This window comes from Ictidomys tridecemlineatus, chromosome 16 (genome assembly GCF_052094955.1).
Source record: "Ictidomys tridecemlineatus isolate mIctTri1 chromosome 16, mIctTri1.hap1, whole genome shotgun sequence".
NCBI lineage: Eukaryota > Metazoa > Chordata > Mammalia > Rodentia > Sciuridae > Ictidomys > Ictidomys tridecemlineatus.
In genome coordinates this window covers 50,914,326-51,202,683 of record NC_135492.1, presented here as the reverse complement: position 1 = coordinate 51,202,683, position 288,358 = coordinate 50,914,326, and the positions used below count along the sequence as shown (strand labels likewise).

At 49.8% G+C, this 288,358-nt stretch overlaps 1 protein-coding gene and 2 long non-coding RNA genes across 6 annotated transcripts; 2 read left to right on the top strand and 1 right to left on the bottom strand.

Annotated features, from left to right (window-relative positions):
* Positions 1-65,800: 65,800 nt before the first annotated feature.
* Positions 65,801-267,483, bottom strand: Pdzrn3 (PDZ domain containing ring finger 3). Of its 4 annotated transcripts, none has more exons than XM_005333884.5 (10): positions 266,562-267,475; positions 251,138-251,224; positions 244,807-244,914; positions 79,898-80,145; positions 78,180-78,267; positions 72,202-72,300; positions 71,117-71,179; positions 69,755-69,856; positions 68,685-68,801; positions 65,801-68,131 (listed from the first exon to the last, which is right to left on the bottom strand). In XM_005333884.5, the coding sequence occupies exons 1-10, from the start codon at positions 267,282-267,284 to the stop codon at positions 66,650-66,652; spliced, it is 3,117 nt and encodes a 1,038-aa protein (XP_005333941.2). In that variant the 5' UTR covers positions 267,285-267,475; the 3' UTR covers positions 65,801-66,649. The 4 variants fall into 4 exon arrangements, with proteins under 4 accessions (XP_005333941.2, XP_077889706.1, XP_077889704.1 ...); XM_078033580.1 differs by lacking the exon at positions 266,562-267,475 and adding an exon at positions 265,325-265,409; XM_078033578.1 differs by lacking the exon at positions 251,138-251,224 and having other exon boundaries at positions 266,562-267,483.
* LOC144371184 (uncharacterized) lies at positions 148,748-152,181 on the top strand. The gene is made up of 2 exons (XR_013431344.1): positions 148,748-149,650; positions 151,231-152,181. It is a non-coding gene; the product is annotated as an uncharacterized LOC144371184 (long non-coding RNA).
* LOC144371185 (uncharacterized) lies at positions 217,314-232,958 on the top strand. The gene is made up of 2 exons (XR_013431345.1): positions 217,314-229,995; positions 231,641-232,958. It is a non-coding gene; the product is annotated as an uncharacterized LOC144371185 (long non-coding RNA).
* Positions 267,484-288,358: the final 20,875 nt, after the last annotated feature.

The window sequence follows — 288,358 nt, the reverse complement described above, 5'->3', positions numbered from 1 at the left end:
TAGATGGACAGAACGCTTTTGTTTATTTTCATGTGGTGCTGAGGGTCAAACCCAGGGCTTCATGCACCCTTGACAGGCGCTCTGCTGCTGAGCCACAGCCCCAACCTCCCCCTTTGTTTTATGGATGGAAAAGTGAGAACAGAGTAGTGCTCAAAATCTCATAAATACTTGAAGAAAGGAGCAAGATTTCCGCCTTGCTGACCACCTGTCTAGGAGAACTGCAAGTCTGCGGGAGGACACAGGAACCTCCGAGCTCGGCTGGCTTAGCCACGTCACCCCGGCTGGCTTTCAGCTCAAGGGGAGACAGAGGTGCCATCAGATGTGGCTGGCTTCCTCCAGATACCTGCCAGCTGCCTCGCACCCAACAGCTTCGAAATCCAGTCTAGCCTCATTGGACCCCAACAGGGTGACAAAGTAGGGTGGGCTTGGCACACTGCCATCCCGTCCTCATTGTATCAGTTAGAGAGCACTTTGCACCTGCTGGACACACCAAACTGCCTACCCGCGCCCGGCCCGAGGAAATGCCCCCGCAGAGCACTTGGCAGGGCAGCATTGGCAGATACTTCAAATGGGCTCCTCCGTGGTCAGCTCCTAGTAACTTGCTGGGGGTGGAACTTGGGGCCTCACGCAGGCGAGGCAGGCCCTCTACCACTGGGCCAAGTCCCTGCCCCGCTACTGGTGGTTCTGAACACGTCGGTGATGCTGACAGTTGCGCTGGGGCCATTTCTCTTGATCATTGTATTATAATTGGAAAGGAACTTGAGTGGGACGGTTCCCAAATACATAGGCACTTTCTCATTTGAGATCTGCCCTGTCCAATATGGTAGCCCCTCGACAGGTGGGGGCATCTAAATGGACATTAAAATAAAATAGAATCTTGACTTTCGGCTGAATTTAAAAGGTAAAGCTGAGAGCCTTTAAGAATTTGAAACTTAAAACTAGTCCCACTGCATATGCTCAATGGTGGCATGTGGCTAGTGGATACTGCATTGGGTAGCACAGGTAGGGACTGTTCCGAGTTCACTGGACAGTGCTGGACAAAGGCTCCCTGAAACTTTGGGTCCCATCAGCTTGTTTTTCAGGGAGCATTTGGGTGGGTGGATGTGTCACTAGATGGGGGTCCAAGAAGGACCCCAGAAAGGAGAAGAGGATCTTCACTTGTCCCTGGTAGGTTCTGGACTTACACCCCAGAAAGGAACTTTAAGACTTGTCAAAAGGGGCACAGAGAAGGCTTCACTTAGGAAAACAAAGACATTTCTTTGGGAAAGCCAGGATATGTATTCAAAAGGAGGGGTGTGGGTGCTTCTGTGTGAAGGTTTGTTTTGGGGGGCATTGAACTTTTTTTTTTTTTTTTTGGTATTTGGGATATAACCCAGAGGTGCTTGACCATTGAACTAAAACCCCAGACTTTTTCTTTATTTTTTAAACTTTGAGACAAAGTCTTGCTAAGTTGGTGAGACTGGCCTTGAACTTGGGATCCTCTTGCTTCAGCCTCCTGAGTTGCTGGGATTACAGGTGTGTGCACTGCCCCTGGTCTCTTGGGCTCTTATTCATGTATTTTATTCTAGATATTGAACCAAGCTGTGCTTGACCACTAAGCCACATCCCCAGTCCTTTTTTTATTTTTATTTTTAAAATTTTGAGACGGGGGTCTCTTAAAATTGCTTAGGGCCTTGCTAAGTTGTTGGGGCTGGTCTGGAACTGAGAGCCTCCTGTCTCAGCCTCCCCAGTCTCTGGGATTATAGGCTTGTGCCACCGCGGCCGGCTCCTTGGGCTGTAGTGGAAGGAACCTTCGTAGACAGTGAACGTGATAAGTCCTTGAGGGTGGCGACAGCCTGGTGAGCTGGATTCTCCTGATCACGTAGCACAAGCCGGTCACGGTGGTCTGATTCTTTCGCTATCGCTAGGTTAAAATCATCAAATCGATGGGTAATGTTTGGAATACACCCACATCAGAAGTCTCTAATAATCCTTTGCCCTTGGCTTTATTGAGTCTAAAAAAAAAAAAAATACGTGTGTGAGCTAGCAATTCACACAGGCATTAATCACTTGGACTCCCGCTAAGATCAAAGGGCTTTTTAAGAATTTATGCTTGGAGGAAAATGAGCCTGGGGAGGACAGGGGAGAAGCCCGAGGAGCTTTGCGGGTGTGAGGTTTTGGGGTCTTTATTTTCCGTCAGTCTCCTTTGCCCATCCTCCTGGCTTCATCCCACCTCTGGGGCGGGGGTGGGCAGACAATCAGATGGGCTTCCCGGCTTTGCACGTGCGTGCGGCCGGCTAAGCCTGCTTGCATCCAGGGATATGCCTCTTGTGAACAGCCCTACTCCCTCTGGGGTTGATTGGCTTCTCCACAGGAGTTGGATGTCTACCCTGGGTTTACTAATTGAAGGGAATTCTTGCCGTTTCTAGAGAGGCTTAACGTACAATGATCAAAAAGGGAAAATCACCAATGCATTCTTATTTTTTTTTTTTTTTGGTACTGGGGATTGAACTCGGGGGCACTCAACCACTGAGCCACATCCCCAGCCCTTTTTTTGTTGTATTTATTTAGAGACAGGGTCTCACTGAGTAGCTTGGGGTCTGGCTCCAAAGCTAGCTGAGGCTGTCTTTGAACTCATGATCCTCCTGCCTCAGCCTCCCAAGCCTCTGGGATTAAGGTGTGTGCCACCATGTACAGCAGATACGTCCCTTCTTGAGGTGGTCCGACACTGGTGGTCCTCCCCTGGGGCAGGGAAATGGTCCCTAAGCCACTCTTATTCTCTATGGCAGACAGTATATTTGAAAGCATATTAAGAGGGGATTTAGAGGTGGAAGTGTGTATAGGAATTTTTCCGGAGTCTGGAGGGACTGTGGCAGCTGCTGGTGTTGCAAACTCTGGCTTCTCTGTTTCCACGAGCCTCCACCCTCCGCAGCAGATTCACGGCTGCCCTCTGAGTGATGCAAAGGCAACATCGATTGAGTGCTAAGAAAACAAGTATCTCCACTCAATTTGAGAAAATACAATGCGGCCCGCTTAGTGGAAATCGATAATGCAGGGGAAATTTATTGGCTGCTACTCAAACCTTAGTCCCCCTAATTGTAGGGTCTGGCAAAGTCGCTGGCTTCGGCGGTTGGACAGTAAGCACCATTCACTGGACCTGAAGAGAGTCTTAATTGAGCTGTTCTCTGTGGTAATGAAATGGGAAAGAAGCAGAGAAAGCAGGCCGGGGAGGAGCCCTGTGCCGGTTCCCTTCTGCCCCATACGTCGTCGCCCAACCTGGCACTGTCTGCGTGCGATTTTAGCTCATGACCCTGCTTTGGGGAAACGGACTTTGCTTAAAACTAGAACAACTTGAAGCCAGGGGTCAGGGAGAGCCTGTGAGGACCCTGGGAACGGAGGAGTCTTGTGCCGTGGTCAGAATCAGAGGGGGTGCTTGCTCTCCCTGGGCCATCCCTGCATGGACATTAGGAAAAAGAAAAGGGATTTAAAGATGGAAAGAGAAATGGCAAGTGCAGGGCAGGACAGCCAGCTGAAGGGCATGCCCATGGGAGGAGCAGGCTCCCAGGACTGGACTCTGGGCAGGGATATGAGGAATGACAGTCCTCCCCCTTGAGTGACGGACAGCTGCAAGTCCTCAAGTCTCTGGGTTTTCCTGAGCCGTCACTCACGTGTTACATTAGCTGAAACGGTAACTGCTTAGACAGAAAGCAGCCGGCGTGCTCCGTGGCCACCTCCCTGGTATTGATTTCCTGTGGGCGGCCAGTGATGAATGGGACATGCCTCCCCGCTTTCCCAGCTTGACTCTCGAGGTTCCTGTGAGTTGCGCCAGATGAGTGACACCCCAGCATGAACTCTCACCCTGTGTGCAGATGATGGCCCAGGATTTGGGGGACAGGGAGAAGGAGTGACACACGTGTTTGGTGAAATAATCCTGGCCAGACATGAGGTGACGTCCATCAGTCTCTCAGGACTTAAAGGAAACTGTCCTGACCTTTGCTCTCGCCTTCGAACTTGGTGGCATCCCTGGGGAGGGCGAGAGGGCCACGTGAGATTTGCAGCGTTGCTATTCCTAGAAACTGTTCTCCAAGTCGCCCCACCCCGGCCTTTTATTTATTTTTCTGAGTACCTTGCCCTGGACCCCCGCAGAGGACAGGGAGAAGCAGATGTCTATAAAAAGCACCGAGTGGGGCTGGGGGCCGGCAGGGCTAACTTGGCTCATCCCTGGGGACTTGGGGTTGCTGCTGGTGACCTTCTGCCTGTGTCCTGCTGGAATCTGGGTTCAGAGCCTGACTTCTGATGACCTTGGGCTTTGGTCAGATGCTTCCTCCTCCCAGACGTGGCTGGTGACTGACGGTGATGTTCCTGAGAACCTTGACCTTCCCCCAAGGGATGCTTTGACCTTGATCTTTGACCTAGAAATTTGGGGCCTTATTCTTGATAGATTTCCACTGTAATTCTCTTCTTTTAGTCTGTTCTCACCTCCGTGATTTTAGGCTACGTGTTTAGCGGGTATCTCGTAGAGAACACACGGTATAATAACTACTAATGTGTTACACATTAATGATATTCATATATTCTTTCCATGGGGTGATCATTTTAGGGCTATTGATATAGTAATATTTTTATTTAAGCCACTGATACAGGTTAAGCAGACCTTATCCAAAATGTTGGGACCAGCCGTGTTTCCGACTTTGGGCATTCTCGGACTTGGGGGTGTTTGCGTGGACTTGACCTGTTCCACATCACTACTCTGAAAATCTGGAATTCGGAAACTGGAGCACAGCACCATGTTCACGATGTTTCCGCCGCCAGCCAACGCAGAGTTAGAGTTCTGTATTGGGGGGTGCTCCACCTCCCGCAGCGTTTATCGAGCCTTACTATGTACGAGCTGGACGCCAAGTGGAGCACTGGGCACGTATCCTCTCCTTTAATTCCGAGGCTGGGCGTCCTCATTTCCCCCGCTGAGATAAGCTGGTGGAGGCTCACAGAGTTTGGGGGACCTGCCCGGGGACACAGCACCATCGTTTGTCCCTGTCACCTCCTCTCCCAGCCATCAATGCTTCTCCGTGGTCTGTGGAGGCATGACGGGTGTGTCCGGGGCCCAGGTGGCTGTTCCTCCTTTGTGCCTTTGGCTCTCAGGATGATGGAGAAGCCAATTTCAGCCTCGTGGAAGATGTCATTTCCTGGGGAACTGATGTCAGCCCTGAGCCCCATTAGCCGGCTGGTTCTGTGGGTTCCAGGGCAGCTCACTGCTGGGCCACCCCTTCCCGCTGACCCCTGGCTATGCAGTTAGCCGGGGATGGGCTGGCTGGGCAGTGGTGTGTGCTCTGCAGGGCAGCGTGGTGCATCGGCAGAGCCAGCCGCGCCCCTCAGCAGTGTCCCCTCCTGGGCACGGTGCGCAGTGCCTGTGATGGTGATGCAGGGAGACACGGCCCCAAGTTGTCTTTGTCCCAGTTCTAAGAGGGACTCTCCTGCCCCCATCCCATGGAATTGAAGGGTCTGAGTTCCAATGACTTCCCTGCTCCATGCTCCCCAAATCGGCTCACAGCGCTTGCCTGGGCGGTCAGGTGCGGGTATGTCCAGGGAGCACCCAGGAGCCAGTGTCTGGAATCGCCCGTGTGGCGGACACCCAGAGACTCAGAGCAGTATTGTCCCTGTAGCTCACCCCGCTCCCCGTTGGCAGTAGAGGCCCCGCAGGCATGCACGTTACAGAGACGAGAAGTCAGTCTAGGACAGATGCAGTGTGTACCCATCATCCTGCGTAATGGTGAAGCGCTCACCCTGGAATGTCCACTTGTAGAGAAAGTATGTGCTCATTTTATCACCCAGAGAATGCAGGCGTTGGGGTCCACAGCCAAAGTGTGCCCCTTGGGTTTCCCATGTCCAGCGGGGTGACCTTGGACCACTGCTTTCTGAGGTGCCTCGTGTCTAAAATAGGAAGAATCATGGCCACTGTCTCCCAGGGTCATCCTGAGAATCCAGTGTGATGAAACAGGTGGAGGGCCTCACAGGCACCGAGGGTCCTGCTGGTCACTCACTGGCTTTTGTAGACACTTTCTTCTCTGAACCAGCAATGTCCTGGGGAGATTTCTGCAACGGTGGATGTGTTGTCCCTTACGGTTGCCTCTGGTGACACGAGGCCATTGAGCTCTTGTGGCTGGTGCACACGGCCAGTGGCCACCGTATGGGACGGTTGGGCTGTGACCTCCAGTGTTACCCAGCAGGACGGCAGGTGTGACAGTGTCACCCTGAAGCTCCCTTCTGTTCTGTGAGCAGGGTGACCAGGTGGGACAATGGCCAAGGTGACCTTGGGAAACAACCTCTTTTCTCTCCTTGTGTCACTCGGTGTTCACAGAGGCCACCAGTTCTTTCTCTGTGGTCTGACTGTGTTTCCCTATTGTTGTTGGACTGACCTCCTTCCTGGAGGACGAGAAGAACCACGAAAGCAGTCCGTCTGGGTACACTGCCCCTGACTCGGGTATCGGCTGGGCAGGAGACAAGCTTGGCTCTCTGTTTCCTTCTGCCCCGTGGGTGACATCCTGCTCAGGGTACGGTGTCTGTTTCTCCTCCTCGGGTGCCTAGCTTATCTTGAGTTCCCCTAGTGTTCTTCCTGAGCGAGGAACGTGGCTATCTGCAGGTGTGAGCTCACAACCTCCGAGATGGGGAGCCAGCCGGGCCCCTCTGCAAAGCGTGACTCCATCTGCTCATCCCTGACCAGAGGGGCCCTAATTAAAGCAGACCACAGCATCCAAGGGCACAATTGCCAAATGGCTGATGACATCCTGGAGGCGGCTCTGTGGCCCGCTCCTGACTGCAGGAGAGGAGAGAGGAGTGCCTCACTGCATCATCTCGTTACTTGATTCTTGGTGAGTCCAAGCTACAGGTCATCTCATTTGTAAATAGATTGCATCATTGCAACCCCCTAAAAGACATGGGCAGCAAGAAATGGTGAAGGGGTTGAAGTTGGCTTTTAAATAGAAGCGGGCCTTGCTCCTCGCCCCCCTCCCCCATGAGAGTTAAACCTGCCCCTGGTGGCTTCATTCCAATTGCCTTTTCTACTTCAATCTGAACTTGTTCCACCGACTGAAGAAGAGACCTGGGATTTGCACGTGGACACTATCACGTGGGACTTTCCTCTGATGCAAATGCTCCCACATAGCTGGGTGGTAAGAGGCGGCCTTCTTAGATTTCTGTGTGTGGCTCGCTTCCTTGAATCCTTCCACTGTCTTCTTGCAGGCAGTGGCCTCTGTGGTCATTCACAGATGAGGCTTTGGGGCCAATGACAGTGGTGGCTTCCCTGATGCCACCCGGATGATGAGCGATAAAGCTCTGATTGTCACCCCAAAAAGTTGACTCACGTGCAAATGGAGGGGTAAAGACTTGAAGGAGGTTGACCAAGATCAAACAGGCAGAGTGGCCCCAGGTTGGCCCTTCCTAGAGCTCGGCTCCTTGGCTACCTGCTCATGTCCTCTCGTTGCCAGCTTCAGGTCAGTCCCAGAAGCCACCCAGAGCACCATTTCTAGGGGATTCCCACCCGAAAAATCACACAGGCCGATGGTGAGGCGACAGGAGGGGTTTGGTGTCGGTTAACGCTTCTCGTGGTGGCCAGAGCGAAGATCTTGGTTTTATTTTCAACCCTTCTGGGTCATTGGTCCCACTGGGAATGGTGGCAGCTGCCCTGGCCACACACAACTCACAGGGGAGCTCCCGGTCCCCCAGATAGCCCTGACCCGGTGCCGCGAGACAGCCACGGACCCCGTGTGGGTGTACCGACAGCGCTGACGTGCTCTCGAAGCTTCTCAACTCTTACTCTCCTTCTGTGCGCACTCTACCCAAGCTAACAGCACACGCCCCAGAGCCGGCCATGGACCGCACTTGGAGACACCGTCACTGAAAATCAGAGATGTCGAGTTCAGAACTCGGGAAACGCTCTCCTGCCTCCTGTGTGCAGCTCTCCACGTGGCTCTAGGAAAGTCTCCCAAGCTCTTTCAGGTTCAGCCTCTTCATCTGGCAACAGGAGCCTGGAGCAGTCGAGCATGACCTCCCAGCTCCAGGGCCCTGAGATTCCAGGTTGATCTTGGGGCCTTCTGGCCGCAGGTGCCAGTACCAGCAGCCTCAGGTCAACGTGCATTTAGGACCTGTCACCCTGGTCTGCTTGGAGACAGAGCCCGGCACATCCCAGTCCAGAGCTCTGCCCCATGAAGGGCTCTCGTGATTTACAGCCCGTATCCCTCAGTCTGGGGGGAGGGGATGAGTTCCAAGGGCACAGAACAGGCTGAATGTGCTGAGAACCAGTGAGCCCCTCGAGCTGCTGCGGTGGATCTTTGAGTTTAATTACAGACATGGTTAGAATCATAGGAAATATAATGAGGTTTTTAAAGTACAACTCCCTTGTTGGTTATTAGTGGCTTCCTTCAACATCTGCCGGGAAGCCAGGACTGGGTCTTGGTTCCTATAGGAATCGTGTTTCAGGGGGACATTGGAGGCCAGCACTCTTGCTGGACCTTCAGATTCTTTTATTCGATGCTTTCTCAATTCTTGCCATCTGAGCTTCGGCTCCCAGACCAGCAACAGCTGCCGCCTCTCCTGGGAATTGGTTAGAAATGCATCTTAAAAGGCTGAAAGTTAGCCAATCCCCCCAAAACAAATGGCTGAATGTTTTCTCTGACCTAAGGAGGCTGACTCATAGTGGGGTAGGGAGGGGGAACATGGTAGAAATAGAAGAACTCTAGATGGGGTAGAGGGGTGGGAGGGGAAGGGAGGGGGCAGGGGGTTAGCAATGATGGTGGAATGGGATGGACATCATTATCCAAATACAGGTATGGAGACACAGATTGGTGTCAACATACTTTATATACAAACAGAGGTATGAAAAACTGTGCTCTATATGTGTAGTAAGAATTGTGATGCGTTCCTCTGTCATTTTTTTAAAATCAATTTTAAAAAGTGCATCTTGGGCCCACCCCAGGCTGAAGGAGTCGCACTGTGTCTGGTAACAAGATCCCTAAGTGAAGTCTCTAATGAAGCCAGAGAAGCTCTAAGCTGCTGGAATTTAGGCCAGTGGAGGGGCTTGGTCATCCAGGAAGTCACGCTGTCCCTACGGCTGCGGGCCCCAAGAGGGAGGGCTGGCTCCTCCTCACAGGAATGAGGACACAGGCTTTTTGCTCACACTGGACTTGGTGCCGTGATGGAGCCTATGATTGGCACCGTTGGCATACAGAGGCGTGCCAGCCCCTTGGGGGAAATGGCAGTTCTCCTGGGAACGTCACTTTGTTGTTCCCCTTGAAAGGGGTTAAGTCAGCGGCGTCAAGATTGGGCCCAGCTTCCCTTGGTCCACGGGCTGGCAAACTAGAGGCCACAGACAGACTCTGGCCTCCCGAGTGCCTTTATAAATAAAACTTTACTGGAACACGGCTGTGCCCCTATGATCACCCGGGGTCTGGCTGCTTTTGCAATGCAAAGCTGAATAGCTGTGACAGAGACCTTTGAGAAGAGGAAAGCGCTCTGGGCCCTTGGCAGGTCAGGCTTGGAGCCTTCCTTCCCAGACGGGCGGGTTGCGCTCAGCAGCAGCAGCTGGGGTCTCGAGTGATACTGGCACTCTCTGGCCAACCCCTGCGTGGGTCGTAGAAGCTACTCTCTGGGGAGAAGCCAGGGATCTGCACCCTGACACATGTGGTGTTTGGGGACCACGTCCTCCCCCCATTTCTCTGGGTCTTCATGCAGCGGCAGCCATCTGTGCTGGCTTGTCTAGGGTCATCCTGTGTCTGTCCTCCAGGAAGACCTCCTTGATCACCCGGCGAGGGCCCCTCCCTGGCCGGCCAGTCTTACCAAAACCTTACTCTTCCTTTTCATGGCACATACCTGTTCCCCCACCTGCTGCCTTTTGGTATCGGTGATGGGTGATAATTGTCTGTGTCTACAGGCTCTGATGTGACGTTCTGATACACATGTACGTCGAGGAATGATCAAAGTAACACATTGAAACCACCTGCCTGCGCTTTCTGGTGTTCAAAGTCTTGTAGCAATTTTGAAACATGCTATTATTGGCTCTATTCACCCTGCTGTGCAATTATCACTCAATTCCTTTTTTTAAGCCAAGATTTTTTTTCACTTTTGATTGACACAGAAGGGTCGCACATATTCATGGGCTCCAGGGTGATGTTTGTCCGCTCATTGTGTGATGATCAAATCAGGGTGCCGAACCTGTTCATTGCCTTAAACATTTATCATTTCCTTGAGGTGAGAACATTCAAAATCCTTTTTTTTCCCCCCAAGTATAGACTGCATTCTTTTTGAACTTTCATATCCACCTTCTCTATACCTTTCATTGACCTTTTCATCTTTCTAAAGTTCTAATTGGCTACACCTGATAGGAGAAGGCACTCTGATGCATCATTCATACAGAGTACAACTCCTTCCCCGTCTCTAGCTGAAACCTTGCAGGTACCCTCTGACCCACCTCTCCCTACCCACCTGTCCCAGCCTTGGGAAGCCGCCAGCCAGCTCTGCTCCTGTTGTCTTGACATCTTTAGTTCCCCTCTCAGGACTGCCATGCAGAACTTCCTCTGCCTGGATCACTGCACTTAGAAAGTCTTTCCACATTCCTCCATGTTGTGGCAAATGAGAAAACATCCGATCTTTAAAGGCTGTGTATTGTTCCACGGGAACATCCGAAAAGTCCCTTATTCTCTTTGCGTCAGTATCCTGGTCTGTAGGTGGCGGTGGTCCTGCAGACGTCACCAGGCGGTGGGGGGCACACAGAGTTGGGGAAGGCTGGCTGCCGGACTCCGGCACTCCTACACGTTGGCCTCAGACGGTGCCAGGCTCCAGACGTTTCCCAGGCCACCTTATAGGGAGTGTCACTGGGACCCGGGCTTGGCTCGGAACCCAGCTTTCTGAACTCAGTGTTACTGGCCTCTTGCTGTAGTGACTGGGTTGACACAGGAGGGTGCTGCCGGGTCCCGAGAGCCCTGGTGGATAGCCCTTGCTTTACAGGTGCGTGAGTGGAGGCCCCGACGGTCACTCCCGACGGTCGCTCCTGACGGCTCTGTGGCTGGCAAAGCCACCTGGGTGCTTTGTTCACCTTACTGAGCTTTGGTTCCCTGGCCTCCGCCACTCAGCCATAGGCTTAGCAGGAGGACCTTTGACTCAGAGTGTCACTCGGCTGACTAAGGTGACACTCGGGGCACAGGCGCAGGTCACGCCCACAGGTCTGCATTATCAGCAGACCCTGAGGGTAGCCCGTGGTGCAATGGCGGGTATGGCGTCCTCCTGTAGGGCTCCTTCTGAGGTCATGGTCATCTGGAGGAGTAGGATCAGCTCCTAGTGATGACGGGAAGCCCACGGCATCCTCCCTCTCCTGGAGAGGCCTTGGAGCCTGCCCTCCGGGGACGCACAGTTCAGGGAGGGCTTGGTACAGGACACACAGGAGGACAGCCCTTTGCTGCTTGTGTCACATTTGACATTACTGACCTTGGACTTGGCCCTGCTGGTGTGGACCTCAGCAGCCCACTACCTTGAGGTCAGATTGGAAGCGGTGGGAGAGAAAGACACTGTTTGGGAATTACATTGTCAGGGTTAATTACAAAGGTAAGGGCCATCCGGTGTTTGCTTATTTGTAGGAAAGTTCCCGTGAGTGGGCTCTGGAAAAATTCAAACATGGAATAAAGAATGGCTAGCAAAAAGAAATGCATCATTTCTTACGGTCCCTGCTTGGAGAGGCCTCATCCAAATAAGGCAGGTCTGAGAGCGATGGTTACCCAGGGCCAGGCCCTCCTGCTTAGAAGCCTTAAATGGCCAGTGCTGCTTTCCCAGGTACTGCGGCTCTGGACTGTATAATTACTTTCATCTTGATAACATCCTGGGCTGGGTGGTATTTTTATTACTTGCAAAGAAGTGCCCTGAAGTTATCTGAGAAAAGTCAGTCGAAGACACATTTATAAAGGCATTGACCTTAAGATACTAATAAAGCATCTGGCTGGGCGGGTGTGGGGGTGGGTCGGGTCGTCCTTGGGGAGCAGGAGGATGGAGAGAGAGGAAGACGGAAGCTAGCAGCTGGAAATGCATCCGATGCTTTCCTTTGGCTCCGACTTCAAGGGGCCAGAGGAGGTTGTAGATCCGCAGAGAGCCACTGAGCACCGAGTTCACGTGGCGTCCCTTCAGGCTGCCTCGATGTGTAGGGTGCAGGAGGAAAAGAGATGGATCCAAACTAAAAGTACTGGCCTTTCTGTGCTGACAGTGGGAGGTGCCTGCAGAGCAGCTTAGTCCTTGGATGCTTCTCAATGGAGCAGTGGTTCTTGGGCGTGGACCACAGATGGACTCTGGGGAAGTGCCCTGGGAGGCCACTTGCTCCCTTTTCTGACATAAACATTCGGAAAATCCGGCCAGATCTTGTCCTCTACCATGGACATGAGCCTATGGGGTCGCCTTCAAGGGGGGTGGTGGTGGAGGAGGGGGATTATCACGCTGAACGCTGCGCTCGAGGTCCCGGCCCCGGATCCTGGCCCAGGTGGAAGGATTTCTTTCTTTGGATGGTCCTGATTTATTGGCCCTAGATGGCTGAAATTCCGTGTCAAGAAGGACTCAGAGGTTGCTTCTGTCCTCAAAAAGTGCCGCGATTAACCGGTCGCGTCTGCTGGGGAGTGAGAGGAGGGTGAGTGTAGTGTAGATACGTGGAGTCCCCAAAGCTCACGGGTGAGACAGTGCAGGAGTGGTCAGGAGTGACATGATCAGGTTATGAGAAGCTATGAGTGCGTTAATCCACTCAGATGGACCCATGGGCAGGCAGGGTGCGGCTGGAGGAGCCAAGTCACTGGGGGGCAGGGGTGGCATGCTTTGGGGCTTTATATTTTGTCCCTGGTGAGCGGAGCTCTCTGCTTCCTGAGCCATGTCCTGAGCTGCTCTCCTCCTCCAAGCCCTTCTGACATGACGTGTTCTGCCTCATCTTGGGCCCAGAGCCATGGAATCGGCCATCTACAGACTGAGGCCTCTCAAACGTGAGCCCCCAATAAACCTTCCCTCCCCAACATTGTTCTTATCAGGTCTTTTGGTCTCGGTGACGACGCACCTGACTAAGGTGTATATCGGGCAATGGATGTCACTGTCACCGTGCTCCTCTTGTGCTCAGATGCTGTCCCTGGAGGGTGCTATGCACTGCAAATCTGTGACCCAGGCTGGGCCACAGCCTTGCTCTTCAGGATCGCTTTGCATCACAGTAGAAAATAGGTTATCTCTCAGGTTCCGCAAATGGCTCTGTCCGCTTGTCCCAGGGCGGAAGTGATACTGTAGACGAGAGTTGGCAAGGTAGGGAACTATAAAGGGCCAGGTATCCAGTATTTTGGGCTTTGCAGCTTTGGTGTGTCTCCACGGCTCACCTCTGCCACTGTAGTGCAGAAGCAGCGTAGACTATGTAAACGAGTGGGCATGGCTGGTTGCCAATAAAACTTTATTTATAAAAGCGGGCAGTGGAGCAGATTGGCCCACCAGTGGGTTTGACCCCTGCTGTGTTGTATGTAGAACACCATCTGTTGGTAGAGGGTAAAGTGGAGGGGCTGGGACTAGTACGAGATGGTTTTTTTTGGGGGGGGAAGGGATTGAGTGAACCCAGGGGTGCTTTACCACTGAGCCACATCCTCTGTGTTGTTCACTTTATTTTGAGATAGGTTCTCACTAAGTTGCTTAGGGCCTCACTGAGTTGCTGAGGCTGGCCTTGACCTTGCAATCCTCCTGCCTCAGCCTCCTGAGCCACTGGGATTACAAGTGTGCGTCACCATGCCAACCCTCATCATGAGGTTGCTCTGAGCACTCTCCTTCATAGGCGGAGAACTGCCAAGTGGCAGAGTGGCCACAGCAGCAGCCATCTCTCCAATCTGTGAGCCAGTGGCCCTGGTAATAAAGCGGAGGGTATGTGGCTTTGGTTTGGGGGCAACAGATTATGCCCGAGTGTCGACCCCTGCTCCTGTGTGGTTATGGGGTTGCTTCTGGAATTTGTTCCGTCTTTAGGACTGTCCACCAGATTAAGAGGCTTCCTAGAGGCTCATTCCTTGTTCTCAATAATAAAACCATCCAAAACGCAGGAGCATTCCATTTAAAGAAGCAGATGAAATGGGGTTCGTGTGTCACAGCTGCCTCGGCCTTCTACTCCACTGTCGAGCTCTGCCCGCACCCACCTTCAGTCCATGTCCCTTGAAGTTGTGCCCTGACCTGGGGTCCTGCAGCCCCGGAGCTTCCGCTATGGCTTTGAGGCTACTTTTGGCACCTCCTGAAATGAGCTGATGATCTCTGTGTCCCAAGGAGAAGTTCAAGAGCAGCTTGTCCTTCTTAGTGGTTCCGTGTCCCTGACCCCCAGTGTGGCTTGTGGTGTGTGTAGGTGTGTTCAGTGAAGTCAACACAATGTGTCGAGAAGCAAGGGGTCCGTTTAGTGACCATAAGCAGTCACGACACTTGCTAATATTTGCTGGGTGCTTTCTTGGGTTTTACAGGGAGTTGGGCACTGGGTACGTTAGTTATCTCATGACATCATGGCATGTGTTTTATGAACTCCCATCAGTGACCTCAGAGTTAGACAGGAAATCCATCTAGCGACTCCACACCCATTCCCATGGACAGCAAAATGATATATGTAGAACCTGCAGTTACGGTGGAAATAATTATATTTCTGTTTTTTCCTGCTTTTGCTTTTTACCTGGGGTCATTGAGGTCACAGGAAAAGTTTGCAAGTATCTGACCTCTGGCCTTGCGTCCCTGTTGCACCGAGTTGAGAAGGAAACTGTGAATGTTGACGTGGTGGGGAGCTGATGTGGGTGGAGTGTCCCTGACCCAGATACGTGGGACCAGACGTGTATCGGACTTCTGTTTTTAGAATCTGGGATATTTGCACAGACTTTACTGGTCGAGTGCTCTGAATCCAAAATGCTCCCACATCTGGAGCTTCTCGCGATTGCTGACCTGATGCTCAAAAAGTTTGACTTTGGAGCATTGTGAGTTTTTGAGTTTTGAGTTGGGGACGCTCAACCTAACCGTTTAGGTTTCTAGATCTTGAGAAATCGGAGTCCCCGCAGGTCTGTGTCCACCCACGGCAATGTGGGCTGCCACGTGTGGCTGTGGGCAAGTGGTTTTTGCAAAGTGTCAACAGTAAATATTTTAGGTTTTTGTGGGTCAAGGAGCAAAATCGAGGATATTAGTCATTTATATAACAGCTTCAAAGCCATTCTTGGCTCCTGAGCTGTGGGCAGCCTGCCAGAGGTGGCCTGTGGCTGCTGTATGCTGACCTCTGATGTGTGGACCTAGAGACTTCCACCCAGGAGGGCCGCCCTCTGTGTCCCGGACCGTTCTCTTCTGGGTACTGGCTGCTTCGTCCATTAACATTGCCTGTCTGGCCTTGGCCTGTTGTTAAGTTTGCAATTTCTAGACTGTAGGAATAGGCTCTAAAGCCTAGAATCATTTCTCCCCTATTACAAATGTCCTGTCTTTAAAGTGCTGGTGTGAGGGAAGGATGGAGACGCTGAGCGTGGGTTAGCACAGGGGGTCCTTGTACTGGGCTATCTGTATTTGATTGGTTCCTTACACAATCCTATCCTTCCCACTCCCTTCCCTCTCTTTTACTGTAGCTTTCACACATGAGAGAGAACCTTCCTCCTCTGACTCCCTGAGTCTGGCTTCTTTCCCTTAGAATGTTGGTCTCCATTTCCATCCATCCATTTACCAGCAATTGCCACAATGTCATTCTTTCATGTCCAAGTAGGACTCCATTGTGCCTGTATGCCACGTTTCTCAGTCCACTCACCTGCGGTGAGCATCTGGGTTGATCCCGTAATTCAGCTATTGTGAATGGTGCCGCTATAAACATTGACGTGGCTGTTAACACCAGAGTAGGCTGGTGTCAGGTCTTTTGGGACGACACCAGGAAGTGGGACAACTGGGCCATATGGTGGTCATCTCTAGTTTCTGGAGCATCTCCACATTGCTTTCCAAAGTGGTCGCACTAGTCTGCAGTCTCGCAGATAATGGACAAGCATATGTTCCGGCCCTGCCACATGCTTGTAAGCATTTATTGTTCATATTCTTGATAATTGCCATTCTGAAAGGAATAAGAGGAAATCTTAGTGTAGTTTTGATCTGCATTTCCCTGATTTCCAGAGAAGTTGAACATTTTTTTTCATGTATTTGTTGGAGATTTGTGCTTCTTTATTTTGTGTCTTTTAGAAGTTTCTGTTTAGTTCTTCTGCCCATTTATTGACTTGAGGCATTTGATTTTTTTTCTTTTTTGGTGTTAAGCTTTTTGAGTTCTTTATGGATTCTGGATATTAATCCTCTATCAGGGGCAGCTGGGCAAGATCCCCCCATTTTATATGCTCTCTTTGTGTTCTTATGGCTTCTTGAGCTGCACAGGAGCTTTTTGACTTGATGGCACGCCACTTATTGATCCTTGGTCTTATTTCTTGTGCTTTGGGGCTCTTGTTCAATGCCAGCACCTCTAAGATGGAGTGTTGACCCTTTGTTTTCTTCTAGCAGTTGTAAAATTTTTGGTCTAATTCCGAAGTCTTTGATTCATTTCTGAGTTTTTTTGACACTGGAAAATTCACTCTATTGCCTGAATTTTTTTTCCCCAAATTACTTTTAACAAAAGAAGAAATATAGCCAGAAAAATGCAGAGAATCACAAAAAGAAAATAGAGAGCCTCTGAAATCCCACTATGGGGTTGAAACAGTTCGGCTCATATTTCGTGCATTAGTGTGGTTTCTGCGTCTGCACCCACACCGTTCATGGAATGGCATTCTACAGGACAAAGCGGTAATGTGACATTTTTCCTCATCACAGCCCGGGGACATTTTTCCGTTGCATGCTACACTCTTCTATGGCTCCTTCTGAATGACACCATGTTTGGACAAACCATTCTCTCAGTGCTGGATGTCACACCGTCACTCCTAGACTTGGATGCATTGTGTAAAGCCATCCCAGGCACAACAGAGATAGATAGAGTAGCCCAGGGTGGTGACATCCACACAAGACGTTTGCGGTTCAGAGAGGGCCGGCAGGTCTGGTTTCGATGTCCAAGATGTCTCTGTGTGTGGACCTGAGGGTGACCATGTCCTCCTCTCTCTGGCGAGCGCTTCCCAGCTGTGCCCCTGACCTGAAGAGGGTCAGGGTGTGGAGCAGGTGTGGGCCTCTGCTTCCCGTCTAGAATGACCCTCCTCCTTTCCATGCTAAACACCACCTTCGCTTCCTTCAGAGAATCTTCCACTGGCTATAAATTCCTTACTCCTGATTTCTATTTCTCCCCACTGGAATGGAAACTCTGAATACAGAACCCATTGCATCTCACACACTTAGCCCGTGACAGGTTCCTTGGGAGTGCCCCAGTGAATATCTGCTAAATGGAAACTATCAGAGCAACTATTTTAAAAAAAATATTTAATTTTTTTTCAAAGAGAGTGAGAGAGGAGAGAGAGAGAGAGAGAGAGAGAGAGAGAGAATTTTTTAATATTTATTTTTTAGTTCTCGGCGGACACATCTTTGTTGGTATGTGGTGCTGAGGATCGAACCCGGGTCGCACGCATACCAGGCGAGCGCGCTACCGCTTGAGCCACATCCCCAGCCCTTAATTTTTAGTTGGATATGATACCTTCAATTTTATGTGGTGCTGAGGCTCAAACCCAGGGCCTTGCACGGGCTAGGTGAGCGCTCTACTGCTGAGCCACAACCCCAGCCCCTCAGAGCAACTATTATATGAAACAAAATTGGAGTTGCTAGAATCTGATTCCCTGGCCTGGGGGCGAGGGAAGATCCATGATTTGCAATCTACCTAGGGATGGCAGTAAGTAGGGATCTGTTTTGGTGGCATTTTTGCCGCGGTGAGCCTGAGTCGTGCTCTGCTAGAGGACGCAGATGCGTGTTTCCGGGGTGAGCTGGTGTATAGGTTGGGGCGTGTCCTCTCGAGTGGCCTCTTGCTGTCCTGCAGCTTGGCCTCACCATCTCCTAAGTCCTCCCCAGCCCCACGAGAGGTGAGCACTGAAGAGTGGGAGGCGGTATTCCCAGTGCCCGAGAACCTCTTCCACATCTGTGGGGGGCTTTGCTCTGCCCCTCTGCAGGGCTTGTGTGTGAGGGTGGGAGGAGGAGGACCAGGAGGAGGGCAAAAGCATGGGCATCGTCCCCAGAGACCTGCTGAGCCTTTCACCTTTGACTTCCATGCACCCTTGGGATCCCAGTAAGAAGGAGCCCTCTTTCCTACCGGGGCCCAAGGTGCAGGCTTTGGAACACCTGGGTGGGTCGCATAAGGGTGGACGTGGTGTCTGCCAAAAGTGCGGTTGTACTTGCTAGTGGCACCATTAACCATCTATTTGGACTGCTGAGTTGAGGGCTACCTTTCTCGTGGACTAGGGACTTACACAGAACAAAGATTAAGCAAACTTCTTCGGAAAGGGGCCCAGAGTGGACATTTTTCAATTCAGCAGAACAAGGAGGTCCTGTCCCTGGTACCCAAATGTGCTGTGCTAGCTTAGAAGCAGCCCCGGGCCATATAGACACAATGGTGTGACTGTGTGCCAATAACACTTTATTTATAGAAATGAGAGACAAGCCAGGCTTGGCCCCTGGGCTGTGGTCGGCACCCCCTCCAGCCCTGCAATCACAAATGTCGATTCTGGAACCAAAGGCTTGGTCTCAGATGCCAGCTCCCACACTTCCAGGCCAGGTGGCCTTAGGGCCTGTGCTGAGCTGTATCTCCCCTCGAGTTAGGAGGGGTCAGATGCCCTGCGGGGCCTTCACCCTATCTCACAGAAGTTCCATCAGGAACCTTGTACCTTGTACCCAGAAAATGAAATCTCTTCAGCAGGAAAGAACAAAAACAATCCCATGTTTAAGGGACCAAATTAAATCTTCCTTTTAACTTTGCAAAAAAGCAATGCTGGGGCTACCCGAGGCATGGAGCACATCGTATCTAAGAAAGCAAAACCGTCTACCCCTAAATCTTTGCTTTTTAAAATCACAGAATAAATCATCAGGTCACCAGCAGCAGCATTTAAATATGCCAGCTTCTTTCTCCCGGTGTCAACGAAGACAGGTTTCTAAATATCAAATTTCTGTTCGTCTCCCGTGTGAGAGGTATTCAGGGACCGAACTGTCCCACCAGGCCACAAAATCCCTCCACGCAGCGTCGCCCGAGCGGACGGCTGAGCCCCACAGTTGCTGCTCAGCAGAATCCAGGGGGGTTGTTTAATGAGGGGTGAAGATTACAATATGGACCCAGAGATGCGGCCAGCCGCCCTGCCGCTGTTGGTAGGCAGAGCCGCAGGTGCGTCCTCTTAATGAGGGTTAATTTGTCTCATATTTTAATCTGACAGTATCTGGCCACGTCGTTGCGTATTCCTCGGAGGGGACGTGATTGCTCTTGGTTGGCACAGAGAGAGAAATGGGGCGCAATTTGGGGGTGATTCCAATGACAAGGCAGCGAGCTGGATTTTGTAAGAAATCTGACTTTCCGACGCCCAAGGTGACGTTTCCACAGAGGAAGAGCAGTTTAGCAGAAAAGGCAAAGATGAAGGAGGGCTAAATTATGTTTCTGGAAGATTCTGGCTTCCAGCGGCTCGCTGTTCAATGAATGGAATCAAGCACGCCTCCTGGAAGCGTCGTTTTGTGCTACACAGGCAATTTTTCTGGTTTCCAGTATCGCCGCCCACGGGGCTGTGTCGCGCGCCCCCTGCCTTGGGGTGAACCCAGGCCCTGTTTAGGAAAAATTGTTTTCTCTGAAAAATCATTAAAGTAATTGGTGCTTGTTGTGAAAAGTGAAAAGAAGTGAATGCAATTGATAGTTGCTTTTCCTGACCCAAATCTTGGTCACAGATTTTCAGATGTAAATACTGCTGAACCCCTCGAGTCTGTAGGGAAGGCCTACCATGGTCTCCGTGGGTATGTTGAAGACTTTTAAAAAAATCTTTTTGTTCTAATCAGTTATGCATGATAGTAGAAATCTCTTCCTTTCATTGTACACACATGGAGCAGAATTGTTCACTTCTGGTTGTCCATGAAGTAGAGTCACACCATTTGTGTGATCATATCTGACCTGGGGTAATGGTGCCTGTCTCATTCCACCATCTTTCCTACTCCCTCCCCACTCCCCTTTGCCCAATCACAGTTCTTCCATTTTCCCCATGCCTCCCCGTCCCTGTTATGGATCAGCTTCCACTTATCAGAATGTTTGGCCTTTGGTTTTTGGGGATTGGCTAACTTCATTTAGCACGATATTCTCCAGCTCCATCCATTTACCTGCAAATGCCATGATTTTATTCTCTTTTATTGCTGAGTAATATTCCATTGTGTAGATATGCCACATTTTTTTTTTTAAATTCCATTCATCCACTGAAAGGCATCTAGGTTGGCTCCACAGTTTAGCTACTGTGAATTGTGCTGCTATAAACATTGATGTGGCTGTGTCCCTGTAGTATGCTGTTTTTAAGTCCTCTGGGTATAGACCGAGAGGAGTGGGATAGCTGGGTCAAATGTGGTTCCATTCCTAGTTTTCCCAGGAATCTCTATACTGCTTTCCATGTTGGCTGCACCAATTTGCAGCCCCACCAGCAGTGTGTGAGTGTGCTTTTTTCCCTATGTCCTCACCACACTTATTGCTGCTTGTATTCTTAATAGCTGCCCTTCTGACTGGAGTGAGATGAAATCCTAGAGTAGTTTTGATTGGCTCAGGAGACTTCTTCAACATGCACAAAACAGAAATCCAGCTCCAACCAGCCCCTCCTAGACTTGGCACCCTCTGCCGTAAAGAGGGTGCTCACAGTGACCACCAGGAAGTGTCACCGTGGGCATGAGATGAAGTGGTGCTGGTTCAGGGCACAGTGTCTGGACACTGGTGAGTTTGGAGGACAGGAGGCCATTCAGTGGCCATTAGGGAGCCCTCCAAGGCCAACCGAGAGAAGGGAGCCCTGGTGACTCTGGAGCACCGAGGAAGATGGGTGGTCCAGGCCGGGCTGATGAGCCTGGGAGGTGGGACCACGGCCCTGTTGAGCTGCTCCTGAGGTGGTGCCACGGGCGTCTGGGACCACGTGTGGGTCTGCCCTGGAGCTGGCTTCTCTGCTCCCCTGTCCCTCTGCGTACGTCTGTGGGACGCTGACTCGTCTGTAGATGCCGTGTGTTTCTCTGACCACGACGGTTTTTCTAAGTGAACACATTGGCCAGGCATGCCTCCCCCTCCCGAGGCTCTGGTTTACAGCCATGAGGACTGTCTGGGGGTGCCCTACCCTGGAGCGCCTCACCCCACGCGGGGGGATTTTGAATCAGCACTAAGGGAGCCACTGTCTGCACCTGCTCCCTGTGGAAACGTGCACCCGGGGGTGTGACTCGTACAGTCCTCATGGTAGGTTGCTGGAAGTCTCCTCCTGGCCAGAGTGGCAGACCCTTCTCTACCCTCAGCCGGTGTCCCTGATTAGCATGGTCACCCAGAGCGTGAGTCTTCGTGAATTCTGTTGATGTGGCTTCGGGCAGACTGCGTCCTCGGCCCTCCGCCTGGAGCTGGGGCTTGATGCTCTTTTGGTGTCTACTATGTGTGTGTGTGGGGGGCGTGTTGAAGAGGCGGTGGGGGCACAGACGCTCCTCGGCCTGCAGTGGGTTACCTTCTGATGTTGAGCACACCACAGTGTGAAATGCAGTGAACAGATGAGCCTGCCACACCCCAGCACAGTGCAGGGTCCCTATGGCTCTGTCCTGTGACCGCCTGGGAGCGGTGGCCCTGGCCCTGCCCCTGCCCAGCGTCCAGGCACCTGCACAGATGGCCTGCCTGGGGAAGCCATCCAACCCGAGCTCCCTGGAGACTGCCTCGCATCATCGTGAGGCTGAATGACCCTAACCAGGATGTGGAAGATCCTCTGTATTTGCCAGAAACAGGGTTGGGGGTGGCATGAGAGATCGTGTATCCAGGTGACACACAAAGCTGCCTACTTGGCAAGGGGACACCTTCCCCAAATCTCAGGTGTGAGCATTAGTCACCTCTATGCTGCTTCATCTAAATCGCATGACCTGTGCCTCTGCGGTCATCCTCGGTCTCCACGGGACCGGGAACCGGGAAGGTGGGCCCTTTGGCTGGGTTCAGGGGGCCTCAGCTTTGCTGTCTCAGGATCCACTTTCCGCCTCCTCGGCCTCCACTCTTGCTTGAGCCTCCCCCCTTGTTCCATTTGGAATTTGTTTACTGTGGGGCAGACGCAGGTGTGAAATTCCCAGTCCGTGTTTACGTCTGACTTGAGCCTTGTTTACCAGACTCGGCACTCCTTGATTATCAAATACAGAGCCGGACCTTTGAAACGGAAGCCAAATCTTGTTAGACTTAATCACGGGCCTTCAAGTCAAACCAGCGCCTGTGATCTCCCCCTGGGTCTCCTTCCCAGCCCCCCTCCTTCTGCCCCCCTGTGCAAGGCAGGGTTGATAGCTGGATTTTTGTAAGGTCCTTCGGCTGGGGGGAGTCTGGATCTTCTGTGAACCTGTCGGTCTTAAAAGGAAGTGTGTGTGCAGGTGTGCAAAAGGGATCGATGTCACACCTTCTGCCAGTTTTGAATGCCTGTCTTCAGTCCTGGTTTGAAGACAGGTTGCGTTTTCTAGGAAAACCCCGCAAGAGTGAGCTTTGCAAGCCAGGTGCGCTCTGAAGGGCGATCAGCCTGGTTTTGCCTTTGCCTGAAGTCACCTAATAAGGGCTGAGAGTGTGACCAGAGGGTTATCCAGAGCTTTAAGTGTCCGTGAGACCCGAGAACAATTTCCTGAAACAGGCTGCTGAGGCCGGCCTCAGGGCAGGAGTGTGAGGGGCTGGGGAGGGGACGAGCCTATTGGAGAGAGCTGTCCATCTCGAGTCCATCTGACCAAGGCTGCAGTAAAACAGGGAGACGCGAATCCGGAGGTCTCATTGGTTTTTTTGTGATTTCTGTTTCTGCAGCCATCGGTCGTATTTTCCTTTGCCCATTTGCTGGGTGATATGCAAGTTACCCCCTGTTATCCTTGTCTGTATTTTATGGCTCTTGAAAAATCAAACCGTCTTATATTCCGACTGGTTTTCATCAAACACAAATGCTTACAAATACACTGAGGCATAAGGTCAGAAATCAATTCCATTTTCCTAAAATTACTCGCGCATGGTGGTGGCTGCTCCAGGGAGCGAGTTCAATATCTCATATTTTCCTCCCAGAGATTCCTTGTTTATCTTCCTAATATCTGGAGCCTGCCGCGGGATATATTCTCTTATTCTCTCTTAAAGCGAAGAATTAAAAAGCCCTTGGCAAAGGGAGATTATCTTGGGAGCCAAGGTGGGAGGCCTGCACTTCAGCTGTATTCAAATAGAGCTGGGCAGTGCCAGGTGAGCAGGTGGACCCTGGGAGAGGGCGGGTCACTCCTGGGGATCCTGGCACAGCTGTGGTCATATCAAAGGGTCTCATCCTCAGTCCCCAAACTGCACGAGTGGAACATTTTGTAAAGAAGGGATTTACTTGTTTATTTATGTTGTGGTTCTTGGGATGGAACCCAGGGTCTTGTGCGTGCCCAGAAAGGCACTCGACCACTGAGCTCCATCTTTAACACCCTCTTCTACTTTTAATAAGATGGGAGGAAAAAATAATAAACAATAAATAACTTAAGTTAAATAGCCAACAATTTGAGCCATGAAGTTTTAACTGCCAAGAGTTGGCGAAGGGATGGAGACGGAGCAATCACTGTGGATGAGATGGTCAGAGAAGGTTTTCCTGGGGGAGTCGATCCCATTGCTGTGTGAGTTTGGATAGTTGGTTAACCTCTCTGTGCTTTGTTTTCCCCGTCTATAAAGTGGGGGCAGTGATAATCGTATCTCATTGTGTCTTCGTGATAACTAAGTGAACTAATGGTTGAGGAAAAACTTGGAACAGTGTGTGGATCAGGACAGGTACCATGTAAGTATTCAGTATCATCCTTTTCAAAATATTGGTGCAAAGAGAATTATGAGATGAGCTTTGTGCCTATTGATGATGCTGAATACATACACACACACACACACACACACACACACACACACACACACACGTTACGATTTCAAGGTGTCCCAAAGGAAGGAAAGGAGGTTGAAATGCTGCCCCAGCTCAATACTTGCATCTTAGAGAAGAAACCGATACCCGCTTGCAGGCTTCATTTAAATTATTTATGAAGCACAGGATCCGGGGCCAGTTCTTGCAAGGGGGCACGTGTAACAGCGTGGCCAGAGCTGACTTCTGCGCCGATCTGCCTTCCACCCTGGTCCCTCCTCAGGGGTCACCGTCTGGCCCTTGCCGACAGGTCCCTGCTCATCTGTGTGCTTACGTCACACCTGTGAACACACAACTTTCCTTCTCTGTGATATCAAGACCCTTTGTTCTTTCATCTTATGGTAAAGTACGTGTGACGTGCAGTTCGCCATCTGACATCCTTAGGTGCATGCGCAGCTCCATGGTGTGAAGAAGCACGTAGTCACGCTAGAACGTCTTGTTCTTAAACTCGCTTGTTTTTTTTTTCCACCTTTAATTTCAAATAAGGATTTTTTAAAATGACGGGCCTTCGAGATTTCATCTTCCACATTCAGTGGTTTTCCCTCGTCCCTCTTGACCTCAGCCGGGCGGGGTTGGCATGGTGAATTGCTCCTTGGATCTTTTCCTTATTAGCCGAGTTAATTGTTTCCCAGCTTTTGCTGTTTCAGGGGAAACCGTGTCTTTTCAGATATTTTCTCTTTATTGCTAAATAATAAAACGTGATCCAGAGCCCTACCGAGCCCCAGAGCACAACTTTTCTGCGTTTTCTCTGTGGCTTTTAAAAGGGGGACGCTTCCTCCTGCTTCTGCGGGAGCCTGTCTTGGGGTGGGGAAAGCACGTGATCCACCATGTCTCTGCGACACCCTCCCGGTCTGCTCCAAATGGAGCTTGGGCTAATGAATCGGGGACGCAGGCCTCCTCCTAAATACGGCTCGGCCCATGAGAGCCCCGGCCTGCTGGTCTTGTTTGCCTTCCTTCATCATTTAAGGGGTGCTCAGATGTGGCTGGGTAAATAATGGCCGTGTGATTTTTAATCAGACACCTGTGCACCCCGGCACAACTGTCGGGGTCCACCAGGGCCCCGCCACATATGGGGCAGCGCTGGCAGCCGCAGGCAAGGCTGAGCCACCCTTTAGTGGCTGAGGGCTTCTGAGAGCTCTGAGCCGTGCTGCCTGGGCCATCCCGGGCGCTGGACGTCCTGGGCCCCCTGCATGGGGGACAGTTCTGGGGCGTGTCTGTCGGGGCTGTGGCTGGCACGGTGTTTGCCGTGGTTGGTGGCAGGCTGCCTTTCACAGCAGGGCGTCTCCAGGAAGCTTCTCTATCGTTTGTCCTGTAGCATCCAGTGATGTCACCTGTCCACGTGACGCCTTCTACCTTTGCTCTTGTTGACGCGCCGACTTCCACCCCCGCCTCTGGGGGTGGCTTTGGGGAGGCAGAAATTATCAGATGGGCCTCAAGTCTTTCCTGACACAGCCCCTCTGTCACCTCGGCCTTCCTGGGGGGCAGGTGACCGCCCTCTGCCACCTTTGTCAACCGGGAGGATTCACGGTCTGGGTTTTCACAAACAGACCCTCCTTCCCTTTCCCGACAGACCTCCTGCCCTCTCCCGGGTGAATCTGAAATGTCCCCTGTGATGTCGAGGGGCTTGCCGAGAGAAGAGGCAGGGAGTCGCGTCGGACAGAAAGCTTGGCTAGGTTACCTGGGCAGCCGGGGACGCAGGGGAGATGGACCCGGTGGGCGACGGGGTCCTGGTCACCTGCTCCCACAGGGTGCGCTTTGGTGTCTTTTTCAAGGGGAAAAGGGGGAGAGAGAAACAAAAGCCAAAACAATAATAGTAAACACAAAGGACCTGCTGGCCACAGGCTCCTACCCAAAGGGACAACCCAAAGGGACAACCCAAAGGGACAACCCAAAGGGGGGACTGCGGGAGGAGGGGAGGCCCTCGGTGGCCTGTCGGTGAGGAGGAGGAGCAGGGGAGTTGTGCTCAAGTGATTTGTCCCCTGCAGACAGTTTCCTCCCCAGTGACGAGTGTCCTGTCTGCCACCTGCTTGGTAGCGGGCTGACCAGGCTGTCCACAGGTGGTGTTAAAGTTCACGGACACCCAGGTTCCCTTCTGTTCAAGGATGTCAAACCTTCAGTGGCCACAGTGACCTCGTGAGTGTCACCAGTGTCGGCGAGGCCTGCGACCTGGCCCAGGTCTTGTGAGGACACGGGTGTCTCAGGTTGCCACCGAGAGAGTCCCTCCCAGCTCAGGTGATGCCTGGCTTGCGGTCTTGCTCACAGGCTGACATCGATCAGCCCTTCCCACACGCCCGCCCTCAGACACGCTGTGCTCCAGCCTGGGGCCACGGCTTTTCACTGTGACCTTAGGTGGTGACATCACACCCTTCCACAGCCAGGGAGAGTGAGGCCCAGAGTGGCCTCCAGGTCCCAGGACAGACACCCCTCCAGGACCCTGCCCCTAATCGGGAGTCATCACAGCCAGAGCCCCAATCCAGTCCCCACCGTATGGACACGAAGGAGTTTTCACATCAACATGTTTCTCGTTATTTTTTATTCTCATTAGTTATGTGGTGGTAGAATGCACGTCGACACATCGCACACAGACGGAGCACATGATGCGGAACCACATGGGTCACCTAGGCATCTATGCCCAGAGGGTCATAATGTCCGATTCATTCTTCTTCCTTCTTCTAAACCCCCGTCTCACTCCCCTCTGTCTAGTCCCTGGTGCCTCCATTCCTCCCCAGCCCCCCGCCCCTTTTTGGGAATTGGCACCCACCCATCAGAACCTCCAGCCTTTGGATGATATCTTGTGGTGGCGGTTATGCGAAAATTCAAATTTGGGGGTTCACGAACGACCTTTTATTGTGACCCAGTGTCTATGACTTCGTCACATGCTGTCTGGGAAGTCTGCCCCCCACCACGGTGCCAGGGAACGTTGGGGACGGACACTGTAGAGGTGAGAGTCCAGCACTCCAAGGTGAGATCAGGGAGATGGTCACTTTCTGGCCTTTTATGGAAAAGATGTACCCCTCCCCAGCCTTGATTGTCCATTAGCGGTTGCTAGTGCCCCTGGTGAACACCTCTGCCCCTTTGACTGTCCCAGTGCCTTACCTAGTGGACTCTGGTGGCCCCTTTACAAGGGGGCAGTCCAAGGCTGAGGGGGAATCTTCTCCTGTTACTGGTATTTGACAGGACAGTGCGGACAGAGGGATCGGGTGGCCGCTCAGGGCCGGGTGCAGACCTCGTTCACCCGTGTTCCTAAGCACCACGCTGTACCTGAAGGGGTTTGCAGGAGCAGCATCACCATGTGCCTGACAGGTGACATGGTCACCCTTGGTGACTCTGGCCTGTTTTAGATCATCCTTGGAAAGCTGGCTCCTCTTCTAGCTTCTCAGATGCCCCCACACCCGGCACCAGTGCCCCCGTGTGTCTACCCTGGGAGGAGCCTTGGTCACGCCCTCGTCACCACCTGGAAGGGCGGGGAAGACCACTTCCCAGGGGAGGGGGGCTCGGTGGGTGCCTGCCCGTCCCCCGCCTGGCGCACTGGCCTGGAAGCGGGTCTTGCTAACACCTACTCTCCCTGGAACCAGAGGATTGAACTCCCAGCAGGCCCGACGCCTTTGAAGTTGGATAAACGGAGGCTCACGCAGCATCAGCAGGAAGCGCATCCATGGTCTCTCGAGGTGGACGCCCGTCCTTTTCCTTTGAAGGCGTTGCTTTTTGGAGCTGTGACCGAGTCCCTGCTGGAATCGATTCATTGGTATTTCTCGAGAGCTCAGAGCTTTCCGCTGCGCATGCAGAAGCAGGGTGTGTGATCTGGAGGCTGGAGAGCAAGAAACTCCCCTCTGCCTGCTCCTGGGGTCTTCCCATCTGTTGCTCAAATATTCCTCCGACCCACCCCAGCACCTTCCGGTCCAAGGAAATGTGCATGGAGGACTCCTTGCAAAAATCAACCTGATCAGTCAGTTTTTTTCCATGATTCATTTTTATTTCTAGCATTTTGAGCTTTCTAAAAATATCGAGCAAACCAGAGGACTGCACAGACGTGGGGGATCTTCTCCGAGAACCCTGCGTCGGGCTGGGGCTGCAGGGATGAGAGATGCCTGCATTTTAAATAGAAGACAAAATATTTTAAAGTAAATTCTCCAGGAAGGCCAAGCGGAAAGAGCGAGTTTGTTGATTGGCATCGACTCGGGCGTGTGAGAGGAAAGACTAATTTAGAGTCGGTGGCTGGGGGCAGCTCGGGGAGGCTGGAGATGCCGGTGGGATTTGGAATTGGCTTTGAAATAAGAATAGACTTAAAAAAAAAAAAAAAGAGCATCGGGGATGGATTAGCCACAGGAAATGAGGACCGTTGTTCCAGAAGTTAAAAGAAAATTTTGAAAACGGGCTTGAATTCTTTAACGCAGCCAAATGAAGTGGAGATCCAGGCCTGGCCAGCCTCAGCCCCTGGGCCACTGCTGGCCCGTGGCCAGTTCCCTCAGATAAAGGTTTATTGGAGCGTGAATAGCCTCGTTTGTCTGCGTGTTTTGACGGTCGCCTTGGCCAGACTGTAGCAGGGTCCTGGGGCCCAACAGACCAGGGGGAGCTGCAGAGCCTCGCTCCCCTGTGGCGGGGACAAAGGTGGGAGAGGAATCGGAGGAGAAGGAGAGGTGAGGAGCTGGTTCCCAGCTCGTTCGCACAGAACTCAAGAGCTCTTCTTGCTGCAGGAAAAGGGAGCCGGTTTAATCCCAGCCAGCTGAAGGAGGGCTGTGATAACCGCCTGCCCTGAAGACTTCAAGGGAATGTAAAATTCAAAAGTAAAAATTCAAAACTCCGCAGAGCCATCGAATGCATGAATAAGTGCCCGTGTGGCCCGGAGGCCAGCGCATTAGCATCCTGCGTTGGAAATCCCCACGATAAATAGGACAGGCTGAGCTGCTCATCAGGGCCAACGTAGCCTCTCCCTAAAATCTGGGGGCGCCCTGGTATTACATATCGAGTGTAAAATTAAATGTGTGTACTAGCTGCGGGACTTCTCAGAGCCTTTGATATGGCTGCCGGAGCTCGGGGGCAGGAGATAAGGTGCTGTGCTCCTCAGATGTGTTTAACCTGAGCTCCCTCCCTCCCACCACCTTTTTTTTTTTTAACAAATCCTGTGGCTGGTGAAGCCCATTTTGAGAGGCAGGTGTGGTCCAGGCTTTATTTTGTGATCAATATACGCATTTAGAGCCACACAGAATTTTAAAGGCCACGAGGCCCCCTGTCCTCATAATAGCATTATGAATCGTCTCGGGAGCTTTAAAAAACCACATGGAGGCCCGAGGGTCTGTGCGATGGATAATGTTGTTCTTAGAAATCGGTCAGTCTGGAGATTTTGTGACTGCCATTCCTAATCCCATGCCAGCCTCAAAATCTCTCCTCCTCTTGACCCCCAGAATTTTCCCTTCCTCAAGGGCGTGATGGCAAAAATCAGGTAAAAAAGTGATGCAGCTTTGTAACTGAACGCTTCAAGGTCAGCCACTGGAAACGGCCAATGAGCAGGTTTCCTAGATGGTCGTGGGTGATGAGTTTTGGTTTAAAAAAAAAAAAAAAAAATCCGAAGGAGAAAAAAAAAAAAAGAACCACCAAACCGTGTTTGAAACGCAGCTCGTCGGCTCTAATTGCCTCGACTCCAGGCTTCCAAATGAGTGTTTGGAAATTGGCAATCAGCACAAGTCCACATCTGCTGTGATCAACTCCTGACACCACAGTGTCCTCGATCACGTGAAGAGGGCTTCCTGGCCTCCAGTAACGCTGTCGATTTGATGCAGCTTGTGTGACGAACTTTTCAAACGGGGGAGGGCCCCCCTGGGGATCTGGGGCGCTGTGCCAAGGTTCACCCAGAGCTCCAGGATGAACCCAGCGTATTTTCCCCGAGAGATGTTTTTAAACAACTTTTGATTGACGCGTAGTGCAATTCACATTCACATGGAAAAGCACACACATCGCCCTGGTGGAACTTACTCCCGGCCTCCGAGGGGACCGTGTTGGCTGCACTCTGGAGCATCCGTCTTCATTGCGTGTCTTATGTCAAGGCAAGCACAGAGCCGCTACCAGCGACCCAGCGATGTTTGGGATGAAAGTCGCACCCTCTCACTCCTGCCGGCTCTGGATGGATCACGGCAGGCTCTGTCCCCCAGAGAGGAGGCCCCCTTTCCCCTGGAGAACAGGTGGCCTTCCTGGCCCCTCGGTGCCTGTTGGGGAAAGCGTGGCGGAGAATGAGCCGGGCAGGGACAGAAACCTGCAGTCCACTGAGCACACTGTGTCATTGTACGTGTGCCCCGTGACCCGAGGGTCCACACCCGGCACATCTGCGACTCCCAAGATGGAAGGGTCCTCACCTGGCCTCCCACCTGCAGGTTGGCGATCCTCAGACCAGAACAGTCCTTCTCTTAATCACTCCAGTCACCTCCCTCTGATGCTTATCCCCTTCCTTATTTTTTTTTTTGGGGGGGGATGGGGGGAGACAACAGATCTTGGGAATGTTTCTCTGTTTTTAAATGAAATGAATATCGGGACCTCCTCACGTTCTGGAACCGTAGAATCCATTTCTGGGCTGCAGACACACACGGATGATCTTGTGGCGCAGCCCCCCCCCCCCCCCCCCCCCCCCCCCCGCCGTCCGAGATGGAGGAAAAGCAATCGGAGCTCAATGTGCAATGAATTGCCTTCCGACGGCCGCGCTCTGCCAAGTACCCCTGCAATCGGGGATATTGCAAACGGCTTAATGTGCCGGGGGACGACACGATGACCATTATGTGGCTCTCCCTCATTGAATGCGTCGGGCGCAGCCCCAACCGTAAATCTGCCAGCAGACAAAACATAAAATTTACATGCGGAATCAAATCTCCCCTGTCCTGATTTTTACACAAGGGTCAGCAGTGGGTAGTAAATTAAGATTCAAGATAAAAGTTACCTGCAGGTGCTAAATCACCAGCCCGTGTCGGGATCATGGAATCTCCTGCTGTTAGAACACTGTCTTGGTTATCGGCTTCTGGGCTTACACAGACCGAGGGTCCGGGTTTGGAGGAGGAAAGGTGTCCTTTGTCGCTCGGAGACGTTTGGATTTCTTTTGTCAAAAGGCTGTCACATTGTTTACCCGCCTGGCAGGTGACCTGGTACCAAGGTTTGGGTTTGAAAGCTAAACGTAAGAGAGCAGACACGCTTGGGTGATCTGTAGTTCCCATAAATCTCTGGTTGCCAAGAAATTACACATATATTTTAATTTCATTAGCCTTGAAGGAATGTTTATTGAGCACCTGCCTCTGGATACGGGGCTGGGCTGGGCTGTGTGAACATGAGCAGGATGATTCCGCTGAGAAATGAAATCGTGTCAGGAAATGATCCGTCAGGGTTTGGTGCAAGAAACAGAAACCTCCCTGGGCATTTAAGCAGGTTCAGATTTAACGTTGGGAACCAGGTCACTGCGGAATCCCAGGGGATAACAAAGAGCTGCTGGGCCTGGTCTACACAAGTGACGCACGGAAAGTAGCTGCTAAGGATCTGTTGTCCCCAGGGTCACCACCTCCACGGCCCCTTGACCCTCAAAAAGTGGGAAATGCATTCTTCTTGATTTCTAGTTGTCTGGAGTCTGTGAATCCGTCTGTAGGCGTGAAAGATGTCACCCTGCCCGGGGAGACACAGAAATTGCCCAAGTTGCATAAGAATGTTGCACCCAGAGTCGGACGTGATGGAGCCCCAGTTTTACAGCTGGCTTGTAATGTGCATCACAGATTTGTGCTACTGGGTCATTCGACCAAGCAGTGTTTATTGAGGAAGTACTTCAGACCCAGGTAAATGCTGTGAGGAATTCAGAAGACATGTCGGGTGTAATTCCGTCCTGCAGGGTTTTGCAAGGATGTACCCTTTAAAGGCACAGTACTCTGAAATCACAAAGTGCTCTTGCATACAGTTTCTTCAGGTGGGCCTAGCAGCCATGCACCTGTTAGTGTGGGGACCTGGGATCCATGGGAGTCGGGCGGTGGTAAGGTGGGCCGTGTGTCCATTCCCTTCATCCACAAACCACCTCTTTGACAGCAGCATTCACGCCTCATGGTGCGAGGATCTAGGGGTGGCAGGTAGGTGAGAGGCAGCCCTGCCTGCCCTCCCCATTGCGACTGGCCAGGGCTCCGCCTGGCGAATCTGCCTATGCCTGAGATTGCTGGGGCAGGTGGGTGGCGGTGGTCACAGTGAGGAGGTGACTCAGCTTTGCATCTCCTGGTGCTCGTCCACATCTCCCTACATCTACCCTGCGTAGATGCGGGGGCTAGGGTGGAGGGGGGACAGGGGGAGGACCGGTCTTCATGAGTGGTCTTGAGGCAGGGAGCGGGTTCAAGAATAATCAAGAGCACTCGGCCAGGTCCCTCGGTGCCAGGCTGGTGTCCAGCAAGGGTTCCTTGACCACCCCTGGTTACTGCGAGCCTGTCCATTTGGGCACCCAGGAGGTGTGTGCACCGCCGCCTCACTTTATTTTATGTATTCCAAATGTACAGATAAGAGTCACAACTCAGAATCGGCATCCCCGGGAGCCCCTTTCCTGTGGGAGACTGTTGACTCCCCATGGAAACCACCGCAGCCTTAGGCATGTGAGGGCAAGGGCCTTGGCTTCCTCTTCAGGACGGCTCTTGTTATTTAAAACACACAGGGAAGCATTCCCTAGCCTTCCCCATGCCCAGTGTCTTCCCTGGACAGTGTCTCGGATGGGGGACGTGGAAGAGCTCATTTACTCCTATTGATTTTGGGGGGACGACAGCATTATATTCCTGTGTGTGGATTAACAAAATTCATACCATTGAATTCCTTCCCATGTGGTCACCAGTACAGATGATACTGCATTTCCCCTCCAAGTACAGCTTGCCCCTTGGATCCCTAAGAAACTGGCTGAAGGACCCCGGGAATACCCAAATCAGTGGGTGCTCGCGTGCCTTGTTAAAAATGGCACAGTGTGTGCATTCACGCTGTGCACATGTTTCAATCTATTCTAAATCATCCTTAGATGGCTGCTGATACCTGGTAAGAAGTGGACCCCACGTCAATCATTGTTGCACCGCCCTGCACCCTGCACCCTGCACCCTAGCTCTCTGCACCCTGTGCCCCGCAGCCTAGCTGCATGCCCTCGTGTTGCTGTGGCTCAGCTCTCATTGTCCCCGTTGTGACTATTGCAGCTGCAGTGCCCTGATGTCCTCCTCTGCAGCTTTTGGGCTTAAATGACTTACGGGGAGACTGATGGACCAGCCTGTGGCCATGCACTGTTGGATTCGGGCCAGGGCACCTCCAAGGCCATGACCAGCTCAGAGAGCTGCTGCCTGGAGCTCAGGCAGCTCTGATGGAGGTGGAGGGTCACCTGAGTGGTGCTGGCCACCTGCAGGAGATGGACATCCTCATGGAGGCAGGGCTGTCCGGGACGGAGGGCAATGCTCACCTTTCATGGCTTGAACGGAGCCTGTTAGACTCTCTCCAAACAGGACTCTCTAGGCTGAGACAGAGACCCGACTTGAACTCGCGTAAGCCACAGGGGAATGTTCTGTTCATCAATCCCAGAAAGGGCACAGTCTAGCCTGGGGTGCCAGGGTTCGGGACCTGTGCACCTCGGGCCTCTGTCTGTCCTCTCTCCCCTCCTTCCAACCTCTCTTTCTGCCACTTGGTCAATCCTGAGGAGGCAACAAGAGTTCGCAGCCCTCCAGTTCACGGGATCCATGGGGGAGAGTCTAAAGGCCAGTCATGGGCTCTAGGTCTTTCCCAGGAGGACTGCTGTGGCCGGGAAAGAGCATGGGACTTGAGAGTGGCCCTGTGACCACCACGGGGAGAGGGTGGTGGGAACTGTCCTTGGAAGTTCCACCAGGTCATGTGATTGGGATGGGACAGGAGAAAGCAGAAAGGGACCGGCGTGTAGCAGAGCAGGGAAGAGCTACCAGGTGGAACTTGGAGCAGAGGGCCCGCCACGTCCCTCCCTTCATGCACGGCAGAGGACCTCCTCTGGGTGCTTCTCCGCATGTTGGCACCAAGGTGGCCACCTGTCCTCTCCCCTCATTCTGCCTAGAAGTTCTTGTCATTTTGGGGGTGGTGGTGGTGGTTTCTGGAACCATCCCAGGCAGGGGAAGAAGCAGGGGAGACTTGGTGGGGGGCACTCTGAGGGTCTCTCCTGCAGGCCGGATGCACACCTGCTTGGCCATGGCCTTTGGGGGGACGTGGGGCCAGATGGGGTTCAGCAAAGAAGCGCCTGGTCCTCCAACCCTTGCCCACTTGGTCTTCCCTCCCCTTCCCTGGGTCCTCTCTGAGTCGGACGCAGGGCTGGGTCAGGGTCTCACATCCTGGACACTCGGGACATTTGGGGATGACATTGGGGCTGCGCTGTGAGGGCACCCTCAGCATTGCACAGTGTGGAGCAGTGTCCTGGGCCTCTATCCACTAACGCCCCCTGCCCAGCTGTGACACCTGGGAAGTGTCTCAGGACTTTGCTGACTGTCCCCTGGTGTGAAAACCGCCCTGGTTGAGAGCCGCTGTGCCGAGTGACTTCCACGAGTCACAGCATCTGGGCCGCGTCAGCTGGCCGCCTACGGGTCCCCTTTCTGCAGAGTCAGAGCCTCGGGCACAGGGAAGTTGGAAGTCACCCTGGTGCCTCCTGCTTGGAGAGCGCCAGGGCTGCGGTGCGTCCCCAGAGCCCAAGCTTTCCACTTCAGCGCCTCCTGTCACCCCAGTAAGGAACTCGAGGTCTCACTAGAAACCACGTGACATTCACCTGAGCCAGGGAGTCTCCGTGGAAGACAGGGGGGCTTCTGGTGGCTACCTTGACTTGTTTCTTTATGCGGCAACTGTTTTCGGAGGATTTGTGTCTGTCCTAGATGCTGGAGGTGGCACTGACGTGACTTCAACCCCACTTTGGCATTTTCGGATGGGTGACATCCATGACCCGAGAGCTGGGAAGGGGCCGCGTGGTCACAGGCTGGGGCAGGCGTTGGGGTCCGGTGGGGTCCTCTCTCCTGCCTGTTATGAATATAATGTTGTCACTGTGGCTCAACCAACGAGACCTCAGCTAAGGGGCTCTGCTCCAGCCAGACCTTGAATTCCGGGCACTGCCATTCAGCTATTTAAAAAAACGACTCATTGCTATTTTGGTTGAGATTGAACCGAGGCTCAGGATCAGAAAGCGTCTGTATTTTTAACACAATGTAGCAAAACAGGTGCTCAGCACTTTTTCAAATCTAATCAGTCGGACATTTCCTTGCTCCCTCCCCTTTGCTGGGTAAAAGATGAGGTTCTGATGTTCTTGCGAGTCATTTAATAATAAAGCCTTGTATCTAGCCCACTTAAACTCCCTCCTGATGGGCGAGACTTGATGTTGTGATTTCTTTTTCCCCCAAAAGGAGGCTTTTGCTTCGTTTTAGGCTCAATGTGATTTCTCGTCGTAAGCGCACACGCAAGTTTCCAACACTTGGGGAAGTCTTGTGATAAATGGCACCATAAAGGAAGGCAATTTTCTACATCTTGTTTGTTGGCTTTTGAAATTTACAAGGTTTCCCTTTAATACGATTGTCTATGCTGCTAACAGGCAGTTTTACAGTCCATTCGTATTTATCATGAGGATAAAAAAAAAAAAAAAGCAGCTCTCACCTTAGATCCTTTATTTTCCCAGGAACATAAATAACCTCAGATAACCAGCAATATCTTAGCCGCTATTTGATTTGGTAGCTCTGGGGGAAAGAGTTCCCTGTTCTGCTAATGTGGAAACCACCTTCTATCATGCCTAATGTCTGAATTTTGAAGGTTTGGGCAAATTCTAAAATGTGTGCTGTTATGAGTCTGAATGTAGAAAAAAGGTCAACCTGCATTTTGAAAGCAATCATTGTAGGATTGAGATCGCTTGGCACCCTTTTATTCCTATATTCCCCCCCCCCGACACCCCAGTACCAGGGATTGAACTCAGGGGTGCTCAACCACTGAGCCCCATCCCCAGCTGATTTTTGGCTTTTAGAGACAGGGTCTCACTGAGTTGCTGAGGCTGGCTTTGAACTCGTGATCCTCCCGTCTCACCCTCTCGAGCTGTTGGGACTACAGGCGTTCACCACTGCACCAGGCTGACACCTGTATCTTAAGACCCAGAAAGTAATTGGGCAGCAGGTCAGAGAAATGTCCTCAGATTGGTAAGAGAGTTTGCAGGTCCCACCTGAGAGTGTCACAGCTTAGTTTTACAGAGTTGCCAAATGTCACGTCTCTATTACACATGTACAACGAGCAGAGCAGTTCCATCCTACTAAGACCATAAGATCAAACCAGTCTACCCCAAGAGTGCCCAAGTTTTTTTTAAATCTGAAAAATAGATTTGGATTGGGCCCTTTGGATTTGGACCCTTATGCTCCAATAACTGTCAATGTATTTTAAAATATAAAAAGTTAAAATATATATATATTTAATCAGGAGAGATGTACTGCATTGTAGTATGTGTAAAAATGGGATCTTTGCTATTATTGATCTCATATTGATCACAAATCATTTTATCAGGAGTGTTTCACCTGTATTCTACAGCAACAGGAAAAGAGTCTTAAAGTTAACTTCTCTTTCCTGTTTAACAAAAATGTGGTGATGGAAGGTTCAGGGTTGGTAGGGTTCCTGAGGACTACGGGGTACTGACTGCTTCTAGTCAATTCCTTGCCTCCTTTAGAACTCCAAAATGATTGCTGTAGCACCACACATCAGAGCCAGGTTCCGGGCGGTAGAATAGAGGCAGAGAGAAAGGTCTGTGCTCATGCTCTTTAAAAGAAAACTTGAGAGAAGTCTCATCTGACATTTCTGTTGGCATCCTCTTTGGAAAGGCTTAGCTAAGCTCACCTCCTTGGCTCTCTGGCAGTCCCTGCTGCTTCTGTCTTCCTTCCTGTGGGGTGAGCCTCCGTGTCCTGGGATAACTGCCTTGTCCCCTTACCCTGAGCCTCCTGGCTTAACCTTGCTGGGGAAAGGGCTTCAGGGGAAACGTGAAGAACAATAACCCTACAGAAAAGTCACTGGCAACGGACCCTTTCACACACGCGAAACCCGCTGCCTAACTCGGAAACGACACTGCCGTACCCTTCCCATGTTTTATTGGCGATGTCGGGAAGGTCGGCTTTATTACTGCCTTGATCCATTTATGGGAGCTCCCGGGCCGGTGGTGTCTTGGTTTTACTGTTATGTGGCAAGATCACAATGTGCACGATTTTAAGTAAAACTGAACTATTTGCATTTTTTAAAAAATTCTTTTACTGTCATTAGTGTTTCTAGTCCTGGGCACGTACGTGCTGAGGGAATGAAGGACGCTGTGTCTGAGATCAAGAATGTGGAGGGAGCACACGCCACAGTCTCCGTCAGGGTCCTTCTGAACTCCGGGTTTTCTTTCCCGGTTGGCGTCTGATTGTGTTGATTCAAACTCGGGTGCCCCAGCTCGTCCATCACCCCAGAGGCCATATGAGGTTTACGCTCTCACTGGCAGTAATGGTTGGAGGGAGGGTGGACGGTGCCCCTGCCCGGCCCACCCCACTGCAGACCAGCTTCTCCCTGCTGAAACGTGGTGGCCACGTTAGGACCATGCTGTATTCTACTTGGGGACCCCGGAGAGGAGGATCGTCACCGGGTGTGGGGGCAGAGGTGGGCGATGAGTTTCTAAAGCCATAAACATCTTCTCGATCTTCCCTCCTTTCATGCTGGTGCTGCTAACTGTGAACTTCTGTGATCCTGGGAGAAGAGAAGGGGCAGTAAAATTGTCCCTGTGAATTGTGGGGCTCTGGGTCTGTGGCATTTATGTGTTTAGATATTTATTTATTTCACATGTGATTTTTTTTTCCTTCCTTAAAGATCTAATAATGGCTTGAGAGGCTCGGGGCAGCCACATTTTTTTAATAAGGTGGCCAAATATTAATCTAGAGATTAATAAAGTTGAGCTGGTGCCCTGGGGCTGTACAAGGCTGCCTGGCCTGGGCCGTGCTTCCTCCGTCTTTCTCCTGGTGGCTCTGCGAGGGCTTTACGGGGTACTGGCTGGAAGTGCAGGGCTGCGTTTCCTCCGCCAGGTGCTGACCATCTCCTGGGCGCTAGCCACTTTATTTGTGGCAAACCTTTGCAAATCAAGCCCACCTGCCTTGCTGGGCTCTTGCACAGCTCCTTGGATCCTTGGAGGAATTTAAAGCTGTCCTTTCTTAACCAGGTTTAAAGCGTAACCTGAAGGTGCAGAAGCCCGTGTCCCAGCAGCCGGTGGCTCATGGGGGTGTCTGCTCCACACACGGAGACAGCAAAGCCGCTCTCTGTCTTTGCCGAAAATCCCTGCAAGTTCAGCCGGATGTCCAGGGTGCGTCCGTTTTCTCTTATGCCCAAAAGTTGTGCAAAAATATCTATTAAACAACCAAAGAACACAGAATAGGGAAAAGGCAGGCAGCGCAATCCTCTGTATAAATTACCTTCAGCCAGAACCGTGGTTTCTTGGTACATGCCAGGCTGGATGGATTCTCAACTTCACCAACTCTGTGTTCAGGACCACGTGGTTTAGGAAATGGGACACACCGGAGGAGGTACAGTCCCTATGCAGATGAGTGACTCCCAGCTCTGAGCCCACTCCGCTGGCCATTCAAGAGGGAAATACCACCAAGGACCTGAAGATGAGAAAATGGGAATGATGGGAGTTCTGTCCTTCCTACCTGTCCAGGCCCTCTTGGTGCTGTAGATTGGCCTACCGTCCAGAGTCATGGCTGCCTCTTTCACAGAACTGTAAATCCTGTCCCATGCTGTCCTGCAAGACGCCAGGTATGGTGAGGACTTGCATTGGTTATTGCATTGGCCAAAAATGCACGTAGTTCCCTAGCAAAATCCCTGGGGTATATGCTTCTCTGTTTTCATTCTTTCTGTGAGGTGTTGCCTATTCCATCTGCCTGGGTCTCAGTGAAAATATCAGGTGGCTGGAGGGGCTCCCAGTTTGTATGGGGCGTGTCACACGAGGGGGGAAATAAGATTTTGTGGTTGGAAGACACTGATGTTTGGAGTTGCTTGTTACTGCAGCACAACATTGCATAAGCAGACTGATATACTTGCTCAAATTAAATTCAGGAAACCCTCAAGGGCCTCCGTGTGTATTTAAAATTTTATAAGTCTATGATATTTAAGTATCTGGGACTCATTAGTGTACAGGACAAAAAAAAATGGCAGTTAACCGTTCTGATTATTTCTTTAGGCTTGTGCTTCCTGATCCACTAGCCACTAGAAAAGTGGCTAGTCACAATAAAAATGTGGTTTCAGTGTGAAATGTGCCTGGACTTTTAAAGCCTTTTTTTCAAGGAATGGGAAACTGTCTGGCCTGCTCTGTTTGGCTACATGTTGAAATGGTGATGTTTTGGATCTATCGGGCAGAATCAAATAGTCATGCCGTTAAGTTTCTTGTAGTGGCCCCATTTGAAAAGTAAAAATTTCACATTCTGACCATAGATCACGTTTGGCTCTGATGGGACAGCCAATGTGTCCCTGTGACCTAGGGTCTGAGGAGTGCGTCTGTCCTCACACCCTCTCCTGGTCCACCGACTTGGCAATGCTGTGTCCTGGGAACACCGGGAAGGCCAGCTGAGATGGCCAACTTGAATGGGACTTTCCATCAATGTCCTCCTTCTTCAAGGCCACACAAGGATGTGTTTTTCAGAGGCTTCCTTTCAGTTATGGTTTGTCCATAATTTCTGCCAGGAAGGGACAGATGATGTCTGCGCGGAGCCTTGCAGTCCAGAGGTGAACAGGGGCCAGAGCTCTGCCCCGTCTGGGCTCCTGGACTGGGCGTGGCCTGGGCGTGTCTAGAGGGGAGGGGTGGGCGTGGCTTCGCATCTACCCTCATTTCATTTGTCAGCAGTGTGGAGCATGCAAATGAGGAGGCAGGGCAGCGGATTGCATTGGGAGGTTCATCTCTATCGATCCTTTTTGACACAACACATTTGGGGTGCGCAAGGAGCGACGTCCCCCTGGACTGCAAATTAATTTCCTTTATGAATCTGCCCAGAGACGCAGCAGAGTGAGTTTATTTTTCCTGATGACTGATCCACAGCAGATGGAGCCATTTGAAAGATGCCTGTCTCCTTGGTTTGGGGCCTTGCTGTACAAGGACTTCCCCGGCCCTCGGCCAGGCTGCACACCTGTTTAGCACCTCTGCTTTGCACCTGCTGGAATCCTCCGGAGCCCTTTCCATATGCGGACGGCGGTGGCAGAGTGTGACTGTATCGTTGGCACCGTCATCCCACTCAAGGGAGGCTGTATCTTGCACAGTAATGTCTGATACTGTGAGCAGCTGCTCTGCAGCCCAGGTGTCAGGTGTCACCCTACTGTGTGGAGTTCATACCACCTTCACTAAAATGGTTGCTCCTTATTTCCATGAGCAAGAGCTGTGTGTAAACGGTGCATCTTGGATTCAACCTTAGATCTGGGGCGGGTGCTGGGAGCCTGGAGGAACTCGGTTGGGTGCTACAGTGACATGTTCCTGTGCCTCTGATCTCCCACAGATCCTCTTGGCTCAGTCCACGGCATGGGACGCGTGCTTCTCTGGCCCGCATGACAGTGAGGTTGAAGGACCTACAATCACAGCTCACCTGGGGCAAAGCTGCTGTTTCACTAATGATACATTAAGGACACTCTGGGGGCCACCTGGGGTTTAGAATGGACGTGAACGCCTGAGGCAGGAGTGGTGTGGTGTGACCGGGTCTCGGGGCTCTGATGTATGTGCACTATGGAGGATCTGGGTCAGACGCAGCTGTGGGGGAGTAGATCTAGGCAGAGGCCTGAGACTGTGCATCATAGTGATCGCTCAGGCTGTGCCGCTGCACCTGACCCAAGGTGACACTGGGTGGCTTTGGTTCCCGAGACTGGAGATGTGATCTAAAACCACCCAGGGGATCCTCTGGCCCCTCTCCTGCGAGGCGGCTGTGGAGACGGGGTTTCCTTGAGCACTAAGTGCTGAAAAGCTGTGATGGGCCTGGCCCTCGGGGGGAGGCTCACTGTGGCAGCAGTTAGCCAGCTAATCTGGCTTCACCATCTCAGGAAGATGCCCACAGAGAAGGCACACGGCCCTCCTCCACCACCGTGGACCTCAGGAGGCCAGACCTCTGGACTCGGGGCTCTCCCTGATCCTCCAGGAAGGATTTATATGTGGAATAAATATTCTTTAATCTTTATAAGGTGCCTAAAATATTTATGGTTGTTTTAGTTTGGTTTGCATGCCATATTGCGTCCCTACATTAAGCAGTTTTTACACCATCGAGCTTCGCCATGAATCACTCCGGGCCATTCGAAGCCATCCTAACAGAGGGGAGATCTATTACCCCGGCGGCCGGAGCCAAATGATCTCATTTCTCCTTCGGCGGTTTCATGGAATGGCTCATAAACCGGTGGCTGTTATTGTATTAGGAAGACACATTGTGGTGTTCCAGTGTCCTGTTGACACGTTCACGTTCCTTTTTCTTAAGAGAAATCATGATGAAAATGGAATATTCTTTCACGGAGGGCATTTTATAACAATTTTGGCCTGATGAAATTAAAAAGGGGGACATCCAGCCTCCAGCAAATGCTAAATGGGTTGAATCCGTGTCACCAGAAGATTAAAACCATCCCACGCCTCTCTGTTCTGTGCGAGCAATCATTTCATGGAATTGTTTAAAAAAATTTTTTTCCTTTGGTGAGGACCATTCTTTTTTTTTTCTTAACCAGAAATTGAACCCAGGGGCACTGAACAACTGAGCCACATTCCCAGCCCTTTCTTTTTATATTCTATTTAGAGACGGGGTCTCAACGAGTTGCTTAGGGTCTTGCTAAGTTGCTGAGGCCGGCTTTGAATTTGCTATCCTCCTGTCTCAGCCTCCTGAGCCGCTAGGATTACAGGTGTGTGCCATCACGCCCGGCTTAGGGGGCATCATTCTTATGAAAAGAGGAAAAACTTGCCTGGGTTTTAGATGGAGATTTGGGGTTGCATTCAGTGACATTCCTTCCCTGTTGGCTGAGTGTGAACATATTCTTAAAATAGAATTTCCAGTTGAACTCGTGCCGCTTTGATCTTACAGTAGGAATCACCTTCAGGGGCCAGGCACCCTGTTGAATGAATGTTAAAGGATCCAGAAAGAACAAAATCACCCCAAGAAATATTGTTTTTTATTTATTTCTTTGAGGTTTTTTCATATGGTTTCTTTTTAGCAGGAAGAGGGAGGGACATGATCACCCGACCCATATTTACCGTTCCTGGTAACACACTGAAGAGTGAATACCCCATGAGCAAACTGTCCATCTAACCTCTTGGTTTTATTTTATTTTTTTATAATTTTTAGTTGTAGATGGACACAATATCTTTATTTATTTTTATGTGGTGCTGAGGATAGAACCCAGGGCCTCATGCACGCAAGGCAAGCGCTCCACCGCGGAGCCACAACCCCAGCCCTTATTTTTTATTTTTATTTTTCCTGGTACTGCCGATGGAACCCAGGGCCTTGTGCCCACAAGGTGAGCACCCCCACCCCTGAGCTGCACCCGCAGGCCCCACTCGACCTTTTTAACCGTGGGGTAGTATGAAAAAAGCAAAACTTGGGTCTATTTAAAAATCAAGGCACTTTTGAAAACATACCTTTGATTCCAAAAGAACGTTCCAGGATGATGTTTCTGGAAGGAAATGTGGAGTCCTTCACTGCGCTCGCCAAACCTCCTGCAAGAGGGCCGACGTGAGTCCGGGAGTCCTTTTGGCCAAAATTTGCTCTCCTTCAGTGAGCAGAGCCTAGGTTATGCAATAAGCCCGTGGCCTGCTCCCGTCCCCACGGTGGCTCTCACAGGAGTCTCTGCTCTGGGCTGTCATTTTGCATTATTATGGACTAACAGGAACCACGGGCCGCTTCAGTGAATGCCAGGTGTGAGATGCCACGTTCCGTTTCTGGTTTTTCTTGCCACTTGTCTGATTCTTGCTGGAGAAGGAAACCCGTGGAGCGGGACCGACCCTTTCTGTGGACCAGACTCCTAACCCCAGCTTGGGTTTGGTTTGTGGGTTGACAGCCCCCAAACGGCCCATTAAATATGTATGACTGCAGATGGTGGAGTGCCAGACGGTCCCACCTGCCCAGCCCGGGGCTGTCCCCGGGCACATGCTCTCGGTCGAGGGATCTGCAGCTTTAAGCAAAGGGCACCTTGTTGGGGGTGGTGGTGTTATTTTGGGATAATGGCCCCTTAATTCTGCCCTTCCCGGCCTCCCTCCCCACCACGGCATCACCAGGCGGGACACGGCTGTCATTCCCTGGTGATGGCCCTCCCTGGGGGGGTCTTGTTGGTATTATAAAGTGTTTATTGTGGAGAAAGCCTGTGTTTTTGGTGGGGATGGCAAAGGCTGTGGAGAGGCGAGCCCAGCTGGGGTTCCGAGTCACATTAATGAGGCTCCCGTTTCTGACACCTCGGCAGCCTAGTAAGGCGTCCCTCAGAGGGGACGGACCCGGAGCCTGTTCCACCCAAGGCCTTCCCGGCCACCAGGGGCAGGGCAGCAAAACGGCCCCCAAGCTGGCCTCCATGGCAGGAGAAGGGACCCATTGCTGACGCTCCCCTGGGCAGCCCAGCCTGGGCATCCGGGCGACCTTAGGGTGCTCTAAGACTAGGGTGTCTGTGGGCCGCGGTGGTCCCCGGAGAAGACTGGGAGCTGAATATCAGGGCAGCCCCAGGTCAAGTGGAGCCTGCCGGGAGAGTGAGGGCTTCTGCGCAGGGCAGCTGTGGGGACAGCGGACTCCCCTGCTGTCCAGAGGGCACTGGCCAGGGCCACTTGTCAACGTCACCCACAGCTCCCGGGTGGAGGTGCTGGCCTAGGTCATGGAAAGGGGTTGAGTTATCCATCTCTAGCCCAAGTTGGGTCTTGTTGGCGAGAGAGCGGACACCACCTGACCGGGCACTGAGGGCAGAGAGCCACAAGACTGGGCGAGTGAGGGGAGAGGAGTGGTGGGTTTTTCCCCTCAAGTACAGAAATGGCTGAGAAACCCCAGGGAGACCGTCTGCTCTCACACACGGCCCCTGATACTTGTTTCCTTGGCACCAACCTCATGTGTGTTATCTGGGGAGGTCTCACGGGCATTTGGCCAGGGTCTGTTTCCTGAGCATCTGTTACGTGCTGGGTGCGAGGGGTTGTGAGGAGAGGGACACCTGGACGTTGCTCTGGAGTGGAGGAACTTGCCCTTTGGGTGACGGGGGGCCAGGACTGTTTCTTGGATCCCATTAGCCATCGGATGAGAATTCCGGGTCCTCCTTAGAACACGGCTCAAAGCTCATTGATAATGAGGTGACCATGAGGTGCAGCAGGGCTCCAGATGTGTCTAGTCTTCTCACTGAGTGCTGTACCTGGCGGTCAGCAGCACCTCACTGCCCCCACCCCGGCTCGGTGTCGCCCCCCTTACTGTTCCTGCAAGTCCAACTTGTTAAAGATGGCCCGAATAAGTGAGATCGACAGTTGATGATAGAGGGCAAACTGTGATACTTTCTCACCCAGAAGGAAATGCTGTGGGGTGACGGGTGTGGTAATGGCTTGCTCATTCTGCTCACTCTGCCACGTCGTACGCCTCGGGTTCCCTCACGCACACTGAAGAGTTCCCTCCCCGTGTGAGGGTCCTACGGTGTCCTGGCACAGAGCTGGGTGGGCCGGCCTCCCACACCCAGGCTGGGTGGGCCGGCTTGTTCCTCGCAGGCTGCCAACCTGTAAACCGGCGGTGGTTTAGCATACAGCAGGCAACTGGAGCACAGCCTCCCGTGTTGGTGAACCTAGATGCACCTCGGTGAAAGTCGGACATGAAGGATGAAAATGGTCCCCCTGTTCAAGGCCCTCACTGGGAGCAGGGCCGGCCTGCAGGGTGGCCTTGGCTCAGGGGGATCTGAGAGGTGAGGGGTCTTGAGGGCCCAGGACGTCCGCCCTGCAGGCTTCAAAATGCTGCGCACCACAGCTGAGCGACGTTCATTAAAGACTCCTTAGGTGACAGATCAGCCCTGGCTCGCTGCAGACTTTTTCTTGTCTCAGCTTTTTGTCACGTGGCTTTTTGACCCTTTGATCGTAGCACTTAGCCACGTATGCAGGTATTTTCCTTCTATCTTCCTAAGCTGCCTTCACCCCAGCCATCTCCCCTCACACAGCCAACTATAGGTAGGGGTGTGTTCTGAAGTGCAGCAGGGACAGAGCACTCAGTACTGGGTACCTCCAGGCAAGTGCTCCACCACTGAGCCACATCCCCAGCCCTCCGAAGTACTAGGTACTGTGCACAGGAAGCATACTGAGCCTTATTCCACCACATAGCTCCCCTCGAGGCTCTGCCTGGATTCCACAGCTGTTTTTCAGAAAGCTGTCCCCACCCAAATCAACCAAGCGGTCACTCAGAAAATGCCCGCTGCCCTCCTCAGACTCGCATGCCCCCGAGGACCGTCTGTCTCTGAGGCTCAGCCTGCTGAGGACGCCTTGGCTTTTTTATGGGATTGTCCTTAAATGGGTGTCGAGTTTGGGGTGATTTATAAATGCTTCTAGCTTGGAAAGTCCCCCCTTCACGAAGAGACAGATTTGTGCCCTTAAGCCTTGGGCTTCTCACGGGGGCCGTGGTGCATCTGCCGACGTCCCAGTCCCGGGGTGGCCTCGCCGGTCTCCAGACTGCACCAGCTGAGCCTCCTACCAAGTTCTCCCAATGCTGCACACGCCTTTGCCCATTTGTTCTTCAGAAAAGAAGAAAAAAAGGCACAGGTACAAATAGCTTCTATTTCTCATTTCCCTCTTCAAGGACAAGAGAACTGTGCTTCCCGTGGATCAGTTATTTGTCTTTTCTGAGCCTTGGTTCACCCATTTAAAAACGGGCAAAATGACATAGAATCTTGTTCTCCCTCCTGCCTGCAGGGAGGGGCTCCTGTGAGGAAGCGGCTTGCCCATCCTCGTGCACACTGAGCCGTCTATCAGTGTCCGCCGCTCCACTGACGTTCTGGGGAGGGGCACCCGTGAGGAGCAAGGGTGCTGAGCGCCATGCCCCTGAACCTGTGTGTCGCACTGATGACTGTTCACGCTCAGCCTCTTCACAGGGAAGCGAATCTCCAGCTTCCTACCCGTCCAGGATGACTCAGATTCACGTTAGGCAACTCCTTTATGTTTCATTGGGTTCTATTTTTACTTTATTACTGGAGTCAGATTAAAAATTAATGTATGCAAAAGTCACTTTCCTCTTCCCGGGTCTTCCTCTTCAAAGGAGAACCGCTTTCATGGATTTTTTTTTTTTCAATTTCTCGTGGGATGTTGAATTCTGTATTTTAAAGAAGTGCATAGTTAGCCCTTTGTATTTGGGGGTTCTGCATCCAGTTTCAACTGACTGCCGATGAAAAACATTCAGGGGGAAGAAAGTGACATCTGAACTGAACACATACAAACCTTTTCATGTCATTGTTCTGCAAATGATACAAGAAGCACTATGAAATAGTTGTTATTTATATCAGATATTGTAAGTAATGTAGAGTTGATTGAAAGTTCGTGGATAGATTATCTGGAAATTCTACAACATTTTCTATGGGGGCTCGAGCATTCATGAATCTTGGTGTCTGCAAAGGCCCTGAAACCCATCTCCTGTGGCTACCCAGAGACACTGGACTTACATTGCTATTTATTTACTTATTTTAGACTCTTACTGGTTACTGAAAACAAAAGATGATAGATTGCTTTCATATATACCCTTTTAATTGGACACAAACCTTAATATAAAGCTTCTACATTCCACAGTCTTCCATTATATTTTTTTGGTCAAAATACTATTCTACATTTATGTTGCTTTTATCATGTAAATATTGATTACCACTGATAGCCAGGGAACATACTATGTCCAATATAGCTTTTTGTTTTTCCTGGAGATAGTAATTGCTTCAATTATTTATTTTTATTTGCTTAATTTCCTGCTTCCTAGTCATTAATCTTTCTTAAACACTCCTAAAACTATTGGACTGCTTTTGACATTGGCCAACAAAGCAGGTAAGATGTCTTTTAAATGGTGTTTTAGCCTTGGAGCAGTGTTCCCTCTATATCAGACTGAACTGGTGAACTATATGCCTGCACAATTATTTTTCAGCAAGTTTCCTTAATCATTATAAGGGAAATTTTCTTTTCCTCTGTCGTGGTGGTTCTTTCTTCCAGATCTCTTGGTAATTACTCTTGGCTTATTTGTTTTAGCAGCAGACCTCATCCAGGAACTTGCTGAAAAATGATTTCATGGAATGCAAAAATGTTAAGACTTTATGTATCTGAGAATGTAGAGACATTTTATTATTGTTTTTGATCAATAATTTATTGAGGTGTGTAATTCTGGGCTGGAATGACTTCCCAGAATATTGAAGGCTCTTCCTGCCTCCTGATTTTTGGTTTCTCTGGAGAAGTCATGATCCTCCGTGGGTGAGGTGTCATGCATGGGCTGCTGCTCAGGAAGCTCTTGGCTGACACTCTGTCTGTTGCTGGGGTTCTTCAGCCACACACCTGGGAGCCGACTCGGTGTCAGTCCCTCTCGCTGCTCATCCAGAGGCCACTGCACTCTGGGGATTCCTATTCTGCTCATGGCTTCCTGTCCTTTATTGTCTCTGCTTGCTCCTGAGCCTCCCCTTTTGGACTCTCAGGATAGAGCCTCTAATTCTCTTTATTCCGTTATAGTTCCTACATATTTTGTCTTCCTGTGATACTGGGAGAGATAGGTTTCTCAACCATTGTTAACATGCCTTATACTGACTTTTTCCTGCGCCTTTAAGCTCCCCAACGCTCTCTGTTCTCACAGTTTTCCCTTTTATCAGTCCTATTCTTGTCTCAGGGGTGCGATGCCTTTTTATCTTTCATTATGGAAAGGGCCTTTGGAGATTTTATTCTGTGTCCTGCATGTTCTTCCTTCTGAGCCCACTCCCCACCCCTCAGAACTAACTGACCGCTGTCTGTCTGGCGTTGGACTTTCATTCTGGATGCACTCCTGCACGGGACTGACGGCCCCTTTATATTTTAAGGAACAGGGGAAGCGTCCTGGCAGCTGAGCCAGTGTACTTGGGGTAGTGTGGGGTGCGCATTTGTGGGAGGCGTGTGGGTGCTTGGTTTGGGATGTGGTTTGGGGGGACATGTATGGCCCATGCGTGTGGTCTTTGGGGTGTATGTGCACGTTTGGCCTCTGTGGACTTGGGTGCAGGAGAGATGGTGGCTTCGTGTAAGGCGAGTGGGAACCTTTCAGCCTCGTTGTTGAAATCCTTCCCCAATCTCAGCATCTGGGGAGGTTCTCTCTGGGATCAGCCGTTTTCTCAGTCTAGGAGTCTTTTCCTCTGCTGTCTCAGGAAGTAGACGCAGGTCCCCAGATGATTCCGAGGAGGCGTGGAGGGCACGAGGGACGGGCGGTCTTGTCACAGGGCGGGCGGACTTTCACTGGGCTCCCATTTCCTGGTGGATGCCTTGCCCAGATCTTGGATGGGCTTTGAGTCTCCATGTTTGGAGAAGGGAAAAAGCCTGGTTTGAAATCTCGAGACATAAAAGCCCCATTGGTGTGTGAGGTCAGAATGAGCCCTGCTGCAGCCGGCGGCGTGATCCCTGTGACCAAGGCCGTGACGAGAACAACCTGGAGGAGGGCGTTTATTCTGACTCACGGTTTCCAAGGTCTGAGTTCATAGACGGCTGACTCACGGCTGTGGCCCAAGGGGAGGCAGAACATCATGGCAGAAGGGCGTGGAGGGGGACAGCCGCTCAGGACAGGGCACCAGGAAGCAGAGGGGGGCAGAATCTAAACCCCAAAGGCACCCCTCTGTGACCCAGCCCCTCCAGCCACATCCCACCAGCCCACCGCCACCGTATGAGTGGGTTCATCCACCAGTTAGGTTAATGCCCTCGTAACCCTGTGATTTCTCCTGGGAACCTTCTTGCACTGTCTCTCACATGAGCTTTTGGGGGACACCTCACATCTGAACCATAACAAGCCCCAACCAGCTGTGCGTGTGGGATGCCACTGGTGGTCCACAGTTCCCTTCACGCACTGTGAGCCGATTCTCCTCTGTGAGCCTTGGGCCCTGCTTGGGTCCAGCTCCTGAACTCTTTGGGGGTTCAGCCGCACAAGCTGGTGTCCTTGTTGGGTCCCCTACCACCCAGGTGCATTGAGGTCTCTGTGTTCTGTGTCCAGAAAAAGTTCCCTGCGGTCTCTGAGCCGTTGGCCTCTTATCTCCCGTGTTCTTTGCCTGGTGACTTTTTATCTTGCGTTGACATTTTAATGGAATCGCGGCAGGAAGCAGAAATAACCGCTCGTGTTCAATCTGTGCTTTCCAGAAGTCTCAATCACTCTTTTAAACACATCCTCTGGTCCCATGTCTGTCACAGGAGGGTGATAGAAAATGGGGGTGATGTTTTGTGCTTTGGCGAGGCTCCATGCACCGGGTAGGGCTGCCTGCACGCCCTCCTGTCTGTGGAGCTCCTACCCTGGGTAGGCGGTGTTTCCAGGGCTGGGGGCGGGGGACCACAGGCAGCCTCTCTGCTCTGGGGGGAATTCTAGGGGGTGGGAGCAGAGAAGCTGTGACCCACACACAGAGCCAAGGGTGGTGGGCGGTTTTCAGGGCTGTATGGAGACCTACGAGGGTGACACGTGTAGGTGGATGGGAAGTCGTGGAGGAGGCCGGCTGTGGCGAGTCCTGGGGACAGGACACATTAGGGCAGCGGGTGCGAAAGCTCCGGGTGTGCAGGGGTCTCTTGCCCACTGTATCCTCAGGGCCTTTCTCCTCCCCTGGTGTCTCTTCCTCCTCTTGCAAAGGCACCAGTCCTACTGGGTCACGACTGTACCCCTCTGACCTCCGGGGGCTTTCATCACCTCTTAAAACCCCGACTGGGCTGACGGCGTCACCCTGTGAACTTTGGGGAGACGATTCAGTGCGTAAGGGACCGGGATGGAATCCACGTGGCCTGCCGGAAACCATTTCAGGAACTGGGAGGTGCTGATGGCAGGAGGGGACAGGGTGGGATTTGACGGGCAGCTGAGGAGGCACTTGTCTTAGAGGTGAGAGAAGGATCTAGGGTGCTGCTGGGGCTTGGGGTTTCTTTGGGGAATCAGACTTCACCAAAAGACAACCGGCAGCACGACTCCGCCATGCGAGTTTTAGAAACTAAACCTTTTTATTAAGTATAAACTAGGGACAGAAAGGCACCAGCCCCGGTGGAGGTGAAGCTTAACCAGGTCAGCGCATGGCCACAGGCACGGCAGGGGGGACGGGGCCTGCCCAGCAGGGGCGTGGCTTGGGCAGGTCTCTTAGACGCCCAGGTGGGGATGGTAGGTCCCTGTCGGAGGTCAGGGTGCAGGCAGACGTTTGGGGACCATTTGGAAAATCAAGTCATGAGATTCAAAGCCCCGGGATAAATGGAGTTCACGGGGAAGAGATGGAGCCGGAGCCTGGAAGGCTCTGCCCGCTGCACCTCGGGCGGGTGGCGTGGACCCCGGGGTCTGCCCGAGGGGCAGTTACATCAGAAGATGGAGTGGACCCCTGGCAGGAGGGATGAGGAAGGCACCCTTGTGCTTGGAGGAGGGAGGTGCTCTGGGGCCCTTCAAGCTGCTGAGAGATTAAAAATGAGGCCAGTGATGTGTCCTCCTGTCCGGGCAGCAAAAGGGACCCTGGTGACACCGAGTAGGGGTTTCACTGTGGGAGGGGGAGATGTGCAGCTGGCATCGAGGACAAGCAAGTGGGAGGTGAGGGAGGGGTAGGGGCAAGATGACCCCAGATGGACCCAGAAGGGAGCATGGAGGTGCTGGGTTTCCAGAGGGGTCTGGGGTCCTGCATTAGGATGGGGTGTGATTTAAAGGAGTGAGAGTCCCATACAAGGTGGTGTGCTCCTGGGAATGACCCAGAAAGGTCATGGGGGTGGGGGGAGTGAGCCGAGGGAAGGGGAGGGGCCCAGAGGACCCTTTTAAGGAAGGAGAACTTGCCTTTGATCCTCTGAGGGTGGGCCTCCTGCAGGGTGCCCGCGGGCACGGTGGCTGGGGTTCACATCTGCATTTTCTTCCTGAAACACCGGGATGGGCTTTGGCTGGCAGCACAGAGGAGGGGGAACTGGAGGACCTGGGGAATGGTCAGGCCAAGGAGATGCCTTGGCCTTGGATGTTCCTGGAGACCCCTCGGGATGTGCACGTGAATTTCAAATGGGACCCGTTGGCACAGTTGTGGTCACTTGGTTTCTTCCCGCCACCATCAAGTGCTTGGGTGCCAGCACGGGCCGGGGTGAAGGATTACGCGTACAGGGCATCTCTCGGTCCAGCAGCAACCCTGCCAGGAGGGAGGGCGCTCCCCAGAGCTTGCCACTGGTGGAGTGGGCCCACGCCATCTCCAGGCAGCGCCCTCTGCCCTGCAGAGCTGCTGCCCTGTGGAGCTGGGCAGGCAGAGGGCATGCGCAGGGAAGGGCGGGTGTCCTCCTGGGGTTTGGTGTTCCCAGTTTTTAATCTGAGAAGTGCTGCTCTTGATTCCCAGCACAGAAAACGGGTGTGGGGAGCAGAAGCCATGCCCTAGGTCCAGCTGTCCCCGGTGGTCAGCTTTGCTGTCCTTGCTGTCGATGGCTGGGTTTGCCAGACTCGTCCGGCTCCCGGATGCGTTACTTTAGTGACCCTAACTCGCTGTCATCTTCTTGACTGGTGGGCACAGAAGGGGCTTCACTCTGCAGGGTGGCAGGTGACTCTGGTACCCAGGTCCCCTCTCCTGACCCCTCCCAAGGCTGCACACAGGTCTGATGCACCTGGAGCCTGCTGCGTCCCCCGTGCCTCCACCTGCCTCTGAATTCTGCCCTAGGGGCATTGCACTCGCTGGCACAAGCAGGGCCCTGTGTGTGTGTGTGTGTGTGTGTGTGTGTATACCCCCACGTCCAATCTTCAACCCCAGGTGTCCAGCAGCTGGAATGCCCCAGCCCTCCCACCTCCCTGCCCAGCTTTGGAGAGTCCCTGGTGCTCTGGGAGGTGGCTCTTTCTCTCCTTCTTCTTCCTCCTCTCTCCTGTTTTCTGGGTTTGCCTCCCTAACCAACCACCTGTCCCCCAAGCGCTTGTTCTGCTCTTTTAGGGACAGAAGATGGCCAGTCACCTGGACAAGGATTTATTTAGGGTAGCTCTCACAGAACTGGAAAAATAGTTGGAGACAGGGGAGCTGAATCTGCCAAGAGTCTGACGAAGCAGAAATAAAACCCCAATCTGGGTGGAGCTCGGCCTTCAGAGTCAAGCAGGTCTTCCAGAGGCCACAAGATGTGACCTTGCACGAGTCACCCTGCCTCTCTGATGCCGATTTCCACTTTTCAATATCCAGGCAGCCAAGTCGGTGTCATCCAGCCGAGATGCGCACAAGGACCCTGTGCCTGTGAAGGCCGCGGGGTCCCAGGTGGGGCTGGCTCTCCTGGTAATTCTGGTGCAGGGTGCCTGCGGCTGCGCTTGAGCAGTGCCTCTTGGGAGACAGTGAAGTTGGGTGGTGCATGCAGAGCCCTGGGGGGTGGACTGAGGGAGAACCTGCTCAGCTGCATCCCACGCCCTCGGTGAGCGAGTGCCAAGGGTGACATTGCTGTTACAGGACTTGTCCCCGAGGCTCCCCTAGCAAGTTCCGGGCCAAGCTAATCACCTCTGACCTTCCTCGTCCAGTGCTGTGGCCACCGCTCCAGGAGATGGTGGACACCTGGGGTGCCTTGAGCAGCAGGTCCAATCTGGCCATGAGGATAGCAGGAGGTGGACACCACGGAGGAGCCCCTACCGCAGGCCACATCTCCAGAATGGCAGGGAAAGGGGAGCTGAGCCTCCCATGAATGGCCATGGTGGGGGCCAGGCTCCTTCTCGAGGCGCACTGGGCGCTGCTGTTCCCTCAGTATTTATCTCGCCACATAAACCAATCTGGCTGTTTAGAAAAGCAAGTTTTATTGCCTTCTCAGGAGGTGCACTTAGCGGGCTGGTCTCCTCTAAAGCCATCTGTGTCTGACGGTAGAAATAACTTATCAGCATAAAAGCTGGGTAAATTGGATTAAGAAATCACCGTGTGCCGAGAAAGTGGACGGAATGAGTTTAAAACGGGAAGAGGGGAGAAAAAGCGTCGGGGAACACAGAGCCGACTGAGCCCACCTGCACCGCCTGCCTGGGGGCCGGTCCCCAGCCCTTTTCCATTCTGCATGAAAATAACGCTTCTCCTTATTCTTCAGCCACCCCTGTGTTTTGTCACCCTCCCTCGCGCCGAATTTGACAGCCCAGGTTAATGCCCGTCTGACCGCTGCGCCGTTCTCAGTCCGATCCTTGCTTTCTCTAACAACGTCAGAGAAGTTCAGAGCCATGCACTGACCTCGGGGCCCCTCGGGGCCAGGAAGTGGCAGAACATGAACTGGGGTGTTTGTGGGCCACCTGAGGTTTCAGGAGCAGCTCCAAGGTCACCTCCAGGCTAAGCTCCCGCCCCAGAAGAAAAATCTAGCTCCTTCCAGCCTCTGAGTGCATTTTTAAGACGGAGCTAAACGCAGGGGAAAGGCAGGCGGGGAGGGCCGGGCGGTCTTTGTTGTCGTAACGTCCCCTCTGCTCGTCGAGAGCGGGATTTGTCAGCTCGGCTATCAGCTTTAGTGCCCTCTGCGGTTATGGCTTTGGATTTAATGGCAGAGACATAAACATACACTTTTCATCCATTTTCGCTGTTGCTGGCTGGGCTCAGGCGGCGGCAGGGTGATCACGACCCTTGGAGGAGCCATTACCGCAAGGTCCCCCTGCCCTAGGAGGCCCTGCGCCTGTCATCCTCCCGGGTACCCGTGGATGGCACCACCCTCTCTGCTCGAGGCTCAGAGCTGAGCTGCTTTCCTGTCCCCCTGACAGCTGTCTCATGCTGCAGCAGACGAGGACCCTCAGACCTCTCTCTAAGGCCGGTGTGACAGGGCTCACCTTGAACTTGTCACTGCTCTGGCCTTCATCTGGGCCATGCAAGTCACTGGCTCCTTGTGCTTTTTCTTGGATTTACCGACAGTGGTCACTGTGATCTGAACCAGGCCACTCAGCAGGCCTGGGCCGTGAGCCCAGGGAGGGAGAACAGGGGTGCCGTGTCCCGGACATCAGTTGGGGGCCTCCTGCCTGGAGGGCCGGGAGCCGGGGAGGGGTGGGCGCTGTCCCAGCCCACACCAGTAGCCCTGACTTGGGCTCGAAGATGTTGTCACTCTGCAGAGGATTCTGGTGATGGCGTCCTTCACAGTGCAGACTGGTGTAAGGTTACAGACGACTCGGAGAAACGGGGAAGACGTCACCCACACTGGCCCCCACACTCCCTGCAGCCACCGCGGTGTCCTCCCAAGGAGATTCTAACCAAGCATTGTTTGATCCTTTCCGTCTACACGCTGTTTGGTGTGAGGGGTTAATGTGAGTCTGTGACCTGCTGGGGGGTGTTTTTTAAACTATTAAACTTATTAAAGTTACACTCTTTTTTTTTCCCTTCAACTTTTAATTCCAATTTATAAATCTCATTATCCTATTTGCAGATCTCACGTTTTAACCAAACCTCATTAAAAGAGGCTTTGTTTACTCCGTGAGCTTATTTACTAAACTTAGTTAATTAAGCCATTTTAAATATTTGATACTGCATTTATTAGTTGCCCATATTCAATTTTCTTTTCAGGAACTTCGGTTTTCTTATGACTTTCCAAAACTTGCCACGTACTTTGGTAATTCTTATAACTCTAATAAATTAAACTGTCAATCTGGTGAGAATTAAGGTCTCTTAAAGGCTGTGATATTGTTTTTAAATAGATTGCAGCTTAAGCATTGCAGACCTAAATCAGTTACTCAAGTGAACATTTAGAACGGGAATTGATGAAGGTGATGGATTAACTCCATCAGCTACATTCTCTCTGAACAAATGACTCTAAGAAATGTGCAAAAATATCACCTGGTTTTGTTGTACATAAGCATCACTTTATTTAATTTTAAATTCTTATTTTTTATTTCATTGAAACTGAGAATTGAACTCAAGGGTGCTTTACCTCTGAGCTTCATCCCACCTCTTTTGAATTTTTTTTATTTTTTTAGACAGGTTCCTGCTAAGTTGCTGAGGCTGGCCTTGAACCCACGATCCTCCTGCCTCAGCCTCCCGAGTTGCTGGGATGACAGGTGGGCTCCACTGCTCAAGGCTAAATCCTCATTGAAAAGACGCTTATCTAGACCTGGAGGCTACCTTTTCCAGGGTTTGAGCTGCTTTTCTCAGGCTCTCAGCATCTCCCGTTGACCAGAGGTGTGCCCTGGAGTGCAGATTAGGTTCCCCCCGAGACCCGGGCAGAACAGCTCTCGTGATGGTCTGTGGGCACCAAGGTGGCCAAGACTCAGCCCCGGGTCCTGCAGGGCCACCCCGTCTGTCCTGGACTGCTTCTCTGACCCTGAAGGTATTTGAACTTGCAGACAGAAGTCTGCACGTAAAATCACACGGGCTCTTCTGTGTGGTAGGTTCGCATCCTTGACGACGCCAAAGCTGTACCTGACTGTCGCCGTGCATCGCAGGGCTGTCTTGGTCTGGGGCCCTGCTCACACCTTGGATCTGCACTTCTGGCCCGTAGAAGGGCTCCGGTTTGCTGGTGGGCTGCCCCGGGGCCCCGACCCGACTGATGGAGGTGGCCTCTACGATGGTGTCTCAGCCTGTTGGGAGGTTTTCGTGGGCTCTGGGGCACACGGACCCTCTTTTATTACCTTCTGGTGCATAGTCACCGCATGCTACCGTGTCTGGGTGCCATCTCGCAGACGCGCAGAGCGGGATGTGATCCACCCGATTCCCAGGACCTTCTCTTCCCTCCCCGCCTGTCGCAGGGCTCTGCGATCTCCCTCCTGTCACCCTCACTATTTAGTTGTGCCTTATGTCGACATGAGATTCACTGTGGCCTATTCACCTGTGGCCATGGGGCCCTGCACCCCCTCCTCCCGTCCCCTCCTCTGTCCTGTCCACCTGGGGCTCCTGCCCCACGTGCTTGCCGTCTGCTCGGCGGGCCCCGTCTGGAGTGCCAGGTCGGGTGGCTCTTAAGGAACATCCCTGCTCTGAGGACTTCCTGGCACGGCCTGTCCATCTAGCCGCCCTTCTGCGCCGGCCCCTCTCCCTCCCTCCCTCTCCTCCTCCTCGCCCTCCATGGGTGCTGTGCTGGGTGTTAGCTCTGCGGAGGCAGCGGGCGAGCCCCGTGCCAGGTCCTCATGGAGTTCCCAGTCTATCACCAGGACGGACACGAAGCAGATCGGTTCCACTCGATAAATACCAGGGAGGAATCCTGAGGTGCTGTGCAGACAGGGGGACTGGCATTGAGGCTGTGCCCACTTTCCCGCGTCTCTAAGGGGGCTCCCTTCCCCTGGGACGGCAGGAGAGTCACCGGGGAGCAGGACGGATGGGGAGTCCAGAAGAGGGGGCAGAGTCTGCAAAGACCCCGAGGGGCAGAGAAGGGTCTGGAGGGAGGGGAATAGGTTTCCCCATGGTGTCCTACCAGGGTCAGGGAGGTCATCTCCCGACACCTCGTGTGCAGCTGGGCACGGTGCTGGTTGGCGCAGCTTTCCTGGGGTGGGGGTCTCTCGGGGTGTGAGATGCACCCTCCCCTGCTGAGCTGAGGCGGGGGTGGTGGGGGTTATAGGCAGACGCTGGCGTGACTCGATGGCTTCTGCGTGGCACGGTGACGCACAGTGCCTCCGTGTGCAGGGCACCCTGCATTTGTGGAAAATGACGTGGCCACTTGTGCGTTCATGTGGGAACTGCCTGTGGCACATTCTTTAGGGGAAAAAGCCAGTCACAGAGGGATGACCCCGTTTCTGTGAATCGACAACAGGGTGTGCCCCGGCTTCCAGGGAAACCAGGAAATGCTTTGGGGAGGATTTTCTTGGGTAAGAGACGTCTGTTGGTGGCTCTTGCTGAAGTGGAAGGGACCAGGTGAAAAAGAGCATGTTTTGCTGGCCGCCTGCAGGGACACAGGACAGAGGCCTAGTGACCCCAGGAGGTCACTCCCTCGTACCATTAGTCCCAGGACTGTTCGCTGGTTCATGGAAAGCAGTGGCCTCCATTAGCGAGTCCTCAGCTGGCCACAGGGAGGGTGGCTCAGGGCGCGACTGGTCCTGATAAGCGCCCAGCCCTGCGGCTTGCTGAGCGAGGGACTTTGAACCTGTCATTCAGCCTCACAGACGTGTGACATCCTCACTCCTGCAAACGCTCGCAGCCTCGGGGGCTTCCTAGGCACCTGCTGGATTCACTAGCTTTGCTCAGGGACAGGTACACAGTAGGTGCTCATTCAAGGGGGAGAGATGGGTGCTGCTGCCTCTCAACGCTGCCCCATCCCAGGGCCCTGTGAGGTCCCCTGGCTGTGCTGGGCTGTGACAGGTGTCGGGGGCCACCCTGGAAGGGGGATGGGGTAGGGAAGACGCTCTGCCCCGGGTTTCTCCTCATGGGGACTGGGGCACCCCCAGCCTCCAGAGCTGAGACTCTTGGGCTTAAAAGGGAGAAGATTTGGCCGAGGATGGCTCCCTGCCCGCGAGTCGATGGCTGTATGGTGCAAGGACCAGATAACGCCCCGTGGGCAAGCTCCTCATCTGGGTGCCCTGGGTGGAAGGGATCTTTGGGGACTCGTATCGAGCAATTCTTCTCTTGACTTCCTGATCCCGTTGCGCCAGCTGGCCGTCTGCAGAAGGCCGTTATCAACAATTTATGGTCACCTAATGCCGTGCTCTTATCAGCAAAGCTGATCACATTTTAAGCTCTCCGAGTCTTCCTGCGGGCAGTCATGGCTGGCTTTTACTGCCCAACACATCTCTAAGTGCTGGTGGGGTTCTCTGGTGTGGGTGACCTGGAATAGTCCAGACAGCTCGGCCTCGGGGAGGGACCTCCCAGATGAAGGGTAGTCAGCCGTTGCCAGCCAGGCCGGTGGCCCAGCAGCCACTGGGAACCCTGCAGACGCCGACCTCGGGAACGTGGCCCCTGCTGCCCTCGGGGACTTGCCCTGGCCTGCTGCATCAGGTCCGGCCTCCTGACCCGCACGCTGGCCCCCAGGTGCTGCCCAGACCTGGTTCTGTGAAGTAGCCTCTGATTTTATTTTAAAAACTAGGAGCCCCCCTGAATCGGGCAGCAATTCTATACAGGAGAAGCCGGGGACAGTGGCAGGCAGGGCCCAGGTGACGCCTTGTTCTATGCTGGACCTAAGTAGCAACAAGCGTGGCTTCCACAGGCATCTACTGTCCCACAGCTGTGCAGGCTGGACGCCTGGGACCGGGCGGGCATGGCTGAGGGCTCCTGGGCTCCTGCCTCTCTCCTTGCCCTGGAGGGGCGGGGCGACCTCGCGTTCCTGGCCTAGTGAAGTGGCCCCTCTGTGCGGCCCTCACTTCCCAGGCCGCCCTCTGCCGGGTGCCTGTGTCCCCGATGTCCCCCTTCTGTGAGATGCCGGTCATCCTGGGCTGGAGCTGTCCAGTGACCCCATATCATCCTGATCACACGGTTTCCACGTAAGGCCCCGTTCTGAGCCTCAGGGGGTGAGGATGCCAACGTGTGACGTTGGGGGGGGCACGATTCAACCGTGATGTACAGTTTTGGGGGCTCCAGGGTGGCCACAGTACCACAGCAGGCCAGGAAAGCCAGGGGGAGGGGGCTGGGCTGTCACCTGGACATGGGGCACGGTGGTGTCTGCACAGCAGCAGAAGCAAGGCATGGGTGACCCTGGCATGGGTGACCCTGCAGCTGTTGTGGGGGACTCTCCCACCCTGCAGCAAGGCCATTAAGCCCAACCAAAGGCCCATCTGTAAGGACACATCGGCCCCTCCCTGCATGACGGTTTTCATGCCCCAGGATCTTTGCACAGCAGCTGTCTTTGGGTTCAAATGAAACAGCTCCTTGGGGACCTTGAATGTGTCAGTTTGGGGACTGGAACTATGCTGCCAGCTCTGAGTCCTCGGCTGGCAGACCGAACCTGCAGATGAGGGCCCTCTCCCCTCCACAGTCCTGGGAGCCGTTCCTCATGGTAGATGCATCTCCCTCCATCCGTCCACCTGCAGCTGGATCTTTATATGTGTTTGTGTGTACACAGGCCCACCCACATGCACACCCACTGGCCCACCCACTGGCCCACCCACTGGCCCACCCACAGGCCCACCCACAGGCCCACCCACTGGCCCACCCACTGGCCCACCCACTGGCCCACCCACTGGCCCACCCACAGGCCCACCCACAGGCCCACCCACTGGCCCACCCACTGGCCCACCCACAGGCCCACCCACTGGCCCACCCACTGGCCCACCCACTGGCCCACCCACAGGCCCACCCACTGGCCCACCCACAGGCCCACCCACAGGCCCACCCACAGGCCCACCCACTGGCCCACCCACAGGCCCACCCACTGGCCCACCCACAGGCCCACCCACTGGCCCACCCACAGGCCCACCCACAGGCCCACCCACAGGCCCACCCACTGGCCCACCCACTGGCCCACCCACTGGCCCACCCACAGGCCCACCTACAGACCCACCCACTGGCCCACCCACAGGCCCACCCACTGGCCCACCCACATGCACACCCACTGGCCCACCCACATGCACACCCACAGGCCCACACACACACACACGCTGTAATACATGTTCTGACCCAGGAGTCGGGGGACTGTGTACCCCAGCCAAGCCAGCCAGCCCTGTTTCCTTTGGCCCAGGTGCTGAAGGGGTCTTACCAGGGTATACTTGCAACCAACTTAATGACGGGGTGTGGGGGGCACTGACTGAACACTCAGTAAAATGGCCCCCTCCCTGACAGATTCTCTTCTTAGTCCTGAGTCTGCAGGACTCAAAACCCTGCTCAGGTGCTTTGTGATCCACCGAGTAAAACATGGAGATGTGTTTTCTCTTTGACCCCAAGAACCCAGCGCTGGCCCTCGCGTTTGTCTCTGGCCCTCGCATCGGCGATGTCACCGCACGGTCCTTTACAGAGCAGGGTCACTGACCCCTGGCTAAATTCTAGTCTTCTGCTGTGAGTGGAAGTATTATGGCTGTTAGGAGGACGTCAGCAGCCCTGAGTGTGTGTGTAATGGGTACTTTGCCCTTTATGACTTACAAACCCTGTGGCCCCTGTGAATCGCGCTGCTGTAAACACTGGTGTGCGCGGCTCACTGTGGTGCAGGTTTTAGTTCTGTAGGATGAAGGAGGAGGAGAGGGGTGGCCGGGTCCCATGGGGGGTCCGTTCCTCATGTCGGCAATTTGTGACAATTCCCAGGACTCTGGTGGGGGACGGCCTGCTGAGCGTGCCCTTGTGGCCTGGTTTTTCCGTTTGGAGCTGACACAGAGCCCTGGGGCGTCCCCTGGAGGGCGGCAGGAGGCCAATCTGCGGCTGACTTCATTTCTGGAGGGAGCCCGTCCCCTGCCAGGCCCCGCGGAGCCCAGGTGTCATGTAGGCGTGTTGGGGTTCCTAACACGTGCTTGGTGCTATTGGACACCACTTGTGACTGTCCTTGGGGATCCCAAGGTGGCCACATCCACGCCCTGTGCCGACTCCCAGGTTGGAGGCTCGGCAGAGTGGGGGTGCCGTTCGTTCCCCAGACCCCCGTTAAGAAGAGCGCTCGGCGATGTGAGCGGCTCCGGCCTCATGTGGCTCGGGTCCCTTTGACCTCAGATCAGATCTGACCCGGCATCTGGGGGGCTTTGGTGAACACAGGGGACCCCCTGGGGTGGCACATGATCGGCCCCTGAGCTCACTAGGGGGCCGAGAGTGAGTGGTGTCCAATACCCCATGACCCACGTGTCCCCAGGAAAGGAATCTGGCTTGAGTCTAAGACACGGATCTTTAGGATCGTAATTATGTGCATGTGACATAGGTCTCTGTACAATATTATGTCGCATGGAGAAGCAAATATGCTACATACTATAAATCATATACACAGTAACATGGCCCTTTTAACCACTTTTAGTGCCATGTGTGTGACATTGGTTACATTCACCACTATGTTTCCAAAACAATTTTGTTTCCCCAGAAACTCTCTACCTGCTGAGCAATAACTCTTTCCCTCAGAACTGAAAATCGCTTTTAATTTATTGCTTTATGAATTTTTCTTTCATAAATCTAGAATTATATAGTATTTATGCCTTTATCTCTGGCTTAATTCACTTAGCAAAATACTTCAAGGTTCATCTGGGTTGTGACATCTATCAGAATCCATTCCCTTTCATGGCCCAATAATATTCCATTGTGCCCCACTCTGTTTATCCATTACGGGTGCATGTAGGTTTCCACCTGGTGGCTGGCATGAGTCACCTGCAGTGACCACTCAGACACAGATGTCTGTTTAGCCTCTGCCTTCAGGTCATTTGCTTCTGTACTCAGAAGTCACAGTGCGGAGGCCTATGGCAATTCTAGGACATTTCTGAGAAACCACTTCCGCGTTTCCAGAGGCGCCTCCTGGGGGTGCGGCCACCTGGTGGCCACCTGAGAGTGGGTGATGACTAGGGCATGTTGAAGGGCTTGCTGGCCTTTGGATTTCCATCTTTGGAGACAGGTCTGCTGACCTCTGTCGCCGTCTTTGAGTGGGTCTATTTGGTTGGGGAAAGTGGCCCCTCTTCCCTGGGGCTGGGGCTCTGGGCGCCTCCTCGATCCCGGAGCCTTCCCGAAGGGTGGCTTGCTTGTTCCCCCAGATGCAGATGACCTGGTCACTTCATAGCCTTCCACCAACAATTAAGTCCAGTCGATCCATTCCGTCTCTTCTCGCTCATGCCTCTTGGTGACCTCTCAGAGCATCTACTGCCAAGGTCAAGGAGGTCGTCTTCAAGGTCACAAAGATGGCTGAGGCTGCTGGCCTGGGAGGGCCAGGTGACCTCTGCCACGCCTACAGCATGGGGCCTATGAATCCCCGCGTTTCCTACGAGGCTGTGCCCTCTCTGGAGTTCAAAGGGGTCTCTCTGTGACAAAATGACACCCGAGAAGCATTGGGGTATAGGGAGAAGCCCGGGCGGGTGGCTGAGGGGCTCTGCCTGCCCACCTCGGGGGCCTTCCCAGGGCGCCTGGCCTGGCTCCTGACGCAGGGGGCGTGAGCCACTGGGGAGAGTTTGGCGGCCAAGTCCTCGTGCCCCCGAGGTCCATGTCTCATTGGAGAACAAATCCAGGTGCGATGGGGGTCAGGCTCCTGCCACTGATAAAGGAAAACCCATCGCGTGCCCCTGCTGCCCCCGACCCTCCAGGATTGGGTGCAACTGGAAGCGAAAGAAAAAAATGATTAAAAAAACCCAAAACAAAAACATCTAACGAAACCTGAAGAGCTATGCTGGCTTCCGTAACCGCTGAAGGGGATTCGCATTTCATCCAAATCGAAGACCACAGCATTTGCCAAGAGAATTCTTGCAGCTTCTCTGGTTTTGGTGATTTCTTTTTAACTAGCGGGTGCACACGGAAATCCAAGAGATGCTAAGACAATGGGGACACAGAAATGAAGGTGGGAGTGGTTGCCACTTGCTACGACGAATTCTCTCCCCCTCAGTTTGGGGCAGAGTTGTGACTAGTCACCTGCAACCTACTGCCCAGGGCTGCGTGGGGCTGTGGAGTCTCCCAATTCATCCTCCACGAGGATTCCCAAGGCGATGGGCAATCCCACACTGGGTGCTTGTGAGTCTTGATTTTCGGGATCTCCTGTTGCCACACGAGAAATGACGAGCTTAATTTGTGCCTCACGCTTCTACATTTTTTAATGCGTTGTCCTGTATTCTTGGCAAGAGAGGAGAGTCTGTAATTTAGAACTTAAAAGGAACCGAGGGAAATGTCTGTCACTTAGATGCAATTTATTTTATTATAATTGTAAATGTGCCACAGATATTAACACAACCCGAGCCTACTTTGGATTGCTTCTCGAGAGGCAGATGGGGTGACAGTGGTGATGGGGAAAGGGTCTTGCGTCCGGTGTTGCGCATTCAAATAACATCTCTCTACTCACTGGGCGGAGGACTTCCCTGGAGTCTAATTGTTGATAAAGTCACCTGCCTCAAAGAACAGGCCTGAGAATTCAGCGGAGACCAGGCTTCACGGTCAGGACATGCTCAGCTGATACTTGGTGGACATTTAATACAAGCCACATATGTCATTTAGAATGCTCTAGAATCCAAGTGACAAAGGAATGAGTGACAGTTGTGTATCTTATGAACCCATCACATGAAAAATATTATTTCAAGATCTATAAAAACTTTTGCAATAGTTTACCTCTTTTTAAAAAGTTAAGTCTTCAAAATGCGTTTTCCTAGAACATGTGAATGTGGACTAGCCACGTTTTATTTATTTAAAGTTATTTCAGTGCTAGGGATCGGACCCAGGAGTGTTGGCATTGGGTCCACCACATTTTAAAGTGTGGCTTGTGGCTTCTGAATTGTAGCTCTACAGGGTTGATAAGTCCTCATTTCCTTCTCTTTGTCTTCTAGAAAAAGTGTAAGAGAGTCTTGAGGCAGATGGGGGTAGCTGCTATGGAGAATCGGGAATATGCTCTCACAGTTCCTAAATGTACTTAGCTGTGAGAAAAACCTTAGCACAACTGTCGATGTCCTAGTGGTCAATCATGTTTTCATAGCCTTAAGCAATATGGTTCTGATAAGGAAAAAAAAATGTATTCCTTGATATTAAAAGCAGGCATTCACATCAACTAATTCTGCAAAATACAAGCAAATGAAGCTTGAAAAATAAATCCATAGTGCTATTAAATTTAGCTGGCCCAAACTTGGAGTCCTCTTACCCGTGAGAGTGCACGAGTAGGTTCCAGGGTTATGTCAAGTGTCTGATATTAAATGCCATCAATGATGTATTATTTGCTTTAAGTACACTTTTTCCCCCCAGCAGAGGGAATCCATAGCTTCTATCCGATTCTTAATGAGCCCAGGAACCATGGTACAGGCAGCAGGGCTGGTAGAAAGACCTGTTGGTCACAGTGGTCGCTGTTTACACGGGATGGAGGGTTGCACGTCAGTGACCACGGAAGGGTAAATTGTCTCCTTGCTATTACCCAGGAAAATCCCTTGACTCGCCACCAGCTCAGTGAGGCTTGCACAGGGAGGCATTGGGGAGCTCAGGTTGATTGAAGAAGGGGAAGATTCATGTTTGCGGGCTCGTGCTCACCCTGGGCAGCCATTGGTGATTGAGGGTATGGGATGGAATGTATTGAAATTGCGCAGAGGATGCTCCTGGGTGTGGGGCTATCAGAGACATGGGGCCGGGGGTCGGGGGCTGAATTCCAGTCCCAGTTTGGTTATTAATGAGCCTCACCGAGTTTCCTTGCCTCCTCCAGTTCTCATTGGCAGAGTGATGATTTCTAAGGGGTGTCTCAACTTTTTAAGGACTGGATCTGAATTAAATTGAGACCTCAGTTTGCATTTCAAGTAGTGAGCAGCAGCAGGTGTATCTAGCTGATGGAGTGATTTGAGACAGAAGTTGGAACCCAAGTATCTAGACTGGGACTTAAATGCCTCTGGCTTTATTATTTCCCTGTACTTTTCCCTAAGCGCATGGGCTGGTCCCTAATTCCAGAGGTACATGGGAAGCCCTGATCAGAAACCCTTCTGCTTGATTCTCATACCCCATGACTCTTGGATATTTTGTTCTGGGTGGGCTTTAGTGACAACACCCAAGAGAGGGAAGCTATTCGCCCCTCCCCCCAAACAGATGCTCATAGGTGCTGCATAATTCACTGGGCTAGTATATGTTCTCTGTGTGACACTCACTGGGAACACAGGGCTTGGGGACTTGGAAACTTGGATCCAATTCTGTTGGAGGTTGGATTCGAAAGTACAGGGATACCGTGGCCTAACAGTCCACTCTGCAAAAATGTCACCTTGGAGGGCTCGTTAGAATTGTGTAGCGGGATTAGTATGTAAATCATGTAATTACCATCGGGTGTGGTAGTGTCCACCTGACATCCAAGCAGCTTGGGAGGCTGAGGCAGGAGGATCATAGTTCAAAGCCAGCCTCAGAAACTTAGCAAGGCCCTGTGTTAAAATATAAAGGGCTGGGGATGTGGCTCCGTGATTAAGCACCTCTAGGTTAAAAGAAATTATGTCATTACCTTAGTAATTTTAGTGGTGATAAATATTTCAGTATCTCATTTTCATGAAGTTATTTTATTACAAGTGTAACTACCAATGGGTTTTAAGATTCCGGCCCCAAAGGAAGGATTGAGGTTTTAATGGGTCTTTGGAAAGAAATTGATGTCTGAGATATCTAAAATGCCTTGCTGTTTCAATCCAAATTTCAATGTGAGTAAAGCAGATATCTGGTATCATGCATACTCTTGCTAATCTTTATTTTTCAGTAGGTATTATAGTGGCAATTAGTGTAAAGGGAACAATTGGTAGCAGATTTATTACATAGGCTCTTGACAGTGATTGTGGTCTGAAAGAGATCACTTTTGAAGCCCACCTACTTTGGTGACCCCTTTTAATGTATGAAAATACTGCCCAATTTGCAGATTTACCATAGAAATGGAAAGTTGGACAAACTCGCCCAGAGTTGATAGTTATTTCTTTGGTTTACACCAATCATTACTGCCTGTGAGTAATAATCAGTTAACATGGCCCCAACTGCTAAACTTGTTCACAACCATTCATATTGATAGGGCATTGGGCCAGAGTGAAGCTCGCTGTCAGTCAAGCTGTCACAATGCAGGACTCTATGGACGGTATATTTGTGGCCTTATTCAGTGCTGTTAGATCTTGATTTACTTATGTCATTGGCTTCTAGGCTGAAAGAGGTGAATCCTTCCAAGGTAGCAGGTCATACAACCAAGGGAAAAAAAATAAACACTGCAAAAGGTTTTTATTTTGTAGGCACCACTGCAAAATGAGGAATCACATCAAAACATATCAAATAGAAAATAATAATTTATTTTAACTTCATTTTACTTAGTGTTTGTAACTAAAGGTGATTTCATGAACTTGCTTATATAAGTCTGTACCTTCCGATCTACAAAGCAAAGGCTGACTACAATGAACACTTAAAGTTTCACAAACCATCTCCATCCACAACTTTTCCTGTACATGCAAATCTTCCAACAGGCTGCAATATTTGCAAACATGCTTAAACTTCCATAAAGCTGCAGGATATTTTGCTTTCTAAGACCTTTACAATCTCTTAGGAACCTTCACCAGAAAACTGTGTCAACGTATCATTCCAAGTCTAAGTAGTGCTGGTTTGATTATTGTTATTAAATCCTGAACCACAGAAGTTGGTGGTTTTGAGTTGAAACCTTGACCTACATATATATTAATGGTCATCCGTATGAAACACATTCAGCAAAGTAAGGTTATAAAATAGGATTCCATTAAAAATACATACCGGCAGTTGTATTTTAGGCAGGAAAAAAAAAGCGTGTTTAACTTTTTTTTTATATGAATATAGTTTCAACAAATTATTCTGTGAAAGTATACGTAATAAAAGATCTTTTTGAAATTTAAACACTTTATGTAAAAGGTAACAAGTAAAAAAGTACAATTGCTATTTGAAAAAAGCTGTTAGTATTGCCTTCAAAGACGGTAAAGGGTGTAATTTTACCTGCACTGAAAACAGCGGTGACAGCCCAGTCGCAGGTGTGACAGACTGAGACTATAAACAGGATGACTGTCTTATATACAAAAACGTGCCGCATTGAACGAGGCAGGAATCTCCACCCCCCGGTGGTGGTCACTCCTATGAACCGCGCGCCGAGGTGGGCATTATACAGTAGTCACGGAGAGGAAGGAATTGTACACTCTCGTGCCATCGGGGGACTTGGTGCCGTGCGTCAGGAGTTCCTGGATGGTCATCCAGTTGTCGAAGATCTTCTTGTTCCTCTTCTTCATCATCTTCTTGTGGCTCAGTTCCAGGATGCTCACCTCCTTCCTCTCCTCGGCCCCCTGCTGCTCCCTCAGACAGTCTAACCTGCTCTGCATCATGAACTCGCGCCTGCGCCGCTGCTCCTTGGCCTTCACCAGGTGCTGCTTGCGCTCCTCCTTGCTCCAGTAGCGGCCCATCTTCATCTCGCTCAGGTTGTCGTCGTCGGTGGTCATGCCGCTGCGCTCCTCGCGGATCTTGAGCGCACGCTCCCGCAGCAGGCGGTCGCGCACGGGCCGCTTGGTGATGTAGCGCGTGCCGTCGCTGCGGATCTTCACCTTCCACTCCATGCGCGGCTCGGAGGAGGTGGCGGAGTTGAGGTCCTTGCACATGCTCACCAGGCTCATCTGGCTCTGCGCATACTCCACGGCCGACTTCTGCTGGATGAGCTGCATGTAGCTCTGGTAGTGCTGCGCGTGCGCGGGGATGTGCGCGTGCTTGTAGGGCGAGTGCGGGGCTGCGGACCGGCAGGCAGCGCGCAGCGGCGGGCTCCTGCTGCCCTCGGCCCTGTGCTCCGAGCCCTCCAGGGCGGGCCCGAGCTCAGGTTCTTTGGCCGAAGGGCTGTAGAGTGGGGTACCCACCTCGGGGTCTTCTGTGATGGCCAGGAGGTTGGCCTCGGCGCCGCCCTCGGCCGCCCTCCGCAGGGAGTTGTCCGGGGACAGCTCCAGGGCAAGCGGGGTGCTGCGGCAGCTCTCGCCCGTGTTGTAGGCGCTTGAGCTGTCCTTGTCGGACTTCTCGGGCAGCTCGGTGATGTCGGCCAGCTCACGCCGGCGCCCGTCCACGCTGGCCGCGTAGCTGCGGAAGGCGCCAGGCGCCAGCAGCCAGGGCTCCCGCGCCTGCTCCCGCAGTTGCTGCAGCCGGTGTGCGCGCACGATGCTCAGGCACTCGAGCTCGATGCTGCGCAGCTCCTCGTTGAGCAGCTCCAGCTCCTTGTCCACGCTCTCGGGCTCGCTCTTGGCCGCGTCGCACAGGCCGTATGGGCCGCCGCTCTGCACCTGGCACTTGAGCTCCAGCAGCTCGCGGAAGCGCTCGCACTCATCTACTGGGATGCCCAGGTAGTCCACGTCCGTGCAGTCGGCCGACATGAAGGACTCGTTGCTGAAGGGCAGGTCACCGCTGCCCAGCGTGTCCTGGCTGCACGTGAGCTTCCTCTGGCCCGCCAGCGGGTTGGAGGACGCCATGGCGTCGTCACCGTTGTTCTCCTGCTCCGAGCTCTCGTCGTTGCGCGTGCTCTCGTCTGTCCGCCCCACGCCGCTGTCCTTCTCGTGCTGGTTGGACAGGATGGTGGCCGTGTCCGTGGTCCCACCGTCTTCCTCGTGCTTCTTCTGCACGGAGAAAACAAGAACACCCTTGTAGGACAAGTGTTTCCGGAGGAGGCTGACAGTAGGGTGGGGCACTGGCCAGCACTGTCTGTCTGGGCACCTTATCATTGTTTCCAGTGGGAATAATAATGGTTATTTCAGTGAGTGAGTTTCACAAGTAGAGCAGTGCAGGGGTCCCAGGATGCACGGAGTGCTCATAGGGACTCAGAAAGTGGGAGTGTGACCCTGACCATGGGAGGGCACAGGAGGCAGCTACTAGGCTCCCCCAAGCTCAGGTTAAACAGGGAATTGCTCAGTTTCAAATACACGGCTTCCCCGAGTCTACGGGAATGCTGGCACCAACAGATATCAGAAGGCAGCTAAGCCCAGGGTGACTGCTCAGCCGTGACAGCTCGGCCAGGGAGCGTTGGGCTTGCATTTCTCTCGCTCAGACATGGGAAATGGCCTAAGTGCTTTCTATCTTCCAGGCGGGTGCATTTTGGATGCTCCTGAGCAGCAGGAAGGGACGGAGGGGAGGGCATGTGCCTGTGGGGTGTGGGGCTGGCCCCCAGGTTACCTGCTGGAGGACACTGGCTGTGAACTGCATGGCCTGGTGGTGCTGCTCCTCCAGCATGTCCATGTGCAGGTCATCCAGGAAGTCGTTCCTGTCGTCGTCCATCCAGCCCTCGTCCAGCTGGGGAAGTGGTAGTGATTACAAGTTTCCTTGTGCTTTCCCTTTTTTACTAACAGTGGACATTACCTTGGGGACAATACTTCTAGGGCTCCCTCCAGGAGTCGTCATAACGCAGTGTTCCCTCCTCATGGTGAAGGGTGTGACCCTATGTCCATGAGGGGAGTCTCTACTGGGGAACAGGCCACAGGCAGATCTAGCTCCATGTCCTTACTGACCCTGTTAATGCAGAAAGTTCTTTCTGCTAAAAGTAGGTCCATGACGTGACCATCACCAGGCCTTTGCCTTTTAAAGGCTGCTTGGAGGCGGCCTCTTGTACTGCATGGGCTTGCCTTTGGAGTTTATCAGAACACAGCCACGGTCATTTAGAACAGCTGGGCTGACCTTGGTAAAGTGGCTACCCAGCCTTCCTCCAGCATCCTGACTCGGCTACTCTTTCTTTTGCTGCCCCTGGAGTATTTTCCATTGAGGTTTCTGACCAAAATAGATCTGGTGCCCTGACTCAGAGCTAGAGGCATCTGCACAAGTTCATGGTCCCTGCCCCCGGGGGATTAGTGCAGCACAGCAGTTTCTGATCTAATTGCTTAGGGCAGAGTCCCTCTGCGCTCCACCACCCTGTGTCCTGGGCTCTGGGAACGTCAGTCTCCCAGGAAGGCCGATGGGTATGTAAGGTGCTCTGCACAGCAGTCCCTTGTTTCTAGGCAGGACAGCTGTCCCCTCAGGAAGTCAAGCATCTGCTTGCTCCTGTCCTCATTTTCCATTTTGCTATGTTTGCCTTGTTAACATCCCTTCCCACCTGCAGTGTAGGGGCTGGTGGCATCATCCTATATCGAGTGGTTCCTCGATATAGTGGACTCCAAGTCGCAGCAAGTTTAGTTATGCTTCCACATACTTGTCATTGTGGGGCTGGGAATGTAGTATCGCAAAGCCAGTTTCTTGTGGGGAAGCCGACTTACCTGGAGTTCCGGTCTTGCAATGAGCAAAGAAAAGTTCTTATTTTCTTCACTGGTCAGAAGAGCCACAGCCTCTTCGCGGTTCTGTACCTCTATCCCATTGATCTGAAAAAGCAAAAATAGTGCATAGTCGCATGATCTGGTGCAAATCTACTTTATCCTGCTCAGGCCTGCACTGTCGCCCCCTCAAGTGGAACATGGAACTTTCCTGTATCTTGGGTTGCTGCTTATAGGAAAGGAAGGCCTGGTCCATGAAGGATCCCTGTGGGTGGACATTGGGACTCCTGTGGAGGGCTGGGAAAGTCCTCCTGTTGCAGAGGGCACCAGGTCCAGGCAGAAATGGAAGATGATATTTTTGGATAATAGAGAGAAAAGGTGGCAATGAGTTTGAGACATTAGGGAGGTGGAAAGTAGAGAGGGGGATGGAGTGACATGGGGTGTTTGTGCCCCAGCTTAACACTAACTTCTTTGGAGTGACTGTCACCTTCACACCTGATAACCTTCTTGCACAGTGCTGGTTCACCTGTCCCAGAGACTCTGCAGGTCTTAGTTGCAGGAGTGTGGCTCCTCTAGGGCACGTCCCACCTTACAACAGGAGACCAACAGGCAGCAAAAGGAGAGACCACTGGTTGCTGTGACCAGTCCTAATGGCCAGGGGCAGAAGGGCTGCTGAGACATGGTGCAGGCAGAGAAGACCAGGTCTGGAATTCCAGGAGGCCCTTGGGGCATTCTGGGGGCCTCTTTGCTTAATCATAAAGCTCAATGGAAAACTGCAGTGACCAGAAAGGGTGCTCTGCCTAGCGTTCTAGCCTTAGGCAGCGAAGGTCAGTTTTCCAGGGGAGGAGGCTCAGCCAGGGAAGAAGGAAACCAGAATTATATAATGAGAGAAATAGACACCGTGGAGTAGAGGGGAAGAGGTAGCAAGCTAAGCCTGTGGGACAAAATGAAGCCAAGAATCTCAATCTGAGATTAAAAAGGGTACGGCCAGAAGAGACCCAAATGGCCTCAATGGCCTGGAGGAACAGCAGCACTCAAGGCCACGGTTCCACAGGATGGCTAAACGTGGAGCCCGGAAATCTAAGACTTGTCATTAAAATGGGGCCTCACTGGCAAGACAGAATTTTAGGTGCTTCACCCGAAACTGGAGCGATTTCCCCTGGCACACATGTGTCCCTCATGTCAGCGGTGCCAGGTCCTTGGCCATGACAGATGCATGCAATGAGGTGTGCTGGCTTGTCCCCCTGGGCCCTCGCCAGGCCAGGTTTCTGGACCCAGTTCTTCTCCTCTCATGCATTTCAGCATTGAAGTGAGTTTGTTCTTTGGTGACAGGCACACACTGAGGCCACCCGTTAAAAGCACACCTACCTGAATGATGCGGTCCCCTTCGCGGATGCGACCGTCTTTGGCCGCGATGCTGTTGGGATCGATCTGAAAGAGAGAAGACTTCTCAGCACCAACCCAGACGAGCAAGGAAATAGCCCTTCTCAGGGGTCACCTCTAACCCCGGGATGGTTACTCCTGTCTTGCACAGATAGGAGCAAGACACTGTGCAACACTAACACACAGGAGCATGGGCCCATCTGCCTGAGCCCTTTCCAGAGTTTGTCTTAGATCCCTGCCTGGCCACCTTGGAACCGAGCATCGTCCACAAGCTCTTGAGACCTGAGGGGCACAAGGCAGCACAGCTCGCTGGGGGAGCACACAGAGTAATGAAAATCAAATCACGGAGAACAGGTTCACGGGTACCCGTGTTACTATGTTGATCAGCAACCATACCTCGATTATTTTCACTGAATGCTTATATTAAACTTGGGGGAAGTAACTAAAAATGGAAGGTAACTGACAGAAACAGGACTCGGGGTGGGAGGGATGCCCTAAAACACTAAGGCAGACTGCAGCATTGGGGAGGGGTGGATATTCAACTGGATAATCAAAAAACCCAGAAAATAGTTCTCTTGGATCATCCCAGAGAGGCAGGGCTTCTGGGCTGGCTAGGGTGGGGGCGCACGGTGGGATCCGTGTTGAGATGGGCTCACTTGCACGGCTGCCATCTATGAACTTAGATAGCTTCATCTACATTACATCCCAACAGATGAACTCGGCGATAGAGACGCCATGAAGAGGGAGAGGGGAGGCCGGTTTTTAAAAAGCGTGAACTTGAGTAGGCAATGGCAATCTGCCATTCCCTCGGGGCTGAACACACGAAACCATGTAAACGACTCCATTTTACGGCTGGTTGGTGGCTGGGGAAGGGCGATTCTGCCTTGGATGCTAACGGGAGAGCCTACCCCCCTCCTCTGCAAAGACGCAGGCCCTCGACTCCGAGGGAGACTGAGTAGGTGGTCTGCGTGTTTGCAGAGGCCCCAGGAGGAACCAGACCAGGGCTGGCGAACATGAGAGGGTCTCGTTCAAGGGCCTGGAAACCAGAGTTTGGACAGAGGAGCACGTACCTCACTTATGTAGATGCCGATGTCGTCCTCGTCGTCCGTGCGGTAGCACACGGTGAGGCCCAGCTTGTCCTGGCTGTTGATTCTGTACAGGTCCACCTCCTGGACAAAGAGAGGCACCCCGTCAGGCGCCCGCAGGCAGCCCGAGCGTGTCAGACGCTTGGAAAATATTTTGTTTACATGATGAACGGGATTTCTTTGCATTCAACTGTGTAGAGCTGGTTTAACTTACTAAACAAAAAGTGATTATGGACACGGGATCAATGCCCTGGGCATTTCTGACCCTTCAGTCAATATAAAGTCATTTTGAAAATAGTTATTTTATTGATCCTCCCAAAGAAAAATTACCCATATTTCACTCAGTGTCAAGACCTCAGGGGTGGGGCTTTTAAAAAACATTCCCTCAATGTCAGCCACAAACAAGAGGGTTTCCAGACCCCGGGCCACCCAGCCAGTGTGGTACCAAGGCTTCCAGTGGATTTGGTCAGGTGCGTTCCCTTCACATGTCCCAGAAAAGAGGGGGACGGGATCCCACGCCTCCAGTGCTCTAGTGTTTCTATTTGCAAAATAGTTTCATCCGCAAATTAAGTGAAATGAAAGCAGAGGGAGCAATGAGGGGCACAGGACAGGAATGTCACTGGGTGTGCCCTTCAGGGTGAACTCAGAACTCTGAAGATGGAGACGGCTCTGGGAGGCTGCTCTGGGGTTTCTGAGAATGTAAACAGGCCAGGTCACCCGCTGCCCACTCTGCCAAGGACATGGGAAGTGTTTATAGCCACAGAACCATGAGAAGGGCCACTTGAGTTCCAGTGAGTGGATCCTTTGATCTGAATTTTAGCGTCACCTGCTTGCCAGCTAGGAGACGGGAAGGGTTCTCAGCATTTTTATGGCTGTGTCTCTAAGGATTGTTTCCAGGTGGCTTCTCTCCTGGCCCTTCTTAGAGGGTGAGGAGGGTGGAGAAACTCAAAAGGGCCACTAGGCAGCCACCCCTGCAGCCCTCCCTTGTGAAAGACAGGGACACCTTCCTGGCACAAGATGGCATGGGTCACAACAGAGGAGGCTCTGCAGGCTAGAATGAGGAATGCAGATCTATTCCAGCATCCTGGGGACCTGGCCCAAGGTGATGAGTGAGGACTGCTGTGATCCAATTGGCTGTTAGTGGTCTCTGGATGATTTAGAGTTCAACATGGTGAGGGATCAGGATGGTGAGGATGGGCAGACTGGTCTGCAAAGCTCAATCACCTCTTTCTAGAAGCTTCCTCACCAGCTTGTCATCCTCCATGAACCTCTGCTTCCTTGCTACAGAGTGAAGAGTCAGAGGTGAGGCCCTCGGAGCCCTCAGCAGGTGGCTATTTAATAGCAGGTGTGCTCACTCGCCTGGGGTTAGCATCCTGGGCGCAGCGAGGGCGGAGTTCAGTGACCCCTCCACAGGACACCTTGAGTTTATCTCCTGATCAATGATATGTTGACCCAACGACTTCCTAATTAAGCTCTCGCAACAGGGCGAACTCTCATTAAATGAAACCCTATGAACTTCTCATAATTTAGTTGCATTAGATAGTACGGTTAATTTAAGTGTGGGTTGAAGGGCCACAGCTGACCACGAGGGCCAGCTCCTTCCCAATCGTCTGGAGTAACCCATCCTCCTATCACTAGTGGCCTAGTCACTGTCACTCTCGTGTATTTCAAACCTCCCTGAGTAGCAGAGGCTGCGCTTCGTCTAGATGGGGGCCACAGGGGGGCTTTCTGGGTTGGAGTGTTTCCTCGAGCTTGTTCTGGAGCAGTGGGAGTTCACTGGACAAGCCGCCCAAGGACCTCCGCCATCCCACGGTTTCAAAGTGAGAAACTGCATTTGGCGACTCGGTGTTAGTTAAACTTCCCCAACTGCTTGGGTGGCTTGTAAATTCTCCACCTTTGTTTCTGCCTCGGAGCGGCTCAGTGAAAGCTATCTGTCCGTGATAAGATTTCAGAGATGCCCATTAATCAGAGTGGTATGCATTATGTATCAAGTGTGATCTGGATCTCCACCCCCCCATGTCCTGTTCCTCCATGGGCTAGATGGACTGTTGGATAAAGAACTAAGGCTGACGTTTCAGATAAAACCGACACCATATTCCAATTAGGGGATGAAGGTGGCGTCGCCCCAGGGTGATTCAACTGCTCTGTTTCAGCTCTGGCCACTGTAATCCTAGGGGACACCAAATGCTGATATTAACATTGCACGCAGCCCTTGACCTTATGGGTCCAGGAATGGTGTGTGCGTTCCCAGCGTCTCTCTCTGTGGACGGCGCCCTGTGGGATGTAGGAAGGGGTCTAGCGACATGGCTGTTTCCCTGGGAGATGGGTGACAGCATTGACGTCTCCTTCAGATATTTAACTGTCCATGCCAGACACTGGGCAGGAGGAATGGAAAGGCCCAGCTCTGGGGGCACAGGTACTCCAGTGAGGGCATCCGATTCTGGGTGGGGGAGCCGTGCATGAAGGGCCTGCTCTGCAGGGGGCAGAGCCAGAGGTGGTGGATGGATGTGCTCAGGGTTGACCAGGTGGTTTCCCTCAGGGGAAATTTCCAGATTGGCTGAATTGCTTCCAGGACCACCCGATTCCCCTCTGATCTACTCCTGTCACGCTAGGATACTGGAATTGGAGACCTCCTTAGCCCCCTGTGGAAACTGTAGCTTCCCTTTCTAGACAGTCTCACAATGACATAATCAGAAATGAAGGCACTACCACAGGTGACAGCAGCCCGTACAAGACGCTGCTGCAGGGTCACGGGGGAAATTAATCAGTAGATTCAGGAAAGCCTTCCTCAGACATCTATTTTCCTTCTTAATTGCCGACAAGAAGACCTGGACCAGGTGTTCAGTACCTGGAAATTTATGGGTAATTATTTGGCGGCTGAGCCCTGGGGTATACTTGGGAAAAATCCTGTCAACTCTGAGCAGTGTCACCATGACGGGGATCTGACACGTACCTAAACAGGATCACTTTGTGGGCTTTAGAGGCAAGAACATCTGTTTTTCTCCACACACTGGCTTTGGTAACACCCCACCCCACGCACGTTTTCTCCTCATCTGGCCCCTGTGGACCACTGGCTTTTTCAAAGGACTGAGATATTTTGCTGAGCTGCCCCCTCCCCCCGAAAACAGGCCTGATTCTTCTGAAATCCAGCAGCTGGAACAAAATGGGACGGAAGGCAGCTAAGAAATCCTGTGAGAAGTAGGGATGGCAGGTTGGTAATAGTGACCCTGAAAACGGGGTCCACTGGAGGAACCTGGGGTCTTGGCAGAGGAGTGAGGTATCACTTTTCTTAAACAGGCCAGATGACATCTGTGGAGGGCCATGGAGATGCCCTGGGGGTGGGTGGCGGCAGGGAGACTCTGTGTTACTGTAACAAAATACTGGAAGCTAGATATTTTCTACAGAAAGGAGGTGCATTTAGCTCATGCTTTTGGAGATGCAAGTGGCTGGCGTCTGCTTGGCCCTGGTGGACTATGTTCTAGCTATCCCATGACCTGGTAGGTGACCTCACAGCTGGGCGAATGGCAAGACGGGAGGAAAGAGGCCAAGACTCGGAGGTGTCACTTATAATCCACTGTCGGTTGCCATGGATGACAGACAGAGGAGGGGTACGTGCTGCTAGTGGTAAGCATCGTTCCCAGGAGCCAGCGATGTCCAGATGCTAGGAGGTTAAAAGCTAATGTGAGTGGTCCTCATGGCTGATGAGCCCCTGAAGGGCAGTCGGGTGGTGACTTCCTGCTGCTTCCTTTCTAAAGGCCAAACAGTGGACTTGGTGTCAAGAACAGATATAAGGTCTCGGGGTATCAAAGGTCTAAAACTTAAAATGCCTCATGAGTTTTCTGAGCCCTTGGATTCTGCTTCTGTTCATGAGAAGAGCCTTCTCAGGTCCACGAGGGGCTCGGTCCCTTCTAGGCCATGGTGAACGGGCTCTGCCGAGGGGCAGTTCGGATGACATTGGTCCTGCAGGGGGAAAATGCATCCCTAAGGGCCCCTCTGTAACTCGAGGAGGGCATGGAGGGTCAGCCAGGGGTCCTCTAACCTCAGTGTGGCCAGGTCCTAGGGGACAGATTCCCACCCAACTCCAGAGGCTCTCGGGTTCACAGTGGAGACCCTACTTCCTTAGGCTGACTCTGAACTCTTCTTTCACCTCAGCTAGCCCCCGCAGAGAAAGGGAAGAGCGGCATGTGGTGGCCTGGGTCGCAGGCCCCTGGTAGGCACCGCGCTTACTACCAGGCTTGAACACTGCGTAAACTTTGTTTATGGTGGTTGATGCCGATTTCTGCTGGAGACAGTGGTATAGGAATTACCTTAGTTTAGTACCAGTTCTGGGTGACACCAAGTTAAAAACCTGTAAGGTGGATACTGTGGGGACTCGAGGAACAGTGACACCATGTGCAAGCGCTTCTGGATGGGACTTGTCCTGGGACAGCTGGCTTCCATGACAGCCTCACAGGTATGAGAAAGTGAAAATGAAGGCAAGCTTAGGCACTGGATGTTGAAAGTCTGTAAATCTAGCTCCTGAGGTATTTAAGAGCTTTGAGAAGCTCGGTTTTGTCAGTTACGATGCTCATCAAAAAGCAGAGTCAGCTGTAATCCCCGCAGCTGAGGAGGCTCAGGATCATGAGTTCAAAGCCAGTCTCTGGATGGAGAGGTGGCCCAGTGGTTAAGGACATCTGGGTTCAAATCCCTGACACTCATACATATGCACGTAAATAAAGGCCAGATCATCAGCCCTTCCAAGAGTGTTCCAGAGACAGAATGAGGAAATGTAAACAGGTTCATTAACTGGATGAGAGAGGTTTGGGAAATCTGCCTGCTGTGTCCACCTCTCTTCCCCAGGGAGGTGCCCATATAATTTTAAGAGTCAGGAGTTCTGGACTCTGCTTAAAAGTCTGTCTTGGGGCTGGGGGTGTGGCTCAAGCAGTAGTGTGCTTTGTGGCCCTAGGTTCGATCCTTGGCACCACATAAAAAAAAATCTTGTTTTGTCCAACCTGGCATTTCCCAAATTGACTTGATGGTGGGAACTCCCTTTGGGAAGAAGGTTTGTCAACAACTTAAAGGACACGTGTTTAGAAGGAGTCCTTAGCTGCTTCTGGTTCGATAGGACTCTGCAAGTCAGGGGCAGAATCCTTATTACCTTTTGAAAAACAGCACAGCTACCTTTCCTGGGTAGACCAGACGCACGGTTTGAAATTCTCAGAGTGTCAGCTGGATTGTTGACACCAGCTGGCTCCAGTTGCGATTGCCCATCGTTATTGACCTTATCCTCTAATTTGAAAGGAGAAGTCTGGGTGCCGGTCAAAGGGATGCTTGAGGAATACAGGCTTTTTAAAAACTCTTCAGTGACGCTGCCGGTCACTGGCTGGGAACCTGCTGCGGCTAAACACCACCTCGAGCTCAGTGGGCGGCCCAGGTCCCACAGCGGTTGGGCATGAGACTGGATCTGTGTCAGTGGGATTTCCCTGGTCGACCTTCTCGTGGGGCCAAGGGCTCCCCTGTCAACCTCAGGGATCTCTTTAAAAGGTACCTATGACCTTCCCAGAAACACTGTGGACTAGGAAAACACACAGCCGACCACGCCCTGGAATGGGGTGTCCTTTTTTTCCTATCACCCTTACTAAAGGGACAACAACAAGTAGAACTTAGCAGACACCAGAAAAACCCCACCCTAACCATAAGTCCTCTCTGGCCTTTGCTAGCGAGAATCTTGAAGAAATTAAGCAAACTTGGAGCACAAGAAGCAGTGGGACAGCATCTTTTCCCCTGCTGTTGAGCCCTCACTTGGAGAGACAGGTGGCTATGACATAGTGGGGAGGAGTGTGCAGATGACAGGGAGCCCAGGTTGAGGACTTGCTGAGCCCTGATATGAAGGGGCAGGGAAGTGCCCTTCATGAGGGAAGGGACTTCTGACAGATTCCCTCAGCACTGAGCAGCATTCTGTGCTTGACACAAGGGCTCCATACCTCCAACTCCAGCTCCTCCCTGTCCATGTCCTGGTGCATGTCCCCCATGTAGTCATTGGGATCGTAGTACTCGTGGGCCGAGGGGTGCCTGCAAGGAGACGAGAAATGGGTAAGGTGAGGATCCATGGACAGTTCCCAGGGCGAGGCCCTTCCACCACTCTCCTCACTGTCCACTTTCTGGAAGAAATCGAGATACAAAGCTCAAGTAAGGTGGGCTTGGTTTCTGGATTCCATGCCCGAGCCCACATCATGGGGTTCAAGGTAACTGAGCTCTATCCTGGCATCTGGGCCATATGTGCACCTGCAGACCTGCATGTGCCATTCAGAGAAGTGGATTGGCACTCGTATTTCTCTAGGACAACACCTGTGACACAGAGCCCACCCCCTTCTGGAAACATCTTTAATGGAACCTCTAGGGCGAAGGCAGTGGGAATTGTAACGTGCTCGTCAGTGGCTCTGGAAAGCCTTGGCTGGTGACCCCAGCCCTCACCTCCTCAGAGGTCAGAGCCTTCAGTGGGCTGTGGCACTTAACTTGGAAATAACAGCTCAGGCTTGAGTGGTCATTGCAATAAGGGCTGCCTTTCAGAGTCCTGGGCCCATCAGACAAATACAGGGCCTGCACTTAAGAGGCTTTTAGGTCCCAGGGACGCTGCTGGAGGGGCTGGGCTTTCTGACCAACTTAACGCTCGCTGCGTGTTCCCCATGCATGCTCCTGCCGCCCAGCCAGAACCGAGGAGGCTTGACCTCTGCACTCCTCCGACATTTCTCAAGTCGCCCCGGGGGATACGTCCTGTCTTGTTAACTAGGCTTCAGAGGAAATTAGGGGTTTGGCTTCTAAAAGGCTCGCCCGTTCCTGTGGCAGTTCACTATCCCAGAGTCGGGAGTGGCACCGTTGTGCTCTGTAATGTCCACAATGGGCTGGGGCTCACTGGCGGGAAAGGAAGGAGGTGACCGTTCTCAGCACGAGAGGCAGGGCCTCACCTGCCACTTCACGTGCAGTCAGCTGCAGGGGAAGGTGCTTTGGTGGTGCTGCAAGATGCCTGCGTTCCCGAGTTACTAACAGAAGCCCACGAGGAGGCACCCAGGTTTCCCCACAGAGAAGAACAGACCTCTCAAAATAACGCACCAAGCTGGTGTTGAGGCAGGGAGGACTGAGCTGGGGCTGCTCCCTTCACAGCCATGGGTGGGACTGGGGAATTTCCTGCTCCTCACCTTTTCCTGAGTGCTTACCCCTACGCCAGGGCCTCCCCCGGTTAGTTAGGGGGAGGAAAACAGTGTCAATCCCTGTCAGTACAGGCAAGATGAGGTCCAGGGTCAGGCACTAGTCTGAGCATCAGGTTTATCTGATGCGAAGGTTCTGAACTCTCCCCTCAGTGAGCAGAGTCCCGGCTGCCTGAGGGGGGCCATGGGTGCAGACGGCATCACCCCAGGACTCTTGTCTACTGAACGTTCCCCGCAGTAGCAACTATACAATCTTCAAATTACCACGTGCGGTGACTTAAGTTTTACTCCCAAAACAACTTTTACAACCTTTGTAAGTGATGTCACTCTTGGAATGTAAATTTGAACAACTCCACTCTGGGCTCATAATAAAGTCATCAATATGTCTCGGTTCACGGCCTCTATAGACGATGTATCGTCACATGTGAGCAACCGGGAGGAATGTTCTCACCTTCCCTTTCTTTATGGGACAAGCTGGTCACAGTAGGGTTACTTACTCCTCTGGCAGAAGGTAGGGGTCCAGGACGGGTGGGCTGGGCGAGGACATCTTTGTCAAGGCCATGATGTGCTCGAAGGTGATGTCGGTCTGCGTGCCAGCGTCCACCAGCTGGGCCTCCGCTGGAGGAGTGAACATCTTGGTCCGGGGCGTCCTTCTCAATACCTGGACCACGATGGGCTCTTTGGCTGTCTTAAAGGCCTCCACCGCCTGGTCATGAGTTGCTCTGGATAAATCTTTGCCGTTCACCTGTTGAGAAACGTTTAGGGTGGAGCAGAAACCGGAAAGACGAGTCTCTGGCCAGAGTGCTTTTGGGTGTGAGTAGCCCAAGAGGAGGGCCACGTGGTAGGGGTCAGAGCACTCCCACAGAATGTCTGGTGGGAAGGGGGTGACAGCAGAGGGCTACAGCTCTGGCACTAAATAATAAATCTCACAGCAGGGGAGTCCCGGCTTCCCCCTGGAATGGCTTTTAATGCAATTTCATCGCTTGCTAATCTTGCCTGGCAAAGAAAAGACCAGCCCGAGGCTCCCAGACTTTATCAGGCAATAATAGCTAACTAGAAATTAATTACGACGCAAGGCTTCGGCGCCGGGCATGTGTCTAGTCGTGTGGGGGGATGAGCTTCCTCTGAAGGATGTGACTGCGCGCTGCCCTGTACCTTTCAGTCCTTCACTTTCCTTCAAAAGCCCACTGAAAATATTGAATGAAGGACAGCACCGGCCATCAGTGGGCACAGCAACTGACCATGGAGGGGAGCCACACAGGCACCACGGCAGGAGGTGGAGCTTTGTCTCCCACCTTCACCAATGCTGTGGCCCAGTGCTTGTACTTACTGAGCGCCTACTGTCTACTGATGACCCTCAACACTTCTCACTGTCCCATGAGACTGGTAGTACCTAGCATTTACCTCCTTCTCCCCAGTAAGTGACTAGGGCAAGGTGGGCCAGATGCGCTCAGGATGCTCCCCAAGCCACAATCAATACGGAGTCGACGTAGTGGTTCCCGTAGAGCAGCTCATGCAAGATGAAAGCAGAATTTTATTTCTAGAAATGTCATTCCAAGCACCACACAGTCCCCCTCTTTAATTTCTCCTCTCTCTTCCCCATAAAACCAAGGACTCGTGTTCAGGTTGTAACATTTTGTGCAGGTAATCTGGTGCCCCCTTATGATTGGATTATGGGAAACATGAGGCCCAAAATATTTTTCTTCAGTCGGATGATTGGCTTTGTGTAAAATTAAGGATGAAGTGTGTACAAATGGCAGCTCACAGGTACCTGAGACCCTCTGGAGAAGGATGCTGACTCCTTCTACTTCTTTTCATGGGCTTTCCCGAGTTGGACTCTTAGGTTAACAGCTAATTCTTCACGAATGGCCAAAGGACGATGGCCCCCTGGGCTTGTCGCTGTCAGCTCTGGGGCGGGCACGGGTTGGGGGCTGCTGCGTCTTCTACACCCTTTTGCTCTGACACTATGGAACAAGTCCCGGGGCGGAGCGCTTTGTAAAAACTACTGAGTGGAGGAAGAGATGTCTGATTTGTTGCCTGGAATGAATTCCAAATGAATCACGCCCGTGGAGGTTGGGAAAGGCTGGGACCTAGTCTATTTATGCAGAAGGACAACTCTAGGAGTCAACAGTCCCGGTTAAATAAAGCAGGAGCTGCACCATCCCACTTAAAAACCAGGCAGGACGGGAGCGGCCAGCTTGATCCTGCCACCGATGTGAGAGTACAACCCGAGTGTCCTTTATCAAGATGCCAGGACCAGAAATGCACAAGGGTTTGGAGTATTTTTCTGGATTTTGCAGTAGTTGCTTAACCCTTCCCTGGCGGAGCGTCCCCCATGAAAGTGACCCAACCTCCCAAATGCTCTCAGATCCCAGGCTTTTCGAGCACTATGACTCGAATGTTTTGGGTTTCAGAATTAGAATACGATATTCTAAAAGCAGTTGCAAGATAATGGCACAAGTAGGAGACGTGGCCAATGCACCACCCTCTTACCCAAGGTGGTTTACTTGTGGTCACGTTGGACATTAGGATTTCTGAGTGTAGAACCTGTCCATTCCCTATTTACACAGGACCACCCGGCCTTTTTCCCAGATCTGAGATTTTCTTCCTAAGCCCAGCATCTTCCTCAACTTCCCGTTCTCAAGAAAGCCAGAGCTAAGATACAGGAGGGCAGCTGGACCCGCGAGTCGCCCTTTGACCAGCCTGATTCTGACAGATGCCGGTCAGCTGCGTGGTCCGCACACAATCTTCCGTCCGTGCTTTTTGCCAAGACAGTTGTCACCCTCTGCCTAATGATGGACTTAGATATGAGCTTGTAAAGTAATGGGCTGAGAGGAGAAGGGCAGCTGCCAGCGAGCTTGAGGTTTCGTCCAGTGGTTACATTGGAATGGGGTGGCCTCTCTCTGGACTATAGGTCTGCATGTGTTCCTTAGACTTGTGCAGCACCTTGGGAACAACGTCGGAGGCCATGCTGATACTATGAGATTCGGGGCTCTGGCAATACTGCTGTGTGCACTTGAAGCTTCTGTCTTATACACTCATCACACTGGACCCGGCCGTGCACACACTTCAAGCCATGTGACTGGGATTTGAACAACCCATAATGCAAAACACCCTAACAGATGAAATATCACAGAGGGACAGTGTAAGATGAGGCATGGGTATGTCTTTAGGGCCAATTGAAAAATACTCTACCCTAGGGAGACGGCTTTTCTCATTAGAGACACTGGTTCAATTGGCTCATAACTTTGGCAGCTAGAGTTTATTAAGTGAACTTCATAACCCTGTGCTACCACACTGAGGGGCTATTTAAATGGCGCCGGGAGGAGACTGGGTGTTGGTTTACCCAGTGACTGAAGGCTCCTCCTGTCTGCACCTGGATGTGGAAGAATACCCGTTGCAGTCCCAGAGGGTGACCTGGAACTTTGGGGTGACCTAAAAATGTGCTTTTGTGGACCTTTTGGTTGGCATCATTAGTGGGGCAGAATGTCACCATTGCTTATGGCTGGGTTCCACTGGAAAGGCAAGACTGTCAGAACCCCTAGGGAATAATTCTAGAAGTCCAGTGTTAGTTTTCCATCATTCAAAGGTGCTCCTTTCTTAAGAGCTCAGCGCAATTTTACTGTTTACTCAGATTGCATTTTTATTATTGCCACATTAGGCATTCTCGGTGCTAAGGGAGCGCCTGTACCTTCCAAAAAGAAAGCCGCACACTTGAGCCTGCTTAGGGGTGAAGAGTCACGCGTGTGCTGTGAGGCTTCAACCTCCTGGCCCTCCCATAGACATGAATATTTCTGACCTAGACTTGGGATTCTCGGGGATGAGGAGTGGGGCTCGAAACAGATAAATTTTACAGGACTTGACCCCTGCCAGGCAGGATTCTTGACAAGGTATTTTAGGGATCATTACATTCTCTTAAGACGACGTGACGAGGCGGGCATTTACTACCCTTGACGATCCATTTTTGCAGCCAAATTTGTTTTGAATTACCTTGTGCACATAACACTTATTACACTGTCATCCTGGAAATCCCATCACCGCGAGACTCGGCAAGGTGATGGCTCCAGTGCGTGCTGCAGTCAACCGAGAATGACAGCCTTTATTCTCCGGATTAGCATCGCATCTACATTACACGGAACGGCGGCGCTGATGATGGCTGCGGTTAGAGACGAGGGGTGCGAACGGTGACGTTTGGCCCCGGTCAAATTAAATATCATTAACTCGCCCAATTGAGCAGATTGCCTTTAAAACCGTTTATGCCGCTCTAAAACCAAGTAAATGGAATGTTTGGGAACAAGAAATGCTGATTGCAAACTTTATTATAAATTAAATGCCTAAGTTATTCACCTATGGCTCATCCCCCCAGGACGGAGGTGCAATTATGGTGTGAATCTAATCAGCGAGTCTCAAAGCTACACTGTTGCAAATGGAACCTGACACTAAGGAGCCTTCAGGAGGGGCCCGGGGGGGAGCACTCCTGTGACAAGACAGTAGCGGAGGGTCTGGTTCCTTCCTGGAGCCACTTAAGAAATGGTCAGAAGAATGCAGGAGGAGGAATTTAGGTGGCCAGGCTGCCCTGAGATGGCACCTGCAGGGAGACTTGCTGGTCCAATGGCCCAGAAAGAGGTTCACTGTCCCCCTGAAATACCACTGGTTGCTACTCTCAGGCAGACACCTTTCAACACCCCGGGGCCCCATATTCTGTATGACTTCATCGTACGCAGTTCGGGGTATTTAAAACCAACCTGTCTTCAGCTTAGAAAACACGCAGCTATTTATAGATGTTAGCTATTCTGGGGATCAGCACATCGCCATCCCCTCTAGTGCTACAACATGTTCAAATGACCCAGTGTAAAATGCTAATGCAGTTCTCAGTTCGGCCCACTGTAAATCGTGCCCTGGGCTAGAAGCCCTACTTTTATAGGGATCATTTAATTAAATACAGGGGCAGTGGTTTCATTCTGTAAAACATCACACCTATATTTTCAAACTCATTAAAACTTACACAATGGTCCACTGTTTCCGGTAGAATCTATTATCATAAACTACAGTTTCAAGCTGTGATTTAGGTGGATAAAAAGTGCTTTTTTGATCCCGGAAACTTCTGTTTAATTTATTTCAATTTTATGGGCTGCTTTATAGAGCCCGATGGAGGAAGGCAGCTTATGGATAATCTAGGCATCATGGCCGTTAGAGAATGTGTCTTGACAAACGTGATTCCAATACTGTGTGCCTGTGGACAGTACTTCCCTTTGTGAATAGCCCACCCTGTCACGGATCGCAAGTCCTCTGTAGTGAAAACTTGGATCTGTATGGGTAGCTTTGGGCCCTAGTAGGGATCTCTGTGGAGTCCATGGGAACTTCTAAATGCATCCTGGTGCGTTTCCATGACTACACAATCCCTCCTGAATCCGTTCCCAGAATCCTGTACAGGTGAAGTTGTAGCCTTACTAATTTTCATCTTAGTTGGGTCTAGCTTAAGTGTCTCACATTTTAAAAACCTTTACCTTCTTCTAAATACAGGCTGTACATCCTATGAACCTCTTAAAGAAATAAATGATAAGCCTTAAAGAAACAGACTAAAACACCCCCCACATATAGATGTTAATTTTTCAAGACACATATGAGTCTCCCACACTCAGTCAGCACCTCTCTCATATCCACACCCCAAGTCTCATCTTAAGTGACGGCACTCACGTGTCCACTAGTCTGTTTGCACAGGGACACTTAAAATAAAGACACAAGGCTTTACACTGTCCGGATCCTTTAAAGCAGCAACTTGACCCATTCTAGGAAGCACTGCGACCGTGGCAACAAGGTACCATCCGATCCCCCTCCCCGTTCTTCTCTGGGACTTGACTATCTGCGCTGATAAGAAATTATGAGAGGCAGTGTTGATCTGAGCTTTAACAGATCCGTTTCTCACTAAGGTCAAAAGGATCCTCTGCTTTGCAGAAAGAAGGAAAAATGAGATCCAGAAAGGTTTTGGAGCATGTGCAAAGAGCAAGGTGGCTCTGCCCGGTCCCTGGGTTCTGTCCCACAGGTGACAAGGTGGTCTGCTTCAGGTGAAGAAACCTCCCCTGAGGCCCCCACCTGCTCAGGGAGGTGCAGAATGGGCATAAAGCACAGTGCCCAGGGCCCCACTGTTGGCGTCACCTGTGAAAGGGGAGCCCAGAATGGTTGGTGTCTGGCCATGTGGAGGGCTCAGCTACCTCAGTGCCACACCAGAAGGGCTGGAGAGCCCAGGCCCTGTGGCCACTGCTCACCTGGTCTAGCCAAGGGCTGCAGTACTGGGCTGGCTCCCCCCGAGCCTGACTCTCTTCCACGTACTGTGCCCACGTTGACTCAGTCCCCACGGGGCAGGTGGAAGGTCTGTCCCATTGTAGAGACAGAAAGAGAAACAAGGGCAGTGTCACCTGCAGCCACATGCGGAGGGAAAGGTGATGAGGTGTGTGTGTCACAGTTGACGCAGGAACTGTTTACCTGTCATTTCCTATGGGTCACAGATCTGGGATAAACTCTAAAATGAACTCCACCCCCTCGGCCTCTGATCATGAGAGGGGAACACGTGGAGGAAGACGCTCCAGCCACAGCAGCGTGGTCATGCAGAGTTTGAAGAACGGCAAGGGTGTTTCATGACTTACATTTTGTGTCACCACACTGATTTCAGTTTCAAAATCAGGGGAGGGTCCTCAGGGATGAGAATGCCCAGCAGCACGTGCTGCCCACCAACAAGGCTCACTCTCAAGGTGGACAGCTGTGGCTCTGGGGTCTGCTGGCCTGGGCTTATGAGGCTGCTTAATCACTCAGGAACTGTGCTGTCCCGAGTAGAGGGCTCACCCCTGGGGACCTCGGCTTACTGATCTGTCGAGTGGGTAATGGCACAAACCAACTCCCCAGGTTGATAGGGAATTAACTGGGCTCTGCTCATGTCCCGGAGCAGTGCCAGTAACAGAAGCTACTGACCTAGGGCTTAGGCAGGGGGTTGAGTTTTCGCTGTGCCATTTGCATAATTTGCTCTGTGTGCCTCAATGACCGCTACCAAACATGGTCACTCAAGTCTGTACCTCTAGGTAACAACTCAGTGATATAATCAAAGTGCCCACCGCCAGCTGTGGGACTTAACACTTGGATGAGGACTCAGCCTCTGATGTACCTCATCTGAAGACAGGGTGAGCAATAGTCCCTGTAAAGAGACCAGGACAGCCGGGCATGGTGGTGCACACCTGTAATCCCAGCAGCTTGGGAGGATGGCGAGTTCAAAGCCAGCCTCAGTAAGTTAAATGAGGCTGTGGCTCAGTGACCCTGAGTTCAATCCCTGGTACCAAAGACAAGAAGACATTCCCTGTACAGTGTCACTTATGGGAATTATTACCCTCTATTGAGCTCCTAAAATCACATTCCAGGTAAACCACATCAGAGCCCCCATGGAAACAGATGATCACATCTGTGCAAGGGAGGAGGCCTCTCCTGGGGCCCACCTTGGGAGGTGACGTTCTCAACTCCACTTGCTGGGTGTCGGTGCCCGGCTCCCCCCTGTGTGCTAGGTGGTTTTGCCTCTGCTTCTTAGACAAGGAAACAAGATGCCAAACTGTTGCCCAAATGTCATACAGTCTGAAAGTTGAGATGGTTTGGGCCCAGGGCTATTCCACTGCAGAGTACAGGTTCTAACCACTGAGCAACCTGCCCTGATCCCCAAACAGCGGGAGGTGTCCCCAGGGGAAGCACAGATGCTCTGGGGACAGGAATCTCTAGCAGGCACTGCTTGCACATGCCGGGGTGTGGACTCGGGGGCTTTGCCAGACACCTGGTTGGCCCAGCCTGGAACCCTTTCTAGTCCTCGCTGGGACAGCGGCATCCCCTTCAAAAGGAAGAGCAGAGAACCTGCCCTTCCTGCCCCAGCACCAGGAAGGGGAATAGACGGCTAGCTGAGGTCTTGGTCAGTTTCTTGCTAAGTATCTGCTCCTCCAACTGGTGTGTGTTTGTCTTGCAAACATCCTGCTGATGCTGGGGGGCACCCCTGACAAGAGCACCATTGGGACAAAAGCAACTTGTGAAAAATGCTTACTGGATGCGCTGTCTTAGGAACTGTCATTATCTTGTTAAGACAAAGAGTAACTTACACCCCAGGTCCAAGCTATTTCACAGCAAGTGAAACTTGCTGACTTTTAGGGATCTGCACCTCAAAATTTTTGTGTATTCTCCATGCCTCCATCTTTATTTTTTACCCAAAGAAACAAAACGATGCTATGGATCACCCAGGTCAGAACTCGTGTCAGACAGGCCAAGCAGTACCACTCACATTAGAGCCACGGGCATCTGTGAACTAAAGAGAGGAAGTCTTACACCAGGGTCTCAGCATTCACTGGCAAACCAGCTCAGTCTAAAAGAAGAAGCTTTTTTTTTTTTTCCCTTTAACAGTCATCGTTGCTTGGTTCTTTTTTGGGGGCTTACTTAGAGGTGGGGCCTCCTGAGCTGCTGGGATGACGAGCGTTTGCTACCATGGGCCAGGCCCATCTCCGGTTTCTTAAACAGCATTTGAAAAAATTCCATGACAGCCATAAACTAAAAAAGCAGGGCTAGAATTTGAAACTTTCCTAGCCACCAGAAGGGACTGGATTATCAAGAATCCTACATTTTGCTGTTTTGAATGAATCATGTTGGCAAACACTTCCAAGCATTTTCTAAGCATTAAGCACCCCACTTACACACAGTTACTCGTTCATTTAATTACTGAATAATTGTTGAGGACGACTGTGTGCTGAGCAGCGCGATTAGTACAGTCAAGAAAATTAGCATAATCAGCATCTCAGAGGGTTACCTTCCCTTTTTCCCCCCCAAACTTTATCTGCAGTGAATAGAATTATATTTCAGGTTAGAAATTGGCCAAGAGAGTAGCTTTTAGGTTTTCAGCACACACACACCCCTCACAATGACTTTGGGATGATTTACAAGGCTAGGGGATGACTGGCAGGACCCAGCACACACCTGCAGGTCTGTACCGTTTTAGCCACATGATTCTGGCCACCGTGTGAGGAATAGACCGGAGGACAGGGGGATCCCCTGTTGTGGACCCACAGGGGTGCAAGAGGTGGGGAAATTGGAGCCTCAGATTGAGATACTCGGTTTTCAATGGGGAGGCTGAGACTTGGAGGGCAAGGTCCTTGCTTCAGGGTTATTAACAATTTAACAGTCGTCTACAGAGCTTGAACTTGGTCTCTCCAGTCCAAACTCAGCTTGTTAGGCTGAAATACCAGGGGAGGTATTGAATTCCGAATGCTAGGTTTCAAAGACTGGGACGAGGAGGACCGACATAGGTCCCAGGCTGCCCGGGAGTGTCCCCTGCTCCCACCATGCTCTGCGATTGCAGGCTCTCAGCGGTGGTCACAGCTTCCCAGGCATGTCCCCCATTCACTATTCTTGCACCAATCCAAGACTTAGGAAGCCCAGGGTTCTAGAATAAGTCTCTAAATCACACACCTCTGCCCCTGAGGAGGATAAAAACACTGGTAGATTCTGCTGTCTGGTTAGAAAAATCACAGAATCTTGTATCTCAACACCTTTTGCAAAAACCGGACACGTACTCCCCATACCTATTGGAGAAACGCCACCCACTCATCCTAAAGCTCTCAGTTCTTCACATGAACGGTCCCACATTATGGTTGTGTTAGAGTCAGAGTCATATTGTGGAAAAAAGTCCAAACCACACCTGCTGCAAACTCCCTCTGTTCCTAGGTTTGACCTTTAATGGATGTGGACAGTGCGCGGTGAGGTAGTAATGGTCAACATTTGCAACATGTTCTCCCAAGCCCTGTTACTTGTCCCCAAGAAGAACAAGGTTATAGGACGACTCCTCATGACTTCTTGTGGCGACTGATGCACATATTATGCTACCGAGTTGGAGTCACACCATCATTTTGGAGAGATACCATTTCTTTCCTTATCTTGTTGACACACAAAATTAAAGCACACACACTCACTTTTGTGGTTGTCCTGAACCTTGACAAAATGCAGTATTGCAAAGGGTTGCTCAACTTGGGAAGTTAAGGCTACAGGAGAAAATATTCACCTCTCTGCTGCATTGAGATCTATTTCTAACTAGGAATAACACTTCAGGCCTAGCTTCACCTGCAATACCCGAGTGTCCCTTGAGGATGGCTTACATTTAGTAGCAGTCCCAGATGTCTCTAGATAATACAGAATTGCTGGAACATTCTGTTTGCCAAGACCTTTCCTTGCAAACCAGAGGCAACTTTTACCACTGCAATATGTAAATTCCAAGCTGTCTACACTGAACTGGACAGTCACCTAATGGCCACTCTGAGAAATGGCTGCAAAATCTGGAAACCACTGGCTTTCTTAAGGATCCAGGAAAGGAATAGGAACAGCTGACACTGGAGAAAGAGCGCTACGGTGGGAGATTTAGAACCTTATGAATCAAAAGTAAAGTTTGTACTTCTTCCTCCAAGATTTATAAATGTAGTTTACAAATGGCACAGAAAGAATAATGGTGACATTCTAGGATATTTATCACCTATAAAATAGGAAACGAAATGACTCGCCCTCTTGATTTCCCAGGCACTGAAGGGTTCTTAAAGTATGACTGCATTAGAATAATTGATCCCTACCTTTTTATGATTAAATTCTGGAAAATAAGCATGGTGGAGTGCTTTCATATTTTAGCTGCAGAGAACAGTTGGCACGTATGTACAAGTCCCACAATACAGATGTTACTAAGCAGAAGTAAATGAAAGACGTGTTTGGATGGCCTGGGTCAAAAACAGACTCCTGTCCATGTGCATCAGGTGAGACGTGCTGGATGCCTCCAGCCAGTAACGGGGGGCACACACCCTGCCCAGGAACCCGTGGCCCACTTCTGAGCTTTTGTCTCCTCACCTGTCAATCAGGGCTTTCCTCTAGATGACCACAGAGACCACCCTCCTGGATTCCTTAGGTTACCTCTCACCTGAGTGCCGTCCTGCCTTTTAAAATTCATTTCCACTGTCACGTTTTGGACATGGGACCCTAAATCCTCAGGGAGACTCCATCTTCTGATTCCCACTTTTATTACAAGGTAGAAGGGCCATGGGTCCTTCAGGCCACCTCTCTGGATCTCAGGGGACAAAGAAGAGACGGACACCGTCCCAGAGGTTCTATGGAGGAAGTCTGTTTAGGTGACAACGTCATCTTGGGTGTATTCAGTGAAATGCTCCTTGGAGTAGCTCTGGGGGGGGGGTGTGGCCCAGGGGAAGCCCCATCCTGAACACTCTCCTCCGTGGTCTAAGAGTTTTAATAACGAACCTACAAGGGTGGTTTTTGGGAAAGAAGAATGCAACTGGGCCCAGGAATTAGCGGGTGGGCTCAATCCCTGTGACGGCAAGACCTGCAGCATTTTCTAAGATGATTTATGAGACACGGGCAGAATTTGCTAGAAACCTACCAGGAGGAAATCATCTGGGAAGGAATTAATGAACCAAACAGAACACTTGATAATGCAATTAGAGGGTGGGAGACTGGGGAGGGGGAGTTACGCGCCCATGATTTTGAAGATGCCAAACCTGATGCTCACAAAAGAATACAGTTGTTTTTTTTTTTTTAAAGTTATCATAGGACAGAGCCATATGACGGGTGGCAATTATAGTTCTGACGCTTCAGTGTGGTTAGCATGGGTGGAGATGCACGTGGCTCTCCACCAAGTGTCATGGGGGTTGGAGAAGCAGCATCGGGATTGCTAGTGGCCAAAGCAAGGATCCTGTGGCACAGGCCTCTGCGGTTGCTTTAGGCAATAGTCACATTTCTCCTGCTGGAGTGTGGCTCTGGGGCTTTTCCTAGTTAAATTTGAAAGCATCTTCTGCAGCTAGCGCTCTCTTGGCTTTTCTTTGGTACCACTGGTCTCACTTTGCAGTGAGCTCAGTGGGCAAAAGGGCCATTTCTGACCCTGTAATCGTCCTATGAGTACAAATGGGTCAGGGTGTGACATGGCTCTTTTGTTTACAGAAATATGTACATCTAAATACACATGCATTTTAAATTCATCATTGGAAAACACATGTTTCCTCCATTGGGGTTTTTCTGTCGGGACTATATGGGCTTCGTATTTTGATTGCGTTCCTATGCACTTCTTTCTTTAAGTATACTTATAGAGTGACACTCCGCCACCTACACAGCACTGTGAGAGGTGCTGTCGGGTCCTCTAGCTGCACCTGACAAACTTGGGCTCACCCAGGAACTAAGCGCTCTCCACTTACAAGATGTCATAGGAGAGGGTGTGACATGTCTCTCCTTGCGTTGCCACGTGGCTCTGATGGGTTGGGAAGCCCAGCATAACTGCCACAACTGGGTTCCAGCTCCTGCTTGGCAGCCTAAGCACCTTAGGAACCATCCCCTTGTTCAGTGACCACGGCAGTAAGGTCAAGGGGTCCCTGCTGGGCACCTTGGAGGTATTCAGTCACCTGGTAAGCAGATGCCTGAATAGGGGTGTCTTCTCTATATTGTAAACCTGCCTTGACCTTATTACTCTGGAAGCCCTGTTCTCCAGTGCTACCCAAGGATGTCCATACATGGTGGCCGACCCCTATCTACTCTAGAACTGCTGGCTTTCCCCTCCCGTTCTCCGCAGCCTTACTCGGCAGGTTCAACACCACCGGTCAGTGTTCAGAGCTGCTCCCAAGCACAGAGCTCACTCAGACCCTCCTCAGGTATGAGGAATGCTCTGGCACCTCGTGTACCTGTGCTTCAGAGGCACTGTCAAAGATGCTCAGAGACCTCACTATGAGAACCACCCACTTCTACCCCTTTCAGAAAGAGGGGGCGGTGGGAAAGGGGGTCTCCTTTGCTGTGCCTGGGACAACTGGGCTGACCTGCAAACAGAATTCGTCTCCTACTCAGCACTGACACCTCACTAGGCTTCTCCTCCAGAAGGGAGGGGGTGTTAAGCAGTCTCTCTCTCATTCAGGTCTTTCTGTTATGCGCTGGCTGTTCACCACCTATCGCTGGAGCCTCTACTCTAGGATCGTATCTAATGTGTGACCCCTTCTCTCCAGAATGCAGGTGGACCGGAGCTCACCTTGCTGGGAACCCTGGAGGGAGACGCTGGCTGCTGAAGAATCCCTGGGAGGCCAGACCCTGACTCACGCAGCTGTGTGACCCCAGACAAGTTACTCAACTCCTCTAGCCCTTGGTTGCCATGGAAACAACAACAGGACCTATACTTCTGAGGTTCTGTGCACGAGGCCCCGCGTGTTCACTGCACTCTGCAGCCATTCCTGGTGTGAGGGTGGTGTAGTTCCAACACCAAGAACGGACCACTGGAACTTTCCCTTCTCCTCTGGGTGTCCCTCAACCCTGGGGGAATGGGGACGGTGGCTGGTTGATCCCCAGACACCTCCCCCAGGACTACCAATCTTAGATTTAGAAAGTTGCCAAGGAAAGAAAAAACTGCAAGCCGAAAGAAGGAATGATCCCAGGAACACTGCAGAGGCCTTCAGACGCAGCCAGGAGCCCAAGGGGAAGCCTGCGGTGGTGGCTTGTAAGTTGTTGGTGACAGGCCACTCACAACCAGGTCAAAGGGAGCCTCATGCAGATGTAAGGTACTGCTGTGACTCTGGCACCAAGAAAAGAGCAGAAGCAGGTGTGCCCAAGTGTTGCCATGGAGGACAGTGATTCTCTCTACTAGAAAACAGCTGCTTGACAAAGTAAAAGTGCTTCCTATTCTTTAGAGCTTTCTTTGATTAAAATGCACGTCCCTCTGAACGTCATGTGCCACAGCACTATGGACACTTGGGGTGGAAGACAGGAATGCCACGTCTCGCCCAATGGACCCTGTCTCTGTTGTGGTAAACCGCCCGCGCACAGGGAGCAAATTGTCATCCCCGGGACGGCTGACAAATTAACTCTGTGTGCAGTGGCTGAATGCTGTGGACCGCGCGGCTTTGTTACTTGGGTTGCCTCCGACTTCCTTAGCTTGGAACATGCAACTGCTGATGTAAAAATACTACCTTCAACTGGAACCGCACAGATGTCTCTTCTTGTACAATACAGAACGCTTTGTACTAAGAAAAATAAAGCCACATTTTGCACTTTTTAAAGGCCCCTATGACCCACCAACCCCTTCTCCCTGATTGCCATTGGTGATTTCCTTAAGAATTCCAGGAAGAAGGACACTTTCAATAATTTGAAATCAATATTGACAAGTTGAAGGAAAAGATGCATAACAGAGAATGCTACAGCTAGCCCACCACACCTTTGAGAAGAGGGGCACAGCCTTATGGCAATGCCACCCAGTGTAACTTTGCATCACAACAGAACACCAGATGAACAGGGTGCCAAGGACAGCCAGGCACCGAAGCAACCATGACCCCATCCACAAGGTCAAACTGGCACGTTCCCTTACGGGGAAGAGGTGATGGGCTTTTCTACAAGTGCCACTAGAAAAGCCCTTGATGTAAATCAGAAGGTTGGACTCCAACAGCACCCTCCACAGAGAGCCACTGGAGAAAACGTCATCTAGGAAGAAAGTACAGGAGAGGACGTAGAAAACACACCTTCCGACAACTACAAGAGAGTCAGAAAACCATGTGACTACGTTAAGTGAAGGGATGAGGTTCACTCAAAGACCTGCTGCTACCTGAGGGAAAGCGTCGGCAATCAGACCCCAGCTTTAAATCCTACAAACCAACAGCGAAGGATGAAAAAGTCCAATAGAGAAATGGGCGAGAGTGGGAACAGGCACGGCGCAAGTAAAGAGGGCCCATATACAGAGAAAAATAAATAAGCTCCTTATTAATGATCAGAATAAAGCCAATTTCAACCACCATAACAGACCTCTTCGTGTTCCCTACGCTGACAGAATTAAGAAATTAACAGATTCCAAATGCAGGCAGGGATGTGAAGCACCGACAGCTTCTCTACCCTGAAAGTTAAGAAGTGAACAGTAGCCCCATTTTATGCAGGAAGAGTGTTCCAAGAACCCCCAGTAAATGCCTGAGACCACTGAATTCAATGTGTACTCTACATTTATAAATTAGGCACGATTAATAAAACAATTATAACAGTACCTAAAACTAAAATTCAGGCAAATGGGCTCTCAGAATATATGAGATGCTGGGTTTAGGAACAAGGGTGCTTGTAATCCCAGGGGCTCAGGAGGCCGAGTCTGGGGATTGCAAGCCTCAGCAAGTTGGTGAGATTCTGGTAAAGTAAAAAGGGCCGTGGAGGTTGCTCAATGGGTTTAATCTCAAGTACCATAGCCTAGGCTCCCCCTGGGGTTGGGCCCCCCTGTACCTGGCGCACATGGTCTCTTCATACCCAATGATGTTCTCACGTACATAGGCACATTCACTGTCACATTTTTGAATGTCTACATGTTCTTACACATATTTTCAGAATCTCATACTTATGTAAATGAATATAAACAGGATGCACATGAGTTTTGCACAGAATGAGACCAACGTGGATGAGGGGGTCCTACAGAGTAACCCCAATGTCCTGTCTCTAATTATCCATGCATCAACTTGAGCATGGGTCCTTCAAGGCAGGTCCCCAGCCCAGCAGTGCCCACACTGTGGGAGTGTAAAGCAGCCCTCAGGGTGAGGGTGAGAATTCTTCCAGGAGACCTATGTAGGAAAGAACGAGCCTCCTATGAATGTCAAATAGGGGAAAAGTGAGAGAGAGCTGGGGTGGATACTAAGGGGGCAAAGACAGTGGGGGTCACTCAGCTATACCTTCTAAACATGCCTGATAGGAATTCTGCAGGAGGTGTCCCCCAAAGCTCATGTGTGAGACAGGGCGAGATGATTGGGTGGGAGAGTCTCCACCTAACCAGTGCATCAGTCCCAGGCAGGAATCAACTGGCTGGTGACTCTGGGCAGGTGGGGTGTGGCTGCAAGAGGTGGGTCCCTGGGGTTTGTATTTTGTGAGCTGATGGTAGTCAGTATCTCCCTGCTTCCTGGTGCCCTATCTTGAGCACTTTCCTCCGCCACACTATCCCACCATGATGTTCTGCCTCCCCTCAGGCCCCAGAGATGCAGTTGGCCAACTATGGACTGAGACCTCTGAAACCGTGAGCCCCAAAGGAAGCTTCTTGTTTACTTTGTTCTTGTCAGCTCCGCTAGTCACAGCAGCAAAAAAGGTTTCACGACAGATTTCCAAACACGTACACCAAGAATCACTGAAGATGGACCACTGATGATGCTTCATGAACAGACCCAGGCAGGTCCCGAGAGCCCCCCAGATGTAGGCTCCATAAATCACAATGTCCCACTCTGGTGGCCACTATCCATCTCCTGATCAGAAAGACATTCACACAGGGATCTGTCTCCCCCAGAATTCTGCAAATTAGGATTTGCTCATATCACAAGGACCCTCCTACGTGTCCACTCCCCGCTGGAGGGAGACTTGTGCCCAGCCTCGGGCACACCACTGGAATTCTCCTCCCTGAGATGGTTTCCTGTGTACTCCCTGGAGAGGAGTTTTGTCAGCTCTCCCAGCTGCCGCCTCCTGAGAGTCAGGAGACACCGGGTGTTTTGGAAACAGTGAGCAACATGTCCATATATGTCCGCAGTGAACATTTACAGACAGCCGTGACTTTCCGTTTCCCTTTGGTCAACTAGCTATTACAGAACAACGGACTTGAACAACGTCCTCACTCACAGTAACGTTTTTGGTGTTAATCCGCCGTTAGTCGCACTTCTGATCTACATCTAGGAGTTGGGGTGCGACTTCTCTGCTACTGACTGGCCCAACAAAGAAGTTCTGCCAGGAAACTTCAGGAGCCCTTTCAAGTCCAGGGACTTTTGGTTCAACTGAGAACAGAAGTTCCCTGGAGGATGCACGGAACTTAGATGGGTCGGCCCACCTCCGACGTGATGATCCAGTAGTGACAGAAAACTTAGGAGAGGACCCGTGGGCCGAGGACGTGGAGAGCTAGTGAGTCAGCTTCAGCTAACAGCTGGAGACTCTTCCGACACCCAGCCAGGCCTTCCTTGGAGGTCCCGACAAAACGCCAAATAAAAGACCAGTGTGCAAGCCCAGTTCTGCACTGATTCTAGTTATTTTTCTCTCAATTCCACACTGTCTCAGCTTATTCCTGATCATACACTGAGGAGCAGAAATGTATTTGAATAAAATTGATCCTGCTAGGCAGGCGACCGGTCGGGGGGAAAGGGACCTTTCTCCCAAAGTTCCCTAGTGGAGGCACCACTCAATGTGCCCTTGTGAACGAAGCTGGGCAGGTCCCTCTGAGTGGGAAGGGCTCGCACCTGACATTTCTCAGGGCAGACTTGGGGTTCAGCGGCACAGCCTGACTGCATTTACCCAATATTATGACAACGGGCATCTGGGCGCAGGGGATGTGCTGGAGAGGGGCTCCCGCCCCTACGGCTCAGTCCCACAGCTGCCAGGGAGCTCGGCTCTGTCGTGCCATTACACGGAGCTGCTGACGGTATTCTTCTGCGCACCCCTCTCTGCCATTTAACCGTGACCTCTCCTGCATTATTAATGAGCAAAGAGAAGTCATTTATTAAAGCTGCATTTTTCCATATGTTTCTTTGTGCTTGCCGTGGCAGGCGGGTGACAGGGACACGGAGAGGGGCTGTCCTCTCCCCTGTGACCCTGTACCACCTGCCTCATGGCATGTGGAGCTGTGTGTGGGGAAGACATTGGCGACCTGGCTATGGACTCATTCGTCATTGCTAAGACCCCTCTGGACCAGACTGGTACCCCAGTCCTGGCACCTGACCAGGGATTCCTGAGGACCTGGTGACAGGTTACACCCTAACTTCTGGACTCGGACTGTACCAGGTGGTCCCAAAGAGAACAGGGCAAAGTCCCCTCCCTCCTGGGCTGGTATTTCCTGGGGGACAGGGGTTGGATACAGGTGATAAGGAGGCTAAGGAGGAAGGGTGTGGGGCACACAGGGAGGGGCGGGGGATTTCCAAGTCCTCAAGGAGGGATCGGTGAAGCCTACTGTGGGTGGACAGGAAGAGCCAGGTCCAGGTGCTGAGAGCCAGAGGGAGCTGGGTGTGCGCAAGGGCAGGAGCCTGCAGGAACAGGCCAGGAGTGGCCTGAGAGGGCAATAAGGAGCTGGGGAGAGTCCTGTGGGCCAGGTAAGGGGCCAGTGAGCAGTAGGGAGAGTTGGGGTCCCCAGACAGGGCTGTGCGTGCTGCACAAGGAGTAAAGAGAAACGTCTGGGATCCCCTCGGCACCCACTCTGGTCCAAACCACACTCCTCAGGCCAGCAGCGGCGACTCCTAGGTCCTGACCATGTCCTGCAGGTTTCTTGTTCCTTCCCCACAGCTTACAGAAGCCAGTACGGAGGCTCCACACAGAGGGACCCAGAGAGACGCACCTAAGTTGGGGTGGTGGCAAGTAGGCCTCAGCCCTCAGCAAAAGCAGGGAGCTCCTTTCTGACCCGTCCGAGGTTTCCACCTGGAGACAGGTGCACAGACAGGAGCCCTGGCAAGGCCATTGCTTTGCATTTCTTGGTCTCCATAAAGCGCTTTATGATCCACTGTTTACTGGCAAGAAAACACCAGCAGGTGACCAATAAATGCCATGTTTAAGAAGTGACCTGACTCAGCCACCGACGGGTCCTGTCCTCAGTCAAGGGCCCCTGCTTTGCTTACGTGGATTCGGAATGTAGAACAGCTTCAGAAATAAGGCTTTTGGAATTGGCAGGTTGCTGAGGCGCACACACAGACCTTCCTGCAGGAGCACTTTGCCAGGTTCAGCCGGCTGTGTGGGGTCAAGTTTATGTTCATCCAATTAGCTGCCATTGACTCTGGCCGTGCTCAATCATACCACGACCCGGCCGATTCTCAGCAGACTCGCGGGGCTTCGCTCTCCGGCAGCAAACCCATCTAATTGAGCAGTACATGTTGCTAATTACATATGAACGCAGGATTGGGTACAGTCGAGTTTCCAGGCTGCTCCACAAACTTGCTGATCCTGATTACTATTTACTATCGACATCTGGGTTTTTCTGGCCAACCAGTTCATAGGTTGACTTAGAACAGAAGCATCAATGTGTATGTCTTCCGTTTCCCACTATGACACAGTTTCATAAAGCAAAAACTTTGAGACCTAACAACTTTCAAGTAGAACAGAAGACACAAATCCATCTATTATATATTTCCTGTTATTGCAAAGGACCCGAGCTTTCTGAATCATCTGTCCTAAAAGCCACGAGGAAGTTAATGGGAACTTGGTGCTACCCTTTGCCCACCATGCTCTCCTCATGATGTGGTGGACCAGAAGCTGCATAGAAACTCTCTTCAAGAGGTGACAGGTTCCGTGGGGAGAATACTGGCTCTATAGCCCCCAAAAGGAAAGAGCACTTTCAACAAGACCTACCAAGCGTTCCCTATGAGGTTGCTCCTCTATTCATGAACAATACTGCAAAAGGTTTGTCCAAGAAAAGATTCACTGACCCAGGAGCAGAGCAGATGCCATCCCAGCCCACCCACAATTCCTGGGCTTGTTAAGTTTCTTCATCTCTGAACTAGAGATAATAGTGTCACCTATCTCTTCACGTGGTTGTGTGGCTGTGACAGGAAAACTTCTACGGTACTGGTGTATCCTAAGTGCATGGCACACCATGTGGAAGATGTCACAATTAATACTGCATCAGGGGAGTATTAGCTACAATGTCCAGTTTGACGCCCAAGTTCCAACCTGAATTATTTCCCTATTGCCTATGCAAAGGCCACCATGGTATCAGGAGTCCCTGATGGGTGTTACGAGAGGTGGGTGGGTGGGTGCAGGGTATCATTTGGTGTGGAGTCACTGACATCAAGCCAACAGCCAGATCTTCCAATCCTGTAGTCCCCCTAAGCTGATCACCACCCTTAGTATTTCCACACCCAGCTGCAGAGCTGTGAGGCTCGCCATCCCATTTCCTCCAGAGCATGAGCTCTCCTGTGCCACTTATCCATGCAAGTAGCAGACTGTACCCCCTGCAACCTTCATGCCCCCTCCTTTCCTTCTTCCCGTTCACCAAGCACTCACAGTCACCCGACAATGGCTAAGGTTTTCTGAAGCAAGAAGCAACTGCTAAATTAAAATTCAAGTTTCCAGCAGGCAGGGCTGCCTCGATACCTCCACCCAGGACAAGGCCGTTACTATAAAAGCATAAAGACTGGCTCTCAACCCTCCTGTAGGCAGAAGGCTTGTCCAGTCTTCTCCTCAGAAGTACTCAGTGGCTCCAAAGATCCTGGCGCACCTGTTAATGCAGTGCACCGACCACGAAGGTGTCCGCCCTCTTTGCAACGCCCTTTAATGACCAGGCAAGTTCGTGGGCTGTTGTTGTTTTCTAATGTGATTAAAGCTACAGCGAGGTCTGTGTGCAACAAGAGGCAACACCATTGTTCTGCATCATTAGGCTCACAGCAGACCCCAAAAGAAACTGCAGGCAGCTTGCCAACGGCACTAATGAAGAGCAACTCTTTGAATTATCTCTGGACAAGGAAAGGATGAAGCCTGAGCCCTAGAATATTTGATCCTCTTTGTGCTGCTGTTACAAGGGCTTACTGAAGCCAGACGTATCGGACCTTCTGGAACCATAATTTATGGAAACCTTAATTCCTCTGCTCTAATAAGGCTTTGCATAATAAGCGAGAGAATGCAATTATTAATTCCTGCAAGTGTTTTGCAAATTCCTTTATGCCATGGTTCAGGACTCCTAAAGAATAGGAGGAAGGCAGATTTTACTTAGTTGGCACAAGGGTAATGGGTTCGAAAAGGAGCCCGAGTTCCCTGAAAATAAATCTGCATGGCTTCCTAAATTGCTGACAAAGTGTATTCCACATGGAAGTCATTTATCAGCTATTTACTATAAAATGCTTCAGCCAGAAAGATTTCCACGTAAATTCACCTAGTAAAAAAACAAACAGAATCCAGGCTCCCTCCTTGGGGGGCCATCGTCGGGAAGTGCGGAGCACCCAGAGTACAGGTGAAGAAAGGACGCTGTGTGCACACAGACCTCTGGAGTCAAGGCAGTTATCCTCTTTAGGGTGCCCCTGGTGCACATCTGTAGCTCTTGCGGCTAAGCTGGGCTTTTTTATGCATTGATGGATAAAGAGCAAAGAAGGGAGGTCTCAAAACTCCCATTTAACTCTCCGTGTTTAGCTATTTCATTCACAGCAGCTAAGGGCTAGTGCAACGCATGGCTCTACGGAGGTATCTGTTACTCTGCAGGGTTTGTGTCAAGCGCTGGACTCCTAGAGAAGCCCGGGAGATTGTACAGGATCCCCGGGAATGGGGAGGATTACACTCCCACACAGGATCATGCCAGGGATAGGAGCCAGATCGCCAGTGGTGGCTTCACTTTGGCCCAAGCCCGCCCACACACCCCTGGACTGTTCCCAAAAGGAAGTGTGTCCAGCAAAGTCCTGAACGTGAAGTTTCCAGCATATTCCTAAGACTTGTCTTAGATGCTTGATTTTTTTGCACACCTGGGGATCAAACCTCAAAAGGGTTGCTTTGATCTTTCCTATGCCTCACTACAGAAGGCAGACAGACACACGGACAAACACCTTGTATGTAGCCAGGGTCACTGCATCATTCTGTCTAGAGGCAGCCATCTGTCTCTTTGATGGTCAGCGCCCTCTGGTGGCCAAAGCAAAAATGACACCCGACTGACAGCTCATCAAATCCTTTTTTTAAAGTCTGGCTGGTTTAAAGAAATGTATTCGTATGACCTTTATTGCTATAAATCCAGGAACCTGCACCCTTTGTTTCTTGCTTGCCATAGCAACCTTCTTATAATGTTCTGGTTTTAAAAACACTTGTGTAGGATTCTGGTTTTCTGAATACTGGTTTTCCTCAGTTGCTGGCAGCTGAGGAAAAACTTCGAGGGTGATTTAAAGAGGAAAGTCCTCAGCAGTCAAGCTAGAGTACCCAAAATATCTCTGAGTGCACAACAGACTTGAATATTTAGGAAGGGAATACTCCACACAGATGTGAGCTATCTGGACTGTTCTGTCAATATCCAACTTCATCTCTAAGACACTAGGAGTCCTTTGCCATAGCTGCAGGGACCTAGGATCAAGTCACCGGATCCTGAAGTTAAAATTTTCTGAGAGAGAGGTACAGAAATGGCAAAGGTGAGGCACAGATCTGCCCCCCCCCCATGTCCTGTGCAGAGAAGTTGCTGACAGAAGGAGCGCCTTGGGACCACTTATAAACAGAGACAAAACCCTGCAGGCGTGCCTCATCGTCCTCCCCCAACTTGTTCAAAGGGTGCGTGACCACTCTTTGACCCTTCCAGCTGGACGCTCTGCAAAGAGATCAGCCGCTAAACGCGTTCTGTGACAGGACGGCTGGAAACATGTTTCACGACCATCAACATCTATTCAGATTCTCAAATCTGGGCACTTAAGTGCCTCTGGCAGGGAAATTTCCTCGGAGATTTAATAGAAAAAGATGCAGAGCAGGTCAGAAAGGCTGGCTCCTTTGGAACACAAAACACACACCCAGATCCCCAATTCCTTCCCTGGCAGTGACTGACGCCTGGCCAGATGCGTGCCTGCGCCCGTCTCTGGAACAAAACGCCACGCGTTACCTGACAAACTTCATAGAGTAATTTGTACTGCTCCTCTTGCTTCTGCAGGCTGCACAAACTGCATCCCATGTTTAGAGAAACGGCAGAGCAAGGTTAGTCCCGCCAGCACCGGGAAAGGCAGCTCCCTCAGCGTGCAGGCATTGATGCTGTCTGCGAGAGCCTCAGGTGAGCCGGCGGCTGCAGCCTTCACGCTGGTGTGGCTCTCCCTCGCGGGAAAACCACTCGGCCCCCTGCACGCCCGCCTGTCTTTCCTGGCTGCAAGCACGCACACACACAGGCAGACACACACATACACACACACTCCCGATCCCTCCTCCGAGTGACTCTGGCAGCTGGATTCTGGCCCAATGTGCACGCTATATATACTGCTGCTCATGCATATTAATCAGCTCTCATTGACTATTCATAACAGACAATGATACAGAAGCTATAATTGCCAACTATGACAGTTGAAATTTCTCTAATTAACAAGCAAGTGCTCCGGTGGTAGGGAATAATAAAAGACACTAACAATTTTGCAAGCCATTTTCTGGCAGTTACAAACAAACATGTCTGCATTTCGAGCAAGGTCTCTTAGGATAATCCCTAATGCGTTTCTGCTACGTATGAATTCATTTTTAAATATATCATAAAATGTCTGATGATATAAAATGTATTTAATGCGGCAGATAATGATAGCATATAAACAGGTTTTATGGAAAGGACATGTTTGGAATAATGTTCCTATAATATTTAGCACCGTGCAAAGTTGTGGGGAAAATACTCTGTGTAGGAATGAAATATAAAAATTTAAATCACCAGATAGATCCGTGAATATGTGAAGCAGCTGGGTTGGGGGGGGGTGTAAGGACAGAGGCTGCCTTACAGGTGAGCAAGCAGATCATCATTACCAAAAGGCATCCTCAATTCCAAGGGGCACAAAGTTATTTGTGGAAGGCACAGAAGGAGCTAGTTGTGTGCATCACATGGGCATACAGATGCTGAAGACAATTCAGCGCTCACACTGCTGAGCTGAGGGGCACTGGTCACTGCAGACATGGGTCTAATTTCCACACCTGCCTAAACTTCCACACCTCCACCCTGAGACTTGTGTCAAGGAAATGGAGACAGAGAAGGTGAACAAAGATGTCAGTGAAGTCTGAACCTGGCTAAACTGCATCATGGTGTCGAGTAAGACTGACAGCTTTCTTTTTTTTTGGTGGGGGATGGGGGGTAACAGGGACTGATTAGGGGCACTTGACCACGGAGCCACATCCCCAGCCCTATTTTGTATTTTATTTAGAGACAGGGTCTCCCTGAGTTGCCTAGCACCTTACTTTTTGCTGAGGCTGGTTTTGAACTCGCGATCCTCCTTCCTCAGCCTCCTGAGCTACTGGGATTACAGATTGGTGCCACCATGCCCTTCAAGACTGACAAATTCATTTGTGTATGTATGTATGTATGTATGTATTTATTGGTGCTGGGCATTGAACCCAGGGCCTTGGGCATGCGAGGCAAGCACTCTACCAACTGAGCTATATCCCTAACCCTGAGGCTGACAGCCCTTAATAGAGCTTTGGTTTTATTAATGATTGCTCTACTGTTGGAATGACACACACACAGGTACCTTTTCTCAACCAAACTGGCTGGTGGTTGAAATTCTCACAAGCTGCTTCTCGTGCCTTCACCACCCCTTTCATCTGATAAAGGCTGAACTGTCTGAGGAGGACTCCCACGTCCCATCGAGGGGCATCACAGGGCCTGAAGAATAATGCTCCTTTTTCTGGGAGCTGAGACACACCTGAGACGTGAGCAAACCCGGCCCAATAAAATCCTGCTTGGGCTGATGGCCAGCAGATGCATCTGGTCCCATTTCTCAGACACAGATGATGAGGCGCCCTGACTTGCTGGGAATAGCTCACAGCCCTGACATGCTAGAGAGGGAGTGTGCAGTGCAGACCATCACCTGGTGTCACCACCAGGAAAGGGAGCCACTGGCGGATCGGCAGCGGCTCTGACTGCTGGCTTGCTCCGATATGTGAGCAGGTTGTTGGCACCAGGGTCCTAGTGGCCCAACCACAGGGATGCAACCAACTCTCCTGCAGAGGTCTGCAGCCAGGACTCAAGGAAACAAAAGCTGCCCAGAACCAAACCGGAGCTCATGCCTGTCCCCTCCCTTGTCCCCATACCCAGACCCTCAGCACATCTGGCTCGTTCCATCCCAAGCTAGATCTCAAGACCCTCTGCTTCTGCCTGTGGCCCCACATGGCATCACCACCTGCTGTCATGTGGACGATAAGAGACCCCTCCTGGCTGGGCGTGGTGGCCATATCTGTAATTCCAGTGGCTTGGGAGTCTGAGGCAGGAGGTTCATGAGTTCAAAGCCAGCCTCAGCTACTCAGTGAGGCACTTAGCAACTCAGCAAGACCTTATCTCTAAATAAGACATAAAAATAGGCTGGGGAGGTGGCTCAGTGGTTAAGTGCTCCTGGGTTCAATTCTCAGTACCAAAAAAAAAAAAAAAACCCCAAAAAACAGAGAGACTCCTTTCCTACCTCACCTCCACCGTCCCCTTGGTCCACTCATTCTCCACAGCCACAAGGCTGCCCTTTATAGAGCAGAAACAGGATCATTTTGCCACTTGCTTAAAAACCCTCCAGAGGCTCCCCTTACACCTGGATTAAAGCCCCAGACCCAGGCCCTGCGATCTCGAGCCTTATCTACCAGCGTCTCCAGCAGGTTTGGGTGCAAAATGTCCTTCCTCAGGGCCCCCCTGAAGGGATGGCCCTCCATCCTCTTCCTCACCAACCCCAAATCCCCAGGCTCAGCTGAAAGCAAGCTTCCTGAGCAAAGCCCTTGCTGGGTTTCGTGCCCGCCTCCCTCCGGTCTCCGTGGCCAGCCCTCTCATGCCGCACATTCCCTGGGCGGCCCTTTCCGAGTCAGCAACGACCCTGTCCACTTGTGTCTCTGTGGTCCCTGGCTCTCCTGTGCCAGCATCGCGGCCTCCTGCGGGCAGGGACTGTGTCTGAATTCCCACCACCGGGCTCCGCAGACATGTTCAGGGACACGCTGACTGGCCGAGTCACTGAGGGTGGACTGGCTATCTCATGGACCCATAAGTGACAGCCAAACTGGCCAACGGAACCCAGAAGAAGAGGAAAACCAAGTTGCAGGTGTCCCTGTCGGGGGGAGACTTCCAATCAGTGCTGGCTCCCTTGTCTTTACGTGGCGGGCCTTTGAATACCTTTGCACAAGGGGCGTGGCTTCGACAGTTTTTTAATTTCTGCACATCCGCCAAGAAGTGTCAAACTGAGCCCCAGCTAAGTGGTGGGAGAACCTAAAGACCTCCTTCTACTCAGACTTTTTGAACTCAGGAACCTTTCTAGACATACAGTTGAGAATCTCAAAAAACTGCTATTTTTTATGGATTATATCTATCAATATTTCTCACAGTAGAGACAATCAAGCTTAAAAGCATTTGTTCACATGTAAAATAGCAATACAAACCCATCCCATAGTAATATATATAGTATCGCTGCATTTTCCAAAATGGAATTTAATTTGAGGGAAAGGGAGGTGCTTTCTATCTCCCACAAGCTCTTTGAGGCCTAATGGGTCTCAAGACATCTGGATTTTCTCACTTGCTTCTGCATTCGGATGCCTGTGACCTTGCCACACAGTCTCAGGAAGACTCTCCTGCACTGTGAGGGGGGAAGGATGTCTTGGTACCTTGGTCGAAATGGCTTTGACCTTTTAGATCCCGGAAACAAGGGTCCAGAACCTCCAAGGACTCCTGGGCCACACTTTGAAAATATCTTGGAAGGATGCTAAAGGCCTCCTGCTGGAATGGGGGGGGGGAAGGGGATGGAGAGGATGGAGACAGAGGCAACCTGTCAGTTCATATGATATTTGGAACCAACGATGCAAACCACGTGCACACCCACTGTGCCTGAACAAGATGGTTGAAGTGGTTGTCTGCACGCAGAGTACCCTTTACTGGGCCTCACCATCTAGCACATCCTGAACGCTGCTGCATTTTCAAATTGTCGCTTGGACAGAGTAAGAAAAAAATGCAAGAAGGAAGGCTGACCCGCGGGTATTTAGTAACACTGGTTCGAGGGGCAGCGCGGGGCCGGAGGGTCTGCTGGCCACAGGAAGTTGTTTGTAATGGAACTGGGCCGGAGGGAACAGCTGTCCCAGGAAAAATGAGAAACTGCCGGCTGCACAAAGGCACGCATTGTTGGATGAAGATGCGGAACGGCTTTTCCTGTTATAATCGCCCTGAAAAGCTCTCCAGGGCACAGGGTACAGTCCCGGGGCTCTGTGGGAGCAGACGTCTGCCTCGTCCTGCCTTCGTCTAAGTTAAGAATAAAGTGCAAAACACGGTCACCAAAAAGCAAAACAAAACAAAAAACCCCATGAAACCCACAGTGCGACATGTGGAGAGAAGAGGCCGAGGGTGCTGGGAACGGCCTTCAGCTCCATTCTTCCCTGATGAAGTCACCAGGACGCTGCTGAGCCAGGGGTGGCCACGGGAGCTCACCTGGGCGTCCTGGCTGAGTCAGCTACCCAGTTCAAGCGCAGGGTCTGCAGCACGTGACGGGGCTACCTACTGACATCTGAAAGGTGACTCCTGGTTCCCCAGTGGAGGAGGAGCATGGTCTTGTCAAACTGCAAACCTCAGCCGAGCTTCGTGGGATTCTGGGAGAAGCGATGTGAAAAGCCAAGGAGGCAAACAAGTCCCCCTGGAGCACTGGCAAGTGCAATGCCACCCTTGGGGCCACCAGCTCGTCATGGGATGGATTCCTGGGAAGAGTGCGCTGGCTCGCCCGCCTCTCCTCGGGCTCTTCCTGGCTTCCTTCTGGGTCACTCTGATTTGCTAACTAGTCCTTCTACTTCAAACTCCTTCTTGCTTCAGTTTGGACTGTGCACTATGGCTAGAGGAATCCTGTGTGCACGCGCACGCACACATACATACATGTGTGTACACACGCAGAGCTGACCTGTCCACCTCCTCAGGACACAACTGCAGCTCCCACATGTGTGGCCCCTCCTACTCTGCAGGGCCTCGTCTGTGTCCCCCCCTGGACCTGCACACTAGTGTCCCAGCGCTTAACCTCACACCTCCACTTATGCACACGTGTGGCCTGGTGTGCCCCTGCACAGCCTGTGTACCTCCCACAGGTGACTGACATGCAGGGGTCATCTTGGGTTTGCCTTACTCTCTTCCTCCCGGGACACGGCTCTTTCAGTACAAGGCCAGGGTCCCAGCTCCTTCCTGGGAGGGTGCTTGGTAAATAGCTTCTGACTAAATTCAGCGTCAGATGCTCATCAACGTCCTGTGCGGAACTGGGGGCTGTTCTGGGCTCTGAGGATACAACACAGTGTCCAACACGGACAGAGAAGTCTGCTCCCATGAGAAGGTCCAGGCCATACACCCGCACAAAGCATTTTTCCCATTGCTGGTAGGACAATAGTCCTCCGTGTTTTAAAACTCGTCATGGGCAGAGATTCAGAATCAGTCAAGGGATGGTTCAGTGACTTCTAGTTAACCCTCCCGAGTCAAGGCGACTCTTCAACAGCTTGTCTGAACTCCAGTTAGCAAGTGGCCATGGTTGTGGAACAAGGAGCAAGAGACTGTTAGAAATCCAAGCGTGAACGAGAACCTGCCATCAAAGCAAGGAGAAAACCAGCTTCGGGGATGTCAGAAGGCACAGAAAAGCCAAATGACTTAAAAAACAAAACAAACACCTGGCAGCTACGGTGGATTTGGCTGTGGCTCTGGCCAGCCTGAGCTCAGGAGGTGGCTGGAACCTCACCGTTCACTTTCCCAAAGGCTGTTTCCCTGGGTTGAAGGTACCTGATGGATACCCCGAGACCCGGGCCTCGCTGTTTCTCCCGAAGTGCCTTGGGGAGGTGGCACATGCGTTGAGGAAGAAGCAGGTGAGGGCAGGGTGCCCACCCCAGCTGCCCATGAACGTCATGCAGGTGGGCAAGCGTGTCTCCAAGATCTGACCAGCTGCTGGTCAGGAATGCAGCCGAGCCACAGGGACCTGTAATGGGACTCCAGGGCCCAAGTGCCTGTCCTTGGCAGTGGCAGGAAGCAGCTCCAACCACCCAGTCTCTGAAGAAAGCCCTAGTTTTCTGATGGCCTGAGGCCTCAGGGATGCCCCTCTGAGGCCCCATGGCACATGGATGGTGCCCGTGCTTCTCCCGGGCATGGGGGACACGGAGGTATGTCCATTTCCCCAACTAGATGCGGACTCCCAGGGAACGGGCTTCTGATACACCATCCGCAGAACAAGCCCCAGCCCAGGAGGCCTCAAGGCTGCCATCAGCAAGGGTGAGCGCCTGGGAGGCCAGGGTCAGCGGCTGTAGTGCAGGTCCCTCGGGGTGGAAAGGGCAGAGAGTGGGGGCAACTCGAGGCCTCCAGGGAAGTGGCTCCACCTCACAGTGGGGAGACACTGCCCAGGCCTGTCGGGCAAGAGCTTGTTGGAATAGCTAGAGCCCATGAGATGCTCAGAACAGTCTCCAGGGTCCACAAAGAGAAACCTACGGCAAGTTCCAGTGCCAGGGTCAGCAGCCTCGCCCACAAGGGGCCAGAGAGCAAGCACTGCATGTTTTATAAAGAAGCCAAGAAGGAAAATCAAGTCTATGAAGTAGGTACGTGTATGACAATCATTTAAAAATATAGCCAAGCACAGTAGTGCACGCCTGTAATCCCAGTGTCTCCAGAGGCTCAGGCTGGAGGATAAAGTTCAAAGCCAGTCTCAGCAACTTAGCAAGGCCCTAAGCAATTTAAATCTTGTCTCAAAAAATTCTAATATATATATATATATACATATATATACACATGTATATATATATTACACACACACACACACACAAATGGAGTAAGGATGTGGCTCAGGGATTAAGCAAGCACCCCTAGGGTCTATGCATGGTACCAAAAAAGAAATTCATATATATATAAATACACACATATAATAGGTATATTGCATAGATTCACCTTCTGGACCATCATTTGCCCACAAGACTATCATAGATTGAGCAAAAATTCTCTGACACAGCATGATGGGGTAGTGACCCCTTTTCTCCTCATTTTACCCAGGAGGGAACTGAAGCTCAGGGAGGCCAAGTAATTTGCCCAAGAGCACACAGTACACAACTGCCAGAGATGAGCTCAGGATTTGGCTGGCGTAACCCCAAAGCGGGTATGACCTCATGTCCTCATTAGTGATGTGGATGCCTAGGAGCACACTTTGAAATGGCAGGAGCCAGCCAAGAAAGCAATTTAGCAAACAGCAAACTACGATGATCCTTGCCAACACGCACAATCTGTAAACACCACACGGGACCTGCCCGACAGGACGGGGCAAGGCTGGCTGGAATCACGGAGTCCCTCTCTCATTCGGGACAGGAGCCTCCCTTCTGACCTTCCCGGCCACCAAGCAGCCCGACCACTATGCAGCGTGTCACATCTTCCTGAAGTTTCTGTGCCCATGTGAATTTGACAGATGCTTCAAAGGTTTCTGGACAGTGTGCGCAGCAGACAGTGGCTCCGTGACCCTGGACCGGCTCCCAGCTGTGTGGATGGCTATTACAGGTCTGTGGGAACCTTGGGGTCCTCTCCAACCCTTGGATGTGGGGGTCCAGTGGGCAGAGAGAAAGGAGATTTGAGTGTGGACACTGGCAGGAGTGCCGGCAGAGAAGGAGAGGAGGGAAGAGTGGAGAAAGAGGAAAAGAGAGGCAGGGCAGGGCCAGACACCCTCATGACCGGGGACAAACCAGGCCGAGTACAGGGACAGAGGACCCAGCAGGAGGGAAGGGGCGAATCTGGATCAGAAGCTCTGAGACACCCTCTGTTAGCGTAAGATTCAGAGAACACCAAGCCTGAAAAAGTGTCATGGGACACCCAAAGTCACAACCATTGACAGGGAGCAGAGGAGATGTGACCTCAAGTCATTCAGTTAAAAAGAAAAAGAAGAAGCTGGTTACAGGTTTGAAACTGGAGGCTGGACCAGTTATGGGATTGTCAAGATTTTAAATTTGATGGTAATTCAAAAAATCAGGAATGTGCACCTGCCCCCTAAAGTCTGTTTTTGAAAAAAAATTTTTGACATCGTCGGATAGATTTCCAAGATCTGCCACCCAGGACTTTGCATTCCCACATGACAAAAGTGAGCCAGAGAGGGTAAACCAGTCCCCTGGAGAAGGGCTGCGTGGTCCCCACTGCTCAGCATCTCTCAGGCTGCCCAGCTGTGCGGCCTACGGTGCTGGTGACAGATCAGAATCTAAAAGGGAGGGCCTCAGGAAAGGACACAGGTGCAGACGGCTGCTCGTGGCCACCTCCTCCTCCCCCTGAAGGGAGACTGTCTCAGTGAGCTCACTCCATGAGGGGGTGTGGGAACCTGGCTGTTCCCAGCCTCTCCCGCCATGGGGCGGGGGGGGGGGGTTGGGAGGTCAGTGGTGGCGGCTGTCTGTGGCATGGGCAGGAACCACCACTTTGCCTTGGACCTTCGGCCAGTTGCTTCCATCTCCACCCTGGTCACCTACTGTGAGCCACACACAGGTCTAGAGAGCAGGGGACGGTGATCCTACCCTCATGGAGTAGTCACCTCGCTTGAGGCCACTGGGGACACCAGCTCAGCTCCAGGTTCCCCTGTGGCCTCCAGCTGCCAAACTCCCATAGTCTCTTAGCCCTGACCGGGGCAGGTTCTGCAGCAACTGTCCACGTGGGGTCTTCCAAACTTCTAGCCCTTGGCCACGGCCACCCGTCTCACCATTGGCTCTGCTGCTATGTTCAGAATATTTTCCTTTAAAACTCCTCACTTGTTCTTACTTAAATGCATCCTTGAAATCAGATTGTATCCCTGCTACAAATGGAAAGTTGCTATCACTATTGTATATGAAAAATTACGGAGATCATGAGTTTCAAAGTAAAAAAAAGACTCCACCCCATGCCACTAAGTCAGAGATGCCACTCGTTGACCAGGCTGGAAGGAGCGTCCACCTGCACTGAGTTTCAGCCTCACCGTGGCCTTCCCCACACCTGTACTGACAGCCTTCCCTGTCTGGATCCCTTGCCTGGCTCTGCTTTCTGATGGATGTCCCCAGTCCTTTTACTCCATTATGCTCTACGGACCCCGTGAGCCCTGACTGGAATCCCTCCACGTCACCCATTGCCTGCCGAGATGTCGCCTGCACCCTTCCAATCCCAAGCACCTGAAAGCCACCCCACCCCCCCCACCCCCCGCTCCCATCAAATCCATCTCCAGCTCCCAGGTGCTCTGCTGCCTGCCCCGCACTAGGCTCTCGGGAACATGTCCACCTGTCCTCCTGATCATTTCATTCAAGCAGGCCAATGTTATACTAAGGATCTGAGATAGAATGGTGACCTGGACCAACTGTCAAAGTTTATGACCAATAAATACTTCTGTTACAGTGATTCACCAACCAGCCAGTACTTACTGAGCATCTGTGCTGAAATACCACCGAGAAACGCAGACGATATGCTACGGCTCGTTTCTGCGCTCAAGGAGCTTACGACCTGGGGGCTGGGGATGTGGCTCAAGCGGTAGCGTGCTCGCGTGGCATGCGTGCAGCCCGGGTTCGATCCTCAGCACCACATACAAAGATGTTGTGTCCCCCGAGAACTAAAAAAATAAATATTAAAAAATTCTCTCTAAAAAAAAAAAAAAAAAAAAAAAAAGGAGCTTATGACCTTCCCCAGGCAAGAAGGGGTAGACTGAGGGGGACAGAGGAGTGAGGGACACCTCTCCTGGCTGCCCCACCCAGAAAACCATAGCGGAGCTCCCGGGCCGTTTGGTCTGCTGTGGTTACCACTGCGTCTTGGAGCAGGTGCAGAGTGAGCTGGCGGTACAAGATGGAGAGAATTTGACAGAGAGAAATAGTCCAGGCCGGAGCCACCTGGGAGGCTGCGAGCCTGGGCCATGTGACCAGGAAAGGCAGGTCCACAGAGTGGGGGCCTCGGAGGTGTTAGGGATGGTGGAGAAGCCGTGATTGGCACGCGCATCGGGGCTGTGAAGTGGTGAGGGGTCCACCCAGGAGAAGAGGCAGGAGGGAGGGTCCAGCTCTGAATTCAGAGCTCAGGGTCCCAAGTGGCCAACTGCTTGGTATTTACTGTGGAGGATCAAGTTCAAACCAGGACCCCAAGTGCATCTTCTGTCTGCTTTTCCTTTTCATCCTGGGCCAGACCCCAGGGTTCAGGACACAGCCCCGTGTCGATCTTCCTCCTGAACAGCTTGTGATCAAGCCATGGGTGACCTAGCCATGCACGTCCAAGGGAATTAGGGGGATAGGAGAGGCTCGCGCTGGGTGGACCACTTGGGCAGCAAAGAGAAGCTAGTCCAATATTTTAAAATCACTCAGAAGATCACAAGTCGCAAGGAAAAGACTTCCTTGAAGGAAAAAAAAAAAAAAAAAACAGCCCTCGAAAACGGAGGCTTCAAGATTCACCTGTAGCTATAGGTTCATGGGCCTCGGAGTCTGCAATTACTTACCAAGCTTCACCCTGGATTTACTTGGTACATAAAACAGCACTTCAGAGACCAGGTAAGTAAACACATGATGACCAATGGTTGGCTTTAAGAGAAAAATGCCCCCACAAACGTCAGTACTAATTTTTTAACATTCTCTGGGAAAACTTAACAAGTTAGTGAACTTGAGAGCCGGGTAAGAACTATTGGCAGTGTACTTAATCTTGAAAACGGATACATGTGTGTCCATAAAGTCCCCTCTATTATAAATGGTGGGGTGGAGGGCACTATATCACAGGAGCAGCCAGCTTGGGATTCTGGTCTTACGCCAGAGTCCAGGGGAAACGGGAGTCATTTAAAATAGTCCCTGACAGGCTGTATCTGATGGTTAGTGGGGCTTGCCAGAGGGGAAGAGAATATCACACACACACGCCAAGATACAAAGCCACTCATGTGCATCCCTATGTGTGGAGGCCTGGCCCCTCCATTTTCAGGTAGGCCCACAGGGCAGATGCCTGGGAGCTCAGGAACCACCATATTTAAACCACAAGGTGAGCAACGTTAACAGCTGATTTCATGCACTTCAAGGCAGGGTGCCCCGACAGCCACCTTCTTTCTGTGTCCACCTGCCATGACCCACCATGGGGGAGAAGCGTTTTATTAAAGGAACATACACATACTCAAGGGGACAGTTGCTGCTCCTTCAAAGCATTGCCCCAACATATCAGCACAGTGGCCCTTGCCCACCACATCAGGCCACTGTTACCAGGACCTTGTGCTCTACGGACTGAGGGCGCTCCATTGTTTGGATTCCATGGGTTGGTGAAATGACAAACTTCTGAAGCCATCAGAATGGACAAATGCACATCTTAGCTGATAAGACCTAAAAAATTCACCAGTTACTACCTTCATTGGGGGGGAAAAACTGAGAAAAATTACTCAGCATAATCTAAGGACTGTTGAAACAGAACAAATTGTATTTGCTAAATGCACCCGCTGTCCACCTAAGTGTGCATGTGTTCACCCTTACAGATGAATTCCCCCGCCGGGAGGTCATGGCAGGGGGACACAGAAAGGAGGCTGTCAGGGTACCCTGTACTAGCCTGGCCCTCTGACAGGCATGTGGCCCCGGGAGGCTGGAGGGGAAGGACAAAACCATCTGGTTGTCCTACCTGAGGAGGGAGGGGCAGCCAGGCTCAGGGAAGGAGGGAGGACAAGTGCCTCGGCTGTCTCTGTCCTTGGCCTCCTGAGCCTCCCATCGGGCAGCCAGGAGCTGACCCCAGCTCCTGCCTTCTCCAGGCCACTCCACCCACTTCTCTGGTGACAGGACGCAGCATAGACAGATTCCTGGCTGATTCACAGACCTGGGCTGAATCTCTCTGCCTCATGCCCACCTCTAAAAAACAAGATTTTTGAGGGTACTAGACGCATCCACGTCCTTTCTGTGTGCCAATTTCCTGGGGTCAGAGACCAAGTCCATGGCCCTTCTTACTCACGCAGGCGAGGCTGTCTCGTCTCCCCTATTCTCCCTGGTCACACAGGAAAGGGGCCTCTCTGGCCGCTGAACTGGGGTCCTTTGGCTGCCGCAGTCCGGCTGCAGCATAATAACCGGGGGGTGACGAATAACTTGTGTACATTGATGCAGCAGGAATGGAAGCCGTTTGTTGTAGGACAACAGAGCTATTTATACATTTTGCACAGCTTATCTTAATTAGCATAAACTAGATACATCAGTCAACCAATAAGGAATCTCCACACTTAATGGCTCGCTTTTGTTACTTCTCAAACCACTCCCTCTGGCATTTTGCCAGGCACCATCCAGACTTGTTTATGAACTCTAACATTTCTCTGGCAAAATACCAGGTGTTATTTTGACTTGTCTACAGACCTTAACATTTGGCCTTGCAGGTGAGTGCTCCTAGGCGGTCCTCCATCCTGTCTCCCCCTCGGCAGGCCTGAGGAGGTTTCCAAAACTGACCCGAACACTCTGGAATCCTCCCTGGCCCATCCTCCTCTGTCCCTTCCGTCCACTGCCACCTTTCTCCAGGCTCTGCACCACCTCCCCTGTCTGTCCCCTCCACCCAAGTGGTTGGTTTGCCCTCAGACCCTTCCTCCTACTGCACCCGTCTAGGGGCGTGACGAGCTCTCAGGCGTGACCAGGAGCAAGTTTCAACGAGGAGGACAGAGAGGGCCACAGGCAATGCCAGCGCCACCCATTTAGACCTAATTAACTCCTAGGCCAAGAAGATGAGGGACTTGTGTCCTTGGTGGCTTGGTGGCGTGGCTGAGGTATGGCCAGCTTCTTGGCTACCATGTTAATGGCCTTTCTCTTTGGCATCACACCTGCCTCGACTCCCCATGACATCCAACCTTGTCCCCCAGCTCCTCTGTCGTCCCGACACAGTCCGCTCCCCTTCTCCACGGAACCCGTACCAGCTCCTCTCCTCTCTGTTGAACAGATGTGGATGCACCAAATGCCGCTGCTTTTTAGGCAGTCAGCATGGTCACTAGCACAGCCAGCAGCTGTCCCCTTGCCACCTCTCTACACACTGATGACGGGGCGGGTGTGATGGAAATGCCCCGACACCTGACGACACCCCACTGTGCCACCACCCCCATGTAAGTATTGCCACTGAGGCTCAGCCAGGGGGGACCTCACTGTGATGCCAGCTCAGCCTCTTCAGCACAGGACATGGTGACGTTGCCGAGTCTCTCCCTCAGGCTCCGTTTCCTCATCTAACCCCACAGGAGTGTCATGAAGACAGCTGAGACACTCCGGACCGAGCTCCCCGGGACAGGGGCTGGCTCACAGCACTGAGGCCTGCTCTGTGGAGTTCAGTTTCTTCCCTTTTTAAAAATTTTCATTATCTGAGTGCATGAGGGAGGGAGCTAAGCCCTTCCCTGGAGGCGCGGGGTCTTGGAGGCTCACGGACATGTGAACTATATGGCGACATGGGCTTCAAACGTGCTACGGCAGATGTACGCAGTGGACAGGGAGAGAGGAGGGAGACTTCAGTCCAACGAGGGCTTCAGGAAGAGCTTCGTTAAAGAGCCAAACGTGAGGATGTGGGGGAAAGGTTCACTCTTACACTGCTGCCGGGACTGCAAATTGGTGCAGCCACTCTGGAGAGCACAACGGATATTCCTCAGAAAACTGGGAATGGAACCACCATGGGACCCAGCTATCCCACTCCTAGGTCTGTACCGAAAGGACTTAAAAACAGCACACTACAGGGACACAGCCACATCGATGTTTATAGCAGCTCAATCCACAATAGCTAAACTGTGGAACCAACCTAGGTGCCCTTCAACAGATGAATGATAAAGAAGTGGGCTGGGGGTATAGCTCAGTTGGCAGAGTGCCTGCCTTGCATGCACAAAGCCCTGGGTTCAATCCCTGGCACACACCACAGACACACACACATATACACACACAGTATCTGTTGAGATGAATGGATAAAGAAAATGTGGTACACATACAGAATGGAATGTTACTCAGCCATAAAGAGAAATGAAATCATGGCATTTGCTAGTAAAAGGATGGATCTGGAGACTATCATGCTAACTGAAATTTCAAAAAAATCAAAGGCCGACCGTTTTCTCTGATAAGCTGATGCTAATTCACAATAAGTGGGTGGGGTGGTAGGGAAGAACAGAGGTACTTAGGATTAGACAGGGGAGTGAAAGGAGGGGAGGGGGCCTGCCGGTAGGAAGGATCATTATCACCCTATGTGCGGATATGACTACAAGACTGGTGTAACTCTACATCATGTACAACCACAAGGGTGAGAAGTCATACTCCATTTATGTATGATGTGTCAGAAAGCATTTTACTGTCATGTGTAACTAATCAGAACAAATTAAAAAAATATGGCAAAAAATGGAGAGCCAAACACCAATGGGAACCTTACTTCCCCTGGGATTGCAACTCCTCTTTGGACCACAGGTCTACTTCATGTCAAAAACAAATTCTAAAAGCAATATCATAAAAAGAAAAAAAAAAACATTTAGAGCAGAATGGTCCAGACTTTGGGGTGTATTTGGCTGCCAGCGGTGGGCAGGAAACACAGGGCAACATAATTGGTGGCCACCCATAAAGATGTCACTCACAGTATCTGTCACTTCAAGCCCGAGAAGCCTTGGGAACCCTGACATGACACCCACACCTGAGGACAAGCCAAACCAGGCACTGTCCTGTTGACCAGCAGCTGCCAGGACTAGCACAGCCCAATTCCCGAGGCTACAAAGAGCCCTGGCTCTGGCCGCCGCGTCACATGCGGGACTCCTAGGGCTGGTGTGCGAGGGCCTTTGAGCCGCCGCTTCCTGTGTGTTTCTTTCAGTTTCATTTTAAGGCTGGTCTTTGCAGAGATGCAGGAAGAAACCGCAGATAATTAAAGCTCAACATACTCTCATTTCATGGCGGGACTAACAAGTGAAACTCCAAGTAATGATGTAATCCAGCTTGTCAAAGAGGAAAATGAAAAGAGGAGACAGAAGGCAGGACGGAGCCTGGGGACCCGGCGTGCCATGTCATCTTCTAATTAACTAACTGATCCTTTAAACTGTCAAACCCGGCGAGGGACTCCTGGCCTGGCATCTGATTAATATTCATCTTTGGGCACTGGATGCTGATTTAGGTCCCAGTGGCTGTAGTTAAATATCATTCTTTAAAAAAAGAGAAAGAGAGAGAAACCTGTCTGGCAAACCCAGTGTCCAGGTTTCGCATTCATAGGCAAATGAGAGGAGGCCACCAGGAAGTCCCTGACCCTCCCCAGACGCACATTGATTTGTGAATCATGATGAGGACTTGTATATTGAAAAAATAATTATTTTGCCTCTTTCTTCCGGCAGTCTCATTGTGAATCACACTCTGTGTCTCGTTGTTAAATAAGGGAATGGCGTGTAAAATCACACAGCATTCGGTAATATAATCAAGCTTTTGATCTCACACACAAATAACTGAATAGGTAAATTTAATCAAAACAGTGTTGGATTGACCATTTAGTTAATGTGCAGTGAGAGGCAACCTGGACTGTTATTCCTATGACACAGGCCACCGAACAAAATGGCCCCTCTTAATACTGACTACACAATGCTTTAGCCCAGGGTGCAGGAAGGACCAGGAGCAGCGAGCTCTCTGTAGGAAAGGCAATTGGCTGATAAAGGACCAACAAAACCCAAACTGGCTCCCTAGACAGAGTCAGAATCGCCTTCCTACGCCACCTGCCTGCCCTGGGCAGCTGTGACTCTCAAGGCTTAAGTTAGTGTCCCAGGACTCTGCCCTATGATGACATGCCACAGACCTTCTCAGTAGAACTAGACCACATCACCGTCTCCAGCTTTGTTAAACTCACTCTCACACGCCTTCCACTTACATTTAAAACAGGGCGACACAGTCAAGAACACACAGGCTGGGATCACGTTCACACAAGCCCCACATACAAGTGGTGGGGATCTGAGACGATCGAGGCAACCGACAGACACATCACTGAGCCACAGTTCATTTTCCGTGAGGAAGTGTGCACACAGGCAGTCCTTTGTTTTTTTTTAAAGTAAAGAAATAGTTTGATTCTAATACACACCCACACCATTCTCCACAGTGGGTAGGGACTTCTAGATTGAGCAGAATCTCATGGTCAGGCTGGTTCAGACGCAAGTTCAAATCCCCAAAAGACTTCCATACGTTTCTGTAACCAGAGGAGGAGGAGGAAGAGCAGCCTGAGGCACCCGGATTCTTCTGTGGTCACGCCCCCCTGATCAGAATGAATATCAGTAGAGGACAGATGGGCAGGTGCTACCCCCCCAGAGCCCTCGCCCCTTCCATCTTTCCTCCCCCAGGATGAGAACACCAAAATCGATAGTCAAAGAGGTTCCTCTGCCTGGTAGTGACTTCTAGGATGATTTGCAGCATTTCTTATGCTTTCGTGGGGGAAAAAAAAAAAAAGATTCAAGAACATTTACAAGTTGACCCATTCTTAATGTCACAGACACGTGTCTCTGTGTAGAGGGGAGGCCTGGGGGTACCTACCGTGGCTGCCAATCAAGACTCGAGGCCTCTGAGCCAGAAGGAATCCAACACGGAGGCAGAGGACCCTGACATCTCACTTCAGAGGACCAGGTCAGCACCCTGCTTGCCAGATGATATCCTGGGCTTTGGTTCCTCGGAGCTGCAAATACTTCTTGGGGTGGGGATCAGGCTCCCGGGACACCGAAACTGGCTCAAATCCACAGGCAATAAAGTAATTAATGGTGTCTTTCAGGGCAAGCGCAGTAAAAAAATAATTGCTCTCAAATTTTTACTGCTAATGAACGATTGGGACAGTCAATATTTGTGTTGTTGGGAGTGGATGTGTGGACGGACGGGCGAGAGGGATGCAGATTCCCAAACCAGTCCATCAGCCCAGTTAACAACTCTGAGCCGCAGACCACAACACCAAATGTGTCGACGCTCAAGGTCCAGGGGGAACACGCTATGGATCAAAGAGCACACTGATTAATCCAACAGAGACTCCAGCCTGTCACTTTGGTCATGGTGCAGAGATGCTCCAAACAGGGTTACTGAAGGCAGGAAATACGGGAAAGAAAAGCAGCAAAGAGAAATTGGTTTCAGAGAGCGGCTGAGCCTCCCCATCTGTCTAAGTGCTGCGTGCTCAGGGAGAAGTCTCCCCTTCCCTAGCACCTCTGTCCGCTGGTTCCAAAACACGGACCCCTCCCTCACCCCATAATCACGGTACGTATTTGCTCCTCAGCCTCCTCCAAGCTGAATCCCAGAGATGCTCAGGCTTCTCATTACACACAGCCCTGAAAATGTAGATTTAAAGATAAAAGTGCACCTGTTGTTTCCTGGGAAGCCCATTCTCTTTAAGTAGCAGGAATCCAGCACTGGTATGAACAGTACACACAGAAAACTGTGAAAGCCAGAGGGATGCAGACCCTCGCCAGCTATTCACCAAATGACCCACCACGCTTCTCACCAGGCCACCTGGCCTCAGAAATGAGCCAACCACAGGGACGTGTCTCACTCCCATTTGAAGAGGATCGAAGATTTCATGGCTCTAGAATAAATCCTTTACCTCCAGTCATTATCCCACAAATATGGTCTTCCTTTGATACCTGAGGGGTCTTGGTTCTAAGGCTCCTGACGTATGCCAGAACATATGGATGCTCAAGGCTATTTAGTAAACTGGTATAATTTCCATAATTTCGTAGCTGCATCTGATCTATACACATTGTCCAGTGAACTTTATCTTGAGATGACTTATGATACCTCCCATGGTGTAAATGCTGTGTAGAGAATTGTTATATGGTATTATTTAGAGAATAATGATGAAAAAAATCTGTAGATGTTCAGTACGGGTGCACAGAGTATGAGTGTGTGTGTGTGTGTGTGTGTGTGTGTGTGTAGCTGGGGTAGAATCCAGGGCACTGCACATGCTAGGCAAATGCTCCACCACTGAGCCCTACCCCCAGCCCTAGATGCATTAAAACAAACATTTTATTCACTGGTGGGTTGAATCCACAGATGCAGATGGTCATTGTGTGTGAACTTCGACTGGAGCCCCAAACACATTTCTTTTCTCTACCACCAGCATGACGATAGTCATTTGCTATTTGCTCCAAGAAACTACAGAACAGCCACTTCATAGAGCTGTGTAAAATGAATGGATGTGGGAATATGTACTTTAACTTTGCAAAGACAGTTCTATTTAAATCTGCCTCTCCGTAATTTCAACAGAAACAGAGGCATGGGCTGGGAACTCTGTGGTCACAAAGAAAAACACGTATGGCCACGTCAGACCCAGCTGGGCCTGGCTCCTGGGATCACACCCCCACCCCCCATCAACAGGTACTGTTATTCATGCACTGACTCAATACTTGGGGTTCCAAAGCACTCCACTTCCTTTCTGCTCTGTTTGAGGGGCACCAAGTTTTACTTGGTTCCAAGTTTTGAGTTACTCTGATGCTATCCCCCGAAACCACACTCATACTTTATACTAAATGGAGATGGTTAAAGAGCTGTGTTTTACAAAGATTTTCACGGGTTAACGACTGTGTTAAGCTTTGAGGAAGTTCTTGAACCAACCACAGAACTGTGTTTCCCAGGGTCCACTGCAGTTGTCCTGAACTTGTCCTTCTGCATGATTTACTGGTCAGCTGTCAGACACGTGCGTCCTCCCGTCTCATATCTGACATGCGGCTGCTGATACATGACACAGAAGTGGGCTATGAACAAACCGGCACTGTGCTGTCGAATAAATGAAAGACAAAGAGCCCGAGGGGGGAGGGGGCCTCGACAGCACAGGCCACTGCCCTCTCCCAGCGGGCAGGCCCAGGAGTGAACTCACTGGTCATTCTGGAAAAGTCCTTAGACATGGACGCACCTCACAGAAACAGGCTCCTCACTACGGCTGTGGCGCTTTCCTTTGTAAAACAACAACAACACAATTGCTCCTTCCTGCTTCAAGTATGTATAAATCCACATACAGTTTTATATGATCCACAATGACCTTAGAGCAACAGCAATGTGGATGTATTGTAATGCAGAACAGAGATGGAAAACTCGCTTCGGTTTCCCTGAAGAGAAGGCCCGAGTCCTGTAAGTGGGCCAAAGAACGCAACTGTGAAAACCTCCTGTGCACACGGCCGATCTCCGTGGAAAGCCAGGAAGCGCGGTCACTAAGCTAACATGCTCATTCTTTTTGATCTCCTTCCATTTCCTGCATTGTGTTCGGGCCCTCTTATCCTCGTCCAACATCAACAGGTCATTCGCAGAGGGGTCAGCGTTGGCCAATATAAATAACCATTATAAAACCTCTAGCATGTTTTAAAATCAACAACCCAAGTGGCCTACACTGTTTCAAGTATAAATTCCAAATATTTTGATGGCAGAGGGCAGGCAAGGCCTGTGTAAGGTACAGGTAAAAATTATAGTAAAAAGATCAGCTTACAGAAAGTGATTCCAGCAGGAGGCTCCCATTTAAAACCAGCCAGAAAACAGATGGATGAAGCGGCCTGTGGGCAGGAGGGGAAGCCTGGTCCTGGCACCAGGTGTGCCTGATTCACAAGAGTTTCTTACACATGACTGAAATGACCACCACATATGTAAACCCAAGGAGTCTCACAAGGCGGCAAGAGCCAGGGAACTAGGGAGAAACTCTGAGCAGGGGGAGAAGTGACAGCCCTCTCCCCAAAGCCCATCCATCAGCAGGGGGACCATGTAACACCGTGTCTCCAGAGAGCTTCCTTTGCAGGAGGGCATGGGAAGGCAGCTGAGGGGGCTGTGCCAGAGTTACTGATACCTGGCTTTCGGAAGAATGGTGTGTGGACTCTGCCGATTCCAGCTCACCTCTTCTCTTGGCTTTGCTAAGCTGTTACTGAAATTAAAGTGCAGAGTCTAGGAACAGAGTGGTCCAGCGGGTGGCGTAGAATCTGCTCATGCTCAGAGAAATGTTCCACGCAGGCCAAGCACAATTTCACCCTGATCCTGACGATCCACATTGACTACTGTGGAAAGATGGTCAGAGCGGCTGCTGACTGTCAGAAAGAAGGTTCCAGAACCAGCTTGAGAAGCCCGGCATTAGTTTACAAACAACTAAAGACAACTTTCAAAAGGCATGAATCAGACCATGCATGATAACTCATCTCTAGCTTCTCGGGATGTTGACCCACTTGAAGTCTCTCCACTACAGTGGTTAAGATGTGAGTTTTTGCTTTTATATTTGCCTTTTCATCTCTTGGAGATGGGTCTTGGGTTTCTGTGTTCTCTTCGCCGACTTCTCCTGGAATTCTCCTGGTCTGCATCTCTCCTGGCAGGTCGTCGCATGCTTTCCTGGGGGTTCTGAACCCTCTGCTTTGGGATCTGCTCTCCTGCTTTTCACAGGGAGTTGAGGTCTGTATTATTTCAAAAAGGAGTGGTTTTCACATTGGAAAAAGAATGACTGGAAACTACTTTCAGACCACGAGCCTGGAGCTGCTCTAAGTGAAATACTTAGTCCTTACAGTGACACCACAAGCTAAGGAGGCTGTGGGATGGACCTTCCCAACTCCCAACAATGACAGATTGTTCATCTCTTGCATCCAGAAAATAAAAATCTAAAACTGTATTAACTTTTTAAAACACAGATTCGGGGGGCTGGGGATGTGGCTCAAGCGGTAGCGCACTCGCCTGGCATGCGTGCGGCCCGGGTTCGATCCTTAGCACCACACACAAAGATGTTGTATCCGCTGAAAACTAAAAAATAAATATTAAAAAAATTTCTGTCTCTCTCTCTCTCTTAAAAAAAAAAAAAGAAAAAAAGAAAACACCAAAAAACACAGATTCAGACAAGTCAGAAGGTGTATTTTCTCTACTTTCTCTGGGGCTAAGTGTCCTTCTCTGAGCCCCTGCTAGTTGTCCTGATGATATTTGAACAGAACAGGCTGATTTGGGTAATTCCATGACTATGCACCCCAAAATAGTCTATGGCATCAGTGTAGTTAGGGGAATTAGACCTATTAGTTAATCACAAAGCCAGCAGAGGGAGCACAAACCCTGAATAAATAATCACCACCTCTGCTGAGAGTCTTGAACACAGTGGGAATGATGGTAAGGCCATGACGGGCCCCAGGAAAAGCTCCTCGCTTTCTCAGGATGGTGTCATGGTAGAAATCCCATGTTCACCCCTGTCGCCCCAGGCTAAATGTTGACTTTTTGGACATTCTTGAGGAAGAAAGCTGCGGGGTGTGCATGCATGTGATTCCTTGTCACCGTGATCCTCTCCCTGTTGGTGAAGTGATTAAGGTCAGATGGTGAGACTGTCCTCAAGTTGGCAAACCCCCATGACCCTGAAATCAGAGTCGCTGTCACCTGGGCCTTGCTCGTGCTAAGCAAAGTGATCTTATTCTCCCGAGATGCTGTCCAGATTTACATCATGGTCAAAGAGTATCTGACAGAAGTATCATGGTCTAGATATGAGGTCCAGCAGAAGCTCCCATGTAAGACAGGAAGTGAGCTGACTACACCACGAGAGCTGTGATCTGATCCGTGGGTTAATCCACCCCACAGGTTCACACTCTGGATGGATTACTGGGTGGTACCTGTTGGCAGGTGGGTTTGGTTGGAGGAAGGAGGTCACTGAGGCTGTGCTAGGCACCTCTCTCACTCTCTCTGCTTCCCAGTCACCACGAGCTGAGCAGCTCTCCTCCACCCTCCCGCCATGATGGTCTGCCTCACTGTGGGCCCAGAGCAGTGAAGTCCGCTGACCATGGACTAAAATCTCTGAAACCTTGAGGCACGATAAACTTTCCCTTCTTTAAGGTTCTTGTAAGGTCTCTTAGCTACAATGATGAAAAGCTGACTGAAAAATAAAGTAAAATAATATCTGTTGGCACAAAAAAGAAAACAAGCTATCTGCTAACATTTTAAATAAATGGTTGCCATTTTTGAATCTGAAGCCAGATGATATTCACGTTTCTATGACAGAATGCTACATAGATCCATGTCTCCCACCAAAATAAACTGCCGAGTACAAATGGAAGTTAAGGTGAGGGCCATCATGTCTCCGAAGGCAGCTATAATCAGAGAAATGGTGTCAGTAGTGCCCCACGTGATAGAAGTTTAGCCAGAGCAATAAATAATATCATGAAGGACTTGATTTCTAGACTATGCATTTCTCCTGGGGACCTCAGAGGCCGTCTCCTCACGTGTGCATGTTACAACAAAATGTTTGCTTTGAAAAATCAACAAGCGTGGGCCCAAGACCAGTGGGGAAACTGCTTTAGCTCACCGTAAAAGAACCATCAAGGCTCAGGAGTGGAGAAACGGTAGGTGTTGAGTGAAGAACATATCTGGCTGATACTAGAGGGAACCAACTCAAGGGAGGCAGAACTTGCTGGGGACGCCATCTTGCTGGAGGGAGTGATATTCCCATGTGCTCTGTGGGATCCGGCTGACCTCTTCCACACTGAAGCTCTGTCCTGGGGAGATGGTCTCTATCCTCATTCTTCTACCAGAGCCTGCCAACTGAGGGATGTCACTATCGTCTCAATGTCTATGTCCCCACAACATTCATACTTTGCGACCTAGTCACCCATGTGATGGTGTTAGGAGGTAGGCCCTATGGGATGGAATGATTAAAAAAAAAAGGCCCCAGAAAGCTTCTTCACACCTTCCATTCTGTAAGGATGCAGGAACCAGGAGATGGGCCCATGCCAGATGCCAAAATCTGCGAGGACCTTCATCTTGAACTTCCTGGCCTGCCTGAGAGTGAGAAATCAATTTTTGCTTGTCACCAGCTACCAGGCTCAGGTATTTTGTTGTAGCAGCCCGAGTGGATGAAGGCAGCTGTTCAATTGCAGAACTACCCCTGGAAACTGGAAAAGCGCCTTTGGTCCAGGACCCAGGCTCTGGTTACCAGTGGTGGAAAATGCGATCTGTTCTTGGTTTCTCTCCTTCTTTTTCCCAGGAAGGATTCTGAATGCAGTGGACCCTCTAACTATGGCCCTCTTCCGTCACTGATAGTTTGCCTTGGGCGGCTTTGCAAACAGGAGACACCTGCAGCATCCTCTTGGGGTGGACTCTGCTCTGGCGCCTGGCAGGTGCCCATGACAGTTGTGACCTGATGGTTCCCAAATCTGATGCCAGCACTTCTCTTCCCAATGGGCCATCTCTAAGATCTGGTTTCTTTGACTGCTTTGAGAAATGCCAAATCAGTTTATCATGTAGCTCCCTGGAATGGGTCCTATGCCTAAGGGCAAATATTTTTTTTTTCATTTAAAGAAAAATTTCTCCAACTTCTGTGGTTTATTTGAACTTTCTTTTTTTTTTAAAGAGAGAGGAGAGAGAGAGAGAGAGAGAGAGAGAGAGAGAGAGAGAGAGAGAGAGAGAGAGAGAATTTTTAATATTTATTTTTTAGTTCTCGGCGGACACAACATCTTTGTTGGTATGTGGTGCTGAGGATCGAACCCGGGCCGCACTGCATGCCAGGCGAGCGCGCTACCGCTTGAGCCACATCCCCAGGCCTATTTGAACTTTCAAAGGAAAAATCAGTGCATACTGAAGACCTCTTGTATCCTGGACACAATGCTAGAAGCCTTGCCTACATGACCTCGCAGATCTCAAAGCCACCTTGTGAGTCCAGTGCTCTTTTTAAGTTTCCATTTAATAGAAGCTAAATCCAAGACTCAGAGCAGCAAGGCCGAGGTCACCTTGAGAGCCTGTCTATGGAGGCCCACTTAGGTCTTTCTGCCAGAGCTCACTGCACATCCCCTTTCAAGTGAAAAGTCGGATGGCATTTCTGGAAGGTGCTAGAACACACTGGTGTTAGAACTCTGCTGTATCCGTGGTGCGGGCATTTTTCTTGTTTTATGTAACTACAAGTTTATTGCCTGTGAGAACTAACACCCAAGGAGAAATTCTGAGCGAAAGAATTCTGACTCTGAAAAGAAATCATCCACAGGGAGAGAACAGCGGCGGAGAGGTAACAATTCACCCTGCCCTTTTGCATAAGGCCCCTGAGCACTGGCACAGGGGTGGCATCGCACACTGATCCACCATGATGGCCAGAGGTCACGATGGGGCCAAGCAGTAAGCCAACCAGCCCCCCGACTACCAGAGTTCATTAAGACCTAAATAAATGGGACCAACCACCAGAGCGAGGCCCTGAACCCTGACTCATTTCAATCATCCTCTGGAAACTACAGGGTTCTTATGGCTTAAGAATTTAAAAAAAAATTCTCCGCAGGGAGCACATTGGATATCTGGCAAATGTAGCCCAACCATTTTATTTAATAAGAAATTGATCAAGAATGAGGAAACAAATTAACAGCCCTCATTTTCATCTGGTAAATGAATTTAACACGGCCTTGTTTAGGGAACACAAAGATTCGTTTTATTTTTGCTGTTCCTCATTACGGCATGTGTCAGTGGTCTCGGAATGAAAGAATCAACAGAGACGGGCACCAGGCCTCCTCAGCCTACCGCACTTGGAACTGGCTGAAAACCTAAAACCTGTCCTTTATTTCAGTGAAAACAGCCAGGCTTGAAAGGGCACCTGTAGTTGGGCTCGTGTACATGTTTTGATCTTTAGCATGTCACGGATATTCTTAGTCAATTTTGCAGAGAATTCAGGGAGCTATTTAAACCCAGGAGAGGTATCACCGATTTGGAGGCCTCAGAAATCTTCAAAGGAATCATCTGGAGACTTCTCCCACTTAGATAAATACCAGAAAGATGGCGCTGGTGGAACCACCTCGCAAATACACCAGGTATCCGTCTCCACAAATGCCCTCCTGGTGGAAACGGTGGCTCTGCTTCATTCCTTTGGTTACTTAGAGATGCCTCCTCCCCACCTGCCCCTCCCACAGAGCAGCATCTAGACATGAAGTGTAAAAGTTGTCCATGTAGATTATTGATTTCATCTTTTAAAACAAGAGCTAGAGACAACGAAAACCATTTGGGTGGTTCTGGGGACGGCAGATGTAGCATATTACCGACGTGACACGTCCATGAAAAAGCATGTCACAGCCAATGCCAACTCATCCACGGCCCGAGGTTCCCCAAGGACAGGGGTTCAGCCATGGGGCGGCCTGAGAAAGGGCCATGATTCACTCTGGCAGGGCCAGGGCCTGGCTGCCTTTAATGGTCCGGTTGTCATCTCTCACACACTCCTGGGTGACATTGTGGATAGACTAATGAAGAAAATAAATACATGGGGTCTCATACATCCCTCCATCTCGAAATGCTACATTTGCTCAATATTCATTAACAGAGGAAAACTATCCTGATCAGCGTTCATGTTCCTCGTCGATACCGTCTATCATGTTTGCCTGAGTATAACATTGGCATCTTGAGCTCTTTCAATTACATAAAGAGCAAGATGTCAAATAGCCTGTGTCTGCAACCAAGCTCCTTTCTAGGCTCAGACTTGTCATCGTGGAGGATCACCACAGGAGGCAGGGAATTTTATTCTGGAGGGCGGGATCCTCATTTGGAAACTAAGGGGGTTACACTGCCAGTGAACCTTTGGAGAAGCTCTTGATTGCATTGAAGGTCAGCAAGTATTCTTCATGCAGTCTGAAATACGTAAGTCAAGAGAAAGCCCAGCCTTCTGTTTGGCTCAGCATGGTTATGAGTGGGCTGGGAGGTGGTGTTCCCCATCTCTCAGTCATGGCTGCCAAGGCCGTCTGCAGACATATGGGCACCTGCTATCCCGTTTGACGTTTTGCACAACCATTGGCCGCATCTTTACAAAGGAGTAAAGAGACTTAGTGGGACCATCATGCCTAAGGTCAGGATGCATAGCAGGCCAGCTTCACCTCCAAGCTTATGTTTGTGACAAAAAAGGGTACTTACTCTGAAATGCATTTCTCTGCTTGTTCTGTGCCTACTTGCCACTGGGATCACTGCTATGAGAACTCAGAGACTCTGAGACATGTGCACACAAGGCTGGCCTGCGTGTGAGAGCCCTCAAAGGCACGGGGTCTTCTCTGGGGGAGGAACAGTGGAACTAGGCCTGTGTGCGGGCGTGCTGCATCTCGAATTCAAGCGGGTCACCCTACACGGCACATGTGGGGAGGGAAGAGCTAGGACAGCGTGGAATGGAACACGGGAGCGCACTCGCAGAGGGTGGAGGCTGTTATACCCACTCTGCATTTAGGAGCTGTCTGGTTCCTGGGTATCAAGAGGTCTTTGTCCCCACGGACTAACAGCACCTAAAGTCATACCATATACATGCCACCATTTATCACAGATGATCCTCATTATTCCCCCTGTTCCATGGGGAACCCGGATTCTGCTGTGCTAAATTTCTGGATATCCTGGATCATCCTAATCTCCAGTTCCTCTGGGAGGACCCACACAACCAGTCGGAGTCACCCTGAATACAGCATGGGTCCGGTTTCCCCACACATGGGGTTGGTGTAACATCTACCCCCTGACCCCCCCAGATCCAGCCAGGAGCCAGGCGCATGATAGGTCCCCACCCAAGTCAGTGAGTGAGGGATGGAGGGCACCTCCTTTTGTAGTTTCTGCTTTTTGCATTCTGAACCTCTCTTCTTTTTCCGTATCTTTCCCTCACATCAACCTTCTTCTCTGTAAAACTAAGTATGTTCCTTAGACAGGGCAGTGGGAGAGGTTGTGGTGTGAGTACCCACCCCATCACCTGTCCACCCGTCCGCAGGCTGCGGGGTTCAAGGAGGGGATCTGGAAAATTAATCCCCAGGTGGAAAAAACAAAACACAACAACAATACAACGTGCCCACCCCCCCAACACACACGCCGTTTCTCCTTTGCTAAGGGAAACTGAGAAGGGACAGGAGTTAAGGAACAAGACTCCCGCCATTGTATAATCACAACACGAACCCTGAGTGTCCGGAAACGGCTACTGGGGATCAGGATTATTGTCCGACATTATTTGTGTTCAGTGCTGAGGAAACAATTTTCTTTTTGCAATATCTCTGCCCCCATAAAATTAAGAACTTGGTGCAGGATCCAAACTCTCCCCAGAGGACCCAGCTTAAAAGAATGTATTAGCTCTACTGTCACGACGATTTATGGTTTTCTTTTTAATAGTTACTGTCTGATAGACCGCAAGTTTCTTCGGCCACTCGGTAGATTCATTTTTCTTTCTTTTGAAACACACAATGATAGTTTTAAGCAAAATTTGATCAAATGTCTTCAATGGATCGAATTCTCCACGGTGAGGTTGCAATGCCGGCTGGGTTGGAATATGTCTCCCCAACAGGAAGACCTTATTTTCCTGATTGTCAGTCAAGCTAATTATGCTTCACTAGAAAGCTTTGCCCATCTGACACGGGAGCAAAAGGCAGTTGAGGCTCACGCGCCCGGGGCCTGGGAGGATCCCACCAGCCCTCCACAGCGGGGGGCCTCCTGTAATTGGCAGCTCCATTTCCCCTAGTACAGGACAACTCTCCAGGGCGGAAAACACAGTGTTAACAAGATTTTACAAATGTGACATATGGTATCCTACATCTTGTCTGCAGTGTCCAACAAAAGTTCTTCTTCTCCCCCAAGAAAACACAGTTGTCACTGAGCAAGGCTAAAGAGAGCCCGGAGAGGAGCCAGAGGTCCCGGGAGTTCTTTTAGGCAATCTTAAGTCTGTGGTTCTAACGAAAAGCCAATTAATAGCAACAAAAGTGAGGCCCGGGGACGGATGTGTCTCTGAGAGTTGGTGGCAACGGGACAACACAGACCTGCAGACCTCACCTAGAACTCTGTGAATGTCAGTGGATCATGCCTAGGGCTTCCGCAAAGTGGGGCTCAGACCCAGTACAGAATTCTCATCGAGTCCATTAATTTAGGGTGGGGCTGGTGCACAGATGGAGCTCAAGATGGAATCATGAGGGACTGCAGGATGGAGCAACAGGCCTGGGTTTGTCTTTACCACCTTCCGATACACACAGAAACTCTAGAAGGATCTTTTAAGGGGTATCAAATTGCCTTGCTTCGAGTCTAAGAGGGGCTACTTCACCATAATTCTTGCTTACAACAACCCCCACACCCCAACGAGGTCCTTGGATTCTGTTTTAACTAGCAAAGAAATGGAGGAGAGGATTTTTTGGCACATAAAATACCAAGCAGGAAGGATTGTAAATTTTCCAGGACAAAAAGAACAATAACTGTTGTCCCTTCTCCTCTTGAGGGCAGTAAGTGACGCGTGATTTCATTCTTCCTTGGAAGGCCATTTAGGTAGATTCTAAAGGAGGACAAAAATGGGTCCCCAGGAGTTTTTTCCTGGATCCGCTGCTAAGATACCCACCGTTTATGGCCTGAAGTCATCACCCAGGGATTTCTGCTGGGCCCCATCTGATGGTCCGCCTGACCCCAGCTGCCGAGATGGGGCCGGAAATGGAGATGCACGTTAAGGCTGGTGATCTCAAGAGCATTGTATGGAGAGATTAATGAGCAGCTTCTAAGCACCAGGTATTGGCAATAAAGGCACAGAGTCAGGTTAAGTCCTGATTTTCATGGGGAATTAAACTGCCTTTAGGTACCACCTGGTGACAGATAATTGACAATCAACTGGAATCTGCCCAGGTACAGGAAGGATGGCAGAGCCGCTTTTGCTTTTGTTTGTTTGTTCCAAGGCTCCATGAAAAACATGGACACACAGAGGACAATACTGAGGCACTGTTCCCCACTTCCATCAGTCCCTGGTCTTTCTGTGCCTGCCTTCTGACCTACCTACATGCTCGGCAGGGCAAGTTCCACCCAATCCTGGGCTCCTTGGGAGTACCCCGGGGACAGACAGGTCCAAATGAACCTGGAAGTGTGCTGCTAGAGAGTTCTGCTTTCTCCAGTGTCCTGCTGTCCCCAGATCATGGAGGAGACTCAGGCAGAGAGACCTACTCCGTGCCTTGCTAAATCCTGCCAATCCCACAGGAAGACAGGATGCCAGGACAGCAGCATCTAATGGTGACCACTAGTATCTAGTGCTGGGCCGTTGTCATCGCCCGCATTTTTATAGTGATTCCCTCTCTGGAGAACACGCATTCCTGACTTCCCACTTCCAGAAGTGAGAGAATGTTATTGTTGAAAATACAGTCACCTAAGTTCAGGGACGGAAGCCAGTCACACAAACACAAGTTCCCTACAACGCCACTTTGGCGAGATCCCTGGAGTCGTCAAGTTCACGGAGACAGAAAGCAGAGTGCAGGCTGCCGTGCGCTGGGGGAGGAGAGGGATTGGGAATTGGTGGTTATTGGGTGTGACATTTTATTTTCTTTCTCATGATGAGAGAGTCCTGGAGTTTGGCTGCCCAACCACGTAAGTGCATTCATCATGATTAAACTGCACACTTCAAAGGGGATAAGATGGGATTTTTTTTTCTCCCCCAGGACCAGGACTGAACTCAGGGCCTTGAGCGTGCTAGGTAAACGCTCTGCCACGGGGCTCAATTCTCAACCCCAGGGTGGGAATTTTTAATCACATTTTACCAAAGTGAAGGGAGGAGGGCAGAAATGAGAAATGGCAGCCACACAGCAGCAGCAGCAGGGGCAGAGGGAGCCAAACTGCTGGCTCCAGAGACTCGGGTGGGGATGAGCCATGGAACAAGGACAGAATCTAACACCTGGAAAAGACGAGGAGAGAGTCTTTCCCCTACAAGCTCCAACAAAGAACACAGCTCCTGACATTGCCATTAGCCAGGGAACACAACCTGACTGGGCTTCTGGAACGAATAGAAAACAATTTGTGTAAAGTACCTTTGACCCCCGTCTCCTCTCCATCAAATATTGTCACTCCATCTTTCCTTCAGTCAACGAAAGCATCTTTGGGAGAGCTGGCCTAGAGGCAGAACCACAGAGGTATGGATGTTCGGCAGACACCCGGGCAGTCTGCCAGGCCCCGAGAGGCAAAGCGAGGGCCCCATGACTGCTCACAAGAGGCACCATGACGCGCAGACGGGCTGAGAGCAGGCGGTCAACACACGTCACCCAAACTCACCATTCCTCAGCTTTTAGAAACGTCCCACCGGCCCTCTTGGTGCACAGGCCTAGTGCAGGTGCACAGGAGAAGTTCACTTAGGACCTGGAGGCAGCCACCTGGGCTTAACCCTGGCTCTGCCACTTAGCCCATGAATGCACCAGGCCTGTCACCTAATCTCTGAGCCTCAGCTTCTGCATCTGTAAAACGGAGAGGTCAACTGCTTCCTCAAGAGCCACTCTGAGAATTAAATAAGACGTGTCTCAGCTTGTGCCGCAGGCCTGGCACCTGTGCGGTGTTCTAGTGTTGCTAGATACCACAAATCTGTTTCCCCAACAATGGGTCCATCTTGTTCATATAAATGAGATCTGAGGGACTCTGGTCACCAGTGTTTTGAAGGCAGCATCTTGTGAGCCTTGGTGACCTGAGCCTTCCACAGAGCTGGGGCAAGTGCCCTCTGGGGATGGTTCTGCCCCTCAGTGGGCACCAGGGGCCCTCACAATGCTCTGGCTCCCTCTGCGTGATGTGCACGTAGGACCAACCCAAGAGCTTTAGCCATTCCATGTTTAAAGCCCATCAGGAGAGCCAGGTCTGTCCTCAGCTGTCACTGACCAGCAGAACAATACCCCTGGGGTGTGTATTCTTCAAATGCTTATTGACTTAAGCTGAGGGTGTTTTTTTCTTTTACAACATTAGATAACATCACTTCTGATTTAAATAGTTTTCTCAGGAGAAAGGAAATATGAAGCAAAGGCCTTCTATAAGGCATTCTTTTACTGATCGTTGCAGGGAGGGAGGGAGGGTGGGCACTTGGTCCTGAAGTCAGGCTTTCTCCATTTCAGCTCTGCTGACATCCTGGGCCGGGTTGTTCTTAGTTGGAAGTGGTATCTGTGCCCTGCTTGGTGGGACAATTAGCAGCCTCCCTGGCCTGGCTCAGGAGCACCCCCACTCCAGCTGTGACCACCCAAAATATCTTCAGCTCTTGCCAAATATCCCCTGCAGTAAAATCCCCTCCAGATGATCACCATAGCACAGGGTTCTGATGTCAGCTCTGAGATTACTCACTATGACTGTTGGCTAAAGAAAATAATTAAAAGATTGAACACAGGAAGATTCATAGTTATGGTCACCAGTTGTGAATAATTTAAAAGGAGCATTTTTATATTTTTAATAGTGTCCCTCAATCAATAAATATAAATTAAATGTACTAATAAGTGAAACTGCTTTGTAAACTATAAAGTCTGGTGGTAATGAGTGTTGAAACGATCCTGGCGTGCTCTGGGACTGGGTAAAGGGCGGGTTGCTGGAGGAATCAACTTTTTATTAAGCCTGTGCTATGTGCTAAGTACTTGGCTCCCACCACCTCCTTGGGGCTTCCTTTTCCACTTTATGGAGGACAAGCAGAGGCTCAGGGAAGGCAAGCACTGTGATCCCGCTACTCAGCAGCAACACGACCAAGTCACTCAGCCGCTGAGGGGATGGCAGGATCTGAAGGCAGGGCTATGACACTCCAAAGCCTGCACTCTCCCATCCCATCTACGACCACCGTATGTCACGGAAATAATGTGCATAGATGGAGAAAGGCCAGCCAGGGTGCTGTGACTGCTACAGCCTGAGCTGAAGCTACCTGAAATGGTTAACTCAAGCCAACATGCAGGACCCAAAGGTCCACCGAACCAATCAGCCAAACCGACAGGTCACAAACTATTATAGTTTAGATGTGACATGTCCCCCAAAAGCTCACCTCTCTGACATACACAAAGGTGCAGAGAAGAAATGATTGGGTTAGGAGAGCCTTAACCCCATCAGCAAATCAATCACCTGATGGGTGGATGGGGAGTGGCTGGAGGAGGTGGGACATTGGGGGCGTGGTTCTGTGTGTATATTTTGTGGTCTCTCTCTGCTTCCTGATCATCATGTGAGTGCTTTCTTCCACCATGATGCACTGCCTCACTTTGAGCCCTAAGAAATGAAGCCAGCCTTTTATGGACCAATACCTCTAGCCCCTAAATGAACCTCTCCTCCTATACAGGTGTTCTAGTTGGGTCTTTCAGTCGCAGCGGTTAAAATTAAAAAAAAAAAAATCTGACTAAGACATAAACCGATGGCCTGGGATCCAGCATTAGTATTTGCTATTCTTTTTTCCTCCTATAAAATATCTAGAAAACTAAGTTCTCAGGGAAACATCTTGGAGAACCATATTCCAAACTGACCTAGATAGCAAGAAAAAAAAATTCAGATTCTGTTTTGCTATTTTTAAACTTTAGTACCTGCAATGTGTTTCTCTTGCACCAAAAAGTTTGTGAATGTCTAAACTGCTACAGTGAGAGCTTAATTGGAAAGAGGGTCTTCACGAAGGGATCAAGTAAAAATGAGGTCAAGCAGGGTGGTCCTAATCCAGTCTGGTGTCCTTATAAAAGGGGACTTTTGGACACACAGACACACAGGGAAGATGATGGACAGAGACCTGTGGAGAACGTCCTGTGGAGAATGTATGTGGAGAAGGCTGGCGTGATGCACCTTTGAGCTCTGGAAGGCCAAAGGTGGCCAGCAGACTACCAGTGACCAGGAAGAGGCAAGGAGGTTCCCTGCGGGTTTCAGAGGGAGCACGGTCCCCACAGCACCTCGATTTTGGATTTCTAGCCTTCAGAACCTTGAGATAATAAGTGCCACCTTTTTTAGCCACTCAGACTGTGCCATTAGGCTACTGCAGCCTTGACAATCTCATATATTTGTCCTGGGTGTTTCTAGAGTAGGGTTCCCCTGTGAACCCCCGATTTTGCTTCCCAGTTTGTTACCTATGCTCAAACGTCATCCAAAAAATGCTGAATATTTTAAGTTGTGCCCCATTCTGAGGAGCAGGATGGACTCCTCGCATCTACCCCACTCTGTCCCCTCAGGGTGTTAACTGTCCCTCCTACACAGCCGTCCTCACTACATTTTTGTAGCCTTCTAGGTTATCAGACCTACTGCTACAGAGCCACGGTGCTGGGGATTAAGGACCCCACTTTACTTAACAGTGGCCCCAAAGTACAAGAGGATTGGTGCTGGCGATTCAGAGAGCCCCAAGAGAACCTGTCAAATGCTCCCTTTGGGTGAAAGGGTGGAAGCTCCCGACTTATGGGGGGAAATTTCAATGTAGAGGTTGCTAAGATCTGTGAAACTGTGAAGGAGGAAGAAGACATTCCTGTGACTGTTGCTGTCACACCTCAAACTACAAAAGCGGTGGCTTGGAAAGTGGCTTGGAAGTGCTTAGCTCAGATGGAAAAGGCTTGGGATCTGCGTGTGCACATACAGGAAAAAACCATGGCGGGCATCCTGGGGTCGCACGATCCGTGGCTTCACACCCACTGGAGGTCTTAAGGGTAAGGGGAGGCTACTGTGTGTGTGTTTGAGTGTGAAACACACTGAGCTTTCTGAGACGCTTCTCAAGAAGCTGTGCCCGCCATATGCATGCTTTGGCACACTGCCGTGCAGCCCCTGGAACTTGCCCACGCCAACTGGCAGCTGGGCACCATTGGCCTTCCTCCAGGAGGGCTGGGACTCCCTTGCTGTCTGTCACTGTCCTCTCCCTGCTGCTTGGCCGCTTCTGTCCACATCCTCCAAGAGAATCCTTTCTAGGTCAGGGGCCCAAGGGCCTCCTGGCTTTAGTTCCTTAGGTTTAGAATGTTTACTCATCTTATTCTGATGGATTTGTTGCAATCACATATTAAAACTTTATCACTCATAAATAGAATTTGGAAACAAAGGAAGATGAATCACAAAGCATTGTCATCCTGTGGCATCACTGTCTGCCCTGACCTGCAGCCTGCGACATGGTGGGGGAAAGGTAGGGGCTGCAAAAATAATAATAATAATAATAATAATAATAAAAAACATTTATCTCGACATTTTCCCAATTGGAGAGCCATGCTTTAAGGTCCTGCTCTGGAGGACAATCTAAGTGAGAAGTGGAAAATATCACACGTGGCATCATTAGGGCAAGGAGCGAGACCCTGCTCTGATTTAATTATTTCAATCCTGGCTTGGTTTGAGCTGCCAGGCTGGGTTTGTTTATAGGTGTCCTTTCCTTCCAATCTGCCTACAGGGGCTCCCGCCTGTCATTTGTCAGGGGCTAAATAGCCTGAGGCCAACAGTAGACATTTACTTACAGAATCTTCAGACTCCTTTAAATAGGCCTTTGGGATTTCGCCACAGGCCATTCTGCAGTGAGAGGATCCCTGTACTTTGCTGGGTGTTTCTTTTAATTGACTAACCTCAATGTCACAGTTTAAAACCCGTGTAACCCACACATGCCCTCGGTCTGAAGCTTCTAATGACCTTTCTCTGGCCCTCAACACATATGGCCAAGACAATGCAAACATCATTTGGAAGATGAGTAAATTCAATAACTCAATTACAGCTCCACCAAAGCACCATTCATCAAACTCGGACGCAGTACTTTGTCTCTCTTAGCCCTCTGTTTCTCCATGGCCAGGCATTTGGGAAAAGTCGCTAATCAATTTAGGAATGATTAAATTGAAATTTGTAACACTTTCCATTATTAAACCTTCAATCTTCATTACAGCAACCTAATGATTACATCATGGCTGAGAAAAACAAATTATGGGTACCTGGTAGTGTTCAGAAAGCTGGAATAGTGAGGACATTGTCATAAGCACCAGAAGTTTAAGACGTGCGGGTGTGTAACTGATTGTCTGAGATGTGCAAAGGAAAATCAAATGGTTTATTCACTCCCGAATAAAAATGTGCACTGAAACTTGACCTACTATGTTGGCCTTTACTGAATCCTTGCTCCGTTCCCATTGATGGTGTTGAATAACTTGGAGGGGATGCATGGGACATGAGGAGCTCTCCTAAGCCTGGGCACATCTGGATGTGTGCACTTGAGCCCATTCTGCAAGACGGGAGCCAGAAGACCCCACAGACCTCAAGCAATAGCTGGGGCTCTCTACTAGATAAGCCTGGCATCCTGTTCCCCTGCCCCTTTTGCCCATGAGCCTTGTCTCTTTCTCAAACTCCAATATTAGTTCTTTGACCAAAAACTCACTTGGTAGGGATAAACATTCTTTCTCATTACTTTAATGACCTAGCCCATATTCTGTGCAGCTTGTCTGCAAGTTCTATAGTTCACCATATCCTTGATAGAGACCTGAGAGCTTCCTCCCCACCTGCCTTTGGGTACGGGCAGCCTGATGGTGCTACTTATAAGCTGTCACAAGAGTGTGGAACTCAAGGGAATGGGAGAATGGCTGGTGGCAAAGAGAAGGAAAAAGAAAAAACACACAGAAATTGGAGATGTGTGAGCCCCTTGAAGCCCTGGAGGAGTCACGAGGGGGATGATGAGGTTGGTGATAAAGACGGTGAGTGACAGCCCTTATTGTGGGTGAGAGGATGTGCTAAGCACGCCCATTGAAACTCAGTCTTCCCTGGAACCCTTTGAAGACTTATTATTTCCATACTTTGTAGGTGGAGAAATGGAGGCCCATGGAAGGCGGGTGTTACAGTGGGGGTACAAGGTGCCCCCAGAAGCTCCCGAGTAAACACAGGAACATCCAGAGGGGAGAGCTGTAACCTGATCAGTCCCTCACAGTTTGGTCACCCAGGCAGCTGGGGTGAGGCTGCAGGAAGGGGGTTGCTGGTGCATCTGTTTTGCGGCCCCTTCCCCCTCCCTCTCTGCTTCCTAGAAGCCCCGAGTGGAAAAGTGCTCCCCAGCCCCTGAGCCAGGATGTCCTGCCTCGTCTGAACCAGGAGCCCCAAGTAAACTTCCTTTCCTCCACTCGGTTGTACCTGTCAGGTATCTCAGTCCCAGTGACAAAAGCTGACAGACGCACTAGGCAACTGCTCTGTCGTGTCAAGATTCCCCCCATGTGGTGAGGGCCTGAGACCTCCTCCTGCCAGCAGCCCTGGATCCTTGGGCCCCTGCCAAGACACAGATGACCACTGTCCCAGCCAGCACCAGCCGGGAAGGCAGCCTCGTCAGAGATGCTAACAGAAGCAAGCAGATCCCCACCCGAGGCCCAATGTCCAGCAACTATGTGACAGAAGAAATACTTGTCCTTTGAAGCCACAGAGCAGTAACAGATCACTAAGGTCCTGGTTTCGTATCCCCTGACCAGTAGAACCTGGACTCAAGTCCACCTGACTGGCTTTAGAAGCCACGATGGTAACCCCCATACTGCTCGGCCTCCTGGGTGTTTCCGAATCCTCCCATATATACCGAGCACCCCCTTTTTAAGGGCAAGCAAAGTTTAATCCTGCTCCCACTCCCACCTGAGAGGCCCTTCCAGAAGTAGCTCTGTTCCTCGCCAGCCTGTCAATCACCAGAGAAAAATGTCAGCGGTAGCACGGCTCGTGGGCCAGACAGATGGGAGAAGTCCCAGTGCTTGGCAGGTGTGCCCTTCCGGGCTATCAGCGGAGGAGATTTGTTTCCTACACACCGTGTTTCCAAAGCAAACTGCTCTCCACAGTGTACAATGAGCAAATATAAAATATAATCACATCTCGTAATGACCTTATGTATTAAAAAAGGTGGAGCAGATTCAATTCACCAAATACCATCTTCCACCGTGGGGTTCATATATTAGAGTAAATTTGCTCAATAATAAGATCGTCTCCTGGGTTCACCTACATTAAAGAGCAACTTGGTAAGGAAGAGGTCTGTCTAAAGATAACGCAGGCCCGTCACTGCCTTGAAATCCAAACTCCATTTATGGCAAGGGCTCCCGTCATGGCGACGGTGTACACTTTCCGTCCTGGAGAACAGGGAGGCATGACCCAAAGGAGGAACGACAAGAAGCCCATCCGTCCCAGGTCCCTTTTACCAATTGGAGGCGGCAAATGAGCGGTAAGGTATTAAGAAAGGCGCACGCTGTGAATGAACCAGGGGGTAGAGGGTGGGTTCGTGACCCTGCAGCCTCTTAATGCTGTTCTTCAGCCCGAGGCCGCTAATGACGGGCCATGCCTGAAAATTAATGGACTGGTGTAGTGTGTCAGGGTGGAAGAAGGGCACAGGGGCTCCGCCACAGACCTTTCTGCTCCAAGAGTCAGGCAGTATGGTTATTAAAGCTCCCGACACGTTGATAAGTTAATATCCCACCATTATATGATCAGCACGAGCAAGCCAAGGCATCCTGTGCAAGTGACTTCCTTTGGCAATAATAAAAGGGATCACCAGGCGTCAAAGGAGGAAGGGAAGGAAGATGTGCCCATCGCATTCCAGCTCCGAAGTTCGGATGAGGCGCGGTCTTCATTTTCTTTTAGTTTGAAAGGCCTCAGTCACCCATTGCACCCTGTGAAATCCTCCAGCAAGAGATCAGACCCCATCACCTCCTTCCAGAAGCCTCACAAATAGATATTGACGGCAAATACGGAACACCGAGCCCGCTGACTGGAGAGAGGCGATGTGCGCCATCCGTGCATTGAGACCTGAAACCTTTCTACTTTCATGCTGCCTGTCATTTTTTTTCTCCCACAAATGAAATGAATAAATTCCTCCTCACAGCAGTCAATTTCAAATTCACAGGGCTCCCCCTGACCCCCCAAACGCTGAACCTATTATATTTTGTTGCATAAAAAACCCATCTCATAAAACAAACCTCTCCAAGTTGTAAATTAAAAAATAAACATTCTCGAGAAAATGTCAAATGCAGGCCCAAGAGAAAGGCCAAAGAAGCCATTTAAGGGAATATTGCAGTGAGTCCATCACCAGAAAATTGGGGGGAGCAGGTAGGAGAACACTCAGACTGATGATTGAATATAAATCCACTGCCTTCAGCCAATTCGTAATGAAATGAACCTTCGGCCAGGGGTTACTATAGACTTTTAAAACCAACTATAAGACGACTTGTGTCCATAGTGGAGGAAACAAAAAAAAAATCAAAAATATGTACCAGAATATTCAAATAAAAGTTGGGCCAACAGCAGAGGCCTGGCAGTTTCTCTGAATATGCAAGCAAAGCCACAGAGGACACCCTTCTGGCCAGCTCGGTGGTTGTACTTGACCTGCAAAACATACCAATGCCAACTGCTGAGGCCCAGCGGCTTCTGGTAGCGATTCCTTCATTTCGGGGAACTAAGGTCTTTGGTCAGCTTCTCACTTTCACGTTTTCACACGTGATTTTCAGAATATAATACACAAAGACCTCGGAGGCAGTCAGTCACCAAGGTGGCCTCTGATGACCAAGCCTCTGGGCTTTAGTGGCTTGTGGAGTGTCATCTTCCATCTGGTCGCAAGGTTACTCTGTGCAACCAAGAGAATGGGGCAGATATGCCATTTCCAAGTTAGGTGTGAGAAGACTGTGGCCTCTGTCTTCCCGTGAGCCTTCTCTGTGATGTGAGGGAGGCCAGGGGGCTGAGCCCCAGTAGCACTTTGGACTGATGCATGTGGTGAGGAGCTGAGGCCTCCTGCCGAGACCCGCAGAGACCCGAGGCTCTGACTACGCTCCTGTACAGGAGCCGGCATGGGCTGCACTTTCTGACGACCCGTCCTGATGACAACTTGAATGCAGCCTCATGAGAGACCCCATCCACCTGTAAGCTGCCCCCAGATTTCTGACCCTCAGGAGGTGTGTGAGATTATCAGCATTTGCTTTTTAGAGCACAAATTTTGGGGTAAAAGTCACATAGCTGGAAGATTCTCCCAACCAACAGTTGACACCACATATGTGGCTCTAGGTAATGCACCAGGTAGCACGTGAACTGTCATCACCCTGTCACATGCCCACGTGACTGTTATTGTAATACACCTCAGGGGGACATAACCAGGATTAAGTGACATGCACAGCATTTAGAGCAGTGCCTGGCATCGAGTGAGCCCTCGCCACTGTTAGCTATCAAGACCACCGTTGCCCCCAAGGCTCAGCAACAGAATCTCCCACCTCTAGGCTACGCAGTCAGAGAGCCACAAATATAGATTCCAGGCCTCTCGATTTTGGGGTCTGTGTTCCTAAACCAGGATGCATTCTCTGACAGTGAACTCTTCAATAAGCAAACAAAAATGCACACTCAAAGCACAGGCAACTATTTCTGCACTGTAACATCAACCGTAGTCTTAGATGAAATATTAAAATCTTCTTGGTGTGGGCTATACACTGAGCTAGTGGTACTTCCTAATGTCAAAAAGCAATCTCCAACATTCAAAAATAATGCAGGCAATGGCTCACTAGCAAAACAAAACAACAAAAACCCACCCAACCAACCTCCAGAACAGGTCAAGAGTTGTATCTGGTGTAAAAATGCATTGAATATCAATGACAGAGCATGCAACTGGCTACATCCGCCATGAGGTCCTAAATCAGGACTGTCTTTGAGAGGGAACAATGGCTCTGAAGGGTGAACGTGCAGAATTCTGGCCAAATCCTGAACTTGCACAGAAACAGACTCGAGAGTTTATATTAGAGAATTCAGAAGCAGTTGTGGGATTTTAATCAATCATAAAAAAAAAAAGGTCCAGTTCTTTGACCTTTTCCTTTAGTCCAACCTAGGTGGGTTACAAACCCCTAAAGTCTGCAGAAGCTGCACATTGATGTTTAAAAAGACAATAACAACAAAACACATTTTAGCCAAGTCGTGGAGAACTGATTAATCCACCCCCAGCTGCGATCCTCAAAGCAGAAGCCGAGTTCCAGGTAACTTACCCCTGTTAGAGCTTCTGCTCACTGTGGAGACTCATGTGAACATCGTGGGCTGAGACAGAATGTGGCCTCAATCCCACTCTACTCTTAAGAGTTCTGTGCTCCTTTGAGTTTAGGCAGCTTTAAGAAGACCCTGGCTTTTTAAAAGACCATTTTTTTTTTATTATACTTTTGCAGAATCAGAATGTAACCCAACAACTCCAAACAAAATGGACACTCCCAGGATACACATTCTGGCTACCAAGAGGAAAAGGGAAATTCTGTCTGTTATCAGCTGTTTCGGGCTGTGGAGGCAGCATTTGCCAAGAGCTGAGCGCCTGGCTCTCCCCCTCCAGCCAGCCCAGCATCTCCCCACTTGGCCACGTGTGGGCCGTTCCCATTGCTGTTCTGCCACTCACCACTTTCAGGCAACTCTCCAAAAGCACCTGGGAGGAGGCATCCTGCTGCCCGCCATGGCCCAGACCACTTCCCCTGGAAATGACAAAACCCAAGATCTCCCGTCGGCTCCCCCTGACAAGTGGATGGCACTCTGTGGTCCATTAGCAAGGGCTTCCATGTTCTCAGTTATGAGCACTTTGACCAACTAGTCCTAGCCTTCTCCGTCTCCCTTAGCATCAGCTTCCTCCAGGGTCACAACCAGATGGATGGAGCAACAGTAAGAGAGGTCGCCAGGCACGGTGGCGTGTGCCTGTCATCCCAGGAGGCTGAGACAGGAGGATCACGAGCTCAAAGCCAACCTCAGCAAATTAGTGAGGTGCTAAGCAACTCAGTGAGACCCTGTCTCTAATAAAATACAAAACAGGGCTGGGGAGGTGGCTCAGGAGTCGAGTGCCCCCAAGTTCAATCCCCAGTACTCCCCACCCCTGGCCCATGATCCCAATGGGAATGTGGGGGAGGCTCAGGTCAGTCTCCACAAAGGCATGTTGGGGGTGTCTCACGTACAATAGAAAAGGAAAATGACTGTTCATGGCTGTCGGTGTTATCATCTGGCAAAACTGGAGGCACAGCTAAGCAGGAGGAGAGCCAATGGGAGGAGGGAAGGAAACCGAGTTAGGTGCGAGGGACGGGTGCACTAGAATAGGATTCCCATATGGAGGCGGGCACCAGGTGTTCCAATAAACCCTCTCGTTTGTAATGCGATCTTACTGGGGCAACCCAATTACCATCCTCAGGGTAGGACCGGAGGCCAGGGTCTCACTGCTAATAACTGTACTAATAATCCTCACTCACCAGACTCTGTGCCTGCCGTTGTCCACGTCTGCCTGTCAGAGGGCGCCCCCATCCTTGAGCCAGTGGGGTGTGAGGGCTGCCCTGGCTGAAGCCACTGTCACCAAAACTGTCCTACAGGCTCTCAGGGCCAGGAAGGGTCAACCCTGCAGAGGTCAGAATCCACCCTGGTGGTCTGGGTGTGACCACCCACCTGACCCTGCTCCACATGTTGCCTCTGTTGAAAGGGCATCTGTCCACATCCAGGCACGAAGCCTCGGGCCTTCGGTCCTCAGCATGTGGCCGTCTCTGCGTGGAAAGCCTCCCCAGGGACAGTCTAGCTCTCTTCCAAACCATACTACACGCAAATGCCCTGCTCTCCCCTGGGCATTTCATGTGGAAAGTTCCCTCCTCCCTCCCTGTTGTCCCGAAGTCCTCGCTGCGTCTGTGGCCACGGGTGACTCACCAAAGCTGGCCTAGTGGACCTTCCTCCTCTCTCCCCCTCCATGGAGAGGAGGAGTTTCCCCTAGCCGACCCTGTCCCCTGTGGATAGAACCTCGGTAACCAGAGGATGCCTGGAACTGCCTCCAGACCCTCGCCCTTTGTCCTGCCCTTCCTTGGGTCACAATGACCCATCCACATGTGCTCTCTCTGCCCAGGAATGAGATGCTCACGGGTTTCCTAATTTCCTTTGGGGAAACCAGGGCCGGCGTGGAGCGACTTGCCCAAGGTCGTGGCAGTCTCCTAAGCGGCAGAGCTGGAATCTGCCCCTCACCACCCTGCACCCGGATGCCTGGCTCCGACCCCCAGCCCCTGAGGATGCAGGGACTGGAGCCGAGGGTACAGCCTCAAAGCCCACGCGGGATGCCCTTCCACAGGGCCATCCTCCCTTCTCACTTCAGAATGACACAGGAGGACACAGTTAGAATCTTAACAAAAAGCTTTGGGGACACAGGACAAAGAGCCAGACATAGGGACATCCAGGCTGGTCACAGGAGCCCACTCCTGTCTTACCCTGAACACCCGGAACCCAACTCTCAACTGTGTGAACCAGGTGTCCATAAAACTCAGAGTATACTCTCAGAAGTACAGGGGACACCAGCGATGACGCCATCATGTTACAGAGGAGAATGGAAAGGACCAGAAGAGTGACAAAGACCAAACACCCACAAAGCCTCACCCCGAAACACACCCAGAGGCGACAGCGGGTGGGCGGGTCGGGACTAAGTAAAAGTGCCCAGATTGGCAGCCAGGGTTCTCTCCTCGATGCCATGATGCCCAGGGGTTTTCAGTATTGAGGACACCTCTGAGTGTCTCCCAGTGGCTGCCCGGAGTGACCCATGGAGAAGACTGTGCAGCCATGAGTGGGCTCCGAGGATGAGCTGGGTGATGGAGCAGGTAGGGGAACGGGGGCAGAGAGCACGTGTCTCCACTGCGGGGCTGAGTCTGTCTACCTGAATCCATCATTTTTCTCAGTGGCCCGTATATTAGCACCACTTCAAGTCTGGCTCATTAGGTTGTTACAGCCCCGTTTCTAAGAAAACACACTTTGATGTGTAACACAGGATTCCAGAACCCTCTCTTCATCCTAGAGGATAAACAGAGGGAAAAAAAAGAGATACACAGCTGGAGCCCAACGAAAGCAAACCCACTAGAGAGTCTTAACTCTTCCTTTAGAAAAAATTAGAACTCCCGTTCCTCCACAGTGACTGTCCTTCACTGGGGCCACCAGATGTAAAAGGAACAGATCACCCACTGTCTGGCTTATGATATTTGAATTTTCTATTTATTTATTTATTTATTTATTTATTTATTTATTTATTTATTTATTAATGAACCTTGGACAGTCTTCAATTCCATGTTTTGAAGCATCATGTACCCCAGGTGGAAATTCAGCACCCAGGGGGTGTACTCAGAGAAAACTCTCCTATCTTAAGATCCCCCTGGGCAAGCTCAATTAAATACCGGAACACACCCCACAGAGAGGGGTGCAGGGTTGCTGTGGGGGGCTCTTCAAAAGCAAGAGTTAGGGCCTCCCTGGGTTGCTATGGATGCCGGTCCTAGGAACAGCTCTATGGAAACCTGAACTTCTCTGCTTCAGAGCAGAGGCCACACCTTGACCTTCCCCAGGCCGGGTCCAGAAAGCTACCTACGTGCTGAAGGTCAATTCAAAGTAAGTGCTGCTTTGCAGTTTTTGTCCTTAGACACGTGTGATTTTCCTTTGGACACCACAGGAGCTCACTTTACAGTCAATTGCACTTGGTACACTAGTGAGCGAGCCGGCCGGGCCTCGGCTTCCAAACCAGAGAAGAGGAAACTTTCTCTGTACTTCTGAGGAGGTCAATTAGAGAAGGGAAGATAACTGGGACTGTCGCACAGACACCAGGATCCCAGTGCTGATCAAAGCTCTCAGGGGAGAGTCACCAAGAGGAATCGACCAGGACCCAGCAAGAGCTGCGTGTTGGAGCGTCCATAAGGACCCACACAGACGTCCCTCTCCTCCAACTTGCTTTTCTCGCGTTTGTAAAGCCTGAGGAATGTGGATGTGAGTGGGACCTGTTAACGTAGCACACCTCAGACTGGCCACGTGCCAGCAGAAGCCTCTGCCAGCCGCATCTTCATGGCGCTGCTGGCTGTCCCAGAAAAGATGAGCCTGGGCTCACAAAGGCTCTAGTGTCTACACAGGAGGAGGAAGAAAGTTGTGCCTTCTACAGGGGCATCATGCCTGCCATCACAATGCCATCTCAAGTGTCCTGCCAGCCCTCTTGTTGGAGGGAAGTGGCTGTCATGTCGTTAGGCAAATGCAAAGGAGAGGTTATGTCAAACAGTTGCGTGTGCTGTAAGTCAGATAAACAACCTGGCTGGTCACCTGACTCGCTGCACAGGGACCCGCAGAGGAACGACGTGCAAGGATTCAGGATCCTGTCCCACATGCCTGTGCCCACCATTCATGTGGAACCTTGGAAAGGGTGGCCGCTAACGGTATCTGTGACTCATGCACAACCCACTTTGCAGAGTTGGCAGCTGATTTCTTTGGGGGGACAGACAGAAAGTCAATTCTCTTAGTCCCTTTTCTAGAAAGGAGACTTGCAAACTATTCAGTGCGCAATCATGGGTTGGGCTTGATTGACAGGACAGGAAGGGCAGCCGCATGAGGACAGAGTAGAAGCCAAGGCGCAGAGGCAGCCCATTCTGTGCACCTGAGGGACTGAGGGGCTGGTTTCTAAGGCCTGATTCCAGTGTAGACTACAGCCGCAAGTGAGGGGTGGGGGACGTGGATGGAGGTCGCAGGAAGTCACTGGAATCGTGTTCTCTAACAGGGAGCCGTCAGAACTTCTCCTCCCAAGGAAAAGACCCAAAATCAGATCTGGAAAACTTTTAAGGCTTTGCAGGGTTGCAAAGCAAGAGTTGGAGGGAGGAGAGAGAAGGAGGGGAGGTAGAAAAAGGAAGGAGGGGCATCGGTCCTGGAGAGGAGAGGGGGCCAGCTGGATTGGCAGAGCAGAGGATGACAAGAGAGCGTGAAATCGGAATGGGCAGGAGTTGTCAGGTGGGTGAGGAGAAGAATCTAGAACATCTACAACGCATCTTACTTTAGAGGAGACCAGGAATGTAGCGATGAGGAGGGGGAGAGCAGCAGGAGGCTGGGCTTGTATACCTGAGCTTCAAGGTAGGTTCACACTAGAGCAGAGACATCCCAGATGCAGGCGGAAATACACGCGTGGGTTCTGGAGCAGGGGCATGGCTGAACTGGGAGTTGACACTGGAAGATTACCCAGAGCACTCAGGAGTGTGAGGCCAGAAGACTTATTGTCCCCTGAAGGGGGACAGTTGGTCAAATGCCCCCAAAGCTGAGGGTACATGCTGGACATGGCAGCAGAAAGGTCCTACCTGTCACATATGGTCCCCCAGCTTCATAGGAAGCTGGGAGAGGAAGCACAGAAAAGCAAGGCAGGAGGGGCAGACTGCTCTCCACAGCTGGCCAGTGGTGAGGGACAGAGAGAGATGCCACAGTACCTCTAAGGGGAGGAAGGGGCCCTGGGAAGGAGAGAACTCAAAGCTCCGCTAAGGACCCCAGACTGGCACCTCTTAAGAGAGGTGGCACTTATTATTTATTTAATGCAGACAAAGAATTGTAGGCGGCATGTAAAACCTTACAATCATGAAGTCAAGGTAGGGAACAACTCCAGAGGGAACACTCAGAGAGAAATGTGGACAAACTGCTAGACAAGGCAAGGATAATGAAAACCGCTAATTACTACCAAAGGCAGGCAGTCCATGTTCAACTCTATCAAGTAACTGACAACCATCACTGTGACTCGCTGTTCCAGTTTCTCTAAGTGAATTTTAGAGCTGTTACGGCTGCCGTGGCCGGTGCACAGCGTGGAGCGCAGCGGAACAGCTCCTACGCACAAATACCGCATCCTCACCAGGGTTCCCTACATGGACACAGCACACAGGAAGCTGGGAGCCGGCCCACGACACGGAGGGACCCTGTGGCAAGGGAAACCAAGAAATAATAAGCCCACCAGCAGTCAGGCCAGGAGGTGCCTGGGTCTAGGAACTGCTTGCTTTTCGATCACTGCTGGACTCCGACTGCTGTGTAAGAGCCCACCGTGGAAGGGTGGGGTTCCGATCCTGGCACACGCGTACAGCTGGGAAATTACTAGGCACTGGAGCTGGAGGGCACTCAGGACTGCAGAGAATCGAGAGGAGCGTGCCATGCCACCTACAATATGACTTTTAGAAAAAAGCCAGCCCCACTGAGCCACCAAGGGCAACCCGAGTACTTGCCCAGTGCTTATGGAGCTGCCTCTGGGGTTACAGAGAAACGGAGGAAGGAGACAATGGAGACGGTGACACACCGCTGTGACTGTAAGGTATGCGGAGGAAGGATAGGCTTCGCTTCGCAAGGGTGGAGGGTGGCAAGTGGGAGCTACATTTTATCACTGTTGGGGGAAGAGAAAAAGCCATGCATTTAACTTGTCATATCCATGAGTGTCTCAGCGTAGCCCTGGTTTAGTTGGAAGGCAGAGCTGGGGGTGCTTTGATGGCTTCTGAAGCCACCACCAGACAACATCCACACGTCACCTTCAGGCATGCCACAGGTCAGGTGTCTTATCCAAGGGCAGGAAGACTCATCATGTTGAAGGGATTGGAAAGACATGAAGAAATCAATCTAAGAAATAGCCTTAAAGAAAGGGCTGAAGAGGGGCCAAATCTCCTTCATCCAGCTAAAATGTCTTCTGCCCCAAAGTCGGAGCCTAACGTACATAGAAAGTCTTTCTAAGAAATTGGCAAGAGCTAACAAATGTTCAAATTTCCCCCATCAACAGGGAACTCATTTGCGTTTTCATAATGAATATGATTAAAAGTAATATCCCACAATATTTACTCAATTCTGATAGGGGGACCTAAACATCAGCTTGCTCTATTTTTAAAAAAATAGTATTTCTAGAATTAGAGAGATATATCCTAAAGAACAGCGGCAATTTCCAAAATTCAAGGGGATTTCACTAATTTTTTTTCTAGCCGAATTTAAATAGCATCTAAGTCTGTCTTATTTGAGGGTCATGCCCTTCTGAAACAGGAAGACAAAGGACTTCTCTCAGCTGGAAGAAGAGCCGTCTGTCTGTACAAGCAGCACTTAAACAGTAAACTGGTGCAGAGAGATCTCCAAGGCCAATTGGTACATTCCCTCTTTACATGTCCCAGGAGAAGGTGGCCTTTCTTTCCGTTTTCTGAGAAGTGCGCTAGTCAGCTCATTACGGCTGTAAGATGAAGATGTCACAATTACTTGATCTGGGCTAATTACTGCAGAGACGGCCAGGGCCTTTTCTGAACTCTGTGGTTCTGTGATACCGAGTGGTTTTTTTTCCTGGCTGAATATTCCCGCCCACCTAGTCCCTCTCCCTTCAAATCCAGGACAAATAAACTCCATTTAAGAACCAAAACCAGCCCAAAGTTTATTTTCTCCAACCACCTAAAAAGCAGCTCTTGCACACAGGCTGAGTCACTTTGGGGCCACCAAGGTCATCAAGGGCAGACAAACTCTGGCTCACAATGTCTCCAGTGATCTCTCTGAAAGCCAGAGGTGGGACCTTTCTTTACTGGAATCAGCCACATGCAGCCGAATCTCTTGACACGTGGGCCTTCCTGCTGAGTCAGCATGACATGCCACATGTGGAAATGGGCTAGAAATCCTGATAAACTGATTTTAATTGGCACTCTCCGCGTCCTGAACCTTGAAGACATTTTTTTTCCAAATGTAATTTCAGCCTTAGACCCTGGTGCACCGGCAGCCTTGGTGGGTGGCCCTCGCAGCAGATCCTGCTCTCCTGAGGCTTTAAGGGACAGCCACATACTGGACACTCTGCAGGGCTGGAGCCGTGCTGACCATCCTATCACGGGACCGACTGCCACTGTGAATGCGGGGCCGCCACAGGGAAGAGCCACTGGATTCCTGATGCAATCTTGCCATTTCCACACAACCGGGCCCCTGACGGCTTGGGAGCCAAGCTCTGCTGGCAGACACGGGCTCCTGGCCCTCTCTACACCGGGCAGCTCGGGCTTCCTTCTGCACAGACACCTGGTCAGTGTCCACTGTGGGCAAACTCCTCCCTGCTATGTTGGTACAAAGACCTCATGGAGGCTCTCTCCTCACCAGTTCTCCAGCCATCAACGTAAACCTGACCCAGTCAACAAAAACGGAGCCTGTAGGCCTCCCGAGCCTTCCTCCTGAGTCAGGAAGAAAGGTGGCCCGTTCAGGTCCAGTCACACAAAATGACCCGAGGCCTGGATCTTGGTATTCAAAGGACCCGACGCCCATGCCTACCTCTACAGTAAGGAATGTGGGTAGGGGCTACTGCGCCCCAGACCCCTGAACTTCAGAGGAATTGAGCAACTCAGCCCGCTTGGCTGCCAGGCAAATGGCCTCCCAGGCCTCCTTGGGCAGAGGTAAGTGTGGGCACAGTGTCCTTCAGGCCTGGGGCCTCTCCTTCCTGCGCCTCTGGCTGAAGCCACAGCAGCAGGAACCAGCCAAAATCTACCAGCAAACTCTCCAAGTTCAGGGTCAGTTCAGCTCGCTCCAGGAAAGCTGGGGAGGCAGCTGGGATTGCCAGCAGCCTCATTGGCCCTGCTCAGGAGCGTGACCCCCCGGCCTCCCAGCAGGCTGCTGGAGCGCCCGCACCACACACGGGCTCCTGCTCAGGTTACAGAAACTCATATTTTAAATGGTGGCAATTCTCTCTGGGGTGCTTAGGAGGAATTCTCGCAGCCCACGCTATGCCTTCCTTCGGGGACTGCACCGAGATTAGCCTATAAATGACTCAATGGTTCACCAGGGGCCCCCTTTACAGCCTCCCGGGTGGAGCACGCGCCTAGGAGGGGAATCTAGGTGTCTGGATGCTTTCTGCGGCTCTTTTGGACCCTGGCCACACACTGGCTTCTTGGAGCCCTTTGAGAGAGCGCAGATGCAGGCTGCTGGCTGGTATGCACCTCTTGTTGGGTTGCAGACTTTAAGCTGTGAGCATGAGGTCACGGAGGAGAGAACTTGTTAATTCAGGTCAAGAGGCTTTCCAGTTGCCAAAAGGAGCCAGCTGGAAGGGGCCTGGTTGGGCCACAGACCCAGTGTGCATGCACTGTCACTCAAGATGCTCTGCAGTCTTGCAGAAAATAAATCTGGGGACATGTGCGCTCAAAAGCAAACTGTTCAAAAAAGTAATCGAAAAAGGCCCGATAGCTGGGAGCGAGTAACTTTCTCTCTGGGTTTCTTATGTATTCTCTGCTCTGGAATCAAGCCCCTACTCAGGCTGAATCAGGCCCCACGTGGATTTCAAGAGACCTCTGAAACTTCTAAACTGGGTTCTGACATAAGTGTCCAGAGTATTTCACAGCAAAGCCCAGATTTCTGTCTTCCCTTGCAGTCCTGTGGAAGGGCAGCTACTATGGGCTCGGAGGGCCTCAAGGCAGGACCTAACAGTGAGTGGGGGCCACTGTCACAATCCAGGCTGTCCCTCAAGCCTGCCCAGCCCCCACCACCCTGCCTTTTGCAACCACTTCACAGCTATGACCCTTGCTCCAGCTATGATCTGGAAAACCTCAGATCTGCCTGCTACTCAAAGCACATGCAAGGCTAGTCCTTGAAGCCCTGGGGGATTTTGCTGTGCTCAGGGACCTGGGCTACAGAGGTGTCTGAGCTGAACACCCCTCTGCACAGGGGCTCAGAGCAAGGTTCAGGTAAGGTGTGCACTAGGAGAGGAACTCGGGTGCAGCATGATGCCCGTAAGTCAGTGCTGAACAGCCACTGGCCTTCCATTTAAAAATGGGCACTCACTTGCAGGGCCCTTCTTTCTTTCTTTCCTTGAACCTTACAGAGTCATTTCTCATGGAAAATTTTAGACTGAAATCTGATGGAGTGGACAGGGATGTGTCTTCTAGGCCTCAGAGGGCCCCAGCGGGAGTTCCAGGCTCTCTAGAGTTCCCAGAGGAGGCTCCACAGCCTGGGGTGCCTGAGGCCTATTTTCCATGTCTTTCAGAAAGCCCGATGGAGGGGCAGGCTGGTGTGACACAGTAAGAAAAACAGAGTTCCCGAGTATCTAACTGGGGAAAGAACTGGGAGGAGAGACACTGATGGTCCCACCTCAGCTACTGCAGCACGTGACCCTGATACTAATGTGGAAGGTTATAAGCATCATTCCAGAAGGGGCTTCGCACCTGGGTGATCTTGCACCCCAGAAGGTGGGGAGAAAGAGGAGGAAGTGGGTGAGTATTCAAAGGTGTACAGACCCCCACCACGAAGACGAGCACCCAGGAAACCCAGGTGGACCACAGCAGACCCAAACACCTGGCCAAGGTCATGCACTCTGTTGGTCCCATAGCCAATCTTGGTAACGGCCCCTAATTTCCCCTGGACAACCATCCTTCCTCCTTCTCATAGGTGAGATGAACTTGAGCCCACAGGACCAGATTGTGGAACAAACTTGTGCCTCAGGCCTGGCCACTCAGATTGCTGCCCACCTCTGGGGGCAGTGATTGGTGAAGGAGATGGGCGTGAGCTCCACTGGGCCAATGGATGACTTCCATGAAAATTTTGCTGGAATTAGCAAGAGTAAAACTTGCTTTTACCACTGGGTTGCTGGGTGGATGGGACCCATCTTGGAGGTGTTGGGGCCCACCCTTAGCACCTTGTGGAAGGAACACACCCCCAGAACCAAGCCCTCAGAATTAAGCAGAGTTGAGAAAGGGAAGGAGACGGTAGTCAGAGGATGAGATTGGAAGGCCTGGATCTGGCTGAAGTTTCTATCGCTTGAACTGATAAATGACCATTTGTGCTGCATTTCTATCTTCAGCCGAGGCCAATTTGGGCTGGGGTTTTGACACATGTGTTCCAAGCCAATATTCATCAACGGTCCCCAATGTTCATGCTACAGCTTTTCTCTACAAAACCAGGAAGATTGAACCTCAGCCCATTAAAAAGTAAAAGGCTATTTTCATTACTGCTGTCTTAGCCATTACACATCTTCAGTCCTACTTGGTAGCAAATGAACTGTGACCTGAAGTCCCCATCTAACCATTCCCTAAAACAACCCTCTCCCTGGCTAATCATGAAGCTCAAACCAGGGCAGTCCTGACAGGTTTCTTACAGTGACTCCTGAGAAGGTGTGCAGATGAGATCACTCTATTTGAGGTCATGAGCTGTCACTCAAAGCAGCAAGGAACCCAAACACCTCCCACAACATTCACCAAACCGTCTCTGCTTACGGAATAGTATTTATAACAACAGCTTCATGGCAACTCTGAATTGCTTTTGTTGAATTACAGCTAATATTTATTACATATTTATAATAATAAATATGGTATTTATATGTTTTCATTTTTTTATACTTAAGAGTTGTTGGTTTGGGATAGGATTCCTTAGCTTCTTGAAGAAGCTTAATTTGTTAAGCTTAAACTAGCTTAAACTAGTTTCTGCTGTCTATAGTCTATTTCTCTTCCGCATCATTTGACAGACACTTTCGCAGACTCGTTTATTTAGCTCCACGAACTCTTCAGGGTCCAGAGATGACATCTAAAGAGCACACCCCATTTTTTAAGAGTGCAAAATAAGATTTCTGGCTCCCTAACTTCTCACAACACAGACCATCTAGTTTACTTTTCAAAATGAAATAGATATAGGTCTAGTATTTTATTTTAAAAAAAGTAAATTAAAAAACAATGACCTTAAGAAATGACTGACTGAATAACTCCTTCCCACACAAGAACCACTTAGCACATGGCTGGTCTTTTAAGATACATTTTAATTATAGAAGTGATACAGAAACTTATTTTACATACTAAAAAAAAAAAAAGGTAAAAACATGCTCACATTCCTCCCATCATCTGCCCTCCCTAAAGGCAACCTGTCCCTGTCTGGGGCGTGTCCACACAGACCTTCTAACTCCTTCACCTGAACCATTGGGTATGTATGGGTGTTTCCATAAATGCTACCAAACATGATGTATTATTGTCACTTCCTTCTTTTTTTTCTCTAAACAAGTGGGTCACAGCTCTTTCCTTGTTAGCACACATATATTTGTCTTGGTATTTTTAGGTTCATCCATTATTCAGTCTATGGACACTTAGAACACTCGGATTCTCTTTTTCCTTGTTATGCTCTACTTTGGAGGGGGAGGTAGTGAGGACTGAACCTAGAGGAGCTTGCCCACTGAGCCACACTCCCTAGCCCTTTTTGGGTTTTTTTTTTTTTTTTTCTTTTTTCTTTTTTTGGAGACAGGTTCTCACTATGCTGCTTAGGGCCTTGCTAAGTTGCCAAGGCTGACCTCAAACTTGCAATCCTCCTGCCTCAGCTCCCTGAGCTGCTGGGATTACAGGTGTGTGCCCCACTACACCCTGCAGTGTTGGCTTTTTGAGGCACACAGCCGCAAAACAAGGCAGAGCCCCAAAGAAAGTGAGATGAGGTGGAATTGCTTCCTTCTCCACTTTTAAGGCCTGGTCACTTTTCCCTCTTGGCAAAAATGGCTGCATCTTCAAGGAAGCTGCTTAATTAATGTCACAACCCTAGCTGGTACTCAGAGCTCTTTCACTTGACCTAATTCCCCACCTTTGCCCATCCCTCCAAACCCCTGCCAAGAATTTCAGCACCTGTAAATTTGCATTTAACTGATGTATTAACTGAAGGAGCATTTATATCAAAGTACACTCTTGCAGACTTTTACCACATTCAAAGTCAAAATATGTATTTGAAAAAACAAGAGTACTCCAATATGAATCAGCTTCATTTTAAAAAAGAATCACAGACTACATACAAAATAATGCACGCACACAGCGGCATATGTGTATGGAGGAGAGTCAACAGCCTGTCCCTGCCGTTTGCTGGTGCCTGGGGGGCCAGTTGCCCAACCTCCTCCTTCATAGGGATAAATACTATTCTGATATTTATGATCATTTTTCCTTTGATTTTTCAAAGTTAACATCTTATTATGGAAATTTTCATCCACAAAAGGAAAGAGAATACCTTAACGACTGTCAAGTACCTGCCCTGACACAGCTCCAACTATGGAGTATCACTTGTCAATCTTTTCCATCCACCCTGCATTCATTCATTTATTCCCTAAGTATTTTAAGGCCAGTCTCACAGATGGCATCACCGTCTCTAAGTACAGAGGACACAACTACCGTGCCAGTATACCATACGGCTCCTAGTAACCCCTTAATTTTACCTAACATCCACCCACATTCAAATTTCCTGCATGCACACAAAAGTCCTTTTACAGTTATTTAAAAAGCAAAAGACTTATACTAGAATAGGAGGAAAAAAATCTTTCACACTATATTTTAAAATATTTTACTTTTAAGTAAAGTACCTAGCAGCCAAGCTTTCTGCAGTCTCCCCGGGCACCCACGGCTCCCTGGATATTCCTGGCTGCACAGGAGGAAGCCAGGGGAGGACCCCCGGCCCCATTCATCACAGTGACCACAGACTCATTAGCAGCCAGGCACAGCCCCTGGCAGGGTTTTAAGAGTCACCAACATATTGATGCAGGGAACAAATGAACTAAATTATATGACTGCCATGTCACAGCGTGACTAATATACACTTTGGACATTATTTTCCAAGCTTAAAAATGATTGGGTAAACACAACAGAGTACCTGGAGCTGGTTGCTTTGCTCCCTTTGAGGAAGCATATGATTATTTTAAATACAGCCATTTAGAAGCGTTTACCTTCCTGCTCTGTTTGCACCGGATACTCAGGGATAAAAAATAAAAAGCATGTTTATAAGAGCAGCGGTCCCCATGTGTACTTGACAGGGAGACGGCCAGGTAAATATTAGGCTTCTGTAGGTTCGGTCCTGCTTTGTTAGGGTATTGATTAATTGCGAGGAAATACAAAAATTCATTTTTATGCCGAATGATCAGGTTTTTCTGAACTTAGCTGCCTTTTTTTTAAGGCACATCCCTCATTATCAGTGCTGAGATCATAAGTGCATCCGGATTTTAGGAAATCCCCAAGAGTTTTCTCAAGAGTTAAAGGGTATGTGTTAATTATGGGATATCTAAAACAGACATGGAAGTAAAGGAGATAGTATAAGTAGACCCTCCTGCCACCACCTGGTCAGTCAACAGGCCCCAGCTTGTTGCTAATCTGGCTTCAACACCTTTCCAGGACACCTTGGGAAGGCCCCTCCTGGCTGCCCAGGCTGAGTGCAGGCCTGGCTCACAGTCTGTCCACTGCACCATGAACCACGGTCACAACAGCCCCCTCCCTTCCCCAGCTCCCAGCTGTGGGGGAATGAGACTCCAAGGGAAGGGGTCTGCAGAGAGGCGGAGTGACACTAGCAGAGCCTGCAAGGTCCCCTTTCCCCTTATCCAGGCTGGGGTCTCCCCTTCCTCTTATCCAGGCTGGGGTCTCCCCTTCCCCTTATCCAGGCTGGGGTCTCCCCCTTCCCCTTATCCAGGCTGGGGTCTCCCCTTCCCCTTATCCACGCTGGGGTCTCCCCCTTCCCCTTATCCAGGCTGGGGTCTCCCCTTCCCCTTATCCAGGCTGGGGTCTCCCCTTCCCCTTATCCACGCTGGGGTCTCCCCCTTCCCCTTATCCAGGCTGGGGTCTCCCCTTCTCCTTATCCAGGCTGGGGTCTCCCCCTTCCCCTTATCCAGGCCAGGGTCGGCTGTTCCTGAAGTTAGAAGGCAAGGCCACAGGGAAGGGAGGTCACTTCTGTCACCTGCAGCCTCCCTGTTCCAGGTGTGGTGAATCACCAAGCCCAGTCGCTTCACTGCAGGGTACCCCTAGCCTTGTCGCCCCCTCCCCAGCCTCCAGACACCACTCTCTGTTTAGGTTCCATCCATGGACACTTTGCACCCCGAACAAGTGGACAAGGCCCTCGTCTCCAGAGCTGGGAGAGCAGGAACTCTCAGCAGGAGCCCATCCTTGTGGGGGCAGCTGGTGGCACCCAAAGTCCTGCTGCAATCCACGTGTTAAGAGAACACAGGACCGCAGCCGCCCTGAGTTAGAACACCGGCTCATGACCTTCCCCTCATGGCTCCTCCCAAACAATGAAGGGGTCACTATTAACCACATCTAACTCCTGGCCGCCGAGCTCCCAGGCTCTGAGCCCTGACCCAGCTGCCCACCTCCCTGGGAATCCCAACACCAGCTTGTCACCTGACATACTACAGGGACACCAGTGACTGTCAGGGCAGGCTCCAGGGCAGACTCTAGACATAAGTAAGCACAAGTTCTGAATTTTCTGCAAATATCCTCATTCGGAAACTACCCGGTCACTCCCTAGAGGATAAGAAACTGCAGACGAGTCGCCATGACGGCGCTCAGATGGTGTCCTCAGGAACGCCCAGCACAGTTATAGGAGCCCTCCACAGGGCAAGCTGCTTGCCCTGTGAGACAGTGGCAGGGACAGTGGCCACCTCTGTGAGGAGCTGTGACGACCAGTGAGTTCATTCACACTGTGCCCAGACCAGAGCAGGTGCACAGGAAGCCCAAAGGACACTGGCCAGTGCTGCTGCAGTGGTGGTTAATTTAAGGGTAATGTTTTTTCACCGTCTAGAAAGCACAGTCATCAGAGGAACAGAGGAACGGGGGTCATAAAGACGCTGGGGAAAGCGCCTTTCTCCCCAGGTGCCTACTGTGAAGACAGAAGGTGAGCTTTTAACCGTCTTTCTCACATCCCACCCATCCCATTTCCATGGGGGCTGTGCTACCTTTGACGCTGGGCTCTGGGCCTCCACACAGAGCTACTGAGACTTCAGAAGTTAATCGCTGTGGCTCCCGTTGTGTATCCCTGTCATTACCCAGTAATCCCCCAACACACAGCCTTCACCTGCTCCTCCCCACCCAACCTCGGCTCTGCTGTGACCGGGTGAAGGGCAAGCTCTCCTCCCCTCAAAGCTGGCACCCTTCCCATCTGGCCCAGCACCTGCCCCTGTCACCTCCACCCTGTCACCCCTTGACACCACCTCTGGACATGTCCCAGGCCACTTCTTTACCTCCCGCGGCCACGCCCCCTAAAGATACCCCTTTCTCTCCATTCTCAACACTGATGCCTTCTGGAAGCCTGACCTACCCACTGTAGCCCTGTGAATATACCCACCAGCTTGGTTGCTTTGGAGCCAAACCATTTTCTTTTTCTTTTTCAGTTTGAGTTTTGCCTTTTATAAGTGCAAGTCTGTTCTCCCAAGGCAGACCCTGAATTTCTCAAGAGCAAGGTCAGGGTCACATGTTCTTTTTATAATCCCCTTTTCCACTTTCCTTACTGAAGTCCAGGTGGGCGGTTCAGAAAGACTCGTAATCTTTGGAACTCTCTGGGCGGCTTAGCGTCACATACTGCTGTTGAAATGTGGCAATGGCTTCATAAAGTCGCAAAATCTCGGTAGAAAAACCCAGCTGTCTGGGTTCACCGTGGGGCTCTTGACAACGTCCCAGCTTCCCGCTGGCCTCTGGACTCGTGTCTCATTAGGATGGTTCCAATGCCCTTCCCTGGCTGAAGGTGTCTAACACCTTTCCACTGCCAAGTGGGGCAGAGGCTTCAGGGCCCATGCCCTGTCGTCAGGGTCCCAACAGGGCACACCTGTCCTGCCTCCGACTTCCCACTATTCCTCTACACAGAGCACAACTTTCCAGAGATCCCAGAAAACTCCTGACTCCAGATGTGCCTTGGTGTCCTTGGGGACTGCTTCCAGACCCCCAAATCCAGGGATGCTCACGTCCTTCATAGCATCAGCCAAGAGCCACCCCTCCACACCCCTCCTACGAACATGACGGAACAGTACGGCAAGGGCTCCACACTGTGTGTGGACCACCGAGCCCCAGCCCCCACCCCCCACGGCACACAAAGCCTGATAATCAGCCGCAAGTATCCTTCTCTGATTTCTGAAAATAAACATTCTAGAGTTGTTTTTTTTTTTTTTAAGAAAAGCTGTAGGTGAATGATTAGAGTATTTGAAAAAAAATTTGGAATATATATATATGTTTGGAAATATATACATACATACATTTATAAATATAAATATGTCAATATATTGTAAATAAGTAGTATACATATGAACCAATGTGTGTATAAATATGTATATAGGTAGGAGTTATAAGCTGTAGATTATTATTTCCCCTGTCAAGTTTGTTGAAATGTTCACAGAATTAAAAACTTGGGACTTAATGGTTAAGGAATAATGGCAGGAAAAGAGGTCTGTACCTGCTCAGCCACAGACAACTCCTCTGGTGACTATTTCTCCACCACAGTTGGTTGAATTAGAGAACAGAGACCAGGGACAGCCAGGGCCCCGCAGCCCCTCTGTCTCAGGCTCTCCCGCTGTTAATCTAGCAAGGGTTCATGGGACGCATGCCCACCATGTGCCACTGGTGTAAAGAGCAGAAACAATGTTGGAAGAAGTGAACGGAAGGCTGGGTGCTCGGAGCGTCCGAGGGTAGCCCCATTGGGGTTGGCCCTCAGGCTCCTGGGAATCAAGAACAAGGTGGGTGGCAATGTTACCCATCATAAAACCAAGCCCCTGAACTGTCTCCAGCTTGCAGATGGCATACAACCTCTCCCTTGAAGCAGTAAGACACACGGTGGGCAGCACAAGAACATGAGGTGCTACTCACACCATCTTGGTTGTGTTTTTTGGTCTGGTGGAGAATTGGGTGCAGAGTCCTGAAGCAGAGCCATGGCAAAGAGTCAAGTGCAAAGCCCTTTGTCTGAGATAGTTATGATGCTTCCAGTCAAAATAATAACTTGGTTGTGGCCAAAATGATGGGCTAAAACAAACAAAAAAAGATAAAGATTGCTTGGTGTCTTAAGTAGATGGCTTCCCATAAGAAGGGACTTAGCAAGTAGATCTAAGAAAAGACCTTTGTTCTGCAAAAGTTAAAGGCCACTGACAACTAAAATTATTTTCTTCCATCTTCATTAATTGTATTTAATAGCATCCTTCTGAGTTTTCTTTGACCGTAGCACTCCCTATAAGGAAGGCTGCATTAAGGGCGCTTCTGTTGGGTGGGAGATTGGGTTCTAGAACTGGTGTCCCAGAGTCAGGCAACTGCAAGAAGTGACAAATTTCCACTGAGCTGCTGTACAGCTGGGAAATGGTCAGAGGGAAGTAAAGCCCTCTGGAGACTGGGCGCTTCTGAAGATCAGCTCTGTGACATCCTACCTTGTGACAGGGTGAGGTTGCTGGCCCCAAGAACCTCAGTTGCAAGGAATGGGAACACATGCGGTATTGGAGCGCCACCTTCTGGCCCAGCTGTGCCAACGTTAGGCATACAACACGTTCTTCAGCATGGTAATTATGATGCGGTTAAAGAACTAAGAAAAATCAGCAATCTTTTTATGTGCAAAGAGGCAGCTGCACCAGCCCAGGGGTGCTTTGTATAATGGGGGCTGGGTACAGGATCACAGCTGGCTGGGGAATTCTATACTAACACAGCCGGTAGTGTTGCTGTTTGAAATACGCCATTTCACCTCAGTGGTTTCTTGATTTCAACTTGAAAACTTTAACATATTATTCTAGACATAAAATAACATCATGGAGAACTCTGGTTGGGCATGGCAGTGCACGCCTGTGATCCCAGCTCCTCGGGAGACTGAGGCAGGAGGATTGTTAAGTTCAAGGCCAGCCTGGGCAATTCAGTGAGTCCCTGACTCAAAATTTAAAAAAAAAAAAAAAAAAAGTTTTAAAATAGGCTAGGGATGTAGCTCAGAGGAATTATGCTCCTGGGTTCAGTCCCAAGGACCACAGATACATACACAAACAACGAGAAGTCACGCTAACCTAATCTTTTACAAAGAAACTAACTAGTTTTAGCAGTTGTTGTTGTCACCTGTGTTTCCTATAAGCTAAATCTGAGCTTATTTTAATGGTTCCTTCAAGTTTCCTTCTACTAGATACTATCTTTACAAGCCAATGTGTGAGTGTCCCTTTATTTACCTGAAGACCCACAGAGGTCATGAATCTGTTGTGAGCGCCATTTACAAGTGACAAGTGGCTTAGCCAGCAGGAACGCACAACCAGAGTCTAACATCACACACAATAATTCTTTATTTTAAACCTCAAGGAAGTGTGATTTCATTCTTTAAGCAACAGGATTAAAAAAAAAAGCCATTTCTTCATTTTTAACCAATCCTTTATCCATAATGCTTTATTCAAAAAAAATTTTGATTCCCACTGCTCTGTACTCAGCCTGATCCAATGACCTCGAGAAAGCTTTCTTTGGCTTAGTGCGGTAGCTTTTGATTATGGAGGACATCATCTCAGGCTCTCCTCTGCGCACTGTGCAAAGTTTTGAATGACAGAATATAAGCATGTTTCCAAAAATAAGACACAGCGTGTATTGTGTGTGAATTTAAGTTTCTCTGCAACTGTGAGTATGGCTCAAGAAACTTGGTAAAAGCTTTGAACTTCTTGAGAGCAGAAAGGCATCACAGGCTGAAATAAAAACCCTACCGTTAAAGCTTTTATCCCAAATTTATACACAGATCAAGTTCAGAGCTGCCATAGAGGCAAGAAGGCAGGAGGGGCGGGGGAGAGTGTGGACAGATGTGTTTTTGTATTACGTAGGTGACCTTTGCATCTGAAACCAGACTCCGTGAAACCGAAATCCCAGCGTGTGACGACTTTTCCGTGGAGAATACAGATGTGCACAGGGTACCCTGAAGTCACAGGATGTGCTGGACATTCACGGGTCATACTTCTGCCTTCTTTTACGAAATGGAAATTCATGTCGCACTGCTGGCTGTCTATGTGTGTCTGTCCCATGGGTACCTCATGACTCTCCCCAGATGACCACCCAACGTACCTCGTTCTCACAATTAAAACCATTACATGGCGAACACGCGGGACGCGGGGTCAGGTAACAAGTGTGCTCTGCCCCATGAACTCACATAAAATCTACATGTGATTTAATTAGCCGATAATGGGTCACTCATGGAGGAGTCCAAGGAAGGAAACGTATTCTCTGGGACACATAAAGGCGCCATTCAGGAAGAATAGGTTTGTTTTCCCTGAGCCCTTCCCGGGAAGGAGAGCCACCTGTGCAAACACAAGGCTGGGGTCCCTGACAAGCGGGGTTTTCATGGCACTGGGAAGATTTCCCGTCGCCATGGCAACCTGCCTGGTTCCCAACAGAGGACGTTATGTTGGTGGAGTCAACATCTCAGCCACAGCACTGGACTCACGAGCACGGGACCAGCCAAGTCTTGGACAGATGTTAGGAACCAGGGCTGCTTCTGCCAAGTCACCACTGGCTGGTGACCACGGACCTGACGTAGTTGGCGATGACGCCATCTTCTGGGTGCTGCATTCTTAAGAAATGAAGTAAGGCTCTGGCTCCACGACTCCCTGCAACTATAAACCACTTTCCCATCCACTAGTTTTTTTTTGTTTTTTTTTTCTTTTCTTTGCAGTGCTGGGGATTGAACCCAGGGCAAGCACTCCACCAGCTAAGCCACATTCCAGGCCTCCACCACCTTTTATTGAGCAGGTCTTACACCCACTTACATCAACTAGATTTCACAGAAAAAGCTGATAACTATTTCAGAATCACTTAAAATAAAAATTAAATCATGGGCATGCTTTTAATTACTAATAATGGCTGACTGATAAGGGGGAAAGACCAGGACAACCCTGTCCCTGTGCGAACGTGCATGAGACGTGAAAAAGATAGTTTTTCCAGCAAGGACAGCAAGTGCTCTTGGCTCTTTGGAAATGATATCCTATCAAGGGTTTTTTTTTTTTTTTTTTTTTTTTTTTTGATTTATAGCCAAATCCCACTCCTGTTCTAAGATAGCATGGCACCCCAGGGAGGCGGTTGGGAATTTGAGAGTATGAGATTACGGCGCTAAAGGCAAAGATTTTTGTTCTTTTAATTAAGAAATAAGCTATATTTCTACACATGCATACCATTTTATGAGACTGGTTTCCCACGAATAGTCATCTGGGGCACTTTTGATATGAAGTGCCCCTCTGACAGAATCCTTCAAACAAACCCAAGTCCTTTAAAGTTACAGGCTTTGATTCATCATTCAAGGCACAGATTTTGGCTCAGAATGAAAAGTCACAGAATTTAATTTATGCAACTTTCTGTACTGGGTCATTTTGTTGCTATTTTAACAGAACCAACTTAAAAGATGTGGAGTAAGGAAAGCAATTAAAAAAAAAAAAAAGATACTCTCCCCCAAATTGCAGAACACTCATGAATCCAGTTAGGAAAAAAACATTCTACTGGACAAACCAATAGACCCCCCCACCCCCCAAAATCATGATTTTCAAATTACCCATCTTGTGAAAGACATTCAATTGAACTTATTCTTTGAAGTTTGAAACCTTATATTATTTATGCAGTATGAATACTAAGGAATTTGCTTATTAAAAAGATTATTTTCATTTTCAGAAGTTTGTTGGGTATCAGAAAGGGCATAGTTTTTTGTAGTGCATAAGCTTATGTGAGGTTTTATATTATATGTCTTTTTCTTTTCCCAAATAGACAGTAAAGTCAGGGTACAGAAAAATGAATTCTATTTAAAAATTTGAGGCATAGTTTCAGCTGGGTGTGGAGGCACATGCCTGTAATCCATCCGAGTGGCTTGGGAGTCTGAGGAAGGAGATCATGAGTTCAAGGCCAGCCTCACCAAAGGCAAGGCACTAAGCAACTCAGTGAGACCCTATCTCTAAATAAAATACAAAACAGGGCTGGGATGTGGCTCAGTGGTCAAGTGTCCCTGAATTCAATCCCTGGTGACCTGGCCCACCCCAAGAAAAACAGTTTCATTGGCTTACAAGACCTGCCCATCCCCAGGAGACTTTCTGACCCAGGCTCCCTGATAGAAGCTCTCGTCTGTCTGTCCAGCTTGAGCACACAGGGGCCATGCAACCAACTTCCGCATGGCCCACAAATTCGTTCATGAGCAACAGGTGGCCATCTGCACCATGAACTGACACAGCTGTGAACCCCGGAAGCCAGGCGCAGGCAGGCAGAGCAAAGGAAGGACAAGAAACAGCAATGGCGTCCACGTAGTGCCTGTCCACAGCCTATCCACTGTCCCTCCACTGAGGTCAAACACACAAGAGGACATCAGTACGGTTATAAAGCCAAACAGGAACATGGTCGGGACTGGGTGGTTTATAAAGAAGAGGAAGCTACTTCTCACGGGGCTGAAAACTGGCAGGGCCAGGAAGGTGCCAGCACTGGTTTTGGCAAAGGCTTCCTCCAGTGCCCGCAAGAGGGAGCCTCCTTCATAGACCCCTACCCCTTCCCAAGGGAGGAGCAGCTGAGCCCTCTGAAAGGCCCTGCCTCTTGATACCACCCGGGTGCAACCCCTGAAGCTTGGAGAGGTCACATTCAAGCTGCAGCAATGACCGAGTGCTGCAGACGGCATCTAGAGGCCACTGGGTCCAGGGCTGCTCAGGCCACACCTGCGCCATCTTGTCTCTGAGGTGCAGGCCCAGGGGGCAGGGAAGCCTGGCCACTGTGGGAGGGTATAATGTATGACCCTCACTCCTCCCCTCCCAGGGAAAGCCACTGCACACTGAGCCTGAGTGTTCTCACCAAAGACCAAAGGGAGCCATCTCCATCGGCTTCACCACCTAAGTAACGAAGATACTTACCCGACCACAGGGAGGGCAGCCCGGGCTGTGACAGAGAAAAGTAACCGGCTGGTGGAAAAGGACACCAGGTGCCCCAGAACGACAGGGCGCCATTTAACACAACAACCTGGCAAAGGCTTAAAATAAGAAAACCACCCTTCCTCAGCGAAGGTACAGGGAGAAGACCCATCAGATGTCGGGGGGTGGGGGGATGAGACACAGCTTTCTAGGGGTGATATCTCACCAGAGCACAAACTCTCCACCCCCAGAAAGGTTTCTTAAGGAAAATGCTCACAGGGGCAGGAGGGTTTACATATGAACAGCGCTGTGCCAAAGACTCTCATAACAGTAAGGTTCCAACAGGCATGGGTAAGGCGCAGGAGGGGCCCACGGTGACTTCTGTACAGCATTCAAACCACAGACCCAAAAGAACTCCCGGGAAGCCACTAAGTATCCCAGGCTGCGACACCAGGAAGATGATCCCCTTTCCCAATGTGTGTGTGAGCAGGCACCTTCAAACACACACACACACACACACACACACAAACACACACACGTACCCCACAATACACACATAAGGCCCATGCCAACGAGTAATGAGTTCACTTCCTGCATCAGAAGAGGATAGGTGACTTCTCTTTGCTCTTGGCTTGTCAGTGGATTCTGATGCTTCAGTAACTTGGAGACGTTACAGAGTCTGATCATCTCAGGCTTAATTAGAATCAGCCATCTGAGAAATCACCATGCGTGGCTGGACACTTGGCAAAGGAAAGCGGACTTGAGTGGACCCTTGGCCAACCTCTGAGCACGTGGAAGGGATGCCTCAGTCATCAGGGACGTGAGCCATGCTCTCTAACAAAAAATCTGCAACCAAGATGCCCTGCGGCCAGCCCTGTGCCTCATTCTTCATGAGAGCCTTGGCTAGCGACTAGATTTAGTGACTAGATGCTTTAGACCAGGTGAGGTGGTACACGCCTGTAATCCCAGCATCTCGGGAGGCGGAGGCAGGAGGATCATGAGTTCAAAGCCAGCCTCAGCAAATTAGTGAGTTGCTAAGCAACTCAGCAAGACCCTGTCTCTAGTCTCTAAATAAAATACAATATAGGGCGGGGAGGTGGCTCAGTGTCCGAGTGCCCCTGAGTTCAATCCGTGGTACAAAAAAAAAATGCTTTAAAAAAGTATCCCTCCTCCCCCCATATGCTGGACACTGCTACTCTGCTGCAGCCCCCACCAAACAACCCCTCCATCATGCTTCCTTGAACAATGACCAGGGCTAGACAGAGAAATTTCCCTCCCTGTTTCCTCTGTGCCCTGTCAGTCCCAATTGCTTCCCAGAAATCTGGGGACAGCCACACAGAAGTAATGGAACCAAGCGAATGGGGGAAAAAATCCACTGAGAGCTTCCCGGTGCAGAATCCCATCAGTGTCACCTGGAGCAATGCCACAGGCTGAGGTGTCCTTCCCAGAGGGACCAATTCTGCAGTTCCCCTTGCAGCAGCCGGTCGTGACCACTAGGGGGCGCCCGAGGAGCAGGCGGATTTCCATGCTCCAGGCCTGCCCAAGGGTAGGGCCCTTGCTCGGGAGGCTCTCCATCCTAATGATCAACCTGAACAGGGTCTTCCTGTTTTCTCTGGACAGCATAGGGAGATTTGTGAAAATGGAGAGGGGGACGGCACATAATTGATAAGTTGGAAAACAAATACTTTTTCTCTCCCTTGGCCACTTCCCCCTCCAGAACCAAGGTCGTCTCCTCCAAAATAAGGAATAAATAGATAAACCTCTGCAGCTGAGTCCCTAGTGTCCCTCTGAGGTCCCAGTTCCAGGTTATGACAGTGGTTACACCGACACACCTAGGGACTTTCGACATCAGCAAAAGCAATCTCACCCCCTGGGCCTCTCAGCACGGGCTATATAAAAACCTGGGGTGGCATTCGGTCCTCACTGGCTAGCCATGGCACTGGGGGTGGCACGTGGCTAAAATCCTTGCAGAAGGAGCAAGGCATAAATGATACTTTTGGAAACACAGGCTTACTCCACTGACGTTTCTGGTTCTCCGACTTCCTTATTTTTGGAGCCCCGTGGAGGAAGTGACCTGGCCTTGGCTGGACACCAGCTACGTTGGTGTGGCCTCAGGACAGCACCTCCAAGGAGCGCTTTGCTCCTGACAGGCCCTGGTATGGATCTCAGCCTCAATCCGGCAGCTCACGGGCCCACGTGTGTCCACCCCTGCTGGATGGGAGACCTGGCCCTCTGCAGTCATTTCCCCCTAATTTCTCTGACCGGTGTGACCTAAGTCCATCACTGCATGCCACCTGCCTCAGTTTCCCTGTCTGTGGAAACCAAGGCCCTGAACGTGGCAGCCAGTGGGCCCCTGGGTCCCAGGGTGCTACAGCTTACGAGGACAGGGCCAGCATTTCCCGACTTACTGCAAACGCTGAGCCCTGGTGGGCAGAAGGGTCCCATCCAAGACACCTCAGTCCTCAGATGGAAAAGGCCTCTTCCCTTATCACCAAAGCAACTCCAAGCAGCGTCTTTTGGCTTTGCTTGAACTAATTCTTGCCAAACACGTCTAAGTAAAGACCAAACAGACAACTTTGGCTTGGAATCCAGGCGCAGGGCAGCTCTGCGATGTCTCTGTAAAGGTTTCCACCTGGGGAATCAGGCCAGGGCCTCCTGCCACCCTTTCCTTGAAAGCAATAGTAGCAAATGTTTGGAAAACAACAGATTATCTTGAAAGAAGGAGCAACCACAGAAAGCCATTTCTTTCTTCTACCATGACGGATTTCATTTGTTGGACACTGGGGGCTGGGTGGGGGAGGCCCAGGAGCAAATGTTTCCTATCAAAGGCTTGTAGTCTGATAATCAGGAAAGTACTTTGATCTGCCACCAGCTTGGTAGGCTCCACGTGAGGGTTCCAGGACCCCCCACTAGACTCCTCCTGTCCCCTGCTGTGAACTCTGGCCTTTCTCTTGGTGACCACAAGGGTGGTATAAAGATAGCTCGTGGGTGATTAAAGCTAGTGCCCCTTGCACATGAAGATTAAAGGGTGACCTTCCCCAGAGTCCAGCATCTCCAGTCCAAGGTCTCTGTCTGGAACAGGTCCAGTGCACACTCCCTCTCAGATGACACTGTCCTGTCTGGGAGCGGTGGCACATGCCTTCCATCCCAACCACTTGGGAGGCTGAGGCAGGAGGATCTCAACTTCCAGGCCATCCTCAGAAACTTAGTGGGACCCGATTTCAAATAAAAAGGGCTGGGAATGTGGCTCAGTGATAGAGCACCCCTGGGTTCAATTCCCAGGAGCAAATTAATACGTATATACATACATACATAAAATTGTGCTCTTATCATCCAAATGTTCACATTACCAAACGCAATCTACAGATTCAATGTGATTCCCATCAAATTACCAATGAGATTCTTCATCAGAACTAGGAAAAAATTTTTTAAATAATTTAATTGCTTAAATTTCTATGGAAGAGTAAGAGACACAGAATAGCCAAAGCAATCCTGAGCAAGAAGAATTTGGCTGGAGGCACCACAGTCCCTGATCTCAAATTACACTCCAGAGCTCTGGTGACAGCGGCAGTGTGGTATTGGCATAAAAACAGACAGGGCGACCAATGGAATAGACTAGAAGACACCGAGACAAACCCACATAAGCACTGTCATCTGATCCTTGACCAAAGTCAAAGTGCCCAACATACAAACTGAAGAAAAGATGTTCTTTGTAACAAGTGGTGCTAGAAATAAACAGAATTTCTATATGTGGAAGAACAAACTGGATCCATAATCTTGCCCTGCACAAAAATCAACTCCAAGAGGATCAATGTCCTGGGAATCACCCCAGAGACTTTGCAATTGCTAGAAGGTAACACAGGCTCCACATTCCAACACACGGGTGTGGCCACCAACTTCCTTAACAAGGCTCCTAAAAGCTCCAGAAATAAAAGCAGGAATTAATGAGTGGAATACTATTAAACTAGACATCTTCTGAACAGAAAAGGGAATTATTAAGAGTGTGAAGAAAGAACTTGAGAATTAGAAGAAAATCTTTGCCAGCTATTCTGACAGAGGATTAATAACCAGAATATGTGAAGAACTTAAAAAGCTTAACACCAACCCCCCCCCCAAAAAAAGAAAAACCCCACTCAATAAATGAGTAAAAGATCGAGAGAGACATTTTTCAAAAGCAGAAATACAAGTAGCCCACAAATATATAAAAAAGTTCAGCATCCTTAGCAATCTGGGAGATGCAGTTGAAAACTACATTGAGAACTAGGCACAGTGGCCCATACCTATAATCCCAGCAACTCAGGAGGCTGAGGCAGGAGGATAGAGGTTGGAAGCCAGCCTCAGCAACTTAGGGAGATCTGTCTCAAAATTAAAAAAATGTAAAGGCCTAGGGATGGAACATGGTGGTAGAGTGCCCTGAGTTCAGTCCCCAGGACTACAAAACAAATAAACAGATTATTCTCTGTGGTAGTAAAGATACCTAAACCAGAGGGAAATTAAGATCATGTTAAGTATAAAAGTACTGATAGAAATAACATATATCAAATTCAGTAGGGATTCAGCTTTGCATTGGAGCAGAGTGTAGTTCATTGGATAGATTCATGGAGGTTTTTTGGTGTGTGTGTGGGGGGGGGGCTATTGGGGATTTAGCCCAGGGGCACTCTATCACTGAGCCACCTCCCCAGCCTTCTTTTTTGTATTTTATTTAGAGACAGGGTATCGCTGAGCTGCTTAGAGCCTTGCTAAATTGCTGAGGCTGGTCTTGAAATCACGATCTCCTGCCTCAGCCTCCTGAGTTGCTGGGATTACAGGTGAGCACTACCACGCCCAGCCCTGTGGAAGGTTTTAATTACATGTGTATCAACTGAAGTTTTAACACTGAAACACAAAAATGCATTCCCACCTCACTTTTCAAGGTAAAGAGTAGGGAGAGGGGAAGCAAAGTCCAGAAGGTAGGGGTAGCCAGATGTCACCGGTGTTGATAACAGCAGGTCTCCCACGTACTTTCTTCTATTTTAAGCCCCTGCCCTATGCCCAATAAAAAGCCAACAAGGACGCCTTCCTCTGTGTGGTCTGGACCCCACCATTCGGGAGAATGAAGTCTAGTGAGTAAAACCTCTAATGAACCCAGAAAAAGAAGGAATCAAGCAGCAAACAGGGACTCCTCCCCCAGGCCAGGCCCGTCCATGCTAGACAGATGGACTGCCCGTCAAACCGCCCCACCCAGCTCTGGAGACCGGCAGGTCCACTTTCCACAGGCAGGGGACCCAGAGACTCAGTCCTAGGGCAGAACCGTGGGTGGGGGACCCTGGTGGCTGCAGCATGTGGCCTTGCTCCTGCACTGGGCCCTCTCTGATTTCCACTTGTTCCTGGGATTACTGATTCTGCTGCGCATCCCCTCCAGAGGTCCCTCCTCGGGACAGGGGGCCCCGGGAAGATGAAGGGATGGAAGGAGAAAAGAGCCACATGCCTCCCTGCCCTGAAGGGCCCTTCAGGCGCAGCAGCGACCGGAGCGGGCGTCCTGGAAACCAGTTGTGCTGGAAAACAAGCCCGAGCACTTGGACCTCAGCTTGTGGCTGCACGGAAACAGACACCTCACTGTGCTCCGCTGGAAGGGAGTCCTGTGGGAGCGGACGGTTACATCACGGTGGCCCCTATTTACCAGAAGAGCCCAACCGCTTGGATGCACGCAGAAGAGTTCTCTCCCAGGAATCAGGGATGGTGACAAGAGAGAAGCTGGGGACGCAAAAAAAGCAAACCTCTGATCAGCAGGAACATGCTCGGGAATCCAGAGCATGTGTGCTAGGTGCAGTTCACACACACCCCCGGGCCTGTGAACGAGCTCTGTGTGTGTGTGTATCAAGTGACAAATGCAATACATCAGAATACACACATACAGGTCTCCTCCTTGAATCTAGGTGCTCCCAGGGGCCACCCTGGGGCATGAGAAGGCAAAATGCATGATTCTTAGCCTCTTTCTTAGGACAGCCAAACCCTGCAGGCCCCGAGCAGCAGAGAACCATTCCAAATGCAGACAGGAAACACCTGGAGCTCGGGGCTCCACTCAGAACACACTTTACATTTCAAAACAGATGATTCTGAATTGTTCATAAATATTTGTCTTGTTTCAATAAAACACTTTTTGACCAGTTCCATAAACCCTGGTTCAGAAGGCTAAATCATCCACTCTACAGTCATCCACATTCTTTTAACGTTGCATGTATTTATGTGCATGATATCCTGGAAACGTAAGACCCCAAGGTAGGCATTTAGTAGTGTCAAAAGGGAAATACAGGGTTGTTTTATTTTTTTGGGGGGGTGACTTTCTCCTTCCATAAATAAAGTCCAAATCATACTTATTATCTTAAAAAATTTAAATATACATGAAATTCAAGTTTCCCTAACTTGCCTATTATTATAGTCCAAAAGATCCAGTAAAATCTCCTGGAGGCCTTGAAAAATTTTATTGTAATGGATTATTAACCCTACTGCTAAGGAGGGGGTCACACTGAGGGTCTTACAGCCGTGTAGCCCCCTTGGCTCCGAACAGACTGAGCCCATTAGGCTGTCCCTGAAAGCTATTTTTAGATGCTACAATGAAAATTAGCTCAGTTTATATGTTGAACGTGAAAATCTTAAAAGCCACTCTCTCCCTAGTTTCCCATCATCCGGATTTTCTACTATGTTCAGGGGTGTGTGTTCCTTTCATTTATGTGGATGTAAACTTTGATAAGCAGAAAAACAACATGTTGTCTACACATACAAACAAAGGAAAGGGAGCAGAGGGGAAAAACGATGGGGTTTGTAATTGTTTGAACAGTGGGGGGGACTGGGGTCCCCGAAGGCATTTCCAAAAATTGCATGGTCAGCTCCGGGGCATGGAGAAGGCACAAGGCGGCACTGGCCAGAGCCTCCCACACAGCCAGCCTGCCAGGGACCCTGACTCTACCCAGGGACCTCTAACACCCCACAGGAAACGTGTGACTTGGGGTGGCCAAGAGCTCTACGGCAAGGTGGGCAGTGGAAGGAAAACTCCGAGCGCTGTCCAGGAGCACTGAGTGGCCTGCTGTTTTCTTCTTTCTTTTCTTTTTTAAAACTGGTGCAATTAAAAATTCTTCCATTGCCTATAAACGACTTGCGCACTGCCCCCAGTTCATGGGGATGAAGCATGGAGGCAATAAGAGATTTCGTACAAGCTTTCCGGGACCATAAAAGGCAAGAGTTGGAGGTAATGATAAACTAATTCTGAAAGCAGGCAGCAGATGCTCAGCCCTAGGTTAACGATTAACACGCTGGACTCTGGCCAGCTGAGAAGCTGTTTAACCAGGGCTCCCGAGAAGAGAACCTGTTGCCCTCCTCGACATCCCCAAATGTCGCCGTCTCTCCTGCATCCTCAGGAGCTGAACTACACACCAGTTCTTACTGATGTGCTTGGGGCCAGGGCACTCAACAGGCAGATCCTGAACTCGGCTCTCAGTCTGAGCTTGTGCCATTTGCTAGGATCTCAATCTTGAGAGAAACAAAGAAGTATCGCTCCCCACCCAACCAAACAGGTTGACCCACAATTGAAGGGTCCTTAGTAAAAGCTGTTCTTGCAGAATTTGTGCTGCTCTTGAAAAGAGACAGGAATTTAGGCATATTGATGAGATTATATTTAAAAGATAGGACCCAAGAGATGAAGTCTTTGTGTTTCTATAGACAAACCTTCTATGACCTTCCAGTTTATACACAGGCAGGCAGGCCAAACCAGATAGCTTAGGGTCAGGCTACCCCTGCCAAACATAAAAGAGCCATTTAGGGACATTTAATCTACTTTTAGGAAGCATGCATTAGAAGAGGGTGATTAGTGATGCAGATGAAAAGTCACCTTTGGCTGGGATAAGCTGGACAAACAAAGCCTTCTTAGAAGTACTTGTGTTGCCTTCAGGATTAGGGAAGGTTGCTTTGATCACCTTGAAAGGCAGATTGAAAGAAAGATTGAAAAGCTGGGTCGCCATGGTAGGAGGCCTGGGCTGTTTGCTCTGCTTAGCTGCAGTTGGAATTAATGCCTGTAAATGTTTGGGATGACCCCCGATTACTCTTTTGTTGGGGGTGGGCTTGAGGCTAATGGTCAAAGTAGGAAAATGAACTATAACGTGTAATTCAGGCAAATGTGTGACAATGAACATGGTTCTGTAAGAACTGGGTTAAAAAAAAAAAAAGGGAAAATCAACAGGGCCAAGCTGGGAACAGTGGCCAAGTTGGGGTGGTACTTACGGTTTGCTAGGGCCCTGTCTAGATGGAATCTCTGGTCTTGATTTGGGCCATCATGACCACAAGTACACAAATACACTTAAGGTCCTATATCTTCAGGAAACAGATGACCTAAAACTTTTCAACCCGCAGGTGTGACTCTTTTGTATTTTGCACTTGACCTCAGGGACCTAGCCAACAGGGGTTGGACCTGCTTTCCTGGGCCCGTAACCTTGGCAACTTACTATCAGGCTCTCAAGTACAGGGATACTGAGCTTGTTGGGTTCAAGCTGGCAGAAATGAACATGCTCTGAAGCTAAGATAATACAGCTGCAGTTCTCTAAGGACAAGTACCGACAAGGCTTGTATGCTTCAGGTACAAAGGGGAACATGTCACCTGCATGATCTCATCCAACCCTTAACTCTGCAAAGGAAACCTTATTCATAAACCCATTTCACAGATGCAGAATCCAGCCTGGCCAGATTGAAAGTGAGAAAAACAATGGAAAATATATAAATACAGTACATCTGACTGCAAAGCAGAAAGTCCCTATCCCCACTCTCCCCCATCATTAGTAACCAAGCCCTTAGGGAAGAGTTTACTCCACGATTCATTCAGGGTTCCAAGGCTACAAAAGCCTGGATGTACTGTTCTGACCAGGTATTTGAGAGAAACTCCCTTTTTTCACCAAAATTCAGCCCAGCATGCAAGATGCGATGGCAGAAGCCTGTGATCTGAGCAATGGAGGCAGTGGAGGCAGGAGGATCTCAAACTCCTGAGCAATTGAGTGAGATCCTGTTTCAAAATAATAAATAAAAGGGCTGGGGATGTAAGTTCAATGCCCAGTACTGCAAAAGGAAAAAAAAAAGAATAATACGTAAACCTGGGTGCACACCTAGAAATAAATGTGCCTGTCTCCCCGTGGCCAAAATGTGCTTATATGGAAATGACCTCACCTATATTACCGAATTTCTGTTTGAAATGTCATTCCACCCCAGACCTCTAAGAGATGAGTTTCCACAGAAACTCGGAGCCTAGGAGTTATCCAGATCAGCCTAGGACTTATCCATGGGTCAAGAGCATAGCTTTGAGCAATTGTATGCCTTAGGTCAAGCCAAGTTAAATTTAATTATGTATAAAGGTTAGAATAATTGTCATACGGATTTCAAACAAGTTTTCTTAAATAGAAGGCAGAGGGAAAACATTTTTCTAATGAAATATAAAATGAAATGCACCCCTAACCTATGTATACCCCTTTAATCACAATGAAGGACTCATGCATCCATCTAGATAAATGCATATCCAGGACTGAGGATGTGGCACAGAGGTAGAGCATTTGCCTGGCATTCATGAGGCTAATGGTTTAATCCCCAGCACTGAAAAAAAAAAAAAAAAAAAAAAAAAAAAACACTAAACCAAAAATTAAAAGCATATACTTGTATGTAGATTTCATGTTAGGAAATGACTGATACAAATACTTGCAGCAAAGCCGGAAGCTCTCTCCAACTGAGCCCTTGCAAATCTGCTTTGCTCTTTTTAATAAGTCTTCTCGCTGTGTAAATTGCTGTCACTGATTTATCATTTAGCTTGTTCTACTTTGGGAGGAAGGACACAGCAGGGTGGTGTTTTTCCATTGCGTAAGGGTATAAGCAGAATGCTTGCCTGTGTGCATGTGCGTGAGTGTGTATGTACGCATCTTGGCATACTCTCGTGTGATTATATCCACAATGCAGATTATGGAATTTATGAGCCGGGCCAAATGCACATTTTAGTTTCAACAGATATTGCCAAAACCTGCACCAGTTGAAACTCCCACCAACGGTTTATGAGATGCTTCTATCAACACACTCATTCACGCTGCGTACGATGACATCTTCGCAAACATCATTTCATTCTGCGCTTTCTTAATTATTAACGAAGCTGAGCACCTTTCCATAAGCTTATTGATCATACTCTTGGCTCATTGGGAAGTTGATCTTTCTCCCTGACATGTGGAAGCACGTTAAGAAACTGGCAGAACCAAGTTTTGTTTTTTCTTTACTTTTTATTAGATTTTTTTTTTTTTGGCCATATGGCAGTTTTAAATTTTGGGGAGTCAAATGATCAATCTTTATCTCTAAGTGGGTTGTAGGTAGGCTGGATTAAAAAAAAAAAGATTCAGATTTAACTCTATAAATAGGTACCCATGAAAAATGTGAAACCAACTCTGGCCAAAATTACCCTCAAGTTCTGATATTTAAACAAGGCCTTCAGGAAAGGTCCACACTTACTACAGGACAAAGCGTTCTGGACCCCTGCCCAAACTCCCAGAGCCGAATTCTACAAATCCATGTATGGTCTTGATCTGGTGCCTGGTACGGGCTGTGCTCATTCCCCTACAGATCCCGGCTGTGAAGTTTCTTTCAAGTCAAAGCAAAAGCTACAAACAATAGAAGGCCAAGTTCAAGGTGCTGTGCTCAGCTGTCCCCAACACCCTGCTGAAGCTGCCATGGCTCTGCCACCCATCCTGGTTCCTCTCCCCAGGGGAACAGTCCTTTATTTCATATCTGAGGGGACCATTTATTGGCTAGCACCAAGGACGTGTTGAAGCAGTCCAGACATCTGGAGGGAGAGGAGTGTGTGTGTGTGTGTGTGTGTGTGTGTGTGTGTGTGTGTGTGTGTGTGGCGAGAGGGTTATCCTATCATGGTGGCCTCATAGGAAGACCCAGGCCACATAGGAAGACCCAGCCCTGTGACTTTGGTGAAGTTAGTTAACCTTTCTGAAATATCAATTTCCTTACCTGGTAACTGAAGACCGTCATTCTATCCTCTTTTAGGGCTACGAAAGTAACCGTAAAATCAGGCAGGTAGATCTAAGAGCTAAGCATTTGAGCTATAACAAGTACTTAATAAATGGCAGTTCTCATGGCTATGAGAATCATTAAAAAATGTGTAGATTTGGAGAAAGTTCTATTACAATTCCAAATCAATGATAGTTTTTTATAAATTAATAGTCCTGGTTTTACCAAGGATTCCCCAAACAGGTCTTACATGGAAAGGGCTCTCAGCTTGGCCTCTGCATATGTAACATGCTCAATTATCAATTCTCTTGAAGAAGAATGGATGTTAGATAAGCAAGCCCCAAACCACCAGACCCAATGTCACACCATGGTTTAGACACAATACGAGCCTGAGAAACGAGACAATCGAGGTATACCAAGAGGTCACCCCTAAAATGTCAGTGAGGAAACCCAAGGCTATTTGCAGAACCGGTCGCTATGGCAATCATAATATTCAGTGTGCCATTTAATTGGATCCACATCTGTACTTAACACATCTGCTTTGAAAGTGGCTTCAGCTTTCACAAGCAAGATGATGTCGAGCTTCTGCAATGCACTTGGCTCATGCTGTTTGTGGGCTGACGTGTTTGCCAAGGTTAAAATTATAAATGAGTTCAGACAAAACCAGCTGACCTCACACGCATGACTAAAATACATTTCTCAGATGTCGGAAACCATATAGATACAGGAACCACAAGCATGAGTCTTTTTGTTCAAGACAAACAACACACAAATATCGGGGGTGAAAAGATTATATCATATCCTGGAAAGATTAAATATAGTATTTCCGTATGATCGTTCCAATCTCCTGCACTTCTGGACATACACCCCTCAAATTAAAAGTAGGGTCCAAGAGAGATTTGTGTGTGCCTATTCAGAGAAGCTCAGATCACCACTGCTAACAGGTAGAAACAACCCAGATGCCCACTGGGGACAAATGCATCAACATTTGGGATACAATTCAGTCTTACGAAGGGGACTCTAACCCAGAGCACCACCTAGGTGAGCCTAGAGGACATCATGCTCAGAGAATAAGCCAGTCACCAAAGGGCAGTCACTGAGAGACCACTTTAGAGGGAGCTGGAGGGTCACATTCAGAGAGAGAGAAATGGATAGGCTTGCCAGGGGTGGAGGAAGGTCAGAATAGGGAACTGTCATTTAACAAGCATAGTGTGTCAGTGTGAGGTGATGGAATGTTCCAGAAATGGGCACTGATGATAGCTCCACAAGGACTTAATGTCACCGAGTTGTATGCTTAAAAGATGGTCAAGAGGGTCTTTTGATGTCATGGATATTTTCCACAATTGTAACCCCCCTCCCCCCCCCAAAAAAAAAAAAAGAATGAAGCATACCTGTTCTCTCAGTCCACTATGGGTACTATAACAAATTGCCAGAGTGTGGGCAGCTTATAAACAACAGATATTTGTTTCTCAGGTCCGGAAAGCAGAAAGGTTTGAGATCAAGGTGCCGGCAGGCTGGGTGCCTTGGGAGGGCAGCTTCCTGGTTGAAGAAGGAGCCTCATCTCTGGCCTCCCATGGAAGAAAGCACAGAGGGAACCTCTTTCATAAAGAGAATAACGTCACTTCTGAGGGCTCCATCCTCATGACCCGGTCTCCTCCAGAAGGCCCCACTTCCTCCTCAGCATGGGCACAGGGTTTAGGTTTCAACACACCAACGTTGTGGGGACACACATATTTTAACCCAGCCATCTATGTAGCAGGATTCCCATCAGGAAATAGACATCTCCAAGAGCAATCGGGTTGACGTGCAAGGTGGCAACCAGGGGAGCGTGAGGGACAGCAGACACAGCCGGGGGGGTGGGGGGCAGAGAGCCCAGCACACAGGGATTCACGGTCAGAGAAGGCGGGTACCTGCCAAGAGCACACTTCCTACCAGCAAAGCAGCATGCTAACAGGGGCTCTGTACCCACGGTAAGAGCATCAGCGTGAAGGAACTCGACTGCACCAGAGCGTCTCAACATTTCCCAAGACCAATGGGCTCCATACACTCCAGTAAGGGAAATGAGGAAAACAGCAAATGTGTTTGCTTTGATAAAACGGAGATACCTGTGCATTTTGCAAATAGGATTAGGTAGCCAGCACCCAGGCACGTCCTTCCGCAGAAGCCCTAAGTCAAGAGCTGCCCTAGTGAGAGCGAAGGTACGTGAACCTCTCTGGACCTGTGGTTCTCAAAGTGTGTCCTGAAGAGTCATGCAGTGCACACCCTACATCCAGCACCTGGCCGTCCTCAAGTGGGAAATGTACAGAAGGGCCTCGAGGCTGAGCAATGACATGGGAGGGCACCAGTGGCACCCGGCTCAGCCGGGAGAGAGGCAACAGGGAGCCACGTGCAGCCACTCTGCCTCCTGTCCCCCCCTCAGGACTCTAATGAACTGTGTCGATAGGGAGCCCGAGTAAAAGCAGCCTTGAATGGGATCCAGGCTGTCTTTATGGCCAAATCCTGGATCCTGTGGATCTGAGTTGGGGGGGGGGGCGGTAGGAAGGAAAAGGAAGACCACAAAGGACTCCCCGGCTCTAACTCAGCACGGGCACCCACACATGTGCGCACACACCTGTGTACACACCCAGGGAGAGCGTGGAAGGAGGAGCTCTTGGTAGAGAGGAGATGAGCTCCCGGGGGGGCAGTGGGAGGAAGAAGCCTGGAGCCACAGGGCAGGTCTGGCTGGGGACATGATTCCAAGGCCACCAGCACCCAGATGGTAATGGAACTATAAGCAAAGATAGAGTCGCTGGGCTGTGCTCAAAAACAGTGGAAAAACCCAGTGGGCTGGGGACAGAGCCCTGGAGGAGTTCTGAAGAACAGGGCCAGGAAAGGCCCTGGGTGTTGCACCTGGTTCAGAGGCCAGGGAGCTGGAAAGAGGCTCAGACACAACCAGAGAGCCCTTGGCAGGGCCGAGCTGAGAGCCTCTCTCCAGCTAGATGTGTATCTGCTCCCTTGGGAGGATCTGGCTGCACCAGCTCCAGGGGCTTCCGAGTGCTCAGCCCCCAGAGGCCTTCCTGCTTCTGGGATCAGTGTGCGGGCCCCTCAGTTCCTGGTAATTCTCATTTTTGAGGGACTGAGATCAGCTGAGGAGAGCTTAGCCAAGCTCCAGAGGATCAAAATGTGCACTGGGAGGGGTGGGCGGGCAGATGGCGCCGGATTAAAAAGATGCTGGGCTTCCTGCTCCTCTGTGGTCTCTGAAGGGCCTCCAGCACCACAGTGTGGAACCAGGAACTCTGTCATCTGACCTAGAGGCTTAGGAGTTGCTCAGAAAACCCTCAGGCCTTCTGCAAGACCTGGGGGAAAGAGCCAGGCAGCCCCTGAGGATGTGAGACTCAGCTGGCTGAAGACTGGTGCACACCCTGGGTGACACTGAAGATTTCTGCCACTTCCTCCCCGGTACTCCTCTCCAGCTAGACTGGGAACTCTGGAAATCTAGGCTGTCTTGCGCACCTCTGGATCCTTCCTGTCCGAGTGGGGGAGGCTGGGCAAGAGCAGGTTCTTGGGAAGTTTCATCATGGCAAGCACAGCTTGCAGAGCTGCAGGTCCAACGCACCCCTCCATGATTTCCCAGAGTTCTCCGACCCCGTGCTTGACAAACCATGGCCAGGGAGCCCAATCTGGACCGCAGGCTATCTCTGTCAGCCTCATGAGCTTCTAAATAACTGAAATCATAGTAATGCTTTGGGACGTATGAAAATCCTATGAAATTCACATTTCGGTGTCCATAAATAAGGCTTTTATTGGCACAAAGCCACACCCACTCACTTTCCTATTGGCAATGCCGGGTTTTGTATGGCAATAGAACTGAGAAATTGTGACAAAAGTAGCATATCCCACCAAGCCTCGAATATTTATTCTCTGGCCAGATTAAGTGAGGAGCTACACGGGGCCATGCAACAGAGAATTACCTTCCTCACGAGCAGAGACCTTCACAATCCAGCTGCTGACATGAAAACAAGAGAGCTTTTGACTTGGCATGGGACACAGATGTGGAAACTTTGTGGAGATATAAGGGAACAAATTCCATAGTCCAGGGTATAAAGTCTGCACTCATTGCCAGCCATTGAGAATGTCTCATAGGTTGCTCATATGCTAAGCCTCAGCCTCCCCAGCAGTAAAATGGACACAATGATATGACTTACTCTCAGAGACCAGTTGTGGAAATCATAGAATATAGAGAATTCTTACCTCTTTGCCTGGTTTCTGATATCTAGTGACATTTGATAAATGGAACTATAACAACTGACCTGTTTTTGGAGGAATGAGGCATCACTTTGTGGAATTTTTTGTGCTCTTTGGAATTTGCATCTAAAATGAATTATTTATATCAGGTTGCAGTTTATATGTGCAATAATTACTACTATAGGACATAATTATTAACTGAGTTCATCCAGACCTCAATTATCTGCGCCTAAATGAACAGTTAGATGCTTAAGATAGAGCTAGCTGTTCCAGCCCATGAAATATGACAAGGAAAAATATAGTAAAGGGCAGAGATACTGGAAAGAGACAATTTTCATAATGAGATGACATGATGGTTTACCTCAAAAAAAAGCTTAGCATAAACAATAAAACTACAGTTACATAGTTATCAATTACAATAGCTAGATGTCTGTGCACACATACATGTGAAAATATACATTTATACATGCATACCAGCAATTCAAATATGTAGTGATTCTCTGAAGGAAAAAGAAAAAAGAATGTTTTTCTGAGGAACACAGGTATGTTATGAAAGAATATGGATCATAACTCTTCAAAATATCACCATAAAAAAACAAAGAGTGGGTTAAAGATCCAATTATAATAGGGACTTAGAGAGGTTAACTCTTCACTTGGGCCTACAGATACTCAACGGCTAATTAAAACCAGGACAAACTTGGTTTCCCCACTGCATTTTACTTCTTTCTCCCTTTGCTCCTTTAAACTTTAGATCCAATTCCTCTCAGCTTTGCAGGCAGGCCTGATGATAACGTAAGGCATGTCTGTCGACCGGGCCACAGTCTGCACTGTGCATGGTCTGGTTCCCCCGCTACTTATACCTGAAGCCCATCTCAGCCCCCTGAAGACAGGGCTGAGGATGCTTGGTGCCCACACGCCTTCCCGGTGTGGCCATGCTCAATATTAAATTCATTTCTTAACTATTATTTTTCTGTGTGTTATCTTTGGGGCAAGTGGTGAGGCCTGGTTTGTCAGGACTCCCTCAAGTCACGTCCCTCTTTTTCTAGGACTCCAGCAACACAAAGCTCAATGTGGTGGGTTTGTGTTGACAGAAGGGCTTGGAGCAGACCTCCATCTGCACATAGAAGGGCAGGATGAAGCCCACCCTCCCGTTGCTCAGATGTTGCTGGCCAGTGCTTTCTGGAAGCTGCTTTCATTTAGAAGCAAACAGATGCAACTGGAAGAAAAAAAAAAAAAACAGAGGCTTTTGGAAAAAGAGCAGGAAATGAACAAGGAGGGAACACATTCCTGGAGACCTGGCAGGGGACCTCGGGTGTTCTGTAAGAGTCCAAAGCCTGGGAGTTCATCTACAGAATCTATGAACTGCTAATGGAGAGTTCCAATACTGTGAACTATTTCCTACCAGCAGATAGCACAGGGCTTGCTTCTCCTTCCTAGGACAGCTCCTTTCACCAGGTGCTTGTATTCTGGGTGTGGGGGAAATATCTGGAATGGAAGGGCTTTTACTTTGATAAATAATATTGCAAAAAAGACAGGGGCAAGACATCATCATCTTTTTTAATTTTTAATAGTCCATGTTATTAAGTGTCAATGAATTTTAGAGCCTAGAATTCTGCTGGTTTAGTTTAAGCAGGAAATACAAAACTCCTCTCTCCTGACAGTATTAGAAAGCAGTCTTTTAAAAAGCTTAAGAAGTAGTGATGCAAATTCCTACCAGTCATCGGAGGAAAACAGAGAGATTCTGCATTCCCTGTGATTAACAATTTAGCCCCCTCTAAACAGAAAACACAGTGACCTTGAAAGCAGGCTTTGACCCCTGCGGCCACCCCTCACGGGCTGCATGTGCGGCAAGCAACACAGACAGGTGTGCAGACTCTGAGATCAGAAAGCCACGTTATGAAAAATGAAAGAGAACTTGGCCTTCTCCTTCGGCTTTGATGTGAGATCAGCAACGTCTAATAAAAGGGTTTTTTTCTTTTTTCCTAGACAGGGCTACAGAACAGAAATCTATATTTAGAAGTGTATGTTTTCGCTGGCAAGCTCCACTTTAATTAATTTCCACTTACAAAGAAACAGCAAAAAGTTAAGTGACATTGCTAACCAGGCAGAATCCTGATTCACATTTTGGGAAAACAGCCAGTCTCTCTCTGGAGGTGAAACGAACCACCGAGGGGCAGGAGGTAGTATTTCAATAATCTAAGAGCAATTATTTTTATAGTTTTTTTAAATAACACTTCATATGGTAGAATTAAAAATCATGGAACCCTTGTAGAGGGCTGCAAGATCTCACTCTGATAGAAACAGAGCAAAATAAATTAGCATTCATCAATTTGATGCCTCAAATGTTTGGCGTGTGTCATGGTTAGGTTCTTTGAAGGCTTCTTTGCTCAGAGTTTAAAAAAAGCCTCTCTCTCTCTCTCTCTCTCTCTCTCTCTTAAATAGAGAAAGGCAGAGGACCCTGTTGTTTGAGCATACCTGAGGTTCTAAGGAATCAAGCCCTATAAAAGATCACCAAGGAACTATGGAGGCAGGACTTCAAAATTCCCCTTCCTGTGTTTTCCCTGATTTGGAAGCAGGAAAGGTCTTGTGAAGTGTGTCTGTTGAAGCACCCACGAGAAGGTCGAGTCTCTGTCATGCTTGCCAATGTGAACCTCTCCAATAAAACACAGAAGACACTAACTCCGCAGGGGCAACTGCAGATTCATTGTTTGATGGGCCGTGAATGTTCTTTAAGCTTGAAGTACTCTTCACCACTGAGCACGTTCACCTCCGAGAGCCGCAGGCTTATAGGCCTACCCACGGGGTCCCCTGTGCTGGAGCAGGCTGCTACCCACCTGTCCTGAGGCTGTGTTTTCTGGATCTCCTGCCCTTGCAGGGGTTTTCCTTCCTAGACTCCACAGGCAAAGCTCTTATGTCTCTTTCCTTCACAGTGCTCAGTATGGGCACTTGACTTCTGTCCTGTCCCCACTGGACTGAGAGATTTGGAGAGCAGGTGAGGCAGGAGGGCAATGGATTTCATGATATCATGGTGAAAATGGAGGGTTAGAGAAGGACCACTAGGCCTCCATGCTGGCTCCGCCATATGTTGGCCGTGTGACCTCAGTAAGTGACTAAACCTCTCTGGGCAACGTTTTCTTTATCTTCTGGGGAGGCAGGTTGACAGTACCTAGCTCATTTTCTCCTAGGTTGAAAAATCAAATACGATGAAGGAAGCCAAGCACAGCACTTAATTAATATGAACCCCGCAGACAACCTGAACTTTACAACAACTGAGCACTGTTATTCACCAGTGCCTCTCGTGCCAAGCACAGCCAAAAAGCTGATGAGTGACTTCTTGTGAAATCAATGTCCTCGAACCAGGGTTTCACAGGAACCCAGGAAGCATCCCTAGGCCCATTTCACAGATAAGGAAGTGGGACAGTTATCAACATTCTCTCTAAGTTTTAAGGCAGCTTCCTGAGCCCTGTTCCCACCAGTGTCACCGAGCACGCTATTGCCCTCGCCATCTCCTGTCCCATTTCCACATCACCTTGCTGGAGCCAGGAGCTGTCAGGAATGGGGCACCAGGGTACTTAGGGAAACCAACCATGGCCACAAGACTGTCCCTCGGATGATGAGCTGAGGATGATGTGCACACGCTGCTTCCAGTCCTGCCTCAGTTTTCACCTTCTGTGCAGTGGGGATAATAGAACCCACCTGGAGCCCGGAGAAGAGGGAAGAAAAGCCCCCCAGGGTGGGCATGAAGACCAGGTATCCGGCTTCCCCAGATCACTTTCCCGTACACCTCAGAAGACAGGAACAGTTAGTTAATGGGTTTGATGACCCCCAGGGACACCTCCCTCCTGGACCTCATCAATCCATAGGGAGAACCCACTGGAACAGCTATTTTGGTTTCAGAGCTCCAGGCGGCTGGAGCGTGGAGGTCCGTGAAGCCGCAGTGGATGCCACATCAGCAACTCTTCCAAAGACTTTCTAAACTCTCTTCTGACACAACACCAGGACCCAGACGTTCTGTCTGCATCAGAATCGGCATCAGCCTGGCCACCTCCGATTCCTGCATCTAGGACACAGGGAAAACACAGATCTATCTGCCCAAACTCCAGTTACAGGACCTCAGAAGGACCTGAGGAATTCTGCAGTACCACTTCCCTGTGTCAGGTCCCAGGCCACCCAGAGAGACCGTTTGACCTCAAAACTCTATGACAGAAACAAACTCCCATTTACTCAGATCAGCCAAAACATAGGATCAACAAAGAACTCTTCTCCCACAGAGAGCAGACGTGCAGAGTTCCATTCAGGGGTCTTTTTGCAGGCTCAGCAAAAGCCCGCCCCCCTTAGGTCCACACACAATCAACTCAGACAAATCGCCCTTGTAGAGGTCAAGGTCAAAGGGCAGCAGGCTGGAGGCCAAGGGCTGACCAGCAGAGAGTAAGGAGGCTAAAGGCAAGATTACTGCAGATTACTGATGGGGCCACCAGGGCTTCCTCCTGGCTTAGACCTGCAGACAGAAGGCATCTGAGCACCTGGGTTAAGGCCCCTGGACCCATCGGCTTTCATCCACTGCTCTGGTTTCCCTTCTCCAGGGGAGGGGAGCCTCCTGTGGAGTCTAGAGATTACACAGTAGAGAAAACCTTTCCATGGGAACAATGGCCACAGGGGTGGTGGGGTAGGAAGCTATCGCCCCAGGATTAGATAAAGCATGAAGTGTACAGCAGTAGATCAGGGCTAGAAAAGATAACGTGACCCAGTTTCTGCCCAAGGAAGAACACAGTCTCCTGGGGAAAGCAGTCGAGACCCAGTAAATGACTCAGGATTACTCAGCTTTTGGACCCTACTTACTTCCCATGTGATTATAAAGTATTAGGGATGATTTCAAATCCTGCTGACTTCAGCCCGGTGCAGGGGCCCATGCCTGTAGTCCCAGCAGCTTGGGAGGCTGAGACAGGAGGATCATGAGTTCAAAGCTAGACTTAGCAACTTAGTGAGGCCCTAAGCAATTCAGTGAGACCCTTTCTCTAAATAATATACAAAAAAAGGCCTGGGGATGTGGCTCAGGGGTTAGGTGCTCCTGGTTTAATCTGTAATACCATAAAAAAAAAAATTCTGGTAACTTCAACATTCCATACCATCTGGGTTCTATCTCTGGCTACATTCTTAATAATGTTTGTAGGTTTGGAAAGGAAAGAAGCAGACATTAAAATGAACCATTTTCAGAGACTGTGAAACAAGCCAGCTAGAATCTGGTATTCTTGGTAAAGAACTGCTTCTCTTACACAGAATCTGGCACCAATGTCTAGTATTGATCCCTTTTGCAGTAGAGAGAAAAACAGAAACCACGAGAAAAAAAGAGAGGCCCGAGAATCTTTTTGGAAGAAGAAGAAAGGACAGCATTCACTGTGAATTTGCTTTAAACACTGCAAGAAATGCCTCACACAGGGAGACAGAACTTGCTGCCCAGTGGATGTTCCACTGAAGGCTCTGATAAGATTCCTAGGTATTTGTGACTATTTAATTCAATTTGAATATTTAATATTTCCCTTTGTGTTCTGTCTCCATGGCGTGGGGTGTGGAGGAAGGATGCTGAATTGAGTCCATGGGAGCAAGCAAAGGTTAAGCATCTTGCTACCTAAGCTGGTTTCCTCTGTTAAGCTTCTAAACACAAAGAAACCTCCTGGGCTGGGAGGCTGGGCTTCCTGTCAGTACCTGGAGGGCAGAGACTCGGGAAGGGGTTCACTTATGGCTCTGCCACCAACACCAGCATGCCCATGTGCTCAGGGAAGACATGAGACACGTGGAACCCAGATCAGGGCCAAGACCTGTCTGTCCCCAGGGCTGCCAGCAGGGGGCCCCAGGGCTGCTTTGCCCCCTCCCCGTCCCCCCAACACACACACTAGAATACGTGCACCACCATCTCTGGGGCTCCTCTGCTGCGCTGCACCCCAAGACTGCACAGAGAATCCACTCGATCCAACCCACCCAGGTGATTCTCTGTCATCTGGAAAGTGGTCCATGAAGCAAAGGGCCTCAGGGTGGGGAAGGGGGACAGGAAGGTGTAGAAACAGAAGATAGAGCTTGTCCTCAAGGGGGTGGCCCCGAAGGACAGGAAATAAGGTGTTTTTCAAAAAGCCTGAGGCCAACAGCATCACCTTGACAGATTTATCATTCATTCCCTCAAAAAAAAAAAAAAAAACCAAAGCAGCAGCTGGTGGGCGTTCAGGGGGGGAGGCGGGGGGGGGCATAGCACCAGCGATGACATGCACAAGGCCTGGCTTCATCTTTCCTTTTGGGGACCTGGGCTCTTGGTTTTCTGACTCCCTTGGTTCCTCCAGCAAGCCAGGTCATCTGCATCCCTGTCTCACAACGGGTCACAAATCAGAAGTCAGAAATCCCTCAGTGTCCCCAGAGGACTGGTTCCAGAATCCTGGCCAAATCCCCACACTCAAGGATGTCCAAGACCCTCATTTTCATATGACCTACACACAACCCCCAGAGTCCTTTAAAGCATGTCCGGTCATTAATGATGCCCGAACACCTTGTGCGATGTCAGTTCCATGTAAACCACTGTTATGTGGAGCAGTTCAGGGAGTAATGAGAAGACTGAGCAGGATCAGTACAGGTGGCCAGCAGCCACGCAGGTCTGATATATTAGCAGCATTACATCTCTGTTCTGAATAAATTCCACCATGGGTTGGTTGGTTGAATCCACTGATGTGAAACCATGGGTACCAAGGTCCAAGCATCCAAGGAAAGACAAGGGAAGGGGAGCCGCCCCAAGAATCAACAGTGGCTAATGGTCCATCAGCAGGTAGGAGACTAGAAAAACATCCAAAACACAAACTCTAGATCTGTGAACCCCAATGATAGTTCCAGGCTCTATACAGAGAGTGAAAGAGATCTGATCCAGTAACTCCTTTGGAAGAGTAGGACAGTTGCTGTCCTTCCTGGAGGCTGCAACACAGCCTGAAGATGCTAAAATCATTGCTGGGCACAGTGGCACATGCCTATTGTCTCAGCGACTTGGAAAGCTGAGGCAGGAGGATCTCGAGTTCACGGCCAGCCTCAGCCACTTAGTGAGATCCTGTCTCAAAATAAAAAGGTCTCCATGGAAGAGTGCCCCTGAGTTCATTCTTCCAAGCGAATGAGTGAGTAACTAAATAATACATTCTTCAGAACAAGAGGAAAGCATAAGACATTTAGCAACTTCTCTCATAAAACCAGGACTATTCAATTACAAGATGACGTTTCAATCCATTTCCCCCAAATTGCTGCCCCCCTCTCCGAGTCCTGTGGGTCACTGGCTGGGGGAACCAATGGGTGGAAATAAAGGACTGTGTCTATACTGTCATTTTTTCTATCTGTTCTTAAAAGTGAATACGGAGCACTGGGGATATGGCTCAGTGGTAGAGCGCTTGCCGGGCATGCATAAGTCCCTGGGTTCTGTCTCCAGCTCCACCAAAAAAAAAAAAAAAAAAACCAAACAAATAGCAAACATACAAATAAAAAAGCCCTGGAGACACGGAGTGCAGACTATCCACCAGGATGGGGTGAGTCATCTGAATGCACGAAATTGAAGCTGCCATTAATCTCCCTGGGCCTCAAACATCTCCTCTGTAAACCAGGGGGGCACAGCACCTCCCTCCCTGGATTGCTTAGGCACAGCCTACACCCTGGGACGACGCCTGGCCCAGGAAACTCCATAAACCTTGGCTGTGACACTACCATCACCATCAGCAGCTCTCACTTCTGACCCATTGTGCATCCTTAATCTGGTGACAGCCACCGAAAAAGTCTCATGCAAAGGCCGTGAAGGCACAGTCCCTTCCTACTCTGCTGGTCCAGTTTCATCCTGGCCACGTGGCTCCCTGCAACTGAGTCTCCTCTCAGCCTGAAGTCACCTCTGGCCTGCTGCAGCGGTGGCCACAGAAACGTCTAGAGAGAGCTGGTCTTTTTACGGAGCATGGTAAAAAGTAGACACTTTTTATGACTTAACACTCCTGCAGTAAAAATTAAGTGGTTGCATAAGACTGCTACCCCGCAACAAGGCCACGATTATGTACGGTTCGCAACCAGACTCAGCGCGGGACAGAGGTTGGCTGAGAACTGGTTTTGAATGTGCAGCCTCCACATCACCGACGACCGACGCACTCACGGTTTTTATGAAAACCAAGACAAAACTTGATGCCTTGAGGGAAAAAAAAAAAAAAATCAAAGTAACCACTAGCATGATCCTGTAAAAAGTCCTGATGTACCTGGTAAAGCTAAATCTGGGTCAAATAAAAGAACCAAATGGCCTATAAATTGTAAAATGTCATTCGTAGCTGAATAGAGACTCTTAAATTGTGGTGAGAACAATACAGATCAAATGTTATTCTTTTTTTTTTTTCTCTTCACTTTCTTGAGTGAATTTAAACCAGAAGTCTTGAACGTATTTCTTAGAATGAAAATCTGGGAAATCAGTTACATCTATTTCCTTAAGTATCTCAAAATATAATCAACAAGACCCTGTATTTTAAGGAAGAGATATCACTCATTCACTGGACAGTCCAGCGTATCCATTGGTAAGACTCCTGTCGCTGTGGAGACAAGTTTAACAGGTACAATGAAGACCTGGGAATAGAGAAAGCTCTGAAGATAAGAAACCAGGGAAATGGCTATTGCTGGACTTCATCTTTATGTCCCTTAACTTGACCAAGGGTGCTAATTCTTTCCCCAAAGACGTCTGGTAATGAACCATCTTGCTGGCCTTGGATCCAGCAAACCCTGTCCTTTCTCCGGCTTCCTCATGGTCAACCAACTCTCTTGATGCTTCTGCTCTAACTGCCCCCGTTGATACCCTCCAGCCATTAATGTGCTTGCCTATGTTACTCTTGAGGATGACTTAAATGTGCGTCCATTACCCCATGAGGTGGCGGGGGCTGATCTTCCTGCCTGACCTAGTGTCCAGACTCCCGGCCCAGATGGCACTTTGAGGAGTTGCTGCCAAAGCTGCATTCTTAACCAGAGAGATAGCCTTCCTTCAGGCAGACACCTGTTGGTCACTCAGAGGTACAAAGGGACTGCCCTCCGGGGTCAGAGCTGAACACATCTCCAGGCCTGTGGGCAGCCTGGACATTCCCAGCACCATACGTTTACTCAGGTGTCCACTCTAATGACTTTAGGTGCCCTGAGGGTCCAGGCAGGAACAGAGAGGTGGGAAGGGAGCCTAGGGACCCATCTGCACCTAAGGGAAGCAGCCACTTCTCAACCTCTGCTGCCTGCTGGCCCCGTGGGGACAGAGGGGGAGGTGCGGTACTGGCAGACAGTCTCGATTTTCAAATCAAGCCAGAAATCCAGACTCTCCTATAAAAATCTGATTTTTGAGTGCTTGCAACGAATTCCAAACATTTTTAAGCCCAGAGTTCGTTCAACCCAATGCTTCTCTTGGCCACAGCCAGCCCTCAGGCTGCCAGCTGTGGAGATGGCTCCCCAGAAAGGTCAAGGAAGCCCGAGTAAGGATTCCTAGCACAAAGGATTTGCAAAGGGACGACAGATAATGGTATCCACCACACGCCAGGCGCTGTGCTAACTGCCTCTGTGAATCATCTTCTTACTAGGAGACTGTTACCCTGGTGAACAGATGGAGGAAGCACTTACAAAGAACTTGAGGAAGTTTTCACAGCTGGGCCTTAGCAGGACTTGAACTTGGGTCTGTGCGACTCTCAATTCCACCCGCTTTCCACTGAATCGCAGGACTAGTGCCCAGCAGTAAGGGGGACTAGAGCAGACCTCGAAGGAGGGCCTGTTAGGTCTCTGGGAAGAAATGAGACTCTGTGCTGGCGTCTACACCGCCATACCCATTGCTCTGAAGGCTGACAGTTCCAGGTAGAAATTTAAGAAGTAAGGAAAAATACCATGTTTGACCACAGTTCAAATGCCAAGAAGAATCTAGAAATCTGGCCACTCACTGCCTTTGTAAGCAAAACTGCTCTTAGAAAGCTTACTAATTTTACAAAGCCAAAGCGGAAACTCTTAGAGGCTTTTAACTGAGTGGATCTTTCTTCTGTCCATAGGTTTCACACAGAACAAATTGAATTAGTCGGATTGTTCCAACTTCAAAGAGGGGAAAAAAAAAGGTTCAACATCAAATGGATCAGAAATGAAGTATTTGACAAAAAAAGTTTTATGACCCCATCGTAATCTCTCGCAATTAAGTTAACTTAATCAAGTTTCCATATTCCTTACTGTCTTTTTTTTCTGGGAGGAATAAAAAAAAAAAAAAAAGAAAAAGGAACTGAATCCAAAATCAGCACAGAGGCCAACTGAAAATTTCACTTGCCTTCATTTCACTAGACAATGGTGCCACTGTGCAGCACTCAGCTTCTTCATGCAACTTCCGCCTCCACCCTCTTGTTCCAATCTTTTCGAAAACAAACCATTTATTTATAGAGCTGCAGAACCACAGAAGTTTTAAATTGTGTATCAACTTATTCCTTATTGTCAGCTCCAAGTGCAGTAACTAAATTCAGAAAACATCTGCCCCTCGCATATTACAAATTTAAATTATATTTTAAAAAACCCCAAAACCAACAGCAAGGAATTCCATGGGGGTGGATCCCCACCCACTGCCTTCTGAGCTCCAGAGGCCTTCCAGAGCGTCCAGGTGAATGTCCCACACAGCAGACGGAACATCCTCCCAGTGCCCACAGTCACCAGCACCTTTAAGCTAAGCCGTTAGCTGCCTCTTCTGAGGAGGGTAAACAACAAGTCAGCTGTGGATTTCTAGTTCCTTCCTCCTTCAAAAACCTCTGCCCAGTATCACCCTGCCTTCTTCTGTGTCAATGGTGCTAACCTCGCCACCCACCCAAGCTCTACCCCACCTTTACTTTTTCTCATGGTGCTCAGCACCACCCGACAGCTTAAGGATGGATTTTCTCTGTGTATGTTCTATTTCCATCCCCCAAAATAGCACGTCTGTGAAGCCCCAGTCCACAGCCTCTGCTTACTGCTGAGTCTCCAGCATGTAACGATTCATCAAGAAATGTCTTAAAATGGGCCTAACAGACAAGGGAAAAGATGACCCAGTGTCAACTCTGTCCCCATTTGAATATAAATGCATCAAAAGCAGAGCTACTGCTTGTCCTGGTCTCCCCAGCAGACCCTGGGATATAATGATGCCTGACATACGGCAATGGGCGACTGAGCCACTGGGTGCATGAGTGACACCCTCTGGCTTAAAGCCCTGTTAGTGAAGTGGAGATCTATCCACAACGGAAAACCATCCAGCCTGAAAAGTCGGGATATTGGTGACAACCTAGATCAAACTGGAGGACATTATGCCAAGTGAAATAAGCCAGGCACAAAAGATAAATATTGCTTTATCTCACTTACATGTGGGATCTAACAGTGGGAAGCATGGGAGAAGGGGGCCACAGCTGTGACCAGGGGACAGGAAATGGGCGGGGAGGGAGGGATCAAAGAGCATGAAGTTTTAGGTAGACAGGGGGAAAAAGTTTTAAGAAGGGTGAAGGCAGTCACTAATATTGTATCTATTTCAAAACAACCAAGAGAGTGTCAAAACATGTCCCAGGGAAGGAAGTCGATGGCTCTGTTAATTAGTTGACTGTATCATGTCACATTGTAAACAAACATCAAAACATCACACTCTAGCCCTCAAATGTGTGCAATTATAATCTGTTAATAGAACGTTTTTAACAAGGTTCCAGTAGAAGTTAAATTCTGTTTCTCTGTGTTTGGGGTGGGGGACACCCCCATGTCTTTGAAGCTAGTTAATCAACTGGTAAGAGATGAGGTTATCACCTTAACTCTTGCAGTTCTGGTGAAAGGAGCAGCCGATTTGCTGGGAGGAAACACAGATGCAGGAGCCCCAGGTCCGGTAGATTCATTCTTTGCTGCGCTTCCCACTAGCTTCCTTTTCCCTTTGTATCTCGGAGGAATCTTGACCTCCGTGATTCTTGTCCTCCTGGATGGCAGACGCGACCAGGAAGCAGGGAACCTGCCATTTCTGTCTAATGGCACTCCACTTGGCTGCCAACAGCCAGAGCCAACCACTGCCGGTTCCCAGGGGACCACGGCAGAGTCAGAGCTGAGCACAGTATAATTCAGGATCTTTGCTTCCCCTTTGGGTGGGAAGACGGTGTGTCCGTGAATGAGCCTGAACTTGCCAAAGAAGTGTGCCTGGGGGAGGTGAGCCCCTCTGAGTCCAAGGTCAAGAAGCAGCACCTCCAGGTGTCTCTTCCTCTGCTTAGAGACCGCCAGGTCCCAGGGGACAGGCAGCTCCTTCCGCCTGGGTTCTGGGAGGCTGATGCATAATAGAGGTGCTGCTGATCCAATAGGGAAGTAGAGGAGCAAGAAATAAGAGAAGGTAGCAAGTGCTGAGGCTTGCACAGTGGTGGGTGGCAGCAGGATGTGGGCTGAGGAGACAGGCACACTGATGTTTGTTCTGCTCCTCATTTATTTCCTGACTCAAGGTCCATGCTGTATCAAGGTTCCTAGGTTGGATACACATCCAAACCTGGGCCAGGACATGAAAACAAGGTTCCTCTTGTCTTGAGGGAATGGAGACCCAATGGAGCATCAGTGATCCAAACGCCCAGTCCCATCCAAGGCCAATCGATCTCAATCAAGTCTTGAACTCCAGGCACCCCTGGACCCACTCCCAAAGCTTCACTCGAGTCCAAAGTGAAAGCAAAGGCCCTGGGAATGACAAAACCCTACCTGCACAGCGACAGTTTCACCTGAGGTTTCACACGGGCAGAGAGTCCACAGCCCGTTCTACAGAGGTCCATAATTAACTAGAAGGAATGCGTGGCCCACACTTCGCATTTCCCCAGAGGCCACTCACCAGCCTCTGTGGTCACACATGCTGTTGCACAGGATGCACACCTTGCAAGTGATCCTAGTAGTTAGGGTGCACCCACAAACAGCATGTGTACCAACAGGCAAAGCAGACAGCATCTGTGCCCCCAGGAGCCCAGGTTAAGTTCACTGCAGAGACAGGGAGAGTTCACAAGGGTAAGAACTTGGGGTTTCTCTATAATTCCATATATGTAACTCCAGGTTCCTGAAAACAAACACACACACACACACACACACACACACACACACACACACACACACTCTCTCTCACACTCTCTCTCTCTCTCTCTCTCTCTCTCTCATTTATTAAGAGAGAGAAACAACAATAGTCCTGCAAATATAACTAATTTCTTTTCGGGGGGCTCACAACTTGCTGCTATGGTAATGAACACAAACGTCTATGCCACTCCACTCCATATTACCAACTCTGCATCCTAGAGAGGTTCAAAGTTTCACTTAATTGAAGCAAAAAAAAAAAAAAAAAAAACCAAGAACAAGACTTTGGATTCCGTTGCTCTATTTCCCATTCTCCTGGGTTCTCGTGGCTTCCCTGCAAGCAGAAGAGCCAGGGTGGAAATGCAGGGAGGATCCCCCTCAGAGACTCCTTGACAGTATACCCTGTGGCGGTGCAGGGCCCGCCCGGTGACCAGAAGACAGCCCGAGGATGTGGCTTTGCTGGCATGACAGGTATGCGTGTCATTCCAGAGCATCTGTCGTGCCTACTGAAAAAACACACAGACACACATCTGAGAGCTCTGCCCGCTGCAGGGATCCCAGCTGCTTCTAATCCTGAGCATTGAGAACTTATTTTAAGAGACAAAGACTTCTTCAAACCAATATCCATAATTTACAGACTGGAAGGAGGGCCCCTGTCTAGGATGCCACACATGTTCTTCAGCTGTCCCTGTCCTTCAGTGTCCCACAGTGGCAGGTCCCAACACAAGGGGAACAGGTTTTCCACATGCAAGAACCAGTGCCCCAGAGATGAGAAGGGAGCTGAGGACAGCCAGTGAGGATGGCCCAGCACTCTTCCTCTGCAAGGTGGCACGGGTGGCAGAGGAGGGCTCTGGTTACTCCAGAGGATATTCTGTTTGCTGAGAACCTCTCCTGTGTGGCAAGAGACATTTCTACTGGAGGCTATTTAGGGCCATCATAGAGGACTCCTTGTAGTGCTCATTTTTTTAATATTTTTAATTTTTTTATTTTAGGGCTTTTTATTTTTATTTTTTTTTTAGGACAGGCAGAGATGGCCACCGCTCACTAAGGTGGCTCTGAGCTTGCCTGCTCCTCAGCCTCTTCCTGTTAGTGGTTTGATGTCAGAGTTCTGGCCAATAGAAGGTGCTCACAAGTAAAGTGGACCCTCTACTTTACCTGGGTCAGCCCCCATCCACCACCTGCACGATCCTCATTTTCCATCCATGTGGAGAGATGAAGAGGTCCCAGCAATATGGGGACAACATCGGGTGAAGCCCAGGTCCCTGAACAGGTGCACAGAACATGGCCCACAGCCTGGCTGAAACACACTTGGTCCTTGACTTCAAAAAGTCATAAACATGTATTATATTAAGCCTCTGAAGTTTTAGGGTTGTTTGCAAAAACATTCAGCTCACTCCAATACATGGATGTATTTGCTTTGCTCAACCAGATGGCTCACACCTGTGAGATGGGACTGTCTAATATTTGGAAATGTGTTGATCCTCGGCAACAAGAAACCCGGGCAGTGGCCTCCACGTACCAGCTTCTAGGAGGGCTCTGCATCTGTGGGAGGTGCCGGTTCACAAATGCCAGTGAGGCCTTCCCGTTCCTGTCCCTCCTCCAGGGATGAGCCAGTCGCCGTCAGCACCCTCTCTACTGTTCTATGGGAGATTTCTGGACCAAAAAGACTCTTCAGAGTTCGATCAGATCTCAAGTGGGCCTGGCTGCAGAATTCACAGAGCACACTCAGAATTGGAAAGGTACATGTGTCCACTGTCCCAGGCCTGGGCACTAGCTACCTGAAGACTCAAGACACTTAGAGATGCGTTTTCCTCTGGTCTCCACCTTTGTTTTACACTTTGGACTTCTACGAGTCCTGCATCTGTTTTCTAGCCACCATGAAAGACATGCTCTAATTGCTTCTGAATGGAAAGCAGAGACTTTTAATTTTCTTGTACAGAATGCGCACACTGTCCACACACTCAGGGATAATGTGGTCTTTTCATTTTCTGTAAATACTGAACTTTTTTCCCCCCTCTCTCTCGTTGGCAAAGAGAGCCTTTTTAAATCAAAATAATACTCCTTAAAAAGGCAATGTCATTTCCTGAAGGCTGGAGAACCGAGCTTGATCAGAGCACCAGGGACTTCCATTACACCTATTTACCTGCCGCAGTCTGGTAGGGTACCTAATTCGCAAATTGCGTGCGGCATTTTATGCTTGTGTACAATGTATTTATAAAAAAATGTATTTATTATGCTGAGTTCTTTCTTTTGTGGTTTCTTGGAGCGACTCCTCATTCAGAGTCGTTTCCGGGCCTTTCCTTATGAGAGGCAACGCAGTGAACCCTGGGCAATCTGGAGCACTTAAGAATTCTGCAGGCCTTGTTCGGCATCCATTTTTCTCCTGCATGGAACATTTGATTTTTCATCTGGTTTCAATTTTACACAACCATGTAGGTACCAGCGAACTCCAAGGCCTGGTAATTAGGCCCTCATGGCAGCGCGACAGACGCACGAGATGTTTGCTAATTAGAGAGATGTGAGGCGGCTCCTTCTCAGAAGGGTGGCTGTCCTTAAGGTGTCTCTTTTGTGCCTTCCTCTAGCTGATTAGCTGCCAGTAACCAAGTATGCATCCCAACAGCAACCTTAATGTCACAAAACAGCCCGGTGGGTTTTGACAGTAACAGTATATGGCGCTGTTGCCCCTCAACTGGGGACACTGTAAAATCTGTCCTCGTCCAGCAAGACAGACAACAGATCTATTTCTCCAAGGGTCAGCTCTCCCAGACTCACCACACTTACTAAAATATCAGGCCAAGTCAGAGTCCTTAACTGGGTCTTCATGGTGTAAGCAGCAGCACCCTATTAGGGGTGTGTGTGTGTGTGTGTGTGTGTGTGTGTGTGTGTGTGTGAGTGAGGAAGGGGGGCACGGGGATTGAACCCAGGGCCTTGTACCCGACTTAGTTTTGAATCACAAAGCAGCATTGAGGGAAAACATCTCAACTTACAGCATCATCAATCCAGGGACGTGTTAGAGGCTTACAGAAGTCTCTAGAGAATCTGCTGAAAATGAGTTTGCTGGGGACTAGAAACAGACACAGGCTCCCTGCTGTTCTCATCATGGAGGCATGGGATGTGTTTCCTGGCTGTAAATCTGGGCTGGTAGGTCCCCTAACTAATAGTGGCCGGCAGAATGGTGGAGATATGACAGGTTGGCCTCAGAGTAAGGCCTCAAGAACCTTCTGCTCCTATGGGTGCCCTTTTGAGGCTCTAAAATAGTCCCATCAAGAAGGCAGTGGGCATACAGGATGCCACGCAGAGGCCCTCTGCAGCCTAGACACCAGAACCCTGCTGGACATGTAAGTGGATCCACTGTGGATGACCCAGCCCCAGAAGTCCCAGGGTGAGTCCAAGCTAGAGCAGCAGAGAAACAGCCTAGTTAACCTATAGGTTCATGAGAAAAAGAAAAAAAGAAATCACAGTGGTTGTATTTGTGTGTTTCTGCAGTACTGGGTGCTCTACCACTGAGCTGCATCCTCAGCCATTTTCATTTTTGAGACAGGGTCTCCCTAAGTTGCTGGCCTTAAACTTGTGATCCTCCCACCTCCGCCTCCTGAATCACTGGATATTACAGGTGTGTGCCATCGTACCCTGCACATCGCCAATGTTTCAAGTGACAAAGTTGGCGCACAGCAAAACAGACAAACAGGGGGTGGGGGTGAAATGGACACAGAATTATTCCTGATAAGAATATCTATGCAATCCCATGTGTCAGAGATCACTGCAAATGAGTCTTTTAAAGATGGATTTTAAAAGCAAGTCAGTGAGGGGCTAGTGGAGTGGGAGCCCAGAGAGAGTCCCAGGATGAATGGAAACACTGTTGAAAGCTCCGTGCCTGGCAGAGGGTTCACGGCTCAGGGTACACTTCCCGTGACATGCAGGATTCACAAATCACCACGCTTTAAATAACGCAGCCAAAAGTGAGCTCAAGGTTCTCCCAAGAGCCGTTGAGGTCAGAAAAGCAGCCCTCATGGGCGGTGAGGGCACCCTCTTCAACACGTAGAAGTTCTAATATGAAATATGAAATATGCCTAAGGGGCCATATTTCTAATTTGGCATATTACTTTATATGTGGTTTCTCTGCAGTCCTAAATATATACACATATATATCTGAATAATAAATATATGGGTGGGTGGGTGGGTGTGTATCTGAAAACTTTTATGAATTGACATTTGATCATCTCATCTGCAATGGCAGTAGTTCATATATTCAGATTTCCCCCCCTTCAAAACGAGCCAACCAGCCCCAGAACTTGTTTTCGAATCTTCTTTCAGGGAAGTAAGGGAATAGTCCCTGTATCCAGGCACAGGTGGTATTTTATAGATTTTAAAACCTGAAATGATACTAGAGGATTAGGAATTGCCAATTGGCGTAAAGCGACCCCGAGGATGTATAAACACTTTTATTTTCCAAAAATAAATTCAGCTAATTAAGTTACCTACGGAGATGGCTATTTATCCAATTCCCAAGATACATCTGACTGCTCCAGAGATGGAGGAAATGCAATCGTCCAATGCACGCGAAAACCTTTGGAGCTCAGGGATCTTGCGGGGACCTCTTAGCTCCATTTATGGAGGTTGACAAGGAAGGGGAGCCCAACGTGAACAGAGAATGTTGCCTAACTTGATGAAAATATGCACTACATGGCTTTTTAGTCATCTAAGCATGACTCATCTAGGGTGTATGTATTTTGAAAACCTGACTTGGAAAACTTTCTCCCCTTCTATCGAAATCACATGTTTATTGCAGAAATTACAGAAAACTTAAGCCTGTGAAGAAAATATAATCCCCGCTAATCTCACCGTTTAAATACGTTCCATGAAGCAAACGGTCACAGAAGAGGTCAAACAACCATCTAAATTCTTTACACAGATTTGTTCATTTCTCCCCTAGGCCAAAGATTTACGTACCACAGCCATCCCCTGTTCACATATGAGGAAGCTGAGGCAGAGAGGGGTTAGGTAACTCTTAGTTCTGTGGTCCAACATCTAAAAGGAAAGAACCAGCCTTCCTAGCTTCAGACGGCAAGCACCGAGTCACTGTGTGTCCTGTGGCCACGTGGCTGGCCCTCCGCTGCTCCCTCCACATTATCAATGACTTGCACATGTTGGACTCCCACTGCAGTATTTCAAAGAGATCTAATAACCAGATCCCCAAATCTCACCTTTGCCCCAAAGTCTTTCTGGGTGTCTCCAAATCCACATATTTCTAAGGGCCTAATGTAGCAATTCCCACACGTACACTGTGGGATAAGCTTGATGTGTGTCACAGGTTGCTGAGTGCACGGGACACATCTGGATTTGTTTTCATCTCCCAGCTTCCTGACCTGTAAGGACGGCCTTAACCCAAGAAGGGCCTTAGCCTAAGTAACTCCATTTTGAAATAAACTGCAGTCCCCACCAGGTACACCTGCAGAGCCCTCCAATATGGCCATCAGGCATAGCCTGATTAAAGAAGTCACTTTCCACAACCCTGATAAAAACCCAGAGTGAAGTCTCTGTTATTTGCCCATGCCCAACAGGGACAAAAGGGCGAGAGATCAGGGCAAAACCACCAGACCAGATGTCCTGACCTCAGAAGGCAAGACGTCACTAAGAAACCCAGTGACAGCTGACAGGGATTGAAAGGGCAGGCAGAAGCCCCCAAATTTAGCACAAATGATGGAGCAAACCAGCAGACATTGAGCCAGCCGACAGTGACGCCCACATGCCAGAGAGCCTGAGGAGGAACTGGAGTGACACCCCAACTCCTCTCAGCATCTGCCTGCTCCTCTGCACTGTCCTCCCTGCTCTCAAACTCCTCATCTGGACCCTGGTGAGGGCGGGCAGAAGCCTCCTTCAGTTCCTGACTTGACCACCGCGGTCTCACGGAGTGTGCATCCACTGGACTTAAGGCCTAAGGCTGGAGACTTTAGACGGGCACTTGAGCTGAGCATGCCGAGGGAATGCCTGTCATGATTAAGAGTGTCTGCAGCTTAGGATTAACCTAGAATCGTTTGCTGAGAATTGATTCCGTCTATGGCAGTGCCCAGCATTAAGGACTGTCATTTTCTTGATTAAGAACCTGTAGAGTGAAACTGTATGGAGTGATTTGAGTGAATAAAGCATTAGAAAGGGCAGAAGCAAGGGGACATTCTTTATTTCTCCCCCGACTGCATACGTCACACCTTTGTCCACTGAGACATGATCCCATTGTCATTTTTGTAAATGACAGAAGAATTTAAGTGCTTAACAGACTTTTGAGAGAAGTGGTAAGCTGAAAGGTAGGGCTTAAGTAATTTTCAAACAGTCTTTGGAAATATTTTACACACTAAGCTACCAATTGGAGAGATGTCACCAGAAACCACAGTTACAGAGGAAAACACAAGATGAGAATATCTGGAGGTGGGATCAAGGTTGGGACAGGTCTTCACAGTTTTATAAATGATCTGAGGAAAAAACTGACCATTCTCACATTGACTGTACGAGGCAATTACTGCAGAGTAATATAAAATGAAAAATGATAAATAGTTAACAGGTGCCTCCAGATGACCAGAAAGCAGCAGGTCCCAGGACCTGGGCAAGAGCACACAGAGCATGTGTGTTTATATGGTTGCTATAAGCAACAGACTTGCCATCGCTTCCAGGGTGTCAATGCAGGCCCACCCCCTCATCTCAGTGGATCTCCTGAGGAGATTCGTAAGTTAGATGTAAATGAACCTCTCATATGAAACAAGTCATGTAAAAAGGCATCCTAAGACTCTTGGCAGAAGGTCAGTGTATGAAACACACACTTTTATGTACTTATGCGAAATGTCAAAGTTGGTGCTTGGTGACCTCAAGCATTTGGGCACTTCCAGAAGCAGTGTACCAAAGCAATGACCCGTTCTTGTGTGCACCGCAAACGACTAGCACTTTTGCAGACTCCAGCCTCAATCTCAGGATTCAAATTTTACCTGGACCAATGCAAATATATGGAACACATATTCATGACCCAAGAAGGTCCAGAGGAAACTCCCAAGGTCTCACACTTCTTTTGATTTCCCAGCATCTCTTGGATGTTAAGATAAACAGCATCCAGAGCAGAGATGGGACCGAGAATCCAATTCCATCAGGGTAGCAAATCCAGAGCCTAGGTGTGGGTACACAGGTAGCAACCTGTCCCCAGAGGTGACATTGCCTAGGAGAAATCAGCTCTGCATGTCTGTGTGTTTCAGTCCTAACTGGCATTTCTAACAGACACAGGACTCAGTATTTCCCTCCAGCCTGTCACGGTTCCCACAGGGCACTGCCAGGGACATTTCTAAACTCACTCTGGCATCCATGGATGGCACCTAATGTTTTACAAAACTGGGCCAACTGTTCAACTTAGAAACTGAGCATGCTGCAGGAGTGGACTCCACAAGGCAACCCTGGGGGCTGCGAGACACTTGGGTCATTTTATTGATGGTCTACTTACTACCTATACCCTGTGTGTTTTGATTACTTTACACAGACAAGGCCATAATAGGTGTCGTATTTTAAAATTTGCTCTTTCACTTCATGTATTTTTGAACTGCTATGTATTTTTTGGTGTGCATGGGGAGGGGATTCCTAGTAATCTTTAAAGACTGCATTTTTTCCTCAATTGAAGAAGGTAGGTAGTACGAGCCCTCTCCAAATACAAAGGCAGGCTAGCGCACGACCAGGGTCTGTGTGTGCATGATGCTGTCGGACAACACGGTGCCCTCAGTAACCACATACCCGTGTGTTCCCCAGGCCAAGGTGCATAGTCAGGGTGTATGAGCAACCTAGCTGACCCCACAGCACACGTGTGCAGCTCTGTCCTAACTTCCTTATGATTTTACAGCCTAGAATACCCATGCAAATGCATTTTTCCACATAGGAGAGACAGGGGGCTAATATGTAATGAGGTGGGGGGAGAAAGAGGACTAGCAAGGGCTGGATAGGGTGGAACCCCACCGCAATGCAGGTTCAGCCTTGGGATGATAATCTGCTGAGCCTGTGCTAACACAAATAAACACTGCTTCCTGCTGGAGCAGGTGCCCTGTGTCTCTGTGCATGAATCCTGCAACCCTATAAATGACAAACGGGAACTGTAGATACTTAACATCTGCAACTTGATGTAGTGTGGATATAAAATGTGAAATCACCACCCAGCAAATGAACATAGCCATTGCCTCACCCAGCTACTATTCTCAGTTTTCTTTCCTTTCTTTTGAGACGCTGGGGATAGACCCAGGCCTTAGCTCAAGCCAGACAATGCTTTTCTGCTCAGCGGCTCCCCTAAGCCCTAATCTCTTTTTGGTGGCGGTGTTCTATATAACTGAATCGTATCAGTGCCGGGACACCCTGGCTCCTCAGCTCAGTGCCAACGTACTCAGAGTTTTGGAAGTTTTCCAGACTACCTCGATTGTCCACTACCTTATCTTGTTATTGCTTAATTTTATGGCTCTAACTGAAAACACTGTGTTCATGAGAGGCCTCAGCATTTTAAAGAGTGTTAAAAAAAAAAAAAAAAGGCTGTGAACTCAGGTACTTCTTTTGAGAGGGAAGAGCTATCTGTTGGAGTTATAACAGCATTTTCTCAGCTCGAGAAGGGCCAGGCTTTACCTGAGGGACACTTCATGGATTCCAGACTGTGTGTGAGTCTGATGCAAACACTAAACCCAATACTGTACCCACAATCCCACCCCCTCAGAATCTTCCCAGCTCATCATCCCCCACATCGCACAGGGACATACAGATGGCATATAGATAACCACAGCCACAGAAACAATTTGCAAGGGAAGAAATAAAAGCAAAACAATAATTAAAATAAAAAGCCCGCTTACTGCCCAGCCTGCCTGCCTACCTACACTGGCTTCAGCAGCACCGACCAACATAGTTGCTAGCCTCTGCTGAGGGGGCTCCCTGGCAGGCCCGGTGGGGAGGGGGGCACTGAGCCCCCAGCAAGACAGGGGGCCCAACTGTGCTGTCTCCTGCTCCTTTAGCCTCAAGAGATGACAAGTCAACTTCTTTCTCAAGGTCACAACTGGAGCAGCAGTGGGCTGAAGCAGCCCCTCCAGGAAGAGATCACACTGTGAGCAATCTCCTGGCTCCTGGCGGAGAAGTTGTGGGTTCCGCAACCTCAGCTGTCAAAGGAAAAATGCAAAGGGACAGAAGATGACTTGGACTGCTTGGAAACCACCAAGTACCTGGGACACACTCAGAAATTCTACATCTATTTATTAAGCACTTACTGCATATCAGATACAAAGAGCCAGAAAGCGGATGAGTCTTCACCACCAGGAATGGGGAACACTATGATTCTGGCCCAGTTGGTAATGTGCACTCAAGGTCTAGTGCTCGAGATGCCACCAGTTGGGAAACTTAGGGAAAACCCATGTCCTCTGACTTGTGGGCCACCAAAGCACTCTGAAGAGCACAGCTCTCGAGGTGAGCTTTTCCTGTGAGCGTTCCACATGGAGTCTCTTCTACCTGTGGTAGGAGGACTGTTGTTAAAGGAGAAGGAAAAGCAAGACTTTCTGAACAAGCCTTGCTCTGCTCTGCCTAAGTACCCTCCAAGGCTGGGTGCCAAGGCTTGGCTCCCAACCTGCAGGGCCGCTGAGAGGTGGTGGAACCCTCAGGAGGCGGGGCCTAGTGGGGGTGCATCCCTGCCCCTTTCTTTCTCTGCTTCTTGGCCATCGTGAATCAAGCATCTTGCTCCATCACACACTCTCACAGGTATGCGCTGCCCTGCCACAGGCCCAAAAGTAATGAGGTCTAACAACCATTGAAACATGTGAAGCCATAAGCCAAAATAAATTTATTTTCTTTTCAGGTCAATTATTTCAGGTATTTTGTTACAGTAATGAAAAGCTAACACAAGAGTGGAGGCCCAGGTTTAATTGGCTGAACTACTCCCTCACCCACTAGAATATCATAGTATCTCCAAGCACCTAAAATAAGACCCAGCACAGGGAAGGCCCTCCAGACCCATTGAATACATGAGCATGTTGATGAATGAATACCACTGGGCAATATGCATGGGATGAACCTTTGCTTTTTATCTGTCCACTGGGCAGGGCAAGAAGACCCAGAACTCAGTGGACCAGGCATGTACAGCTGCATTATCCATAAACCCAAATGACTGGAGAGTCGGGGGCAACTGAACACAGCACAAAATCAAGAAAAGTCCACCAAGCATCATCGTCTCTAGTGACGCTCGAGGACAGCGAAGCAGATACCAAGCTCTCACAAGGTACTTTGTTGATGGGCCAAAAGCTCTCAGTCCTCAGATTGTCAAGGGCTAGCTTATTTTGAGAAATAACTGGAACCAAGTCAATGCAGTGCCTGTGTGACACACTGAGTCACCAGGGAGAAGAAATTGGCCTCCACACAAGCTCTTTGGTGACGTTTCTTTCTGCCATGAGATACAGGTGTAGTTCAGAGGTCGAGGTTTCACAAGATGTGAATTTGGACAGCTTCCAAACCTTTCCAGGATACTTTTCTAGCTGATACTTTTTTCAACCTGCTGAGGCGGCTTTCTGCATTCCCCCACCTACCTCTACACCTACCACAATCTGTGCTCAGCTGACACATTCACGTGGCATTGCCACGTCAAAGGTAAGCACCTAGCACCCAGCGTATCTGCTTGTGCATCCTAGGAGATGACAATATTCGGGTTGATATAAATTAAGAATGAATGGGCAGCTGTTTCAATCCGTGGCGTGCATCCACAAGAGCTCGGTTCAGCAACTGGAGGATGGAGTGGGTGCTCCCTGGTCTGGCTTTGCTACCCACAACAGGCCCAGGTATTTCACACACCCAGGTCTTGGCCTCTGGGAGGCTCAGCACCATCCCCAATCCAGGAAACAAGCCAGTGCATGTGAAAACAGAGGGCAGAATTCCTTCTGCTCGCTCTAGACAATGGCCCAAGTGAGGAATCCTAAGACCCGGATGGTTTTCCATAACTCATCATGCCAGGAGAGAGGAGAAAAATACCCCGCAGCCGCTCCTTAACCCAACTCGGGAAGCCGGTTGACTCACTGGATGTCTGTGGTTTTGCAGAGTGAGATCTCCCGAGTCTTAATGGAAGTAGGTAGTTTTTTCCTTAAAGCTCTTAAGCCTTTCCTGATGAAGAAACTGCACACAGGAAAACGTCATTAAGTGACGGCAGTGCCAACAATACCACCCTGAAGTCGGGTTATAGTTGGGGGTGTCCCTGTCACTGTCTCAATTAAAAAAAAAAAAAAAAAAAAACAGAAATCACAGGGACAAAGGAAAGCCCCCGGTAGGAATCTATGACCTAAAGTCTTGGAGGTGCCCACAGGGCCCGTAGGGTAGGGGACAGGGCACTTCAAGGATGCCTCCTGTGAGTGGCTCTTCCAGGCCCTGGCTGCTCTCTGCTCTCAGGCCAGAGGGAAGAGGCTCAGCTGAGGACAGGAGTTGGGGATACTGCCTCCTCCACGAGGCTGAGACTGAGCAATGGAAGCCAGATTTAAAGTTAGGCAGTCAGTGTAGTTAGGTAAATGGGGTCTAATATCGAGTGAGATCTAAAATGGAGGCCATGCTGAGAATGAATTCCGGAAAAGTTGAGCAACTCACGGAATGTTAATGAAGCCCAGGAAACAGCCCCCAGCAGATTTGAAGATAGCCCATCCCAAAGAAATGTTATTGAAAAGCCCCAGCAGATTTGAAGAGAGCCCATCCCAAAGAAGTGTTCATGAACAGCAAACTTGAAGATGCTGCCTCAGAAGTCCTTCCTGCCCAGACTACTTCTTGGGCCCACCTGTGTCCCACCCCTGGGCCTTCCCACCTACATTCCATCACTGAAAACTATAAAATGGAGAGACCACCGCACTTCCACGGATTCCACCTCTTGGGTCCCCTTCTTCCTCGGGAAGGGAGAAGTCTTTTCTGCTGTCCTTTAATAAACTTCTATTTTCCACTCTGACCTTGCCTCGGCGTGCTTCTCTGGTGTTATTCTTCAACATCGGGGAAGCAAGGTAACACAATCTCTCCACCATGAGGACTCTAAGGAGCCCAGCGCCTGCTCCTAAGCACCAGGGAAAAAGGAGAGGGACTTTTCCTGTTGTCACTGCAAGCAGACCAGAGGTGGCAGGACAGAGCCAGAGGCGGCCCAAAGCTTGCTTTTATTTACTTTTGGCAGGTCCCAGCTTCCTGCTTCTAAGGGGAGCGTGGGGGGAGGGGAGGGTTAAAAGTCTCATAAAAGGGGCTCTGAAGGCTTTTTGGACACTGAAGAACTCTTACAAAACTACATTTTGATGAGCTACATGTAAATGAATCAGAAACATATGGACTTCATTTCCTCCATAACGCACAGGGGTTTCAGCGCATGGAGGTGGGGGGGCCTGCAGAGATGAACCCAGGCTCTGGGGAGGGGCTGGGGCAGCTTCAGACATTTGCTAACCCGAAAGGAAAGGAAGACTAAGTAACTAGGCCGCTAGTCTGGCGGGGATTCTCTAGAGGCATTTCCCACTGCCCAGCCAACCTGAAAGGCCAGGGAGAAAGAGAAAGCCCTGGTACATACCCACCCTGGCCACCCCTTGACCTTGACCATGGTAGCTTCCTCTAAGGAAGCCAGAGGACTTGGAAGTTATCTGGAACCTACTCCAAAATAATGGATATTATGTTGGCTGTTGGGAATCATGAAGCAGAATGTATAAACATTTTAAGTCCCCAAGATGCCACTAAAAGAAACGTAGGTGGTGTCTCCCCTAAAAGGTTGGCCAACACCAAAGATAAGCCGAAGCAAAGCAGCAGTCCTGCTTTTGAACATGCGCTTATCTGAGGACCCAGAGCTTCTTATCCTGAAGCCCCAGGGAGCTCAGTGTCACTCAAATCCCTGGGATGTGGCCTGGGGAAGGAGCAGGCAGACGGCCACAGGTACGCAGGGGACATTGGCCTCTGTCCATTCACACAAGCGTTTTATTAAGCTAATAATTATAAGGGGGCAGTAAAGAAGCCAGGAGCAAATGAGGTCCTGGAAGGAGTTTCTTGATGGGGTCAATCATTTCAGCCCTGTTTGGGCTGAAAATTAAATGGACTGTTTGAATTTCACAGGTCAAAGAGCCAGTGTGTCCAAGTCAAGAAAGGAGGGAGGGAGGGAGGGAGGGAGGGAGGGAGGAAGGAAGGAAGGAAGGAAGGAAGGAAGGAAGGAAGGAAGGAAGGAAGGAAGGAAGGAAGGAAGGAAGGAATCAAAACTCAAAAAGCAGGAAAGCTTTTTGGGGAGGCGGACACAAGGAGAAACAGAGAACAAGGAGACCCTTCAAAACAGGAGTCACGTGGATGGAGGAGGAGGAACTTTGGAAGAGCCAGAAAGGCAGGAAATGTTCTGGTAAGCGACACCTGCCAACGGCTGGCAGTCGGGGCATCAGACATCACAGGACGAGCCCAATGGCTGGTGGCATCTCTTCTCCACGCTGCATACAACGACAGTCACTTTCTGCTGATAACGATGTTAAGCTTAATTACATGGAGGTCAACCTTGAATGCTTCCTTCCTCAAACGGAAAGTCATGCCCTTATTTTTCATCTAATTGCACAAGAAGCGGTGCCCTGTCTGGGACGCCCGGGGCGGCTCCTGTGACAAGGGTGCTAGAAGTTTCCAGGATCACTGTTAATTAGGGGCCTGTCATAGGCACAGAATGGGCTCTTCTGTTCTCCCGGAGAGAAGCTGAACGCAGCCCTGTGGCGGGAAGGCGGCATCAGGAGGTCACCGTGCTGCCTGGGACTCAAAGACCTATTGGCAAGATGGAAGCCCAGGCCTCTGGACGCCAAATGGCCCCTTCTACAGGTTCACCATGGCCAGGTGAGGACAGGTGAGCCATGCAGCAAGTCCTCGCCTGACACTCAGCAGAGAGGGTACCTACGGCTCCAGATGCTGCCTAGTGAGCTGTCCCTTTAAAGACTGAGGGAGGGACGTGCACCTAGAAACTCCCAGCACTACACACAGAGACATTCAAATGTCCTTTTAAATACAAAATAGGTATGTCTACCCACAGGCTGTATGTTCTGCTGCTGGGATGTCGTCTCCAGGGGGCAAGGACCATGTTTGAGTCACCTGTCACCTTAGCAATTCGGCACCATACCAAAGCTGCCTGAAGCACGACATGCTGCCATCCACCAAGCCCCAAGCTGCGCGTCTCGGTAAAGCTGCCCAACACACAGGTCATTTTCTGGCCTGAGTGACAGGTCTCTGGCCCCCTCTTGCTTTTCCTATTAGCAGCAGTGACTCTGGGCCTTTGGGGTAAGATCCAGCTTAAACAACCACAAAGCCCCACTCACCTCTAATCTAATCCACTGCCTGCCATACTGGTCCCCTCTGCCTGCTAGTTAGTGAAGGTGTCACCTTACAGAAAAAGGCCAAGTAACACGTGAGGAGGGCAGCATCGTGTCTGAACTTCAGGGCCTACAGCTCTTGTTTTACTAACAGCAACATCGGGTGTTTTACTGTTGACGTTATTTCTTTTTCTTTTTTCTTTATTTTTTTCTTGTTATAAAATCACACACCTACTGCAAAGGTCCCTCTAAGCCAGTGGTTTTCCAAGAGGGTTCTGGAACTGGCAGCTGTAGCATCACCTGTGTTCTCATCAGAAACGAGGCGTCCCAGTCCCCTGCTCCAGGGGCCCACCTGGCGCCCCATATCTTAATAGGTGACTCTTGGATGGGACCAGCCTCAAGGACAATGCTCTGGGGGACTGGCTCTCAGTCTGACCTGCATAAAACAAACGGAGCTGAAAAAGAACCAAGACTTGGTCCCTCCTCAAACCAACAAAACTCCCCGTCTCTAAATGTGGGGCCTGGGCTTCAGTCTTCCTTTAAAAGTCCCCCAGCCAATTTTCCTGGGATGCCATTGTTGGTAAACACACCCCTCCTATGAGGCTTCAAACCTAACCTCACAGTAGAGGTTTGCAATGTCTGTGAACCGTGACCCCAAAGCAACTTTATTACTGTAGATTAAATGCCACTTTCCAAAAAGGAAGACTTCCCAGGTCCGATGGCTTCTACCCAAAAGGTGACCTGGTCTTATATTAGGTTGGGAATTATCAAGAAATAGCAAAACCAATGATTAGGGCTAGGAAAGAATAAATGCACGAATGTTCAGGCAGGGGTGGGGGAGAGAAAAAGGAGGGAGAGGGGAGGAGGGGGAGGAGGAGAAGGAAGGGGAAGAGGAGGAGGAGGAGGAGGAGGAGAAGAAGAGGAGGAGGAGGAGAAGGGGGAAGAAGAGGAGGAGGAGGAGGAGAAGGGGAAGAAGAGGAGGAGGAGGAGAAGGAGGAAGAAGAGGAGGAGGAGGAGGAGGAGGAGGAGGAGGAGGAGGAGGAGGAGGAGGAGGAAGAAGAGGAGGAAGAGGAGGAGGAGGAAGAAGAGGAGGAAGAGGAGGAGGAGGAGGAGGAGGAGGAAGAGGAGGAGGAGGAAGAGGAGGAGGAGAAGGAGGAGGAGGGGAGGAGGGCCAGATTTGGGGTCTGCCTCAGAAACCTGCACATTTGCTAGGACAAGGGTCACGTGGATGACAGAGCCCTTCCAGCTCTCTGTCCTGCAGATGCTGAATGTACGTCTATTTTTATGTTTATAACAAGATGGTCAGAAAGAAAAGGACTGATTGTAAACTGACGGGTGCAGCCAGGGCCCTGGCTGCTCTGGAGGAACCGACACAGTGCCAAGAACCATGGCCTTCATCTAAATGCAAGTGAAACGGTTGTGTGGCAGCCGTGGGCAGGGTTCCACCTGGCTGTGCCCTGTGGGAGCGTGGCCCTGGCCGGCAGAGCCCCGGGCACCTGACAGTGGACAGACCCCCCCATTTCCTGCATGCCAGCCACACAGAGAGCACCATTCCCAGCTGAGCAAAGCAACACCCAGGGGACTGCCTGTCACCATGGGGCACGGGCACGCCCTGGGTTGGCTCTGCCTGTGCACCTGCGACCTGGGACATCCACCCCATTTCAAATTCAGCTTAAAGGAGTTGGTGCTCGGGAGCCCCACGGCCGAGCTCTTCTCTTGGGTTCTCACTAAAGAGGCCAAAGGGGCCCCTCTGCACTCCTCGCCTGCAGAGTAGCTCTTCACCAAGGCCCTCAGCACTGGCTTGGACGTGCCACTCCACAGATGGCAGAGTGCCCACGAGCCACAGGAGGTTCTCAGGGAGGTTCTGCCTTGCTGGCCACAGACCCAATCCTGTGCCACTTGAAAGCCCTTCAGAGCAAAGGCCTGTGTTTGTTTTAAAATAAGAAGTTTCAGAGCTTGCTCTCTGTGCTCACCAGTGGACAATCTGCTCTTTGGTTCTTGAGCCTGGGCTCTGAATCTCTGCTCTCTATTAAAGTTCTCTGCTGTGGGTCAAGCTGTGAGCAGATCAGCTCCTTTTAATACAAAGAATGGCTTGTTTTCATCTTAACCTCATAGTTCACAGGCAGAGAAAGAAAACAGGACTGGACAGGGAGCAGGGGCCTAGAGGTCAGACCAGCAGGGCCGCACAGCTGGCTGCTCCACCTACCAGTGATATGACCTCAGGAAGGCCACGTGGACTTTTGAACACTGTAGTTCTTGCTTCTAGAAAACGGAGACAGTGGCAACCAAGTTGGGGGTTATTGTAAGAAACAAAAGAATACTGGATTTCATATTTGACTCAACACAAAATTGATCTTAATTCCAGGAACCGTCTTCAAGAACGCACAGAGAGACCAGGCATAACGGCAGATGCTTGTCACCCCACTGACTTGGGAGGCTGAGGCAACGTGGTGAGACCCTGTCTCAAAGTAAAATAAAAAGGGCTGGGGATGTACCTCAGCGGTAGAGCAACCTCGAGTTCAGTCATTAGTACTTCAAAATAAATAGATTAAATAATGCACAAGGAGGAAGTTCATGCAACAACTTTAGAGCACTCCTTAGACTTCTGGGGAGGGAAGCTGAGGGAAGAGGATGGACCACAGTTGGAAATGCAAGGCCTCTTTCCTCTCCAGTTTTCTCTTTTTTGGTACTGGGAATTGAACTCGGGAGCACTCGACCACTGAGCCACATCCCCAGCCCTATTTTGTCTCACTGAGGTGCTCAGTGTTTTGCTTTTTTGCTGAGGCTTGGGTTTGAATTTGTGATCCTCCTGCATCAGCCTCCTGAGCCACTGGAATGATAGGCACAGAGGTGCCTGGCTCTTAAAAACACCTAGTCATCATGGTGAAATGTCCACACCAGGTAGAATACGCCCACCTTTCCTTTTCAATCACTATTCCTGAACTTGATTATATTTTAAACATCTGATGAAAAATGAAATGAACCCAAGGAAAAGCACAATGACACAAACAGCAGACACACGGCCTTTGGGTTTCTTTATCTACCACTTTTGCAAAAAAAAAAAAAAAAAAAAAAAAAAAGATCAACACAAAATCATAAATTCTACAGACACTGAGAAATCATTTTCCCAAAGTAGGTCCCCACTGATTTCCAGTTTAGGTTTGATTTTGCCACCTCTGTTGTAGCTAATGAAGAAAGCACTGGCATTTCTTAGAGATGGACACTGAACTATGTTGGGGTACCACTGCAGACTGCCTTGGATGGACCTGGAAATACTTCAGTATGGAAAGAGGAAAGGGAGGGGCAGAGGCCATAGCCAACACCGTGGCCTTGGCCGGCTGCGCCTGCACCTGCGACGTGTTCCCTGGGCTGTGTCTGGAATTCAGTCATGACTTGCCCTTACTGTCAGAGGCCCACAGAGAGCAGCGAGGTGGGTAGGGGCTGTGACCTCCTTGAGCAGCAGGGCTCCACAGCACACAGGTCCACCTTCCTTCTAATGAACCCAGGAGGATCCTGAGGCCCAGAGATGTGTAACTCTTAAGGTCACACAGCCAGGAAGCCAATGAGCCGACACCCACCCAGGAGCCAGTGACCTCCCAGAGCCTGTGTGGGGTCCTGCCCGCTCTGCTCTGCGTGGGCAGCACTCGCCACCTTCACCCTCTCACCTCCTGAGAGCTTCCTCTATCTCACAGTTCCTCATCTCCTGGGGACCTAGCGCATTTCCAAAGAAGATTGCCTCTTGGTTTCAGGGGAACTAAAAGGGTGAGCTGTGGCCGGACCCACACACCTGCACAGCTCAGGGCCCGCTGCGCAGCGAGAGGTACATAAATAATCATTACGGCTTCTCCACCCTCCTCATTTCCTCACCACTTAAAACTCTCCTCCTCGTGACAAGTCCTGATGACCAACTTTAACTGGATGATAACTGATTCTAGGCAGCAGACGCACTGAGACATCTGCACAACTGTCTCATCCCCCATCCCCCATGATCTTATAAAATCAGAGTATTTTCTTTCCTGGGAAAAATAGAAAATGCAAACAGAAAATAGGGGCGTGTCTCCATCTGTGTCCACAATGGCTTCCAAAGCTCCGCTCCCTCTCATCAACTAGATTCCGAAGAAAACAAGACGACGACGTCACACGCGGCTGCGGTGACATTGCTGTTTCTGTGAGTTGGAACTGGCTCCACCTAATGACCGTGTGCAGATTATTTGGCCAGGAAGATAGAGGGCGCTACTATCTGGAAGTCACACAAGAGTCAACTGTTCAGAAATCCAGACAGTCAACTGAGGACGCCGAGGACAGATCTTCATGTCCAGGGTCATGTTCCTCTAAGAGTTTAGGTTAACAGTGGCCTCGCAGCTGGGGATGATTCATGCATCCTCAGCCTACTGAGTCCTCCTGGAACCACAGAGAAATAAGCACGACCCACTGTGTGCCAGCCACATGGGCTTGGTTCCCTTCTGGGTAGGCAAGTATCTGGCAACCTCGGCCTAGTGACTTAAAGAGGTGAAACTAACCTGTCAAATAGCATCACAGAGGGCAGAAGCAGAGAACCGGGGCGGGGAAGAAGGAGAACACAGTAGCCAAAGGAAAGTTACCAGCATCTACGGCCAACCTAGATGCCCTTCAGTAGATGAATGGATTAAAAAAATGTGGTGTATCTACACAGTGGAATATTACTCAGCAATAAAAGAGAATAAAATCGTGGCATTTGCAGGTAAATGGATGGCGCTGTTCTAAGTGAAGTTAGCCAATCCCAAAAAAAAACAAATGCTGAATGTTTTCTCTGATATAAGGAGGCTGATTCATAGTGGAGTAGGAAGTGGGAGCATGGGAGGAATAGATGAACTCTAGATATGGCAGAGGGGTGAGAGGGGAAGGGAGGGGGCAGGGGGTTAGAAATGATAGTGGAATGTGATGGTCAGTATTATCTAAAGTACCTTTATGAAGTACATGTATGAATTGCTGTGAATATACTGTGTACACAACCAGAGATATGAAAAATTATGCTCTATATGTGTAATAAGAATTATAGTGCATTCCACTGTTATATATAAATTAAAGAAAGAAAGAAAGACAAGCCTGGACCTCCCTGCAGTTTGGAGTCCTGTCCTCCTTGTGATCCCTTCCTCCTGTGTGCATGCCCACCAGGATGCCTCTGCCATGAGGCAGCCCAAGGGCCCTTGCCAGACCAGCACCATGCTGTTTAGATTTTCTTTCTCCAATGTGGTGAGCAAAACAAACCTCTTTTCTTTATAAAATACCCAACCTCAAGCACTTCATTGTAGCAACAGAAAACTTGCTACATAGCTCAACCTGGAAAACGCCTTCTAGCAGTCTAGAAGTCTAGAACTCCCATCCATACCCAAAAACCATAACAAGGCAGCAGCCAGAATGTGTTTCATATAAACATTTTCAAAGTCTTAGAAACTTAATAGTATTAGTCTCTGCAGGCTCCTACCTGGTAGGAAAAGCAGTGTACTAAACCCAAGTGTCCAGCGTGACCGAGTAAGGTCTGAGCCAAAGCCCCAGGAAAGCAGCAGGAAAAGACCAGATTCCAACAGCCTTGACTGGCTGTCGCCTATCTGAATCACCAGACCAAGAGGACAGGTTGCAGAGGGGAGAGAAAAATTAAACATGTCTGCTTCTGCGTTTCAGAGGCAATTATGAATTTACAGCTCAAGTGTTACTATTTTTGGAGTCAGAGTCAGTAATTACGATTTTCTTCCAGAGAAGATGATTACACCATAACTGCTGACAGCTCTCAGGAACATTCTGGAGCCACCACTTTCCTCCCCTACACCACCCCTCCTGAGGAGGCAGCCCTGGGGAAGCTCTCCCAGGAACACCTTTGTCCTCGGAGCAGACTACACAACAGAACAGCTGCTGTGGTCACCAAGACGGGAGCCAGACTCGGAATCCACTCACCCTCAGGGAGACCCCTAGTTCGCAGAGACTCCTGCAGTCCAGGATGTTTAGAAAGAGTTCGGCTGCCTAGAGCAATCCCAACGTCCCCACTGACGTGTTCTTAAAAGTGTGGGGCTCCCCGGCACAGCCCTTCCTATGACTATCACAGGCTTCCGACTTGCTCCAGTACCATCACCTTGACTGCACGGCCCGAGTCTGAGGCACAGGCTCCTCCAAAGTCTCACACCAGCAGGAAGGTATGCCGTGAATCACCTGGCAGGAGAAGGGCAGACTACAAAGAGACATCAGGCCAACAAGAGGGGATAAAGGGAGAACAAAGGCAAGAAACTGTGATGCAGAACTGAGCAACTAGGTAAAGGCTACTTGAACACAAGCACCGCAGTACTGGATAGTCAATCTGATTGCCAAGATGGCCAGTAAGTGACTAATGAGAGGGTAGCACACGCAGTGTGGACACACTGCACAAAGCAATGATTCATATCTAAGGCAGGGTGGAGTAGGACAGTGCACAATTTTATCACCCTATTCAGAAAGGCACCATTTACAAACTTACAAATTATTTCTGAAAACTTCCACGTAATATTTTTAGACTCCAATTGACCATAGGTAACTGAAAGAGCAAAAAGTGAAACCTCAGATAAGGGACTACTGCACGAACACGCAACCAGAAACTGTGATCAGGACAGTTACCCAGTGGTGGGTGATGACTTCAGACCAAGCATCAAAGGCAGCCCCAGGGATGAAACCTGAGCAGCTCTCCCAGGGGCACCAAGACAGCACAGTGAGTTGGCATCTGCAGGCAGGGTCTTCCCCACGTGCACCTTTCCAGAACGCAGAGACGGCACCCTCGCCTGGACTTCTCTGGGCTAGGAGTATCAGTCTTTCCTGCCCTGGTGCCTCCTCCCTCTGCTCCAAGAGCCTCTGGGTCTGTCCTCTGCCCCGTGCCTCCTGTGCCCAAGGTTTCAGGACAGCAGGACTCCCTGCAGCGAAGCTGGCCTCAGTCATGCTGCCCGCTCCTTCCTCCAGGGAAGTGTCCATCTGGACCCTCAGCCTCTCCTTCACAGGGAAGCCCTGGAGCACCCACTCTTGTGTCCAGGAACAGCCTCGCGCTGGGAAGCCAGCTGCCTGAAAACCACATAAGTATCTTCTAAGACCTTCTCCACGTCCGGGGACACAGCGTCCTAGACACAACAGCTGCTTTAAGTTAATAAAATCTGAACGATCCCTACTTGGACCCGGGTCACCATTTTTTAAGTGGGGGAGCTGGGTCTCGGTGACTTTCCCATCATGGGATTAGAATCTGTCCTTCTGTGGCAGTAATAAAATTGACAGTGCGGCTATTCTTTACTCCCAATTTAGGTTAATGGTGATACATTTTAAATCAAAGGCCTTGTGTTAGAAAGGGTGAATCACACTGTGGCTGCACAGTTTGCGTGTTGTGATAACGACAGGATTTGGAAGGTACTTCGTCCTTTTTAACCAACTAAGCTCAATGGCCATTTTCTTGAGTTCACACTTAAAATCATAGCTCATGTCTAATGGACAGCATTTCATTTATGGGAGGTTTAAAGATAAGGGAGACAAGGTCACAGTGACTCCAAAAGTCATGCAATTTGGCAAGATTTTAAAATATCATTTCGAAGCATTCAATTCCATAAGTCTGAGTCTTAAAACATTAAAGGCCCACAGAGCTGGATCCTTCCACTGGTCCAAAGACCCTCTGCTATCAGCACCCATGAAAGGACATTCTCACTAGCGCCCCTCACACTTGTTAACCACTTATGTATAGAAGAGATTGTTTTAAATATATATTTGCATATAGCCGGGTGCAGTGGTGCATGCTTGTAATCCCAGCAGCTCTGGGGGCTGAGGCAGGAGGATCACAAACTGGAGATCACCCTGAGCAACTGAGCAAGACCCTGCCTCAAAATCAATAGTAAAAAGGACTGGGGATGTTGCTCAGTGGTAGAGCATGCTGGGTTCAATCCCCAATAATGCCAAATAGGCACTTGCATTTAAAGAATATTTAAGTAAAAATATCAGATTATAATATGGACAGAAGAAGCGGTGGCGGTATCCACTGAGCAGTCTGGCTGGGGCTGGATGCATTTTCAACAAGCGTGCAAGTGCAGCAAAACCAGACAAACCCAACCAACAAGTGACAACCTCACCACCACGTCATCATAGTTACCACGATGGGGCGCGTGCTTTCGCCCACACCCACTGTCCTTAGTGTCATTTAACAGGGTAACGTTAAAACAAATGCCTCTGCAGGGACATGTCCCCCGAGTCTGTGCCCACACCTCGAGGTAACAACAACCTGTCGGAATGAGTGGGACTGGAATCTGGAATCCCATGAGGGTTAGAACCTTCCCCAAACTCGTCCCTTTAAACCTCGAAAGAAAACACCCTGCAGGCCGCTTCACCGGCTGGCCAAGATGCACTCTTCCTCCCCATGCGATGGCCATAAGAATCTCGTCACCCGGTACAGACAGTGTCACCGGGTCACGGATGGAGAGACAGAGGCTGAGAGGGAGCCTGATTGAGCTGGGGGCGGGGTGGGTCTGGGTCAGGCTCTCTGGAGTCGATTTTGACAGACAGATGGGAGAAACGGGACACTGCAGAGGGAATCCTGCCCCTCGGCCCACGTGGCAAGAACTGGGAACCAGGACTGGGATTGTGGCTCAGCGACGGCGCTCGCTTAGTGAGGCCCTGGGTCCAATCATCAGCACCACATAAAAGCAAATGAAATAAAAATATTGTGTCCAACTAAAAAGCACGTAGACACACCTGCACCATCGCGAGCCCACAAGATTTATTTGCTCTACAACCAGAAATACCCGACCTACTCATCCCATGGAGTTGAAGGGCACCTTGTGGATTCTGTCCCCCGTGTCTGTGCCTTTCCCCCAATTGGGGGTGACATGGCCTTGGGCAGCTAGATCTCTGTGCATCAGCAACAGAGTAACTTTGCAGAGATGGAGGCTTTGGAAGACGGATGCTTCTGTGTGGGTCCTGCTGAGTCTCAGTCATGCTCTGAAGCTCATGGGCTCCATTATTAAGATTCCTTAATACAGACCCACCTCAGGACCCTTGCACACGAAGTGGGGTTAGCCGTTTCAAATCTCTTTGCTTAATCTAGGTTGTTTGTGAGACCATCTCAAGAAGACAAGAACATGAGGCGACTACACAAATAACTGTGAAAACTGAAAGTTAAGTGAGTGTGTCCATTAGCAACCATGTAAGAGGATCCAGATGCTAAACTCTACAGAAGGACTTTCTCCCCTCCAGTTGGGACCCTTCCCTTCTCACGGGTCTACCGTATGGTAGAAAGAAATACATATTTTCTGAGATTTGACTGAGTTAAAATCCTGCATCCTGCAAGCGCATGATCGTCTTTGCGTTCACCAAGCTGATTTGGTGCAGCTTCTTTTAAGAGCGGTGCAAACCTTCTGGAGGCTTCATGCTGCTCAACCAGTGAGACTCGCCCCTGCCAGAGAAGCTCCTGCACCTGGCACCCAGTCCATCCTGCACACTGAGGAGGACAGGGACAGGGACATCTCGTCCAGTGGCAATGGCAGAAGGAGTTTTGTAGCAACCAGTGCTCAGCATCCCGAGAAGGGAAAGGGCTGCTGCCCTCTCCAGGCCCAGCCAGGGGCGCCAAGCTCCAGAGCTGCCCTGCGCTCATGGAAATGGCTCCAGTGCATCTTTATGCGCAGGTGCCTGAGTGTGGAAGCTCTCCTTAGTTCCCAACATTGGAGCCTCTAGTCCATTCTTTTGCAAAGATGTTGACATTCTCTGAAAAACACTGAATCAAGGTTGAAACACAATGCCCGTTACAGGCTGAAGGCAGGAGAAGAAGCCACACTCGATCTTCACAGGGAGGTGCTCTGCTACGCCTTCCCCTGCCGCCCACCCATCAGCATGTGAGCAGGGGAGTCCACCTTTAGGCACCCCATCTGCAAAATGGGACAATGCAAAAATTACTGTTGCCAGTACAACTGTCAGCTGGCTGCCGTGCATACAGTAAGTGCTCAATAAATGCCTTGGCAAGTTGATCATTACCCTCTTTGTCACAATCGTTACCGTCACAGCCGATGGCTTGACAATATCAAAGTTACCCACGTAGGTGCAGTATCAGACAGCACTATGCACCACTGTATACAGCGCCTGCCCCTTGGGCTGTTGGGAAACGCCACATCCATCAGACAGAAGCAGAAGTCAACCTGTCCCTTCCCCTGCAGACCTTTGCTTCCCATGTAAAGGGGTAAGGGGATGAGCCCCCAGCTAATGCCTCTGCAGGTTGTCCCCAAGAGCAGGAAGGGAAAACCGGAGGCTGTTTTAAACCTGAGCCAGCTCCTGGGCAGATGTGCGGGGCCGCAGGCTTCCAAACCGACTCCGTGCTGAAACCATGTTTGCTTTAAAAAAAAAAAAAAACTTGTTCCAATAAAAGCCTGGTTTGTCTTTATTCCTCAGACCCTGCTCTGAGGCTAAACCTGGGAGATAAGGATTTCTACGTCAAAGAAATGAGTGACATTATTACCCTAAGTACATGTATGAAGACACGAAGGATATGATTCTACTTTGTGTACAACCAGAGATATGAAAAATTGCACTCTATATATGTAATATGAATTGTAATGCATTCTGTTGTCATATATGACAAATTAAAATTTTAAAAAAGAAAAAGAAAAAATAAAGGCTTATTTGTCTATAATGGCAAAAAAAAAAAAAAAGAAATGAGTGACATCTAAAGGGAAGTACAAATAAACTCCGTCCTCTTCTCAACTCCAGAAAAATCAAACATCTGAAGTCCCAAGAATCCAGAGGATGACGCCATTAGGAGAAAAGGCCAGGAGTGCGCAGCTGAGGTCTCCATGTGGGACAGGAAGAGCTGTCAGAGATCCCAGCAAGGTCCAGTGTTTGTACAGAGGGAGGGAGGGAAGAGGGGAGGGGGGTGGGGGAGAGGGGAAGGAGAGGTGAATTATGCAGCTTCACAATTAGGCTCGGCAAACCAAGTCCCTTCCCTGGTTTCCACAAAGAGACACCTCTTCTAGAAGAAGGAATACAGAGAACCTCAGCCAACCACCAGTCAGGCTCAAAATCTCTGGATTAAAATGCAATTTGAAAATTCTATCCAGCAGGGTGCAGTGCCACACCCCTGTAATCCCAGTAGCTCTGAAGGCCGAGGCAGGAGGACCACGAGTTCAGAGCCAGCCTCAGCAAAAGGGAGGCCCTAAGCAACTCAGTGAGACCCTGTCTCTAAAGAAAACACAAAATAGGGCTGGGGAGGTGGCTCCATGGGTGCCCCCGAGTTCAATCCCTGATTACCCACCCCCCAAATCCTACGAGCACTCACACAGCCTGTGAGTGGGGCGTTTACCATGAATACTTACAGAGCAGCTGTACCCATAAAATTCTCGGGGGGTGTGGGGGGATCACTCAGAAGGAGAACGTAAGATCCCCCAGAGTCCAGATGTGGTTTCATCCCCTCAAAATTCTTCTGCTTGACAATTGGTCAAAAAACCAACATATTTGAAACAGAGTCAGAATCTAGAGTGTCATTCAATTTTCTATCAAACATAGAAAAAATTTACAATAACACTTGCTCAATTTAAAAGAAATATACTATGAACATTTGCATTATGATTTTTAAATTAAAAATTATAGTTAGCACTTTAGTTTGAACCCTTCCAGTATGTGTGTATAAAATTTCTATTACTTCTAAGTTGAAATACCTAAAGAGCTGGACTGGTGGAGAAACAGAAGAGAGAACTGTAGTTGTCGGTTAGGCATGCCTGACACAAAGGTCATGTGGAACCACAATGCTCAGGCCCATCCACGGGGCAAGACAAGGAGGGAACATGTTTTAAGAATCTGGTAGTTTGAACAATTCGGACGTCTGTCACTGAAGGGGGATCTTTGCAGAGTGCACCTGGGTATATCCACTCGAGGCAGACAATGTCTACATCATCTCCAGGCGCCAGGCTCCGCACGTCTTTCAAACTGCAGATGGATGCAGTGTAAGGATTTTAAAAATGAGTAACTACAAAATCTGCACACAAATGCCGGGTACGATCATTAGAAATACAAGTTCAACTTCATGGGCTGCGTTTCTAAAGTCTAAAAATTTCTCTGGGTTTAAAGTAAAACTGATGATTAATAGATTTTTATCAATTCAGCTCAAGCAGAACAAGCAGGGAAATTCCTTCTCATTCAGAGTCACTGGGGGAGGGAATGCCCCAGAGTCCTATGGAGGGGCCAGCAGCACTCAGAATTCTATACGCAGCCAGCAAGCGCCAGACTCACGGGAGAGTGTGCTCTACAACCCTCACTTCTCCAAGCTCTCCTGCACTCTGTTCTCTGCCTTTCAACCCAAGCAGCGTCGTCTGTAACACTCAGCTCCTATCCTCCTTCCTAAGATCTGAGCACAGGGCTGTGCAGCGCCCGGCTCTGCACCAGAAAGGCAAAGACTGGGCCCTGCCCGGGGCGGGGGAGTGCTTATGGTCCGCACAGTTTGTATGGGCTGGAGCAGAACCCCCCCATACCACGTGTTCACATGTTGAAATGTCACCCCCACTGTGATCAAGATGCCACAAGTTTACCCAACTGTGATGCTCAGAGGCAAGGTCTTGGGCAAGTGCTTAGGGTCCAACAAGCCACCAGGGTGCAGCCCTCATGAATGAATTACTAGTGGCTTTATAAGAAGAGGGAGAGACACCAGAATAACACAAACACACCCCGTCTCTTGCCATGCGATGTCCTGGGTCACCGCAGGACTCTGCCAGCAAGAAGGCCACCATCAGACATGGCCCCTGGACCCTGAATTTCTTTCTTTTTTTTTTTTTTTTAAAGAGAGAGTGAGAGAGGAGAGAGAGAGAAAGAATTTTTTTTAATATTTATTTTTTAGTTCTCGGCGGACACAACATCTTTGTTGGTATGTGGTGCTGAGGATCGAACCCGGGTCGCACGCATGCCAGGCGAGCGCGCTACCGCTTGAGCCACATCCCCAGCCCGACCCTGATTTTCTAAAGCAACACAAACCTCACAACTTTATAAACTGACCCTGGCTGTGGTGCTGTGATACTGTCAACAGAGAAACCAACTAACACATGCCTGAATGGTGGGGACCGAGCACGACCAACCCAGAAACCTGATACTCAAAAAGAAATAAAGTGAGGAGTAACCTAAGGAAGGAAGGGAGAGGCACTGGGAAAACCGCAGGTGAGCAAGGCCGTTCAACAGGGGAGGCAGCGGGCCTGTCTGCCAGCGCATGTACAAGCTATGAGATCTTCGGGATAAGAAGGAGCCAGCCCAGCAAAGAGCCACGGGAGGCCGGGGGCAAGAAGAAATGGCTGCGGAAACCACAGCCACACACCACCACGGTGATCTCACCTGTAACAGGTGCAGTTCCCCCACATACCTGCCCACCTCCAGGAAGCACAGTATGATCACCCACAAGAAAGGCGCCGTCTTTTTTAAATTCAAGGTCAAAGCCCTATAGAGCCCTTAGTGCCTTTATTGTTAGTCTTCTCTGAGAAAATCCAAGAGGCCATAGTTGCTCCACAAATGGACACTCATTGCTGGCCTGCCCTTCCTTCTTCATCTTGGAAGCAGGAATCACCGGCCAGTTTTGACTAGAGGAGTTTCAGAGTCTCTGAGCTACCTGGAGGTCAGACGGGTTATCTCTGCAAATCCCAGGCAGAGAATCACTCCCCAGCAGAATTCTGGTAAACATGTGCCACTATTAAAAGGATCCCAAACGACCTTCTGAACAGTCCCCAAGTGAGATGGGCCAGTGGCAGGCTTCGGAGTCCAGGGCCACTTCGGAGTCCAGGGGCAGGAAGGGCGGGTCAGAAACTGCTGGCTGCCAACCAAGCCCCATCCGTGGCACTCTCTCTCAATAACACTCCTAATGAGCTCCTAAGCTCTTTGCTGCACCACGACAGCAAATGAAACGCTCAGCCATGGCACCAAGCAACAGCTAGAGTCCCGTGATGGTGAAAACCAACGACAAGCATATTTTGGAGCAAGCCCCAAATTAGCAGGATCTGCAGTTTTTAAGAGACTGGCACTCCAACAGGGGAAGGGTAACTGAAGTGCCAGTCCCTGATCTCCCTGTCTGTAGATACCATTAGCCTCACTTCCAGGTGAAGAAAACAAAAATTAACTTAAGTCCTTGAAAGGAAAACAAGTGCCCAAATGACATGCTACTGCTAAAAGCTTGATCCAAGTCCCCTGGTTCCCCATCACAGGCATCTCTTTGTCACACTGCGGCCCCCTAGTTAGTCGTAGTCGTGTTCAATTCTTTTTTTTTTTTTTTTTAATCAGGGGAATCAGATTTTGAGAAGTCCTGCATAAAAATTTCAGTCCCTAGACATGACCCTCGGCATACGTGTGACTGCACATAGGGTGTGACACTATAATGTGCACAATAAGAAATGAAAAAAGTTGTGCTGCCATTGTGTACATGAATCAGAATTCATTCTGCTATCCTACTGCCCTCATTAAAATAAATAAATGATTTTAAAAAACAATTTCAGTCCCTAGAAGGGAACAAGAAGAAGCTGAAGATTGGCACGTGCCATGGAGAACCAGTTTCTCAAACCCCCAGGTGGCGGGAGAGTGGGCAAGTTAACGACCTTTAGGAAGCGGGTGGAGCAGGGCCCTCCACCCACTGCGTCCCGGTAGGACAGTATGGATTTCCTGCCTCTGGTCATCCAGGCCTCTGCAGGAACAAGCTGCCCTGCCCAAAGCCTTCTCTATCTTCCCACAACCCAGCCCAGCTGCTCCTGGGTGGGGGCTCTGGGAGCCCCTTGCCTGGGCAGGAATTCACACTCAGCCTGTGGATAGGTGCCAAGGCCACCCAGGAGTTCCAGGGCGCCACGCCCTCAGCACTGCGACCTAGTGCTCCCAGCCGCCTGTCCCCAGGTCTGGGGCTTCTCCTGCAGCCCCTGAGGCTGAGCTCCCCTCCCCCTGGTGCTTCTCAGCTGGGTGCTTCCAGTCCTAAGGGACCGCTGCACTCTGAGCCTCCTCTGGCCAAGGAGCTGGCCTAGACAGGGGGGCACTAGGCTGGGGAGGCCACCGTGAAGGGAAGGGATCTGTGCTCAGGGCAGGGGCTCTGACCCACCATCTGCCTATTGAGTCCCCACAACACCAGGCCTTGATTCCCGTCTGTCAGTAGGGGGTGGCAGTCCTGAGCACCCGCTCAGAGCTATTCTGAAGATAAAGGACAGGAACTGGAGAAGGGCTAGGGACAAGGATACTTCAGAGTGGCTGAGAAAATGCTGTCACCTGGACCTTCCACCGTCCGTCCCCTTCCTCAGCACCATTCTTCTTCCCAGCCCAGGCACCTGGTGGGCACAGCGCACACTTGGTTGGCCTGCTGCCGAGCTCTACCCCTGAGACGTGAGCCAGTGTCCTCTCTGCTGCACCCGCGGACCGAGGGCAGTGGCTGGTACAGAAGGTACCAGTGCTCTCCACGTGGACAAATGAGCAAAGGAACAGCTCGACAACCACTAAGCCAATGAGCCCCACTCATGGAGCACCAGGGCTGGACGGACCCCGGAGAGCAGGGCTTCCTGTTCTCTTCCTGCTCATAGGAATAGGTTATTCTGTGCTGGTCATGAGGAAGATTCTTGAAAATAAACGAATGGGACCTCACCCTGGGAGGCCTCCCAGGCACCTGGTGTGGCTGCAGACTCTCACGATGTGACAGCCAGTCCAAGGAGGTTCACTGATATAGCCATGTGCCAAGAGTCCCCCAGAGAAGAAAGAAAACCCATCTCTCTAAGTGACCAGCTTTCCTGGAAAGATAGCCTTTGACTGTGTGTGCTGGAGCCTTCCCATCTCCAAGGAGTACAGAGGCAGCCCTGGGAGTGTCCAGCCACATGGCCACTGCATCCAAATTCCACCAGGAAGAGGAAGGCACCTGGGAGGGGGGCCTGGGCTCCCTGTGCCTCCCTGGAGGCCCCAGGCTGCCCAGGAGCTCCTGCGAAGCCTCCTACAGTGCAATCTTTGTTCTCACCCTGTGGCTGAACTCCAGTTGCTTGTGTTTGCTCATCTTCCTGGCTGTGGGCAGAACTGGGGACTGTACCCAGGGCCTTGTGCATGTGAGGCAAGCGCTCTACCAACTGGGCTATATCCCCAGCCCCTGAGATGCTGACGTTCACTGTCATCATAGCTACACATTTAACATGCACGGCAAGTCTACGTTGGAAGGCATTATGATGGGCTATGTAACACCTGGACTAAGGTGTCCACTATTCGTTTTGATTAAAGTCAAGTCTCAACCATGATTTGCCCCAAAATGAGATGAAAATGTCACATTCAACAGCACACACGGTCTCAGGCCTTTGGCAATGTCTTGTACTATATTTCCCACAAACTAAATGCTTCAGAGTGACCCTACTTTCCTGTTTGTAAAAGGACTTGGTATCTTTTTTTTTTCCTTCCTCAATCTCTACTGTTGAGAAAAGTGATTTATCACTTGCCGGGGTCCCGCTACTCAGTATTACTACCATAAATCGTGCCTTTGCGACAACGCCCTTATCTGAGAGAACAGATAGCATCGTCCACCGCTGCTGCTCGTGTCAATGACCTTTTATTTTAGAACGGCTCTGTTTTCGTTATAAATCCTTAAACATATTAACAGAAGACACTTTCATAGCAAATGCCTTGGGTGAGGGGCAATTCTGCTGTGGTCACCATCCTGCTTCTAAGCAAGGGCACAATCCTTAAGTCAACATGTACCCCAGGGGCCATGCTGAAGGACATTTTTCAAAGACCAGTGCCATTTGGTGGGCGTCAACTCCGGAGGGCCACATACCTTTTCAATCAAAGCCACAGCTGCAGACCAGAGCCCCTGCCTGGAGAGAAGTACCCAGGGCTCCCTCCACCTGATCTGTCCTGAGCAGGTGACCTCGCCCTGAGAGGTGACCTCTGAGCAGCTGCTCAGAACACAGCAGCTCAGGGTAGGAAGTGGTGTCACCAGTGTGTCCGGGTCCTGCCTACACACAGCTAGGTCTGCTCCTTTCAGAGTCTCAGGCTGGGACAGGACAGGCAGGGTAAAGAATGGAAGAAGCCTGCTAGGTTTGGCAGAACCATTGTGGGCCGTTTTGTGCTGTGTCACAGGCAAGTGACAACATGGCTTTCAGAATATCAAGTTTGGGACCAGAGGATTTTGACTCACCAAAAGATCTTAAAAGCTACTCCATTTGGCACCTGGCTTCTGCAACAGATAAGCAGGCTGCAGTGAACAGCTAGGATTTGGGGGTTCATGATCACCCTCTCTTCCAACTCGATAACACAATCTGTTCACAGCTATCACGTTTACCAAGATTGATCTCGTAATGTGTGGCCACACTGACTGATCTCTCTTATCCCTGTTTCAAAGATTTTAAAAGCACTTTCAAATGATCAAAGTTCTTGTGGTTAAATTGCTAGCGGATAACCCAGCTGGGCGGAAATCCAATCCCAAGCTCTTCTCCAGTAGATTCAAGTTGACTTACAGAAGAGACAAAAGGCAACTCATTTCTTGGAATACATTCCTCTCCCAAGGCCTCAAAACCTCCTGTGAACTGAGCTGCCATAAATATTGGATGTCCTTCAAGATAAAGAAAATGTCTGTATACACCATGAAACATTACTCAGTCATAAAGAAGAATGAAATTATGGCATTTGCCAGTGAATGGCTAGAATTGGAGACTATCACGCTAAGTGAAATAAACCAGTCCCTAAAAGCCAAAGGCCAAAAGTTCTAATATAGTGGATGCTGACACACAATAAGAAGGGTAGAGGAAGACTAGAAGTTCACTGGACTAGACACAGGGGATGAAAGGAGAGGGACGGGAATAGGAAAGACGGTGGAATGAATTGGACATCCCTTTCCTATGTTCATGTATGAATATACGACCAGTGAAACTCCACATCATGTACCACCACAAGCATGGGAAGTTGCACTCCATGTATGTACAGTATCAAAAAACACTGTTATGTATGACTAAAAACAAACAAACAAAACCACCTGTGGACACCAGGGAACCAAGCTACCTGGTGATCTCCACCAACGGCTCACATAAATCAAACTGCGCACTCTGCCTGTCAACGTGTAGATAAATCAACCTCTTTTGGCGGCATCCTGGATCCTAGAACAGTCGAGTCACTGCCAACAGCAAGACAGCAATTCCCCCCAAGGAGTGCTGTCCCCAAACAGCAACTAACGGGTACAAATGGCAATAATTACATTAATAGCAAAGCAGGTTTGTGTTCCATCCCCACCCCAACTCTAATAAAAACCAGTCGGGCCCACGTTTGAAAACACTGCCTGCTTATCATCTGGATCTCAACAGCTTCTTGGGACACCTGGACAAACTCCTGCAGTTTTGAAAAGGTGCTCCCCAGAGCTTAAGGGCTGGAGACGGGAGAAGAGGTAGGAAAGGACCACAGGGCTCATCAGCACAGGCAGGGTCCAGCTCGCCAGGATCCCACAGTGTGTCCCCGCCCCGGGCCCCTCTGAGCCCACAGCAAGACGGGAGGTTGGCTGTGGCTAGTCGGCGGGAAACCAGTGGGCTCACAAAGGCACGGGTCATTTTTCCCTGTCCCAAAGAAAGGCCTCTTTGAGGTCCTAAGGTGACTCTCTGGCAGGACAGAACTGCCCCCACAGATCGACAGCCAGGCAGGAGCTGCAGGCCCTCTGTTGCCAGGGAAGACAAGCGAGTATACAGCAAACCCCAGGATCTCTAGGAGCGGTGGCACTCGCCTGCGTTCCCAGGGGCTCGGGAGGCTGAAGCAGGAGGATCACGAGTTCAAAGCCAGCCTCAGCAACTTAGTGAGGCACTAAGCAACTCAGTGAGACCCTGTCTCTAAATAAAATATAAAAAGGGCTGGGGAGGTGGCTCTGAGGTTAAGCGCTCCGGAGTGCAATCCCTGGTTCCAGAAAAAAAAAAAAAAGAGAAAACTCCAGGATGTGCTTTTTTGGGAGGAACAGCGTGTGACAAGGTAAAACGCAGGTATGTTAAGAGGACCAGAAGCAAAACCTAGGGAGAACTGTCCTCTAAGAGGAGATGCAGCCACAGAGCCAGGGCTGCATTTCAGAAGCAAAACTTTCCAGCAGAAGTCAGCAAACTTCCACCTACAGACCACTTTGGCCCACCACCATTTCTTTAAATAAAGTTTTATTAGAACACATCTGAGCTCATGGGTTTACAAACTGTCTGGGTTTGTTTCTATACCACGGTAGCAGAGGCAGGCTACAGCAACAGGGACCTCGTGGCCCCAGAGCCAGCATTGACCACAGGCCTTTTACAGGAAAAGCTTGACAGCTCCTTTCTCTGGGTACTCATCAATGGCTGAAGTCTGTGTCACAGAGGACTTTTCATCTTCTAAACTGATACCAGCCCTCCAGAAACACTTTCTAAGGCTTTAATATATAAGCACATACGTGTGTGCACATGAATACACACACACGTATGTAACTGGCCTCCCTGCAGGGTGACCACCCTCAGCTCTAAGCAGGAACCACGTTGGAACACTTTAAAAATTTCACTACAAATCAGAAGGGTGTTTCCACCCTCCTCAAGACAGGCCTCCACCTCTGCCTGCCCAGCTGCCAGCGCTGAACCTGGGGAAGGGCAGGTCTTGTGCCCGACACACCCTCTGCCAAGCGTGCTCTGCAGGAGGCAGGAAGGCTGGTAATGAAGGGGCAAGTCCCTCCACCTGGTACCCCAGAGATCCCGCAGTTGTCGGGATCAAGGGCCTGCTCCAGCCCTGCCCCGTACTTGACATGCAGCCTGTGAAGGGGACACTGTGGGACGTTAATTACCTTCTGGGCGACAGGCTGCCCTGCCAGCACACTCTGACCCCTCTCTCGGAGCCTCTTGCTAATCTCCTGCCACCAGGAGAGCCTGCTCCAGGACAGAAGTGCCTCTGGCTAAGCCCGTACAAAGCTTCGCACATTGGGTGGAGCACATGACCACACTCGGGGGTTGAGTGAATGCAGAGGGTGGCCCAGAAGTGCCTCCCAGCCTTCTGGGTTCCTTGAAAACCAGAAGTGACCCTGAGGAGTCCAGCCGAAGCAACACATCTCAACACATCGCTGCAAACAGCCCAAAGGCACCAACTGGCATTGACTTGGCCCAAGAGACACCAGTTACAAAAGACAGGGTTCCACACGCTGTTGACACTCACTGCTGTTATGAAAAAGATGAATCCCTCTGAGCGTAGAAATTCTCTGCCATATGAACTTATTACCTATTTCTTAAACAAAACGAAATGTCTCTGTTGAGCCACACCTCAGAACAGTGCCATCCCAGCCCCGCCCTTTGGTGGGGGCTGAGCTGGGGTCTGTGACCCCACGGCTGGTCCTCGAGATGGCTCACAGATGACTCCCTGTTTGCAGAGCTCAAAGGGACGTGGAGCCTGAAAAAGCCACCTCTGGTGGCCCTTTGTCCTGTAACACTGCCCACATCCATGAGGGACGGCAAGTCTCAATTTAAAGGCCAGTGCTGGGGCTCAGAAAATGATACCCAGAGCATGATGCCGTGACAGGCCACATGTGCCAAACTGCAGCCTCAGGGCCACCCCGGCCTCCCCAGCCCCCTGCCCCATCCTGGATCCAGAGAAGGGTTTTCCTCAAGTTCCGGATCTACCCGAGGCTCCACCCACCAAATCGGAACCCCATTGCCTTTCATCTTTGTAGAGAAATGTCATTAACCAGGGAAGATTAGACTTGCATCCGGGAAGGAGAGACTGCAAACTGAACAAACAACTCACCTAGAACGCAGAGGGACTTTGCCCCCGGCCATTGTCCGAGCTTTTGGACCTGTTATCTCCCCTGAACCCCACTGACTCCTCCATGCTGTTCTTTCTCACCCCGACCCACAGTGTTGGGTCGGGAGACTACAAAACTTTGAGTCAAAATAATTCTTTCCTCCTCTCAGCTGTTTTTCTCAGGTATTTTCATGGTGATCCAAAACTGGCAAATAAAGTGTTCCCTTCAAATGCAGACGCTGGACCCAAACATCTAATGCCACGGTGCTAAGAAGTGAGGTCAAGGTTCCACTCTCACAAATGGGACTAGTGCCCTTGGGAAAGAGGCTCCCTTGCCCCTGCATCATGTGGGGACACAGCAACATGAACCACCTTTGAAGCAGAGTGTCAGTCTCACCAGACACAGACTCTTCCTGCACTTCCTGATCTTGCACTTCCCAGCTCCCAGACTGTGAGCAAGAAATCCCTGTTGTTTATTAATCACCTAGTAGGGGGTATTTTGTTATAGCAGCACAAATGAACTAAGTCTTATTTTGTGAGTTATAAAATATAAAAAATAGCTAATGAATAGAAATTAATTCAAGGTATCAGTTGTTAGACCATTAGGTGTGCCAAGGCCAGTATGAACAGAAATTTTTTTTTAATTTTTTTTTTTTAAACTTGCAGATTCCAACAAACTCGCTGTAAGTACTAGTAATGATTTCAATTTTTTTTGGATGAAAACTTGGAAGTGAGTAAGTGTTAACAATTACCCCAGTGTGTAACTGACAAGAGCTGACCCTTCAACCAGCTTTTCCTAATGTGGGCACTGAAAACGCCCCTGGGCAGGAGCGGCCCTCACTGCTAGACAAGGAGCAGGCCCGCCACCGAGGACCTATAATAACGTGCGACTCAGGGTCATTTCAGGAACACTGAGCCACTGTTCTCGGACCTCCCAGCAGTTTAGAGCCACGAATGCAGGCCCAGCCCTAAATGGACAGGCTGTCTGCTCATGGACCGCTCTTGCTAGCCACAGATCACGTGTGTGTGGCCACAGGGACGTCTAACAGTTACACTACGCGCCTTCTGATACGGGAAAAGTTGTGTTCCAATCTGGCAAAGCAACAGTGACCCCCGTGACAGGAAAGCCCTTTCCATGTCCCTAGGTCCCCACCCACCATGTCCTTGGGCACCTCAGAACCTTGACTCTTCTGTTCTGTGAAAGGCCCCTATGGGTGCTCGTTAACCCAGCCCATGGAGGACATAGTTGGTACGGACTGAGGGAGGGGACGGATGTTCAAAGCCTGGTCTAGATCCCTACAAACAGCTGAAGAACGGGTGGGATGAGAGGGCAGAGGAGACACCGTGGCCAGAGATCTTTGGCAAGAAGATCCAGAGCTCTCATCCGGTCCTTACAGGTGCCCGTGTTACCAAGGACCTCTAACTTGACAGATGATGCAGCCCAGATGCAGGGCCCCTGGTGCCACAGTGTGCCAGCCCAGGCAGGAGGTGGCTCAGCCCCTGGCATCCTGCTCTTCCTCCTGTGACCAGGCTGCAGGGCTGCCCAGCCCTCTGTGCCTGTGCCTCACTCCAAGGACCTTGAGATGTGCCCCCCAGAGGACAACTGGACATACAGAGGAGAGGACTGGGTTGGACTCCATCCAAAGGTCTGCTTCCTCCAGGGACAGCAGGGCCTCCCCCATGGCCAGTTCACCCGAGAGGCCACTCCTGGGATATCCGTGGTAGGTCAGTAACTCTTCCAGTTATCTAACCCACTGTATCTTATTTTTCTGATTATAAAGACATCTACTTATTGTGGATGCTTCTTTAAACTCATATGAATGTCCATTATATGTTTAACCCCTTGGAGCCAAGTCTCAGGGGTACAGAAAATACCTATAAGGATGCTGAAACAGTACGGCTTCCAGGTCCCCCAAATGCAGAATAACGGGGAATGTCAGCGGGTGACCACTGGATAAGTCCATATCACATCCGCGTGATGTAATCACGTGTACTTATCAAAGCCAATGAGCCACGCCTGTGTGACACCCTAAGAGGAAAGCCCGGCAAAAACAAGGACAGTAGGATCACACGCATGTAGAGGTGACCAAGTCGCGTCCAGGAGGAGCCGCTGTCCCCTGTGAACACGCACGTCTTGTCTTTGTGGGTCAAGGAGAAGCATCTGGAGGGCTGGGCTGCACCGGCCTCAGAGAGCGGCAGAGCAGGAGAGCCCAGAGATGTGTCTGACTCACTTTAAAACTTCTATGGTTTCTGCGATCGCAGACAGTCCACGCCACTTTATAGTTCTGGGGGGCAGGAGGCACTCAGAAGAATTGAGACTATAATAAAGAGACCTCAGAATCCACTCCTTCCACTGCCGGGACTTGCTGTGTACAAATTCTCATTATCTCCTAACCCTGCGCCAACTTTCTAAAACTAAACTCTTATTTCATAAATAGCTGGTTGTTTGCTGTGATAATTGGTGGTCTCTGTCTTTCTAATGACCACTGTGTGTGCACAGTCTGTACTAAGCCTGGGACATAAAAGAAAGGACACAGCCAGATGTGTATCTGTACCAACAACAACCAGGCGGGTGACACGAAAAGGCACTTAACCGGAGCCTCTGTGGTGTCCCTTGTGAAATGAGGACAGACTGCCTGGGGGAGGGGGACACAAGGTACCATGAGGACTGCCAAGCTCCCTTTGGATGCTCACCAACGGAGATGGGACAATCACAATGTCGAGTGCTTGCCGGGTCTCAGAACTCCTCCAAGAGCCACTGAAATCATAGTAACTTATTTCATCAGCACCCCTCCCTGGTGACCCTGGGGCTGCCCTTCTCATCTTCTCGACATTAGGATGGAAGTCTAGAGGAGCACCTGCCGGCAGCTGCACATGTGAAGCACAGGTGAGCCGGAGCTGAACCCAGCGGCTGGCTGGCCATGGGCACCACCCTGTCCACAGGGAAGGAACCCAAGGAAGAAGTTCTTCCTCCTCAGCATCTCTGGGGAACCTGTCACCGAGTAACCACACTGGCCACAAAAGCCTCCTGTGGGAGTCCCTATTCTCAGCACCGGTCTCCAGACTTTCCAAGGGGAACATAGGCATGGGCCCCAACCCAGTCCACAGGTGACGTTCCAGACGCTCCACCTCCCCCTGTAGGCCCATCAAGTCACACTCGGTCAAGGGGACTCAGCAGCAGGAGCGCATCTCCTACCATCCCCGTGAGTCCCTCCAGTACCCAAACCAAGCCTATATACAGGAAGGGACGGCCCTCCACCAGACCAACAGGATGGGGAAACGTCCCAGCCTGCACCCGTCTGAGACTTCCTCCCTTACTAGGTCATGGCAGGAGTAGGAGCCCCAAGGAACGGTGCATGACAGACAGCCTCTCATTTACCAAGGACAGAGTGAAGGAACCCACACTGGGCTCCAGTCGTGGGAACCCATGACCAGCTTACTGAGCACACAGGCAACCCGTGGTCACAGAACACTCACTCACACATCTCCAGATACCAGAGACAGTTAGCAACACGGGCACCTCCCCTGCAGTCCTCTAGGCCACGATGCCAGTCCAGTTCCCTTAAAACTCCCAGAGATCTCAAGCTGGGGCTCTGCTGCACGGGTGGTCGCCAACGGGAAACCACCAACAATCCGCCTGCGCTTTCACGTCCAGCCCACTGCCCTTTTATTCCTTTGATAAGGCCAGGGCATCCCCGCTGTCTGGTGAGGTGCATGGTGGGGGGAGTCGGGGGGCAAGTGTCCACTTGTAATGCTCTGATTTTGCTTCTGAACTCTTCACGAGTGGAGCCTGGCTGCCTTGTGCCAGCAGTGTCTTCCATGATCACTGCCAAACTTCAGGGATGGAGGGAGGAAGAACTGTGTTCTGTGATGAATATGGTCATCCCTGTTAGGACCTAAGCAAAAATGCTATATTAAATGCCCTCAAAATCCCTGCAGGGGTTAACAAGAGCCACTGACGCTGTAGAGCGCTTACCTCTCCCTGTAACCTTAGTGACTAAAAGGTCACTCACAGCCCATACCCCAAGAGATACAGAAACCAGCACTGTATTTATTTATCGTTTCCCTTCTGAAAAATCCTTTTTATCACCCTTCAAAATAAGCCATTTTCATGCAAGTCCAGGGAGCCCGCCAGCTGTGAGCTGCCCACACAGAATCCCACAGGAGGGGCCCCTCGGAGAGTTTGGGAAGCTCCGTGAGGCCAACCATCCTGAGCTTAGGGATTCAGGTTTTAAAGTTTCCATCCGCCAAGGCTATTAGAAAACATGTCGGGAAATTTCTACGAAAGTCCTTCTCTTGGGTCTTTCGGTTATATGAAGATTTACATTGTGCTCAGCTAACGTCCTCTCCATGGGGATCTCCATCCACTCTCAGCGGAGGACACGTATCTCCAACCCCATGACAGACACACAGCAGGCCTTGGCCGTGATCTCGATCATCCAGTCTCTCCGGGTGCCGTCTAGAAACAGGAGGCCCTGAAGACTCTTCCTGGGGCCTTTGATTAACTCTGTTCTTTGCATTTCCCCCTACAGAAGCCCTCTGAACATTCTGTGTGGTTTATGGCTTCCCCGAGAACTCGATTTAATGAAGCGTCGGTGGCAAAGGAATCATTTCCTGGAATGTGTACGAAAATTCCATCGCAACAAGAGTGGCTGAATGTCCATGGAAGAAATCTGGGTGCTGCCACAGAGATGGGCACTGGCGCCCTCCAGGACTGAGTCTATGTCCTTACAACTGTCCTTACACAGGCAAGACAAAGGTCACTGAGGAAGAAGGAGATCAAGGTGGCCAACGTTAAATTATTTTCCAAATATGGTGGCAAAGCTCCCAGCTCCGTGGGCACTAAGCACAAGTGCCAAAGGAAACCCACACTCTCGTCTCTCAACGAGCAAGTGAACCAGAAATAACACAATTTCCCAAAGCCTATGGCTGGACAGGACTAAGAAAAATGTTTGCTTAAAAGATAAAGACTGGAATTCATAAATGCGGCAGGCTTTCTTGTAAAAATTTAGTTTATAAGTCCCTGAAAATGAACTTCTGATTTTCTTGCGATGCCATTTATCTTTTTTATTTTCAAAGCAAAATCAGGGATTTCTCTGGCAAGGCAGTTCTCTCCCGTGTTTCCAAATAAAGGCACTCTCTGTTCCTGAATTCCTCCTGGCGCTGGCGAGAGAGCTATTTTAACCTGCTGCTATTCCTGTACGGACAGCTGGCAGATTCCACCTGTCTGCGGGAGGTGTTGTCAATGTATCGGATGTCCCCCAGACCTCATGACACAGTGTCACCTGCCTTGAAAGCTTCTAATGTTAGCCTGCCTGCTGTTTTACCCTCAGAAGTTGATCATGTGACTTAGAAATCTATTCTGGGGTCAGGCAGCGACTCTACCAATGGGACCCTGCACCAGGCACGTTGCTAGACTTGGGGGACTGGGGATGCACTGAGCTCAGCCCCTGTGTCCTGCTGCCTGCAACATACACCCAGGCAGGCTCTGGTCCTTCCCTACTAAACTGTATACTTGTGAGTGACCTCACTGGAGAGTCCAACTGATGGTGGACTCAGAGGTCTGTGTGTAACTCGCAAACTTCTGGACACCACCTGGAACATGCTCACAGCATGTGCCACGGAAAGCACCCACATCAAACCTTAGGCTGGTCCAGATCTCCTCAATGAGGGTGGATTCTACGTTGCACACCAAAGATCCACATGCACCAGGCGCAGGGACACACTCCTGTAACCCCAGAGGCTCGGGAAGCTGAGGCAGGAGGATCATGAGTTCAAAGCCAGCCTCAGCAAAAGTGAGGTGCTAACTAACTCAGTGAGACACTATCTCTAAATAAAATACAGAACAGGGCTGTGGATGTGGCTTAGTGATTGAGTGTCCTGGAGTTCAATCCCTAGTTCTCCCCTCCCCCCAAAAAGAAAAAACCCAAAACCTCCACACTCAAACCACCTGGACTTCCCAAGGCTGGGCATGGGTCCCTCTGTGGTAAGGACACCATGATGCCACTGCCCAATGTCCGACACCATCATCCATTGGAGGCATGGAGTACCCATGAACTTGGCCTTAGGCAGGAAGTGCGTGAGTCCTAGGCTGACAGGTAGGGGAGCTTGTTTTGGGCAAGCACAGTCATAGATCCTAATATCCAATCTGATGGCATTCTCTTGCCAAGGGCTGAGACTCCAAGTTGCTTTAAGCATATGGGACAGACTCCAGGCTACAGCATCAGAAAAAGGCATGGGCTGGCGCTCTGGACTGTAGCTCTGGGTTCCAAAGCAGAACGTTTTCAAACCGTGGGCCACTGCAGTCAACTTAGTAGGTGGCCAAGAACGTTAAAAGAAACAGGATAAAGAGCACTATCAGATTGCACTGAAAGGAGTAAGGATAAAACTCTCACGAAACTTTTTCCCATTTTTATACACGTACAAAAGACCCACTCCCATCTGTGAGTGCCACATTGAGTCACATTAAAAAACGTATTTCCTGCTGTCGGTCAATACCCCAAGGTCTGCAAAACGCTCTGTTGGAGAGCAGTCTAGCCTGAGAAGCCTGTCCTGGCTTTGGGCTGTGTCCGATAGAGAATGTACGTGGTCCATACCTACAACAGGAATGCAGACAGATGGTCTAGTTTTCCCAAAAGCCATTAAAAACAAAACAAAACAAAAAACAAAACTTTGTTGATGAAAGAGGAATTTCCCCATTTCTGGCCTTGACACTGACATTTAGCTTCTGGCCTCTGAAATCCTTGGACAGTGATGGGATTCTTTCTCTCTGCAGTGGATTCCTATTTCCAAATGTTCCTGGTTCCTACACCAAGCAAACCATTTAGCTCAGACCAGAGCATGGAGTGACAACCAGGCTGGAGTTGGGGAGCATCTTTTGGGGAACACTTGCATTACTCTAGGTGTCTCCCAGGGACGTCATTTCAGGTGGCTCTGGGATGGGCTGTGAGGACCCTTGGGAGGCATGATGAGCAGGTCATTTCACTGTCCGTCAAACCAGCTGGCTATATCTGCTGAACAGATTCCATGTGAGGCTAAGTGCTCACAGCACCATTTTTAAAAACTGAAGTTTAAGTGTAACACACCTTCAGAAAACGCAACCCCAATGGACATTGCCATGGCTTTCCACAGTGGAACACACTCAAAGCTTTTCCCAGATGGAAAACAGAATTGGACCCTCATCCCAAACGCTGCCCCGGGCTACTCCCAGTCACCATCCCAACTTCTAAGCACTACGGAATAATTTTTGCTCTTAAAAGAAAGCAGAGCTCAAGGATCACAGTTCTCAGCAAGCAAAGCATCGAATTGAAATCTACTGTTTTCCTTGTAACTATTTTTACTATTATCCTCTATTAACAGCATGTGCAAATGGCTTCCCACCTACACTGACAAATTCCATTTCCACTAACCCTTTAAAATAAATTTAAGTTAACATTGCTTAAAGGAAAATGTCAAGTGTTTAGCTAAACAGGTGGTGCATACATGGCAAAAAATGATCAGGTGATGAAGGATTACTGTTCCATAGGAAATGCTAGCTAGCTCGACTGGCTACCTCTCAATCTGGGAATACTCCCTGGATGAAAGGGTTGTTTTTTGTCCCCTTGCCCCATGACACAGAAGGACTAATTTTCTCTCTTGCATAATTTTCCCCCCCTGTGCTTGGGATCAAGCCCAGGGCCTCCCACCAGCTCGACAAGTTCCCTCTATGGCTGAGCTGCATGAGCAACCCTCCTGTGCAATCTCTGGCAGTGTAACGGTGGGTTCTCTCAGGAGACCGTGTGACGGTATTTTCATAGACTTCTGGTTTGTATTTCTTACATGCATCACACTCATCAAGCCTGGAAAGAGACAATTCAGAATGAAAGGAGGCACACCTGATGTCTCTCTCCTATTGAATCGTTGCCAAGTTCTAAAAGCTCTCTGAGATCTGGGATCCTTTTATAATAAAGGTCACAAACAGCTCAAATAATTGAATGCCTTAAAATTGTAACTGTGTAACCAAACACAACCTCCTTCCATCCTCTTCTCTCTCCATCAGGGTAATTCCCTGTATATTGTGCTAAGCTCAAAATCCAATGGAGGAGACCTTCTGCATCTCACTTGAGTGGCTTCATGTACCAGGCAAAGGAACCTGAGCTTACCTAGGATGTGCATCCCAGGTAACTAAACCTGGATGTCAAAAAAAAAAAAGACTCCCTTGCCGCCTCCTTAGGTTGTACTACCTGCCCCAAAGACTCTTCTTTCATTTCTTATAAACAGTAGACCATGTTCAAAGCAGCTTGAAACTTCATACAATTTGTCTGGGGCTCTAGTAATTTGTCTGAGTCTCACACATAACAAAGGTAAAATGGCACAAGCTGACCTGCTGTCAAAATAGTGCTTACGTGCCCAGGCACACACGTCCCTCCAGATTCTATACAGATCCCTTCATACATGTACATCGGGACAAGCCCTTTAACTCAAAGTAACTGGAGAAATCATTTTTGTCAAAACACAGTCTGTTAAGACGGGCCTATGAATACTAAGGAGCAGCAGGACTGATGTGGATATGAAGGTCAAGATGAGGTTTCTCTGAATGTAGCTTCACCAAGCTCAGAATCCAGCATCCTTGCTCTCTGCGATCGGATCTCTACAATTTTACACAAAGGGGACAGGCCCTCCAGGCACCAAGACTGGGGCTAGGGCATTTGAGTGGAGACACTGTAACCTATACAACATTGTTACCATATCATTAGTCCTCGAAAAGGAAGGGGAAGCCAGGCACAGTAGCACAAGACTGTCATCCTAGCAGCTCAGGAGGCTGAGGCAGGAGGATTACAAGTTCAAAGTCAGCAACTTAGCAAGATTCTGTCTCAAAAACATCAAAAAGGCTGGGGGTGTGGCTCAGTGATTAAGTGCCCCTGGGTTCAATCCCCAGTACCAACCCCCCAAAAAAAGGAAAGGGAAAAGCAAGACTTTTCATTCTAGTTCTCCAACTTATCTTTATACAACAAAAATTAAGATGTTGCTTGACTGAGAATATTAATTTCAAGATTTCAATAAAAATAAGGAAAAAAATTTTTTGCTCCATTTCTTCCCTTCTGCATTTCTTTGAACCTCAGATTCTAGTCCCAGTGCCTATGTTATGTTTATATCATCTTATACAGGACTCAAGATATTTTGAAGAATGAAACAAAGCATCAGAAATTTAATAATAATCCTGCAACAAAATCTTACTTAATCCTGAGGTACTCCCAAGTCATTTAAGCTAAAGTTTCAAAGAAGTAATGGGAATATTATGTGTTCCACATGCAGTTTCCATGCCCCACCGTACTCCACCGTATTCCAACATGGAGGCCACTGTGTCCATTGCTAAATGATCTAACTGATAATTTTTGTCAGGATAATACTAAGTAGAAGTGCTTCTATTTGCCTCTTTATTGTAGTTTTCAATTTTTTTACGTTGTTGTAATTACATCATTGCAAACGTATGAAAGTGTTACCCTAAAAGGAAATTCAATGAAACTCACAACCTTAAGGAACGACTTTCTTCAAGGAACACCAGTTCTTCACAATGTGAAGAACATCTCAATATTCCTTGGAGTCCATGTGACAAGGGGAACCCTAATCTGTTCTGGCACTTTAAAAATAGCTGATATTGAACACACACTTGTTGGGCTTTATTTTTAGAAGGCTTAAGTCAGCACACATGCGATCAATTACCATGCTGTTCACACCAGGATGTAAATTCAGAATTACTCCTGATTGATCAATTATCATGATTTATATGGCCTCAGGAAGCGGCAGCCCTCACCCAGTCCAGATTCAAAGGGTCACTAATTTCAAAAAGAAGCCTCAAAACAAATTAAAATGGTCTGTTCGCAACTGTAATTTCAGTTTTTTTATGGAACCACGCCACCACGTGAGAATCTAAGTGAGGGCTCCCTGGAAGACCTCCAGGACCACGCCCCGAGAGACCTGCAGGAACAAGGGACACAGCTCCTCCCCTGTGGGCAATTTTTCTGGGGCCAAATTTACAGTATCCAGAGGCTTGCAACATTTCATGATGGCAACTCTGTGGGACAGACAACACGGCCCAGGTTTGCAGAAGAAAGCAACACTCAGAGGAGAAGCTTTCCCAAGGTCACGGAGCCAGCAATGTCAGACACAGGTTTCTAAAGCCGTCTATTCCAGAGTCCAGGTGGCTTAACCACTGGAGACGCCAAGTGCCCCGCGAATTAACCTGGTGCCAGTCATCTCCTTTGGCTGGAGGGAGAAGTCAATGCACATCCCAAAGGTGGTGTGCACTTGCCCTTGGTTGTTTTTCCACTGTTATCCTAAGAACTCGGGAATCGTGAAGATTTTATAACAAGTTATGACAAGGGATAGCTCTAAATGATTCATTTCTCTGTATTTTTAAATCAACGCCTAATCATTTTGGGGACACACAGGTTGCATGTACCTGGCTAATGAGTTCTCACATCAACATGTCTGAAAACACACATTTCGTAGCAAAGATTGTTCTATAAGACAGGAGGATTGTGAGTTCAAAGCCATCCTCAGCAATAGCGAGGCCCTAAGCAACTCAGTGAGACCCTATCTCTAAATAAAAGACAAAATAGGGCTGGGGAGGTGGCTCAGGGGTCGAGTGCCCCCAAGTTCAATCCCTGGTACCCCCCCAAAAATAATAAAATTAAAAATAAAAGAGCAAAAACACTATCTTCTGATTAACAATCAATACCATCAATTTTTCCCACACCAGCATTCTGCCAAATATTAAAATTAAAAAAATGAAAACATTTAGCTTATTTTAAAAATTGACTGGAATTTTTCCTTTGGAGGGCAGAGGTGCGGTCACAAAAGGAAACTCCCTGAGGGGTTTGGTCCTCCTGATTCCTTCGAGCTGTCAAATACCCATCAGCAGTGAAAGAAATGAAGAGAATCCAGAGTGGCAGCAGGCAGCGGGGTGTAGGTGGGACCCAGACTCCATGCTGTTCCACGTACTGCCAGGAAGACACAAGAAGTTGGAGGTCTCCACGGAGAGGGCTGCCCTCGGCCTGGCACTAAACCACACCAGCCGCCTTCTCTGTGGCTGAGAGAGGACGTTTAACCCTCATTAGAGGCCATCCTAGGGCTGCAGCTGCCCAGCCTGGGGCACATGCTCTGAGCGCCCAGGGAAAGTGGCATCACTGCCAATCAGAGCTTTTGGCAGCTCCTCTGCCCTTGAGCCTTCCCCTCTGCAATTCCCAACCCCAATTCTGACTGCCGGCACTCCCTGCCCTCCCACCTCACAGCAAACTCATCTAGAATGCACCGTGCGCCAGGCCCCCCAGCCCTCTCCCACAAAAACTGACTTGACACGCACTTCACAGCATCAGTGAAGTCAGGCCACCCCTAACACACCTTCCAAATGTGATAAAAGGCACCTGGCTCTGTCTTAAAGCACCACTCAAGAAACTCAACGAGACACCAGTCACTTCTGAGGTATTGTCGATTTTAAAATGCTTTCTTAATGAACTCGTGTGAAGGAACGGTCACAAGGGTACATGTGAGACTTCTCTGCAGTTAGCGCTCCTGCTGAAGCACCCTGTGTGGACACCATGGAAACTCCAGTGGGCAGGAATGGGAGGTGCTCTGCTGGAGAGAGGCTCTGGGCACGGCATCTCATAAGAGACAGACACCCAGACACTTCTGCACCAGTGCCAGGGCCATGAGCTGCAGCTCCCTGGAAAATAGGCTTACTGCAGAACAGGGGCTGGAAAAAAACCTCTGACAAACTCAATTACAGGGACATTCTCCAAAAGATCTGGCTGCAGTCTAAAAACACCAGAGGCACCGCGACATAGACCTGTGATCCCAGCTGCTTAGGGAGCCTGGGCCAGAAGAACCCCAAGTTCAAGGCCAACCGGGGTAACTCGGTGAGACCCTGCCTCAACATAAAGGATAGCATGGGCTGAGGCAGAGCTCAGGGGTGAAGCACCCTGGGTTCAATTTGCAGCACTGCTAAGTAAATAAAATAATCAGAGGCACAGAAGACGAAACTGAGAATCGTTCTAAGGAAAAAGACAAAAGAAACATGAAAGATGAATAAAAGTCATGACAGTGGATTTTCTTTTGCCCTAAAGGACATTATGGGGACTACTGGTGAATTATGAATATATTCTGTAGATTAGGTAACAGTGCTAATTAAGCACTGTTAATTTCCTGGCTTAGATAACTCTCCTGTGCTTATGCAGGATAACGGTGTTTCTTTTAAAAAAAAAAAAAATGGAGGGGGAGTAGATAGAGAAGGATAAACAGAGTAGATGCTAATATCTGGGTCAAGAGTGGACCAGCATCCATGCTTGTGGGAATTTATGTCAAAATAAAATTAAATGAAAAAGCGTGGCCCTTCCATCTTTAAATAAAAGGCCCGCCTGGTTCCCTCACATGCCACTCTGCAGCGGACCTGGGCTCGGGACATTACTGGGGGGGGGGGGGGGTGGTGTTGCAGTGGGGCTCAGTCTGCTAAAGGGAGCCTGGCTCTGGGAGGGAGGAGACACTAATCCTTTCTTCTGGGCAGGGGACCTTGTTAGCAATGACAGACCAGCTCAAGACCAGCTCAACAAAGAGCATGCAGAAGAGAATGACTGTTGATAGCCCAGCCTCGGAGGTGCCAGGGCTTTGGTGACCAGATCCTTGGGTGTGTGAATCACAGTGCTTTGGAGATGAATGTGCATTTACAGAAGCTGGTAGGGGAACAGTTACTGGGAACTGGGGAAGCGGGGGCTGGGGGGCTTACATCTCACTTTCATTGTACCCAGAGAATCCAGTTCTCTGCCTTGAAGCAGAACAATGCATCTGCTAAGGGGAGTCATTTAACACCAAGGGCAAGGAGCCCAACACAGGGACAGCTCCCTTCTCCCCCTCACAACAGCCTTTTGAAGAACAGCAGAAAATGCAGTTGTGGATGGCAGCTCTGTATCCTTAAGAATCCCAAAAGAGAGGGAGCACAAGGGCGTGAACTTCCAGGCAGGCCACGCCAACAAAGACTGTGTGGAGAGAGAGCCGAGCGAGCATCATGTGCCTCCAGGTGAGGTTTCTGGTCTCTTGGAAAGTCTTGGCTTTCCTAGGGTGTTGCCAAGTGAGGTGGTCACAACACTCACAGCTCCCCATGGAAGCCAACTGAGCAAGTGCTGGACCAGCCAGCTGGACTGGCTGTGAGATGCCATGTTCCCGACGTGTCACCTCCCCAAAGGATTTCCCAAGGTAGTACTGACAGTAGAACATGACTGGCTAGAGTGGACAGCTGTGCCCCAGGGAAAGGCGTCACACTGGTGAGGAAATCTGCTTGGATGGATTAGCCATGCGTTGGGCACTGGGACGATTCCTCCAAAGCAAAGGTCTCAAACTTCTTGAAAGAATAGAAGCCCATTCCTGTAACTACTCTGCGGGGCACTGAGGTCTTTAACAGATAGTTCAGAAAGCAGGCCAGAAGCAGAAAAACCACTGGGGCAGTTACCATTTCCCAAGGGGTCTAAAGGACATTGTGGAGCCAGATACGGGGGCGAACATCTGTCATCCCAGGGACACCAGAGGCAGGAGCAGGAGGATGGCCAAGCTCAAGGCCAGCCTCCGAGAGTTCAAAGCCAACCTGGGCAGCTTAGTGACAGCCTGTCTCACAGTTTAAAAAAAAAAAACAAAAAACGTGTGTGGTGGGGAGGTGCTGTGGTGTAACTCAGTGGTAAACCACACCTGGGTTCAATCTTCAGTATTGCAAAAAAGTAAAATAAACAAATAAAAGATACTGTAGAGAAACTAAGTTTCCAAATAGCCACTGAGTACCTGCAATCTGAAGCAGGGTCAGAAGCTGCGAAAAAGGCCAGGGGCAGCTAAGAGGTATGGGGGTACAGAGAAGACCCAGAACAGAGCCCCAAAGCAGACAGTAGGTGGGAACTTGCCGTTTGTCAAGAGCCAGCTCTGAGGCAGGACGAGAGTCTGCCCGCAGGACCAGGGCAGATGGGACACGAAGTGCCAGTGGCCAGCTCAGGCTCCCTGCGCCACGTGGCCTAGAGGGCACTTGATCCAAAGGGGCCTGACAGGCCAATCCCCAGATCTAGCACAGGCCAGCTCAGGGCTCCCTCCCAGGCCTCAGGAGTTCCCAGGCAGAGGCCCAGTAGTCGGCCATGATGCAGTCTCAGAAGACAGGAAGGGGACAGCTCTGTCCTGGCTGCTGCCTTGAGGTTTGGAGCTAGACAAATGTGTGACCCTGGTTCTCCTCACAGCCCTGTCAGTGGAAGCTTTGAAAATCTGGGGGAGGGGGGCTTTCCACCATCACAGTGATGGGTGGTGCAGGCACCAGAGGTGACAGAAGTCCTCACATGCACACAGACCCCTGCCATAAGGAATGGCTCCGTGTTGAGCACAAATTTCAAATCCCGGGAGACAGACCCGGCTCAGGGTCTGTCTCACACAACAGCATAAAGGGCTTTTCCCCAGTTGAAATACACAGAGATCATACGCTCATGTTCAAAGCCAATTTTCCCACAACAGTCAAAGTGGAATCAACCCAAGTGCCCATCCATGAACGAACTGATAAGCAATATATATCCAGACACAGGAACATTACTCAGCCTTAAAGAAAAGGAAAGCCTGAGACACGCACCACAGAGGACACAGCACCCAGTGAAATGAGCCAGACCCAAAACTGCCAATGTGGCCCGGTTCCAGGTACCCATCCAATTGATGGGGACAGGTCGCCAGGAGCTGGCGGGGGGCAGGGGGGTGGGCCAAGTTAATACTTCCTGGGTGTATTGTTTCAACTGGGGAAGATGGAAGTGCTCTGGACGTGGATGGTGACGCTGGTTACACCACATCTGAAAGAACTTAATGCCAAGGAACTGTCACTTAAAAAATGGTTAGAATGTTGGGGCTGGGGATGTGGCTCAAGTGGTAGCGTGCTCGCCTGGCATGCGTGCAGCCCGGGTTCGATCCTCAGCACCGCATACAAACAAAGATGTTGTGTCTGCCAAAAACTAAAAAATAAATATTAAAATTCTCTCTTTAAAAAGAATGGTTAGAATAGCCAACTGCATATTATGTATATTTTATCATAGATACAGAGAGAGAGAGAGAGAGAGAGAGAGAGAGAGAGAGAGAGTTAGTTCTAGAAATGTGGTTTCCCTATAAATCAAAGGAAGACTGTACTTGGTTGGGCCAGAACTCCACTGTGACCAGTTCACCACTGCGGAAACATGTGACCTGGGTGGCCACTCGGGATGCCCGAGCTGCCTGCACCGCCCTCCCGTACCCTGCAGCTGGCACCCCACCTTGTCCCCACACAGAGACACAGCTTCTGTCAGTGTCCCGTCTTCCCAAGCCATGGTACCCAGTGCTGACACACTGACCCACTATCAGAAGCCATCTCCTTTTATTTTTCTACTACTTGGCAGTCGACATTTTTACAATTCTGTGTGTGTTATTTGTGAATGTTTTTTCATAATGGCTTTAGTGGCATTTTAAAATATTTGTTCTACAAAAACTGGGGTGGGAGTGGGTGTTGGGACTGGCTTTGATGTGGCTGAGGCCCCATGTTCTGGTTCAGGAGACATAGCCCTGTCAGAGCACAGGACGACACCCGTCTGCCTCTCTGGAGTTAATATAAGCAGGATCTTGCAAGAATTCACATTCTCACGGTGGAGATCTGGCGGCTCCCCTGAAGTATGTGGTAGAAAACAAGAGCACCTCCGACTCTTGTCAGTGCTGAGCCCCCCCACCCACTCACCCACACTTCCCACACCCACTACACACACATACCAACACACACGTAAAATAATCGAATTTGTGGCCCCTGGCAATACACTCAGACACAGATGAGGTGAACCAAAGAACATATTTTCAGTCATGGGAATCACTGTATCATGTCAAAAGAGATTAGAACTTGCCTGGGAAGGGCACGGTGTGTCAATTGCAATTACGCAGAGATCCTCTCTCTATTGTGAGCACCCCCCTTCCCATCTCAACACTGGAACATGATTAATATTTTACATACCGTCCAAGAGGGGAGTGTGACTTACCAGAAACCGTACTGAACATTTCAAATACAGATCATCCCTTTGCCAAGAGAAAATCCTGCCCAGCTGTAGTTTTCTCATTTGCAAAACACAAGAGCAATGACATTCCATTACTCAGAGAGACCGGCTGTTCCAGCAGACCCTTGGCAACGGAGGTTGCACTTATCTTTCTGAACCAGAGCCTCAGAAAATGCGTTCGCTCTCTGAAAGAGTCATTTGATGCATCTGAGCTCTTTAGAAACGGGCTCTTGCCCAAGCAAACTCCTGTTAGGGAAAATCCATTCCCCTGACCTGGGGAGGAGAAAGAGTAACCCTCAAACTCGAGGCAAGAACAGTTCCAAGTTTAAGGACCCCAGTGACAGTCAAAGGGCATGCAACAATATTCCCACTGTCCTCAAGACAAAATCAAGTACCCTTTGAATACCTAAGGGACAGCCTGCAGCCACCCGCTGGCAGGAGAGACCCTTGAGCCTCCATCATCCAGGTCCCTTTCCCTGTGTGGTGCTGAAGATATGAATCACCTCCACTCCCTGCACTGCACTTGGCAGAACGGGTCCAGAGTGTTCCGTCTTCTGGAAGTTCCTTTCCCCAGAGAAGCTCATGGCCACACGCCAGGGTGACGCAACCCCACTTATGGCTTAGCTCATGGTCAAGCTCCCACTCGGTCCAACCCCACATTTTGGAAGAGGCCACAAAAGCACTGAGGAAATGCAGACACTCCACAAACGTGTCTGGAACAACAGACACCCACCGTCTCGGGGCTGTTCTCCTGGTTTCCTGTCTGATGCACTGTATCATGACCACGGCCCGTGGGCGAGTTTCTTGTGGGATCCAGGGTATCATCTTGGACACTCTTATTTGCTCTCTCCCTAATAGAAGGCCCAACATATGGGTGTACCCATTAAAACAGAAATCAAAATGAAGCCAAACAACAACAACAAACAGCAAAAAAATGTAGCCACGTACATCAAGTTTTGCAAATGGAGCCCAAACGATGCAACAAGGGATGTTCTTCCTTCAGCAACCCAGAGCACCCCTGGGACACTGCCCACATCTATTCCAAAGGATGGCATGGGAGGGCCCAGAGAGCCACCTCCCCCAGTGCAGACCCAAGCCTGTGTGCCAAAGTCTGAAGTGCAAATGAAGGGAAACCTGGCGAGGATGGGAGGGGACCCTACCCTCACCACTCACCCCTGGGTGACCAGTGACAACAGGCAAACGGCAGAGAGGACAGCAACGAGGGTGCAAAAGCCACGGTGCCCTGTGGGCTCCAGCTACAGAGCTGACACCATCACATCCCAGTGACCAATCTAAGCGCGGCCACAAGGGTGGGTGCAGCGGGGACCACCCATCCGGTCCCAACCAACATCCAGCTCTCCAACAGTTCTGCACAGAGCCCAAACAGAGCATCCGAATCAGATGCAGGCGTGAAAGGAAGGAGCGGGCCGTGAACACACACTCACCATCTGCTTCTCTATATGCAACAACTTCACACCACAGCACTCAACGCGCCCCCTGCTCCGGCGCGACCCTCAGAGAAGCACACCTCCTGCCCAGCCGTCCGGCCGGCCTGAGGCCTCCCTCCCCAACCAAGCATCGCGCTGCGAGCCAGACTCAAAAGGCAATGACGTTGGGCCTGTTCAAAGACGCTGGCCAGCATCACTTACCTCGATAATCCTGTCGTGAATCTGCAAGCCTCCTTCCTTGGCCGCCGGCCCACTCTCCACTATTCTGGACACAAAGATTCCCTCGCTGGATGAGCCATCTTGATTGTCCTTTGGGTTAAGAAAACAAAGACGTGAATGTGAGGATGGAGGGTAAAAAAAACCGCACACCCCTCGCTCATCAAAGTGGCAATCGGGTAAAAGCTGCTGGTTTCCCCTAATTGGTCTTAGACTAAAATATGCCCACACCCACGGTGAGCCATCTCAAGTACAGCAAAAATCCCGCCACTTTCAAACCAAAGTCCTACTTCCCCATGGAGCATCTTCTTCGTTTTATTCATGTTTTCCAAAATATTTTAATGCACCACCTTCTTAAATACTTGTTTGTCATGCATGCAACTGGGATTATACAATTTCAATTCTTATGCCCTTCTCTCACTTAATTCTAGAATCTTGGAGCTCTTCCACCATCAATCACACGTCCATGTCTGCCCTATTTTTCTTTTCTTTCTTTTTTTTTTTTTTTTTTTTTTGGGTGGCACCGGAATTGAGTTGAGCTACACACACAGCCCCATCCCCACTCTTCTCATTGAAGCAGCTGCAATGTGCCCCAGAACCCTGAGCAATCCAGCTGTTAGGAGCGACAGTGAGAGTACCAACCTAGATTCTAAAAATCTAGTGCCAAACACCGTTGCTAATACAAACCTAGCAATGAAAATTGTTGGTTGAATGTATGCAGTTGAGTGACATGGCTGAGCTGCCCTCCAGAGAGTGGTAATTTTAAAGGAGGCATAAGTTATTACTATTTTTCCACATCCTCACCAGTACCGAGTATCCCTGAGCTTGTCGAGATCTAATAACCTAATTGAGAAGACAGGTATCTGGGCTTCATTCTGATGTGCATCAGAGAATTCCACCACCACACCGCCCAATCCTGGGAGGTTCTCAGCTGCAGCTTCCTCGAATCCCTTTAGACCTTTGAGTGAAACCTCAGGACTGGAGCCTTCTGGGAAAGACGACACCTCACCTCTCAGAATCCCCCTTCTGCTTACAGTCGAGTGGCTCCAACATGCTTTTAAAACTCTCCCAACTCGTTCTCCAACCCCCTTCCAAACAGCACGGCAATGAATTCCCTCCAAGTGTGTGGATCACATTTCTAGTGATTAACAGATGGATTTATCAATTAAATGGTAGAAGCATGTATCGTTTCCAAACGAGATCATTTGAAAAGCAAGCTCAGGATGCTCTGCAGAAACTCCAACGTCTCTCATCACCGCACGTTCCTTCCCACAACAGCATAAGAAGATCTATTTTATAACACTAACTCTGCATATAAATATATAAAAGTGCCATGGTCCAAAAAATAACGATGAAAATACAACATTTTCCTTTTTAAACGGGAAAAAAAATTATATTCTAAAGAGGGGAAGAGATGATTATGTGGTTAAATCTACCCTTCAAATCCATCAGCAATAACCAAGGCTGGAAAAATACCTTCCTCAGTGCCCCCAAGCCCCCAACAACTCATGCACACAAGTATATGTGTTTTCTCTCTCTCTCTCAAATGTTATGATTCATCAGAAGAAACCCAAATCGCAACCTAAAATGAGCATTAAGTGCTCTTCCCAACATTCATCCCACATGACAAAGATACATTTCTAACTGCCATCTGGATTCCATCAACATTCTTTCAAGAGAAGGGCCACGGGATTACTGTGGGTGCTGTGTTGGATCAGCTATCCTGGAAGGCATTCTTCAAGCTGCACAGCGCTCTGCACGGCCCCGAGTGCTAACCCTCTACCATCTGAGTATCTACTGCCTCTCCCTCCCATGGCAGCCTAACTACTGCACTGGTCCCAACGCAACTGGGTTGCCCCTCTATGCACATCTCAAATGTGAGACAGAGCTGCACAGCAACTTCTATTTACTGAGAAACACTAGGCACCAGATATGCAGTGAGCCCTCTATGGGTGTCATTTAGTCTTCCCAATAACCACGGGCAGTAAATACCAGTACATCCACTCCACAGTTGAAAAACTCGAGACTCAGAGAGGCAAAGTTACTTATCCAAGGACACACAACTATAGAACAGCCTCGTTTGGTTTTATACTGAGGCTAGAATAATTCTCTTGTGCATGCCAGACTGAGAAAACTCAACATACACAGGCTTCAGAATTCCAACACTGCAGCGTGTGCAATATCCCGATTCAGGAACCTGAACAGCCTATTGGACCACCAAGGATTTACAAAGATGGCTGTGTTCCCTAAAAGCTGATGTCGATATATCATATGAAAAGGAATCTTTTGTTTCCTTTGATGGAACCACTTTACATTTCTTGGCTGGAGAAGAACAGCAGACAGGGGAATGAAAATTTGGCTTTGGTGTGTTTTACAAAATGCCACGCTGCACACAATTATTCTAAGAGAGACTAGAAAGATCCAACCAAAATCAGAGAGTTGGAGCAAGCAAAACCAAGCACCAGAACTGAGGCTCCACGAAGCCCGCGGGGGAGAGGGGGAGCTGGTGAGGACTAGATACAAAAGGCACAGAAACGAAGAAAACCTGATCAGGTCCATTTTGATAGATTTTTCTCTTCAAAGGACATCCCTTTATTTTTAGTTTGTTTGGCTCCTTGCCTAACACATTTTAAGTCAGAGCTATTTATCAAGTTGAACTAACAGGACTGGGGATCTGTTTTGCTGGCCTGGGTAAAAGAAAGATGAATGGGACTTCTCTCACCCCAGGTACTGGACATAGAACACCTGCCCAAGGCTTGTGCGAGGGGTCGGATCCCCCAGGCTGCTGTCACTGTGTGGGGCTGAGAGAGTCTAGGACTAGCACCCTGGCAGGAGTGCTTGGGACACTTCTGTGTCTGAACTGCCCCCTGCTTCTGTTCCCAGCCACACGTGTGCATCATGGTTCATCTCGGCTCCTTACTAGGCACCCAACGGCCTGCCAGATTCTCCAGGCCCCAGCGTGGAATACATTTAGAGTTCAGTATGCTGTTTCTGTGAATCAGGACAAGCTCTTAAAACCCACCACAGCAAACTCTCCCCTGGAGGATAGACACAGAGTTCTTGCATAAGTGGAGTACATAAGTGGAGAACATTCAGGCAATCTATGAAATCAGGACTGGCTTATCCTTATGTCACCTTTTTATAGGAAAAAGAAAAGAATGTGAAATATGCCCTTTGTTAGGCACAAAGAAGAAAAGTATTCTTGGTGAAAAGGGGCTTGTTACTGGACCAGGCTCAGAAACCAGCCACCCTGCTGGGTGACATTAGTAAGCCCATCAGGTTTCTCAACAGGAGCTAACCCTGGACACGTCTGACCTCTGTGACCTGCGGACACCGCTCTGATGTGGCTAGAACTGAGGCAGAAAATGGTCCTCCTCATTTGGGCTCTTTTAGCTGCAAAAGACTTACACATCTAACAAGTGAAGTGACTCAGTTTATTGACATTGTCTCTTAAAACTGGTAATGATGGACGCACAAAGGAAGGAGGACAAAGGGTGGCAAAGGTGATTTGGGAAGAGTCAACTGCGGTCCCTGCTGGGTAGCCTGCAAGCCTTCTGTCACCTGAAGAATGTGGATCCAAGTCCCCTGTCTGGATTCCTGGGGCCACCTGCTTGGACACAGGGACCCAGTGTGCTTCCTGGCCTCCCAAAGCTCTGGAGGGCAGATCCCTGGCTGCAAGGACTAGACCAGATTGCACAAGGACACGCAGCCTGGAGTTTAGCCAATTGTAAAGAGTCAAAAGAAGAATATGCCAAGCTGCATGATTCTACGGTTTCTTTTTTTCTTCTTCTTTTTTAGGGGGAGGGGGATTGAGCTCAGGGGTACTCGACCACTGAGTCACATCCACAGACCTATTTCCTGTTTTATTTAGAGACAGGGTCTCACTGAGTTGCTTAGGGCCTCGCTTTTGCTGAGGCTGGCTTTGAACTCATGATCCTCCTGCCTCAGCCTCCCGAGCTGTTGGGATGACACCATACCTGGTACTCCGCAGTTTCTTAAGAGTATCACAGAGATAAGAGGGAACACAGAACCTGTGTGCATGTCCCTGTGGTTTGGCAAGGGGAAGGCCCTCTGCTCCTGCTCACCTTCCTACCTCTAACGCACCCTCAGTACTAACGCTGTGTCTACGACAGCTAATGTTCATCATTTTAATGAGCACATCACTTCCAACTAAACTGCCATTTTTTAATAATAAAACCTTTTTTGTCTTTTGAAACTATAGCTTTGGCCAAAAGCTAAGTCTATAAGCATAAATCTCTTCATGTCACTCCCTGGATTATGACTGCGGTTTGGACTGTTTGGACACCCGCTGCTTTAGCCAATTCAAGCCCCAGACCACGGGACTTACCAGGCCTTTGGAGATCAGGCCAGTTTCCTTCTCCAGGCCTCTTTCTGATGCTTCCCTGCCCAGCCTCACCCACTCCCCCCCAACTCCCTAACTCGCAGTACTCTCCCTGCTCTGGGCCTCATGTGAGGTGCCAAGCCCCCACAGCAAGGCCAGTTCGTCATTTTCAAGTTCAGTGGTCTTCAAAAATGGGTAGGTGAGCCACTCATGGAGGCACACCCCTGCAAGCCCAGGGGCTCAGGAGGCTGGGAAGGCGAATCACGAGTTCAAAGCCGGCCTCAGCAATTTAGTGAGGCTCTAAGCAACTCAGTGAGACCCTGTCCCTAAATTAAAAAATGAAAAGGGATAGGGACGTGGCTTCAGAGTCACATTTGATCTTGCTGTTTAGAATCCTCCCTTGTGCCTGCAATCCGTAGAGGAACTTAACACACTGGTTCAATAGTACAGATACATTTTCTAGCTAACTCAATAAAATTGATTTATTTTATAGTTCACAGGGCTCAACTGTACCAAAGAATATGGTCCTCTGAGCCAGTGAACTCCTACGCATCCTTCAAAACTCAGCTGCAATGGATCCTCCCCAGGACACCTCCTCCTCTGGGGATAAGTGTCCCCCGGTTTGCCTAGTTAGTTCCAGCACAGATCCTACAGCAAGGACAGGGAAGTCTTCTGCCCCACCGAAGATGTGAGTCCCCATCTAGATGAGAGTTCTGTGAGAGCAGGGACCACTCCCCATGGCCACAAGGCTGGCATCTTCTCATCCTTTAGGTTTCTGCCCACGATCTTTCCTAACCTAGCTGATGGTGCCCACTGCTTCCAGAAACCTACCGTACTTGCCACCCTCCCAGCCCTCCTTACTGTTCTCTGGAAAAACTGACTACACTGACCTGCTTCTTGCCTGGTACAAACACCATGCCCACAGGGACCCCTGCTCCCTGGTGTAGCTGGATCTCCAGCCCTAGCACACAACCTGTGTGATCAATGTTTGTTTCTTGTTATTTGCTTGTTATTGAACAAGCAAACAATATATATATATTTTTTTTAATGGGCAGTGGTACCAGGGGTTGAACTCAGGGGCACTCGACCCCTGAGCCCCATCCCCAGTCCCATTTTGTATTTTACTTAGAGACAGGGTCTCATTGAAGTGCTTAGCGCCTCACAGTTGCTGAGGCTGGCTTTGAACTCATGGTCCTCCTGCCTCAGCTTCCCGAGCTGCTGGGATTCTAGGTGTGCACCACCACGCCCGGCCAACAAACTTCATTTTTCTTTTCCTTTCTTTCAATTAATTTGAGTTGACAAAAGAGCAAACGGGCACAGAAGAGCAAGAGATGGTTCACTGTCAAGACAATCCCCCTCGACAGGCGATACCCTGAAACATGTCCCTTGCTGCTCCCTGGGGGCCCTCTCTGCAGCCGTTTTCCTGCAGGTTAAAGTGACAGGGGTGACTTTGGCCTTTTTTTTGGGGGGGGGGGTGCTAGGGTTTGAACCCAGGGCCTTGCTGCATGCGAGGCAAGCACTCTACTGACTGAGCTATAGCCCCAGCCCCTGGCCTCTTCTTTCTAGGGCAGAAGCTGAGGATGAATGGGCAGAACAGGTCAAAGGAGGTGAAGACCCATGGGTGGGGACCATCCCTGACCTAGGAGGAACAGACAGAGTGGCAGCCCCCGTCCAGCTTGGTGACAGGGGGTGGCTGGGTCATTCAGTTCCATCTGCACCCCCTCGCACACCTTCATCCAGCTCAACCAAAATGCACCCCAAATGAGAAACAAAGAATGAGCTGCCATCTTGCAGAAGTCTAGAGCAAAAGAAAAAACCCTGTGTGAAGACGGTGACATGCAGTGAACTCTAATCACGGAGAGCAGAGAGAAGTGACCAGGGCTTCCAATCCTTACCCCACCATACACACATCCCTCAAACCCCTCTCCTCCAGCTACCTCGGGGAAGGGAAAACACATTTAGTAATTAACATACCACACAGGGCCGGCCACCGATGATATTGAATCCCAGGGAGCCTGAGTCCCGGTGCAAGACAAGAGTTAGACTTCTGGTTTCTTCACCCTACAGGGGACAAATGAGTCCATGTGGTTATTTACAAACAGGAAACTGAAGATAGGGATTTTCTTTAGAAGTGGACTTGGGACAGCCAGAGCTAATCATTTAAGAAATCCTTTATCTTTTAGGAAGTTTAACCAATGAAATTCCTGAAACCCAACCTCAAACTCTTGCCCTGTCTTTTGAAGATTCCAACCATGTCCAGATACCTCCTGGCCCTGGAATGACCACATAAAAATGCCCAGCGAACATCTCCTAACAAGACTGCCCTGCTGTCTGCAATGCCCCCTTCTATTGACCTGCCCACTGGACACTGGTCATCTAGATGGTGACTCTGTTCCTTGGCCCTTCTCAATGGTGGCATTCATGTTGAGACCTGAAAGGTTCAAGCGGCAGCCCCCTGCAGAAGTTGGAGCGCATGCATGGCCCATCAATGGTCATCTCTGTTGGAGATCTGGGGGGGCAGGGATGGTGCAGAAAAAGTCAGATGCAGACACAGAGGGAAAACAGAAAATCCTGAATCTTATGGAAAAGGGGGAGGAGACATTTTCACAAAGTCATTCCTGTCTAATAGGTCTGCAATAAAGAGCTTTTTAACACAAAACAGTCTGCTGGAGATTGGGCAGCACGATACCCTTTAAATCAAACTAGCAGAGGTTGACTTGGCACAAGCTCCAACAGTCAAAAAAGCAGCAGAGAAATAAAAGCAGAGTGGGGCTGGGGCTCAGTGGCAGAGAGCTTGCCTAGCACTTGTGAGGCACTAGGTTCGATCCTCAGCACCACATAAAAAATAAATCAATAAAACAATTTTTTTTTTAAAGCAGAGTGAACCTTTTGTACCACCTGTTGCTCTACAGCCTTTGAGAGCTGCAGGGAACTAATGCACCTGTGAAATATCTCCAGCTACAAGGAGGAGACCTCGCGAGAACTGAATACCAGCTGCCTTTGCTTCACTAATGTTTTCTGATTAAGCAAGGTATTAAACACTTATCAAAATGAAGCCAGATTTAAAGTTAGGTAGTCAGTGTAGTTAGGTAAATGGGGTCTAATATCGAGTGAGATCTAAAATGGAGGCCATGTTGAGAATGAATTCCCAGAAAAGTAGAGCAACTCTTGAAATGTTAATGAAGTCCCAAGAAAAGCCCTAGGCCCAAAGTCCATCCCAAAGAAATGTTAATGAACAGCCCCAGCAGATTTGAAGATAGCTCATCCCAAAGAAGTGTTAATGAAGTCCTTCCTGCCCAGATTACTTCTTTGGCTCACCTTTGTCCCAACCCTTCAGGCCTTCCCATGTACATTCCATCACCAAAAACTATAAAATGGAGAGACAACCGGATTTCCACCTCTTGGGTCCCCTTCTTCCTCCAGGACAAGTCTTTTCTGCTGTCCTTTAATAAACTTCTATTTTCCACTCTAAACTTGCCTCGGCGTGCTTCTCTGGTATTAAACTTCAACATTGGGGAAGCAAGGACTCGTCACCAGTCAACAGCGGTAACAAAAATATGAAGTTTTTTGTCATAAGCTGGTTAAAAATAACTGAAACTTACAACAAAAGATTTCATTTGGATACTGACTGCTTCCTAATGAAGCTTTTCTCTTCCACCTTTTTTGGGACAACATGGGCAACTTTTGAATGGCATGGGACAACTATGGGAGTCCCCCACAATAGCAGGCAAAGGAACCTGGTGTCTCTCCCTGCAGTGCCCCAGGGGTTTTCTGAAGAAGGGGTCGTGTATTGCCTTAGGCCTCAACATGCAACTAAGTTTCCAAGTGTTGCAAAAGAACCCTCCTCCTCTCTACAAGCAGGGGAGGGTGTCCCAGCCTGTAATCCCAGTGACTCCGGAGGGAAGCAGAGGCAGGAGGATCGCAAGTTCAAAGCCAGTCTCAGCAACTTAGTGAGGGGGGGGGAGGGAGGGAAGGAAGGAGGGAGGGAAGGAAGGAAGGAAGGAAGGAAGGAAGGAAGGAAGGAAGGAAGGAAAGGGGGGACAGCAGGCTGGGGATATGGTTCAGTAGTAAAGTACCTTTAGGATCAATCCCTATAACCCCCTCTGAAATTATAATACATTATTATTATTACTGACTATAGTTCTTAGTAATCACAGGTCATCGTGTCCTTATGACTTATTCATACACAGAAAAATAAAACCTGTTTTAAAATTTCATATGAAGCCAGGTGCATGATGCATGCCTGTAATCCCAGTAACTCAGGAGGTTGAGGCAGGAGGATCAGGATTTCGAAGCCAGCCTCAGCAAAAGTGAGGTGCTAAGCAACTCAGCAAGACCCTGACTCTAAATAAAATACAACATAGGGCTGTGGTTGAGTGCCTCCGAGTTCAATTGCCAGTACCCTTCCCAAAAAAATTTCACAAGAGTCTAACCATTAATTACAAAAATCCTCTAAAATAAAAAATGACCATTTATCCATTTATCATTGAAAAACAATGACAACAGCAAAAATCCCTTTCTGGTCTAAGAACTGGGTGTTCCATAAGAACAACATAACATTCATTTTGGAAGGATGGCTTCCTTGACATAGTTAAGAGAATTTTGATATAAAAGAGAAGTTAGTCTCCATCAAGCCATGGTCACTAACGAAAACCAGCTGAATCTTCTTAGTAAGAGCATATTTCATTGCATTTGAAAGAAACCCAATCAACAGCAGTAGCATCCACAGTCCCCCCCCACGCCAGCCGTCTCTGGAACTCATCTGAGCAGATACAAGGGCAACAACTTTCACTGCTCTAACAGAGCAGGACTCCAGCGTCCACCTAACGCTTCTGAGATGTAAACACGACCCCCAAGTCCAAGCTGTTTTTCTGCCTTGGACACAAAAAACTCTTCCCGAGTCCATTTCTTGCTTGTCCTCTTAGAGGAGAGGAGTAGTCAGAAACAACCGGGAACTCAAGCAAGTTATCTCATATCTGACATGCCTGGGTTTCAAAACTAATCAATGATAGATATTGCAGCTCCCCACTAATCCGAGGCAGATGGCTTTAGTCCGACAACCTCAAAGGAGGTACAAAGAAGAACTCACAATCAGATGATGACGCAGATTAGTTTAAAATCTACTGTGTGATAACCACTTGAAAGCAAGCATGCTGGGGGCCCGGGGAAGGATTATTGTATTAAACCGTGTTGCCCCTGGTAACAGCTGACATTGATTGGCAACCAGCATGTGCCAGAAACTCTACTGAACACCTAAATGCTTTACTACGTTTCCTCGTGGGCCCTGTCTTAGAGAGTGACAGTGTTACCATCCTCATGTCACAAAGAGGAAGACAAAGCCTGGGGAGGATGTTGTCCCATATTATGGAACCAGTTAGGTGTCAAGCTGGCACTTAACAATTGAGACTTCCCTCACTCCTCTGCATGACCCAGTTCTAGGGTGGAAGGCAGACGACCACTCCATGTAGGTCAACATCACCTTATGTCCTCCCCCAGATGGTTCAGCTGTGGAGGCTGCAAAATAGGAACTCATGTATAGGAGGGCTACCACAAGAGACCTGGGGTGGAACAAAACTACAAGCCATTTTTGTGAAATGCTTTATCTGTAATAGATGCGATCCGAGGTGCCGAAGACACCTGAACCTGGCCCTTGCCTCAGGGACCTCTAGAAGAACACATGGACAAAGGCCAAAAATGCGTTCTTCAAAGGGCTGCATGCAAACCATCCAGTTGACGGACAATGGCTTGAGAGGTGCAATTTCTGGGAAGAAAGAAGGGTCCTCTTATTTTCTACAAGCACCTTGAACTCCTCTGCTGTCCAGGAGGTTTAGAGAAGCTGGCTTTAGGTTGCAGCTTCTATTTCAGGAGTAACAGTAGCAAATCAACATGCAGGAGATTCACATGGAAGACCCACTGAAAGCTCAGTTGGGCTGATGCTCTTCATCTCTCCATCTGATTACCAGATCTATTCTATTCTCACCTCACAACCTTGATTCTGGTTTCTCCTTTCTAGTCTCCCTCCCAATAGCAATCCTAATGATGTTTAATTGTCAGAAGAATTATTAATAGATGTTATAAGCACTAAATCTCATACAACACATTCACATGCTAACATAAATATTTGATTAACCATGTAACCTGTTTCTGGGCTCCAAGTGCTTCAGGATAGAGTACATTAATATTAAAAATGACCCCTGGGTCAATTCTACCAACTGAAGAGATGCATAAATGGGGTGAGGGCCAAGGGGGTCCAGGTGCTGCCCTTCCTGCTGTCCCTACTGTGTTGATACTGGTGTCCTTCATTTAAAGGAAAACTGACCCAATGTTGGTATGTTTGGGTACTTGATCATAACCCATCTTTGCAATTTTCTCCATGACCCAACACAATAAAACAAAGAGGAGTAAGAGCCCTCCTTCAGGGGGGCAACAGATAAAGCAACCCAGCTGCCTTTTGAGACAGGCATCATATCAACTCGCCACGCCTGGAGAAACCAAGGCTCAGGAGGCTCACAGACTCAGTCTCACATAGTGGCAAAGTAGGAGGTCCAGGATTGGAATCCAGGTCCCGCTGTCTGCACAAAGATGGTAAATGTCTACATCCTGTCTTATCAGCCTCCAAAGACTGATCCTGGCAGAAGGATTAGCCAGTAGAACAGCTGTGTAATTAGGAGTTCACACATGCATACTGGATCATACAACAATAGGTGCAAAGATGAAGAGTCTCTGATAGTCCCAAGAGCACCCTGAGGGTACGATGCCCCAGGGGAAACGGCATAATGGTTTAAGATTTCGGACTTTGAGTCAGGACCACAGTTTCTTCATCTGTAGAATGCATATGGATAGAGAATCAGACAGCTTAAAATTCCCGTACATAAATGCTCCATATTCGGAATGAGAGCAAGTCCTCAGAACACAATCAAGGCGCAGGGTTGGGCTCATCTCAGCCCCCAGGCCACATGCTCTTCACCCTTCAGCAAAATCCAAGCAATGGACATTGGCTGATCCCAAATGAGCTCAATCTGTCTAACACAAGCCTGGGAGATCTGAGGCCTGAAGAGAAGAGAAGACACACTCTTCTGTCTTCTTACATCTCTCTTTGGCCTTCCACCCCAGGATCCAGCTGGAGTCGAGCCTGGAGGACAGTTTTTATTCTGGAGGTGGAGAAGACACAATGAAAAGACCAACCAGGGGGCAGCTCAGCCTGGACCTGCAGGTGGTGCTCACCAAGTGGGCTGCAGGCAGCACAGGGTCAGCTGGACAGACAACATGCCAAGGCCAGCAAGCATGTGGGCCTGGGAGCCCAGGATGGCTGACAGATGATGGCACACAACAGGTCAGAGAAACAAAGTTCACAAAACTGTGGGCTGGGCGCATGGTGCATGCCTGTAATCCCAGCAGCTCCAGAGGCTGAGGCAGGAGGATTACAAATTCAAAACCAGCCTCAGCAACTTAATGAGGTCCTAGGCAACTCAGTGAGGCCCTGTCTCTAAATAAAATATAAAAAAGGACTGGGTATGTGGCTCAGTGGTTAAGTGTCCCTGGGTTCAATCTCCAGTACAAAAAAATGAAAAACTGTGGACTTGTATCTAACCAGTGGAGGCGGAGAACAGTCAGTGAGTTTGGGAGCACAGGGTCCTGGGCACTGCCTGACACTCTGGTCAGCTCCACATTCTACCAGATCAGCCTGTCTGGATGGGCTGGGAAGAAAACAGGCAAAGAACAGAGAAGAAACAGCAGCACCAAGGAGAAGTGAGGGGCCACCTCCTCGGTAGCTTTGCCCAGAGGTGCCCCTGCCTCCTGGGGCAGGCCCCACTTCCCTAACAGCTAGCACCCAGAAGATGGGGAGCTCCCACGCAGGAGCCAGGGGTGAGGGTGCCAGGAGGAAGGGAAGTCCTATCCTGGTGTCCAGGGACATCACTATCTCCTTGCACCTGGGAGGAAGTCCAAAAGCCCCTTGGCACCCCAGATTCCACCCCAGAACCCAATTTGAGAGGGCAGCTGGGCCCTAGGGGAAGGCAGGTGTGTCTTAGGGATCTAGGATTGACACAAGACACCACAGTTTAGGTGTGAGGCGACCCCCTGAGCTCATGTGTGAGACCATGCAAGAAGGCTTAGAGGGTTGAGAGCCTAAGTAATCAGTGCCTTAATCCCTCAGAGGGGTTGACTGGGAGGTAGCCTTAAGCAAGGGAGTGTGTGGCTGGGGGAGGTGAATCCCGGGGGTGTGGCTGTGGGGTTCATGTTCTGTCTTTGTTGCATGAAGCTCTCCCTCATCCTCCTGGTACTATGCCCCTGCTGCCTTCCTCCACCACATCCTTCCTCCCCGATGTTCTGCCTCATCCCAGGCCCCCAGGAACGAAGCTGGCCATGTATGTACTGAGACTCCTGAGACCATGAGTCCCCAAATCAACTTCTCCTCTAAATTTGTTCTTGTCAAGTCTGTCATAGGAGTGAAAAAGCTGACCAAAACAAAGAGCAAGACTTTGGAAAAGGAGCTATTTCAAGACCTAACTGTGACATAAAGTCCCAAACCACCTAGGCCAGGAAGTCACAAGCAGAGATAAAAAGTTCACATCTTAGGACCTACAGCCAACGATGCTTACAATAAGCTTTGCGATCCTATTCCAACATGCAATGCCTGGATGGGTGTTAAAGTTACCTAAAACATAACCTGGCCAGCTTTCGACTTAGGGTCTGACAGTTTCAGAATCTGGGGGGGTCGGGGAGAGACATCACAACGAAAAGTCAAAGACCAACTGTTCAGTCATACGCTGCAATCAACACACACCAGGGCCATTCTCCTCAAGACTGAACGGCCCCGCGTCATCGGTGGCATCTAAATCTGTATAAATACACTTTCCAGTGTTTGCCCTGTGACAAAATCACCAGAGGAGGCAGCTCTCCGAATGCACGTAAGTTGTTAAGTGACACGACTGTTCTCAAATGGTCACAAAGACGCCTCATGATGGTCACAAAGACGCCTCATGATGGTCATGAAGACGCCTTTTCTTTTGAAGCATCTGAGAATGTGAACTGTCTTCTACCGGCTAAGCCCCTTTTCATTTCAGTGTCACTCTGTCACCTCCTCCAGACAACCCGGCCTCAGCAATCTGGGTGCATGCCATCTCCGAATCAGTGTGGTGGCTCATGGAGTCCATCCAGGCCACTGTCACTGTGGACTTTTCCTGAAATCCCTTCTTGCACAGTGACGGGTGTTTCCCGGCCATTGCTGCAGACTCACGGTGCAGACAGAGCGGGCTCGGCTGGAAAGCTGCCCAGTGGGTTCAGAGGAAAACCTCCCGGTGACCGCTGGCCTGTGTCTGGGGTGACAGGGTTCCTCTCAGCCCCAGATTATGCAAAGCTCCCTGAGAGGCACACAGCTCTGCCTCTTGACTGGTGACAAGAAAGGGCTGCATATTTAGCAGCAGCCTCCAGTCAAAAATGTGCAGAGGCGGGGCTGGGGGGCCAGGAGGGAGAGCGGGCTGCCCCAGGGTCTGCACTGAGGAGCTGGGTGTCTCCCCTGCCACACACGCTTCTGTTCCCTTCATAATGCAAACTGTGTAATTTTGAATGAAGTAGAGTAAAGTCCTCCCTGTAATTCAATCTCCAGGCCTAAAGCATGCCTTTTGGAAGGAGAATCCAGAGGAAGCAGCTCATGCCTGAGGCTGAACTTGGAAGGGAGGAGACGGTCAAGGGGAGGCTTAGCAGGCTGTATCCCTCACCCAAACTGGCTGCCACCAGACAAAGGGCACAGGGAAGCGAGTACAGGAGCAAGCAAACAAAAATAGCTTAGCCAGAGTCACAATATCTGCAAGATTGTGTAAGAATATGAACAAGCCAAACAAGAGAGTTTTGGAAAATAATGTAAGAGAAATAAATAAAAATTGCCCAATGCTTTCCAAGAGAAAAACAAAACAGAGAAACCCCTAAAGGTGTGATTTTCTATTTCTAGTACCTTGCATATTTTTGTCATCGATGCATCTGCTTTCTGGGTGGATATTCACCAAAACTACGCAAAACATGGACTCCACCAGCAACATTACCTCCACAGGCCTTGTTTAAAGTGCTGCAGGACCTTAACATGCCCACTGGATGGACTAAGGGGGGTGCTATGGTATGAATATCTGCATCCCCTGAAATTCACATGTTGAGATCCTACCCCCAAGGCAGCAAACGGTATTCACAGATGGAGCCCTTGAGCTGTGATCAGAAATTAGTGTACTTTATAAAAAGGGGCCCTGGAGAGACCCCTGACCCTTCCCCTTTGAGGAAAGATACCACCGGTGAACAAGAAGCTCCTCACCCAACACTGAATCTGCCTGTACCTTGACCTTGGGCTTCCCAGCCTCCAGAACTCTGAGACATAAATTTCTGTTGCTTATAAGTGGACCAGTTTGGGAGTATTTTAGTTACAGCAGTCCCAACAGACAGGGTGATGGGAGTTGTTGAAATTCAAATATTCAATTACCCAACCCGATTTTCTTCCCCAAATTACAAAGAAAGCGAAGGCTATGAACCGATCAGCTCTCACTTATGAGGAGGAGGGAGGTTGGCCAGGCTTTAATTTGCATGGGACAGATATGAATACCTGCCCCAGCCCTGCAGCCTGTCGGCTTCCCCTGGACCTCATAGGGCTGAGCTGCCACCCTGAGGCAGTGGAACTGGGTTGGAGGCCCCTCTTCCACCTGCTTCCTGCCATGGGAAAACAGAAGAGAAATCCAAATTCTGAGCTGCTCAGGCCAATGGGAGGCTCATGGTCAAATTGAATGCTCCTCCATTCCTCTCTAGAACAATCCAGTTTTCTAACATTTCTCCAGCCATTTTTTTTTTAATACGCACCTATGGTGTCAAACACATGGCACATGTTCCCTAAGGGCTTGGTACCACCAATTCCAGGGTCTGGATGACAACTTACACACTAGTTCAGCTCAGGACACCAGGAGCCTGCTGCTGCACCCACAGCCCACACCCAACCTTGACAGCAGGCTGATGGGACTTTGTCCCTCTTTGATCCCCACCCATAGCAAAATGCACAGGGCACCTAAAAGCGGATGTGAATGAAATTCCAGGGTAACCTCTCTGCCCAGGACTCCTGGCTGCACACATGTCCCCTCCTGGGGTCCGGGTGCTACAGGGCTGCTCTCCTGAAGGGTGTGTGTGCCCTGTAATTAGGCACATGGAGCGGGTGAGAAAGATGGCTGCCCGGCTCCATCTGGTAGTCATTTTCTTTACAAGAGTAATGATTATGTTACACCACTTCCCCTTCTTATTGGAACCGGCTTATTAGGACACCATTACTCGCGGGGAGGCAGTGACTATCTCACAGCTCAAAAAGCTTGGGTGAGCAAAGAACGGCAAGACTTGGGTTGTATTTTCAGAGGCACAAGTGGTGTCTGGTCCCGTGAATTAAAGCTCCTCAATTTAACTTTTGTATCCCAAGGAGCCACCACAGGACATAGGAAGCCAGGGACTCGGGACATAAGGTGATCAACCGAAACAACAGTATGTCTGGAAGGATTTCACTTGATTCCTACCATTAACCACCCTTAAAACAACCAAGATAAAATGTAAAGATATGAGGCACTATCCATCCAGGATACCATCTCTGTGTTCCTTCTTATTTAGTTAGTTGAAATCTCTTATAGCTAGGATCTGTCTTCCATGCCACACATTCTCTACTGGACCTTTGAAAACAGGACATGTGGCAAGGGACGAGCATATTTTGTCACCGTAGACTGGAAGCCAACAAAAGAGCCTGGGGAACATGCTGTGCATGCTACCTAAACTTCTGGACTTCTCTGTTCCCATCAGCCATGTGCAAGGTAACAGTCAGGGTAAGAGACAAGTCTACAGGATCTGAGCATGAAATAGAGGAACATATGCACAGCTCAACCCATGAGGAGCCTGGCACGGAGCCACAGTCCTGGGGAAGCCTGTGCGAATGCTGAGGGGGTTTTGCTACAGGAATGAACACTTTGCTGATTTGGGTGCTTGAGCTCTGACTTGAACTTTGGGTTCACACTTAGACTTTAACCAATCTGCTTCACAATATTCTACTGTCTCTCTCCTAAAAAGAGTGAACAGCAAAAAGCAAGGAGAAGATGAAGACCGTGTGTGCATATGCTCATCTCTGAAAGTGTGGCCCAACACTTTCATTTCATTTTAAGCTTCTTGGTCAACAGTCCAGTGCACAGATGCTTTAGAAAGATACTTACTCAAATGCTCTTTACAGAGAGGCAGGCATCGTTTCTGAACAAAGAACCACTAGTACACGAACCTTGACATTTGCATCACTCAGGTAAAGCTCATTTAACCCAGTGTGGTTGGGGATACATTTATAAACTGAATCCTAACTTTCTTTATAAACCACAGGAATGGGATAGAGGCAAAAGCCTTCGATTCTTCTAGCTCAAGTCGATTGGTTGGTTAGATGTGCTACGGGAAGGTGCCGGAGACAAGACAGTGGGTGGCACACACTCCTAGATAGGTTTCAAAGTGTCCCGACATCTGGAACATCTTTTGACACAATTGTTTATTAGAGTCACTTATCTCCAGTTCTGAAATGGAAAAAAAAAAAAAAGTTTCTGAGATTTGGGGCTTGATACAACTTGATCTGGGTGTATCCAATGGTCGACAAAGTATGCCGCCCAAAGACCTGGAAACAATTTTTCCCCAGCAGGGAGCAGGTCACAGAACAATCCCATTCCTGTTTAGTGCCAACCCATGTGGGGTTAGCAACCTGCCAAGTTCTGAGGGCTGGCAGGACAGCCCTTTTGGTCTTGAAGGTGTCCACCAAAGGAATACACCAAGAGCTTACCGTGTACATGGTAAAGGATCCCGTGCAGGGGACATGGCCCTGAATAAGACAGATCCTGTCAGTTATTCAGTTACAGCTATGATAAAGGTCATGAAGGAGGAGTGCCACAGGGAGAGGTGTGGGCACCAGACGCTGCGGGTCAGAGAAGTCTGGTCTTCTGCAGGCAGGGGTGCTGAAGCTGATACACAGGGTCACCTACATAGGAGCAAATCCTCAGTGGTGGCCCAAGGGCTGGGGGGAGGGGAGAGGTGAAAAACTTGCAGATGATACAGTGAACTTGGGAAGAAGGTCCCAGGTGCAGACAAGAGCACACAGGCTCAGAGGCGTGGGGAGCTTGGGGACACATCCCGAACCCTCAGAGACCAAGGAAACTGGAAGAGGAACATGGAGGGCAGGTGGCCAGCAGGCTCTAGAGCAGGCTGGACCTTAGGGCCACGCACAGGAAACAGGAAGGCAAAAAACTTAGTAAGGAAGAGTGAGGCCACATTTGCATCTCCAAGAGAAGATTCCTGGCACCAGGCAACGAATGAAGCAGAGGCCGGAGTCAGTGATGGTGGAGGCCAAGGCCAATTTGCTCCCCCATTTGGCCAGGTCTGGAGATACCTTCAACTCCACAGGGTAGGCAGATGCCAGGGATGGGGCTGGACATTCTATGATGTGCAAACCACCTCTCTGCATCACCACCGTGAATGCACACACCACCAGGAATCACCCAATCCAAGGTGTTAAGGGGCAGGCAGGGAGAAACCTTGGCTTAGACAGATGGATCACTTGAATGAGCTGGAGAATAGCGAAGAGGCTCACGGCATATTAGGAGGTAAGATCCACAGCACGTAACGAAAGACGGGATGAGGGTATCCACGAGCAGGAGGTGTAAGGATCAGCCTCAAACGTCTCATAATCCCAAAGAAACTTTACCCAGGATATTCCCTTTTGCAGAAAGCCAAAGAAACTTGTGTTCTAAAGTGGAATTGCTCTTACGGTCAGGTGTGTTAGGATCGGAAACAGGCCGGAAGCAAAACCGTGTAGTCACCAGGTCTGCTGCAGCCTAGACTCTGACATGTTAGCATGTCTTTCTAGACGATGGCAACCTAGCAAGTAACTGCTGGTGACGTGGATTTTAAAACCTCATCCTGGTTCTAAAATGATCAGGGAGGGGACCAGGCAATGATCAGAGGGCTGGGACGAAGTTCATGCCAAGGGCCTTGTAATGCACATGCAAGGGCCAGAGTTAGACCCCCAGCACTGCCAAGTAACTAACCCACTACATCAGTAAAACCATGGAGATACAGAGAAGACCAGCCCAGGTTGCTCTACTCACTCAACAGCCCTTCAAAGGACCAGCATCCCCAGGGAGCTCATTAGAAAGGCAGAGCCTCAGGCCCCAGGCCCGCCCTACCAGGGATCAGAATCTCTAGGGATGGGACTCAGGTAGGTTTAGTGATTCCTGCCAGGCTAAGTTTGAGAAGCACTAACCTAAACTTACATCAGGAACAGGAAACAGTGTCTGTGTGGGTTATAGCACTGCTGAACTCCAAGCATTCAGCAAGCATCCAAAAATTGAAATCTAAGATATCACTTCAATCTAATCTAAGATCACCCAGAGCTAGCCAGATCACTCATGGAATGGGTTTTAGGCTCTGGAGCCAATACGGACCGTCTTCTGAGTGTTTCTTATCTATTTCAGCTTGTAACAGAGAAGCAAACATTAGGATCTGTTAATAACAAAGAGAGAAAAAGAGGGAGGGAGGGAGAAAAAAAGAAATTTAAGTGCTTACATGAGAGGTTCCAGGCAATATCAAAACTTTTGCCTTCGGGAGGTGAAGAAACAGTGCCCAGCAAGACACAGAGTGGGCCCGAGGAAATAAACCAGTCCTTAGCCACTTTCAAGAGGGAAGACTTCTATGGCTGATGCAGGAGGAGGGGAAGCTCTGGTCAAGGGCCACTCAGGGTTAACTCTGGGACTAGAGGAACAAGCTTTCCCAAGACCTCAGCTGAGGTGGGCCACGATCGGTGTCCCGTCAGGGTCTGGGGCCAGGAAAACCGTCTAGGGCAGCTCTCCAAGCAGACCATTGATGGTCCCCATGGCTGGCACTGAGATCCATGACATGCCAAGCAGGCTTTCACTCCAGAACAAGGCCCTGCTGTGTGCTCAAAACCATCATCTTGTCTCCCAACTTAGTACCCTCGATTTCCTCTCCCAACCCAGCGGAGCCTCAAAAGCATCTACAGTTTTGATTCAAGTATCATATTTTTAATTCTGAGAGCGTTTGTCCAAACACTCCAGAAAGAAAACAGAAAGGCAAAAAGAAATAATAAACTATCTCAACAATGAACGAAGTGTACGCTGTGTGGGAGTGAATGGCTTATTTATAAATAAGTGTCACTTTAAAATGACGCAGGAAGTCTACATGACAACACAGATAGAAGAAACTCAGAGACTCCTTTGCCCTGGACCTGGCTCCTGAATGGAAACCAAGATGTGCCCTCGGTCTGAGTGACTCACAGGCTCACACCAGTTCTTGATAGCCTGTGGGGTCCTGGGTGAGCCTCGGAGCTGTAAATATTTGCCCTTCTCCTGAGCTAGCCAGCTGCTGAGGCTGCAGCTGACAGACAGGCGGGGGACAGGAAGGGGGAGGGGACGTGGAAAATTTGCAGGCCTGGCCTGGATGTGCAGAAGAGGCAGGAGGCAGGCTGGGGGAGGTCAGAGAAAGGCAAAGCAGACAAATCTGTCCCCCTCTCTACTGGGCCATCTGGAGGAGGCAGCCAGAGTGGCAGCCCATGCCCCTCCCCAGGAAAGCAAAAGCACCCAGCTGGTGAAAATATGGCTCAGGGGACATCTGACAATATTTAGAGGCATTTTTGACAGTTGCGACTGGGGAGAAAGGTCTACCGACTGGCATCGATCCACTACTAGCCAGGAAAGCGGCTAAACGTCCAGTCCGGTCCCCAGTGCCTGGGACAGCCCCCCATGACAAAGTGCTTCAGCCCCCAGACTCTGAGACTGAGAACTCAGACGAAGAAACTGAATTCAGCTCCTTCCCCTGAGTCACTGTTTGAGTTTGGACAAGTTACATAACCTCTCTGAGTCAGTTTCCTCATCCCGAAGGATTAAATGGCTAATGCACGTAAAGTACTTCCCACAGTTGCTGGCACTTGACAAGGAGTGGTACTTGTGGCTCTATTGAGAGACAACCCAACACTGGTTAAGAGCTTGAGCTGAGAGTCAGACGCACGGGGGTCTCAACATAGCCCTGGCTCCCAACAGCTGCAGCCCAGGACAAGACCCACCCACCGCCCTGAACCTCAAGTGTCTTCTTTTACAAGATGGGAAGCACAACACCCACCTCATCCAGAAGGAACGACTTAACCGCAAGCACCCAGTCTGGAGCACAGCGAGCCCTCACTCTGGCTGCTCTTATAAGCCAATCAGCCGCGTGAGGTGGGCTGGGGAGAGGCTGAAAATAACTGCAGGTGGCAGGTGTTGCGAATTTACTCTGCCAGGCATGGGGCGGCCACGGGCCAGGCCTTCCCACGTGATCTCGCCCCACGGAGAACGCTCACCTTCCCCATGCACAGAAACTGAAACACCTGTGAGGCCACTCAGCTGGCAAGCAAAAAGTCCAGAGTTTAAAAGGAGTCCCAGGTCCACAAGACCCACCCTTCTCGCTGGCTGGGGAGGGGCCCTGTGATTCTTCCTGAAATGCCCGGATGCATCCCTCAAAAGTACCGGCCTGTGTTTCACCGTTTTACCTCTCCAGGAACAGGCTTCCAACTCTGGAGAGGTCACCACCTGGCTCTAGACCAACGCGGAGGTGGCCGCAGAGCCCACAGGTGCCCAGAGGCCTCTCCCTGGCAACCATCTCAATCTACTCTAATCTGACTCTGCGTTCCCTTTGTTTTTCTGTTTTTGTACCACAGACTGAACCCACGAACGATAAACCACTAAGTCACATCACCAGCCCATTTTTTAAATATTTTGGGCAGGGTCTGAGTTGCTTAAGGCCTCACTAAACTGCTGAGGCTGGCTTTGAACTTGGGATCCTCCTGCCTCACCTTCCTAGTCCCTGGAAACACAGGCGTGCGCCACCATGCCGGGCTCCCTTTGTTTTTTCCTGGAATCCCGGTGGGATCGCGGGCACAGTTTGCCCTACGTGTCATACTTCCTTCTGTGGGTCACCGATGTAAGACCCTTGACTCCCGACCTTAAGGGAGCCCTGGCGACCTCCCTGCCCAGCTGTGGTGAGCGGCAAAACTCTGGCTAGAGTCCATTCCCCACTTACGCCCTACACTTGGATGGGGTTCCTTTAAACCTTTCCAGATCCTCTGAAGCTGTGACTACACTTGGCCCTGTGCGACCGGCCAGCTTGCAGGGACTGTGGCCTTGGGCCTCTGAGCTTAGACAGGTAAACGACTTGAACCCGCTGATGGACAGCTGTGGAGCACTGGAAGAAGAGTGAGGCAGGGATGCTTCTAGGCAGCTCCTGGCATCCCGGTACTCCTGAGGAGGAGAGGGGCGGAGCCCCCGCTAACCCCGGGTCTGGCGAAGGGGAGGAAGGGGAGCGGTGGGCCGCGGACTCCTACCTTGCCGCCTGGCGGCGCGGCCACGCAGCGGCTGAGCGAGTCGAGGCGCGCGCTATACTCGGTGAACTTCTTCTGGTAGCGCAGCGCGGTCATCTGCAGCTCGAGCTGCGCGGCGGCCAGCTGCGCCACCAGCGACTTCTCCCGCTTGCCTGCGCGCAGCGCCTCCTTCTTGAGCGCCTTGTGCAGCGCGCCCAGACGGGCCTGCAGCGCGCTGTTGTGCGCCCGCAGCGCCCGGGCGCAGCAGTGGCCTCCCGCGCGCTGCTCGCCATGGGTCAGGGGCAGCCCGCAGCCCTCCTGGCAGCGGCCCACTGGCCGCGCGTCGCACGCGTCGCGCATATGAGCCTCCACGTCCCGCCGCAGCAGCAGCTGGCCGCAGCCCGCGTGGCGACAGCGCGCGGGCGCAAAGTCGCAGCGCTCCAGATGCTCGGGCAGTGCCTGTAGCTTCACCACTCGGCCGCAGCCGCGCGCCGCGTGGGCGCACTTAATGTCCAGCTTGAGGATGAGGCGCTTGAGCGGCAGGACGTGGTTGAGCTCCTTGGCCGACAGGCGACCGCGGCAGCGCGCCGGACAGCTGCCCTCCTGCACCACCCAGGGCAGCACGCAGCCGGCGCAGAAGACGTGGCCGCACGGCGTGGTCAGAGGGTCCTCCAGGACTTTGTGACACAGCGCGCACTTCAGGTCCGGGTCCACGTCGCCATCGAAGCGGTCTAGCTCGAAACCCATGGTGGCGGCCGGGCCCGGGGTCGCCGCCGGGCGGCCGGCCGCCCCTCCCTCCCAGCGAGGCGGCCCAGACTCGCCGGCCGCGTCGCTCGCTAGCTCTCCCCGGACTGAGCCTAATTGCTCCAGACTTCCTCGGAAAATGCCCGAGGAACAAGACTCCTCCGGCCGTATTTGCCAGAGCGCGAGCGCACGCACATCCCGCCTCCGCGGCCTACTGTGCGCCCCCTGCGATAGGAGTAGGCGGCCGGGGAGAGGACGCTGGGGACACCCTGAGGCTCTCGGGGCAGGGCTGATCAGCCCCGAGCGCCAGCCAGAATCCTCTCAGGGCGCGTCGCCGCCCTCTCTGAGTTTTCGCTCTAGGGGCCCAAACTCCGGCAGAGAACCTCTCGCTGAGTTTGGAGCACAGGCGGCAACTTTCGCCCCAGCCACACTGCTCCTAGAGCCCCTTCCGGAGCCGATCCCGGGCGTTCACACCCCTTCCTCTCTCCGCTGATTGCAGAGGGCGAAAACTACGGCGGGGCCGCTATCTCAGCACTTACGGTCTTTTTTATTTATTTATTTCATTCCAGGGAAAGTTGCAGCTCAAACTTCAGATCAGCCGGAGGTTCTGTGAACCCCAGGGTTTTTAGCAAGCCGAGGCTTCCAGGACCCGGGGCGAATTTACAGGGCAACCTTGTAGGGACCAGTGCTGCTCTCCAGTTCCCTCGGGTGTGTGTGTGGGGGGGGGCGTGCTTCCTGAGCCCACTCCCCACACCCCCGCGGAGCCCGCACTAGAGTGGCCAACGTTTTTTGGTCCCTCAAAAACCGTCATTGTGCTGTTCCAAGAGCATCAGCTCCCCTTGAAAAGTACCCCCTGCCCAGTACCCGTCCCCGTGACAAAACAAGTGACTCTAGCCTTACAAAGAGAACTGCGAAGTGCAGACAGGAAGTCCTTATCCCAACCCCAGCCCCATGATGGTCTGCATTTCTTAGGTTCTGTTTCGATTTTCGTTTTTTCCATTGTGTGCACTTTGTTGAGCTCCATCTTCCCATTGGGGAAACTCAGATTATGAGAAGGAAAAAGAACAAGATGTTGTCCTTCGAGGATGTTTCTCTGATTTTAATGTGGTTGCAGATTCTGACCCAGTGGGTCTGGGGGGGAGCCTGAGGACCGGGCCTTGGAAGGAGCCCCCTTGGGATGCTGATGGTGCTTGCCAGTGCCGGTTTGTGGATTTCCACTAGATTGGGAAACCCTGATCATGTGGGCTTTTTTCCTTCTATTCCGAGTTGGCTATTCAAGCAGTACTGACTGTGCTGGCTTCTGTGTCACTCTGGACTGTTGAAACAATACTTTCAGGATTCCAACCCCAGTGGAAAGCTTGTAACATCGTCTGTGCTTTGGGTGAATTTTTTTTTTTTTTAACCTCCTAAGGCTGTAGACATTCCTAAGAAACAGGCAGTCAGCGTGGGTGAGGGCGAAATCGGGTTATGGAATCCTTGTTTGGAATCTGTTGCCAGATTCTCAGCAGCAAAGCTGCAAGTTAGGATCTCTCTGTTTAGCCGGGCTCTGGAGCCCTGGAATCCCAGCTTCCATTTTGCCTAATTGCTTTTACTTGTCTCTGTGCTTGCTAAAGACCCATGACCTTCACTATTGAACCGCTTCACTGGAGTGAAAGAATTACGTTGATGTGCATGAGGATTACTTGTTTTGAACTAACCTTTGAAAAGTTGTCACTAGGTTTTCCAGTGCATGGTCAGATCTCAGGAGAGTGCTCTTTAATCCGAGTTGGTGGCATTTGTGGTCTGCTCCCACTAGAGACTTTCTTTTAATTGCTTTAATCAACTAATGCATTTCTTTGAGAGGATTCCATGTGTGTGTGGGGGGGAATATTATTGGCCTCGGCTAAGATAAGCCTGTGCCAGAGAATCTTCCCTCCATCTGTCTATTTATCAAACTCCTCGCAGGTTCTCAGGTAATGGGTGAGGAGCAGACTCTCAACAAAGGTGTGTGGGCTCGTCAGTTTCACAGAGTGGGCTAGTGTCAACAGGGTGATAATCTTCAAACCAAACTGGTTTTGAGCAACAGAGAGAGCTCTGCGACACACCGTGAATAGGAACCAGTGCTTACATGTTGGGTGCATACTGCAGAGCTGCCCCGCTGCCCCTCTCAGGACCCCCAGATGAGAGGCTGAGAGGTTGTTGATGACATCTACAGCGGAGGCCACCTAGCAGCCACAGCCTGTTGTCAATTGGCCTCTTTAGGCAAGAGGAGTCTTCTCAGCCACTCCTCATTAGTTATAGTACGAAATTCACAGAGGTCAGCAAAAACAAGACAAAAAAGAGACAGAAAAAGTAAACTTCTAGAATGTCAAAGCTGGGATAGGGGTTGACTGTGCACATTATTCTATCACCAAACTTGATGCACAGGGAGGGGAACTGGGAGCCCAAACTGGACATTTCTCAATTTTGGCACTTAAGTCCAGTAATCCTTTGCTGTGCACATTTGTTCTGTACACTGTAGGAGGTTTAGAAGCCTCTCTTGTCATTACCCACTGGGTGTAGTAGCAACCCCCATACGTACTCCAACCCCCAGTGTGACATCCAGACACTGCAGTGTCCACTGGGGACAAAAATTGTTCCTGATGGAGAACCACAGTTTCTAGGGCAACTTTCTGTTGTCTGGTAAAGGAAGTTTTCTTGCTGCAGAATGAGCACCGAGAGAAGGATGTAGCGGGGAAAGGTGGAGGCCTTGGGCGGGGATTGGCCTGGCCCGCCTCCTTCGGGCAGAGCTGCCTTTTTTAGAGGCTTCCTCAGCCATCTCGGAAGCTCTGTAGTGTTTGAAGGAGGCCGAGTTCCTTGCAGACCGCTGCCCTGGTCCCTCGCTGAATGAGCACCTCTGATCTCTCCCCTTCCTTTTATGATCTGATCTGCACTTTCTAATCAAAATTTTAGAGAGCCTGACCCTAATAGAAGCTCTGTATCTGTCTTCACCCCTAAGCCCTGTGATGATAAACCCTCTTCTCACTGCCCTTTCCGTGAGCATGCTCAACCAGGGGGTGATTATACTACCTAGAACTGTTGAGCTCACCCTCAGGGCTGAGCACTGTTGAGCTCTTGGCTTTTCATTCTCTCCCTAATCCCGTCCTTTATCCCTCACATCCAGAGATAGCTATGTGCTTAGCCCATTCCACAGAGAGAAACCGAGTTCACATGGGTGAGATAGGTTGCCTCAGTGGCCAGCAGAGATCTAGAGAATCCCAGAGTCCTCACTCAACCACGTGGAACAGTATGCTTCCTGCTCCAAAGGCCTATGTGGGAGGCCCTGCTGTACAGCCAAGCAGGTGGTCACCACACACTGCCATCTTTCCTTTTTGGCACTGGGGATAGAACCCAGGGACACTTAACCACTGAGCCACATCCCCAGCCCCCTCCCCTTTTTTGTATTTTATTTAGAGACAGGGTCTCACTGATTGCTAAGCACCTCGCCATTGCTAAGTCTGACTTTGAACTTGTGATCCCCCTGCCTCAGCCTCCCGAGCTGCTGGGATTACAGGAGTGTGCATCCGCACCCAGACACACCGCCATCTTTGACTGCCTGTATTCCCTGTGTCAGTCTCAGTTGTCAAGTTCAGTTGCTGCTAAGTCTACCTAACTTGAGGAAGTCTACCTGATTAGATGAAAAAAAGCCAGGGATGTTTGGATTCTTTGGTGGCCTTTACCAGGCCTAACACTGATGCTCCATTAACTAAAATAGTGCTCTACAATTAGAAGTCTTTTTACCAAATGGAAGAACCACCAGAGAGGAGTAAATTACAGCAGTCATCCACCAACTAGTGTGAGCCACTTATATCAGGGAGTTTGGCCCTGAATCTAGCCCATGGCGGCCAAGCTGGGTGTTGAGGAGATTCCTTTGGCCTTGGGTTGGAGGATGAGGAGAGGGGAAGGCAATGTCAATCCTGGAGACTTCTCAACATGGGTGAATCAGCCAAGACCACAACAGGGTGATGCACAGGAGAACATAAAGAACTGGAAAATGCTTCTTCCACATTGTGCTTCTGCACCTTGGCAAGGCCTCCTTCCCTCCCCTTCCAGAGGAGACCAGCTCCCAGGGTCCCAAGCACACACCCTGTGTAACAATGATCACACCCCTTGTTTTCATTTATCTAATCACTATTTAGTAGCTTCCTGGGCTGGGAAGACAGCTAGGGGCTGTCTTTTGTGCTGGGTGAACAAGATGTCCCAGCAAGCCCTCAATCCAGAGTAAATAGGCAAATATCCATAAACACTGTGAGATGATTATGAAATGCGAGTAGCTCCATAATGCAATGCTACACAAAAGGTCACGGGGCTAGGAGCATGGGCATAACCTGTGTACACACACATGCACATTTTAACTTACACCACCAACACACATACACAAACACACATTCATACAGGGAAAAAAATTAAGTTTACTCAACAGAACAGCACATCCATATAATCATGGAATAACTAAGGTAGGAATGTCTCTGTCAAATAAGAAAACTAGAATCTGCATGCCATAGTGCCTTCCAAGTCCCAAGAGCCTCAGACTTTCCTCCTGCTCTTCTAGTCTTTGAAAAGGCCTGGTCTCTATTCTCACTTCATGGACCAGGGGCTAACTGCTGCAGAGCCAACCACTCCAGGTGGAGAAGAAAGAAAGAAAGGCCCCTAATGAATTCCCCTAACTTAGCTTTCTTTAACAAGCTTTCCTGGAAGCTCTCTTACATCTCAACAGCAGACCCTAAATACACAGAAGAGAATCTATGAAATCTTCTATAAGGGCACGTATTAATGGCATTCTACCAAAGCACATCATTTCATACCTTCAAGGAAGGCTAAAATCACAAAGACGGTAACAAGTGTTGACAAGTTTGTGATGAAATTGGACCTGTCCAATGTCACTCGTGGGACTGTAAAATGAGACAGGCACTTTTGAAAACTATTTGGCAACTCCTCAGAAAGTTAAATATTGACCCTGTGACCCAGGAATTCTCCTAGGCATGCACATAAGGGCACCAAAAACATATGCCTACTCAATATGTCATACATGAGGGTCCATGACAGTATTGTTCTTAATAGCCCCAAAGTAGAACCAATCCAAATATGTATCAACTGATGAAACTGTCAAAGAAATGCAGTGTACTCAGCTTACAATATCGTTTGTCATAATAAGAAATGAAATGCATGGATATACACTGCAAATGGGGTTGCAGGTAAAGGAGCCAAACACCAGGGAGTGTATGATTCCATTTGTAGGGAATAAACAGAGACATTGATGAAGGTGACAGAAGGGTCAAATGGGGACTGCTAATGGGTAGGGGTTTCTTTTTGTAAGTGATAAAAATGTTTTGAAAGGAATTGTGCTTTCAATATACAAAACCCCACTGAGTTGTTCTCTGAAACAGGGTGAATTTTATCATGTGTGAATTACATCTCCATATAGCTACTACAAAAACAGTGTTCCTGGATATGGTGGCACATGCCTATAATCCCAGCAGCTCAGGATGCTGAGGCAGGAAGATCAAAAGTTCAAAGCCAGCCTCAGAAACTTAGTGAGACCCTATCTCAAAATGAAAAATAAAAAGGGCTTGGGATGTGGCTCAGTGGTTAAGTGCCCCTGGCTTCAATCCCTGGTAGCATACAAAAACAAACAACAACCCCAGTATTATTAGGGTTTTGTTACTAGGAAGAAGGGAATGGTAGATACAAGTATCACTCTGCGGAATTCGTCATCATGCATAAGCTACATTTTAAATTGTGTCTAATTAAACTTGTTTTATTTTCCTGTTCACGCTAAAGACTATATTTTGAAAGATGACTGAATTGAAGTGTATATGGGACTCTCTTTGCCTGCAAAATTCTGAAACTCAATTCAGTGTGAGTCATAGTTTTTTTTTTTTTTTTTAAGAAAAGTATATTTGACAACATTGAAAAGTCCAGGAGGTAAAAAGACTTCAGGCATGGTGAATCCAGGTGCTCACATGAATACACAGAGATCTGCTCTGCTTTCCCCTCTGTTAGTTTCAGGCCTCAGGGTTACACAGACAGCTCCTCCAGTCCCTGCTTCCATCTTTCACGCATATTGACCCCAGCTTGAAGGGCATCATATTCCTAAGAGTACCAACAAATGTTCCAGGCATGAGTCCTGGCCAGCCTCAGGTCATCTGCCTGTTCCTGGACCACATGCTGAGGACTGTCACACTCAGATTTCAAGGAATGGAGGGGAGCAGAGATAGGTTCCCCCGAGATGCCAGAGAGCTGAAAGACCCACACCCACTACAGTAGTATTGCAGAATTCATCACGAATCCTAATGGGGCACAGGTCCTCACCTGTGAAATACAGGTGTACCCACCATCTTGGAATGAATCTGAAAAGCACACTCAGGCCCCTGAACCATTACCAGCTACACTTGACTCGAAGCAGGAATAGGTGGGGGAAACATTGCACCAAGTGAGACCCTGCAATATCCCTCTAGGACAGACCTCCAGAGCGACTCTCACACTGTGACAGACGCTCCTCCTGGTAGAAGCTACAGTTCCTACTGGGACAAGATGTCAGTGACCTTCCTCAGTGCTGCCCCCAGGGCCTGGATGGTGTCTAGTGCACACTGGACGCTCAGTAGACACACCCAGATGCGCTGTGCAGTTACCTAAATACTGATCCAAACCCAGCTTTCAGGCTTTTAACACTCACAGACACTAGAAAATTCTGTAAGTCAGGGGAAAAAACCAAGGAATGAAATTTAAAGAGTGAGGTCTATGCTTACAAGGGTTCCCATTCAACAAATTCAATGACTCAGTCATTGCAGATGCAGGGGATGGTATAAAGTCATTAAAAAAAGAAAATGCACCAAAGGACAGAATTCCAGCACCAATTTAATAAGAGAAATTTAATTTTGAAAAAATTGACTTCTCCAATATTCAAGGATCACTGCTCCGCGTGCACTTTAACATAAACAAGCCCTTAAACTTCCCTGCCTCTCAAGCCTGTGATCTAGGAACTTATTAATTTTAATTTTTTCTCCTGGCACTTTCTCCTCCACTCTCATTTACCCGGTCTGTAAAATTATGATAATAATAATCCATGGTTACTTAGTGTGCAGTAATAATTGCTAATTAACTAATTTTTATATGTAGAAACCTGTGAAGTTATTACAGAAGGGCTCAGTAGTGTAATGGCAGTATTATGCGATGGTGGTGGAGAGCCCGACTTTCTGTTTTCAGGGTGACAGGCGTCTCTGCCGTGTGGCTCTCTCAATGGGAAGAGGCAATCCTGAACCAGTTCTGTCTGTCAGCCCCGGGCTGATTGATTTGACAAGCCAGCACCTGCAGGATGGTGGCACTTTCTCTTGATACCCACAGCCTGGAATAACCAGGGGGGCACAGTGTTTCATCCATGGGGATCTCTTTATAGCAAAATATGCACTGCTTTAGTGTTAGCATCAAAGATTTAGAGTCACAATTCTCCAAATCAGTGACTTCAGAAAGCATCCCACCCTGAGTCTAATAACACACAACTGCTTTCATCCAAATGGCATTTGGTTGTACCAAGAAAGAGACTTGCTTTTTGTTTTATTTCTTGCCATTTCTATCTTTTTTTATTATTATTATTACAATAAAAGAATAGCTTCTCTTCTCCCGGGAGGGCTGCAGGCAGAAGATTTTTTGAAATGTCAGCCAACCAGGAGAAATGTGACATGGTTTATTCTTTGAAATCTTGTCCCGAAACTGTGGTTTTGGTCTCCAGATCAGCAAGGCGCTTGGCAATGCAAAAGCTAAAACAAAACATTCACCAAACCCTTTCTACAATGGCCTGGTGTCTCTGGGATAATCGTTTGTTATATTTCAATGAACAAGAGCTGCTTCAACCTCTCAGTCTATTTTCTTTGCTGCACAAGAACAGACATGAAGGGCTTCGAGAGGCTGGCTGTGAACTCCCTTGCATGGGGGCAAAGAAGCAATCGTGGCAAAACCTGGAGCGGTGGTCATATTTTTCTCCACAGGTGAGATGGAAACCGTGTCCAGATGCTGGCACACTGGCTCTGATGTTGGCAAGTCGCATGCTCCCGTCTCCACAGAAGAGAAAGAAAGAGCCTTAGAAGTGGAGTCCAGAAAGATGAAAGGGCTCAGAGGACAGTGAGTCAGTTTGTCATTGGTGGGAATCTTTGGAGTAACTTATAATTTATTTGCGGGTTGTGTAAGTTTCAAGATGAAGATAAACCAAAGAGCTCACCCTGGCTCTCTCTAGCCCATAACTACAAAGTTTCTGATTGTTCTTTAAACTAGGGGAGAGAGTGAAAGTATATTTCTGATTTGTAAAATGTGCGTCTGTTTGTTTTTTTCCTGGAAGGGAAGTCACTGGCAAGCCATGTCAGGTCCACCAACGGAATGGGGGACGAGGCGGGTGTGGGGGTCGTGGCCTGGGAGTCGCATCCCACTGGCAGAAACCTGTGAACAGGATGAGTTGAAAGAAGTTTCACATTTTGTGCATCTCTGTGCAAAAGTGAACCCGTGGATGGACTCCTGACATGGCTTTTTTGGCATTTGAAAAAAAATGTGTTGAAGTCATAATATGTACATATTCGTTTTAGAGTTAAACAGACCTGCGTCACTGAATGGCACCAGTGTACTCTTTAGAAAGAACTTCACAGAAGAAACAATGCACAGGATTGTGCTCCAAAGCAGGGGCCAGCACACTTGGTCTGTACAGAGCCAGAGAGTAAATATTTCCGTCCCCGAGGGCCACGCGGTCTCTGGTCCCGGAGCTCAGCTCTGACTGCAGCACAGAAGCAGCCAGAGACGGTATATAAATGAATGTCCGACTGCGTCCCAATAAAACTTTATTTTCAGAAGAGCTGTATCTGGCCACGGGCCCCAGGTTGCCAAAAGCTGCTAGCTGAGAACACATAGCCTTTTTTGGCAAGATGAAGGGAGCCAAACTGGAGATCATGGGGGCTTTCACAGTGACATAGAGCAATAACAGGCTTTCTATTAAATAGATGTTCAAGAAGTGATGGTTCCAGGGAAGAGTATTATGGTCATGGGGGTTGGAAGAACCTCTGACCAAATCATCACATATTGAGTGCCCAGCCCATTCCAAGTTTGCCTTTTAAAGGGAGAAGTTGTTAGTACCCGCCTTGGGGAGACTAGATGCAGATTAAATGCAGTAACATTTAAATTAGGAGGCCGGGGAGGTGCTTGTCGTAGCACTGCCACTGAGCCAGACACGCTGGGACTGAGAAAATGGCCACAAAGAGCTGAAGTCACACAGTGACCAGCATAACCTACGTGGCCCATGGGCCTATGCTGGTCCTTGGCCCTGGGATCAGGGAATCCAACGTGGTGTGTGTGCTCCCAGTGTGAGCTACTACCTGTGAGCCACCTGCATCATTTATTATTCTGTGAATTCATCAGTCAGTCACTGTAACAATTTGGACAACACATGAAACAGGAAGACATAAAGAATATGAGGTCCACTCTTCAGAAAACAGCCATGCCCACGGTCTTTCGCACTCTTCCCTGCAAGCGGATTGCCAGATTTCAAGGTCAAAAAACATCCACCATAGCCCAGTGCAGTGGTGCACACCTGTAATCCCAGCCGCCTGAAGCCTGAGGCAGGAGGATCGCAAGTTCAGAGCCAGCCTCAGCAAAAGCAAGGCCCTAAGCAACTTAGTGAGAGCCTGTCTCTAAATAAAATAGAAAATAGGGCTGGGGATGTGGCTCAGGGTCGAGTGCCCCTGAGTGCAATCCCTGGTACCAAAACAAACAAACGAAAAAATCCACCCTGGCAAATATTAAAGCCAAAGAAGCCTGTGGAAGCACTGAGACTGCTGGAGGAGATGCCCCCATTACTGGACATCCATTTTTAACCAACCAGGGAGACTGTTTTGAAGTGATATTTCACAGGGACCTGGGGAGGCAGCTGGAAAGCAATGGTCTGAGAAAGTCCAAGTTCACCTCTGCAGCCCCACCCTCGAGTGTGGTCCCAGGCACCCAGCAGATGCTCAGAACAGCCCGTGACAGTGTTGTGCCTCAGTTTTCTCAGGCTCCTGGTGGCACCGACAGAGCTCAGCAACGTTTTATTATTGAAGCCCTCCCACGGCACCACGGGGCATCCTGGAGACAGTAGCGATTGCATCATGATGTAAGCCTGGCCTAATTACACCGCAGGCTGCTGTCTCCGCGGTGCCAGTCAGTCTGCACACGCATGCCCCTTCCTCGCTTGGCTTGCGGAGCAGCGGGGTTGCCCGCCCCCTGCATGCGGGACTTGTAAACTCTGGCCTCATGTCCTCGGTCACGCAGGCCCTCGGTACCACACCCAGGAGAACCAGCAGGGGTATTCCTCCCAGATGAGGCCGAGCCATGGGCACTCCATGCCCGAGGGAGAGCAGGACACAGCTGGGCCATTATCCAAGCCCCAGCATGGGCAATTGAGAGGGCAAGGGAGGCCCAGTTTCTCTCACTATTTAAAGAATTATTATTAATTAAAGCTGCTTTTTCTAAATTCTTGGAAAGGGCGTTGGACCCACAGGGAGCTGTACCCTCTGCCTTCTGTGTCTCTCTCCTGCCCACTGCACATCTTTGCCACCATGCTCACCCAATCCACCATCGCCCCTGACGCAGCTCTGAGGATGCCAGTCTTTTCCAAATTCGTCCCCACCCACATCCCAGCATGGTTTTCCCTCTGGTTCTACACACTGCTGCCAGACAGGCTTCGTGGAATGGAAAAGGGTCCCCAACCACCCCTGCTCAAAACGGTTTAACAGCTTCCCATGGCCCTTCAGAGAAGACCCCTAACCCTACCTGTCACCTCCCAGGTCGGCCTGCTCCCCTCTGCCCCCCTCACCTATCCTGTCCTCCTCCTCCACCCTCCAGTGACTGACAACACGGCCGATTGCCACATGTGCTCTTCTTGTTTGGATTAAAAATATATATATAAAAAAAAAGCAGCTGAGTTTCCCCTGCGCTCCTGGTGCCCATCCCCAAACTTCTAGCCCTTTGAGTTCTGGCCAATAGGACATACGCAGACGTGACACATACGTGACACATACACCACGCTGTCCCTTCAAAGGAAACAGGGCTGCCTCCTCTCCCTGTCTTCCCTCTCTCACTGGCTAACATGCACACCAAGGGCGTGTGACCAGGCAGGGGTCCAACTGTAGCCCCAGGCCAGGCCCAGACCACCACCTGTTCATGTAAATAAAGTTTTATTGAGACACAGCCCTGTGGATCCACTTAGGCACTGTCCACGCTGCTTTCACGCAACATGTTAGATCAGAGAGGTGGCAGCAGAGACCTGGGACCTACCAAGCCAAGACTCCCAGTCTGCCCTCTGTGGAAAGTCCAGCCCCTGTCCTAGGAGCTTGGGGCACTACAGGGTGGGTCTCCTCAGCCGAAGCAGCCCTGCAGGGGGTACACCCGAGAAACCAGCCCACCTTCAACAGGGGTGAGGCCTCTGTGCGTGGGCTTCGGTTGCAGGGTTCCTCGACTTTGGCATCGCTGGGCTGTTGGACCCATTCGCTCTTGTTTTACGGGGCATACAGAGCACTGCAGCGTCCCTGGCATGTGCCCCCTTGGTGCCAATGGAATCCCTCTCCAGCTGTACCATCCAGAAATATCCCAGACATGGCCGAGCACTCCCTGGGGGCAACGTCGTCTGTGTCAGCACTGTGACCAGCTGTGCCAACCTCCCCTCTCTCCTTGAGCCAGAACCGCCACCAGGGCTCCCCCATCACTGGCCCTTCTTTATGGCTCCTTTATCACTTGGCCTCTCCTCCTCAGAGTTCCTGGATCAGCTCCCCACCCCCTCGGGGATCCTCCACAGAGTCCTCTGGCTAAACACACACTCGGATGGTAGCTGCAGTTTTTTCCAAGTAGCAATAACATGATCATGGTCATATTGTACACCATTCATAGACACACAAAGTCACTTGGTAAATAATCGGTGACTGCCTTAGCAGTGTGATACTGCTGTGACAAAATACCTGAGGAAAATCAACTTAAAATAGGAAAGGTTTCATTTGGCCCACAGTTTCAAAGGTTTCTTTCAGTTCATGGCCACTTGGCCCCATTGCTGTGGACCTTTGGACAGGCAGAACATCATGATGGGGGCCTATGGTGGAACAGAATTGCTCACCTTGTGGTGGCTGAGGGGGGTGGGGGGATGGGTGGGGAGCTGAGGACAGGACATAGTTCCCAAGGACCTACTCCTTCAACTTGGTCCCACCTGCTACGGTTTGCATCCTGTCCCAGTAGTCTATTCAATCATGAATTCATCAATGGATTAATCCACTGATGAGATTACACCCTCAAAATCCAGTCACTTCCTCAAAGCCTCACCTGTGACCACTGCTGCCCTGGGGACCATGCTGTCAGCACATGAGCCTCTGGGGGCATCCCATATCTAAACCACAACTAGTGATTGCACAGAAGACAAACACGGGTCTTACTGTGGTCCAGACAGTGGGCTGGATCAGAGATTGGAGTGGAAGCAGGAGGGAGAAGTGGGTTTCCTCTTCTCAGACTTCCTGCAAACCAAGGGACCTCTTCCCTCCACAGCAGCCAGACATCTGCTAACACTGGTGCCTCTCTGTATTTCAGGGGAACACATGGATTTGTACTTTGCCTTCGGTTTCAAGGGTGTTTGGTTTTTAACCCTGTGCTTTTCAGACTGAGTTGTGCGAGATGTGATTTACAAATGCGGTATGCCCTCTTCTCAGTCAAATTAAAAACAGTTCCCATGGCCACAGTCCATTCATTCTTCATTCACTTGTTTGGTGGCACTGGGGATTGAACCCAGGGGTGCTCTGCTGCTGAGCTACCTCCCCAGCACGTCCTATGTTGTATTCTGAGAGAGTACCTTGTTAAGTTGTGCAGGCTGTTCTGGAATTTGGGGTCCTCCTGCCTCAGCCTCCTGAGTTGCTGGGAAATTAGATTTTTGACTTCTGTCTCCATCCCTCCCTTCCAATTTCAGGACATGTAAAACAAAACGTTTTTCTCAGAATCCTCTAAGTGAACCCTCATACTGTTTGGGGCAAACAGGCTCTTTTCCTGGCCCACCCTCAACAGAACACACCCTAGGTGTGCTTGTGTGTGAGCCCACATTTGTGTATGCATGCTAAGTGGTTGCAGAAAATGTTTCACCAACATACCAAGAGCATGCATTTGGAAATCAGATCTATTTTTAAAGCTTTTTTTCACTACTTATTAGGATACTAGGGTAACTGTAAGAAGTTACAAAAACTCTCTGAGCCTTAGTTTATTTGAAAAGGGGCGCCAAGATGCCATGTGGATTGAATCACACAGTTCCATGCACACATTATGCACTTGGTGAAGACTAGTATCCCTCTGATCTAGTGACCCAGCCTTTCCTCGGACCTGAGCCAGGTCACAGACATTCTTGAGATGATCAACTGGCCCAAGGGGTACTCAGTGGCTATGCTCTGTTAACTGGACCTAATGGGGCTTTGCCACCTTATCTCCACCCATTACTTGTGATAGCCCCTGGAAGGCATTGCAAGGGACTGAATATCTTTCTGGCTCAAATTTTAGAAGCATGCAAGGTGAGTGGCTCTTCATCTTGGTTGTTGTTTTTTTTTTTTGTTTGTTTGTTTTGTTTTGTTGGTTTTGGGGATTGAATTCAGGGGCATTCGACAGGTGAGCCACATCCCCAGCTTTATGTTGTATTTTATTTAGAGACAGGGTCTCACTGAAGTGCTTAGGGCCTCACTTTTGCTGAGGCTGGCTTTGAACTCACGATCCTCCTGTCTCGGCCTCCCGAGATGCTGGAATTACAGGTGTGTAACACCAAGCCTGGCCAGCTTTGCATCTTGACACTAGTGCTTCTACTGAGCTTTCCAGAACATATGTGTGGATCCAGGAGCACATGCATAGAAGCTTGAGCCCAATGCATGTATGCATAGAAAATCACACACACGGACACGCAGAACCTTTGTACCCTCTTTAAGACATTTTTTCCATCTGAGTTTTCCATGGAAAGCACTGTGATAAGTTCTGTTGATTTTGCAACAGAAACAACAGACAATTGCCCAGCTCCACAGCTGTGCCTCCTCCATGCCCAGCCCCTGCTAATGTTGTTTAGAGTCATGGATGAAAGTGCACTAACGACTTAAGGAAGCCTTAGAAGATGGAGGAAGAAGGAGAGGGCACGGATAGATTGCGGGGCTGGAAAGACGGGACTGAGAGGGGTTGTCCACAAATCTCCAGCAGAAGGGAAATAAGCACCCACGTACTCCACCCGAGGCTGGGTCATAACAATCATGATTCCTGCCATTCACAGTTTACTTTAGCAAATAAAATGCAAATCTCTTCATTTCATCCTCATGACCCTCCAGGGACAGATGGCATGACCCCTATTTGACAGATGAGGGAAATAAGACCCATGCATGCTCAAGACTTCCTGGGGACCTGCGAGTGACCAAGCAGAATTTCAAACTTGTGCATCTGATGTCACACTGCACTCACTGTGCATGGGGTGGATCCCCAGAATCCCCCAGGGTGCAGAGATTGAAGAGGTACGTCCTGGAGGATGCTAGCTCATTCTATCCACGTAGCACATGGCATTCCTGCTGTGATTGGCGGTCCAGCCGGGGCTCACTCCTGCAATGCTCTGCGTCAGGGTGTGCCGCGTGACTCACCCTCACTGACTAGAAGTGTGTGTGTCAGCGGAGGCCTGACCATCTTTCCCAGGATGGGCGTCCCTCTTCCTTTTCCACCAAATCACAAAACATGCACCCAGTAAAGATGGCTGAAGCTAGAGAGGGAGGGAGCCCGGCAAGACCAATTGGTGACATTCCCTCCAGGGTAAGAAATGCTCTCTGGTGATTTTGCCATCCTAATCTTCAGCCCTGTGTTATAGTGGTTCAGCTCTCTGAACGAATGCCACTTCTTTCTTTGCTTTAAGGAACAAAAAACTCCCCCTGGCTGGTCCAACCGGCTAGAAGTCCCCAGACGGCCCCAATAAATGGAAAATGAATCCCACAGTTCCATAAAACAAACTTCTCCATGATTCTGAGACAGAATTAATTCAAATGTGACTTGTTAGGCATGGCTATTATTTCAAACCATTCGTGTCCTATCCCCTTTCCTTCAAATAAAGCAAAGTGGCTATTGGACAGGGAAAATGTAAAAAGACAGCAGCGTATTTCCAATGGTGAAATGTTCCTATTACACTATTCCAAACTAATAATCCGAGGAGAGAAGAAAGCGTGTGCTTTTCAAAAACAGTCATGAATCTCTTTTTCCGTTGGCCTAGAATCACTTCTTATTTTCTTCAGCCACATTTTATTTGGCTCAGTGTCTGGCTTTTGGGGCCAGCTTGACATTTACGGCTTTTCCAGGTATTTGGAAATCCAGAGTTACTAAGTGGCACTTGTAGGGTGATTAAAGCCTGTCACGTCTCACAGGTTCCCTCCGGTGCATCTTGAGCCTTCCTCCCCTGAAGCTGCCTCCCTCCTGCCCAGGAGCAAAACCTGGGAGGTAGAATTGTTAGGGGATGAGCATTGGAAACTCTTTGAACTTTAAACTCAATTTACCTATTGACCATTCCTGAACCATCACCGTTTAAAAGTTTAGAAGTTCACACTCAGTCTGCTAAATTCCAAATGCTTAAAACTAAAGAATTACCTTTACTGCACCTGGGGCCCACATGTATTCCCAGAGGATCAGAGATAGACCCTCACCTCCTGCTCTGTCTGTTGGAGGAGAAGGGAGAGTGCATGGCCCCTGTCCTAGCTCCTGGGCCCCTGGCTTCGTGCTTCTGTGGATTCAGAACAGAGACCAGGATGTTAGCCTGATTCTCTGTGCCACCCGCAGGCTGCGGTCTAGACCTGGGTTTGATTTGGAGTTTCTGTGCGGAGCGGCGGGGACAGCCATGACTGGTTGTACATCTGTGGTTTGCAGCTACCCTGCCCATGCAGAACCGTCGGCCAGGCTCCATTTGTAAAAACGACACATATTTCGCCTAGCGTTCCTTCTTCCTTGCCAACCTTAGAAGTGCATCGGTTAGATTTATGTTGACTTATTTCCCGGTTGTCTTGTGAGTGCCCAGGCCTGTGACCCTGACAGAATCCTCTGCAGGTGGCCCTTAGACATCAAGGTCACCACAGTGTCACCGCTTGCTCTTCGGATCCTGAGAACGGCCCTTTCCATGAACAGCCACCTGTTTCTCTGCTTTCCCCTGCATCTGACCTCTGTTTTCCCACTTTCTTGAAAGTGAATATTTGACCTCTTGACGTTGAATTCTTAATTTGGGGGTCATCCTGCAGCAGCTCCATCCACACCCCTACTCATGGCCACGTCCAGAGCTTGGCAACAGTAGCCTCCCACTGAAGGGAAGGCGATGTTCCCGTTGGCTGGTAGAACAAACGGGAATTTCAGATGCTTAAATGTAGTTACCCCATTTTAGTGTCAAAGGTGACCTCTCTGCATGGCGGTTGCTTTTTCTACCCCAGCATCTATATTCACCTCCTCTGAGAGGAACTCTGATGCTTCCTTTGAGGCATTATGGGCTGTTTTCAGCAGGGGACCCAGGCCTAGCCTATCAGCAGGGTCTGGACTCAGGATGAGTACACGATTGGATACAAGACACAAGAGAGAGCAATCGGAAGAAGTCCACAAAATTTTCTAGAACCACTGGAATGGAGGAACTCTTGTTAACACTCAGTTCATTGATAGAAGAATGTAAGTCTGACTCTAATGGGCACCAAGGAGGGTGAGCTTGCCTGGAATGAAGCCAAGGCAAAGAAAAAGAGCCAAGAAATGATGAATGATGGAGTTATGGTGACATATAAAATATCCTGGAACCATCTGTACCTGAAGGCGTATGAACTTTTGGTATTAACTTTGTGTGAACCAGTAAGTCTGTGCAGGTTTTTTAAAAAAATTCTTCTCTTTTGGCTTTATGTAACTTAAGTGAAATTTCAAAAAAGGGTGAATGTGAGTTGGTTAAAATAAGTCTAATGGATTCTTCTATGATTTTCAACCCTGGGCCCTGGAGACATACTGTTAGGCTCACTGCAGCGAGACAGTGTTTACCAGCTATCTGGGTCTGCCTTAACCCAGTCACATGGACACCCAGAAGTCACCATCACATCACAGTACCCAGAAACATCTCAAACGTCCATTTCCAAAACCAAACTCCTGACTTCTCCCTTTCATACACACGTCCTTTCCTAGGTCCCTGTCTTGTGAGAGGGGCCATGGCCACGTCTTCAATGGCTCAGTCCAGAAACCAGAGAGACAGCTATCCTTGCTCCTTCTCCTCCACCTCCCACCCTCAAGCCATCAGAATTTCCTGTCTGCTTGGCCTCTGGGATGTGTCTCAACTCTGCAGACTTCTCTCCATCACTACTGCCTTCACCCCAATTTAAGGGTCACCCACCCTCTCCACCATTAGTGGAACCCTTCATCCTTTAAAGTGGTTTTCCAATCCAATCTCTGCACTACGGCCTAGGAAACGCTCTGCTTCCCATAGGGTGTAGAACCAACTCATCCCTGAGGACTGGGGGCTCTGCGTGCCCCAGCTCCTTCCTGCATCTCCAATGTGATTGTGCACCAAACCGTCTTCCATAAACCAAATCCCATGAGATTTTGCATTTGATAGTTTCTAGCTCACATGCAGGCTGCTTCCAGGGGAGTTCCTGGTGGCGGTCCTTCCATGTAGCATGCTCAGCCCTCTTGCCAGAGCTTTACAAGTCTGCCATGTGTCCTTCAGATGCAGCTTGAATACGAGGCCATCTCTGAACCTGGCCATTCTTCCCCTCAACACCCCATCCATTTCCCTCACATACCTCTACGTCCAGGAACGACTTATTTATTGCCTCACCATTTGCTCTCTGTCTTACCACTCCACCAAACTGCACGAGAGCATGTGGGGAGCACCTGGTGAACACCACTGAAGAAGGAGGAGATCTGGGACCCCAGCTGCAGACAAGGCTGCGTCTCCAGACCAAATAAAGAGCATGTGCTGCTCACACGTGGGCCCGGCCAAGTGTTCGCAGATGCTGGTGTGGGCACCAAGCACAAGTTCATCTGCTATGTTAGTGAATTATGCTGGCTTTTGTGTTGCGTATTTTCTCAGTCCAGAGGTTTCTTCTTAATTTTTTTTAAAATATGAGGTTCTCCCCAGTTTTACTTCCTGCCCACCAGGCCCTAGTAATTTGTTCAAGCCGATCTCCCTAGTACCACCTCCTCCTTTTTAATGGTAAACTTTGGTTCTCATTAGGACATTCCCACTGAGATATTCTAATTTTGAAGTTGTCAAATATAAAAGTGATTGTCTCAAGGAAATGAAAGGTTCTAGATTTGGTCAGAGAGAATCAAATAGATCAGAAAGCCCAGAGGCATTACCTCATTTCCAACCCTCCTCACCGCCTTTAGCAGGTTGTATGTCTTTTCAAAGATGAAAACTAAGAAATGAATCAACATGGAGCTGGTGCGCATCAAGTGCAAAAATAAAAAAAGTGAAGGGAGAAAAATTATATATATGACTTATCTATCGTATATATGCTTATGTAGAGATAAAATAGGAATACAAATGTAATGATTTCAAAGGCATCACATAGAACATGATCTTATTAAAGAAAATATCTCAAATAAGAGTCAAAGATTCAATGAAGAGGCTATTGGACAATTAAAGAAGATGAAACATGAGTTGGCAAATGTGGGGAAAGAAATGAAAAAAACAGTAATATAAACGGTATCAGGTGGAACAAGAAATTGGTCACTCACAGCCAATGGTGGGCTTGAAGAAATTTTGCACAATGAAGGACAGTGATGGCATTGAACCATCACAGAAAAGGTGACAGAGACGGAAGAAAACAGAGGAGATGTGAAATAGGCATAGTGGGCTGCCCAGGGGTACAGGTACCAATGCAAAGACCCCACAGCTCAGAGGAGAAGTAGAAGAAACACTGGAAACACATCTTCATTCAGAAACAAAAGACCACACCCACATTCTTGGAAAAATGATATGAAAAACAAAAGGTAGATTCTGGGAGAAATTAATGTGATTTGTTTTTTAAATAAGAAAAGTGGGATACTCTGGGCAGGAAAAAACCAAAACACACAAGGCAGCAAGAGTGTCATCTGGGATGCCCGTGGCCTTGCCCGGGCCCACATGGGCTCACAACCTCACTCCTGCAAGGTGACCCCTGAGGAGAAGCCTCACATGGGAGCTTGTTAGGAACTCAGGATCTCAGGCCTTACCCGGATCAACTGAACCAGAGCTGGTGTTGGGGTCTCCTGGTGACACCGATGTGCTCTGGCGTGTGGGAAATGACAGCTGCCATGCCGAAGGGACCTGTTCTCGCCCTTCCCTACCAGGAGGACCTCTGCATTAGGAGCAAGTGGGATCCCAGAGAGAGCTCACTGCTCAGTTCCAAGGGATCATGGTGGATCCAGTTTCTTCCTGTCACTCTCCACCCTCAGGACTGACTTGTAATTCATAATATACTTTCTTTTCTTCCTTTGTCTCTCTTTCCCTCCCTCCCCCCTTCCTTCTCTCATTTGCTCTATTTTTCCTGCTTTCTTTTTTTCTTATACACGTCGAGAAATAGTACATTAACTTGTAACTGGGGGTGAAACACTTATGTCTGGGAATTTTGAAAGCTTTATGTTATATAAAAATATATGATATATAAAAAATATATAAGAAAGTATGAATCAAAACATGTTAAATAAAAATGCATGTATATATTTATATTACATAGAGATATTTATATTCTGTACATTTATAGATGAAATAAGAAAAGTGAATTAAAAATGAATTTAAAAAATAAATTAAAAATAAGTTAAGATTTTTATATAACTCAATTAATTGAATGTACCTCAAAATTATTGTTGTTTTTTTTTTTTAAATGTGGGTCAGGACCTCATCATTAGAAATATGGAGAAGCAGTGACTATCTAAGGACAGGTTTTTTTCCACTTGCTTGTGTCTTCCTTTTATAGTCGTTGCTGACATTGCAATTGAGTTCCTTTGCCTCGTCGTTCATCCTCCTGCTAGAAGTTCAGATCTGAGAGCTCACGGTCATATCCATTTCCTTCAGCCCATTCCTTTCAGTCCCTGAAATGTGGCAGGGACTCAGGAAATACTATGGCGTGAATGAATGATTCTAACACACAGTATTCCTCTTCCTTTGCCTTAAAAGAGCAACTGTCTTTTTATCTGAGAAATTCACCCATTACAACTGAATTTTGGATAGTGGTCAGAGATCCAGCAGTAACCACCTGGTGGTGTCACCCCTGCGCTGCTTCCAGGGCCCCCTACCTCTGTTGCTTCCTGGGATTGTGACCTTCTGGGCAAGGCTTTTACTCTCTGCTTCTCACCTTTGTTATGGAGATAACAGTATCAGTTGGGAAGATAAATAGGTCATGCACTAGAAGCATTTGGAAAATGCGTTACAGTCTGCAAAATTCTGGATTTTAGTTTTAATATACTGCATATTAGAAGACAGAACTTTGAGATGTTTGTTGCAATCCCATGGCTCAGGTTTATCTCCAGAAATGGAACTTTCTATGACGATTTGTGTGAAAGCAAATTATTGGAAAGGGTTCCAGGGAAAAACCAATGGAGCGGGGACCTGAAACTAGGCATCAAACAAGGAGTCCATGTTTATGTGTCATCCTACAAGGGCAGCTCAGTCCAAGGGGTGTGTAGCTCTAGACACATGTTACCACCTGCCTCAGGGCTATACCAATCAGGGTCGACAGAGCCCCAGACCCACCAGCCATGGGTAAAGAGCTGTCTTGGGAATGGGGTGCCTAGACTCCCAGGTATTTCTACTCCAGTTCTTCGGCAGTTTAGGCAGAACCCTCTCAAGTCGGTCAAGGGCACTCATCATTAAAGAGCTACAAGGTCTGGCCATTGGGCATGATGGTAATCTAGGAATTAGCATGCACAAATATGGAAAAGGGATTAAGGGAAGAGGAAAGATGGATCGAGTATGCACCAAGAAATTCCCGTCTCAATAACAGACTATTGTTCTCGGCCGTGGAGTTCACGTCAGGAGTGAAGGTTGGATTGGCGCACACTTTCACCTTATGTTCATGGAGTAT

Bases quoted from the DNA above. Each gene is read 5' to 3' on its own strand.
- Pdzrn3 (XM_005333884.5), bottom strand. From the start codon at position 267,284: ATGGGTTTCGAGCTAGACCGCTTCGATGGCGACGTGGACCCGGACCTG. The intron at 68,802-69,754 runs GTAAGTCGGCTT...CCACTTCCCCAG, and splicing joins TTGCAAGACCGGAACTCCAG to CTGGACGAGGGCTGGATGGA. The intron at 68,132-68,684 runs GTAACCTGGGGG...TTCTCCGTGCAG, and splicing joins CAGCCAGTGTCCTCCAGCAG to AAGAAGCACGAGGAAGACGG.